The 230842-nt window shown below is 39.5% G+C and overlaps 2 protein-coding genes across 4 annotated transcripts; one reads left to right on the forward strand and one right to left on the reverse strand.

Annotated features, from left to right (window-relative positions):
• Window positions 1-93557: 93557 nt before the first annotated feature.
• On the forward strand, window positions 93558-214689 carry ralgapa2 (Ral GTPase activating protein catalytic subunit alpha 2). Of its 3 annotated transcripts, none has more exons than XM_087780491.1 (41): window positions 93558-93752; window positions 110580-110690; window positions 110996-111045; window positions 119342-119399; window positions 121165-121208; window positions 122102-122282; window positions 122440-122555; window positions 123452-123590; window positions 123654-123862; window positions 124045-124278; window positions 124366-124551; window positions 124620-124754; window positions 124826-124974; window positions 125079-125190; window positions 126120-126357; window positions 127600-127779; window positions 131135-131272; window positions 131410-131532; window positions 132624-132709; window positions 132776-132866; window positions 132928-133101; window positions 134171-134341; window positions 134743-134936; window positions 135017-135115; window positions 136111-136266; window positions 142289-142417; window positions 144537-144659; window positions 144956-145014; window positions 146665-146773; window positions 149192-149302; window positions 149436-149504; window positions 150307-150441; window positions 155281-155458; window positions 158804-159626; window positions 160491-160562; window positions 161785-161908; window positions 161971-162126; window positions 170179-170337; window positions 173846-173973; window positions 200455-200576; window positions 211139-214689. In XM_087780491.1, exons 1-41 carry the CDS (start codon window positions 93647-93649, stop codon window positions 211306-211308), a joined length of 6147 nt encoding a protein of 2048 aa, XP_087636617.1. In that variant the 5' UTR covers window positions 93558-93646; the 3' UTR covers window positions 211309-214689. The 3 variants fall into 3 exon arrangements, with proteins under 3 accessions (XP_087636617.1, XP_087636618.1, XP_087636619.1); XM_087780492.1 differs by having other exon boundaries at window positions 134171-134315; window positions 134747-134936; XM_087780493.1 differs by lacking the exon at window positions 131135-131272.
• A 4174-nt stretch (window positions 214690-218863) lies between these two features.
• On the reverse strand, window positions 218864-220998 carry insm1b (insulinoma-associated 1b). The gene has a single exon (XM_087780338.1). It carries the CDS (start codon window positions 220942-220944, stop codon window positions 219655-219657), a length of 1290 nt encoding a protein of 429 aa, XP_087636464.1. The 5' UTR covers window positions 220945-220998; the 3' UTR covers window positions 218864-219654.
• Between the last annotated feature and the right edge of the window lie 9844 nt (window positions 220999-230842).

The raw sequence follows: 230842 nt of genomic DNA on the forward strand, positions 1-230842 counted from the left end.
CCACTATGTAAACACCAAGGCACTGGTCACGGCCATTACTTGTAAATGACAGAACGCGGGCGAAATGTCAGCCATTTTGCTGTTGTTGCTAAAAAGAGGAAATTTGAAAAAATTCTACTTCTCTGCTTGGGAATGACGGCAACTATATCCAAATGCAGTCATTTTCCATCTGTATCTTCTGGTGAAATGTGTTTGTGGAGCAGCTGGGCGAGGATGTTGACGCTACAAAACAACATTAGCAATGATACTCCACTTACTTACTTTGGACTCGATTAGTTTAACACGTGGCCTTCTTTAATCTCTTGGAGAGTCATTAAAAGTATGTGCTAAAACATTGAGTCAATCAAGGGCTGATCCCAGCTATCAGGGGTGAGAGTCAGGGGACACCCTGGATGATGCCTGATTCATATATAATTATAACTATCACCTTCTGCTCTCACTGGTGCAAGAAAATCAAATTTTTACTCCTAGTCACCATTTTTCCCTCTCATGTATTTGTTTACACGGCATTAGCTTTATTAGCATTACTGTTAGCATATTTGCTAGCTTTGCCTTATTCCTTGAGCCTATATTTTTTTTATTATTTACATAGTTACACTTTTGAGTGCACAAGTGCGTTCACACTGAGCAGTTTGGGAAAACGTAGTGTGCGATGCGAACTCAAACGCACAGAAAATTGAGTGTGGATCGATGGACGGCCGCCATTTTAGTGACGTGGACGACGCTAAACGGAAGCTACGTCACTGACGACGCGTCTTAGGAGCAGATAAATGCCTCGAGAAAACACTAAATATACCACAAAACAACACAACAACAGTAATAACAAAATGAAACACAACTTAATAACTTGTTTCGATTGGCGAAAAAGCGCTGTCAAGTGTCGATGATAGAGTTCCAACGGTAGGTTGCAATCTGCGTTAAAAGGTAGTAGAAGAAGAAGCTGTCGAGTCATTTTCGGTGAACTTGTAGCAGCAGAGTTTGTTACAGTGTATTGTTAAGAAGAGACACTGAAAGTGTCGACTCTTTTTTTGGCGACATTTTTAACTGTCTTGTTTTTTGTTCATGTTGGTGCTGTTTTATTAGCGTATATTTTGTTTATCATGGTTTGTAGCTGAATGTGTTGCCCTGGTTGAACTTTTTTGTTGTGGTGTTGAATGATTTGACTATGTTGTTTGTTGTTTAGCCGACTGTGCGCCATGTTTTTAGCTCTTCGTTTAGCATTGTGGCTTCTGTTTAGGGTTTTAGTTGGAATCATTAAAAAATGTTGATTGATTATTGACTGAATAACAGATTTTTTATTGTTAGCAATATTGTTAGCATTTTAGCTAAGGGGTTTATAGATAGATAGATAGATAGATAGATAGATAGTAAGTAATTTATATTTATAGAGCGCGTCTTTAGACCAGGGTCACAAAGCGCTTAAACAATCAAAAAATAAATAAATATATACTAAAAAGAGCAAGAAAACACCGAGAAAAACACAGGTGATATCTATAACTTTATTGATTCCTCTGGAGGTCTTCTTCGAGAAATACTTTTTCCAGCTTTTTCAGCTTTTTTGGAAATTATTTTGACAATTTAACAAAACACTTTTCAAAGGTATTAGCATCGCATATTAGTAGCTCAATTTCTAGCATGTTTTATTGACTCCTCTGTGTGGATATAATGTTCAAAATCTTGCAAATTCAAACGTCAGCATCATATCAGCAGCGGTGATTTATTCATTACCCACAATTCCTAATTCTCCTGAAGGCTGTGGAGCCACAGAGCATCTGCAGTGGAAACTGAGCTACACAGTGTGGCACGAGAGACGAGGACTATCCCTCTTCACAGGTTTGTTCTGTACTAGACAGAACTCTAGGAAACAGCTTATTCTGCCACTTCAATTCTGAGCTCCATTTTAGCAGCGACTGCAGTCTGGCTGAGTGTCCACACACACACACACACACACACACACACACACACACACACACACACACACACACACACACACTCTGAAACACACTCCCCTCACACACTCCAGCTACAGCTGATGTCTTAATACTGCCTGGATCTAATTTAGCTGATCCTCTGACATTCATCCTTTAGGTAAACTCCAGCCCGACTCTCTGGTGGTCCCAGTGGCGCCAGTGCCAACAAATCCACGCACAATATATTTCAGGGCAACAGATTTACTTCCTAATGTTCCCCGTCAGTGTCAGGTCTGTCTCCTTTGAGCATAAGATCTTTAAATATTATTATCATAAGCCTGTCATATGTCTTTTTTAATTTCGTGCTTGAATAAAATTACACATCTAGAGACGTATAAATGCTTCTTAGCTAAAAAACATATTAGCGTAGCTTTTTGTTGCAGCTAACTCGATCTCAAATCGCATACTTGCGTACTTAAACTTAGTATTTTTAGTGCATAAGTGCGTTTCAATTCTTAGTATGCAAAATGTACTACTCCATGCACACTAAATTGTCGTACTAAAAAAAACACAAAACTGAGTATGGATCGATGGACACTTTCTACCCTAAACGGCCGCCATCTTAGGGACGTTGACGTTGTAAACGGAAGTTACGTCATATATATATACATCTATATATATTCATATACTTACAGGTGTATTTTCAGCCAGCAGTAGGAGGATGACATGTCTTCGGGGCTGATACCGTCGTAAATATCTCTCGAATAATTAGTTTTTCTCATATTTCTTGATCCAAACAAAACGTGCTGCCAGCAGGTGGCGATAGTGTTCCTACAGCTGGTCGAAATCATCGTTAAATAGTAGTAGAAGAAGAAGCTGTCGCGTCATTTCCTGTTAGTGCGTAGCAGCAGATTTTGATTTGAGACAAACTATCTGTCGAGAATTTGCGTACTAGTTAGTACGTACACTATCCTGATGCATACTAACTGCCAGTGCACTAAGAGAAGTATGCGATTTGAAACACGGCATGGTTCACTTCAATGTTATTTAGTTTTAGCTAGCATAGAATTAATGTTAGCATAGTGGTTCTATAGTACGTATAATGGCTTGTTTGAATCGAATATTCCAATTGATGTTTTCCTCTTACATGTACTAAATGGTTTAAATACTTTGTTAATCTTAGTTTTTTCGCTTTCTGGAGATACATTAACACTGTTATGTTAAATGTATTGTTAGCATACCTATTAGCATTCGCCTTGTTCACATGCATTGTTGACCTGATAGCATTTTTTCTTCGGTTTTTCTTAGGTATCGAACTTGCTTCAATAGTATCAAGTAACTAAACATACTGACGATGCTAAGTGTCAGTACACATGCATGAACAAAACTTGATGAGTTGTGATACATCGGATACATTTGTTACCGTTTAGCAAGTGTTCTTTTGCACCGGAAATGATGTTTTCTTCAAGAAAAACAGCTTGTAGTGGAAATTAAACTCTCGTCATATGTGTAATGTAATTTTCTTTCTGTTCTTAAATGGTCAGAATCAAAAACCTATTGCCACTATTGTATAAAACACAACAGTAAACAACACAGGATTCTTTTTTCGTGGTGGCATTACAGAATAAAGGAATGGAGAAAATACGATTAATTCAAATAAAATAAGAGACATTACCACAAAATGGCATATAAATAATGAAAATATAAACTTTAATTAAATAATATTCATTATCAGGATAGCACCCGTGACCTTTGGATCCGTATTGATCTCGTCTTGAATATGACACACAAGAAACAGTATTAACACACAAATAGGACAACAGAACTGAACACCAAGACAGTGATCTGTGGCACCGTCTTGAATTCCACAACCATTTACCGCCACCAAGTATCACAATGTTCTGGCAAGTTTGAGTTTTATTCTTGTTGAAATAGTTTTTCCGTTGTTTTTGCTTGCGTTTGTAATGTTGTTGATAATATTTATGGTTCGTCCACGATGTCCTGTCATGAGTCGCCGTGTAATGTCGGTGCACTAAGTGTGGGTCCATTTTCTGGTTGTGTTTTGGCGGCTAAAACCAGCTGACAAGAGTCAGTACCGGGGGGGGGTAGAGAGACAGAGGGACAGCAGCGATAACAGATTGCATTATTCCGATAAACTGGCCTCTAATGGTTCTGCCCGTCCTCCTCCGGCGCCACCTATTTAGTGGACTCTTTCAGCGGCGGGCGGATTAGAAACCGGGATAAGGAGGCGTAAACACTGGCGGCTCCTCTGAGCGGGAGGACGAGATAGAGAGAATGGGGGAAAGTAATGGGAAGAGGAGAGACATGAGGAAAGTGAGCGAGAGAGGAGTGGGATAGTCGCCAGAGAGGATATTCAAGGAGTGGCACTTACCCACAGCTATCCATCCAGCACCCCCACCATCTCCCCCACACACTCTCTCTCTCGCCCGAAACACCATTTATTTTTTGCTTTCTTGACCTTCCACAATGGAGTCGCCGCCTATAGAGCCTTGGAACTGCTGTGATGACGGGTTCAAGTGTCGGGCCGCCAGGAGTGTCAAACATCTCCTAATTCTGTGTGGTTAACGGCTCGGCGTGACACGAGCCGGGACAGTGTAAACATGGATTAAGGTTGACGTCTCAATCGCAGCGTGGCAGAGTGACAGACAACCTTCCGGTGAAGGTGTCAGAAATACACACTCTCGACTTTTGGACGGACACACTGCTCTTGGAAACCGACGCACACAGTTAGACAGCGACGGAAGATTTAATCGCACAAACCGAGATAGTTTTTTCCTTTTATAATGGTACTTTTAGCATTATTAGCTTAGCTTAATGACCATCTGTGATATACAATTGTACTTATTTATTTTTTATATACTATAGGGTTATCGTATATAATTCCCAATGTTATTTATTGTCATTTATTTGTTCTTTCTAGCTTGTCAACAGCAAGTACAATTTTATTTTCATAGATTTATTTTCATATACATTCTGTTTTCAGTATATTTATTTTTATTAGTCAACACACTTGTTCATCAACTCATGTTTGTCCTTAGTTTTGTTCATATTTTCTACAATAATACAAAAGGCCCAATAAAAAATGTGTTTTTGGTATCTCTTGTGTTGTCTCTATGTCACCATGACCCAGACACAACACAAGGAATACAACAAACACATTTTCTGTTGGGCCTTCGGGTCACCTTGACCCTGAGGTAATGTTAACAAGGGATACGACAAACACATTTGTTATCGGGTCTTTGGGTCACCTTCAACCTGAGATAACACAAGGGATACCACAAACACATTTGTTATCGGGCCTTCACGTCACCTTGACCCTGAGATAACACAAGTGATACCAGAGACACATTCGTTATCGGGCCTTTGGTACACTTTAACCCTGAGATAACACAAGAGATACCACAAACACATTTGTTATCGGGTCTTCGTATCACCTTGACCCTGAGATAACACAAGGGATACCACAGACACATTTGTTATCGGGCCTTAGGTTCACCTTAACCCTGAGATAACAAAAGGGATACCGCAAACACATTTGTTATCGGGCCTTTTGGTCACTTTAACCCTGAGATAACACAAGGGACACCACAAACACCTTTGTTATCTGGCCTTCGGGTCAACTTGACCCTGAGATAAGACAAGGGATAGCACAAACACATTTGTTATCGGGCCTTCGGGTCACCTTGACCCTGAGATATCACAAGGAATACCACAAACACATTTTTTATCTGGCCTTCGGGTCACCTTGACCCTGAGATAACACAAGGGTTAAATATTAAATATGTTTTCAAAAGTGTAGTGTAAAGTAAATGTTAATTAATTTATTACATTTCTTAAGGTGTTTTTATGAATACAAATGACTTTACTATAATTAAATGAACATTCTTTTTAATTAATTAATTTTACTTTTACGCATTATTTAATCTTTTTACATGTGATAATGTATTTGGGAATAAAAAGTGTATATATGCAAGTATAAAATGTGTACCACAGCAACTCCATTCAAATATATTTTCTTTATTCTTATTAGGAAAATATAATTTTTGATCATCTTTAATGAAATATGTATGAAATATAATGTCATTTAATAGAATGCTTGTTGTTAATATATATTGTACGACTCTTCATTGAGTATTGAAAATGAATGGGCAATCTAAATATAAGTTAAACACATTTCCACCGTTTTTTAATATATATAATAAAGTATCTTGTACAAAAAGGCAACAATGGCGCCTGTTTGTCCGTAAACAAGGTTTATGTCGATGAAGGCTTTGAGACACGACAGAATCAGACAGTCGAACGAGATGTTGTTCGTCACGAGGGCGGCCCTGCTGTCCTCAAGTGGTCGTCTGCTCCACACAGAGAGGGATAATGTAACCGTGCGAAACCAAACGGCAAATAATTACAGCCCGGCTTTGAAGCCTCTATTAGCGCAAATCTCCAACAACAATTGCATAATTGCACACTTCGCCATTTGTCCATTTGTGATTGGTTTGCGTGATTAAAATAGTGTAATTATACCTACTGTATTGAATTTGTGCCCAGAACAAAAGATAACTGACCGCCGGCTTGATTGACTGCAGGCAAAAAAAAAAACCAGATACGCCTGGAAGTTAATAGACTGATCCATTTTCTAAATGAGTCCACGGGAAGGGGTTTTACATAATTCAGGGTCAAACTATTATGAAGACCAACACATGACTTGTCTCACCATGGAAGCTTTTCCGTTCCCTCTTCAGTATTAGTACAAATGATGCCTGGATTAGGTCTTAAATTACCACGGAGCCTTCGAGCAAGGATCAGGTAGAAAAGGGGGTTGTTATATACCCTACATCTTTTCTTCCTTGCTTATCCAAGATCACATTTTTGGGGCCTCAAAAACTTCCTTTTGCTCTTTCCCTTAAATACCGTAGATGTAATCTTGAAGGACCTCCAACCAGTTGAACTCCTCCCCAGGGATGGACCTCAACTGGTTAGTTATCTTTTTCATATCTCAAGTAACCATTCATCCATTTTCTAGCACTTGTTCCCTCATGAGGGTCGCGGGGCGACTTGAGCCTACCTCAGTTTCTCTGGGCGAGAGGTGTGGGGGGACAACACCCTGAACCACGAAGACATACAACCGTTCAAACCCTTTCATACCTACATAGTACGGACAATTTCTCCACATTCCTTTGTATGTTTTTGGAGTGTGTGAGGAACCAGGAGTGCCCGAAGTAAGAAGGACATACTCCACAGAAAAGGATCACAAGGAAGCTAACATGCAACCTTCTTCCTGTGAGGCGATCGCGCTAACCACTGCACCACTGTGGGCCCTTTTCGAGTAACCATTTGGACCAAATTCATCCACGATGATTGTGATCTCGTTTTTTGGCTCCCTTTTGTCTTTTGGCTCAGCTCTTTCTCCACCACGATATGCCACTCATGACTAAGATCTCAAGACACTCGAACTCTTAGGGGGTGATCTGATATATCAACTAAAACGATCAAAACACGACGTCACTTCCGACCCGGGTCTTATACTTCGCGTCGTGGAGAAAGATGAACCATCCAGAGTGTGTAACGGGTCGTTTATTCGCCGCTTCAAGTTAAACAAAATACAAGCTTTCAGTTACGATCGACCGGACGCACTTTGTCCCGGCGACTGTACAGGTCGATAGCCCCGGGAGAAAAAGGTCCCGAGCTATAGAAACATCGCAAGAATGTACTCTTTTCCACAACGGTCTCGTGCTTTGAGAAGTCCTTAATCCGCAAAGACATCGACCGGGAGATGTTCAACCTTCTTTGAGTTGTGAGGGAGACATCCTGGAACATCTGGTAGCTAGGAACGTCTATCGACTATACCGGATAGAAATGTGTCTCCATCTGAAAATGGTAAGAAGGATAACATAAGGCTCATAAGGAAACACGGTGGTATAGTGGGTCTAACTTGAAGGTAACCTGCAATCTCTGAAGTTTGTATTTCGTACTTTAAAAACTCTGGATTCCTCCTAAAAACATACATAAGTGAATTGAGAACTTTAAGTCGTCTGTAAGTGGTTGTTTTTGAATGAACTGTAATAGAAAGGGGTCCCTGCCTCTCGCCCTAATCAACTGAGATAGTCTCCAGCCCTACGTGACCCCGACAAGGGAATACGCCGACTGAAAAGAAATGATTGAAAAAAATATACCCCGAAGCATACAAGTGTTTATTTTAGGCTTTTTGGGTTTTTACCTTTTTTTTTACAAATCAACAAATACATGCAACTTTCAATGCTTCACCATTAAACTCCTGCCCCTAATGGATAAATAACCACAAAGGGTTTCACACCGGCCATTATGTTCCGTCGCTGCTGAGTCAACAGGGTTCGCCTTTTTCTCCGCGCGCAAGACAACGTCGCAGCCGCTGAGTGCTAGCAAACAGCGTCTCTCCGCCGCCGAGTCAAGTGCTGCGAACAATACACACTCAAAGCTAAAAACGACTCAACTCCGGAGACCCCGGACGACGACTACTTATGATTGACAGATTTGTGTGAATCACTGGTGACTTTTTCTTACCCCCCCCCTCGCCCCGGTGCAGTAAACAAGTCACGCGTAAGAGGAAGTAACCGGAGAGTGTGTCAGCGACAGCCGAAACTAATCCAACCTGAGAAGTAAATCCAGTGTAAATCCAGTCGAAACGCCGCGGGAGGAAGACGAGAGAAACAATAGCTAAAGACTGCACTGAGCGTGAAGTGTGACATTTGAGAGCGTTTACACACAAGTATCTTTTCCTACACTGGAAAATGATTTGAGTTTTTTAGACTATTTAATACAATCATATAATCTAATTTAACCACATCTAACTCATGCACTACTTGTTATTTTGTTGCTCTGTTTTTTTATATAGTTATTTATATATGTATGTATATATATAGATATATATATATGTTTATTTTTACTGTGCACTTTTGTTGGGGGTACAAAGTAAGAATTTCATGGTACGTAGTACCTATGACAATAAGTAAGTAAGTAAGTAATTTTTATTTATATAGCGCTTTTCCAGACCAGGGTCACAAAGCGCTTAAACAATCAAAACAATATTCAATAAAGTATATATTTTAAAGATCAAGATAAAACTGATAACACAACAGGAGTTCCAGAAAATCAAGGAAACGCCTGAACAAATAAAAATGTCTTAAGACGCTTTGAATCTCTGAATCTTAATATAATATAATGAAAATATAATAAAATAAAGGCAAAACGTTTAAAGGAGGTTAAAATGTATTTTTAAAGATCAGACACAAAAAACAAACTATATATTTTAAAGATAATTTTGTTTTAAAGGGCAACTTATGTGTTGATTTTTAAGTGTCTCTTAACCCATTGTGTTGTTTCAGGGTCAAGGTCACCGGGAATCCCGAAAACAAACCCTGAGATAACACAAGATCTTAGATCAGGGGTGGGCAATTATAATTCTTCAAGGGCCACATTAAATTCTGTGAATGTTCTCAGGGGCCGTCAAGCCAAAAGAAAGACGAGGAAAAACCCTTAATAAAAAAAGGACATGCGTTATTAAGCCATGACTTTTATTAAGCTAAATAAGCTACAATTTTATTCTAGTATAGATGAGTTTTTTCAAACTTAACTTAAAAAAATATATTTTGTGGAATTAATATATACTCACAAAATACACACAAAAAGGAGGAAAAAAGTAAATAAGTGTTATGTCAGAATGTAAATTAATAATAAATACAAAATACATTTGTTAATGCATTAGAAACATTCATACATGATCCTACTTTGACATTACGAGGGCCGCATAAATACAGTCAAAGGGCCGCATAAATACAGTCAAAGGGCCGCATAAATACAGTCAAAGGGCCGCACTAGATCTTAGACCTCTATTGTACTCGTTAGTATGTGTCTGTTTGTACCAAACAGAAATTAGAATTTTTAAATTTCTTTTAGCCAGGTAAAGACAGATGATGAATACATGCGCTACGTTCAGGAAGCCTAACAAATACTGTTTTCCCCAGTATTTGCCTTGCATTGCATTTTTTGCGTTAAAATGTGATGCTATTTAGGGGATTAATGGACAAAGTCATTTGAAACTGTACTATTCAGTGAAACCTTGACGGTATAAATACCAGAGATGCTTTGCTACAAGTAGAAATTCCAGATTCTTCTCGCAAATGAAACCTACGGTTGGTTAGCATGGTTACCCTCTCAATTGCCTTAGCTGGCATGCAAGGGTACTACATGTTTTTTTTGACTTGTATAAAGTGTATACCTCATCAGAGAGGACTAGGTCAACCTTCATCTGCACAGAGGTTCCCAGCTGCTAAACCTTGGCTGCCAAAACCACCTGGAAACAGCCGGTACTTTTGCAATCTCCTGGCTTCCCACAGTTTGCTAGAATTATCATTGGATTCGCTGGGAAACCAACTACCAACTTTGGTGGGGAATATGGTTCAACAAGGTGGTCTTCTTTTCTGTTAATACGACTATAATGATGGGTTCGGTACCTCTTGGGAAAAGGGTCATGACTTTCTTTTAATGCTTATTAAGTAAGTAATTAAATTATATTTGTATGTCTTTTTGTTTTCTTGGCCACGGTGAACCAAAGGTCAGGTCGTGGACCAAAGAAAATGCATATATACTTACATATTCCTAACAATTTTTATTAAAACTAGCAATTGTTTGAGGCTAGATTAGCATTATGGTGTTTGCTTCGACTTTCAGGATGTATTGTTAAGATTTATAAAGAAATCTAGGTTGTCAAAAAGCAAAAAGCTGTCATTTCCGTAGATCTCAATATTTTCTGTGACCTTGGAAGCAATTGAACGTTGAGCTTAGTAAGGCCTCGCAGGACAAGCAGTAGTGCTACCATCAGTGTCTCCTGGATGAACATGCACTTACTTGGCGGGCAATTGTAAAGGATGGTCTTCTGCCCCTTATTTTAACATTTTATAATTGGTGACAAGTTGCGTATATTCTGGAAAACTTCTATAGTATTTGATATAGATGGTTTAAATTCCATCAAAATTGAACTTAATTCTATTTCATGGGGGCCTTCTGCCCTCATTGTGCCCCCTGTCCCGACATAATCATGTTCCCCCTTAAATTTTCATTGAGATATATATATATATATGTATATATATATTTTCTGACTTAATACTAGCTCCTAATTTTAAATCCTACAATATTTGTTTGTTTGCGTCTGTCATTCGTATTTGTATACATGTTGGGATAAAAAAAAAACAATAGAGTTTGATATATCACTATTAATTTATTCATGGTTTAAAAAGCCAGTCATCACGCTGGAGAGCGGCGAATAAACAACTGTTGTCGGTATTGTTGTTTCAATAGCCGCCGCACCAGCCACGCGCTCATCATGTACCAGTGCATTACGCACAACAAAAGAGCTAAACACCAATTATTGAGGGATCCGCGCAAACTACTGGCCTAGTTAAATATCGTCAATTCTCGCCAAATTCCCAATCTGCCTATATTAATTAGGCCATTTAATCATCCGCCACACTAATTGCATAATTAAATCACTGCCTCCTGGGTGTCACTGATGTGCGGCGGCTAATCTGGTGCTAAAAACACCCGCCATCAACAATGGTAGGGGGGGGGGGTGTTGATAATGGGGATGGATGGCAGCACCACTCACCAAAGATGACTGGTTTTATTCACAAACCCAGTTTTAATCAGGTTTGTTATGACCGACATGTTGTGAGGACCAATATTTAGAAATTAGCAGTAGCTCACATCTGTTAGCGTCGAAAACTAAACCTTGTGCGATTTTAATTTTGTACAGAGCGGAAACTATCCAATCCAGGTTTTACTGTTGTTTGAATCGCAGGTCATTTTAAATATGTATATTAAAATCTACTTGGAAACTCTTCCAAACAAGATTTATTTGTTCAAAAATCGCAAAGTTAGCATATGGCTAAGTTAGCATGTGGCTAAGCCTACTTTCCTTTTAATAGCTTTTGACCTGAATTATATATTTAAACTAAAGACAAAATGCATGAAATAATCATGATGTGAGTCAACACCAATTTAAGGTAAAACAATAGATGATAATATCACACAATTAAATATTTTCAGACACTTAACAGTATTTGTTATCATTACAGGAGTTTTGATGAACTTTCTCTAGATCTGCTTGAAATGATAGATTGATCCGAGTCATTTGATACTGAATTTAGATCCGCTAAATTTAAATTTAGTTGCGATTTTTCTTCTGTGCAAAATCTGTTTTTGTCTTTTTTCCAGCTAGTGGGAGACCAGGTGTCAGAACCAGGACTAGAAGATCAGTGTCCATGATAACTTGAAACCTGTGAGCAAGTAGCAGGTAAATACACATTTTACTGTGTTTTTTTGATGCTTTGGCCATTTTTAATCATGTAATTTTATTGTATTTAGTGACTTTAAACTGTGTGATTTTATTGTACTTCATCATTTTAATTTAAATGTTTTATTTTGTTGCTGTAAAGCAATTTTTTGAAAGGCACTTTTGAACAAAATGTATTATGATAATTATTATTTTCACATGAAATAATCATAGCTCAGTTCTGTTAGCTAGACAGTTAGCTTCAAAACATATATAACAAAATATATATTATATATTAACATTTATTAAATGTATGAATCAATTATCTAAATTAAAAAATGACATAATTCATCAATTGAGTTGAGTATTTACTAAGTAAAACTAATAATTGTATTTATTTATAAAAATGTAATGTCCTTTTTATTTGTAGCTTTATTGAAATATAAACAAAAAAACATAACAAGGAAAATAAAAAACTCAAAGTTTGAATAACACAAGGAAATGTGAAATAGAAAAATGTTATTTGGCTCCCATGGCTTCATGGTGATCAGGTATTTTGCTGACTCCTTTAAGAAACATCTTAAGACGTTTCTATTTGTTGAACTCCTGTTGTGTTATCAGTTTGATCTTGATCTTTAAAATATATACTTTATTGAATATTGTTTTGATTGTTTAAGCGCTTTGTGACCCTGGTCTGGAAAAGCGCTATACAAATAAAAATTACTTACTTACTTACTTACTTACATATGATTGTATGTAGGAATAAAAACAGGAAAATATTCAAACTAATTATTCTTTATTGTTCCGTTGTATCAAATCCGTCGCAGTGGTCAGAACACCTTGTGTGTCAACATTGTTGGCTCGTCCGGTGTCAGCACAAGAACCGGGGAAGGCTCCGGTCCAAGTCTTTAAACTCCTGAAGAGGCTCCAGAAAGAAATTAGTATGTAATGGCGCCACTCTGCGAGAAGAAAGAGCCATTATGGCGTTCCGCAGACTGTACTTGGCTTTCACTCGCGAGCTAAACGGACGCACGTGAAGGTGAGAGTTCACCAGCCATTCGAGTATTTGGCTTTAACCGGTTCCAGCTCTCTCACGTTAATTCAAGCAGAAGAACGAGGATGAATAATTGCTATAAGACTCGACCGGCGACTGAAGTCCGCCACGAACCCTCACCCCCCCCTCGTCGGTCGCCCTCCTAACAAAATGGCTGCTGCAGTTTAACAGCAATCCAGCCTTTACATCACCCCTTTTAATTTGCAATTTAGCCGCTTTTGTCGGCGCTATCTGATTTGAGTTTTTGGTCGCTGCTCACTGTATTATTTTGATGCAAATTTCCTTTCCTCCCAGCTCATCTTCGGCCGGTTCTAATTTCACGTTTGTTTATCGGCGGCGGCGGCGGCGGGGAAAATAGCGAGAGAGAAATGGGTAACTCTAATCAATGTAAAACACCGGATGATTGCGGGGACGTGGCGGCTTGGCAGGCAGGGTGTGTGCGGAGTCACAGGGACAAAGAGACCACACCCATCTGGGATGCAAAACTACCCCAAAAAAATCTGGGTCCCTGAAAAGTCCTGTACGCTGATAGATCTTCTAAGAACGGTGTAAGAGTCGTATCCTTGACTCGAGAATACTGTGTCCAAAACAATTTCATGGCTGGCTTGTTCGGTTCACTCATCCAGCTTCAGGAGTTTTCATGATTGTGTTGTAATTTAAGGTTCTTTCCTGTTACAAGCAAAATGTACAGGCTTCAGAAAGAGACTTACTAATACTTATATCTGAGGAGAAGATACCCAGACTTCCCTCTTCCCATTAAGCTCCTACATCCCTCTGGGTCAAGGTGACCCTGTGATATTTGTTGTGACCCTTGTCTTATCGTCATGTTTTTAAAGCCAATGGTTACACAAAGTGTAAGTCTCACTTGCAGTTCATACAAAACTCTGCAGCGAGAATTCTGAGCCGCTCTAGTAGAAGAACTCACATTTCCCTGATCCTTAAAACTCTTCACTGGCTGCCAGTTTCCTTCAGGATCATTTTTTTTAAATTCTGGTTCTTACTTTCATGGTCAGACCTTCCATCAGTGATCTGATCCAGACTTACACCCCAGCTCGGGCTCTGAGGTCTGAGAATCTACTGATTTGGAACGATCTTCCTTCAAGAAACATCTTAAGACATTTTTATTTGTTCAGGCTTTTCCCTGATTTTCTGGAACTCCGTTGGTTGTCTTATGTGTGTGACTTTTATAGTATTTAGTTTTAACTGTGTATTGGTTTTTGTTATTGTTAAAGCGCTTTGTGACCCTGGTCTAGAAAGGCGCTTTAGAAAAACCCATTACTTACTACTTACTTACTTACTTACTTATTGTGACGGCGTTCTGTCCATGATTAAGACACTTAAACCTGATTTCTCCTATAGTGGTTGAGCATGTAGCGCTGCATCGCGGCCTACTCCCATCAATGCGAGAATGTGTGAATGGATAATTTGGCTCAGTGTGCCAAAGTTACCTCCACAAATTGTAATAAATTCTAAGTTTATTTAAGTTTATTTGAGGCATTCAAAAATGACCTGAATAAATAAAAGTAAAAAACATAAATAGAAATAATATAAAACAATATTTAAGCAGAGAAGAGTCGCTAAAGTAACAAAATATATTTTATTACAGCAAAACAAAGATCACTTAAACATGGATCTAGCAAAAGTACCATTTTGCGGCCTTGCTTTTGATTTTGAACTCTTTTACTCATCCACAGAATGTTAAATACATACATTCATTTAAGAAATCATATCAAAATGAGTCAAATAAAAAAGTGTCGCATGAAATAAGAAATAAAAAAAATGGCATAACATGCAAAATTCAGGAACTATTACTTTTGCCCATAATTTAATCCAGTAAATGGACTTGTAACTTGATACCACCCCTTGCCCCTGTGTAGCTGGGATTATCACCCGTTCCGATAGTGACCCCATAGGGCGAAAAAGGCAATAAAAAAAACCAATGCCTTTCATATTCGGTAGGAAACGCTTGTTGTTGCTTTCAAGCGAGCGCCGTGTTCTCTGTTTAGATCTGAGCCAAAACTGCAAATACGAGGCCCCCGGGGGTGTAAGTAATATATGCACAGGATAATTTATTACACCAGGACTAATTTCCATTGCTTGTGCTCAGAGTTGCCTCGCTAATTATGACATGTTTTTTTTTTTCTTTTGGATGATTTTTTTTTCATCCGTCCTGCTTGGTAATTGCACATCTACATTCAGGGGCAGCATCCTTTGCAAATGTGATGAGGTCTCGCCATTTGGCATTCAGGACCCACGCACCCAGGTGAGCTCGCGGCCCACATAGGGGGGGGGGCGCACAAACAAGCCCCCCCCCCCCCTCTCCCTCCTCCTTACCGCCTAAAACCCCCTTTTTTTCCCAGCCACCCTCCCAATCATCGAGGCTTGGATCTTTGATGGGCTCGGCCCCCAGAACGCCGGCGACCATCTCAGAGATATCAGATAGGCTGCGGTCGTAATTAGACTCGGGACTTTAATTAGGAAAAAGTTAACTGTTAGATGAAAGCCGTCGCATCTGCGATACGTACTGCTCGGTTCAGTGGACGGATCCCAGGGGGGTCCCCGCATCAAAAGGCCCTTCCCCACTGAGCGGGCCCACTCTAGCATGTTCTCATGTGCCAAATCAGGCCCTCTGAGTGGCAGTGGATGTGAGGGGATGGAAAAACACAGGCACAGACACAAATTAACTGCAAAAGAAACGACAGAGGAGGAGGAGGATGGCAGGGAAGGGATGAGGAGAGGGACCGACAAGAAAGGGAATAACATCGCCTTTTTTTCTTTTTTTTTCTGCGCGGGTCTCGTTAAACGGGCGAACACGGCACAGACACAAAGGGATCTGAGGGAAAACAATGTCGCTTAACAAGACATCACTGGCTCATCATTAGCAATTTGTTGTGGGTATAATCCCCCCTACGGCCCCCCGCCCCCCCTTGCATAATAGGTGTCCTGGGATATGCCGGACGCTTTTGTGTACCCTCATTTGGCTATTTATTTACTTGGCTGGTGTGGCAAAAGAGATCCGGTCACGTCAAGTGAGCGCCAAGAAAACACTGTTACACCTCCACATCAGAGCCTCGCTCGACTCCACTCCTTTAATTGACTCCCAGCTCACCGCCCGGACCTGAAGTCTCAGAGACGCCACTGTCGTCTGGCCAAGACCACTTTTTTTTTTTTTTTTCTTTTCGGAATAATGCGACTCGCTCATCAAATGGCCTTAGTTTGTATTCATCATAAGTTGCGATGCGAACAAAAAAAAACAATGTGATTATAGGATACGCCTCGAGTTTTTAAGAAAAATCCGCGGTGGATGCCGGGGGCGGCTCGTCCGTAGGGGGCGCCGGGCGGAGGAGGATGCGAGGACTCTGGCGCTGACTTTGGATTATTGATGAACCCAGTTTTGTATCGCCGTGAAAAACAGAGATTATTAGACGCGTTTTAACGCTCGCGGAGATTGTTAGTCTGGTGACAAACATGAGCCGACTCGTGGTGTTGGTGCGAGTAGAAACATTATGACCTATTCCAGGAAATATCTTCCTCCAGAGACGCCAAACTTTACCTTTGAAGGATCTGATTGACCCAAGATGGCATACTTAAAGGAGTATAATTTGCCCACCATTTTGACTTTTCACCTATTTTGAACCCACTCCCCACCAGTTTCAGCTACTGTATTGTTTTTGGACTATATATTGCACCGGATTAAAAGGCACATTAACTGCTCTGTGGCTTCTTAGTCAGGAACCTCGCGGAGCAATACTATGTAGCATCGTGGAGTAGTACTTCGGAGACTCTTCGAGTAATACCACGGTGCATTTCGGTGTTGCTTAATACATACGGTTCACCAGATTTTAAAGTACACTTTCGATATTTAGATATATTAAAAACAATTACTATTGTGTTAATTTGAGTGTCTCGTAAATATTGATCTTACTCTATTGTATCATCAGTGTCTTTTTTTTACAAAACTCTCTTTTCATTGAAATATTGACATTAGAAAATCATATTAAGGCCCACCCACTGAAGATTAAATCTTGTTTACTACAACCAAGCCCACTCTGCTCTCCACCTCCAAGGGACTTGTTGTATAAACAAAGCAGGGCGTGATTACAGCTGGCCAAAGTAGGTGTGAAGCCATTATTACATCATAATGGACTCTGCTCTCTTAGCCTCTCCTTCGCCGAGATTTAAGAAACTTTACCTTTGAAGGATCTAATGGACCCAAAGATGGCATACTTAAAGGACTATAATTTTACCACCACTTTTCACCTATTTTGAACCCACTGCCCACCAGTTGGAGCTACTGTATTTTTTGGATATTGCACCGCATTATAAAGCGAATTAACTGTTCTGTGGCTTCTTAGTCAGGAGCCTCGCGGAGCAATACTATGTAGCACTGCTATATATACTATATAATACTATATTTCGGTGTTGCTTAATACATAGGGTTCACCAGATTTTAAAGCACACTTATTACTAATGTGTTGATTTAAGTGTGTCTTAATTGTGTTGGACTCTATTGTATCATCAGAATGTGTCTGTTTGTACAAAACTCTCTTTTTATTGAAATATTGACATTAGAAAATGATATTAAGCCCCGCCCACTGAAGATTAAATCTTGTTTAACATAACCACGCCCACTCTGCTTTGATTGGTCAAACATCAGTGTTTGTCATCAATTCCGGAGGTCCCCGTCTCCAAGGGACTCGTTGTATAAACAAAGCAGGGCGTAATTACAGCTGGCCGGAGTAGGTGTGAAGCCATTATTACATCATAATTGACTCTGCTCTCGTAGCCTCTCCTTCGCTGAGATTAAAGACGGGGGAGAACTTTATAAAGTAATAAGTTCAAAACATGGTCATGATGAGGGACTTACTGCATCTTGGACAGGAAGACGTCAACATTTGAAACATGAGAGTGAGTCAGGAGAGTTGGATTTTCACATTAGCTGCCCCTTAAGCCCGAAAACATTACTTTTACAGATGCAACTTGTGAGGCAGCAGAAAGTTATTTTGTCGTTGTGAGACCAACTCGTGAGCGAAAGCGCAACAGGTGTCGCCAAATAGTGATCCGTGTGAACGCACAGTCACCTTCCAACAGCCAGAGGTGACAAGTAAGGTTATATGAATCTAAATTAGTTCAAAAAGGGGTGGTTTCTGAGTTGCAAAGTTGCATCAACAACACATTGATCCTTAGTTTGTGGAGTTAAAATATATAATTTATGTATTTGCTGTTTCTGTAACAGCTGTTAATTAAATCAAAATGATATTTTTAATTACCCATTTTCTTTTCCTAAGTGTTGAGGTTGTTCGTTGTTTACTTTAGAACAATAAGGTATTGTTTTCCTTTGTTCGCAGTTTCTCGCCTCCGAGCCGGGTTTAAATATTGGGTGGAGGATGATATCACTGCCATCAATCAACAAAAGTGAGCACAGAGAAAGTCTTATAATTTCATTGTCTGTGCTTCCTGTTTACCCGTCCTCGCAGATGGCAGTGCCAACCCTCGGCGCGGCAGCACGCTGTCGTCTCGCTGCGATCCGTGCAGCTTCCCCCTCGAAAACAGTGCAGACATTGAGCTGTCATTTACGTTTAATAGACACGCGGAGACGGAAGGAATGACCCGCGTCATGGCAACAACGCTGCCATTCTGAAAAACACTGCTTTTATTCTCGAAATAGAAAGAGATTGATGATGCTAGCTTTAGTGCGGATAGCGATGCCGTCTGATTTCCTGTGACTGTCCACCCACCCCCCCTTCTTTTTTTCCACAAGTCCTTCTCCGTGAATGACAACATTCAAATCTGTAAACTGTGCCGGGCGTTGTGTCTGTTGTCGAGGAAATGAAAATCAAGTATTTGACCTTTGTATCTTACAAGTGGCTTTGTGTTATGCCGAAGCGGCCTCCAGACTGGCGGCTCAACCTTTCATGGCACAGCTTCTCCGTAATGTTTAAGCCTTCGTATCGCCTCTAAACAGCTTTAATGTATTCTGGCCAACGTAACCGGAATTTGCATGAATTTCCGAAGCTTAAATCCAAGCTGCCAGTTCTTAGTCCTTCATTGCGTGAAGTGTGTTTGTCGACACATGCACGAGGCGGTGGCGGCGGCGGCGGCGGCGCCCGTGTCTGCTACTTTGACATAAAACTGTGCTTTGGCAAGGCCGAACGAGAAGATAGTGAAATTGATTTCCACATTGTATTTCACACCCTTTCATCAGGCCCGGCCCTCGTGGCTGGAATGCTTGTGATTTCAAAGGCACTTAACATACGCCAGCCCCTTTGTTCAAGAAGCAAACTGCTTCTGAGGAGACATCAATGCAAATAAAACCAAGTCGCACGGCGAAGAAAAACTCCAGCTGAAGAACAACCAAATTACCCTTACTTAATATATCTTCATTACATTTCCTTCCGTCTGCCTCGCTCCGGAGCGACGGTTCTCGCCGCTAATGATTTTCTGGGTATTAAAGAGGCACCACTGCTGTCACTCTGAATATGAAACAAGAAAACAGATTATTGTGGAGATCACCCACTGTGAACACCCGAATGATACTTAAAAATTAATGATGTTCTTAACCACACTCATTAACAGAACAGCGCCGGAACAAACAACGCTCTCTACCAGGGAAAGGCGAGCAGATTTTAAATTACAGCATAAAGCGGAGAGGCAATCAGTTTGAGGAAGTGTAAACAAAGAAGGCGGATGACAAACGACTCCCTTTTTCTTTTTCATTTTTTTTTTTTCTACCCCACGTCGCAATTTTATTTCATGGTTTAGTGCTGAAACAGACTTTAGATACAAACTAATATTGACGCGATAATTCCGCGCAAGCTAGTGCCAGTTAATCATCCGCAACACAAAAATAATTTGACAACATCTGCCAACAGAAGAAGGAACATGAAGGAAGGAATGTCAACTTCAGCTGTATCTATTTTTAAAGAACATGTGGGAGAAATTAAGGACATTATACTAATTAATATTGAACCTATTGCTACTTAGCCAATGCTAAGAGGTGTACGTACCTACAGTCCCTCTCCCTCCAGAAACATCTACTAGGAAAATAAAGAAGTGATTCCCAGGCCATCCAAGACATATAGTCTCTGGGTTTAATCCCAGAGGGTCATGTGGACCCTTCCCAAAGGAGGAACCATGGACTGGTTAAAACACGGATGTACTGCTAAGGATGGCTTATACACTTGTAAATTTAACCACGCCCCTTATTACACAAAATAGTTTAAGCTGAATTGGAATATGATAATATTCTGATTGTAAAACTAATATTTGTAAATGTTGTAAAAGTATGTTTTGTTTTGGTTGGGTATTCTCTTGATTTACTGTGTTTCTGCAGCCAGCCTCAAGTGGACACTCTATGAACTGCGGTTTTACACATTCCACGTTGGCTTCACTTTTTAAAAGCAGTCGTTGCTCCCGGACATAACCTTTGAAACTTCCTAAATCCACATGGAACAACAGAACACAACCAAGCTAGAACACTAGAAAATCCACTCACAACTTTTGCCAAATAGAAACTAGGGGTGTCAACATTTTTACAAATGTTTCTACATGTGTAACTGAAACTTCTAACTGTCGTGTATCCGGTTACACAAAGGAGATTTATGATAATATATACATTATGCCAACATTCAACTTAATTTGCGCTATATAACCACATGGTTTTTGTGTGGTTTTGATTCTTGAAGACCTACTTCAAATATAAAGTTAATTATATATTAATTAATTTACCATATTCTTTGGACAATATGGCGCACTTAAAATACTTTAATGTTCTCAGAAATTGAATGTGTTATGAATAGATTCTGGTTTTGCTTACTGACATAAAACCGATTTTACGGTGACACACGGAGCTCAAAAAGCTGTCAAAATGTTGGTTAACCACGTACGTCACACCGCGACTCGCCGTAGTATTACTCCGCAATTCTTGTAGTATTACTCCATGAGGCTTCTAGCACAGGCAAGCGAAGGAGCACTTTGTTTATTTTATAATTTACATTTTAAACAGTGTAGGAGTACAATAAGCATTTATGTATGAATACAGTTGTTATACTTGGCTTATTTTTTAACAATCGTTCCTAAGTGCTTGGGAGTCGTCTCTGTCAAAGTCGTAAAACTTTACTGAGACCACAGGAGAAAAAAAACGCGGTTATTGACCTTCTGTTTATGATTTGATATCCGTATAGACGTTATCTCCTTGGCAGATGTAATGATCTTATGACACATTAGTCGGTACCTTCAATTTGCTCGAAGGCAACCACTGATCATTAACAAGACACTATTGTCTCATTGATGACTAAAAACATCTATATCTGATATTAGTTTTTATCTGTCGTTTGAACTTAGTTTATAGTTTTCCTGTAACAACACTTTTTGTTGTATCCTCGTTCGATCCGTGTGCGAGTTTGCTCGGTAATTTGTGTTTCGACTCGGAACATTATCCTGCTTTGCAACTTGCCAAAAACAAATGTCGACGATCAGCATGATGCGCGTGCAGCCGATGCCAAGCACATCAAATCGTAACGATGATTGTTGTTATCCCACGGTCTCTCCCTTCAAACATCTTCTCTATATGTTCTGTATATTAATACGCGTCTGTCTGCCTTAATTCTGTGGAAATAATTGGCACCATATGGCGGGTAAATGAAAAAGTAGCTGTTGTTGTTATTCCTCACAATGGACGTCTGCTAACGGCCTTATAATTGTTTGTCTAATTTGAAAACTGTAACTTTAGGGTCGCCAGCTTGACAGGAAGTCCATTTCAACAAGTTGCCAATGAATAAGTGAAGCCTCATTTCCATCACACAGGAGCACGATTCAGACGCTGACTATAAAAAGACAGTAAAGGGAAGTCGGACGTCCATAACTCAGCCCTTGTCAGGGGAAGAACAACTAGAGACACAGTGGGATTGTTCGCTCCTCGCCGAGCCAAAATGATTCTTTGTCAGCCAAGCATAAATAACATAGTGTTGATTGTTCTGTCAAAGTTAATCTGACAGCCCGGGAAGCAGGCATTTATCTAATGACAGAGTTTCTGTGACGACCATCGATCCGCCTCGGGGGGGGGGGGGGGTCCCGTGTTTGTTTGTGCAAATACATTGTTGGTAGAAGAGCGAGCATTTGTTACATTTATTAGCCGACATTTAATTAATACTTGTTCTTGATCAGTTAAAAACTCTAATAGCTTGTCAACCTCACCTGGATGTTCATTGCCCCTCACTCTAAGCAGCTGGGACGAGATTGAGCAACTAGCCAACCACAAAGTCAATGATCAGAATTCTGTGATGACTGAGGACAAGAGGACACAGTCGATTCCAGCAGTTTTCAAAGCTGATTTTTGGACATATTTTAGTTTCCAAACAAAGCAGTTACGATATCGTCATGTGGTCTGTAAATTCTGCAACACCAGAGTCAAATACTCGACAATACTACAAATATATTCTTGTTACTACAGTATTACAATGTATTGTTTCATATTCATTTTGGATACTGTAGATTTTTGACTTCCAGATTTGTTTTTGAGCTATAATAACTCAAATTAACTTGATATTTCATCCTAAAGTGATTGGTCACCCAAAATTGAAACTATTCTCAGCTAAAAGAAAAATGAAATCCAGATGTTGACTGAGGACGAGAGGATACATTGGAATCCAGCAGCTTTTAAAGCTGATGTTCGGACATATTTTGGTTTCAAAAACCAATGAAAGCAGTTACGACTTCGTCAAGAGTCATGTGGTCTGTAAATTCTGCAACACCAGAGTCAAGTACTCGACAATACAACAAATATATCCTTGTTCCTACAGTATCACAATATATCGAAATATATCGCATCGTGGCCCCTGTATTATGATACGTGTCGTATTGCCAGATTATTGTCAATACACACCTCTAGTGACTTAAAACTAGCTGACCACAAGTTAAAAACTCTGATAGCTTGTCAACCTCACCTGGATGTTCATTGCTCCTCACCCTAAGCAGCGAGATTGAGCAACTAGCCAACCACAAAGTAAACCATAAGAATTCGATAATGACTGAGGACGAGAGGATACAGTCAACTCCAGCAGCTTTTAAAGCTGATGTTTGAACATATTTTAGTTTCCAAACAAAGCAGTTACGACTTCGTCAAGAGTCATAAAGTCTGTAAATTCTCGACAATACTACAAATATATGCTTGTTACTACAGTATCACAATGTATTGTATCATATTCATATTGGATAGTGTAGATTTTTGACTTCCAGATTTGTTTTTGAGCTATAATAACTCAAATGAACTCGATAGTTCATCATAAATGAAATTGAAACTATTCACAGCTAAAAGAAAAATGAAATCCAGATGTTGACTGAGGACGAGAGGATACATTCGACTCCAGCAGCTTTTAAAGCTGATGTTCGGACATATTTTGGTTTCAAAAACAAAAGTAAACAGTTATGACTTCGTCAAGAGTCATGTGGTCTGTAAATGCTGCAACACCAGAGTCAAGTACTCGACAATACTACAAATATATCCTTGTTACTACAGTATCACAATATATCATAATATATCGCATCGTAGCCCCTGTATTATGATACGTGTCGTATTGCCAGATTCTTGTCAATACACACCATACACTTAAAACTAGCCGACCACAAAATAAACGACTCCAATCAGAAATATTCTCAGAATTTAACCTATTAAAACATGAAATTCCTGCATTTTTGAGGAAGGACCTTGATGCATCAGAACAATACTTGTCTTTTCTAAAGCGCACTTAAGAGGAAGAGACTTTTTTTTTTCAACGCGTCCTTGAATGCAGCTGCTGCCATTATATTAAAATATAATCTTCAGATAAATTAACTAATTCATTAAAGAGAGTTCGGCCAAAGTGAGGAGGAATTGTCGATGGAAGTTCAGGACTCAACATTTCAGAACACTTTGTGAACCTTTATGTCATCTCGGTGTGTCAAATGCTTCTGTTGGTGTCTCGTATTTATATTTAGAGCTTCTGAGGTGAAGCTTTTAGGGTCGATGCTCTGTAACTCAGGATGTGACCTTCTTTGGTTCAGGTTGAACAGTTTTAATGGAAAGCACTTTTAGCTTTCAGTGTGCACGTATATATATATATATATATATATATATATATATATATATATATATATATATTTACTGTATATATCCCTTATGTAACATTGCCAATAAGTAAAGACATATAAGAGTTGACATGCTATTAATTAGCATTTACATTTATATTAACAGGTAAATTTAGTAAAAATACGTTCACAATGTTGACCTTCTTCCTGTTTCCTTCTTTTCCGTAAACCTAAAATGTTTTTTCTGATTGATTCTCTCGCCGTAATTTAGTCTCTATGATTAACGGCTGTTTCGTAAAAGTAGCGTCTGGACCAACCATCTTTTTTTGGTTTTCTCTCGCCTCTATTTGTATTTTAATGTTTTCGTATTTCTCGTTTTAAACTACTTTTGATCTTGGTTATAGATCACAGCTGATGCATGTAGGACTTACTTTTTATTCATGTTCTTTTTTGGGATCTTTTGGATATTGCCTGTTTAAGTTGTAATTCTTCTAGTCGCCTTCACTGGTGACACAGATGTTTTTACATATTTTATTTATTTTAATGTCATTTCAATTCCTCCAAGCTTTTTATTTATAGCCCTCTAATCTTTTTTTGCATCCCACCTGTCCCAGAAAGTTAATTTGGTCCGTCAAGTTCGAGGCTTGAGGGCCAAATCCAGTACGGCAACTCATTTTATGTGGCCCGAGGGATGTTTAGCTCGAATCAAAATATTGTTGATCAAGATTCCAGTTCTCAAGCTAACATAAGGAACTTGTATTATCAATATCAACAATTAGAGTAGAGACTTCCAATAAAGTTGTTAGTAAAACATGTTAAAAGATAGATGATTAGGATACATTGAGAAAAAAGTAGGCAAGGTAGTACTGTAGAGGCAGTTGCCTGTTTGTATTTTAGCTAACTTGGCTGGTTCTTGACATCTTTCCGTGGTGCTCCAGGTAGTTTCTCCAAAGCTATGATTGCTTGGCTTTTGGGCATATTAGGTTTGAATGAATGGATCAAGGTTGCTGTAGATAAGGTTATTTTGATGCCTTTTTCCAGATCTTGGCCTCAAGCAACACGAATATCCTGGAACACATAAATGGATGAACCGGTCGTGATGTTATGGATCAGTAGTCAATTAAAAACGTGGCGGCGTCTTATTGGGAAAACTTTCATCGCTGAAGGTGTTATTATGTGATTCACTTCTATATATCGGGAAATAGTGTTTGTCCATCATAGCACAACACGAGTGCGATAAGACGACGCGAATATAGAGAACCTTGACAAATATCGTAGCATTAAAATGGCCTCCATTGTCATTACGGCGCGAGAGATTAAATTCATCTCGACAGACGCCAGCGTGACAGGTGCCTCAATAGGCCGATGCCAAGCGGCAAGTCAAGAAGATTAGCAGGGCACTGATATCATTATTTCCGCCTATCAGGGATTCAGCAGGGAAGCAATTGTAATTTCTAGCCTTATTAGTCCACACTCAGACGAGAGAAAGCCGGCGATAAAAGCCGAAATGTGACAGCCGGGCATTCCGACAGCGAGTGTCAACGTGACTCGGACCAAATGCCAGTGTGTGTGTACGCCTGTAATCCTGTCTAATGGAGGTTAACACACAACACAAAGAGGCGCTCATCAACGATCACAACAATCCATATTAGCATTCGGAAGCTATAAGAGCAGCTACTGCAAAAATAAAAGGCCACTCAGGGAGCAGAGTGTAGGAATGAGTGCTGTCAATGCTGGCTTTTCTCTCCTGATATATATTTGCTGGTATTAAGAGTGACTCTCAATCTTTCATTCGTAAATATGCTGTTGTCTGCTGTCCTACTGCTAGCAGCTACTTTGTACTGATACTTTATAGTATCTGGATTATTTGTGTGACAAATTCTCTTAATGGATTTGTTAAGGCTGATGGGTCACTGTAGCATTTTTGCCTTACCTTTAAAAACAGAGGTGGATTATTAGAAGATATTCTAGTAGCAATATAGTTTTATTTTTATATATTTTTTCACGATACTGATCGACTTTGATTTTAGTTTTCCAGGAAAAAAAAAAGAAATAAAATTCTTTAGGCTTTGAAATAATACAATTTTTCAACTGTTATTTTATGGTTTACAGTGCACATGCAAATATTCATAGCATTTGTTGTTGTAGATAGCAGTGGAACAAGAAATGTCTGCAAAATCCCGGCGATGACTGAGAACGAGAGGATACAGTGGACTCCAACAGCTTTTAAAGCTGATGTTTTGACATATTTTGGTTACAAAACAGATGAAAGCAGTTATGACTTTGTTAATAGTCATGTGGTCTGTGAATTCTGCAAGACCAGAGTCAAGTTCTCGACAATACTACAAATATATCCTTGTGACTACAGTATCGCAATTGTAAAACATTTTTGCCCCTGTATCATGATACGTATCGTATCACCTGCAGATACATAACCCTTGTGACTTCTACGATTGTGTTTTTGAATCGCCGACCTTAGGTTATTACCCGACCATTGTGTTTTAGCCATAAAGGAACCGCCATGTTTGGATGTATCCAATTCAGCGTATTTTGCACCAACAGATCAACAGCTGTGACATGACGCCCCCCCCACACCCCTCCTCCGCTAGGCCATAAAAAACGAGATGGCAGTATAACTTACGGAATATGGAGCGGAATAAAAAGCAGACGTGTGCACGTGTACGCATGGAGTGCATTTTTAAAGTTGTGTGGAGAAGTGGCGGCCCAATCTTGAGGGTGGCAGCCGGAGCAGATCCTCTCAGCAATTGGAGACATCTGCCTCTCCTGCCCGGGCAGCCGGTGCCAGTGACGGCCCCTGGAGAGACGTCGTTCCCAGCACACTAAAGCCCAGAAGTGTTTGTCGAGCCTAATAAATATTGCACAGCGCTTCCTCATAATCTCATTAATGTTTGTGCATGCCTGTCGGTGGCTGCTGATATAAACAAGGGATGAACATTAAGCCCTCAAACGGCCTTCCGACGTAGACGGGGCCCAGCCCCTCGTAGACGGTCGGCTTCCTTGATGCCAAATACACGAGTGACTGAAAGACTTAAAACCTACATGCGCTCCTATCTGCTCCCTAACACCTGAGATCATCTCCGGTTAGATTTGTCTTCGCTAATCCCGCCCATGGGATCGCGGGCGCTGTCATATCCGAGCCAAATGAAGACGTCTGCGGCTCTGTTTGGCAACATGTCTCCTTAATTATGCCTCATTTGTAGACCAAATATGGGCTTATCACTCCCACTGACTGTGACAGCTTAATAATCTCTAACCTCGGCGTGGGCGCGTGTGAAAGGGAGAGCCGGGGAGCGTGACCAGGACCTTAATATGATTTGTGTGTCTTGTCGACGCGCTTTAACGGTTTTATAAGCCAGTCCTGCGATAAGTATCGTGTTATTAGGGAGTTACATATTTGACTTTATTTCCCTCAAAGGATGGCACAATGTGAATGGTTGTATTACAATAACCGCATTATTTCGGTGTCTCCCGGGAGCGCTGGGACGGCGATTTGCATCCGAGCCCCGGCAGTTGTGTAAATGTAGGAGGCGGGGGGGAGAACAAGGAGAGCAACTCTCATAAGAAAGATATTTTTATAGAGAAATCCGGGAGCTCTTGCATTATATTGTCTTTGCACAAAGGTGCTGCCCAAGAACCAAATGCAACCTCTATGAAGAGAAAGGTCATGTTTAAAAATGACCTATGGCTTCATAAGAGCGGTTTAGGGTGAAATATAACTTTATTTTTATTTATTTATTTTCCATTTTTGGGGATTTTGGATTCATCCCCCAGGTGAACTCAGGCTACCACTGACTACTGCTGGTGTTTGAGGAGAAATATTAAAGCTTGACTCACAGAAAACAGGTTCCTATTTCATTCTTTCATTTGCTAGTCCCATCAAAAACTTGACTGAAGTAAGTAAGTAAGTTATTTGTATTTATATAGCGCTTTTCCAGACCAGGGTAACAAAGCGCTTCAACTGCCCCTGCTATACCATCCCTGTTGTGACACCACTCGTCAAGGAGAGTCAAGTCCAACCATCAGTTTGAGTTTGTAGGTAATTGAGAGACTAAAAAATTCAAATATTCTCTCATATAAAAACCTATATCTATAGAACCAACTTTATAACACTATCTAACTATCTAAGATTCTTTAGCGGGGGTCCTTGTATACAACAGGAAATTGTATTATATCTTAGAAAGCCCATACCTGGTATTTATTGTAGTGCAAAAGTTCAGAAATAATCACTCAAAATTCCAATTTTCACTCGCCCTGATTTCCTGATGTTCCTTCTTTATAGTAGCAACTGATACGTCGTCTTCATCTTTGTTAAAAACAGTCAAATAACCTCCATACTGCTCATCTGTAACGCTCGTCTTTTTGTGATACCTACGCAATATTTAGTATTGTGTGTTTCCTGTCCGTGTAGCATGTTAGCTTTTAAGCTTCCGCTAAAAACATTCCTAAAATATAGACATGTTTGATATTTTTTCCTCTTGTCAAGGCTTCAATTCAAGATGGACGTGACAGACGATGTATTTTGATATTTTTTAAGTTTGGCTTTTTAGGACAACCTTCACTGAGCACTAGTCGCAACGTTAGCATGGACATACATTTTCTGCCTATAACCCAACAAGGCAGATTACTCTGTAAAGAATCCCAACCCTTAGTCGCTTTGAGGGTGAAAATTAGGGCGAACTACCACTTTAAACTGATATCCATAATGTCGGGAATTTTTAAAAACAGCCTTTTCTTTGCAGTGGAATGTCCCACCGAGTTCGAAGGGGGTGGTTGAGAAATCAACATTGTTTTGGAAAATCAGAAAATGTTATGTTTACTCTCCTGGTTCCGCCCGATCCACCTATTCTAATGTGATTGTGCGGAACATAAGGAGGGGGTACAGGAATGGAAGTAGAGGTGGGCGAGGATGAAATCTGCCGGAGCTTGCCTTTACCAGCTGCAATTATCATTAAGCCGACGGCGGAACCGGTCCACTCCAAAAAACACCTAAAAGCCGCGGCGGACCCACACATAATATTGTATTAAATGGAACCAAAAAAATCAATACACAGCGCAAATGAAAAGCAGGCGAGTAGGAACCACTCAGTATGCATATTTCCTGTCAAGTACACTTTCTGACCCGCTGAACGGCGCTCGTAGTGGAACTTGGTACTTTTGAAAATTACTGATGATCTCTTGTTATGAGCTCGTATCTGGCCCGCCTGGCGCCAATCCGTGATACGCTTGTGTCGCCGCCGCGCCGCTCACTTCCTGGCTGAAGTAAAAAGGAGTTTGTCCGTGAACCGGGGGAGAATGCAACATTTATGTCCCTTTTGTGCGCCGTGAATGGGAATGTTGATAAATACCTCCTCGCATGAAGCACTTGTTTTGTGGCACGAGAGAGCTAATTATGAGGAGGATGAGTCCGGGTGAGGAGCAGGGTGGGCAGCTACTTATTTCCCTTCCTCTCTGGCCATTGTGTCGGGAATATTATTTTTTCCCGGATGTACACGTTCGTCTGAATCGACGCCTCGGCAGCTGGAAAGCTCACGTGCGGCGCTAGAGCAAACAGATAAGTGCTTATCATATACCTGCAGTCAGGAGGTCGCGTCCAATATAGCCCGGCAATTCCTCCAAGCCCACTTCCTCTGGATGAATTTGCAATCTTAACGGGGAGGGTGGTCTCCTCTATTGTCAGGGGCGCACAAGCTTGTCACTGTGGTCCCTCAGAGGCCAAACAGAGGCGATTCATTCACTCTCTCAGCTTCAGTGTCGCATCTGATTCTATTATATATTACAAATGATCATTTTTGATGCCATTTGCAGAACATTGGATTGCTACGTGATTTGAGGTTGTTGGTGATCCCTTGAGTCATTTTTTTTTCATTATTTTGTTGCTACTTTCTTATTTTTTCTCTTGATTTGTGAATACATTTTCTTGGTTAACATGCGTGAAACAAATAAACAAGCAAACTTAAATGTATTACAAATTTTTGTTTATTTACAAAAAAACAAATCATGCTATTGTACTGATACTTTTGCATTAAAACAAGGATTATTTAAAATAAATAAATAAAAATACATTTATTTTACGTCAAATATTGAATAAAAAATATCTAAATCAATCTACTTTAGGACACATACATACATATACACATACATAATACATAATTAAAATGTCAGTATTATGAGACAAAAAAAAAACCCAACCATACAATAAATTCTTGACGTAAGTATTCAAAATAGTTTTTAGAAATTTATATTCTCCATTTTCGCTAGATCGATAACTTAAAGTCCCTGCACTGTGTTGTGCAGGCGAGTGAGCTTTGAGAAGTTTCGAGGGAGACCTCTGTGTTTAACCAATACAAAAAAAGTTCTCTTGATTTATAACTTGACACTTTACAGGTTACAAGTTCCGAAATACTTTTCCGAATATACCTTTTTGTCGCCGGGGCCAGGAGAATGTTGACTTGCGACACATTCATTGATTTTCTTGTCCCATAGAAACGTTACGGACGACTGTAGCTCATCACCTTGACACAAGTTATTTTTATGACGCATTTTCAAAACGACTTTTTCGAAAGATAATACACAATTTCTCTCTGAAAAGTCAAACCTTCTGGCCTAAAACACTGCATCACCGTGCTTCACCGTGTAAACAAAACACAAGTATTGAAACCTCACCTCTCTCGATAAGCTCTTATCTTGACTCGACAATGCCACTCGCACTCGGGCGATGTGCTCTTTCATTTTCCCCCGGTCTCACACTCTTCCGTGGAGGAATTTGTTTTAGGTCATTGCTTATGACGTGAACTCATTATTGCAAAGGTCAGAGCGATACATAAATGTAATAGAGGGGAGCGAGGGCGAGCGCGTCCAGTCTCGGAGTAGGATCTCTGGATACTTAAAGTAGCTGGCCCCCTGGAAGAAAGAAGGGCAGACCTCACAGGAGGTTCACAGGAGATGACTGTCTGCCTCGACCAGGGAGTTTCACTCCACTGATTATGTCCACGTCCTCCGAGGTACTCCACAGGGAGAGAGCTGTCTAAATAATCAGCCGTGCACGGAGGTGCTCGCTATTCCCATTGGAGTTTTGGACCATGGCTTTAGTTGACTCCGGTCTCTAATGACCTGTGTCAAAGACTATGCTGCTCCTCCGTAATGACATATCATCCCTCCTAACTCGGACCCCACACTGACAATTATAATCACATATATTGGTTTTTCTACCATGATTTTAACCAAATGATATGCTGGCGAGGAACCGGGGAGAAGTAGCAGGGGAGAAGAAGGTGAGGGTTCTGTATCGGTGTGAATTTTCTCGGGTCATTCTCAAGACCATGAATCTTTCCTATCAGCGAAACAGTAATTTAAAGAAGGGATTAGGTCACCAGGAGGCAGCAGAGAGGCAAAGGATTTGCGTGAAGTGGTCCAGTAAAAGGGCGTCTTCCAAGGGAAGTTAAGTGGAACCATCAGTAGATTCTGATCCACAGACCTCAGAGTCCGAGCTGGGGTGTAAGTCTGGATCATATCACTGATGTAAGGACAAGTCGGACCATGAATGGATCTGAAAGTAAGAACCAGCATTTTTAAATTGATCCTGAAAGAAACTGGCAGTCATTTTTAAGGATCGGAGAAATGTGAGTTCTTCTACTAGAGCGGGTCAGAATTCTTGCTGCAGAGTTAGTATTTACTGCAGCTCCTTCTTGTTTAGACACGAAAATAAACTATAACAATAGTAAGTAAGTAAGTAATATTTGTATAACACCAGTGCTTCCAAGGGGCTTGGTAACCTAAATATTTTGGTGTCCCCCCCTGTGATGATCTTTGGCCACACTAATTCCAAAACCACCCTTGGATGATTGCATTCCATTGTTTACTCATAAAGAAGAACGTTTTTCTCTACGTATTGGTCCCTGACCAGGAGTGCGTCCAATATGACTGGCAGTTGGGTCTGTGATGGCGGTCGGAATCCATCATGGCTGAATTACCTTCTTGAAGCTTCCGGGGGAGAGAAAAGTGACACTGTGGTGTCCGGGATTGAGACACTGATGCCATTAGACGTTGAAGATCAAGTTCAACTCCAGAAGTCGGCGATGGAAGAATTCCTTACAACCAGGGAATGCGACAGAGGGATCGAAAGACCGTAAACCTTGCGACCCCCGGCGGAAAGACATGCGTTTGAAGACGACGATGACGAGAGAGTTTGTGTGATATATAACTCTGAAAAGCGAAGGGGTGAAACCCTCGCTGCCGTCTCCTCACACAGGGTTTCATTCTTACAGAAAGTTATTGTGCATTCACCCTCTTGCCCCTTAGAGTGTCACCCCGACGCTGTTTGGCTAAAGAACACTTGCGTTCTGTATGAGTCCTGTCACTCCCCTCATGTTCATCACAATGCGAAGGGGGTTAAGCTGCCACACTGGATGTGTAAAACCCTTCCCTCGCTGATGGGGTGAGGGCAAGGACCACCAGCACACTTGGCCCCCTTGGCCCCCACGATGCACCCAAAACAAAAGTGCATTGAGAATCTCTTTGGTTTTTGTCTCCTCCAACAACCCATAAGGCGATAGACTTACTTCCTGTGCGGCGCTCGGTTGTGCGTTTATTACAGCTTCTGTCAATAATACGTCCTTCAACTTCCAGGATGGATGTTTGCTGAATGAGTTAACCTTGTGTATATTCGACAGTGGCCCTCATCTTTGAGGATGATTGGCACAAAGAGGATTTCTGTCTGCAGTTTTCTCCTTGTTCTTTGTTCCCTCTTACTTAAAAAAAAAAAAATCCCAAAGGCAGGCATTTCCTATACTTTTTCAATCACCCACCGTCCCAGCCCCCTAGTCTCTATCTGGCCCAGCCGCTGTAGCCCTGCCTGTCCTGCGGCAGATTTGGCTTTTGTTGGCCAGTGTTAAAAGGATTAAAACGGGTTACGAGCTCAATCACAGAGAGCTTCAAACCATCCCTAAATGTAAGTATCTCATGGGTGTCGGGGGGCATTGTGGTCCCGTCTCTCTCCCCTCTGGCAGATCGAAGGAGAAACCCCAGGCATGATGGGGGTGGCAAGGTTCTGGCCTCCGGGGAAAATCCGCAGGATTATGTCAGCACTCATTACAATGTACACAAAGACCACGGGATCAGTGGGAGCACAAACGGAGCAGTTAAGTCAAATAGGGTGGGCCGGGGATTCTACGTTTCCACCCTGACATTGATTATCTTTTGTGCTGCACGACTCCCCACATTCAGGCTTCAGAGATAGCCAACCTTCACAATGCAGCCGTTAATCCAACACCATCTTAGACACGCCACATTCTGGACCTGATGGTGGAGTAAAAACGTCAGAAACCATCATGTAAAAACGTCGGATCTAACACCAAGTTTCACCTCATCTTCCCGGTTAAGGGAACTATCTGATTAAGTTCCCAACGGTATGTTACAAGATTAGAGATGTAAGTAAGTACTAGTTATTTTTAAAGGGCCTTTCTAAACCAGGGTCACAAATCAAAAGCAATACACAGTTAAAAATACATACACATTTAAAAACTCTGAAAGAGCAAGATACATAAGACGAACACAGGAGTCCCAGAAAATTAGGATAAAAATATCTTAAGATGTTTCTGGAAGGAGTCAGTAGATCCATGAAACACAGAGTGAGAGGAAGATCTTTCCAAAGCTTAGGAGCAACAGTCTGGAAGGATTTCTCTCCTCTGGTCCGGAAGCGTGTTCAGGAACCATCAGTAGATTCTTATCCACAGACCTCAGAGCCCGAGCTGGGGTGTAAGGCTGGATCAGATCAGTGATGTAAGGAGGAGCCTGACCATGAATAGATCTGAAAGTAAGAGCCAGAATTTTAAAATTGATTCTGAAAGAAAGTGGCAGCCAGTGAAGAGTTTTAAGGATCTGGGAAATGTGAGTTCTTCTACTAGAGCGGGTCAGAATTCTTGCTGCAGAGTTTTGTATTTACCACAGGCGAGACAGCTCATGTGGCAAACTCAAATCTAACTCACCAAGTCTTTCCATGTGGCCCACAAGAACTTTATGTACATAGTGAATATGAAGTTTCCTTCCATTGTCCAAAAACAAACAAAGGTTGATTGAGTTCTATAAATGCTCTATTGGTGGGATTGGGTTTAAGTTGTTCAAGCGCTGTTCAGGGTGTCCCCCGCCTCTCACCCTAAACAGCTGGGATTTTCCCCTGCAATCCGGATAAGTTAAATAATGATTGAACTTTACTCCATATGAAGTAATATCACCCATTACCTTTCTCAGAGGAAACATTAAGGTGTTTGGTAGACAAAGATCTGGGTTCGCCCCGGGGTCTCCACTTGGATGCCAGGATTTACCTGATAAGAAAGCATCCACCGACTTAACCGAGTTTTTGGCTGTGCATTGGCAGCTGTTAAACTTTTCCTTTCTCCCGGATGGTAGGTCTACTCTACCCTTCTCCAAGAAGAGTCCAGACACCCTGACCAGATCTGTAATCTCGTTGTTACAAGCCCCCCCCATTGGGAATAGGGATTTATATCAACTGGAAAGAAACTGGTTTAATGGGGGAGCTCCTTTATTAGCCATGGCAGACTTCAAGACTACTGATTTCAGTCTCAGCTTTTATCCATCCCTCGGTCATGAACTAGACCGAAAATACCCAGAGAATTATCCCACCTAAACCCTGGATAGATTGCATGTACCTCCATTTTTCCATAGATTTTTCCTCACACAATCGAAACACATACAGAGTATTTATCATTTTTACTTTTAATGAATAAATATCCCCATGAAAGTGCTGTTTTCTACATTCCTAATCCCATTTCTGTTTATTCTAAAAGCACAAAAAATGTGCAGATTACAGACACACTAGGGTGGAAGTAGTGTAGTTGAACTCGGTGGTGACGCATAATTATCTGGTGCATGAAAACAGAAGGGGATCTGCTTTGATAATGTGGGGGGTCACATTACTCTTCAACATCCACGATAATGACCACGACCAATGAAGTTGGATCCATTAGCCGAGCTGAAGTGTGTCCGGCGCCGCATGTAGAAGAGCGTCATTAACATACAGTGTCTTTAAAACACACAATGCGACCACGGCGGTGTCACGGTGTCGCTCTGTTTGTATGGTAATTTAACAAATTGTCATTCGTCGCCTAATTTATATACGTGAATTGAATTTAGGATTAACTGTTGAATTTTATCATGTTTAGGTTATTTAGTATTTGATTAAAATCTGTTAAAAAAAGAAAGGTATTAAGCTGTTCTTATATGTTGTTGTAGTTTAAAAGTACATCAAAAATATCCTCTACTATAATTACATTTTTTAATAGCTTGCTTTGTATTTAAACTTACGCATAAAACAACATTTTGTGTATTTCCTTATTGATCTGGTGTATCTTTAATAGTAAGTAAGTAAGTAAGTCATTTTTATTTGTATAGCGCTTTTCCAGACCAGGGTCACAAATCGCCTAAACAATCAAAACAATATTCAATAAAGTATATACTTTAAAGATAGTATGTGTTGAATACTTCTATATATATATATATATATATATATATATATTATGTAACCGTGTATATATATTTTTAAAGATATTGTGGAATAGTCGCTTTGTTGTTGTTCATTAAAATGTTTGCCCGATTAGCTTCAGTGCTAGCCTAGCATTTTAGTCCTAACCCAGCGGTGCTAAGCTAGCTTAACATTTTTATCACTATTTGCCATTAATGATTCAATATTTTATTATTACTGAACATGAAATGAACATTTTTAAATACTGTACGTGGTGATAATCCATTGATTTTTTTTTCTAATTTAGTGGCAAACCTTGAGCTGCAAATAATTGATACTCAGATTTTTTTTATGAAACCTCTTTTGAATCCACGCGCGTCACAAAGCGGGCTCATTCCAAAAGGTGGAAAACACTCGTCCATGCAAATGCGAAACCATTGAGTTGGAGAATATGTTTAAAATAATGCGCCGTATTTATGCACATGTCATTTTCCGTGGCGCATAAGCGTCTTTGATTGCACACTCTCGTATTAAGCTATGCAAAACGGCCACAATCCATCAGCGCCTTCCTAAAGCGGGGTATGAAACCGACTATATGCTAAAACCCTCGGCGCCCCGGAGTCATTTCACCTTCGTATTTACGTTTAATAGTTCTCGCGCTGCACTCATTGTGCGGCGTGTGGTCAAGAATCCTCTACTTTCTGCTGCATCAGGGCTATAAAACAATGCTAAAGTAGGGTTTTTTTCGTTGCAGAATTACAGCCACATGAGTTTTTCCCTCCACATATATCTGTGTATTTACTCGCAAAGATTAGATCATAAAAATCATGAAATTACTCTAAAATTGCTTTTCTGGAGGATGCACAGACATATTTATATATATATTTTTGCCCCGGCGTCCTCTCCTGTCAGCAAATGTTACTGGAAATTTTCTTATTTTAGCAATCCTCCAGATAGCCGGAGCCCATTTCCATAGCTTTAAATAATGTCAATCTGGGCACACCCGGGATTGAAGCCCCCTGAGCCGGAAGGCACAATTTCTCCTTTTGCCTACAGTCTGATCATTTTCGGGGGGGGAAAGCTATTGGCAACTTGGGAATTTTTTTCTCCCCGCCTTATCACTCGGGCTCAGCAAAGTTGGGCTCGACTAATCGGTGCAGGGATCACTCATTCAAGGATTGCATGATCATGTTGTTTTTTTTTTTTCCTGCCAGTGACAGCTGTCAGCTCTGGGGCATTAGCAATGCAGATGAAGCAGACTAATAGGTTAATGCCCAACACATGAAAATTAGGTTTAATCCCCCGGCGAAGTAATCTAACATTTACAAATTCCTTAATGTCGGGACCGGTGACATTTCCCCCCCCCCCCGGGAGTCAATTAGGTGGCAGGTCGTGGATCAAAACAAATTTACCTTCGTGACAGTGAAGGATATGTGACTAGTCCCGGTGATGCCGTGAAGCCATTAACCATCATCATGACAGGACCTTCCCCTCTCCTGCTTTATTTATTTCCTGCTCCAACGTAACGTCGCACAAAGAGTCGCCGCCGCCGCCGGGAACCTGCAGGGAAGCGATAACCGGTGTGAGCAGCCTGCGTCACAGCGGCGGTGTTTTCAGACCCTAATTGGAACTAAGTAGCGGACGCATGTGGGAGCTAATATATGTGGCGATTCATATGCATGCCCTCGTGTCGGGGAAAAAAAAATCGTGCGCGAGACGGTTTGGGTTTCCGACCGCGTGCGGTAATGCGGGAGTCCGTCCTGCATCCTGTGCCGTCATTAATGAGGTGCACGTGAGAGACCCCCATATGTTAAGAGGTACACATCAGTGAACACATTTATATATATTTTCAAATATAATTACATTAAAATGTGAATTAATGACGAGGGAACATTTTTATTTTTTGTTTAATGCGACATATTAGGATATAGAATTATATATGGTAAACTTTTGCTCACATGCTAAATGCTAACGGCTAATTTGCTCAAATTTTATAAGGTTAGGCAGAAATTTATGAACTTTATTGATCCATCAGGAGGTCAATATTATAATATAATAATATTATAAGCTTAATTGGTGATTGTTTAAAGAGTGAAAATAAGGTTTTATGTTAAAATATATAAATTTTTATGCTTTGTTTTTTAATTAATTATATCAATAATTTGCCATAAAAGTACTTTGTTAACACGTCAAGGTGCATAGATCGTACATAGATATAGTACACAGATGTCCTTGATTATATTCCTTATGCAAACATTTTCTGAACATTTTCTTTTATATTTAAATTCATGCAGCGATATCTTTGTTTTTTATTATCATTTTTCGTGGTAGTTGTTATACGTTTTAATTAGCGGGTATTTTATGTCAATTTAACATTAAAGCAAATCAATATTTTTAGGCAAAATTAGAATCACTTGAGTTGGTGGTTGTTATCATAAAATCATCGAATGCTCTTATTTTCATCCTTAAAAAAAATGTACATCAGGGAACGTAGAAATTAAGTTATTACAAAAAAACAAATCTCTTTTTTACTTTGGTAAATTAAAGCTTCTAAGGAGTACAGGAAAAATAGTACTTTTCCATTCTTTGTGTTTAATATCCTGGCCAAAAAGTCTAAAAATGTTTAATCTAATCATTTTATTTCTATATTAGCAACAATTATTTTTTATATCAGATAATTATTCAAGTTACTTTTTTGTACTAACATCATTTCTGGATATTTGTATTTAATAATGTTATCTGAGGGTAATTTTTTATCTAAATAATGAAATTGTATAATTATTAAAAATGATCTTTACTACTAACATTATTCTTTATTCATATTTTAAATTATTTAAGCTAAAGATTATTGGTATCAGTTGATTTAATTTGAGGAAACTTGGACTCGTAGCAGCAGGAGCTAGCAACGCTAACGCTAGCCGGATCACAGGAAATGGTTGCGTAACCCTAGTTTGGTCGCATCAGAACCAGACGTGAGAGTGTGTCATTATCCGGGTCCAGCTGGCCATTACGGCGTTGTTGTTGTTGTTGTTGCTGCCTCTCCTGACTATCGTGACACGCTGACCACTTTGTTTTGAGCACAAAAAAAAAAAAAAAAACATTTTCTCACACACACACACACACACACACACACGAGTGTGCGACTGAGACTGATTTCTCAAAGCAGGTAGCGAGTCATGAAAGACTCTCTGATGCCTTCACCAATTGGCAATTGAGAGCGAGAAGGCTTCACAAATAAGCAGTGTTTTTTTTCGGGGGTGTGTACAGGAAGTGTCAAAAAAAAAACAAAAAAAAAACGCCACCAATTACGATCCCCAGACAGTTAACGAAAAAAAGCCCAGCATCGAAATCAAGGAGGACACAAACGAACAATCAGCCGCAGCCAGCCGTCAACAATGGAGTGTGATATGCAAAAACGCCAATTAAATGTGTTAGCATACGCACTGTTTTTGTGCGTTTTTTCGATGATATCCCAACATCTGCGACATTAAGCAGACGGAAGGGGGAATGAATACGCAATCTAGCCCCTGTGTTTTCATCATTAGCGGGGGCTCGGGCTCGGGCCGCCCCGAGTAGGGGAGCGGCGGGGCGACTCTTTCGCTCGCCCTCCCTCGCCAAATTAATTCTTGTCTTGACATCTTAATTCTCGGGTTCCCGCGCCTGGTCAAATCAGCCTACTATAGAAAAGCAATCAAGCAATTATTCCCAAATTATATTTGCCCAACACACACTGATTGGGGTTTTTTTTTTTTTTTTCCTCCCCTCGTCTTATTGAGTAAGCTCATTAATTCTGAGCAGCTTGCTTGTTATGCCTCCGCCATTACTCCCTCTCTCTCTCTCTCACTCGTGGGGGGGGGGGGGTGTCTCTCACCTCCCCGGCTCTTCATCATGCAAGCTCACTCCTTCCCCGTCCACCTCCTCTCTTCACCAGATGCAAGCCTATCTTCCAGCCCCAGCCACCGCCCGGGTTGTCGCCGAGATGACACACACTCGCGCTACACAAAAAAAAAAAAAAAAAAAGCGCCCCGTGATCTGTGGCATTGTCTCGTCGCCCCAATTACTATTCCCATCTCTGATTAACTTTGATGTGGAACCTAATGAGATAAGGCGGCTTATCAAGGCGAGGCGGTAGCTGATAGCTCCCGGGTTTCTCATTTATGGGGCGAGCGAGTGACAAAAACTAATGAGGAGGAGTTTTTGCGTGTAAAGCCGGGAGAGTGCGGGATTTGTTTATCTGCAGTTCATCAGCGACCGGAGAGAAGAAAAAAAAAATGGCGGTTGTTGGTTGTTTTTTGTCCGACACTTCCCGGGTCCCTTCTCTCTCTCTCTCCTCTCTCTCTCTCTCTCTCTCTCTCTCTCTCTCTCTCTCTTCTCCAGGCTCTAATGGTGCAACTAATTGCTCCGGTTGTTTAGTTGTGTGTGTAGGAGTGTGTGTACGTCTTTGTAAGAGGTTGGATTGTGTTTCATCTGTGTATTTTTTGCCCAACTGTCGCTTCGCCCCAACTTATTTGTTTTGCGATCAACAAAGTTTTTTCCTTGGACTAGTAATGATGTCTTCATATCATTTGACTATGTTTATGAGCCGTGGCTGCCGCGACGGGAAACCGCCACAGGGGGCGACAAAACTCCTAAAAAACTTCACCGGGGGACCAGATTTAGTTTAGCTCCCCCAAAATTGAAACTTCACTTATTTTCTACTCGTCCTCATGTCGACTAAAGGTTGGGATTATTTTTCGGGAGTAAGCAGTTCCCTTTTTAGAGTTAAAGACAAAGATGTTTGTTCATTTTTATGTAGCCACTGGCATCTTTACGTTGAAGGCCTTGTAGCTTTCACAAAAAAACAAACTGAAATACTTGAAATATAGATTTAGAACAATTTATCTTGTCAAGCTTCAATACAAGACGTTACAGATGAACAGTATTGAGGTATTTGGATGTTTTTAAGTGTATTTTTGACGAAAATAAAGACAATTGAGCTCCAGTCGCTACATTAAAATGAACAAACTTTTTTTTGCATATTACCTTTAAAAAGAAATAGATTATGCTCAAAATAATCCCAATCCTATCACTTTAAAACACTAATGGGATTAGATAGACTCGGGCTGAATTAGAAAGGACCAGTTTTTTAATGTTTTTTATTAGCATGAGTAACAGTTTCAATGCTAATCCTGTGGCTAAAAGTTATTTTCCCCAAGAAGTGTAGCTGTGGACCGCTGGGGCCACATTTGTATGTGACTTTTCCGAGGGTCCGTGAAAGACGTGAGGACATATTTCAATTATTACAGAAATCAAACGTGTAATTAATCCCATGACATCAAAAAGTTAATAAAAATTGCAGTTTACGTGCATTTCATTCAAATGTATACCGTAGAAAAACTATGGCTATGTGTTAAAACGACACACACTACTTCTTATATTGAGGAAGAGCAAAAGAATATTAAGAATAATGAAAGTAAGTCCTAAAAACAATGTTTTTTATATCTATATTTAGAATCAAAAAGGAATTAAATGAAATTACATTACATAATGAAGGCCACAATGATACAGTAAAATAGCCGCATGTAGCCCCCCGGACCGCACTTTACTCTGGTCTAAACCAAAGTGAAAGAAAAACGTAACAATCTTGATCTTTTAAGTATATATTTTATTGAGTATTGTTTTGATTGTTTAGGTGCTTTGTGACCCTGGTCTGGAAAAGCGCTTTAAATATAATTTACTTACTTACTTGGTCTGATTTCTAGCTTTTAGCATTAGCATTATGTTACCTTTAGCAACTGGCGTTAGCTTCAAAGGTGCGAATATATGAATTTAAATTTGACTCAACCTTAAAACTCAAGTGTCTGTCTATCAGTATTTACTGTAACTCATGTACTATTTGCACGATTAACTCAAAACTTAGTGAAAAGTATTTTGGGAAAAAAGGATAGAAGGATATTTCGATCGAGAAAATTGGACGGTAAATACACAAATGATGATTTTTTTATGGTTAAAAAAAGAATATAAATCGAAAAACAATCTTCAATACCATGGTTACCTACATGGAGATGCAGTCGAACCCTCAACCTTTAAACACCGGCACGCGTACTTTAAAACATGAAATAAACACCTACTTTTCTTGACAAAACAAGTCATTACTTCGGATTCTTTCGGATACGTTTCCACTTTGTTTTATGACTTCTACGCACACACACCCAAAGGTTTCAGGCGCTCTCTCCACGAGTGCCGCTTATTTTCATCTCAAAGGACTTGTTGTTTAATTCAATATTCCGTGTGTTCTCGCTCCTCAGAGCCTCAAGGTAGTGTCATAATTAGTCCCCTTTTAAAAAGGGCCGTTCAGATTCCCTTATCAACAAAACCCGCCGCATTGTAATGAAACAGTCCTTTTAAATAATACTTTTGTTGTGAAGCAGCGCCGTTGGTTCGTTTAATATGTTTGACGTGGGGGGGGTGGTGAGGGGGGGGTCGAACCCGAAACCGTGGAATTCTCCTGCACGGACTGTGCAAGGAAGTGTGTGCCTTTTGATTTGGAGTATAAAAGTAAATAATATTTGTACATCTAACACATACTCGAAGTGAATGAGCAGCCCCTGAATGTGTTTCTATGAGCAAGTGGAGAGCTCTACAGACTTTAAAGCCGGAGCCCAATTAAGCCTCGCCTCATCGGGAGAGCGAGAGGAGCTGAAAGCTGAATACATAAGATAATGCAGCTCCACTAAAGCGACCGCTCGCTCAATGTAAAATTAGAGGAGGGGAGGAGAGAGAAAGAAGAAAAAAAAAAAATCTTGATAAAGAGAGAAGAGAAAGGCAAAGGAAGGACAGTCGGGGAAAAGGAGACGAAAAGAAGTTCCTTTTGGGCACCTTCCCTTTGAAACTGGTTAACTAAATACAGCCATTCATATTCCACACAATTAATAGTGTCTCTTTCTTGTTGCGCATCAGAATAGGACGAGGGGACGGGGTTCCTCACTCCCTCCCGACTCCAGACAATTTAAGGATGAGACTCTCCTTCTCTGTCTGCACTCATGGAGACGTTAAAAAACGATGTGTGCACCATTTATTCAGGGGATGATTTTTTTTTGTCATGTGTAGATATTGAAGATGTTCTTGTGCTGGAATTGCATTAGTTACGATATTTTGTATTCATGATTTTCTTCATGTATCTATTGATTTATTTCTAGTTTTTATCCTAATAATCGTTTTATAACTATTGCAGTTTTAATTCTTGTAAATGATATTTATTCAGCAATGTTTTTATTTAAAGAACTATCATTTTTTTTATATATATATATAATCCATATTGAATGTCTACTTCACAGAAAACATGAATTAAACTTCTTCAAAGAGTATTTTTTTTAGTACTTTTTTAACTTTATTAACTGATGGTAAAGTGTCTGTTGTTTCCACGCTAACATTAGCTAATTGCTAGCTTGCCCGCGCCCACTAAGACTGAGCATTTCCCATTTTATTATGTTCTTTAAACTTTTAATAAACACTGTTTCAGATTAAATTTATATATAATTTTGTTTAATAAAACAACTTATTTTAAAAATTCTATTCAAAGAATTATCTAAAGCTATTTAAATAATTGGTCATTTCTTTTAAATGAGGATCTGTTTTAATGCTAACCAAGCTAGCAGCTAGCTGCAACCGCTACTAGCATGACCAGGCCAGAAAAACGGGATAAAATAAACCAGATCAGTATGATTTTGAATTAATTCTTCTTTTTACTTTTCCATCTCTTATTATTAGTCCTTTTGTATCGGATGAATTGTTGATCTTTATGGTTTCAGTTTGGAATACTGCCATCTGGTGGCGGGAGGTCATCACTTCTCAGGCAATAAATCTCATGGCATTTGTAGTATCTTTGTAAGCCTGACATAAATACATTTAAACCGGAGCCTTATTTAGTATATTAGAACATTTAATTGTACACTTTGGTGTTTTGAAATTCACCTTAAACAACTACCATGATCATCCGTAGACAATATAGGTAATGGGCCTTGAGCCCAAAGGCAATGGAAGCAATAAGAACAAAGGTGCAAATAAAGGGAACAAAGTGCAAGGGATGACAAAGTGCAAATATAAAGAACAAAGATCCTCCCTGAGGAAATATTTGTCCACTTTCTTTGTTTGTTGTCATCATTTTTCGTTAACAGTGTATCTTATGAACCAATATTGAAGATTCAAAACATAGACGCACCATTTTTACCAGAATTAAGTCGTTTATTTTCTCATGTTGGTTGTTAATTGAATGCAAAACAGACAGTTTGTTCCTTCAGTTAATTTGAGGGGAATTTTAGCTTTGCAGAGAAATAAAAGAGAAACATGAGTATTATCATCACTCGGTTTGTTTTCCATGCACAGCCGAAAACCCCACTTCCACAAACACCCTTTTTTTCCCTTTTTTTTTTTAAACATCTCCTGCTCTCTCTTCTCCACGGGTCGTCTTAAAGTACCTCAGATGTGTCATCAGACGTTGCTTTTCCGTCTGAACTTCAGTGGGGGGAAATATAAATACTTGACAGAAAAGTACACACAAAAAAAAAGGACACTCTGAATTTTTGACATCCGTCGCACAGCTGCTTCACAACAAGTACGACGGACAGAGGGGACGAAACGCAACTCCGAGACACATTTTTTTGTTTATTTGCTGCCTTTTCTCCCGATTCTCTTTCATGGAGATGGAGGCTAGTGCGAGGCCACAGCTCACTCATCCTTGTATAGAGATACTCAGTGCAGGGCCGTGAAAGAGAAATAGCACGGCTAAATGAATTCTGGAAGCCGCACTATTCAGACGAATTAAAAAAGATAACCCCCGCTCTTTCTCCTTTTAGTTGCAAGGTGAAACTCGGCTCAATTTGTCATTTAGGTGACGTTAAATATGCCTTCTCCTTTGACACGATAAATAGAAACAGTGTGCTAGCCGCAGCTGCTAACTAGTACCTTTCTATTAACTCCAGCTTGTGTTGAATTATTTTCGTGTAGTCAAGTTGTGTTGGCGATCCACCCGGCTCGCTGAAAGAAAGGTTATCTTTTAATTTAGACTCCAGAAAGATTATTTTGCCCTTGACAACAAAGCACCCACATTTAAATATGGACTCCGTCTGCTGGAGTCGTGACCGCACTCCTGCGTGCCGGCGGCGGCGGCGGTTGACTTCCTGTGCACACATGGAAATTAATATTCATGTGTATCCACAGGTGATCCATCCTTCAACCCGGAGTGATGCTATGCAACAAACGTTGTCTCAGCGGGGATTATACTTGACTCTTAAAGTCAGTGGTTGCGTGGGAATGCCGGGGATGAATATTCTGTCGTGATTTGTCACATTTTACAAGGCGGCGTTCGGCAATCCAAATCCGCAAGGGTTTCATTCAGGATGTATAAGTGAGAAGAAGTTGTTATGGTAAGGATCTCTAAGGGCAACCAACTAAGACAACCAGGCTGGTGTTTTTCTTCTATGGGTTGCACGTTTTTGTCTTGCTTGTTAGCTTCGCAAAATCATCTACCATATTTTTCGCACTATTATGCTCACTGGATTATAAAGTGCATCTTCAATGAATGGCCTATTTTAGAAGTGTTTTCATAAATAAGGCGCACCGGATTATAAGGCTCATAGAATAAAAGATACAGTCAAACGTTTGACTGGGGTTGTGTTATACATCCACTAGATAAAGCTGTGCTAAAGGGAATGTCAACGAAACAGTTAGATAAAGTCAAACTTTATTAGGCGTTCTGACAACTCTTTTAACTCACATGGTAACATGTTCAAATGATGTTTAAAAGGCTTCAAGCAGCAGCGCGCGAGACTGGTGTTGTGAGCAGACAAATATTGCAGTGAGCAGCAGTGAAGTTGAGCGCGTGTATGACAGCTATAGCGCGCGTGTATAACATGTTGAACGCACGTCTATGACTGGTTGAGCGTGCAGCAGAGTGATTTTGAGTGTACAACAACCAAGACACAGTCACTCAAACCGGTGGCAGTAATCTAACTCTATATGACGCAATGACATAATTCTGCCCACGGCGTGTCGGCTCAGTCGCGCAGAGTCATGAAAGTGTTTGTTAACAAGTCACCCACCAGGTAATGATCATATATAAAGCCCTCCAGATTATAAGGCTTCGTTTTTCTGAGAAAATTAAAGGATTTAAGTGCGCCTTATAGTGCGTAAAATACGGTACTATACTTTTTTGATGGCCCTACCCCTTTGACCAAAGGTTTTGTACAGTGAAAAAGACATCAGCAATACTTCATATAAGATCTTCGTTAATAAATCTAAAGCCCAATTCACACGGGATATGTATTACCTGTCGACCAAAGCCGATTTTGTAAGAATTGCGAAGAATGTCGGAGATTTAATCCCGTGTGAATGCGCCATTTCTTTGATTTTTTTAACATAATAATTTTGCCGCAAATAACCTACTGTATTTTGCCAAACACAGGCGTCGGGTGACAATACTAGTCCAGTGCGAATCTGCGTCCCGTTGTCTATTATTGTAATGACGTGCTTTTCCATCTTGCCGCTTCTCAGCTACCTTTCTCTTTTTGCGTAAATCCTCTCACACACCGTATGGTTGTGCATCATAGATCCGGACATTTGTTGGTATCGGGCCCTGCCCCGTACAGATGTTAAATTTAGTGTCGTTTCGGCTCCATTGCCTACTTTTGGAGTGTTCTCGTTTTAGAGCGCAAGGTACATCGGGCGCAGCCATCTTGCCTTTGCCTGGTCGTAATGTGAGTAAAACTGACTATTTTCCAGACGTCGCTTATCCCATGAAAACTTACTTAAAATAACACAGATGTGGGGGGTTATTTAAAAAATCACCAAAGGTCCACTGGTAAAATTAATCCCGTGCTAATAGGGCTTAAGAGTTTAATTCAATTTAAGACATCAGTGTAGGATAACAACGCAATGCTTTCTGACCTAAAGTAGTTACAATTACACCGAAAGTATGGTTGTATTGTTTTCCTACATTTGAAAGAAAAAGGTAGATACACATTTTCTAAGATAGTGTTTAACCCCCGGACCCTAAGAAACAATATATCAGGAGACCGGCAGAATGACTAGAGAGACGGCTTCAAGCTTGGATGAGGTAATCATGGTTCATGTCAGCACGGGCTGTACTTAAAGCGTCACTAAATAGGGAGTTGCTGAAATGGTTACGGTGTCCAGATATCGTTGGCCCTGTTGTGAATTAGGAGGCAGAAGAAATGCTAGTATGGAGGACAGGAAGGATGGAAGGATGACCAGTTGTTGTGAATCAGTTTGAAGTAAGTTGACACTGAAGGGAAAACTTTCTTGATGTATTCCTGGTAATGCCCCCTTATGACTATGGGATGTATGTTCTCATAACTTGTCCACTGGATAAGGAGTTGCTTATGGGGGAGTCTAATGCTTGGGGAACGGGATGGATCGGCCCGAAGAAGTGCCAAAGTGCAGGATACAAGAAGGACGACAACTCTGCTAACCAGGGTAACAGAATAAAAAGGGAGAGTAAGACAAAGCTATTAGAAACAAAAGCACTGAGTAGTGTGGACACCGTGCGAAAGGAGAGGACGTCCAGATGCTTGTTTTCTTTGATTTATGTTCTTGGATGCTGTCAAAGACACTGTTGGCTCCTGTCTCTCTTTGTAGACTTTGTCCAGGTCCCCCTCATGCCACCCCCCCAAAACTCCCCCACTACACACACCCCCTCAATAAGCAATCCTCCCAGCTGATAGAATGCCAGGCTTCTGTTTGAAACAATCACTGCTCATGGCCTCCACTCAAGGATGCCAGACCAATCAATAGGCAGGAGAAGACAAGAAGAACAGTGCAGCTGTCTGCTCCACAAAAAAATCGAGCACTTCCGGGGGGCTGTTGGCGAGGGCCAAGGCTTTTTCGGTTTCCTCCTAAATAGATCATTGTCCTCTCTTATAAGCAGTATCACAGTACTGCCCATTCACAAGTCACACCTACAAATCATTTACCTTCAGTCCCCCCTTTCATTCCGTGACTCCGCCCCCTCCGGGGCTCTTTGGCCCGGGCTCGCATGTGAAGAGAAGAAGATGGTTCTGGTTCCAACCTAAGACTTTGCATGCCACAGCAGTCTGAAAGCAGGTTTTATTATTCCGCCTGCTAATTCAATTCGGAGACACAATGGAGAGTGAAGAGGTTGTGGCCCAGTGTTTTCCCTCATCAAGGTCAGCTGCTGTGGAAATAAAAATCAGACTTGTCTCGCGGTACCATGGGAGGGATCCCACCTGCCCACCCCCTTCCGAACTCTTTTCCAAAAGACCCATTATATTTAGTGGTGGCTGCGAAACTGGAAAAAAAAATATACCCGTGTATGTATTGAGGGTAGTATTGTGGTTTGATTCTTTCTGTCTGGAGCTTCTAAGTTGTCCTTGCGTTGCTACAAAATCCGAGGTTGACGGTGCGAGTGATTGTCTGTCTGTACCTGCGATAGACTGTAGACCTGTCTTGTGGACCCTCTGGCTCTTGGCAAAGGGAATAAGGAGTATAAATTGAATTACGTATTCCCCAACAAAACAAACATCACCTAAAAAATTGAAACATGAACTTCCAATTACCATTGTGCATTTAATAAAATCCATATTTCCCAAATTTCACCAAGTACTGTAAACGGCAGGAACGTCAAAACCTTTGGAATAAACAGACATAGACAACAGTTGATAGGAAAAGACTGTATGTATTTCAAAGGCTATAAAGTGTATCACAGGTTATTAAATTTAGGTTCAATTAGCAGACGATGCAATTGAATATTTTGTTGCAAAAGAGGTATCATGCCCTTCGGTCCAGGACCTAATGAAAGTGAGATAAGGTGACTTTTGTGATGCATTTCAACATCGAAAGTAGGACTGTAGTGGTATAAGTACTGACGATAATCAAGGTATTAACAAAAAAAGTGCTACGAATGTCACCGTGTCGGGCTAGCTAACAGTCAGCCCTGCATTCTTTTCTCATCAGTGTTGGAAAAAAGGGATACGAAACTATGAAGTTTGACGATACACCACAACAGGTTTTTCCCATTTTAATCTTGAATTGAAAATTTGTGATAGAAACAAATTTTCTTCAGACATGTGATGCAATTCAAGTAGAATAACTCACATTTCTATGATCCTTAAAACTCTTCACTGGCTTCCAGTTTCAGAGATACTTATGGTCAAGCTCCTCCTTACATCACTGATCTGATCCAGCCTTACACCCCAGCTCGGGCTCTGAGGTCTGTGGATCAGAATCTACTGATGGTTCCTGAACACGGTTCAGGACCAGAGGAGAGAAATCCTTCCAGACTGTTGCTCCTAAGTTTTGGAACGATCTTCCTCTCTCTTTGTGCTTGATGATCTACTGACTCCTTTAGAAACATCTTAAGATATTTTTACTTGTTCAGGCTTTTCCTTGATTTCCTGGAACTCCTGTGTTGTTCTCAGTATTATCTTGACCTTTAAAGTATATATTTTAGTGAGTATTGTTTTGATTGTTTAAGCGCTTTGTGACCCTGGTCTGGAAAAGCGCTCTATAAATACAAATTACTTACTTACTTACTTAATTTTTCCATCTGTATTCGTAGCCCCTAACACAAGGTTAGTAAAGACGACGACTTCTCCTGTCATCTAGTTCACTTTAATATACATATATAGGACTTTTACAACGATTTCAGGGAATATTATTGTGACCTAAATAAAACTGCTTGTTTGCTATTTTCCGTGGCACCGTGTAAAGGAACTCGCAGGCTCCCCAGTAACTGCTAAAGGTCAGCGACTATTTACATCCTTTCACATAAGGAGTCGCGCACACACACACACACACATGGCGTCGGGGGAATAAATCTGGCTGTCCATTCGATTATGTGACTGGGTGACGTGACAAAGGACGAGCATGCTGTTAACACGTTCCCTGTCAGCGGAGGGGCTGCATGTGGGCAGACACAAAGCCTCATTAAAATACATACAGAGCCGCGGCAGAAAGATGCTCCATCAAGATGTCGTTACGACAAGACTATCTCCACCCACTGGCATGTATCCGCCTCGCCGTGTCCTCCCCCATGGCCGGGTCGCACAATGGCGCCGCTCCTTTTATAGGCGCTGAGGGCCGCTCCCTTTCCATTCCCAGTGAGGTCAGGGCCTAATCCTCGGGGAGTTCTCACATTGTGTCTTAGCGAAACCCGGGGTCAAACTGTTTCAAATGAGGGGTTTAGTTAAACATCTATTAGGCAGGCCCAGTGTGTTTGGGGTGCGCTTGATTTATGTGCGAAGCTGTTGTGCTCAGCTGTCCCCCCCCCCCCCTACACCACACCACACCACACCGACCCACACCCCGAAAACCTCTGCAAGCGTATTGGGGTGTATGTTGCAAAAGTCCTGGATGTGTCAGTGTGAATGGGGTCCGACACAAGAGGGACGTCGGAATAAACGACACACTGACCCGCTGTTCAACTCGACACATGGCGTCAGCCACACACACAGAAGGGGCCCGTCTCGAAAAAAAAACGAGACGAGAAAAGATTTATTTGTTACTTCAGTTGAATTTTACAGGAAATTAAAACTTGTTTAAGGGACTCATTTCTTTGTTGAACTTATAGTCAACCATTTTTTTTTTTTTTTTTAATTTTGATGCATCTTTATGAAGATAAATAAAGAAGAAATTACATTTTAAATGTTAAAATCGTCTGTTTAGCTACAAAAGAGGTATTTAAAAATATATATATATTTTTTAATAACTTCACTTTATCATAAATTGTTACATAAAATAGCTTCTACAATTAAAATATGTTGAATAAAAATTTATTTTTACTTGTTGACATCATCCCTCCATCCTTTCTATTAGTGATAACCACTGCCAGCACTGAGATAACTGCGGCGCTAAGGCAGGTGTCACAGCTGCTATGCGTCCTCTCGGCCACCGAGGGGCGCTGTGAGGGTGAGCGCGGGAAAAGTCAAAGGAGGAGAAGTTAAAAGTGGAGCCTGGTCTATCAGTGGTCGCTGCCCTGTTAGCGAGGTTGACGTTCAAAGACGGGTTGGGATGAGCACAACAATCCCACAACCCCCTGCTGCGAGGAGACATTTCCAATGGTGGCCCGGGGCTTTGATGCCGCTCTTGTGATCCTGGCTTGTTTAGTGTTTGAGGGAAAAGACACACACACACACACACACACACACATAAGGACACACACCAGAGTTGAGGCCATCACTGGAACATTCCATCGGAACAAAATGTTTTTTTTGTGTGTGTTTCTCTGAATTTCTCCTTATTATTGTGGTGAAAACATTTCATGCTGGTTTGTATGGAGATGTTTTTGGAACAAACAACATAAACACAAAACTGAATATTTTCTTGTTTATTATATAAAATTAAGATTGTTTTTGTCTCAAATAAATAAATCAGAAGTTAAGAGTCGTGGTTAGAAAGATACGAATGTTTACACGTCAAACTAGGAAGCTTTAAAAGTTATACAATATATTTATATATATATATATTTATATATTTGTGTAATTATTGATTAAAAAATGTTTTTTATGTAATGAAATAAAAAAAAGTATACCTTCAGTTTAATAAAAATAAACAAGATTGGTGTTGTATTTTAGTGATTTTTTAAATTATTTTATATATATCTTTTTTTTAACTTTGAAATGTGCAAAATAAAATTTAAACATTTTTATATGTTTTAATCCTTTTATTTTTATCCGTACAACCTTGTCAGCACAAAGTTATTTTGTTCTTTCTTTGAATTAGCTTTATAACTTAAATATATTTGTAACTTAAATAACTATATTAGACTTAATGAAATATAAATGTATTTCTAATAATGTTTCATTCAAAATAAAATTGAAATTAAGTTGAATTTTAATAATTTTAATATTGTATTTTAATTTTTAGTTATGTATTTTATATTGTATTGTATTCTATATTTAATTCATTTATTAATTATACGATACTTTTTATGTTACTTTTTACTATTTTCTTACTTTGAATAAGCTTCATAACTAAAAATCACATAAATATAAATGTTGTTATTAAAGATTTTAAAAATACAAATACATTTTTTAATCATTTATAATGATATTAACTAAATAAAGATTTAAATAAATACAATAATAATAACAGTTGTCTTTAAAAAAAAGTTGAAACCTTTAAGTTTAAATAGTGTTTTTTGTGTATATATTTTACTGTGACCTTGTCAGCACATTATAACACGTTTTTTTTTGGAATACGACTTATATAAGACGTAATAAAACTGCGTTTCTAATAATTTATATGTTTAAAACATTGTATTGTATTATTATATTCTTTAAAAAATGTATTTTATTTATTTATTTATAAAAATAACTTTGGTATTTGATTTTTTTGATTTTAATAATTAATGTTTTTGTAATTATTCATTTTAATGTGTTACATATTTCTTATACAAATATTGTATTACAAAATGTTTAAAATACATTATTTTATTAATTTCTTATTTTATTATTAATATGTTACAAAAGACACTTTGATATTCATAAAAATACAAACGAATTTTCTAATAATTTATACAATATAATTTATAAACATATATTTCCCTTTTTCTTAAATTGTACTTTTTTCTTTAAGGGAAAATATGTTTTGGTCATACAGTATATTTAAAGTATTATATATATATAGTATATATAGTATATATATATATATATATATTGTACTACAGAATGTTTAAAATACAACATTTTATGTATTACATATAAAAATATTGGATTGTGCATCTTTTATATACATAATTGGCTTAAAATGTGAAGAAACAATACATTGTATTTATTTATATTGATTGAATAATAATAATTTGTTCGAATAAACTTGAATTTGACTTAAAAGTACAAACTGTTAATAAAAATACAAATACTTTTCTACCTCTGTATAATATATCATATAATTGGCCATGCAAATGTTTCTGCACTGTATCCAAATATATATTAATAAAGTTTTGTTAAATTACATCAATCCAGGGGGGAAACCAGAGTGTGTATCAATAGAATACATCGGTTATTTGTGTAGTACTTTAAAGCAGATGTGTGTTTGTGTACCTCCGACCACCGGTCGTGTAACCATAACGACCGGCCGCTAATTGACGTTTGTACCGTTTTCTAGCTCCTACGCTGACCGTCAGCGTTAGCATCTCTTGCTAACGGTGGACGCTAACGTTTATATTCCCCTCACGCTCGCCGTCCTTCTTTTGTCCGGGGGCCCCTTGTTCCGTCAGCTGTTGACTCCCTGAGTGTCTGAGACAGCCGTCCTTCTGTCCGTCTCTCTGTCCACTGCCTTGTCCCGCTTGCGTCTCTCAAGTCCGCTGACTGCTAATGGCCGTGTCCGGACAAAGGGCCCACTCTGTGGCCACTTCGCAGGTCCAGGCTGGGGGCCGAGAGGGGGTTCCAGACGGGGGGGGGGGAGACAGGGGGACAGGTTTTTTTGGGGGGTTAGGGGGGCGTAGGGAGGGATGACGAGCTGCCTTTCGACACTCTTGTCACGCTTGTGTGACAACCACTCCTCTGTGCTTGTTTGAACTGTCCTTCCCAATTAGTGCTAATAAGTCACTCTGTAAGGATGAGCAGCCACACACACACACACACACACACACACACACACACACACACACACACTTCCCCTGGAAGCTTAGCAGCCCGTGAAATTCCCAAGAGCGGCGCTAATAGACGCAGAAAGCCCAAAAACCTGTTTCCAGCAAACAAGTGTCAGTAAAGAGGCGGATTAATGAGAAGTCATTTGAAGGTTTTTTGGTCCAAGAATATTCCGTCGTCGCATCAACACCGGAGCACGGATGAGATCCTGGGTCATTAGGAGATGCTCCAGCAAATGTATCCGCCGTCACTTAAGGGTCGTAGACTCTGAGGACACGGCTCTCCTCGCCGATGGTCGCAGCTTTTGCTAGCAGTTCGCTATTAGCTAATGACACGTTTTTAGCTAGTTTGCTATTAGCCAACAACATGTTTTTAGCAAGTTTGCCATTAGTAAACGACATGTATTTAGCTAGTTTGCTATTAGTTAACGACACGTTTTTAGCTAGTTTGCTATTAGCTATCAACATTTTTTTTTAGCTAATTTGCGATTAGTTAACAACATCTTTTTAGCTAGTTTGCTATTATTTAACAACATGTTTTTAGCTAGTTTGCTATTAGTTAACAAGGTTTTTTAGCTAGTTTGCTATTAGCTAACGACATGTTTTAGATATTTAGCTATTAGATATGACATGTTTTTTAGCTAGTTTGCTATAAACTAACAACATTTTGTTTTAAAAAAAAAACAAATAAACAACCTTGTGACCTTTTAGAGCCATAGACGACTATAGAAATATGATCGAGATTCATCTTCTTGCTCAGCTCTTTCTTTCCTTTCTTTCCCTAATGATTTCCTTCCCTATAGTTTCTCTTTCAAAAAAATATATGTTTCTTCCTATGGTCCCGTATTTGCTCCTTTCATTCCTTAATGCCTAAATTCTACCAACATTAACTTTTTTGTTTCCATCTTTTTCACAGTCTTTCTTTCATTATTTCTAAATGTGTTCTAAATTCTGGAATCATATCATTCATTCTTTCCTCATTTCTTTCTTTAATTCCTTGTTACTTTCATTTTTTTAAATGTTCTTTTGTATTTTTCTTACATGCTTTTCGCATTTCTTTTTTTCTTACATTTTTCCGTCTTTCTTTCCTTCTGTCTTTCTTTTATTTAGAACTTATTTCATTATTTCTCTTCCATCCTTCTTTCCTCATTTATGTTTTCCTTTCTTTCTGTCTTTCATTTCTTGCAACTTTATTTATTTGTCTTACTTTATTTCTCCTACTTTCCTTCCATCTATTTGTCCTTTATTTCAACGTAAGGCTTAGCATTTAATCCAGACGACTGCTGGCCAACCGAAGGTTTTTTCCCAGAATTTCCTTGAAGCCAGTAAATGGCGGAAACGCCTCCGTATTTCCCCGCTTTCGCCACAACTTTATTAATCTGCCTCATTGTTCCAGCGAAACGACTTTATCTTCCGCAAAATATAAAACGGCTCATTGTTTTTGTTGTCGGTGGCGAAAAAAAAAACAACCGGCGTCGGGGGGGGAAAAAGGAAGTGAAGGAAAAAAACCGCCAAATGATGACTTCACTTGTGTTTTCTCAAAGCAGCCACTGAAGGACTTAGTCAAGCTCGGCTGTGCTCGGCTGTTTATTGTTGCCGCTTGTTTATTGTCATGCAGAACGCAGGGGCGGCATTAAAGGCAGATTTCGCCCTTATTTTAAAATGTGCTGCTGAAGATTAGAGCGGCTGCCAAACACTGTGGAAACACTTAATTGATTTCCTTTGGACTGTTTACCTCTCCTGTAGCCCTCCTAGAGCCACACACACACACACACACATATATGGTACAGACCCCGGCCCCCATTGACGCCAACTCAGGCCTGCCAAGAGCCTCATTAGTATTCACAGCAGTGGCATTTGCCAGCCGGAGCGTTGCCGTGGTGATGCTGCCCACACAAGTGATGATAAATGGTGCTTTCAGCTCCTCCGCCTTCCACCGAGCGGAGCAGGGAGCTGAGGAGTTGGCCCCGGTCCAAACGGCGGCGAGGCCCCGCATCCCGGGAAAAACCCGGCAACCGACGCATGACTGCACAGGGTCCGAACCCCGGCTTTTTTTTTTTTTTTCGGGGGGCGAAGGGGGGGAAGACGAAGGGGTTTGTAGTTGTCATAGTGTGAAGAGTGGGAGGAGGAAAAGGCCATGTTGGGCAAGTGTGTGCTTCAACTTGTTTTTGTTGGCTGGGAAAGTGTGGTCGACCTCCGTCGTCTCCTCAAGTGTGTTTTGTTCCCGGTTTGATTTCGGTTTTGATATCAGACGACGACGTGTGATCGCGTTCAACGTTGCCTTTTCTCTTTTCCATTATCTTCAAGTTTTCCTTCATCACTCTCTAGTAGTATTTTAAAGTGATAGTACTCAAAAAACGTCACTTTTACTCGCCCTCGTGTCGAATAATGGTTGAGATTATTTCCAGAGTAATGCATTCATTTTTAGAGTTATAGATTAAAATGTATGTCAATGCTAACGTAGCGACTGGAGCTCAGTTGTCTTAGTCCAAAAAGACACTTTAAAACATCAAAATACCTCCATACTGCTCGTCTGTAACGTCGTATCTAGTATTAAAAGCTGGACATTAGAAACTTTTACCGAGAAAAAAAATGAAAGAAGTCTGTATTTTAAGTTTGTCTGTAGCGGAAGTTCCAGGTGTCTCGGCTCTTGCTTGTGTTTCCTCATTTAAAGTGTCAGTGAGCGAGATTTAAGCTGATATCCTTAAATCTTCTGCTTAAAAATGAACTCAAAATATGGACTTGTTTAATTTTTTTCAAAATAATTCCTAATGTTGAGGCTTCAATACAAGATGGACGTTATAGACAACAGTATGGAGGTATTTGGATGTTTTTAAGCGTCTTTTTGGACAAAGATGAAGACGGAGACAACTGAGCTCCAGTCACTACATTAAAATGAACAAACATTTTTGTCTTTAACTCTAAAAATGAACGGATTACTCTGAAAATAATTCTAACCCTTATACGACATGAGTAGAAAATGACTGAAGTTTGATTTAGGATGAACTATCACTTTAAGTCAGATCAAACCTGAGGCCGGGTCTTATTTTGTAAGACCTGAAAGTCCTTTAAAGCGACACTAAGTAAAGATATACACTCCTTTTTTTTCTGGCTCCCCTGGTGTTGTAACAGTGCGATAATTGTGACAAATCCAGTACCTGTCTATTTCAACTGAGACCATTTTTTCCTCCTGGAAGATTTAAAAAGTCCTATCAGTACTTTATTTTTTAGTTATTATGGAAATAAATGCAAGCGCATTCTCCAACATCCGGCTGTTAAACAAACAGTGGTGAAACGAATAATCTAAATTGCCGGTAAATGTGAGATGTACATCTACCTAAAGAGGGCTTGATTTTAAGAAGGGTCAGGAAGTCTTTTAAAAAGGGGTTTGATCAAGACGCTGGTTCTGTCTACGAACCCCTAAACCCAAAATCTCTAAAACTAATGGTGTCCTAAAAGGATACTAGGATAAACCTGCATTGCGTCCAAACATGGCCGAGTTCTTCGACTCTCTGCTCGAGTTCCGTGGCGTGCACTGAATATATCCGCCGGAATTATAGCCATGCTTCGACGGGGGCAGCGCTCGCCGGCGGCGCCTTGATCAGACCTGGCGACGACCGCCCCCTTCTAAAGGACGACCTGACCCTTCCAGAATCAAGCCTGATTACCCTTCTCTAGGACACTAAGAAGCACCTAACTTCAAAAGGAGCCAGAGAGACCATCGGGGCCGAGGAGATCGGGAACTGTGTGGCGGCGGCGGCGGCGGCGGCGGCGGTCTGGACCCGGGTCTCGGCTATAAGGGGGTGGGGGGGCCGAGGCTATTAAAAGATAAATGTATTTTTCTCTTCCATTATTCATGAAGCGAGGGAGCACGGAGCGAGAGGCTTAGCACAGCGGTGGATCCCTCCTCGGCCTCGCCAGGGCCAATTCCCCCACTGCACCCACATGTAGGAGAGGGTATGGAAAGTGGAGGATGGAGGGGGGGGGGGCAGCAGCTGTACGGAAAGAGGGAGATAGAAAGATAGTGTGGCTGCATATATTCCCACAGGCAGGTATCCAGTGAGTCGATTATTTCCTGTTTCAAAACTCAAAGCGTTTCCTTCAGTAATATCGGACTCGGTCGTCACAGCCGCCCCCCCGCTAGAGGGTCCGGGGCAAAAATATTTTTCGGGGAAACATATTGGACTTTTCTATTCTGGAGTAGAAAAGGGAAAAAAAAGTGAGCTTTTGTTGCGACTGGTCTCAGATCTGCAAAGGAAAGAAGATTAGGATGACCCCGGTGTCACTCATTTGGAGATGAGTCGCTGTTGAGGGGGAAGAAAAAAAAAAAAGCCAAACACAGCGAAGAGAATGTCAAACAGCAGCGACTGCTAAGCCTTCTTTTGTTTCACCCTCTTTTTTTTATTTTGACAATTATTCCTCTCTTTTCGCTGAAATACAAACATGTTGAAACGCACACTCATACGACTCATTTCAGAACGGAATCTAGGTCAATGACAACTTGTATTTCAGGCGAAAATTGTTTGTACTTGTAGATAATAGTTTATTTATGCTACTATTAGTGTACAGAATCCTAAATAATATTGAATTTTCCAGGAAGATTTGTACATTTTTAGTCATACCTAAACACTATTAAACACATTAAGAATGCAAAATGTGGATAATACAGTGTATATAATAAAAATATTTCAAATATTATATAAAACGTTATTTAAAAAATACTATTGGCCACTGTTGATGTAATTATTGTATTATATATTCAATTAATTCTCACAGCCATTTCAAAACGTAAAACGATCCTCATTATTGCTTCTGTACAAACAAAATGAAGTTGATTATTGGCGATGAATTGAGCTGCTTTTATCTCCAACCAAACCAACAGGCGTTTCTGCCGCCGTGAAAGAGTGGAGGGGGGGGGGGGGGACGCACTTGTCAATTAAAATGTGCTTTCTTTTCTTTCTCTTTTCCCCGCGAGGCAACAAACGCTGACGTTCACAAATTAACAGACGTATTATACCGGCATAAAATGCACACCAGCGCTTCGGGGGGAAGAGAAAGAGCATCTCGGCGGCAGGAGTGGAGGGTGGTCCGAACACATCAATACTCATGACTCCACGCTGATATCGTTTGTTGCCAGACAAGAGAGCGCGAAGGATAAAAAAGAACGGCCAGAGGTTGGAGGGCCGGGGAGGGGTTTGGAGGGGGTGGGTTAGGATCCAATGTTTGTGTGTGCACTTGGAAAGAAGAGTGTGTTTTATCTGTCTGCGTACTTGTTTATGTGGATCTCCATTCTTGCCCGGCCCCTTCACACATTCTGTCTTGAATTAGACCCGAGAGACAAAAGGCCTCATATTTGCGCTTGCGTGTCAAGGATTACTTGTTTCCATTGAATGTGTTGCGCCCCATTATCTGCTTATCACTCTGTGCTCTTTAATCTCTTTCTTGTCTCTGCTCAATGGCTTCCTCTCACTGTCTCTCCCCCGTCACAAACCTTTTCTCCTCCTCTAGTTTTTAACACTTACAAAACTGAAAAGCCCAGGGCCCACGGTCCGGGGCCACCTGGAAGCGCCGAGCGAAGCTTTCTCCCAGGGCCTGGCTCCCCGCCACTGGCCAGCTGTAGCATTGTGAACGTCCCATCTCGGTTAATTCCACACATTGCGATTGTTGCCGGGGCGCTGTTTTACAGCCGCCTCCTACTTCGCCCTGTGTAGCCTCCGCGATTGTCCCGGGGCCTCCCTTGTTTAATACTGTTTTGCAAGTTATTAAGCCCTGGAAGTCCATTAATCACAGTTCACGGGCTGTGTAAGCCCACACAAGGCAGGCAGAGCTGGGGGATGGGGAGGCACACTCGCTCCCCTCAATGGGCTTAGACGGTGGTCCATTCAGATCCCTAACGAGATCATTACCACTAACTAAATACAAACCTGACCCCGCGACCCGCTGGGAAATTACGTAGGAGCTCCCCGCTACAAGACATTAATACACCACCCCTCCCTCCACCCCCGCCAACCAACCCCCTCCCGCTCGTTTTTCCAGCACCACCCCTAAAGTCTACCAATGCAACCTCCCCTTGCGCCCCCTCCCTGCCCATTCTCACTTTCTTGCCAATGGACAGAAAACTAAACCTGTCATCAAAAGAGGCCTAATCACTGCTGTGATTGTGGTAAACCAAGCCTGACAGACATTTCACTGGGGCCTCAATGGCCACATCAGTACCACCTCCCCAGACAGACCCCCCTTATTCTTCTTCTCTTTTTACCCGCCCTCTGGCCAATGAGCAACAAACACCCGGGAGCTTTTCAGATTACTTGACACACTGTGTCCACTTTTGGGGAAGGGAGACCACCTGGTAAGCTCATTTTAATACAAAACCAGTTTAGTCTTCTCTCCCTTTTCTCCCCACTCCTCTAATTCCGTCCTCTCAAGCCAAGCTACCACCATGAATTCTGTCTAATCCAGTGACCCCCGCAGAACATTCCTGGTTCAACACTCCTCGGGAAGAGGCTGGATTTGGGCGGATTACATGCTTCCAGTTCTGTTTGGAGGCACCTGTGACTGAAGGCGGTGACTGCGATGCTGGAACAACTTGCGAGATTTGGTCGATCCCAATATCTCAATACGAGTCAACCACATCTACTTACCTGCCTGCCTTCATACCTACCTACCTAGCTACCTACCTACCTACCTACCTACTTAACCTACCTACCTACCTACCTACCTACCTACCTACCTACCTACCTACCTACCTACCTACCTGCCTGCCTGCCTGCCTGCCTGCCTGCCTGCCTGCCTGCCTGCCTATCTACCTACCTACCTAACCACCTACCTACCTACCTAACCTACCTACCTACCTACCTACCTACCTACCTACCTTCCTACCTACAACCTGCCTTCCTACCTACCTACCTACCTACCTACCTACCTTCCTACCTACCTTCCTACCTACCTTCCTACCTACCTACCTACCTACCTACACCCTCTCTTTTAAGTCTTGCTTTCATTTGACGAATATATACAGTAAAGTCACCCTCTTATAGATATCTAAGCACTTCCTGTCTAAAGGTAAAGAGCTGGTTAGGGGCACCGGATTGGTCACACCACTGGGTGCAAAGGGGGAGGCGGAAAAAAAAGTGAAGTTGGCTGGGGGTTTTGCTCTGACTTTCACTTCAGCCCTTCAGCTTATGTTAAGATGTTGTCACTTTCTCCATCTCAAGTGTTGCCACTTCAGATGCCGGAGCTTAGCGTTTGCAAGGGGGCTGCGGCGCTAAGAGGGAGGAAGTGTGGGAAGATGTTAAACAAGCACAACATTGTCACACTGTCACCTGACTGCCAGGGCAACCCCTCTTTTCACTGATTCCCAACTTCCTACTTCCTTTTTTTTCTTCTTCATGCTCCTTCTCTTTAGCGGCCTCACTTCATCTTTCTCAAGAACTCTCCAGAGCTTTGTTTCCGCCCCAAAATTTCTTCTGCCAATTTAATGAGTTGTATCTCCAGTGCCTTTTGAATTGTGCGGGTCTGGATCTTAATTGCGTCTCTCTGTGTTTTGTACATCGCTGCAGATGTTAGCGCTGTGCTGAGAGTACATGTGCATATTTTAAATTAGGTGTAATATCCCCCACTTTAATCCATGATAAGATCTCAATTGTTCCATGATGTGAAATGGAGATGCGGAGACAACCGAGGCTGAGGTAAAATCGAAATCTTAATTTACCGGGACATTATCCTCCACTGAAATATAATCACTCCCTGAATTACTGCGCCGCACACAAGCTAACTCGTAATTGGCTCTTAATGAGTGTCGGGAAACATATGTCGCCACGAAGATACAGAGATTAGTCAAAGTCTGTTTTTCTAAACCCAGAACGTACGAGCATGCGCACGTATGCACACTTGCTTTTTTTTTCGAGTGATCAATCTCCGTCTTAGAACTTGTTGTTTGCTATAAAGTCTTGTTGGGGTTTAAACTTTTTTTTACAATAAAAGGCTTGTTTTTGTAGGGCGTTTGTTACAGTTATGTTGTAGTGTGCGGCAGAAACCCGCCTTGCATTGCTGTGACTCACACTTAAGACTTTAAAACTTAGCCTAATTAAAGTATTCTTGAGTAATATTGCATTTGAGCCCATTTTGCTATTGATTTTTGTTATTTAACGGTTTGTAATTTGAGCACATTTGCAACTTTATCGACACTACACGGTCCAGGAAGCGATGTCTATGAAAGTCCATCCGATTGGACCATTCCCCCAATAAGACACCTTTATTTGTCATATTGTGCCGGGATGGTAAAAGATTGAATATGATCAGCTGGCTTTAAATTAAATCAGCTGATTTTTCAAAGATTGCTGAACAAATTAAATGTTGTGAAGAACTGAAGCATAACCGTCATCACGATGTGTTATGAATTAAAAGGGATCCAACGTTTGCAATTCATTTTGTGATTGGACTGGATTACTTTTATAACTCATTTCCTGCCTGATTTCCTCCAGATCCTATCAACGTCAGCGCCGCCATGTGACGTGGATGAAGTAGAAATCAATCCTTTTTTTTTAGAGACGTGAAGAACGGGCCTCTTGTTTTTTGGTGTGAGTCTGAGTGTAGTTTAGTTTGACCTGTTCAGTACTCAAGAAGTATGAGGTTCTACCATTCTCTGGGGCTGTTCCATCCTCCCTGCACTCTCTTGTTCCCCTCTTTTGAATTCTGGTTGACTGTCTTCATACGGCAGCTAGCATCTGGGATAGCGAGATTGACGTATTTATAAACACTCGCCCATATTTTTTGGCCAACTCCGAAAGACGGTGTTTCCAACAATAGCAATATTCTCCCTCGCATTTACAGCCTGAACTCCGTCAGTCAAACTGGCGGCTCTGCCTCAAAAAAAGCGAAGTGTCCCACTGGTTCTAGAGTGCCTGCCTGGCGTCGCATTGATTGTCCCTCAAGACCAAACACAATCCAAAGCTTATAATGATGATCTCTGGCTTGACGAGTGATTTTAACCCTTCGGCGGACCCGCCCCCGTAGCCGGTCACAGGTCGTCTGCCCCGCGTAAACAAAAACATCAGGAGTGCGTTTTCGTGGTTTAAGAGCCTGTTAATTACAGCCCCGTGAAGTACTTTGTGCTGCAATTTGTTCAGATCACACAATCCCTCTCGTGTAAACAAATAAACTCTACAAAGAGATCAACGGAATAATAAAATAGACACCGGCGCCGCGAGAACTTGCAGGTGTTTGAAATGTGCGTTAAATGGGATTGTGCTTGAAAAAACCCATATCTGACACCAGAAGGTAGAAGTTTGTCATCAAGTAGCAGAAGAATATTAAGAGAAAGGAGTCTCTAGTCTTTTGTGGCGATTATTTAAAGGTTTTATTTTGGTTTGTATGGCTGTGAAATAGCTTGGGGTCCATGAATACAGTTTTTCTTATTGCAATGTGACTGTGAATGTTTTTTCACTATTGCAATTTGACCTTTTTTCGATTAAAGTGAATTTATTGGACTGTGTAATAACTGTTTGTATAGGAAAAAAAATATTGGATTTAAAACACATCTTTTTATACTTTATGTTTGACCTTCCAAGTAGTCAAGAAGTATGAGAACCATGTGGACGCAAATGAATGAATAAATGTTGAAAATGTTGTCTTCTGAAGTCTTTGACCTCTTTTCTTTAATAAAAGTTGTAAAAACAGGAAGGTAGGTAGGTAGGTAGGTAGGTAGGTAGGTAGGTAGGTAGGTAGGTTGGTAGGTAGGTAGTTAGGTAGGTAGGTAGGTAGGTAGGTAGGTAGGTATGAAGGTAGGTAGGTAGGTAGGTAGGTAGGTAGGTAGGTAGGTATGAAGGTAGGTAGGTAGGTATGAAGGTAGGTAGGTAGGTAGGTAGGTAGGTAGGTAGGTAGGTAGGTATGAAGGTAGGTAGGTAGGTAGGTAGGTAGGTAGGTATGAAGGTAGGTAGGTAGGTAGGTATGAAGGTAGGTAGGTAGGTATGAAGGTAGGTAGGTAGGTAGGTAGGTAGGTAGGTAGGTAGGTAGGTAGGTAGGTATGAAGGTAGGTAGGTAGGTATGAAGGTAGGTAGGTAGGTATGAAGGTAGGTAGGTAGGTATGAAGGTAGGTATGAAGGTAGGTAGGTAGGTAGGTAGGTAGGTAGGTAGGTAGGTAGGTAGGTATGAAGGTAGGTAGGTATGAAGGTAGGTAGGTAGGTAGGTAGGTAGGTAGGTAGGTAGGTAGGTAGGTATGAAGGTAGGTAGGTAGGTATGAAGGTAGGTAGGTATGAAGGTAGGTAGGTAGGTAGGAACTTCATTGGTACACTCTGAAACAATATGAATTGAGAAACTGAGAATTTAAATAATACATATTTACAACAAAAGTACTCCTGAATTATTCTGTTTTTCTGTGTTTAATGTAGGACCTTTTTCGTGAACTGAAACTAATATTGCTCTATCTTTGCTCTTGGACTTAACATTGTGATCCAAATTCACCAATAAGCATTTTTAGATTCAATAAAATCACTTTCCTACTCACTAAACACTCTAAACACATACACCTCTCTCTTTGTCTCACCCCCTCTCATTAAACTCATCACAGCAGCTGCGCTGATGTAGAGATTTTGTCCGTGTCCAGGTCTTCATTGGAACGATTTTGTTTCCAGTTTTGTAGGAACAGTTTTTCAAAGGCACCCATCGTTCAGGTAGGTTCTAGTCTTATGTTTTGATGGTTCAACTCCAGAAGTACTCCGAGGTACTCTATTGAAATCCATGTAAAACTTTCTCGTGGAGTTTAAACTTTCTAGATACGATAAACCTTTGAGGACTTACGGTAATTTAAACTCTGGAAATCGCAGTCCAGAGGAGCTAAAAAAAACCAGATCTTATAATTCCTCACGATCGTAATCTGGTGTTTATGAGCAAATCACCGGCTCAGTCGTTAGCGTTGAGGGTTGAATGTCAGCGAAGCTCCTGCAGCTCCTCCAGGTGAGTGTTCTTCTGCCGCCGCCGGGAAAGGAAATGAAGCAAAAAATGATGGAGTGTTTGTTTTCTGACATTTTGTCTCTCGCCCCGCGGCCTCATCAGGACCGAGCCTCGCAGACGTCAAGTGTTAATTTAGGGGCTCCTGCCGAGCGTGAGGCTGTCGGCGAGCGACGTCTGGAGGAGGGAGGTGAGCTCTTGCAGAAAATGACCCTTCTGGTCTGATTGTCTTCTGGCTCGCAGACTGGCGCTGAGAGGGGAAAAAAAACAAAGGCGAGAAGGAAAAAGAGTGTGGAGTGATAATGCACCCCGCGGCAATTAGGGAGGCTTACCTGCCGGACACACAATCACACACTGGCGTACACACTCGCGGTCGCACAACCGGATTGAAACATACATCCCCGCTGATGGCAATAAATACCACATTAAAGGTGCTTATTTTCTCAAGCACACACACAAACACAGTTGATGGCTTCCACTGCCTTTTACTCAGCGGAAGGTCACTTTAGCAGAGGTGAGTCCAGTCCACGGATGTTCTCAGGAGACCAGGATTGAACAGTGATGTTTGGACGCTGTGGAAGTATTATGGGATGTTGGGTTATTGAATAGAAAAGTACTTTTTAATCTCTACAATTATATAGTTTGAATATTGTTTGATCTGGTTGAACATTGTTTGAATACGGTTGAAAATGGTTTTATGGATTTTTACAATTGTTTAAAATCAGTTAAAATTTTATTTGATTAAAGTTGAACAAGTTAAACATTGAAAATAATTTTATTATAGTTACAAATTGTTTGATTATAGTTTAAGTTTTTTTTTGTTATAGTAGAAAATTGTTTGATAATATTTTTTAAAATGTTTCATTATAGTTAAAGATTTTTTGATTACAGTTTAAAAATTTGTTTAATTATAGTTAAACATTGTTTAATTATAGTTGAAAATTGTTAAAATATAGTTGAACATTGTTTGAATACGGTTGAAAATTGTTTTATGTATTTTTACAATTGTTTAAATTCAGTAGAATTGTATTTTATTAAAGTTGAACAAGTTAAACATTGAAAATAATTGTATTATAGTTGAAAATTGTTTGATTACAGTTACAACTATTTTTTATTATAGTTGAAAATCGTTTGAATTCAGTTTAAAATTGTTAAAAAAAATTCAGTTTAAAATGGTTTGATTACAGTTGAAAATTGTTTGATTAAAGTTAAAATGAGTTTAATTATAGTTAAACATTTTTCAAATTCAGTTTAAAATTGTTTGATTACAATTTAAAATAGTTTGAATTCAGTTGAAAATTGTTTGAATTATTTTGAAAATCGTTTGATTACAGTTGAAAAAATATTGATTATAGTTGAAAAATGTTTGATTGGAGTTGATTTTATTTTTTTATAATAGTTGAGACTTTTTAATAATAGTTGAAAATTGTTTTATTTCAGTTGAAATTTGTTTTATTAATGTTAAAATGGTTTGAATTCAGTAAAAAAAAAAAAAAAAAGATTTGATTTATACTGTTTGAAACAAGGATTTTCTCTTTGTGTAAACTCTAAACGTCACTAATGCTCCTGCTATTCTCTACCACCAATGGCGAGATGTCCTGGGTGTCGTGAGCCCCTTGCCCCAGGTAGCTGGGACAAGCGAAAAATACCTTCCTGAGCTAGTTGCTAAACATTCTGGTTGTTATAGTATCAGTAATACATCAAGAAAATAACGATTATCATCACCAGTCGTGACTAAATAAGTTTGTCAGAAAATTGCTTCGGTGGCGATAAAAGCTACGACTGGTTAATTCGTCAAAAGAGTCAAGTCGTTCCAAGAGAACCCGGAACATCAAACTCATCGCGATAAAGAGGGTTTAAAGGGCCGTCGCGTCGCAGGTGAAGGTTAATTCTGTAATTACCTCGGTGTGAAAAATAAATAATGTCCTCGTTGCTGTTTCCATCATTTCCTAATTTCACCGGGAAATTCATTTTCTTCATTTTTTCTCTCTCTCTCTCTCTCTCTCTCTCTCTCTTCACCTAGCCTGGATTCAATCACTTGAGTTCATCTGTCTGCTTTATGCAAATCCTAGCGGCTGAGATTGAACCCATTTGAATATCTGGCTCAGCCTGTGAGCGACGGTCTGATAGAAAAGATGAATTATTGCCTTTTATTTGTTTTTGTTTTTTATTTTCGCATCACCCAGTGGTGTGGTATCAAGGCTACTGTTTTTGTTTTTTTCTCTTGGCTCTCGTTTATTTCAGACCTCCGCTCATGCTGCGTTTGAAAAGATGCTGATTTTAATATGTATTTTTTGGGATGTATTTATTAAAAAGGAGGTTTTCTGGCTCTAAGAAGTGAAACTAGGAGGTGTTTCTGTTATTGACGGTGAAACACCTGTGAACATCTGGGGAGGCGGACTTCTATTATACCAGCCTAACCCCCCCGGGGGTAAGTCCGGCCCACTGGGGTCTCTGTTGGAGGCTAATAGACTCCCCCAGAACCCCCACCCGCCACCCCTCCTATTGTGTCGGAGTCTTGTCTACATTAAGGATCACATGCCACGATTTCATGGTACAGCGGGGGGGCCTGGCCCCCGTTAACCGGGCCCTTCGATGTGGTCGGTGATGGATGGTGTTGACAGTTACAAGCTGAGGACCAAGCGGGGCAACACAAGGGTCAAGGTTGGAGCTGCCAGTGTGGTCCGGTGGACAATGGAGGGTCTCCACGCTCGACAAATGCTGTTAAGGCACGACAAAGAAATCTCCTTGTTGCGACGGCGAGGAGAGTTTCTAAAGTTGTGATTGGGTTTTGAGCTCGAAAGTTCTCCCATTTATTTAAGTTAAGAAAAATATTTAGCTGCTTCGTTAGGTCGAGCTCGTCTTATTTTTTTTAAGTAAATAATCTACTTAAAAAAACAAGTCTTTTTAATGGTGTTTTTTGCTCATTTTTATTTCAAATTTGACCAAGAGGCAACACAAGGGATACCACAAACACATTTGTTTTTTAAACACCTTGACCCAGAGGCAATACAAGGGATACCACAAACACATTTGTTTTTTAAACACCTTGACCCAGAGGCAACACAAGGAATACCTCCAACACATTTTTTTAGTCACCTTAACCCAGAGGCAACACAGGGGATACCTCAAACACATTTGTTTTTTTTTTAGTCACCTTAACCCAGAGGCAACACAGAGGATACCTCAAACAAATTTGTTTTTTAGTCACCTTGACCCAGATGCAACACAGGGAATACCTGAAACACATTTTTCTAGTCACCTTGACCCAGAGGCAACACAGGGGATACCTCAAACCCATTTGTTTTTTAGTCACCTTGACCCAGATGCAACACAGGGGATACCTCAAACACATTTATTTTTGGTCACCTTGACTCAGATGCAACACAGGGAATACCTCAAACACATTTGTTTTTTAGTCACCTTGACTCAGATGCAACACAGAGGATACCTCAAACAAATGTGTTTTTTAGTCACCTTGACCCAGAGGCAACACAGGGGATACCTCAAACACATTTGTTTTTTAGTCACCTTGACCCAGATGCAACACAGGGGATACCACAAACTCCTTTTTTTTTAGTCACCTTGACCCAGAGGAAACAAGGTAAATATCTTTAACAAGTACGATTTTTATTTAGTTGTTAAATGTGGAGTTTTGTGTGCTTTCACTGTGAATTTTGGCCATTTTTGTCTCATTTTACCTCGTATTTCCTTTCCATTTTAAACAGTAACCACCTCAATAATTCAGTAACTTCACCACATTCAATCACCGTCTTCCCTCTATTTATTGCCAAGCAACGAAATTTCATTGCCAGTTTTTTCTGAGCACCGAAAACAAAAGAAAGTCTGTAAATGGTGGGCCATAGAATACGCTACGACGGGCAGCAAATGTTTTAAAAACCCTGTTCTAGTCTAAATCACGACCAAAAAACTCTTTTGTTTTTCTGTTTTACAACTATTTTGATTTTTAAAATCATAGATCAGCCGCAACACAGGGTCTGTAGATATGTTAACTCCTAAAAAAAAAAAAGAAATAAATCCAATGAATATGCAAAGAAGCGTCTTTGTTTCCGTCCGTCTGAGAGCAGCAGTCGTTCTTCTCTCCACTGGTGTCCTCCTCACAGACACCAAACCCTCTTCAGGTTGAAGACATTTTCTCCTGTCATTTTCCTCCAGTACTTCAGTGTAATTCTTTTTTTTTTTTTCGCTTCCCCTCCATTTTTTTTTTTTCCCCTCCGCGCCCGACTGCAGTATGTGGCGGTTTCGGAATTGTGTGTTATTACCCAGCGGGAGACAATATCATTACCACATATTTGCTGTCAAGGGTCTGCAAAGAATGGTTGCTGTCTTGGGCTTCAGTGATCTAACAACCTCACACAGGGCTCCGGAATTACCCACTCCTGGCTTGGGGGAAGTCAAACACCACCAGTTAGAGAGCGAGGGAAGCGAACAAAAGAGAGGTGTCTTTTCGCTCTCTATTGCGGAAACGCGGACACACCTCTTGGGCGAAAAAAAAAAAAAGGGAATGTTTTTCCCGCCGTGGTAGAAATATATGTTTAAGTTCAAGTGTTGAGAGACGGCGACGGCGACGACAGTCTGTCATTTGCGAGGAAGTATCTCCGAAAAAAAAGGCTTTATAATCGCCTCCACTCGTGTGGAGTTCCCACCCGTCCACGTGGGTCATAATCACCCCAAAAGGTGTGTTTATATGCAAAAATAAAGTTTCCAGTTGTCGTCTCTTTTGACGCTTTTTTTTCTGAAAGTCGTCGCTAACGCCGTCAGCGTTCTCATGAGACGAAATAGAATTGCCGTCATTTCTCGAGCGACAACAGTTTATGAATACTGAGCGACAAAAAAGGCGACTTGTTTTTCTTTTGCCGCTCAGGAAAAAAAAAACAGGCAATATACACTCCGGCAATAGAAGCCGCAAATGAGCAGCGAGAAAACTTCCTCTCACCCGATCCACCCTCATTTACGCCAGCCATAGAAATATTTGATTGCTCTTGCCTTGTCTCTTCACGCTTAAGGAGGCGTCTGACGGAATACACGGCCGGATAAACAGAGTCTATATGGGCTCATTGTTTTACAAGTGAGGCGAACAATTCAGAGCCAGACACTAACTTAAGAGTTTCGTATTCAAGGTGTGCTTGTTTGTCTTTCAAACAACTTTGCTTGTGAAACGTTGTTAATGCTTGTGTTTCAACGTTTATTGTTTCACGTAATCAGAGATTAATGATGTACTATATGTCATCTTTCTACCGCAGTTGTGCTAAATAACCACTAGAGTGTGTTCTTTCTTGATTCCAATGCTGTGTCTTAGTGCACTGGCAGTTAGTATGCATCAGGATAGTGTACATACTGACTAGTACGCTAATTCTCGCCAGATAGTATGTCTCAAATCAAACGCTGCCGCTACGCGCTAACAGGAAATGACGCGACAGCTTCTTCTTCTACTACTATTTAACGATGATTTCAACCAGCTGTAGGGACACTATCGCCACCTGCTGGCGGCACGTTTTGTTTGGATCAAGAAATATGAGAAACCAAATATTAGCGAGATATTTACGCCTTTATGAGCAGCGAAGACATTTCATTCTTCTACTGCTGGCTGAAAATACACCTGTAAGTAAATTAATATATATATATATGCATATATATATGACGTAACTTCCGTTTACAACGGCGGCCATTTAGGGTAGAGTGTCCATCAATCCATACTCAGTTTTGTGGGCATTTAGTGTGCATGGCTCATTTCGCATACTAAGAATTGAGACGTACTTATGCACAAGTATGCGATTTGAGACACAGCTCAAAACTATCGACCTAATCCCATTACAGCAAAGCCCTTCTAGTAGATAAAATGATAGTTCCAATCTCACTGATTTTCTGCTCTTCCTTGTGTCGATTTAAGTTTGTGATTATTTTCAGAGTAATCAGTTCCTTTTTAGAGTTATAGGCAGAAATGTCCACGCTAACGTAGCGACTGATGCTAAATTGTCTTCTCCATTGCCTAAGAATTATGCACATTTAAATATTTCCAGACTTCTCATCTGTTACGTCCCTTGTTTATTGTTGCAGAAATACTTAATTAAGTCTATATTTTAAGCTTATTCTTGCACACGCTGCTAGGCTAGCTGCTAGGCTAGCTGCTAGGCTAGAACCTTGTGCATGTGAAAGAACTTCCGCTACAAACAAACTTAATATATAGACTAAATTACTTTTTTTTAGGAAAATTACTCTCGACGAGGCTTCACTACAAGATGGCTGTTACAGACGAGCAGTATGAAGGTTTATGGATGTGTCTTTTTGGAAGAAGACGAAGACGACTGAGCTCCTGTCGCTACATTAAAATGAAAAAAACATTTTATATAAATTTAAAATTACTCTAAAAATAATCCCAACCCTTGAGGGTGAGTAGAAAATTAGTGAAGTTGAACTATCACTTTAAGACAAAAAAATATTTATTACTATAGACCCTTTTTAAAGTCACGTAAATTACCAAACCTGTTGTAATATAAGGTGCACTTAAAGTCCTTAAGTTGTTTTTATTTTTTGTGAAAAGTTGACACTGCGCCTCGTGAGACTTATGTATTAGTTCTAGTTTTACTTATGGATCTTAACTGACTAAACTTCAAAGCCTTAATATTAGTCCGCGATTCCTGTAGAATTACTATACAAAGCAGCGTAAAAATACACCTTGAGGAGTAATTCTACGAAGCCAAACTATATTTTTTGTGTCATTTACGAACAATCAGTCATGGAATCTCACCGTCAAAAGCGTAGTGAAACCGTATTCTCACACCAGCTTGGCGTCGCTTGCAGTAATGTACTTATTTGTGAGAAATAAAAAAAACAACGGTTTCGGATTTGCTACCCGTGTAACAGTATCAGTCGATACCCCTAGATCCTGGGGTCTGGTAGGGATGTGTGACCTTTTAGGTCTTATCTGATTCAAGTGCCTAATCAATTAACAAAATAAATACATTTGCTAAATAATGGCAATATCGCTAAAAACTGTCTGTAAGACGGCTAGTTTGAACTGTTGCGCTACGATATGGTAGGAGGCAATGTGGCAGGTTTCAAGTGGCAGGGTTGTAGCTTCGTTGCGTTTCTAGTGACACTTTTACCGACGTCAACTGTATCATTGACAACTATTCAAGCCCAAATTGTACGTTGTTTTGCTTCTTTATCAAGAAGACGAAGAAGAAAAATGGAATAACACCTTCGGAGTATTTTTGGACTGCAGGCAACCACTCTACCATCTGAGCTATGACGCCCCCGTATCTGATGGACCAGCTGGTTATTGGTTACTTCCACATTAGATAAAGACCTATGATTATTTAGTCGTTTGCATAACCCAACTACTAATTGGTTGGGACCTAACTTGACAAATATTAATGGTAGTTTCCGTCTTTATTTAAGTGTCAGAATCGAGACGCTGAAGTCATATAAACAATCATTGACAACAAAGGTAGCGATCTTTAGCACTAAAGAGAAGTATCTGTTCTTGGCTAATTAGTATTTTCAATTATTATTCTTCTATTCTGAGACGATCCGCCGGATCACGTCGAACACGAGGCGCTATCTGACGACGATGTTTCATTTGAGCAGTTACACCTTGCAAACAGAGAGCACTCAAAGACACGGAGGCGATGGCGACGATAGGAAAACGTTTTGAAACGGCTGCCACCGAATTAACCTGCTCCTAATAGGATTCCAGGTAGATAACAAAGAAAATGACTGTTTTTTTTGTTTTTTTCTAAGAAAACACACAAAATGGAAGTGCTTCAAATTGATTTCCTCCCAAGATGCCCGCCACATCCATCGGCTCATTTCCATAATTCGAGATGAGGCGATAGGGCGTTAATATTTCCTTATCTTATTTTGTCACATCCTGAAATCGTTGGAGAGGATGTGATTAGCCGAACAATGGCATGATAAATGCACTTTAGGAAAGCAATCCAGGTTTGTATGACAAAGTGAGTGGAGGGGTGCAATGAGGGGGCGACGAGGGAGGCACGGCGTCCAAATACACTTGTTCAGGGGATGGCGGAGAGTACGAATACCTTCTTTCCTAGCGAAATATTTTCAGTATTTGTTCATTCTTCAGTGAATTCTTTAATAAAGATTAAGAATCTGCGAGCTGTGGGTAAAGCCAGCGACTGCGATCCTCCAAAAGCAAGCTCTTAAATGCACCATTAAGTCTTTTAAAATGACTTCCACCCGTCGTGGAGGAGAAACAAACGTGGCTTTCTGGCTCTCAATGGGCGACACTTGGAGGAAACAATGCCCTGTTGAGACCAACCAGTTTCCTCATCAATGATCATCAAAGATGAATGGCTGACAGCTTTGTTGGGACTTCGGATGCCCACAAAGACGGCTCAATATCGCCCTGGTTCTGCTCTTCTGGGCCGCTCGAACAGGTGCAGGGTTCCTCCTCTCAATGCAGCATTTGAGCGAGCGGCGACATGGGAGGTGGAGGGGCTTCCGTGCACATCCGCCAATGTCCAAACACTCTGAGAAAAAACAAACGTTTCCTCCGCCAAAGTCGAAGCCCCCGGGGTCCTGGGCTCGTCCCCCTTTTCGTCTGTCCAAGCTTTCTGCCCCTTTTTTTTGAAAAAAAAAGCTTCAACTCTTCTGTGCTCTTTGGATAAGACATTAAACAAGACCCGGGAGTCTCAGCCATCTCCCACAAGAGAAGTCACACAAAAAGCCACTGTGGTAAGACGAAAGAGAATTGGTAATGAGGAGTTCAGTTCCCATCGACCGGAGAGAAAATGTCAAATATCTGTATTTTCATGCTTCCTTTAATAAACTCCTGCCAACTTTATTTTTACTTGCTATTTTTCCGCAGCTGTGAGAGCGTCAGCCCTTTGAGACGAAAGTGGGTTTTTAAGAGTTGCAAGTTTTTCCCCAACCAACCCATTAGGCTCTCTTTTTTTTCTTTTTTTTAAAGAATCACTATTAAGTACTAAACCATGTATAACTGATTCCACCTGACAAGGTCAATCAAAAATATTATGGTTGTTTTTTATGCTAAATTAATGCTTCTTCTGTAGCGTGACCTTGGTAAAGGGTGGTCAGTATGTACATCAGTACATGTACCATCAGTAAATGATCTTGGAAACACATGAGCGGTGACATATTTCAATGTTTTTACTGCAACTTGATTCGGACAAAAATGATAGCGTGAAACACAATCTGGGAAATCAGTGATCAATTTGCGCATGTGCATTGTATTCAAAATACACAACTTTATTGATATACCGGTGACACAGCGTCTCTTTAAGTCTCAAAGCATTGATTTTATATAAGATAAGAGGGAAATAAGTCATCGTGTCTATTCATTGTAATGGTTAAAATCAAAATAACTCTTAAGACGTTCCAGGGAAAGTTTTTTGTTGGCCAGCAAGTCCGTTTAAGTTTGGAGGAACACATGACGTTTGTCCTGAAAAAATGTTGGTCTATTTTGGAAACTCCCAGTTCATCAGAGGCTAAATAATTGTGTCATGTTTCAACTGATTGTATACTCATAGAAAACGTCCCTATGTTTAAGAGTAAATTTAAAAAAATATATATATATATATCTAAGAATGTATTGTCTCAAAACATCGACTTAATAAATAAAGTTGTGTATTTTGAATGCAAATCGCTGATTCCCCAGATCGTGTTCCGTTCGATTTTTTTTTCCGAATGCTGTAAAAACATGGAGGATCGAAATACGTCACTGCGCTTGCGTTCCTGGATCGTGCAGATTCCCCGGGTCGTGTACTGACAGGGTGCACCGTAAAAAACGTAGTTCGGTGTCACTGAATCAACCCGCCTGTTACTCAGCCACTGTTTCATGGTCAATGCCATCTTGATAATTCTGTCTTCTGGTTTATCCTTTAGACTAAACTATGATTGGACGATGAAACCACAACTATTTAGTTGAGGCTACGGCTGCTAACAAAGGCTCGCTTATCAGTTAAGTCAACCACCCTTATTATTTAAATGATGATAAACTGATAACTCAAATATGAGGGAAATAAATGTTCACTAAAACATCAACTTAGACAGTGAAATTAATGTTTTATTTTTTAATGCGGTAGAACTACAACCCTTCCTACAACCAGCCTCAAGAGGACACTGGATGAACTGCGACTTTCCATGTAAGTAAGTTAGTAAGTAATTTGTATTTATATAGCGCTTTTCCAGACCAGGGTCACAAAGCGCTTAAACAATCAAAACAATGCTCAATAAAATATATACTTAAAAGGTCAAGATAACACTGAGAACAACACAGGAGTTTCATAAACTCAAGGAAAAGCTTTCACTTTTTAAAAGCAGATAAACACCAAAGATCATCTTTAAGTCAGAATTGCTCGTGGACAGGTGTGTAGCTTCATTCATTCATCAGCTACGCAGAAGACGCCAATCTGTCGCACACAAAGACACAAAGACTCACAACCATTCACACACAGACTCATAGCTACGGACAATTTTTACAAGTTCCCAATCGACCTCTGTATGTTTTTGGATTGTGGGAGTAAACCAACGCTACATGGGGAGAACATGCATACTCCAAACAGAAAGGTCAAAAGGTCAAATTGTCTTTCCCCCCCAACTGGGAGGCAATCACACCGGTGTTAAGATTGTAACTATTCAAACAAACTAATCATTTTCAAATGCATGTTTTTTGTTAAAAAAAAATTTAAAAAAAAGGGATTATACGGAATTGTCCACTAGAAACTGACATTTTCATTCACTGAAACTTTTTCAAATCGGGTCCCTTAAAAAAAAACTTGTTTCAAGTCCTTGTCCGTACCAAAACCATTTTGAAAACCATCGTATTTTTCCAACCTTCACCCCAAATGTAATCACTTCACGATATCGACATTTTAAGCCAACAGAATAGTTCTCATTCGGGAAACGACTACTTCTACATTTTCTTTAAATCCCACGACAGGATTTTTTTTGTTGTTGTTGCATTTTTCCTGCCAGCCCGACTCTAAAACTACTTCACGAGGAGATTAGAGGCGCTCCACTCAGTGACGCTGAAAGGCCACAGTCAGGCAGCAAGAGGGGAAGAGCCAATGTTGAGCATTTTAATCTAAGAGTCACACCGATAAGATGCAGCAGTAGATCAATATGTGCTCTATGATGGCAGCTCCCTGAGAACTTGTCTCTCCGGCGTGCTCAGAGAAGCCATCACCCTCGCGAGCCCCACGGCTTCATCGCTACCTCCAGACTATGGCTATCTCTCCGGCGGTGACATCTCACACCGGGGTCATGATTAACCCAAGACACGGCACGGAAAAACAGTCCGTGAATATCTAAATAGGAATCTCCAGGGAAATTTGCCGTGATAAATCTCTGCAGGAATCACCCGGTCTGAATACCAGATATCCGTCCTTGGCTCGGGAGGCGAGGCAGGTGTGATAAGGCGTATTCAGGAGAGTGATGAGATAAAAAGAAAGCTAAATTCTCTTTGATAGTGTTGCAATGTTATTTTGCACTCCGCCGTGTCGGTGTGAGTGAAGTTGAGTGTGTAGGGAACATTCGGAATGCCATCTATATTTAATTTGCCTCTTCTGTGCATCACATTCCACCGACGTCGGGTGTCAAAAGAACCACAGGGAAAAAAATCCTCTCGGAGAAAACCTCGGCTTGAACTTTGTTAATTTCTCTCGGCTGAGGAGACGTTGGCATGCAGGACCATAGTTGTTGAACACAAGTGGGTTCCCACAGGCGTCCTGTCTTGTCCCTATCCTACGATATCAATTCCCATCATTTCTGCTTCATTCGTCAAATGATGCTTTTGACAAGTCTAAGTGCGGGTGAAGGGCGCTCGGTGGCGCAGTGGTTAGCGCGACCTCCTCATATCTAGAAGGTCGCAGGATGGCTTCCAGGTCGGGAGGTGAAGTTCAAGCCAACCACAAGTTGGACCTTTCTGTGTGGAGTTTGTATCTTCTCTTCGTGTTGCGTGGGTTTAATCTGGGGAACTCCGGTTTCCTCCCACAGTCCAAACACATACAGAGGTTGATTGGGAAATCGGGGGAATTGTCCGTAGGTATGAGAGTGTGTGTGAATGGTTGTGTGTCTTTGTGTGCCCTGGCGTCCTGTCCAGGGTGTCCCCTGCCTCTCGCCCGATGGGATAGGCTCCAGTTCCCCCGCGATCCCCATATGGTATTTAGCGGCACAGGAAATGAATGAATGAAAGTGAGGGTTAAGTGATTTTTTTCAACCTACTTCTTGGATCATTTATTTTTCTAGAATTGTATTTTATATAGATTTGTGTGGTCTTAACGGGAATATACTTATAATTTTGGTTAAAATGTAAAGTATTGTGAAGTAAAGTCTGTTCTGGTTGAAATTGGGCGGGGTAATGTGTCATCAGGTGACCATCCCTTTGACTTGCAAAGTAAAAATAAGTGAAAATATACTGAGAAACAAGTGTGATATTTAATAGGTTAAGGGTGCTGGAAAAAAAGTAATGATCTTTTTGCAGCTCAACTGATATGAACCCTGTATAAATCTGAATCTTTAGAAGAAACAGACCAATTTTGAAGCAGAAAGCTGAAGGAGAGGTCCTCAATTCTTGTTGTGTAACCGTCATCATTATCAAATACCAACTATAACAGCAAATAAATAAACAAATAAACATAAATAAAATAACATTGAAAAATGCCTAGATATGTATAACACCTTAACTAACACTAACCAACAACAGTGCAGTGAACAGAGAAGGTTTCGATAAACTTCCATCGGATTATTACAGCGGAGATTATAGCGAAAATCATGGCATTTTATGAATAATTACTAAAGATTGAAGATCATTAGATTAGAGTATTTAATAGAAATATTTGGGCAAAAGTTGTTTTTACCACTTCACCTCACTTTTAACACTATGGTTTCTTTTTGTCCAGGCATGATTCCTGCATGCTTCACCTGTGACAACTTCTTTTGACGCCATTTTAGCAAACCCAGGCGTCCCAAGACACTTTCAGGATTGCTCAGAAATGTGCACATACCTATATGGCGCTTTTCCACTACACATTTCCAGCCCTAGTCGACTCGCCTTGACTTAACACGGCTCAACACTCACCTGTTGTGCTGTGTGGCCTCGCTACCAACTTGTGTTGGGCGGGGCAGTCAAATAATAGCCCCAACAATCTTAGTAACAATGGTGTTCTTACCAGGCACAAAAAACAACCTCCTCCACGGACAATAGACAACCTTTCTAGACTGCCGTACTTTTTTGCTTTTTTGAATGCCGTTTTTTTCCGATTAGTGACGTCACTCTCTTCTGAGCAGTGGCTGAGCTATTGGTCGACGACCTTTTTAGTGCTTGGAATCTGAGCGGAGCTGGATCTAAAGGGGGAACAAGAGGTGCATCTTTTTCGGGAAGGGGAAGTGTTAGTTAGCTGTGATGCTACAGAAACGCAGCAGCGATTAGCCGGGCGGCCAAAGTACAATCATGACATTTCAGTAACACAACGATACAGTGATGCAACACAGATGCTTTCTGTGGTGGGTAACACGATGTACCACGTCGAGTCTCGGTTAAATGGCTGAACTTCCAACCTCTTCTCAAGCGAGCCTTTTGAAGCAAAATTTCCCCACTTGTGTTGACGATCCGTAACTACGCATGTCTTTTTTTTTTCCTTCCTCATGACTGAAGATGTTACACCAATCGATCTCGGATGTCTTCCCTCTCTCTCCTAAACAAGGTCAATGGCTTCTTCTGTGCGGTTGATTCCTTGAAGGACGCGGCACTGGAGCTCATCCATCGCTGGTGCACCGTCAAACGCCACTGTTTTCCAATCCCAACCGAGAGAAGGCGCCTCGATGTTGCTGTGTGAGTGTTTTTTCGAGTCGGTGTGTGTTTTCGCGAGGCTAGCAGACCTCCCTGAGGAGGGCTAGCAATCACTCCATTCAGCATCTGCTGCCACATGTCTCATATTGTCATCCGCCGGTTTAAAGGAACCTTGAACGGCTTCAAAGATCTTTTCAAAGCCTTAATCCTAATAGGTCGCGGTTTGTTCTGTCACATCAAAAGGGGGAGAGCGAGGAGGTAGGGGGGGGGAGGTGATGCGACGGGGCTGGCAGAGATTCTTAAGGGTGGAAGATTGGCAGAGGATTTGCGGCGCGGGAGGACACAAATCTGAAATATCGGACACAGAATGCCTGCTGTAATAGATATGAAATAGGTCTTCTCAAACGCATAAAAGGCTGACATTTCCTCAAAGTTCGTCATGAGAAGGTCCTTTTATTCCCCTCCGACTATCTCGGCTTGGACTCGCCACAGTGTCCACGAAGCACATTTGCGAGTGTCACTCTCAGCGGTTATAGAAAAGGATTTTACTTTCTCAACCCTTTTTTTTTTCCTCGGTTGAATCTGGAGAATTTTCAGTGAGAGACCAATCGAGTCAGAGACATTTTCAGGCTGCCTCGTGCACTCAAGTTTATAAATATTCAGCACTTGTTATTCGCAGCTGAGCAAACTCACGACAGGAATCGGCCCCGAGATCACCTTTTTTGGGCACTTAATGTCAGTGTGGCTTCCTTTGATTGGATAAATGTGTGTATCTTTAATGGCATTAAATAGTGTATTATTGTATCACATAAACTAAATCACCTATGCTGTGTCTCAAATCGCATACTACTCTTAGTATGCTAGAAGTTAGTATGCATCAGTGTAGTGTAGTACTAACTAGTACGCAAATTCTCCACAGATAGTATGTCTCAAATCAAACACTGCTGCTACACACTAACAGGAAATCACATGACAGCTTCTTCTTCTACTTCTATTTAACGATGTTTCAACCAGCTGTTTGAACGCTATCGCCACCTGCTGGCAGCACGTTTTGCAACTTTGGAAAAAGAAATAAAGAAAAAATATGAGAATCTAAATAATCGCGAGATATTTAAGCTGTTATCAGCAGCGAAGACGTGTTTATCTAGCATGGCGCACTAAATTTCGCATACTAAGAATTGAGACGCACTAACGCACTAAAAATACTAACTTTTAGTACGCTAGTATGCGATTTGAGACACAGCACAAGACTTTGTAAGTGGCCTGTTTAAACGACTCCTCAGGTGCCAAGTTCCTTTCCAATGTCCTCCCTTCCTTTTACCGAGTTTAACCGTTTGTACCGTCATAGGCTTGATCTTTAGCGCTTAGCTTCAACCAATGAGCTAATTTCACGCAATATTTTTATTCAAATCAATAAAAATATTCAGGTGCTTATTGATCACATGACAGTGGTATATTTTTTAGATCTGATTTTGGGGTTTTTTATGCTTTGTGGAACTAGACGGAATTCCAAAGATGCCTCTATTTCTTGTTATTATTCAACTTCCCTGAATATTTCTTGGAAATACAACCGGAAATGTTCAAATCCCTCAAAATCTGCCTGGATCCAGATGGAACTCTAATGTAGCTTCTATTTCTTTCCATTATTCATCTTTCCTGAATCTATATTGGTCATACATTCATACATTGTCAAGCAACTATTCTAACACATGGATAACTCTTTTTGCTATTTCTGAACTGAGCATGCACATGAATCCCTCAAAATCTTCCTGGAACCAGATGGAACTCTAAAGATGCTTCTATTATGCTTTTCATTATTCACCTTTCCTGAATCTATATTGGTCATATATTCATACATTGTCATGCAACTATTCTAAAACTCAGATAACCCTTTTGGCTTTTTCTGAACTGAGCATGCACATGAATCCCTCAAATCTTTCCAGGATCCAGACTGAACTCCGAAGATTCGTCTTTTCCCATTATCCATCATTCAACTTTGAATAATTCTTGGAAATGCATTTAGAAATGTTCAAGCAACTTTTCTCACGGACAGATAACTGTCTTTTCTCTATCTCATGCACACAAATCCCTCAAAACCTTCCTGGATCCAGATGGAACTCCAGACAGCCTTTTCCTTACCTCACTTTACAAATAAAATTTACTGACGATCAAAATTGTTTTGAAATTTCCTGAATAGGAATTTCATAACATACAAATAACTTCAACAACTGTAAGGATTTAGCATTTTGTTGTGTAGTTGTTTTCTTTGAACACCAGAGTGTGCCAAAGCAACCTGTGACCTTTTTGTTTGTTTTCTTTCCCCACTGTGGTTCTAGAATCCTTTCATTTATTCATTTTCTACCGCTTTATCCCTTATGGGGGTAGTTGGGAGACTGGAGCCTATCCCAGTTTCTTTGGGCGAGAGGCAGGGGACACCCTGGACAGGATGCCAGTCTGTCGCAAGGCACCCAATGCCAGACAACCATTCACACACACACCCATACCTATGGACAATTTCCTTAAGTTCTCAATCAACCTTATTAGCCACACTTTTTAAATTTGGTTCCCCATTGTGTTTGTGTATTTAAGTTCACCTTTCTGTTCATTACTAGTCTTTGAGTTGGATCACTGTATTTGCCCTTGAGCAATGTAAGTCCATGATTTAGATTTTTATACTCTTTTTTTGAGAATCTTTGGATTTCCTGTTTCTGCTTATTTTTTTGCTGTACTATTTGGAATCATTCTTTTGGACCTTCTTTCCTTGTACTCGCTTTTTGTTAACAAACTTTCTAAACTTGATTATCTTGGACCTTGGATCCAGCGGTTCAATTCCCGACGCCGCCTGACAACAACAGCATAATCTTCTTGGCAAAGGTAATACACCTGCAATTACAGTGCCGTTCCCTTTGTGTTTAACCTTCAAATGAAGCTATTTCTTCATTGCTAAAATGTTTGACATGGGATGGACTATGTTACAGGGGAGTTCCATCTGGATCCAGGAAGGCTTTGAGGGAACTGAAATTCTATTCTATGTTGCGCTTGATGGAGTCTACTGACTCCTTTAAGAAACATCTTAAGACGTTTTTATTTGTTCAGGCTTTTCCTTGATTTTCTGGAACTCCTGTTGTATTATCAGTTTAACTTGATCTTTAAAGTATATACTTTATTGAATATTGTTTTGATTGTTTAAGCGCTTTGTGACCCTGGTCTGGAAAAGCGCTCTACAAATAAAAATTACTTACTTACTTACTATGTTAGTCTTTGTATCCTTTGTCTTGGTTATTTTGTCTTCGATCTATGTTCTTTATCTTTAGACTTAGATTGTATCATCTTGTTCTTTCTCTTTATTTCTCTTAGTTCTTATTTTATTTTTATTTTTATGAATAATTGCTGTATTGCTGTGTCTAATTGGGAAAAAAAAACAATTTCCCGAAGCAGACCTTCTGAGGGATCAATAAAGTTCTACCTAACATAACCTAAAAAGCCTATTGGATGAGAACTTTTTCCCAAACTTTACTCAGTTCAGTTGCTCTGGAAATATCTGGATGAATTTGAACCAACAAGGGTAAATTACAGAAGTTAGGACATAATTGTTCGGCATCAAATGTGTTAATTTATGTGTTTATTTCCCTTCGAAACACGTCTTCGCCCCTCATCAAGGAACGCCGCCCGACACGGCGATAAAGTTGAAATCAAGTCTGCCAAAGCATATAGTGGGTGTGAGCCGTGCTACACCATAAGTGTCACTCGTGTGTTTACTCCTCACCCCCCTGACACTTTATCAGCATGGAAGCTTGTCTCTCATGCATTCTCGCCGGCGAACCGGTCTCTGTTCCGCCGGCACAAGTGTCGGACTAATTAGGTGCTCATGGGAAAAACAGCCATTGATTTTCTGTCCGCGCCCTAAAAAAAAAAAACGGGGGGTTGTTTGTCTTTTTCTAATGATGGGCCATTGATAAAAAAACGGATCAGAGGTGGAACATCAGTAAACGTCAACACACTACACCCGTGGGAACCCATATGTAATGATGTTGTTAAATTGTACACAGTATTCGGGACAAACAGGCTCGAGGTAGACGGAGCCGGGGTCGACGAAAACACATCTTTTCTGCTCGGTAAAAGAGACGAAAATCCCTCTTGTGCTTGTTATTTCACACTCCCGCGGCTCTATCCCCGGCTTGATAAACAAACACATGGAAACACACAGCACCGGCATAAAGCGCCGACGATCCCTGTAAAAAAAATGAAAAAAAACCCCACAGTTTTCACAGCGAGAATATGAAAAGAGAGAATGTTTTTATTTCTGCATAAACTGTGACTCAACCTTTTTTTTTATCAACTACACTCACTGGTGGGCTCTTTAGACGTCCGTGACCAGTCGCCGCGAAGGTGGAGAAATCTCTTCAATCTTCTCTTGAATTAAGTCTTATGAAAACCATTCTTGCTCGCCGGGGGAACAGTCAGGGCATCGCGCTGGATTGTGAGTCGCCGTGTGTTCATGGTTGCTTTTCTATACGTGATTGACGGGAGACTTCCCCAAAGGCATGCTCTGCCCCTCACCCCGAGTAGCTGGGAAGTATAACTGGATCTGTTTATGCTGCTTTGCTCAAGACAACCTCGACTCTAGTTAGTTTGTAAATGGGGTTTAATTCATTAACACATGTCTTTTATTTCCATACTTCCTAAATCGAATCATTCCTGACTATTTAATGCTTTAAATTGCATGTTTTTATTCTTAATTTATCATTGTGGTGATGCTTATAATCCTTCTATTTCCAGAATACATCTTTTATTTATTTATTTATTTTTATTTTGGACATTCTTTTATTGTAATATATTTTCCAAAAGAAGATTACAAGTATATCTATAAAATCGTTTCCCAAAATTGAAGAAACAGGCAGCAAGTGAAGAAATTTTAGGATCTGAGAAATGTGAGTTCTTCTACTAGAGCAGGTCAGAATTCTGACTGCAGAGTTCTATATCAACTACAGGCGAGATTTTAGATTCGTGCAGGCTTTTCCTTGATTTTCTGAGACTCTCTGTGTTTATCTCAGTGTTATCTTGACCTTTAAAGTATATACTTTATTGAATATTGTTTTGATTGTTTAAGCGCTTTGTGACCCTGGTCTGGAAAAGCGCTCTACAAATATAAATTACTTACATACTTTAAAAATGGATGGTTATTTTTTCCTTTTTTTCGTCAAAAAAATGTGTTGATATATACTTTTAAAATGATATGTAGGTTTCAGAGAAAATCTCTGTTACGACCAGATTTTTTGTGAGGTACTTCAACCTATTTCTTTATTATTTGTAGTCTATTTTTTAAACAACTTTATAAAACTAAACTGTGTAACAGTACTTAACAGTAAACACAAACCACAATAAACAAAACATTTGTGAACCAAAATCCTCGTCCATTTTTCTTTCATTTCTTTGCAGCATATTTTATCCTCAGGTTGGACTTGCAATTGCATTTTGTAAAATTCCACAAATGATATTCGACCATTTCTTTTAGTGCCGGCGTTTCCTCTTCATGCCAGTTCTTGAAATTTTTTTCCGACGAGCCACAAACACAATTTTTCAAGCTATGCTTATTCCTTCAGACACAGATGCATACTTTCGAAAGTAGATGAAAAAAATATTAAAAGTATTTTGACAATTTTTCAATGTAATCCATCCATCCATCCATCCATCCATCCATCCATCCATCCATCCATCCATCCATCCATCCATCCATCCATCCATCCATCCATCCATCCATCCATCCATCCATCCATCCATCCATCCATCCATCTATCTATTCTTCCACCCATCTAACTATTCTTCCATCCATCATCCATCCATCCATCCATCCATCCATCCATCCATCCATCCATCCATCCATCCATCCATCCATCCATCCATCCATCCATCCATCCATCCATCCATCCATCCATCCATCTATTCATCCATCTATCATCTATCTATCCATCTATCTATTCTTCCATATATCCATCTATCTATTCATCTATTCATCTATTAATCCATCCATCCATCCATCCATCCATCCATCCATCCATCCATCCATCCATCCATCCATCCATCCATCCATCCATCCATTCATCCATCTATCATCTATCTATCCATCTATCTATTCTTCCATCCATCCATCTATTCTTCCATCCATCCATCCATCCATCCATCCATCCATCCATCCATCCATCCATCCATCCATCCATCCATCCATCCATCCATCCATCCATCCATCCATCCATCCATCCATCCATCCATCCTTCCATCCTTCCATCCAACCGTCCGTCCGTCCGTCCGTCAGTCTGTCTGTCTGTCTGTCTATCTGTCTATCTATTCATCCATCTATCTATCCGTCCATCTATCATCTATCTATTTATCATCCATCCATCCATCCATCCATCCATCCATCCATCCATCCATCCATCCATCCATCCATCCATCCATTACAACACCTACTATTGCTTTTTCTGTTAATGTTTTGAATTTGGTTTGAACCTTTTATCAAGAAAGAATTTTTTTTAAATCAAAAAAAGACTCTTTAATTCCTGAGTAATTTCACCAAACATGGCTCCACGTTTTGGGTTTAATGAAATAATTCCAACTCAGGGAGGCAGACGTCCTGGTTCCTGGCGTGGAAAATGAACTGCACCTCCCCGGCTGTAAATCACGGCGTCCGGGCAGCGGAAACACACATAGCTGCGTATAAATAATGGTTTCGGTTTCACGGCGGACATGGTGCCAGACACCTGCTGATTCATTCACACACAGGTGAGGCCAGCCCCGGGGTGACGCGGCGCCCGCTAGACGCCGGCTTTTTCAAAATCCGCCAGCAAACTAATCAGTGAAAGGGATGAACTCCAAGTTTATCAGAGAGAAGGGGGGGGGGCGGTGCGGTGGGTCAGGCGTGTAGGTGGAGGGGCAGCAGTGGGAGAGCGGGAGTGTTTGGCAGGACCCAGCGGGGTGACGCCGCTGTCCAGAATGGGAAAAATGAAGCCGCCTCGGCGTCGGAAAGGTCGGGGGGGAGCGCGACCTCTCGGGAGGTGACGGAGGCGGACCACCCACGCGTTACCTGGAGGTGTCGGAGCTCGGCTGCTAGCATCTTCAGCGCCGCCATGATATCATGAGAGGCTGCTTCACTCGTTTTTCTACCTGTAATTCCACGAGAGGAACTGACCACTGCGGGGTTGGAGTGGAGGGATCACGTATTAGGGAGTCGTAGCAAAACATGTAGCTAATGGTGTGACGGAGGGTTCCACTTAATCCTGCAAATAGAGGATACGTTTCAGCTTGACTGGCTTGAATTTCTCGTTTTTCTTTTCTTACGTTTGAGCTACAGGAGGCGCTCTATCAGACCTGATCTCAAGTGTAGTCAGTCATTAGCCACGCCTACTTTTTTCATCACCGTCATATGTTTTGTTTTTTTTGGACCCGTGAGTGAACGTCTTTGTACAGCTTGGGTGGTTCCTGCTAAACAAAAGGCTACGCTAACTCTTGCTTTTTCACTTTCTAATATTTGGCAGGAACTATTTGGGATCTTTAGTAAAAAATAAAGGTGGAAAAAGGGTCAAATATGATGAGATTAATATTCATGAAGGTCATGATGTTTTTTTTGAAACCTACATTATTTTATAATAAAAAGAGATAAAAATGCAATAATATTAAAATAATAAAAATGATTCATTTAAAAGTTATAACCATCTCAAAAGTTGATGCATTTTAGAGGCTCTGAATTTCTTCCTGAAATAAAAAAGTATTTTAAAAGGATCCAAGATCAAATTTTGTAAAATAAATAACACATTTTTCAATGTTGTTGTGAATGTAAAAAACAACATGAACAATTTCCTGTTGTTAATATTTCAAAAGTAATTTGATGATTTAAACTTTGCAACTGCTACTGTATTTATTGATTTATAAATAAAAGTACGATTCCTTTGATAAAGATAATGATCTGGTTTTGTTACTACCTTCAAATTTTCAATGGCTTTTACAAAGACACTGTTTCTTTGAGTGTCACTCACACCAATGCAGGAGCCAAGGTCCCAAGCAGACGTTCATGTTTTTTTTTTTAAAGTTGTCTGTCAAGTAAAACTTTTGAATTTCTTTGATTAATTGTTTAGTGGCTATTGCAAAGACACCGTTTCTTTAAGTGGCGACAATTAAGCCAATGCAGGAGCCAAGGTTTCAAGAAGAATTTTACGTTTTTTGTTGCTATGCTTAATCAAACGACCCTGTAACACTCAATAGATCCAGAATATTTTTTTCATTGTTAAAGTAAAATAACTCTAAGTATTTTCTTGATGTTTCAGTGGTTATTGCAAAGACACTTTTTCTTTTAGTGGCATCACTCGGGCCAATGCAGGAGCCAAGGTCTCGAGCAGAATTTCATGAATTAAGTTTATTTTTTTTAATATAAAACTAAATCTTATTCTAAGATAGTTCACATTTTTGTGTCTTTGTATATAATAAATATAAATAAACAACATAAATTCTGAAAATCTGAAAAAAAAATGTATTCAAATTTTTATATCAACTTAGGAAAATCTTCTTCTTTTCACTAAGTGCATCTTTTACGTTACGTAGGGGGGTTAGGGTGAGTCTCCCCTACGACCCCCCGGTTAATACATCTGTTCTTTAGTGTCGTATTCGTGTTTTAAAAAATGTCCGCCCGAGATTGACGTCGCCTTCGATCGATCCGCCCGCGACGATGTTTTTATTTCACTTCAAGCCTGTCACTTAGAAACACCAAACATTTCATAAACACACCTCGTCAAGTATGTCATTGTCTCTCAAGCACGGCCTTGTTAAAAAAAAGAAAAAAAAAAAAACACAATCCATCGCGCGCAGATAGACAGATTCCCTTTGAAATGCAGTTTCAAGAAGCTTCTTTTACCTCCGCGCCTGAATGGAGGCGTTATTTCAGCTCCTTAACTGATCACCATTGGAAACCAGCCTGTATCAGCGGCTCCACGCTCAAGACCGTTCATTCAGGAGGCAATTTCACATCTTAACACAATCCAATTAAAAGCAGAGGCATTTCAATTAAACATCCCCCCGGCTCGCCCGCTACAGTGTCACAAGTGAAATTGGAATCAGATTACAGTCAGTAGGGGGGGGGGGGGTTGGTGGAGAAGTATTTTTCAGCTTAATATGGATCACACATTGCAGATGGAGACCCCTGTCATGCATACAGCAGAAGAAAAATAGCTTCTTTTTTTTTTTACTACGCAACATTAGTGCTTTTTAATTCTCCCTCCTTATTAATTTCACAGCAGATTACCTGGGAAGATACAGGACGCTGTCGGCCAAGAGTTTTAATTAAGCACGGTGTATGTTACGTTGAAACTGTGGCCCTACAATACTCTTGTTTTTAATTACCTCGGAGTGGCCCCCTCATTAACCTCTGTGGAGACGCTCTCCGAATATACTGCCAGCGTCACAAACACCCGGATTTCACAACAATTTTTTTTTAGTGTTTTAGGACAAAGGTATTTGAACGAGGACTATTAAAATTACTACCTGAAGGGATTTTTAAGGTTGGGTTTAACGGTAATTGTCACCTCGGGTGACTTGGAGCGCCGCGACGACCCCTGGTGGAGAGAAGATGCAAAAATAATTACATTTATTCTTAACGAAAACGCAAGTTACTTAACGTAACTACGCTTAAATTAAACACTAATATTGCAAGAATTTAAAATCCAAACCTACACGATTAATTAAAAGATATTTTTGATGAATTGGAAAAACAAAATAGGACAGATTACCATAAAGAAATCGAATTGTTTGGCGATAAAACATGTCGGATACTATAATTTATTTAACGTTGAAGAAGTTGAAAGCAAATGCTTGTATTATATGTCTTCAAATGCATTATTAAAAATGATCTTTCCGATACTAATATAAATAAAAAAAATGAAGTAACATAAAAATAAACGTAATTTTAATGTCACATATATTCAAAATATATTATACTATAAAGATACAATTTTACAATTAATAATAATGTATTCTTAAGAATTGTGTATTATATATGTACCGGTTTCTGTATTTTTCCAATTTTCATTATTTGTTTAATCTTTATTTAATAGCATGAAAATTAAGAAAAAGCTTCAACATCTTCCGGTCACTGATAGTTGCCCTACATAAATAATGACATTTCTCTTTTCATGCTCCAGTATGAATTTATTCTCTCCCTTAAAAAATGTTAAAATGTTCTATTCACAGGAAGGATCATGGTGCCCCCCCAACCCCCTAAAAAAAACTCGTCCCGTTCTTCAACAGGACGCTTTTAATGGCACTTAATTGTACAAAAACCCATAACGACAGAGGGAGAGAAGTCAAGTATTCCCGAGCTTTTTCATAAGACCGGTTTAGAGCAGACAAGTGCTTTTCAAAACCTTGGATTTGGACTCAGTCCTGAGAGAGAGGTGGATGTATTTGTGAGGCTGCAGTGCCACCGTGTGGTGGGAGGGAATCTCATCGTCGCGTTTTAAGCATATACTTCTTAAAAAGATACGATTGTTTGCGTTGCCAGGAGATTTATCATCACCTGCTTTAACTTGTGGGTCTAACAGTTCACACAAAAGGACTAGTTTTTTTATTTTAATGTTTTGCTTTTTTTTGGTGCATTTATTATACATTTTTTCCCCCCATAAATAAAAAAAAACGTGTATTTCCGGTTATGTAAAAAGAAAAACAATGTTGTGCTGTTGTGGAAATAAAATGATATAAATATAACAAGATACGTGACTCGTAAGTAAGTTGGTGGTGATATTTTGAGAATATTTATCACTGAACATGAGGTTAAATAAAAAAACAATAAGATAAGTTAAATTAAAATATGGGACTCATAAAAGTGAGCTAAAGTAAAAGTTGCTAATTTTACAATGTTTCGCATTAAACACTAAATAAATAAACAGAAAAGAAAACCACAAGTTGGTACTTTAGATCAGATGGTCCAGATGGATCCTTGGTACCAGTCACGGTCGGTCAGGTATTTGTTACCGGCCTGAACAGAAGAAAAAGAACTACAATATATTTGATACCTTTTGTATTGATTATTACTGTCTGAAAGGCGATTTATTCAGATTTTACCCAAGGCAAATTTAGCCCATGACTGTTGACATGTCAAGACACTTTCATACCTCTGCCAAGGAGCTTATTAAATAGACTCCATCAAACACAGAGGGAGAGGAAGATCGTTCAAAAGCTTAGGAGCAACAGCCTGGAAGGATTTCTCTCCTCTGGTCCTGAACCGTGTTCAGGAACCATCAGTAGATTCTGATCCACAGACCTCAGAGCCCGAGTTGGGGTGTAAGTCTGGATCAGATCACTGATGGAAGGTCTGACCATGAATAGATCTGAAAGTAAAAAACAGAATTTTAAAGTTAATCCTGAAAGAAACTGGCAGCCAGTGAAGAGTCTTAAGGATCGCAGAAATGTGAGTTCTTCTACTAGAGCAGGTCAGAATTCTCGCTGCAGACTTTTCTGCATTAACTGCATGCGAGGCAGATCCTTCTTGTTTCGACACGAAAATAAACTTTTACAATAGACCAAAACTATTTAAAAACTATACAGAAACAATGCATTCTCGACTCTATAATCACATTATTTATTCGACAGCGAGGCCATACAAGTCGATGATGTCTTCTTCAAAACCTTCTATAACCTGAAGATAAATAACCTGTTTTTGAGTTATTTCGCGAGACAATAAAGAAAATATACCATATTTGAGGACGTTTCACTTCAAGGCTCAGTTCATGGCGACGTCATTTAAGAAAATGTAGTTATAGTAGTAGAAGTAGTTATGGTAACATGAGACGTATATATAAATGTACGGTATGTTGAAGCCACCATACTTCCAGGTGCCGACAACATAGCGTCGGTGGCCTCTGTTATTGTTGATCGATTGGCGTGGAACCATCACAGATAATGAGCAATAACCTGCACTTCAACAACAAGGCAGGTTTGCCAAGACGGAGCGGTGATTACGCCGGTGATTACTCTCGTTCCTCAGAATGGCCCACTTCAGATAATGAGAGCGGCACCAAACTGCAGGGCAAAGGCTGATTTGACTCTTCCATTTACTTCTTTCTCTGCGACGACCCTTTGTTGATTCTCTCGTTACGTAAGATCGGCGGTGTGGAGAGGGCGTGAAGGAGACAAATGAGTCTCTGTTTTTCAGTTGTTGATATCGGGGGGGGGAAATGTGGAGTTTATACTCCAAGAGCAAATTGCTTTCCCATTAGCGACAGATTGTCTCCGGAATTTTTTATAGTTTCCGACTCAATTATGGTTCGACTTCTCGGGCTCCTGGCACGATTCCTCAACCAGCGACGCAAGAAGGTTCTTAGAAATGTTTAACAGATTCAGGAGAAGCAAAGAGTGATATACATTTTATTATCCTATTTATAAACCATCCAAAACAAACTACAAAGTAGTATTAGTATCATAAAACTACATTTTAGAAACATATCAAAAGAACATTCAATTAAAAAAAAGCTTTTTAGCTGAAAAAACGTGAAGAATATAGTAAGAAATTACATTTGAAGACAATAAATACACCTTTATATATATTTTAGATGAACAAAAGTAAATATAAATGAATAAAAATATACAATATAACTCAAAATATGTTTTGTATTTATCTTAAATGTTTTATATAGCTTTACTTCGCAACACTTTTATTTGGGATGATGTAAAATAAAATTTAAATCGCACAGTAAATGTTGATTTAGCTGCCACCTGCTGGACAATTTAGTCATTTCATCAAATCACAATTTTATTTTTGTTTTCGCTCGTGATTTATTTCTTTTTTAGTACATTTTTTAACCAAGAAAATTAATTGAATTGTTGTTTTTTATTTTTATTTTTTTATTTTCATGTAGTCATACATTAATCAGGCTACGATGATCAAGTGGTTCATTAGTTTTTTCATAATTTCACTGAATAAATGTACATATTATTTGAGATTAACTCAATTTACAATTCATACAAATTCATTAGCGTTTTTGACTAAAAAACATTCTTAGTTCTGAGTCAGTTTTGTCAATGTTAAGACAATGATGTTGAGGAAATGAAAAACACTATTTATTAAACAATTTTGGTTGACAATGTTCAAATATTTCTGATTAATTCATGTTGTTCATTTTTCTATTTTAATGACATGTTGTCCTTGCGTTGGCTTACAGAAAATATGTCGACTGTATACATTCATTTACTATTTACCACTGTAGAACTTTAAACTATAATTGTTTTTTTTAAATTTAGTCAAACAATTATCAACTGTAATTAAACCAATTTCAACCTTTTATGTAATCAACAATTAACACACATCATATTATCGCTTGTTAGCTTTTCTAAATGTTTAACTTTGTACTGTTTTTTAAATACTATTTATGTTCTATATATTAAGTCATATTGCGTCTATTAAGGTTTTCTGATGTTTGTACCAATACCGCCTTTTAATGTCACATTCTGAAACCGTTTTTAAAATAGTATGAGATTTACTCTCTCTATATTTACCTTATTTCATTATACTTTGCATTACTGTAACAGTTTTCCTTTGAAAATCCCCATTATTTGTAGAAGAGGTTCTTGTATTCTTCTAGGAGATTAAAATATCACAACAAATAAATGAATGAATAAATGAATATGCATGAATAAAAAATACTGAACTGAAATTACATTGACTTGTACTTTAACTTTTGCACTACACTGTATATAGACTGAGACTACCGTTTTCTTCTGTTAAAGTTTATGCTGTATATTGTATTTATCTGTAGTTTTTAATATTTTATTGTATTATGTGCTGGCTTTCATTGTGGGCAACAAAGTCAGAATTTAATTGCTTCTCGTTTCTACTGTGCACACGACACAATGAATCCTGGAATACTTTAATAATTGCAAATAAATAAGGTTTTTATGTAATCCTGGAAGTATTCAATAATTATAAATATCAAACAAGCTTTTTATAAATGTTTTAATGTAATCCTGGAATACTTAACTAACAGCATGTTGAATATAGAACCTTTATAAAAACATCAACAACAATGATAATAGTTAGATAATGTTAATGTGATCCTTGAATACTTAAATAATTGAAAATATTAAAGAAGCTCTTTTAAATCCTGTATTTTTAAATGATTAAACATTCTTTGGAATATTAAAAACATTGTGAATTTGATCAAGCATTTTGCTTAGATGAAATACCAAAATACTTAAATAAATACCAGTATTAATGAAGTAAAGAAAATTGAATCCTGGAATTTAAATCACTTTAAATATTAAAGAAGTGTTTTCGTTTTTTCAGAAAATGTATTTCTGGAATATTTGAAAAGAAAATTGCAAATATTGAAGAATATATATATATATATATATATATATATATATATATATATATATATATATTTTTTTTTTTTAATGTAAGTAAGTAAGTAAGTCATTTTTATTTATATACCGCTTTTCCAGACCAGGGTCTCCTATAATGTTCAAATCTTTGCAAATATTAAAGATGAAATATTTAATATATGTTTTTTAAGTAAACTACATAAATATATATATATATATATTTTTGCTTAATGTTTACCTGGAATTATAAAATAATTGCCTATATTAAAAAAGCTTTAAAAAGTTATATTCCTGGAATACTTAAATACATGCTAGTATTAAAGAAGTTGAAAAAAAATGTAAATTGCAAATATTAAAGAAGCTTTTTCCTGGAATACTTAACGATTTCATATTATATTGAAACTTTCTAATAAAAATCAAGAAGAAGAAGAATTTAAGGCATAAGTTAGTATTAAAAAAAGAAAACATTCTATGACTGCAGTTTTATTTAAAACACATATAATCGATACATATATAAATAATAATTATTACGGAAATTAAAATAATTATTTTTAAAAAAAACCCAACCTTTTCTGTTGTTACCGAGGTATTTTTGAATATAAATGAAATAAATTAGAGGTTACTGCGTTTTCTCTTAAGTGACACGAGGGGGCGCTTTCGAGTCACATGACTATATTCATCATCTAAAAACTGTTTATGTTCTTATATCATTATTTATGCGATAATTATTGTAACTATTTCAAATAGTTAGTATATTAAATATTATTTAAAGTGAGTTAATGAGTTTAGAATTTCGTAGAAGTAGTAGTTTTATAAGAGTAAAAGAATTTGTCCGGTGTTTGCAAAAAAAAACAACTGCGGATAAACGCAAAAGTTAAGGAAGTTGGGGTTGAAGGTCAAGAGGTCAACCAAGAGGGAGGGGGGAGAGGCGTCTTCAGGCGGCGCTGACCCCTCCTCCGTGTCAGCCGCAGCTTCCGTGTTTACACACCCACAGGAGAGATGTTTACCGAGCCAGCGTAGAGTCTCCCTTCGGAGGGGCTGCGAGAGAGAACAGGTGCTTCTGCGGGCCACTGCTCGCTTCTCCCGGGCGGGATGTTCACTCGACGGGGTCATGGGGACGTCAAGAAATCTACACAGAAAGTTCTGGACCCAAAGAAGGATGTACTGACTCGCCTCAAACACCTGCGCTCGCTCATAGGTGAGTCGCAGCATCACTAGCTTAGCTAGGCTAACACCTTTTTTAGCTACTTGTCACCGGCGAGCAAAAAACGCAAAAAAAACGTGCAAAAAAAAAGAAAAAAAAGCGACTCGTTTTCCGCTTTGTTTTCTCAACGTGCACGTGTTTGTTGTGTGTTTAAAAAAAAACGCGTGCATGTGTCGCTAATATTCGCTAGCCTCATCTTTAGCCGGACTAAGCTAGCTATGCTAACAGATGCTGGCAGGGAGAGCTCACATTGTTTCCTTCTCCTTTGTCATCACTCCTGCGCTTCTTCCTCCCTTCATTCTGCTGTTTTTCTCTCTGTCTGTGGAACAACAACAAGGAACAAGGCAGTGGGGAAGTGATTTGTTCACAAAAACTAGGAAGTGGAATAAAAAAAACAAAAAACGTGTTAGTCATGTGCTGCTGTTTACCACCAGCATCAACATCATCTTTTGTTTTTTAGTTCTTAAAATGGCTGATCAGTTATGCATTGTGTTGGTTAAAAGCTTGACTTAAACATAAGTAATATTGTAGTTTAATCAGCATGTATATTTGCTTTTATTATCTGTTTGCTTATATTCTTAATGTTGGTCTCAAACGACTGCATTGCCTGTCATGTAGAAAACACAATTATTTTTGTTATTGTGGAAATAAAATATATGTAGAATCTGAATAAGAACAACATTTAGTTGCCATTGTCAGTGAAGGATTTTACCAACTATTCATTTTCTTTGGCAAACATGAAACATGAAACGGGTTCTTTTTTTCTATTGTTTATTTTGTGTCTTATTTAATTATTTTATTCCGTACTGACGCCTCAAAGAAAACAAATGTAATGTCTGGCAAAACACTGGCAAAAAAAGGATTCTGATTCTGAAATAAAATATGCAATTGAACTATTTACAAAGTGCAGAAAGTGTGTACAATGGAAAGTGGTTACAATAATGTTGTGTTCAAGAGTCAAATCTCTTGTTGGGGGGGTGAAGGGAAAGGCACTTGTTGTGGAGGGAGGTTCTGGTTCAGATGGACCGTAGTCTCCTGAAAATAAAGTGAATAAAACAAAGTAATAAGTATCAAGTTTTATTCTAGTTTTCGGTACCCATGTGTGATCAAAAATTGATAATGTGTGATACATGACAAAGGCATTGGGCATCAGATTAAGTTGTTACTTGTTGGCAAGTGTTGTTCTGCCAGGAAATATGTATGATTACTGTTGCATGAAAAAAAAAAAAAAGCTTGTAGTTGAAATTTACTTGAGCTGAAAAACATTAACTCAAGGTGTAATGATATTTTCCTTTTGTTGGAATTGATATTTATAAAAGTTTGTGTCGTTCAGGAACCAGTATCGAAGCGAACGTATCGGAATGATGAAAGGATGCGCTAATTAGATGTTTTTGTGTACTAGTCTCAGTCCTTGAGAAATGTTTTAACAGGTTGCACACAGAAAACAATATACAGTATTTAATATCTGTTCTACCGATTGCTACTGTCTGAAACATGACGTCTAGATGCTTGCATACCTCTGCCAAGCAGCTTATTAAAACACAAAATGCTATCCAAATCAACTTCTTTAATACGAAAAAAACGTTAGACCAAATTTTCAAAAGCTTCGGCAACCTGAGGTAAAACTTGTAAAGTAGAAACCAACAACATTTTTGTCACTAAAATAATTTATTTTTAGTGATTTGACAGTTTGTGTGTACAGCAGCGGTTTGAAGCCATACGAGTGATGGCACCTTGAACATATTTTTAATCTGAGAAAAAAAAAATCTGGATAAAGAAAACCATACCATAGTTGCGAACTGAAAGTTACTCTAAAGGTCCTACTCTGAGTCACATCCGGATGTCAGAGATCTCGTGCTGTCTCACTAACCTTCGGAGAAAACAGTTGCTCGTGTTCTTCAGAAGAAGTTAATGTGGCATAAAAGTTGTTACTACTGAGTTTTTTTTTTCTCGTCTTTCAACCCAGAACTGGTTAGATCCGGTCCAGAATTAGAAACATGAAGCTTGACAACTGTAAAAAGGGTCTTTCAGACTGGAATCATTTCACAACCATATTGTTAAAAGAAAGAAAAATAAACTACACAAATAATACTTTTTCCAACGCAAGACATGCTTTTCCTTTCACCAGGGGTTTCTCCTTAATTCCTCTTTATTTTAGCTTTCATTTTTAAAACCTCAGAGCAGATTGTGGTTCTACTTCCGAGAAGAAGTCTGCACAATGGGATTCAAGGAAAGTTTTTTTCAACAGATGAATAATATTATGTTTTTTTGGGGTAAAATTGTCTTTAAACCGATGTCATGTTTGGGTGTTTCTTGTCTCCATTTTGCTTGATTAGTAGTTGATCTTAAATTTAATGGTTTTAAAGAATTCTTAAAAAGGCTTGAATTGAACTTACCTTAAGTGCAGGATATTTATGGTTTTTTTTGCGTGTGAAGACATTAAATTGTCTACTTCAGGTCGTGACGCACAAAAGCTGTTAAAGCGAAGTTATCATCAGGGATGAAATTAGGTAGGCGAGCGCTTTTTTTGTGAATTCTTGCGAGTGAGATTGACGAGGGAATTCTTAGATCTTAAGAACTGTGGTTAATTATAATTGCAGTTGCCAAACTCATTTCAAAGTAGGTCAAGAAAATGTTGCCGCTTGAGATTTCCTAAGCCGGTCTCTCATTACCGTGAAGGCAGTTTGAAATATTTAAAATGCCAGAAACATAAAAATTTTGACGGTATATATATATAAGAAAATGAGGGTAAAGATCCCTGTTTCTGATCCTCCCTTAACTAGCTGTGACAGTTTCCATCAGATAATGTTGTAAACTCTTTCTAAGGGCTGCCTCGGTTCAATGTCAAGGCGAACGCAACCAAAGTGGAAGTGAAGCCAGAGGACGGTCTGCAGCTTCTGTTTTTCTTTCCTTCATGCACGGTTACAGATAAGAGCCGGTCTGTTTGGCCAGTCACTGATAGTAGAGCCTGAGTCGCTGAAGTCCCCCCCCGACCTCCCTGATTTCACTGCGTTTTCAGCACGGAGAGGATTTCCTCCCGGTGTTGCTTGGAAAGGGAAGTAGTGCTGAGAGATGTGTAGGACTAGGGACCAGAGGGAATTCAGCAGACTTTCCTACTCTGAAGTCGAATCATGGATTTTCTAATTCTATACGCTTCATGACATCTACTATATTGCGCTGACGACAATTTCTGGTCAAAAACTACTTTTTCAGCATCCAGTACTAGAATATGTAGATGTTTAAACTTCACAAACCTTTTTAAGAAGTTTATTTTTTACTGCTTATCGTGTTATTTCTTCTAATTTTAGCCAAATACAAAAGCAAACGTTGTCATTCTACGAAGATGATACTTTTGTGTCCTTTTGTAAAAGCTGAAAAGTCAAAACATATTTAGAAAAAACTACATCTGATTAAAATGAATGGAATCACACAATGTATTTTAAGAATGACATGGTCATTATACATCTTTATGTTTTAGTTTTGACCAAGAATATGGAAGTCCCACGTAGGATAAGCACCACTTTTATTTTGAAAAAGCTATTTTACCCCTATTACCTTTTTAGAATGATGCCCTTGAAATATACTACATGTTCTCTTAAACCAAAAATACAATTTTGTATATGAAATCGAATGAAGATTCATGTCTGTCCTGCAGTTCTACATACCATCATCCAAAGATGTTCTGTTTAAAAAGTCCATGTTGTGTTAGTTATAACCGAAATCCTTGATGGTCTCAAGCAGGAAAGTTCTCACACAAATAATTTGCTCTTTTAAGAAATTAATTTATACCCCATGTACCACATGAAAACTGAAAATGAATCATTGTTTTACAGTAAAGAAAAATATACACAGAAAGCTAATATTTTTAGCTTAGCTTTATCTTCTGTTTGTTTACATAACAAACGATCCAGAGAACATGTGACCCTCATCGACAGAAGCGGTTCCAGGCCCGTTGTGGAAGCTGTCATATTGGTTGTTGGTCTATTTTCAGGCAGCTTATTGGTTTTTTTCTGCCCACTGAACCGATCTGCTGGATAGAGTGTGAAAGCTGCTGCTGTTGCATGTTAATGTGCCAGTCATGCCTGGTCGCCCCGATGAGGTTGTTGATTACAGGAGGCCTGTTTATCGCCTTCTTCCTCGTGGCCTCGGGGACAGAGTGGCTGTTGCTTCAACTCGTCGTTGACCTGAAGTCATTCTCGTGCCCTTCACCAGCCGTTCTGTTTTCTTAACCCACTTAATGGCTGAAAGAAAAGCAAATGAATTAAAGGGGTATCTGTGACATTTTTAGCCCTCTAAACGGGAACAGATAACTCGGAAAATAATCCCAACCCTTAGTCTACATGAGGGTGAGTAGAAAATTATAAAATGAATCAAAATAGTATAATAATAATAATATTTTTTTGTAATCTTACCCTTTAAGCTCTTTATACCTTAAACATCTAATAGATACTTCCTCTCTCTTTGCGCTTGATGGATCTACTGACTCCTTCAAGAAACATCTTAAGACGTTTTTATTTGTTCAGGCTTTTCCTTGATTTTCTGGAACTCCTGTGTTTTTCTCAGTATTATCTTGACCTTTAAAGTATATACTTTATTGAATATTGTTTTGATTGTTTAAGCGGTTTGTGACTGTGGTCTGGAAAAGCGCTATACAAATAAAAATGACTTACTTACTTACTAAATGTTACTTCAATTTGAGTTTTTTCCCCTGTTGTTCTATAAATGAGCTTAAGTATTTAATTTCAAAAGTTAACTTTTTTCTTACTAAGGATAACCCCGTTGATTCGGATCTTCTTTAATCTAAATAAACAATACTTTCTGTAATTGAGTCAAGAAATTTATCCAAATCGTATTCTTTGAGGGAGATATACAAAAACCAAAAGAAATATTTTGGCATTTGAATAAAATAGATATGTACATAGGGTTGACCATTACCACGTTGAAATAGTCGGAGAGTAAACAACTAGGGTTGTTATAAATATGGATAAGGCGATATATAACGATATTCTTTTCCACAATATTGTATCGATATCTGACAGCACTGTATCTTTTTTTATTTCCCCCAAAACAAAGATTCATGTTGTTTTTTTTTTCTCCATTTTTGGCTTTTATAAAATATTTGTTGTGTTACCATAGTTCTTTGAGCATTTATGTTTCAATAACGTGTGCCTAAAACCAAATGATTCAAATTTAAAATCCCGGGCGATGACTGAGGACAAGAGGATACAGTGGACTCCACTGACGTTTGGACATATTTTGCTTTTTTCCAAAAGTAATGCGGTCTGTAAATCCTGCAAAGCCAGAGTCAAGTACTTGGGCAATACTAAAAATGTATATGTTGTTCCTATGGTTTCGCAATATTGTGATGCATATCTTATTGCCAGATTCTTGCAAATACACACCCCTGTAAATAACTGATGATTGTGCAAAGCTAAATAAAAAAGTTTCTCTGGTTGAACTTTCTTCCAGTTCTATAAAATAACCAAAAAAATGAAGTAATAATAACCCGAGCTTGAGAGTACAATTCAGCTACAACAGGTTTTGTTATTCGATACGGTCGGAATTCAGTACCAGCTTTCAGACCTTGGCGAGTAGATCAAATATTTTCTCGACAATTTCGTCTTCGTAACGAGACAAACTGCACACTTTATTCCCTGATCTGAAGCAACACTTTGAGTCCAGACTTTACTTAGTTATCCGGTTCTGTATTGTCAAGTTTCATCTTAAAAATTCCAGATATTCGATCGCGCTAGTCTGTGTTGTACCTTGAGGTACTTCTTTAAAGAATGCCTCAAGAATTGCAGGGTTTGGCACATAGACGGAACCGTCCAAAACCAAAGCAAAGATTTATCTCATAAAGATTTCCTGGTCTCTTAAATCCCTTTGCTTCATATGTGTGTGTTCCTCCCACGAGTGTTGGCAAGTGTATCCGTCTGCTCTCCTGAACCTGCCGCTGAAACCAGAGGATATCACGAGCCTAAACCATCGGCAACAACACTGGAGCAGCTCTTAAGAAGCTCGTCCGTGTTCGTCGGGTGAAAGACGAGATCACTCAACTTCTGATTCTCCACTTTTGTCAAACACTTATCGGAGCCTTGTGAATAAATTCTACCTCTTAGCAGCTTTGACCCTCACTAGTCTCCAGTCGCCTCGGCTTCTAACACCTTTTTTTACCTTAAGTGCTTATCTGGACATGTTTCTTCAACTATTTTTTATTGAAAAGTATTTTCATCTCAAGCTTTACAATGTGAGAGTCAAAGCTACTTATTGTACTGTGCTTTAGGGGTGTAAAAATGATCAATATAACCATATATCGCAATATTTGTATTCACAATACTGTATCAACGATAACAAACGCTCTTGTTGGTGTGAATGTTGACTTCATCATTGGAATCTGCCTCGTTCCCATATATAGATAGATTGTGTTTCAGGAACTTCAGGACGATCAATGATGACACAAAAATACATTTAACAAGTTTAGTAACACCGTTAAATGCTCTACTAACTAACCTTCAAATCGTATCAAATCAGATCAAATCATTATTTTAATTTTTAACCAAAAATAATAAATAAAATAACTTTAAAGTAAAAGGTAAAATGTATATTTAACATCAGCTTTTAAAGCTTTTAATGTTTGGACTCATTTTGGCTTTAAAACGGAGTTTAAAGTTAAAAATTAAACACTGACGGATACTGGATATTACATGTTACTCCAGGTTGTTTATTGTTAATGTAAGTTTACATTTTTTGTTAATATTTTGAGAAGCACTTTCCTACAATCACTTTCACATTTGATTAGAAAAAGTATTTGCTAATATCTTTGTTGTAAAAGCCAGAAGGAGTGTTGTATCTTTAGAAAGAAGAAACAATATATTGTTGTTACTACAGTATCGCAATATATCGTTTTTACTACAGTATCGCAATATATTGTTGTTACTACAGTATAGCAAAATATATCGCAATATATTGATGTTACAACAGTATCGCAATATATCCTTGTTAATGCAGTATCGCAATATATCACGATATATCGTTGTTACTACAGTATCGCAATATATTGTTGTTACTACAGTATTGCACTATATCGCAATATATATCGTTGTTACTACAGTATCGCAATATATCGTTGTTAATACAGTATTGCAATTTATTGATGTTACTACAGTATCGCAATATATCGTTAGTACGTTATCGCAATATATCTCAATATATCGTTGTTACTACAGTATCGCAATATATCGTTTTTACTACAGTATCGCAATATATTGTTGTTACTACAGTATAGCAAAATATATCGCAATATATTGATGTTACAACAGTATCGCAATATATCCTTGTTAATGCAGTATCGCAATATATCACGATATATCGTTGTTACTACAGTATCGCAATATATTGTTGTTACTACAGTATTGCACTATATCGCGATATATATCGTTGTTTCTACAGTATCGCAATATATCGTTGTTAATACAGTATTGCAATTTATTGATGTTACTACAGTATCGCAATATATCGTTAGTACGTTATCGCAATATATCTCAATATATCGTTGTTACTACAGTATCGCAATATATCGTTGTTACTACAGTATCGCAATATATTGTTGTTACTACAGTATCGCAATATATCGTTGTTACTACAGTATCGCAATATATCGTTGTTACTACAGTATCCCAATATATCGTTGTTACTACAGTATTGCACTATATCGCGATATATATCGTTGTTACTACAGTATCGCAATATATCGTTGTTAATGCAGTATCGCAAATATCGTATCATCACACATGTATTGTGATACATATCACCTGATTCTTGCCAATACACAGCCCTACTGAGCTTAGTCACTTTTTTTTCTAGTTTCTAAAAACTCATTATTCCTAAGTTATGTTTAAAGCAATTTTCTACCTTTCGCTCTCATTTCTTTCTGGGGTTCAGTAATGGTGGCTGAATCAAATGATCTAAAAATGAATGAATGAAGTAAGAAAACTGATTACAACTGGTGGTAACAATACATTATACAAGGATTGAACGAAGGCATTTTCAACAAAAATTAAGTTTTGCTTCCAATTTTTCCCTGTAAAAATCCAGTGCTCACTTTCTTCTTCTTTCAGAGGGAACTTTTTTTTTAACCTGAGCAGGTACAATGATCAGGACAGGTAATGGGTAATTGTCAGAACACTCCGGCAGTTATGGGAGTGTCCTTGTAGAGTACAAATTAAGGAATGTGTGTGTTCCTGTTTGTTTTTTTTACTGCTCAAGTCAGGGATTCACCATATGGCTGGTTGCTTATTACTAGTTTATATACGTCGTCAAAGAGCAGACTTTGTCCTGGACCCAGTGCTGGAGGCAGATGGGACGAGCCACTGACTTCCAGTCGCCCTGGAATAAATATGCAAACGTGTCCTCCTTACTTTACATGTCCTCGTGCCAGGATTTAGAAGTACTTTCAAGCGACATTTAGATTATGTTTCATTTTAAAAGTAAGTTATAATAAGATCAATCTAATCTTTGAAAGGTGTTTATTAAATGTTAACATTTCCTTTTTAACTCCTGGACAAGAGAAGTTAAAGATCTTTTTCTCTTTTTTTTTTTTTAATCTCTCTGACGCCACAAAAACCTGTTTCTCCAGTTCCAGCGTTTACCTGTCCTGTGTTTGCTGTGGACTGAAGGGAGTCGTGGCACCAAACCTCAAGCTTATCTTACATTCTTGTTGTACTTTCGTGATCGCATTTTTTTGGTTTGAAACATTTGCAGAGTTCACTGAGAAAGCAGGGTTCCTGGAAGTTATTTTATTTGAGTTTTTTTTTTTTAGTTTAGGTACAGTTTAAAGTCCCACCACAAAAACACTTGGACATGTATCAGTTGGAAAATTAATTAATAAAGTTCAAAGTCAACACCTTAAGGTATTTTTGAAGTTTAAAAAGTTTACAAATATAGTTGTTTTTTTTAACTTTCTTCCATTAATCACATGGTTAACGTTGCAACAGATGTTTAATTACATTTTTTATATAGTTTACTGTGGTTAATAAACTATAATTATTATTTAATTTATTCTGGCTCATATTCAAGGAATCAGACAGTTCAATGAGGAAGTAGTTTTAGTCTAGACAGAACCCAAGTATCATAAAATCATAATAAAAGTTAATTTAAAATGTCGAAAATGTTTTAAAAATGCATTTTCAGCAAAAGCATTATATAATGATATATTGCTACTTGAAAAAAAAACAACTTTTAACCAAAATTATGATTTTAAAAATAAACCTTTAGATACTTTCATGTGTGTATATATATTATATATATATATATATATATATATATATATACAGTATATATATACAGTGTATTATATATCTATGAAAATTCTAATTAACTGATACTTGTTGCCAGTCTTCAAGGATTACTAACTGAAAAGGGGGGATAGTGTTGCCAGTTTAGCACCTTGGTGGTGTTAAGTGGATAATGAATGACCTCTGACCACGCCAAGATGATTTCACACTGTGCACCGTGAAGTCCCATCAGCCACAATCTGTTACACAAATCTACCGTGAGTTCACACACGGAGGCACAGAAGCTTCCCCCATGTTTTATTTTGTTTAAACAACAAGCGTTTTATGTTGTATTTGTTCGTACAAATCGAAGCCCGACCTCCGTGAGACTAGAATCTGGCATCAAGTCGAGGAAATGCGTGAATTTGTGCCAATGGGCGCCCGGGAAACGAACATCAATCTAACCTCAGCACGTGTTGAATTAGGATTGACGTTTCCCGCCGTGGCTCGGTTTAAAACACATGTTTCACTATTAGTCACAGCTGTGTTCTGTCAGAGCCAATGAAAGCGCTCGTCCGTGGTCCATTTATGAATCACCTTTTTTCATCACGGTGATTAAAAACTCACCTAAAGCCGATACACCAGGGTTTTCACTTCTTTGTCGAGGCTTTTTCCAGATCAAGATTTCCATGATAACGACCACAATCCTGTCTCTGTTTCCTTAAGCTTTTAATGTTTGGACTCATTTTGGCTTTAAAACGGAGTTTAAAGTTAAAAATGAAACACAGACAGATACTGGATATTACATGTTACTCCAGTCTGTTTGAGATGTTAATGCACTTTATTGTTTATTGTTAATGTAAGTTTACATTTTTTGTTAATATTTTGAGAAGCACTTTCCAACAAGCACTTTCACATTTGATTAGAAAAGTATTTGTTAATTTCTTTGTTGTAAAAGCCAGAAAAAGTGTTGTTTCTTTAAAAGAAACAATATATTGTTGTTACTACAGTATCGCAATATATCGTTTTTACTACAGTATCGCAATATAACGCAACATATTGTTGTTATTACAGTATAGCAAAATATATCGCAATATATTGATGATTCAACAGTATCGCAATATGTCGTTGTTAATGCAGTATCGCGATATATCGTTGTTACTACAGTATCGCAATATAATGCAACATATTGTTTTTATTAAAGTATAGCAAAATATATCGCAATATATTGATGTTTCAACAGTATCGCAATACATCATTGTTAATGCAGTATTGCCATATATCACAATATATCGTTGTTACTACAGTATCGCAATATATCGTTGTTACTACAGTATTGCACTATATCGCGATTTATATCGTTGTTACTACAGTATCGCAATATATCGTTGATACTACAGTATTGCACTATATCGCGATATATATCGTTGTTACTACAGTATCGCAATATATCGTTGTTAATACAGTATCGCAATATATCGTTGATACTACAGTATTGCACTATATCGCGATATATATCGTTGTTACTACAGTATCGCAATATATCGTTGTTACTACAGTATCGCAATATATCGTTGATACTACAGTATTGCACTATATCGCGATATATATCGTTGTTACTACAGTATCGCAATATATCGTTGTTACTACAGTATTGCACTATATCGCGATATATATCGTTGTTACTACAGTATCGCAATATATCGTTGTTAATACAGTATTGCAATTTATTGATGTTACTACAGTATACTACTAGTAGACTAGAATCTGGCATCAAGTCGAGGAAATGCGTGAATTTGTGCCAATGGGCGCCCGGGAAACGAACATCAATCTAACCTCAGCACGTGTTGAATTAGGATTGACGTTTCCCGCCGTGGCTCGGTTTAAAACACTTGTGTTACTATTAGTCACAGCTGTGTTCTGTCAAAGCCAATGAAAGCGCTCGTCCGTGGTCCATTTATGAATCACCTTTTTTCATCACGGTGATTAAAAACTCACCTAAAGCCGATACACCAGGGTTTTCACTTCTTTGTCGAGGCTTTTTCCGGATCAAGATTTCCATGATAACGACCACAAATCCTGTCTCTGTTTCCTTACGCTGTAGTTTGATTTCCTCGTCCAGGATTGTTGAGTCAGAGATAAGTGGAAGCATAAAAAGTTTTCTCTGATCGGAAGACCTCTCCTGGTGTTGTTTGAGTCATCTTTAATTGATGTGGTTTTAATGCTCCTCTCGTCTTCCTCTCCAACTTAAACTCGTAAATACCTGAAATACTGCATCGTCACGCTGATGATACTCATCGATTTCGACAAGCAAGGTTGTTCAAAATGAACTGATGTCTTAAGCAATTGGTTGAAAATAATGTGTTACTTTGGCACAAGAAAAAGAGACTAAATTTGATTTAAAAATTTTAAATTGTTACTCTTGAAAATGGAGAAAAATACTCATTCTAAGGAAAATAAAATCACAGAACACAGAAGAAATTACGACCGCCTTTCAGTAATAGGCACTTTCGCTGACGTTATTATTGACTAAGTAATACATATTTTTATATATTGAAATAATAATTGAATATACCGTTGATATCCTAACTTCTTGCGTCTGTTTTTCGACATATTTGACCCGAAGTTCGATCTGAAACTTACTGACAATGTTTAGCAGTGATAAATATTGAATTTACTTTTAAAAAAAATTAAAAAAAATTCAGTTTATTCGTTACTAATTGTATTTCTATAACCAAAACATGTGTTTGTAATGCTGTATTTGCTTTGGTTTAAAGACTAGCAGGTCTGAATAAATAAGTTAATAAATAACGTTGAGTTATTTTTTGCTTTATTTCTGTTATTGATTGACATTTTTATTTTTTACATCTATGGTTAATGATAAATAGCTCTTACTTGTATAGCGCTTTGCTATGCTAACACTAAGTTACACATTCACCCTTTCATAAACACACAATCACACACTGATGGGAGTAGGCTGCGACGCAGCCAATGCTAATTGCGGCAATGCTAGCCGTGTTTCTTGACACCACACAAGTTTGAGTTTTATCTTGATGGTTAACTCATACATATATTTGTGAAAATATACATGTTTGAGACATTTATACAATTCATTTCAGCAGAAGGAGTGTGTATCGGCGAGAATCTGCCAATACGACAAATATCGAGATACGGGGACAACAATACGATATATTGTAATATATATTTCGATACTGTAGGCACAAGGATATATTTGTAGTATTGTCTAAGTACTACAGAATTTACAGACTGCTTGACACTTGAGAAATACATTATTTCTTTCGAAAAACAAAATATGTCCAAACATCAGCTTTAAAAGCTGCTGGAGTCCAGTGTATCCTCTCGTCCTCAGTCATCACCGGGATCTGGCAGGATTTAATTGTTACTTTAGCTGCGGAGGATGTAACGACTGCCGCTATCTAGTGTGAATATGTGTTAATTGTAAATGAAAACAATAGAATAATTTCATTTTATAGACACTTTATTTAACTATTGACCATAAAAAAAATATTGGTACAACATAAAATATGATTTTCAAGTCTCTGATAAAAAAACAAACAATCGGTGCGGTGCTGACGAATATCTATACATTATCGTGGAAATAAAACAACTGTATTTATCAGACTATCTTGTCCATCCTGAGACGGTCACAAGGACGAAGGACAGTTCCCGCTCAGAACTGGACGTCGCGATGCAGCTCAGCCAGGCTTCCTCCTTAAAGACACCCTTGTGTCTGATCTAACTCCACTTTATCTTCTTTCATTTATTTTGGCCAGAGTGCGCCGCACCTGCTAGCGTCGGCTAAACTCCATGCTAATGAACTGGTATCACTCAAAGTGATGTGAGCATGGCTCGGCATTTTAATGGCGCAGGTGGAATCAAAGGCATTTAAAAGTCCCGTGGTCATTAAGTGTGTGTTCATGTGGGCAGCGTTTGTCCGAGTAAATATACCGAGCGGCTCCGGCTGACTGAGTAGACCTTCGACCTTCTGGGTAAATATGCTAACTGTAGACACTCTTCCGCTCGCTCGCTGTGTAAACCCGGGTTCGAGTCTTTTATTAGCAAGACAAGCAATGTGCTCAACCCTTGAACTTGAACCTCACACAGCGAGACTGTGTGGATTTAAGATTGTTTAGTTTTTTAAGGCCGTAGGTTTTCTTTCTCAGTTGACTCGAGACGAAAAAGATTCAATGTCCTTCCTTTTAATCCCAGATCCTGAACGCCTCTTTGTGTCGGGAGTGTGTTACCTGAGAGGTTGTCAACGTGTCGAGGGTGGGGGTTGAAATGCCTACTTTATTTTTTCAAAACTGCTCCGGACAAGCTTGTTAAGCATTAACTAGCACTCGCAGGATAAAAAATAAACTCTAGTGTGGATCTTATATGCTAGTGGCTACAGTTGAAATTAAAGAAATGTTACCTAAAGAGTCAAGTATGAATTAAATATTTTCTATTCTGGGTTGATTTTTGCAGTGTTTAAGATAAGGGTTTGAAACGTATAGTAATGCTCTTGACTCTCATAAGTAGTTCAAGTTCTTTTATTGTCAAATATACTGTACATGAATGCAATACATACCGTATGGATAAAATTGTCGTCCTCTTAGACCCACGATGCAAAACATGAAGTAGACAGCTAAAAAGCACATTAAAAAATATATTTATATTAATAAAAATAAGTTTTGCGAGTAGTTGTTTGTATTGGGAAGAATCTGGCGATACAATACATATCACGATACATGAGCATTGATCGGATATATAGCGATATATGGTGATACTGCAGTAACAAGGATATATTTGTAGTATTGTCGAGTACTTGACTCTGGTCTTGCAGAATTTACAGTCATTTACAGGGGTGTGTATCGGCAGGAATCTGGCGCTACGTATCACATTTCAAGGGCAACGATATTGCGATACATATACATTTTTAGTACTGCCCAAGATACTTGACTCTGGCGTTGCATGATTTACAAACCGCATTTTTGACAAAATATGCCCAAACTTTAGCTTTAAAATCTGCCGGAAGTCGACTGTATCCTCTCGTCCTCAGTCATTGCCTCGATTCCAGCGTCGTTCTTGTAGCTGCGGAGGATGTAACGACTGCATGTTAATTGTAAATCTAAAAATGAATCCACCTGAAGAGAGACACAAGTATAATTTATACTGTAATTAATGATCGTCTCAACCTCCGTCAAGTTTAAACGTCCACCACAGATTGTAGCTCTCTGTCAGAAATGTTTTGTTTTTTTTGTATTTTCCTCCCTCATGACCTCACCAGCCATCCGTCAAGCTCCGGCGAGTTGTTTGGGGAATTTGAGCAGATGGGGAGCAGTGAGGGTGAACGTTATGTCGAGGAGGATGGATGACAGGCTCGGCTAGTTCTGTGACGCGCCGTCTGACATCCAGAACCCAGCAGACGTCTCCTCGCATGTCTCCCTATAACCCACTGTCGGGTGATTGAACTGACATATTTTGGTCTTTTAATAGCAGGCGAGGACGAGATAACTCGCGCCACCCTTTGATCCGCTGGTTGTCGGAGTGTGTTAGTCTACGTCAGTCTGTCTGGGATCAATGCAGACCTTCAGCTCACCTGCTGAGTCGTCTGTCGCTGCTGCTTTTACACCTAAACAAGTGCATTTCACAGGTTTTGCTGTGTTTCTTTGTGTCTGTGGTTAATATATCGTGGACCTAAATACGTTTTTTTCAAGACAAACTATAAACATTTTTACTGCGTAAACATTGCGATCTAAGCTTTTGATTTTCTTTTAAATATATATATTGAATATATATACATTTTATTTTTATTAAGTTAAAATAAATGTGTGTATTAAACCACACACTTAAAAACAAAACACTACCGTGTAATAAGTTAGCATACATAAAATTAATTATTTTTTCTATTTTGTATTACTTTTTATTTTCGCTCATCTGGGTTTGTCAATAATCAGATTGATGTATCATGAACCTAAATAAGTATTTCCAAAAGTTTTCAGACAAACTATGAACATTTTTGCTGCGTAAACATTGTAGTCTGTGTGAAAGATTTTTTATTTTTTTATTTATTTTTTTATACCCATTTCATTTTATTTAGGTTAAAATAAATTTGTATATAAGACCACACATTTAAGAACAACACAATACCACGTATTATGTTTTAATATTTGACTCTTATATTTGTTTTGATACACCATACATACATTACATTACTTTGTTTTATTTTATTTTGAAAAGGGTAACAACTACATTTGAATTGACACAGTAAAACAATTATCAAGTTGCACATCTAGAGTACTTTAAGTAAATACAATCACAATGATTCAAATTGTAGTTTTTAATTATCTTTTTTTTTATGTGTATCTTGAGGCTCATCTGGATGGTCAATAACTTTTTTTTACTGTTTGAATGAGTTCCTGAATTTACCACAACACATTTTGCAAGTTTAGGTTTTATTTTTTATTTGTCCTAAATCATGACTTATTTTTTCTGTTGTTGCATTCAAGCATGTATTTTGATCCTTGAAAAAGTACCTACAAAGGAAGTTTAATCTACTCATTCAGTTTATTTTTTAAGACATTTCTGCTGAAGTACTGACTGTAAAACAACACTATAGTGTACTCCTTGCCTTGAGTCCTCTTGTGGGTTTCAAAAGACGTTTTCTGGGGGGGGGGGTTTTGCCAATGTTTTTCGAAGCAACGGAACAGTTCATCATTCCACAACTTTGACGGAAGTCTTGACAGCTATGCTAGCTTTTGCTGCCAGGTCTTTGGTGCCTTTGCTATCTCGCCATGGCCAGACTTCTGAGGCACTGAATCACTTGTATTTTCCAATGTATTTTTCTGCTCAAAAGTATTACACATCACTTCCTGTTGCTAATAACGCACAATATGGAGTTGTCACAAAACAGACCCTTGTTAACCGGCACACTTCTGGTCCTCTTCCAGCCATGCGTTGGAAAGACCCGCAACAGAAGGTGGATCTTAATTGTTGTTGTCGTGCCAGAATGCCTCCTGGCCTAGATTTTAATATTCAGATCAGACTCTCCTCATCACTACTGCGGCCGGATTAGGGCGATTTTTCATTTTCTCTGTCCAGTTTCCACACATAAAGTCAACTTAACTTGACTAGCATGGTGTTATGAGTGGAAGTAACCAGTAGCTATAGCTACATAAGCACTTGTGTACCTGTTTAGATGAGAAAAACTATTCAAAGTACAAGTCGCTGGTGGTAAATTTGACTCACAAATGATGAAAACAATGTCTATGTTTGTCTGGAATGGGGAAGTTATTTTGGATGTTTATCTTTAAAGCAAATTCTAGTCTAGTTCTGGCAACATTTCATTCATCAACTGAAGCATTTTCTTGACTCAAAGTTCATTTTATTCCACGTAAAAGGTCATTACAAAGGTGCGTGAGTCATATTTCCTAAGGTCATGTGTGTCACTTTCCAATCTTGCTGTGTTTTGTCAGCTTTAATAAAGCTTTTAATCATTAGATTAGATTTTTAATCCATTTTTTGTGATCTGCTTTCTTTCTTTTAGATTTCACCGACAAGAGTGAGCTGAAGATTTTCTTCGAGAGCAACTGTTCGCAGATTTATTTTATCTTCTATGAAAATTTCAGTACACTGGAAAGCAACTTAAAACAAAAAGGTGAGCCAGATCTTTATTTATGTTTTAAAACCTCTCGTCTAGAAACTCTATGACCCAGATTTTTTTCTGATAGAACGTATTCTGCTGCGCAACACAAAAAAAAGCACGACAGACTCACACGATGAACACAAAAGAAGCTAAAAATAGTTGCTCAATTTCAGCATTTCAATAAAAGCCACTTTGTTACTCAATTATTTGGATTTAATTCCATGTATTTCTCAACTGCAACGTTGATTATTCTTCTTTGTGTTGTTTCACATCGTCTCACATCTTGACGGCGTCCAATGACTGATGTTGTTTTTCAGGGAACAAATCTCAACGGGAGGAGCTGGACTCCATCCTCTTTATTTTCGAAGTAAGTTTCCACCTTTCACTGTTGTGCGTTTTGTGACTTGTGTGACGCTGAGGCGGGATCTGTTTCCAGCCAGAATCAGAATATGAATTTCAATGACGTCCGGTCGTCTAAAAGCGAGGAATCATGCGACATTATTCGCGGTCGATCCGTCTTGTGTTTACTTGTTGCCGGGGTAGCCCCTCCCCCCCCGGCGGTGTCTGTCACCCACCACAGGTTAAAGTCCTCCACCTTGTTTTCCCACCTGACTGCATACACGGCTCCAGTTTCCAATACAAACACTCGCTTCTCCCGTTACAACACAACAGACACATATGTGGTGGCAGCAGATCCAGGTCCTCGTCTGTGTGTTGTGGCTGCTTTATCTTTCAAGAGATTTGTCGTGTTTCGTACACAAGCCTTTTAGCAAACTAAAGGACCGCGGCGAGAGATCCTGAAGCAGCTTGAAGCCCTCGTTTGTCTTTGTTGATGTTTGCTCATGTGCTGAGGCGATAAGATGAGTTTGACTGATGGGCCTGACGAGGACGGGGTTGCCTTGGATTTAACTTCAACCTCTTGCACTTTAAATTAGATTTAATAATGTATATCATTTGCTTAATAGGCAAGAAGGAATTCATGTGGATTCGCAAGAATCTCACCTATCGCGATACAATATATTGTGATACTGTAGTAACCAGGATACATTTGTAGTATTGTCGAGTACTTGACTCTGGTGTTGCAGAATTTACAGACCACATGACTCTTGAGGAAGTCGTAACTGCTTTCATTTGTTTTGAAACCAAAATATGTCCAAACGTCAGCTTTAAAAGCTGCTGGAATCCACTGTATCCTCTTGTCCTCAGTCATAGCCTGAGACTCGCAGGATTTCAGTGTTCTTTTAGCTGCGGAGGACGTAATGACTTCCAGAAGCGTAATTGCAACATAAAAAAATACAATCAGCGTATTTGCAGGTTATTTGTAAATAATATAATTATTTTATTTTACAAACACAGTACTGCAGTACTGTATACATAAAAAAAAACTATATAACTAACTATTATCACATATAAAATGTGATTTGCAAGCCCCAAAAAAAGTATAAATATATATATATATATATAGTGCTTTTCAATTTTTGGGTAATAAAATCTCACAAAAGTATACAAATATGGCCGCCTCGCTGATAAGCACAGGGAAGAATGGAACAGTTCTACAACCTTTATGAAAACGTGGATATCTGAAGCTTGCTCACACAGCTTTGAAGAGCATCTACCCTATATTCACTTATGTCCAGTTTCATCTTGATAAGTTAGTAAGTAAAGGTAATTTGTAACGCGCAAAAACATTTTCTTTTGCTTATTTTTCAGTGCCTAATGATTAAAAAACAGGATGTTTATCCCAAATGGCACGTCCTTTATCCCATGATCCTTTGCATGAGGTACACAACCAACCATCTTATGACGTTAATAGTGCGACGTCGTTCCCTCACGTTCAAATATGTGTTAAGGCCATGTTTCATCTTGATAATGCTAACTCTTAAAACACAAAAACCACCCATAATATTGCAGTGGACTTTTCAAGTTCTCCTACATATTCATTTGTTTTTAATTTGACCTAAATATACACTTTTATGTTAAGTTATTTCGCATCCATTTTTTTTTGGGCCAATTTATTCCTGCTAATTAGCTTAAGCCAATCCAAATATTTGGAGTTACTCCCAGGATATTTCACGAAAAACAAGTTTGTGTTTGTGTGTTCCATTTGTGTTGCCTGTAATAATAACAGGGCAATTCCAGAAGGCGCGGTCGTGAATGACATCGTGGTTGTTTGGTTGTTTCTTCAGCGGGTTATGATTACAGTCTGAAGTCTGTGCAGGTGTAATAAAGCACCTCATCAGACTTTCCCTCCATATCTGTGGGCGTGATATCGTTCTTCATTCTCAAAGTGGTATGCCCTTCAGCTCCAAATGACTCACCTACCAATATGATTAGCTTTTTTATTAGCAATCGCTCGGAGATAGTGGAGAGTTTACAGTTATTTTTGCAAAACCGTTCCACTACTTATAGCTCCGTCGCTGAGCTTGTTCCATTTCTAAATCTCGAATCCAGTCAGTCACACCCTATGCATGACGTCTCTCTATGGTTGAATCTATTTTTCCACTTCTAGGGAAATGCTTCACACATGGATTCTCTTTATCTCCCGTCTGCCTATGTTGCATTTTTCCACAGCATATGATTGGTTTTTTTACAAGCATATCACAGGATCTGTGATAGTAGTGAGATAATATCTCAGGGAAGAGTCAGGATATGGGGAACAGTGGTTTACTTAATGTTTACACTCTTATTAAGGGACAAATATAGACACACCTTGTCAACGAGCCAAAAATACATCACCAGTTAATTTGTGTTACGAGATGCCAAATCAATAAGCATTTGTGGTCTGTTACTAGTCTTGTTTACATGTTTATCTACCAACAGAACCTCAACTGTTCAACATGGGTCTTGTTATACAAAGGGTGGAATTTACCATTTAGACCAGACCTGGGCAAAGTGCGGCCCGGGGGCCCCATGCGGCCCTTTGACTGTATTAATGCGGCCCTCGCAATGTCAAAGTATGCTCATGTATAAATGGTTCTGATGCATTAACAAATGTATTTTGTATTTATTAATAATTGTAACATAACTACTTTTTGTGTGTATTTTTTCGAGTATATATTAATCCCTCAAAACATTTTTTATAAGTTAGTTGAAGAAATGGTTTGAAAAAAACTCTTGTATATACAAGAATAAAATTGCATCTTATTATTCTTTATAAAAGTCATGGCCTAATGATGAATGTCCTTTTTTTTAGGGATCTTTTCATCTTTCTTTTTCATTTATGGCCCCTAACAACTTTCACAGAATTTAATGTGGCCCTTGAAGAATTATATTTGCCCACCCCTGATTTAGACCAAACTACACTTCGCTGGCGACACACGTACCATCAATTCCTTTCCTTCGACAGTTATATTTTTACGCGATTCTCTGTATCATTATTTAACCTAAATACTCTCTGTTCCTGTGGCCCAGAGTTTACCAGATGTGATTCATAACTTTATCTTTGGAAAATTAGAAATAACATGGATTTTTATGGTTATATTTGCCTTTTTTCCTTTAAATTTGGAATACTTAAAGGATTTTTTTAAATTTAAATATCGTATAGCTCCTCTAAACGGGATGGAGTCACACTTTCAACTGGCATTATGGTGTCCGATCTCTCTAGCTTTTGTTGGAACACATCTCGCAAGTACACAACTTTGCATGGGCGAAAAACTCTGAGATTATGACCACCAACCACTGTTTTCATTAAGTTAACATGAATAAAAAATGAGAAACTGACGCAACAAAAGCCTTTCTTTTGTTCTGTAAACGAATGCATACATGTCGTATGTGGCAATGGTGCAACAGAGGTTTCAGGAAATTGCAGTTGCACTGTTCTTTTAATGATCGCGCAAGAAACAATCTTGTTAAAATAACTTATTACTGCTTTAATAAACATGTTTGCTTAGCAAATAAGCCTAAAGAAAAATTACCAACTAATTTTCTGATAAAATAATGAAATTACTACAATGTTTATTTCATAGTATCCCTGTTGAATGTAACGGCTGCATGTCAGACTTATTTTTTTTAAAGAAAAAAACAAGTGGCAAAAGTAGCCAAGACTTTCATTACCTCTGTTTACAGTTCATATTTATTTATACGGTTTCCTACTCAAACACTGCAGGTGCCCTGAGAGCAGCTAGCAGTGTTCATGGTCTCTCCACTGTTACCGGTGGAGTTTTGGTCAGTGTGTGGCACTGTTTGTGTTCTCCAGTCAGTTCTTGGAAGAATCTTCCTGGTTCCACTTGTATTCTAATCATCCCGACATCCATCCCGCATTCCCTCGAGAGTGTTTTGTATTAGCCGGCTACATGGAGATTACTGTCATTGTGAGATATGTGACCCCCTTTTTTCCCTGGCTCGCTGGTACACACTCTATAGTCTGTTGGTAATGGATATCCAGAGGGGTTAATCTTTTACTCCCCCACCCTCGCCTCCAAACCCCTGCTGTAGTCCCCCCCCCACCCCTTTCTGCTGGATCTCTTTGTGTCTGCTCCTGCTGAGGTGTCGGCGTCGATGCAGTTTTTAAAAATAAAGAGTGTTTTTTTTCCACTCTCGGCCTACATCTCGAGTGCTGTGATAAAACTGGAAAGTTTGTCTGCGTCAGGCAGTCACAAGACCGAACTCTAGTCAGCCAGACGACTCTCGGGTCATGAGAGACTCCTCGATTTATCCTTCCTTATGACTCATGAGGAGCTGCTCAAGTCTGGTTTTCCCTAAGGGGGGGGGGGCGTTTTTTGAGTGCGTATTGATTCGGTTCTCGTCTCAGGATGTGACCTCTTCTTCATCGTCAGCCGGACCTGACTCGGCATTCTGGGTTCCCCTCTTCATCCTGTTGTTAAACCACCTGATTGGACCCTTGGATCTCATAATAAATCCATGACTGTGCAGAGTCATCTATAATGAGGGTTGACTTTAGGATTACAAGTGTTTTATCTGAATAAATATTGGCTATAAAAGATTTTTTTAAAAATGTTCCAAATTGACCTTGAAGGTGCAGTATTTTATGTTTTAAACTTTTCCTTTTTCCAAATGTTTCGATTGTCGAACGTTTTCAATGGTTTAAAAAAATTCTCTCACTGCAACAGCAGAAGAGTAATATTGAGCGTGTGACTGCTGCCATCTACTGGCTGTAGACAGGAACGACTACAAAATCCAACGTCTACTGATACTGAGAATGGGTGAAGAAAAAAGAATCAGATTCCATCAAATTCTCACGTCTACTTACTGTATATCTGTACATCAAATAGCCAGCAATCATTAATGGAGAGCTTGGTTGATATATAATATATTATAATATGATATATTTATATGCTTTTAATATGCATTAACACAGTAATTGTACAAGATCATAGATAAATAAAATGTTCATCTATACACTACGATCTCAGAGTGTCAGGATGTTGAGATCAAGTCTAATGTAGTAATTGTACATTTAAAAACAATGTTTAATTTTGTCACTGTAGTTCTGAAAATATGAGAAGAAACAAAAGTACTATTCATCTAGTTTGTATTGTGTTAGTTTAAAGATGTAGTAAGAAGTTGATGATACAATGTGTGTTCGACTGAAAGAAGTAGAAATAAAGTAGTCGTACTAGATAAAGTAGTGGATTTACTAGCAAACAGAAGTAGTATTTAGTAATGGAAAATACTACTCGGTAAGAAGAAACTTGAATAAAAAGAAAAGTAATTAAGAGAAATAAATCTGTAATGGTTATTCAGTACACAAAATAAAATTATGTATTTACAGTTTATAAAAGGTAGTAAACAATAAAGATGGATATAACTTTATTGATCCATGATGCTATAGTAGTTAAAGTTGTAACCCCAAGAAACAAAAAAAAGAAGAATAAATATAGTAGTAAAAACAAAGGTTTTTACAGACATCAATTAAGGATGTATTGACATGAAGTTGTCAAAAGGAAAGTACACATGATGGACGTAAAATAGTAGTAATAGATGGTAGTTAGACATCGTCATGTACAACAAAATATTGTGATACTAGTAGAAATAGTTGGACAAGTAGTAGCAAGAAAAGATGTGGTACCTAACCGAAAGAAGTAGCCATAACTGTCAAGTAGTATTAGTAATTGGAACCCAATGCAGAAGAAGAAGGAGAGACTATCAGGCTGCGCTCAAACATGTCAACATGCTCAAAGACTTTTCTTTAGTTTTTATTTGTGCAATCATCTGAAATTCAGAGAAGCTCTTCCCAATCTCTACTATGATCAGTGTAGTGTCAGTTACAAGCTTCTTTTTCAGTCGTTTTTTTTAGTCCACTTCTCTGTTTTGCAGTGTTATTCCTTTAACCTTGTCTCGGTGCCACATAACCTTCATCTCCAGACTGTAGGTTGACTTTTTAGTCCATCATTTCTATACCCTGGAGATTTCTGCGTCTCCTTAGGGTATATTAATCCTTGACTTCCGTGGAATACCTGAGCCCATATATATATACATATATATACTGCGTGTCCATCAGAAGCCCTTGTTAACCACCTCTGGGAGAAGCGTGTTCTGGTCATGTTCCACGGGCCTGCCGCATGAAAACCTAAGTGTGGATCATGTAAATGTGTGGGGGGGGTGCTGCAGTTATGTCGCAGTAATGCCCCCATCTTTATGCTGGAGTACGGCTGCAGATTAGAGAAACCCCTCCAACCTCCCAGTCCACCGGGCCGCATTCGCTTGGTATCAGCCGGTAATTCCTCATTGTTGCAGCTGCTATTCCGGCTCCGCGGGGAGTCTTACTGGTCCTGGCGTCTCCATCTCATCCCCAAGTAAAGGAGAAAAGGCTGTGCTTTATTGTGTCTGCGAGCACACACACACACACACACACACACACACACACACACACACACACATGCACGGACGGCTTAGGAGCTGCTACCCACTGCGATTCCGCCCGGTTTAATGTGTGCGCCGCTCCGAGGAGACGGAGTGAGGGAGGTCCATCAAAAGCCCATCCAGAGATGCAGTAATCCCTCGTGGGATCAATAGCAAAGGTGCAGCCGCACGCCCGAGCATCACGTCCGCGGATGAGGGGGAAGTTAAACAGCACAAGATAGTCATCTCGCGCCAACTTAAAGTGACATGTGTGTTGTTGTTTTTTTTTGTCCGTCGCCGCCATCACTGATAATAACAGGGATTAAGTCTCAGAGGACAAGAAGGTGAGTGTAAAGATAAAGGGTGGAAGTGAAGAGGAAAGCTGTTTACAAACCGATACGCTGGAAAACACGGATCAACCCTTCACTCCCGCTGCAGAACTGTTGTACTCATGGTCACGGAAACACAAAAATGTATAAAACACGTGAATAAAATAATAATGCGAGTGATCAATAATCTGGTAAATCATCACAGAATTATTATTATTTATAATAAGATATAGTTTTTGTTTTAAGAGCGTTAAAAATTGTTTTATATTAAGTCATAAAAACTATATTATGAGAAATAATTTGTAATGTTTAAAAACATTTTTAAATAAACTTAAAGTCTGATCAAATAATACGAAAAGAAAATTAAAAATTGTATTTGAATTCGATAAAAAAATATGGATTTAACTTTGAAAAAACTGTAATTCAGTTTTTTAAATAAGGATTGAATTAAAATATTTTAGGCAAGTAATTACCTTATTTTTTATATTCTTTTTTAATTTCCATTTATGCTTAATGTGTTTATGAGGAGAACAAAAATATTCTAGTAGTTATGAATATTTTGTTTTTAAATGAAAAAGGAAATAAACTTTTCCTTGTTTAGAAAAAACTGAAAAAAAGTTAATAACCAAGATGTATTTTAAATAAAAAAATCAATTATTTTATGTACTGGACCCTTATTTTGGAGATATTTTGCAAGTGTGTATTTTCATTTTGCATTAAGGAAATAGTTGTTTGATAGATGATGTTTTTAAAAGGCAGAAAATTGAAAATTCAAGCTTTTTAAACATTATTTTTGTGGAAAAATGTATGGATTTCTTTCCCTTGATAAAGTCTCAACAATCAAGTTATCGTCATATCGTCAACTTCCGTCTTTTACTGCGTTTATTCTTTTTTAAAACTTGGTTATCCTTGTTATCACATGTCAAAGTGACGCTATCATCTTGTTACGAGTAGTCGTCGGGTTCAGGGTTTCATCCCGACGAACGAGGCTGTCCTCGACATCACAATCACGGCGTCTCTTCCGTGTCAGTGATTATGATGAGATGAGCTTCACAGCGACGGTTCTATAACTGGCTGTAAAAAGCAACCCCCCCTCTGGTCCCCCCCTCTGGTGCCCCCCTCCTCCTCGATTCTTCACGGAGGGCCAGCGAACCCGTGGCTGCGTCCAGGAATAATGACGGGCTGCTGAAAGGTCAGCCCACTTTAATTGAGTCGCAGCGCGGTCGGTGGTGAAGTGATGACATTTTTCAGTTCAGTCACAAGTATGAGGTCAATTCTCCGGCGGCGAGAAAAGATCACAAAAAAAAATGTGCTGTGGCATTTTTAAAATATCACCGCATTGTTATGCGACGCCGCTTTGTGCGTTTATCGTGTTGTCATCGTTGAAGGGTTGAATGAAAAGGTCTCACTTCCGTCTGATACCGCTTGTGTTTTTACTCGTCTCTCCGCCCTGACTGCACTCTCTTCTTCATCTCCGAATACTCTTCACCACCATTTCCAGTTTGAAACTTTATTTATTTTATTTTTTTTCAGAAAATTCTTCAGCTACTTCCTGAGAAGATCTACAGCCGATGGCAGTTCCACAGTATAGGTATGTATTAAACCTCAGAGGACTCTTGTTAATTTCCCTCACACTCGTAATTCACCCGCATGTCGTCAACCTGCTTAAAGATTACGATTCGAGTCGACGTACTTCGTCATTAAGTGTTCGAACACATTATAGGTTCGTATTAATAAGCAATGTGCCGCCGACTGAATGAACTGAGCCGTCAAGAGTCTTTTACTGATGTTTATTAACAGCGTAGAACTGAATTATAGAGACAATAAACGGCATAAGTTCGCTGAAAAGTTAGAGAAGATTACTACAGTTTTTACAAATGCACATAAAAGGAAATAAACAAACCTATTTTCCTCCCTTTCACCTGGTGGGGTTACCAAGTGGGCACTCCTGGTCGAGTTTGTAAAATTATATCCATCTTTCAAAAATCACACAGACCCAAAAAAGTACAACTTCCGGGGTAAAGGTTTTCAAAATAAAACGACGAATAAATAAAAGCATTTAAAACCCTTGCATTTACAAGCACAGCTACAGAGTTGGTATTCGGGAAATGAAGATTCAATGTTACTCAAAACTTTTTTATTTCTTGCTGAAAAGAAAAATCAACTTCCTGTTTAACTACTATGGTTTTTTGTTGTCATATTTTAGGCTTTGAATATTAAATAATAAATGCTGTTATCGGGGAGGCTTCAATGTTTTTAATTTTACGTGTTGCTGCTTTAATTTAAATGTAATTTAATCTCTTTTTTTTATATATTAATTGATTTTTTTGAGAAATGCTTAAATAATTAATTTACGTTTAAGTTTATATTTGCTCTTCTTATCATTTTGAAAAAGGCAGCTTCAATAAAAGTTTTTTTTAAGTGTTCCACATATATGTTTAAGACACGTATAATAAGCAAAAAATTCTTTAACTATTTTTGAAAATAACTCAACTTTCCACTTTGACCCTTTTTTAATCTAAACCCCCTTAACGTGGAATAAAAATCCTGCATTATATGATGATAAATGAGGTACATTGGCAGGAAATCAATGTGTCTTTAATGACCTGTTATTCTGAATTAAATCAAAGTTTAATGAAGAATATATTTACTCTTAAATCTCTCTTTATGTCAATTACTCCTGCCTAATCTTTTTTGAATTGAATATTGTCACTGGAAGTATTATTTAATTCTCTGTATTGTGTATCACTTCTGAACGTTTAACCCCAAAGGTCAAGAATGCGAGTGTTTTTGTCTCAATTATTTCAAAGAACCCAGCAGATAAACAGACTTCTCTGAACAATTCGTTCTCTCAACCGAGACCCGCATCTATGTTCTGGTACGAAAAGCTCCGACGTGAAGCGTTTTAACCTCACTTACCGAGTTCATTTAAAGATTCCCACGCGTTCCAATCGAATCTCGGCAGGTCAAAAAAGACTTGTCTAATAACTCCCCCCCTCGAATCAATGCTTCATCCGAGAGTCGCCCGTCTTCCCAGGATCCACTTTAACCCGTCATTACTCCCTTAATGGCCGAGCCGCCATCAGATGTCATCACCGACTGTCACGCCCTCTGAAGAAATGCCGTCTGGAGCCATCAGGGTCTCGTTCTGTCGCACAAGCCTCTCTTCAGCAATCAGAGCCGTGTCTCATCTGATCACAGAGGAAGTTCTGATGGCCTTCTGGTGCCGACCGTGGTTAATTTTCATCAGACGAAATGAAGGATTAGTTCGGCGGCGTCGCTAGTCAAGGTCGCCACGGTCGAGCTGCTCTTGCAATCCTATGAGGGAGTCTCTTGACTTTGTTTTGTGTTTGCAGGTTCTATTCTCAAAAAGCTACTTCACACTGGAAACTCGTTTAAGGTAAATTGTTTTATTGTTTTGAAATAAATATTCTTGAATAAAAATAAAAAGAAAGTAATGCTTCTTCTTTTGATTGTCAAAAGCTTCACATGAGCGTTTTTTTTTAAAGTAAAATAAAAGTAAAGTAAAATAGTTAATATTTAAAATAAATGATATAGAGAAAACAAGCATGTTTTTCTTCAAATACATCTGTCTACATCTACGTCTGTTAAATATATTCTTATGCTTTGGAAAATCATATTAAAATACACTTACAACTAGTTTTTATTAAATAATAATAGGACGAAAACCCTTTAAATGATTAAAATAAAAAAAGTAAAATTCATGATTTAACTTTATTTATTGTTATTAGTTGTTTTTTTTTGACAGAACAAGAGCCTTTGTCTTGTTTTATAAACAAGTATGCATTTGGCAATCAGGCAACAGAGGGGTTTCGACAATGGTGTAGCATTTTTCTGACACTAGGGGGAGCCATTAACAATATTTTTAAATGTAGTATTTATAAAGGCGAAAAAAGATGGATATATAAAAAAAAGATGCATTAACTTAAGAAATGAGTAAAGAGAAATATAAATTGAAGGTAAAAAGGACAGATTTAGAAGTTTTTTTATTTTTATTTATTAATATTTTAACGTGAATAGTTATTTAATTTACTGCTCCCACGTATAAAAAAAAGATTGATCTCACTTTGTTTCAAAACCTCTTTTTTTGTTGCATATTATGGTATTTTTATAGATTAATTTCAACTTTTCTGTTGTTAAAAAGCTTCTCCTAGTTTTGGGATGTACAACAGTAAATCCAGAGGAGCTCGAGTGAATAAGAACCACAAATATTTGCACAAAAAGATCGATTTTTCTCTTCTTTTCTCACGATAATGTTGTCTAACGCTGCAGATCCGATGCGAGGGCATCCGTCTCTTCCTGCTGTGGCTGCAGGCCTTGAGAGACAACTGTGCTGAGGAGCAGTTCCTCATCTTCGCCTGCCTGGTGCCAGGCTTCCCCGCTGTGCCCTCCAGCAGAGGACTCTGCACCCTCGACACCATCATCTACAACCCCTTCTCCACGTCTCCAGATGGTGAGAAGTCCTACAGCCACGTCTTCATCGACCCATCATCCATGATGACACTTTAGCTTTAGCCTCCCCTGTCATGGCTAACACATTGTTGTTGATCATGAACATTAAATAGGGATATAATTGCATATATTTGGGGTTCATTTTGATTTCCTATCAGCCAAAGTGGTGCCTGAGGAGATAACGCCGCTGGTTCCAGCTGTGACGGGGGAAAAAGTCGCAGATGACCAGACATGCTTCGTCCTGGAAACCCTCCTCAAGTACATGGTCATCCAGGTAAACTTATTTTTCTCAAAAACCTTCTGAAGACTTTTTTTTCTACTGGAAAAAATATTTTGGTAGCATTGCCTAAAATCATCTTCAAACCCTGATACCTAAATTAATTAAAAGATAATTGTTATCGAAGTAGTTGTCCAGGAGGTGATTGTCCGATAATATGCTAGTGATATGTCAATCAAACTGCCTTCGACCATGTAAAAAAAAAAATCTGTCCACTTGGAGTCACTGCCTAACACTGTCTTGAAGAACATCTACCCTACCTTTAGCCAGCTGCTACTAGTGTCTGTTGACAATGAATTATTGAATCTGATGATAAGATATGTATTATGATACAGCGGCGACAATACGCTTGTATTATAGTAACAAGGATATATATTTAGTAGTATTGTCGGGTACTTGACTCTGGTGTTTCAGTATTTACAGACCACATGACTCTTGACAGAGTCGTAACTGCTTTTATTTGTTTTGTAACCAAAATATGTCCAAACATCAGCTTTAAAATCAGCTGGAGTCGACTGTATCCTCTCATCCTCAGTCATTGCCAGAAGATTTTCATGCGCTTTGTGACCCTGGTCTGGAAAAGCGTTTTACAAATAAAAAAGACTTACTTACTTACTTACTTTAACTGCAGAGCCCATAGTGACTACTGCCATCTAGTGGCCTGGAGTTTATTGCAACACACCATATTTGGATGTTAATAATATTTATTTAAATAAAATGAACATATCTTAATCGATACAGTGCTGTTGAGTATCGATAGAGTATCGTGAAAAAAAATATTGTGATAAATTAGTGTATAGATAATTTTTTTCACTAAAGACAAAGTGTTAGAATTTATAAAATGGGATGTTGCAACTATAACAATTTCTCTTCGCCCTTGTTCATGTGTTCAGGCTTCCAGCTTAGAGTGGAAGAACAAGGAGATCCAGGACACGGGCTTCAGGTTCCTCTTCACCCTTTTTAAGAAGTACTACCTTCCGCATCTCTTCCCCTCCTTCACCAAACAAACCAACCTCTACAAACCACTCTTAGGTGAGCACACATCTCCACGATTTTAGTTCTAAAACATCTTAAATCCCAATCTCTTCCCATCAGACCTGCCCCATCACAGACCCAAACCCTTGTACGTGCCGGTGACCCGCAACAACGAGAGCACCTTCTGCACCAGGGACCAGTACCTGGCCCCGCGGGTGGCCTTCATCACCTGGTTGGTCACCTTCTTCCTGGAGAAGAAGTATGTCAGCAGCAGCGCTGCGGCGCAGAGCGCCAAGAACGGCACCGAGGTCATTCCCAAACTCATTCAGGTGAGTCTTAACTCTGCCTCCCCTGGTGGCGACCCGGGTTGGGGGACGGACTTGTGATGGACTTGGGGGTTCAGAGACTATAAATAATGAAAGAAAAAAAAAACCCACTCATTTTAAATCTATTTTTGGTCAGAAACGACACAATAATAACACTTTGAGGGATGTATTTTGGGTTCTATCAGACTGTCACTGCGGGCGGTAGCAGCCAGGAGAAGACGGCTGAGGGGGATCCAAACGGGCCAGCGGGGGAGCCGGAGAAGAGCCACTCCAACAGCAGCACTTTGTCGGATCGACGGGCCAGCGATTCCAGTTTGTGTAGCATCGAGGAGGAGCACCGCTTCGTTTACGACATGGTGCAGGGCATCCTGCTGTCCACCCGGGACAACGTCAACTTCGTGAACGAGGTCTTCCACCAGGTGCTCACTCGTTACTTTGCCTCCCCCTAGTGGTCGCTCGACGTATCTGCTTGAATATATGTGTGAATGGATTTGTTTTTCGGTCAGGCGTTCCTGCTGCCTTCGTGTGAAGCGTCGGCGGCCAGGAAGGTGATCAAAGTGTACAGGAAGTGGATCCTCCTGGAGAAGCCCAACTTCATGACGGAGCCGGAGAAGAGTCGGAGGGACGACGAGGTGGACGACGGCGCCGAGCAGGTTCTCAACCGGGAGACCAGCAGCATCATGCAAGTGCAGGTGAAGTCCAGCAAAATAAGAAGAGAGGTTTTTTTTGGGTTTTTTTTAAACTGTTATACGTCGTGTAGGTGTTGCAGAGTCACGGGCACAAGCGGACGTCCAGTTGGGGAAGGACGTACTCCTTCAGCAGCGCCATCAGTCGAGGTTTCCTGACGGAGGAGCAAAACAGGGACATCAAGGCTGGCATCCAGCCGACACTACAGGTCTGGTTGACGCTGAATTATTTTTTTCCTAATTTAATTCGGCAGAAGATAATCACTGTCTGTGCCCGTAGGTGTTCCTGACCAACTCCTCGAACGTCTTCCTGCTGGAGCCGTGTCAGGACGTTCCAAAACTCCTGGAGAACCAGGTGGAGGTGTGCAAGTGCGTCCTCAGCATCTACCGGCACATGATCATGGAGCACAGCATGAACACGCAGACATGGTCAGTGGATTCCCTTTGCTTAATATCCCAGTAATATTTCAGTTAATTCAACCTGTCTTCGTGTTTGTTTTTACCTCCTTTCTCTGTCTGACTGCGCCCTCTAGGGAGCAAATGTTGCAAGTACTACTGAGGATAACGGAAGCTGTGATGAAAAGACCACAAGAAAACCAAAGAAAGGATTCTTTTGCCGAGAATTTGGCCTCGATTCTTTTTAAGGTGAGTCTTTAGGACATATTTTGGTTTGCAAAACAAATGAAAGCGGTTGAGACTTTGTCAAGAGTCATGTGGTCTGTAAACACTAGAGTCAAGTACCTGACAATACTACAAATATAGAATAGAATAGAATAGAATAGAAAACGTTTATTCATCCCCAGAGGGGAAACACACTTTTACAACAGCAGCAGCAGGACAATGAAGATAAAGTGCATGGAAAAAAAGAAATAGTAAAGAGATAATAAAATAAAATAAAACAATCTTAAAAATATACAAATTATTTACAGTATTAGAAAATAAGAACTATTAACAGAATAAAATTAAGTAAAATTAAATAAAAATTAAATAAAATTAAATAAAATAAAATAAAATTAAATTAAATTAAATTAAATACAAATTAAATTAAATTAAATTAAATTAAATTAAATTAAATTAAAATAAAATAAGATAAAAACAAAAAATAAAAACACACGAGAAGAAAAACACTACGGATTAGCATCAGGATATTTAAAGTAAAGAGTTAAATATCCTGACACCAGTTGGGATGAAGGACCTTCTATAACGTTGAAGGACCTTCTATAAAAATTAATATATTCACGTTCCTACAGTATTACAATACTTCACAATACATCATATCTGTTCCTCGTTTTTTTAGTGATGCATTTCGTATCACCAGATAATTTCCAATACAAACCTGTACTATTAAGGACCTGGAATAGAAAAACAGTTCCCATATAACCTTAATTTTAAACTATTATTACATTTTATATTAAGATCATAGTCAATAAAAGGTGCATAAACCAGTGAACTTTACCTTTTAATAACTTGGGTCTTAAGAAACCTTCTTTAGTCATCACATTTTTTTTTTTTAAACATTTACAAAAAAGGGGAAATAAAATAGGTTAAGTCTGAGTTGATGTCTCGTCCCACAGACCATCATCGTGGCGTGGGTGCGAGCCAACCTGTGCGTGTTCATCTCCCGCGAGCTGTGGGACGAGCTGCTGGCCGTTCTCTCCTCGCTCACCTACTGGGAGGAGCTGGTCACCGAGTGGGCCAGCATCATGGACTCGCTGACGGCGGTGCTGGCTCGCTCCGTCTACGGCCTGGACATGTCCAACCTGCCGCTGGAGAAGCTCAGCGAACAGAAGGAGAAGAGGCAGCGGGGACGTGGTAAGGAGGAGGAAGAAAGTTAAAAAAAAAAAGACACAATTCAACATGTCCTGCCCATTTTAGTAGCGGTGTTGAAAAAATATCATATATTATAATTTTAATTAATTTAATTAGAATATTCATGGTTATTTTATGATTAATATTTTTATATGCTTTTATTTACAACTAACATGCAAATATTCACAGCATTTGTTCCTTTTTTGTTGCAATTAAACTTCCGGCCGCTAGATGGCAGCATTAATTACATGCCCTGCAGTTTAAAAAGCAATAAATTTCTGCTGATGACTGGGGACAAGAGGATATAATCGACTCCAGCAGCTATAAAAGCAGATGTTTAAACATATTCTGGTTCACTCATTATGGGTTCAGCAGTTAAAGGAATATTAAAATCCCTTGAGATCCCGGCGATGACTGAGGACGAGAGGATACAGTCAAATCCAGCAGCTTTTATAGCTTATGTTTGGACATATTTTGGTTTCAACAAATGAAAGCAGTTACAACTTCATCAAGAGTCATGTGGTCTGTAAACACCAGAGTCAAGTACCCGACAATACTACAAATATATTCACGTTCCTACAGTTTTACAATACTTCACAATACATCATATCAGTTCCCCTTTTTTTTTAAGCGATGCTTTTCGTATCACCAGATAATTGCCAATACAAACCTGTACTATTTAGGACCTGAAATAGAAAAACAGTTCCCATATAACCTTAATTTTAAACTATTATTACATTTTATATTAAGATCATAGTCAATAAAAGGTGCATAAACCAGTGAACTTTGTCTTACCTTTTAATAACTTGGGTCTTAAGAAACATATATTTGACATGGTTATCTAACACGGGACTTTTTGACCCTGGTCAAGTGTCTAGCTAAAGCGGGACCCAGGGGCCACAGGTGGCCCTTTATCTGTTCTTCTGGTCTTTCATGATGTCTAAGAGAAACTATAAAAACTGTTTAAAATGTTCCAGTTGATTGAGATTCAAGACATGATTGATTCTTGTATTTTGTTTCTAAGACCTGACATGACTTATCTTTAAGATTTAATATTGACCAATAAAGATGTCAACGTTTGAGATAAGATGATAGTTAGTTTGGTGAAGGGCAAACGCATTATTAAGATAAATAAGATAAATTGAGCCTCAAAGAATAAGGGGACAATATATACAGTATATATATAATATATACTTCCTGTTTGGTAAATATACATTTAGTTTTGTGTACATTTCCGTTCATCAGGTGTGATCCCGGACATGCAGAAGGCAGCAGCCGTGGCTCGCTCCTTCTCTCTCAGCTGGAGAAATCAGGGCGAACAAGGGGGACCCGGAGCCACGGAGCCCATGAGGGTCCGGTCCGCCACCACCTCAGGGGCCCCCGGCGTGGAAAAGGCTCGCAACAACGTCCGCCAGAAGGCATCTGGTGAGCAGAAACGACACTTTTAATCAGAAGGATTTTCAGTCAGAACTCTAATCATCTTAGTCCTTTCATCGGGCGACACGTCTTGACATCTCCAGCTTATCTGAAGCATCAAGGGTATGTGAAAGCCTTCAGGACGGGGCTGTGTGTACAGGAGTCCAGGTGCTGCTGAAAGGCCAAACATCGCACACAAAGAAGCGCAGCAGATGGCGCTCATTGTTCCCCGCATGTGTCGCTGACCTGCGTCAACATGTTTCCATGTCAGGCTTTCAGGAAAAAAGCGTGTCACAGTGTGGCTTTGGACCCGTCGCTGTCACCTGTACAGTCAGTACACACAGACGGACCGTCTTATCTGATGGTGGCGGCGAGGCAGGATAAATGAGACGTCGACTGCAGTAGAGACGGAAATAGATGGAGCTGGAGCTTGATTTTTAAACTAGGAAGTGGTAAAAATATCGACTTGATTTTAAACCATCTTTTGTGGCCACGTCGTGAAGCGAAAAAAAAGATGGAGGTCGACTTTTCGATCAATTTCTTCAGCACCTCAACTCGCGCTCTATCTCACCAAACACAATTTAGCCCCTAAATTATACTGACAGAACATAACACAGACACGTCGGCAACAATGAAAACCAGATTAAAGTGCTGTAAGAGTAAATAAAGGGTGTCAAAGAGGCCAGAATCATTTTGCCGGGCGGAACAAAATGTATATTTACCAAACTGTAACAGTGATATTATTTATTTATGAATTATTATTCTCAGAGGATACATTTAATTACATCTAAATTATTTCGGTGTTTTGGCGACATAGCTCAGGTGGATCAGATTCTGTTTCGAGACACTATACCCTGATTGCTTCTGATGGTGCGTCGCAGCCTACTGCCATCATTGTGTAAATAGGTGATAATGGTTATAAGTCACTTTGGTAAAATAGTGTCTCTTGAATGGTTGAATGTTTAATTTTTTACATCAATAAGCTTTGTTTCTTATCTTATTTTGATTTCTGATGGAAAAGTACCACGCTTAATTTATGTTATCATATTTACCGACCAATTATATCATTTATTATATTATTTTAGCCGGTGTTTTAATCACTGCCTTTGTGAGACGGCAATCTGGGAGTCGATGAATGAGTGAACGTAATCCCGACCTTAAGCTACGGTAACTCTTGTAGTTAGATAAATCATGTCTTGTGAAACTGCAACGTAATTATTATGGTGTATTAACAGCTCTGTGCCTCAAGATGGATTCAGACAAACATAAAACCGTTCTTTTTTTTCTTACTCATGCAAGTACAACGTGTGACTTTTAAACCAGATCTGATTTCTATTCTTTGTTTAAGTGAAAGTGTTCAGTTAGATTCTTAGCCTGATGAAAACACTGGCATCTTTATAGATGATACCAACTTGAATTTGAGCCAAGCATCTGACGTGGCACATGAAATTACTTGTCGGGTCGCATAGATGGGGTAAATAAAAGCAATGTTTTTATACCGTTTATGGCACCGGCACTATTTCAAAACCATCAGTTTATCCGCTCAAAGCTGCCCAGTGTCTCACTAATATAAAAACATACAGCATCACTCTTATGACCTTTTAATCCTGATCCTGAATCGGAAATCTTTAGACTCCTTGCGGAAACATCCTCCATTTTGTTTACGTTCAGATCCAGTTAACATCCACTATACGAGTGTGCAAACAAAGCCCGACATGAAACAAAACGCTTCAGCCCCCCCCCCCCCACACACATCCTTTCTTTTGCCTAATTGCATTTCTGCCAGATTGATCTTCAAAGGACACACTTCCTCCTCCCTCCTGCTTCTCCTCGAGACCTCCACATCAATCGCTCGCCGCTTTTTGGATAGTTTCATTAAGAGTGTAATTAACGCTCATTAATATGCATCGATGGGAAGAAGTGGCGGCAGGCGGCTGCAGCCGAGGCGATGAATCTCTTCCCGGCTGAGAAAAAGGCTTGTAATTAAAGCAGGGGCTGAGAGAGGAGAACAGAACCCGGGCCTCTTTGAGATTACGTCTCAAGTGCTATCCAGGCAGCGTTGAGGACTTCATCGTATCTGGGCTCTGCCTCGCTCATGCAAATGTAAACTAATATTGTTACGAGATTTGGATCGTAGGAGGAGAAGAAGAAGAGAAGACTTCATCACGCCTCGCGTCAATCACGGCCGGTCGCTCGCCATGAAGGCATTGATCTCATAAAGTTACTTCTAAACAAGTATCATCTCGTGATTTAGGATTTTATACTCATGTGGGAATGTAAACGGGGCTTCTAACCAGTGTGTACCTGGTTACATGACGAAGATTTATGATATTTCTCCATCGCAGTTGCGCTATCCAACCACTAGAGGGATTCCATTCAAGCACCTCCTAATACCATTAAATCAAATACATTTTGATCAAATTGAACAAAATGAAAGAGGATTAGGTAAAAAGAAAACTGTACTACAGTACAGTCATATGGAAGTTGTTTGTTCGATTTTATGTCGTGAGCAGCAGTTGTTTGAAGCCACAAAAGTGTATATATTTATTTTATTTTAAACCTTCTTGAATCTAGATTAAACTCCAGAACTCCACCAAAATGTAACCAAAACCCCCCCTTTGTCCCTTTTTTTTAACAATTCCTCAAAATTTCTTGAAACGCTTAAGAGTTCTTTTACTAACGTATCCTCTCTGGATGTGAATAAAGTAGACTCTGAGATTCATCGTCAGTGATCCAGGAGATCATAAAGTAGAACCAGTAGCTCAAGCGACTCCTCAAGAGGATTGTCTAGAGTTTTTGCCATGTTCAAGTAGGAGGAGGTCCTGGGTCAGACCCCAGAATATTTCCTTTGACCTGGGACGTCATAATGAAGCTCAAAACCTTTTTTTTTTTTGCACTTTACACATATTCATGGACCAGACTTCAAGGTTTGGCAGATAAATAAGGCCAAAATAAATGGTAAAAACTGGAATAAAACTCATATTAGTGCTTGGAAAATACAAACTTCGCTCCAGAACAAGTTAGAGAAATCTGGTGGGGTTTTTTTTGTTGTTTTTTTAGTAAAGCACCTTTCAGACTCTCCTAAACAAATCTATGGAAACTGTTCATTCCTTAACCAAGGGTTTTTAAGGCCTAGCACCAGTCTATCGTAAATTGAATGAACTGTTTCTGTCACCGTTTCCTTATTTCAACCTCTATTTCCAAACTTTTCATTATATATTTAGAACCTTTTTTTCATCCAAAGGACTTTCCAGAGTTGCCAGATTGTGTACAAATGAACTTTTCTTCTCACTGAACTCTGGCTTCTTTTCCCTACTATTCCCCCTTTTCCTCTCCTCTGTCTCTCCGTCTTCTCCTCTGGAAGCTAAGCGAAGCCAGTCCATAAGCAACTGTGTCCATCTGTACGAAGCTATGCCCGCTACTAAAAGTGTGCCTATGCTGCTCCACACTGTCTTGCCTGGTATCTCTTCTGGTAACTCTGCTTGCTCTCACAGACTCTCAGGTAAACTCTCTTTCACTTCTTTCATCCCTTCTTCTTCCAAAAATGCCATCAAAACTCATCCATTTTTTTTTTTTGTGTGTTATGTTTCTCTTCTTTTGGTTATAATGATTAAGACTGTTTTTTTTGTTTTATCCTAGACGTAGAAGAGTGTCAGCTGTCGGAATGTGGCGCGGAGGAGGAGCTGGGAAGTGCGGAGAGTCCACTTCCTCGCAGCAGCAGCACCTCCGACATCACCCAGCAGATGTCCGAGACCCTGCCAGGTACTGAAGACCAAACATCTCTTCAAGCGTAGATTCTCTTGTGCCGTGTCTCAACATCGTGCACTGCTTTACAGTACACTGTCAGACAGTGCACTTACTTGCGTCTCAAATCAAAACAAGTTGCTACACACTAACAGGAAATGACTCGACAGCTTCTTCTTCTACTACTTTTTAAGGCTGATTTCAACCAGCAGTTGGAACACTATCCTTGTCAGCAAAAGAAACATGTTATTAAGTTGTGTTTTATTGTGTTATTATTGTTGACGTGTTCTTTTGCGGTAATGTTTTATCGAGACATTTACGCCGATCGATCCAGACTTAACTTGGTTGCCATTTGAGTGCGCATAGAGCGCTATATATTTTCACACACTGCTCGATGTGCACTCAAAATATTAAGTGCTGAAGTGTGTGATCCAGCACACCAATGGTTCATCAATGGACATAAAATGCAGTATTTTAGATGACCTGGAGGAATATGTCTCTGGGTTGACTTAGTATTAAAAAAGTTAAAATAGTATTGCAACTGTTATTGTATCAATTCATCAACCTGCTTGAAAACATTTAAAAAAAAGTAAGTAAGAAAATAAAGTATAAATAATAATCAAGCCATTGTTCAACATACACTTAGAAATGATTCACATACCTTAAGATAACTCCTCCATATCAATTTTGGATATGGATATACAAAATGTGCCGAATATTTTCCTAAATGTTTGAGTAAAAATTATATTTTGTCATAAAATTGTAAGTAAGTAATTTTTATTTGTATAGCGCTTTTCCAGACCAGGGTCACAAAGCGCTTAAACAATCAAAACAATACTCAATAAAGTATATACATTAAAGGTCAAGATAAAACTGAGAACACAACAGGAGTTCCAGAAAGTCAAGGAAAAGCCTGAACAAATAAAAACCTAAAATAAAACTTAAATAAAAATCAAAATTGTGTCATAATATCCTCATATTTTGGGGTTTGCGAGGTTTCCAGATTAAGCATTTTTACATTTGTTTCCCCTGCTTGCGATAACACTTTAATTTTCTCTTTATCTTTTAGCAAACAGTGAATAATGATCAAAACTGTCTTCTCATAACAGACCAGAAGAGGGAGCACTCTCCGGCGTCCACCTGTTCGGACAGCAGGACGTCTGACGGTAGAATGGACGGCATCGAGCCCCCCGCGGTGAGAGGAATCCACCGTAATCGTAAAGGTGTCTCAGAGATGTAAACGTATCCGTGTGTTTCTCAGATCTACATTCGATCCAGCAGCGTCCCAGACGAGAGCGACAACAACACCGAAGCGCATCAACACTACCTGAGACCAAAGCTGAGGGAGAAAAGTACGTTTCAAGAAAGGCGTTTTCGAGGAGGTTTTTTTTTAATGAATTTCTCTCCCCTCAGGTGAGAGCATCAGCAGCGAGACGTCCAACGGCTACCTGAACGAAGCTGAGGGCGTCTGCCCGGCGTTCGACGAGGAGGCCGACACCCAGTCCACCCAGTCGGCCCACATGGACGTGACCAGCAACCCCCAGGGTCACGGGAGTCTGCTGCTCAGTCACCATGAAGCTCTCGCAGGTATGGAAGAGAAAACCATTTTGTAACGTGAAGCAGGTATTAAACCTCCAGAGATCAACACTCATCCACACGTGCTTTTAAAATAATACAATTGAAATGCATTCAAAGTACAATTTTCATTTGTTAAAATATAACTTTATTTAAAATTATACCACAGTTATAACATGCTTTGGGCTTGTAAGCACCTTTTTAATACTTTTTAAAATTATAACTCTTTTAGAGGGCCACATTATAAACTATGACTCGTTTTAAGGGCATTGAAGCCAAAAACAAGGAAGGATAAGGTAAAATACACAAAAAGTTAATGGAAAAACCTATTTAAAAAAATATTTTGAGGACAAAAAAAGTGTAATTATGTCATGAAATTATAGACCAAAAGATACAATTGTTATTTATTTTTTATAAAGTGTAATAATGTGATAATTATAGAATAAAGAAGGAAAACATAGATATTATCTTTCAGTTTTATTTCGCTCTATTAGAGGCACAAGAAGTACTTACAAGTACTTAAAATCGTGACTTAAAAAATTAAATTAAAATTTCTACATATTTGAATTGTTCTTAAATGTTTGTTTTGTTGCAAAAAAAATTTTTTTTTTTACAGTCAATATAAAAATTCAGTATTTCATGATGTGAAGTTGACATTATGTAAATATATATAAAACATATACTGCAAATATTTATGGTGACAATTTGTGTTATTTCTTTTCCCAAGTTGCAATTATATATATATTTTTATTTAATTATGAAATTATACTGAATTTGTATTACTTTTTTGGGGGGATGTTATTTATTTTTGTATAAACATTATAAAAGTACTGAGGAAAATTTGCAAATTTATTTTTTTCTGTTTTATTTCACTTTATTTTGAGGAACAATACGTACTTACAAAAAAGGACCAAATTATAAATTTGACGAAAAAAAAAGGTTTTAGAAAAATTATATACATTTAATTTAATAAAATTCTTTCTCATAAAACTATTCAAAGAGCCACATGTGTGTATGTTGTTTGTGTTCAACATGTGTTTTACCTCTGTCGTTGTGTCTCCTCAACCCCGTTTTTTTTTAGGTTGCGAGTCCACATCCCCTCCCCTGTCCACATCCCCGTACTTCCACCATCACTTCCAATACCCTCAGGTCCCTCCGGCCTCACCCGCCCTTCTGGTACACACCGAGCCCCCGAGGGATTACCCCCTGGACCCCACCATGCATCAGTCTGTCTTATTGCCACACAACTTGGGTACTGAATCCCAGGCTGACACTGAACTAAACCCAGCTTGATCGTCGCTTCACTTCCATTAATCCACGACCGTCCGCCTTCTTATCTGGACTTCAAATCTGTCTGAATCATGACGTGCTTTCAAAAGAGTTTTTTTTCTGGGATTAAAGTGTAATTTGAACTAATTGAATTGACTAAAAACCGATCAAGGCAGTTTTTCCTTTTAGTGCTTGCGAACGCCGCTTCCTCTTCTGTCCACCGTGTGGCGCTGTTACTCCACACATCGAAATTTTGTGATCCAAGCGATGGAATGACACTAACCTGATGATCTCTAAACCATCATAACCGCTTCTTTAAAATCGCTGCGTATCCATGGGAATCCAGCTTTCATTTTAACTTATCTTCCATCCTGGACTTTTCAGACAGCAGCGAGTGTCTGGCCGACGACGTGAGCATCATCGCCGGCGGGACCCTGACCGGCTGGCACGCCGACTCGGCCTTCGTCCTGTGGAGGAGGGTCCTGGGGATCCTGGGCGACGTCAACAACATCCGCTGTCCCAGAATCCACAGCAAAGTTTTCTCTTGTCTCTATGAGCTGTGGCACAAGCTGGGCAAGGTAGAGAGGAGAGAATAATCACCTTATTTATCATATTGTTTTGTTATTAGTGTGTAATTATGTTCTTTATGTTCCCGCAGATCAGGGACAATCTTGGAATCAGTGTCGACAACCAGTCGTCTCCTCCTCAGCCGGCGTTCATCCCTCCGCTCCGAATGCTCGCCTCCTGGCTTTTCAGGGTAAACTAAATTATTTTTAAACTTTTCAAGATGATCATTTTTGTGTTTTCTCTTCATAATATTGTAACTACAACAGAATATGCTACACTTTTCCAGAGAGGAAAATAGTTTTAGAGAAACGATAAAATATACTTGATAAACTGAGGCTGTTTTTCTTTAAATATAAATGATAACACAAACAAAGGGTTTTTTTTTCTAGATATTTTAATTGTTATAATTAATTGTTTGTTTAGTGGCAATAAATTCCATGTATTAAGGGGATAAATACTGCAGAAAATACAGTAATTAAACACGTTTTTTAATCGTTTAATGGTGTGAAGAAAATGTCCCCGTATATAAAAAAAATATATTTTTGGTGTTTTTCTTTATTTTATTTTTTTAAATTGTAATATTAAAGAAAAAAAAAGTATAAAATTAAATACATTTTAGTTAAAGTTGTGTTGCATTTTTTTTTCTATTTTGTTAGCGGGTTTTTTAAACACAAAGTAATACTTCAATGTTCCTAGAGTGAATTACTCTACTTAAAATTTTTAGGGATTTCTTTTTGTCATATTTATCTATTTTTTCCTAATATACCTAATTATTTACTGAGAAAATTCCACAATTATAGTTTGAAAATGTGGAATCTTCATTTTATTTTCTACCCTTTCATTGTATTTTCCCTCCTTCTTTTTATAAAATAAATTACTATGAATTAAGACACTGTCTTTATAATATTCATATATATTGTGGAGTTTACTATCCTAGTTAAAATAAAATAAAAATTCAGCACTAAAATAATCCAAATTTGCAGTACAGCGAAATTATAATTTCAAGTTAATATTGTAGCTTAATGTCCTTCAAAGGTTCACAAATATCAGCAAATGATTTTCAAATATTTTCTTGTTTTTGTTCCTCATGTATTCATCATTCAAGATGCTCCTGATTTAAATGATGTGTCTGTATTATCTCTCTCAAAGTCTGGTTTATTTCAAACTAAACCTTCACCTCTACAGGCCACGACGCTCCCAGCGGAGTTCAAGGCGGGAAAACTGCAGGCGTACAAGCTGATCTGTGAGATGATGACCAGGCATCAGGACGTTCTGCCCAACAGTGACTTCCTGGTGCATCTCTGCCACATCATGCACAAGGGCCTGACTAGTGACGACCAGGTACTTGTTTATTTATGTCTAAACAAGAAAGAGCTGTCTCTCCTGCAGTTAATACAAAACTTTGCAGCGACAATTCTGACCCGCTCTAGTAGAAGAACTCACATTTCCCCGATCCTTAAAACTCTTCACTGGCTGCCAGTTTCTTTAATTTTAAAATTCTGGTTCTTACTTTAAGAGCAAATCATGGTCAAGCTCCTCCTTTCATCAGTGATCTGATCCAGCCTTACGCCCCAGCTCGGGCTCTTAGGTCTGTGGATCAGAATCTACTGATGGTTCCTGAACACGGTTCAGGACCAGAGGAGAGAAATCCTTCCAGACTGTTGCTCCTAAGCTTTGGAACCATCTCTGTGTTTGATGATCTACTGACTCCTTCAAGAAACATCTTAAGACCTTTTTATTTGTGCTTTTCCCTAATTTTCTGGAACTCCTGTGTTTGTCTCATGTTGTCTCTGCCTTTTAAAGTATATATTTTAACTGTGTATTGTTGTTGATTGTTAAAGCACGTGTGACCCTGGTCTAGAAAGGCACTTTACAAATAACCTTTACTTACTTACTTACTTACCGCCGGATCTTGCATGTAGTACTTTAAATCAACGCTAGATGGGGCGCCTGCCAAACAATCCCATCCACTGAGCCTCACCTGTCGTAGTTTTTATGAATTTCTATTTTGCTTTTTCTTTACTTATTGATCATTTCAGTGCTGCAACTTGAAAAGTTTGTCGCATCATCTCTTTTCCCTCATTTTTACACCGGAAAATACTTTGATGTTGCATCACTCAGAGGAACGTCATAGCTCAGATGGTAGAGTGATTGCCTGCAGTCCAAATGGTTGCAAGTTCAATCCCAGCTCCAGACAAGCTTGTGTCGTTGTGTCCCTGAGCAAGACACTATTATCTTGATCTTTAAAGTATGTACTTTTTTGAGTATTGTTTTGATTGTTTAAGCGCTTTGTGACCCTGTTCTCGAAAAGCGCTATATAAATAAATATTACTTACTTACTTACTTACTTTACCCTGGTTGCTCCTGATGGTAGACTTGGTGCAGGTGTGCAGCCTACTCCCATCAGTATGTGTGAATGGCTGTCAAAAGCACTACCGAATTTCCCCTCACGGGACTAATAAGGGATTCTAAACAAAAAAAAAAGAACATTATGACCATCTCTGCCAATAAGTAAGTAATTTTTATTAATATAGCGCTTTTCCAGACCAGGGTCACAAAGCGCTTAAACAATCAAAACAATATTTAATGAAGTATATACTTTAAAGATCAAGATAAAACTGATAACACAACAGGAGTTCCAGAAAATCAAGGAAAAGCCTGAACAAATAACGAAATTCACCCCAAAAAGTGCAAGATAAACCGAATATATCCAACTTAGGGTTTAACGTGGTAATTACAAGTACCTTTTTCCAAGTAATCCCACCTTTTGATTTAAACATAAATACAATAATTCCGAGTTTAGATTCCCTGTCTTTCCCTCCAAAGGCTCCGACTCGTGGTCATAACTTCAAAACTATCCCCGGATACCATCAGGCGCTCGAAGAATTCTTCCTGCTTTGGCATGTACCACCTCTCTTGGCCACGCCCGTCCTCATATTCAAATCTGGCCTCACTCCATTCCCTCCAGACGAGAGGAGATAAATAGAGCCCCCCCCCCCCCCCCCCCCAACTGAAAACAAAGAGCAGGATAAAAGTGTGTATGTGCGGAGGGGTGTTTTGGATACAAGTGTGTGTGGATGTATGGCCTCCTGGCCGGGGCGTCCATTGTGTCTTGGCAGTATGACAAGCTTATTAGAATGTTTTCCATGTCGTTAAATAATGTTTTGAGCCCCCGCCGCGTATACGTGATTAATTAAGGATTGACGTCTGTCGCGCTCCGTTAGACTGACACGTCGGCCAGGGGCCCCGGAGTCGTGGGGGCCCCCCCTCTACGCAAGTGTGTGTGTGAAGGAGCGGGAGGGGAAACATGGGGTAGAGTAGAGCAATGATGGAGGGGTTATTTTGGGGGGCGGGGGGGTGAGGAGGTAGGGGGCTCCGAGGGACCAGGCAACATTCTCCAAGCTTTTGTTTGTGGCTCTGTATAATGCGTCGGGGGGCCAGAGCCAAGCTGGCCACTGAAGCATGCTCAAATTGGCTGGAGAAAAGAGTCCTCACGCCACACAATAGAGGACAGCCGCACGCCTGCTTAACATAAGAAAGTGGCTCTTATTGCCCCCCGTCCGCCCCCCGTCCTCCTGCCTCCAGCCGCCTCGCTGCTCCACACCCTCCTCTTCCAAAACAGGGGGGAAAAAAATGATGCTGCCTTTACTATCTTACGCTCTTGTTTATCCTACGCTAACGTGCGGTTGTCGGCGTGTTTTTTTTTGTTGTCGTTTTATTCTGGTGACGACCCCCCGCTTTAGTGCGGCGCGAGGGGTTCAGGTCAAAGACGGGGTTCTCCTCCGACTGTCCTTCAAGCTGATCGCTCTTATAGATGACGGACTAACACATATTTTGTTTTCAAATCTTTATAACTAATTGAACTTTAAGTATTTTATGTTACAGGCTTTTTTCTTTCAAAATAAATCAAAAATAAAATTGAAAAACCGAAAAATTGCATTTAAATCCTATTGATATTTTGTCCAGTTCTTTGACGATTATATTTAAAATTGTACTAAAGTGTTGGTTTAACTGTGTCTTAAATAGATCTTGTACCTCTACTGTATCATCAGTGTCTGTTTGTACAAAACTCTCTTTTTATTTAAATATTTATATTAGAAAATGATCTTAAGCCCCGTCCACTAAATACACATTTTCTGGAGATGAAATCTTGTTGACCATAACCACGCCCACTCTGCTGTGGTAGTACTGTACATCATTAATAGGGGAAGTCTCTTGCTACAAGGGACCTGTTGTATAAACAAAGCGGGCACGATTACAGCTGGCTGGAGGAGGAGTGAAGCCATTATTACATTATAATGGACTCTGCTCTCGTAACCTCTCGTTCACCCAGATTTCAGAAGGGGTAGAACTTTATAAAGTAATAAGTTGGTCATGATGAGGGACTTACTGCAAGGATTTATTTAATTTAAATAAAATATATAATTTTTAATTTCACAGTTTGAGAAGATTTAATTGCAGAACCACTAATTTAGATGCAGCTTTTCTTATGTAATTAAGCCAAATTTTCTATTAAATGAAGTGCAACATTTATATCACAAAATGTATGTATTTTCATGTATTTGTCATGTTGCTATAAAAGGGAAACTTTTATTGACAGTTTTGCCACATAGTAAATATATATATATATATTTTTAAGTGCCATTATAGAAAGGCAACTGATTTAAAAATACAATTTAAATTTTATTTTTGATTTATTTTGGCGAACAAGTAAAATGAAAAGAGGGAAAGTACAGAAAAGTGCTACAAAAAAGGATATTTAGAGGTGAGTTACTGTATACAGTATATACCTATTTTATTTTATAATTTAATAAGATATTAATACTTTTTTTTTTTTTAATAAATTATTTTTTAAATTATATATTTACTCCAATATTCGGCCGTATAATTGCAGTCTAAGGAGCGCATGTGGCCCCAAGGTACGTTGCCCAGGTCTAGTTTCACAAAAAAAACTGATTTTTAAATGACTTTTCAGAAAATTGGATCTAGGAACTGGACGAACCTGCTTTGATAAGCTGCAGAAGTAAAAGAAAAACCGCATTAGCTTTATAAAATATTGCTTTGTCAGCAGTAGCAGAGATTGACATGTTCTTTATGGGAATCCATAACTTTCTCCCTTAGCCATTTAAAATATCCTTTCACCAGTCATCGTCTGGACTTTCATCAATATTATTGTCTCTAGATGTTCAGCAAAGATAAATTCTCAGAAGAAAACACTTTTTTTAAAAAAAAAAAGAAAAACCTGTTGGTCGCTCTCACCGTTCACTTCCTGTTTTGTTACGTTTCCAGTCGAGATCAGCGCTTTGAGGTTATTGACGAGCAACAGGAAATCACTATGACCCCGTAACCATCAGTTTGTGGGTAAAACGAGAAGAACATTCTCCGATATTGCTGTGATGTAATGTCGGCGTGGACCCTGTCACCCCCACCCCGCCCCCCCGCCCTTACCCCCCCGAGGCCGGCAGGTGGACAGCGTGTGCTTTCCTGGAAATGAGGCCAAATGAAAAGGTCTGAGGTGGAATCCATTCAGAGTTGCGTTAATGTACCTTTTGTTGACGCGGGCGCCATTCTTTCCACGAGACACACGGCCACACGCCGCGCTCTACTGTCATTTCTCTACACCTTAACCCCCCCCCCCCCCCCATCTACTTCTACATGCAATTTAAAATGCTTCTCTGTTTGTGTACTTCTTTTGAAAATGCTCATTTCAGGCAATCAAGCAACAGTTTGTGCTTTGCTAATTACCTCCGTCTGCACATCAGAGGTCAATTACCACCAAATGAGGGTAAAATTGGGCTCTCCATCCACCAATTTTCCAAATGCATTCTGTTGGATCCCTCTTGCTACTTCTGCTCAGAACTGTATCGGGGTTTTTTTTTTTCTTCTGTTGGAGAGGCGAGAGTGTTTGCTCGGTTCGGCTGGAAAAGGCCCCGTGTTTGAACTGTCTGATTTGACGCATGTTTATGGCCGAGGCGGCAGGTGTCTCCGGTTTCGGGTCCCTCCCTTCTGTCAACACACCATAATATATTTAAGATAAGAGGGAGACGTCGGTCGTGCCGCTCACTTTGTCACTATTTAGTGTTATTTATTCAGTTTAAAAAATTGCTTTGGTTTCGTCTTGTATTTGATCGGATGTTTATTTTTTTTCTTGGTTGTTAAACTTTTCTCGGCTCTAAGTAGATCAACGCTCACGTTGGTGACCTATAAAGATGCCGGAGTTTAAGATAAGATAAGGAACAAATACACAGACATTACTAGTCGGGCAAAAACTGAATTCGATTTTTATTTGGTAAAGGAGAACAAACTCGGACATTATATTCCTTTATTTAGGCTTTTGACTGCTTAAAACTTGTTTGAAACCCCTGCGTTGATTTATAAAGTGTATGTGATTCGTAAAAATGTTGTATATCTTTAGTTGTGTAACGTTTTTAAGCAGAAATTTGACATGTTTTGCTTTTCAATAAACCAGGGGGGGCTCATGTACAAAGAAGTTCATGGATTTTCTACTAAAAAAAATCCGGAAAATGGCGCACATACAAAAATACAAGCACTTTTCCTTCGTTCATCCCGATAAACCTGAAATTAATCGCATTCAAACTTCAAAGTCCGAACTTTTTAACTCTCTTTTCATTATCGATTGACAGCTTTGTCGTGGAAAAGTACGTCGGCGCGATTTTTGTGTGTACGACCATGTTTTCCATCTTAAAGCAACAACACATAAGATAGAAGTTATTGTTTTTGTCCCCCCCCTAGTGGCAGAATAATGTAGCTGCAATATCGTAAAAACCTCTCGTGACAGAGAATTTGTTTTGCTCTTAGTGCGTCTCTTTTTGTCGCCCTGGTAACTTAAACAAAAAAGCACCTCTCAGTTTTGTAGAGTCTTTACGAATAAAATCATTATTAAAGAAATAGCCAGAGAGTTCTGCAGTGTAATTCATTACTGATTTGAAATGTTACCTAGTGTTGCTTTAAGTATTTTATCACAGCTATACGACAACTTTTTCCCACAGTTCCCCTTGTCCAATTAACAAGCTCTCATTTTGCCGCTATCGGAGGGGGTTGGGGAGTGAATTCCACTAATGATATGTTTGTTGCGTCGCATGCACTCGCTCCGAGGTCCCATCTGCCGCTTCCACCTGAGGAAAAACAAAACCTCCGGGTTTAATTACAGGTCTGCCCCTGTGTGTACATGTGAGTCACCCAAGTTGAGTCTTTTGTTCCGACTCTTGTTCTTTGTGGTGGATCCATCTGTTCCACTTTACTCTCCAAATATTAATCGCGTCTGTGCAAATGAGTCTTGTTGGAAAAAAAAAGCAGCATTTTTATCTCGATATCTCCATTTGATTTGTGTGTCTCGTTTCAGGACGTTTTGAACACGATCATCCGGTCCTGCTCGCCGCGGTTCTTCTTCCTCGGGCTTCCCGGCTTCACCATGCTGATCGGAGACTTCATCACCGCCTCCGCCTGCGTGCTCAGTACCTTCTCCCCCGAGGTAGCGGATCATGCGTGGAGTCGGAGCGTCTTGGGCTAAAAGAGATTTCCTGATGATGAATCAGAATTTCATCGCATTGTGTTAAGAGCAGCGACGAGCTGTTAGCATCTATAATTAGCTGCATCTTTGGCGTTGAGTGCATCAAAGCATGAACACAAATGTACTACTTTAATCACACGACTCTTACGAGTGTTTAAGCAATTTTCCGAAGAAGTTTCTAACAAAACACTTCAACATAAACACAAAACCTCTATTTGAGTTTATAAACAAGTTTACACGTTTATACAAACATAGATGCATAGATAGATGGATCGGTGGATGGATGGATGGATAGATAGATAGTTAGATGGGTAGATGGATTCATGAAACAAGAACAAAGTGCAATAAAAAGAAAATTCAAGGTGACAAAATCTAAAGATAAAGAACATAGATCAAATCATGTATAAGCAAAAATGTACTACTTTTCTGAAGAAGTTTCTAACAAAACACTTCACCAACATAAACACAAAACCTCTATTTGAGAATATAAACACATTTATACAAACATAGGTGCAAAGATGGATGGATGGATGGATAGATAGATGGGTGGATGGGTAGATGGATGGATTCATAAAACAAGAACAAAGTGCAATAAAAAGAAAATTCAAGGGGACGAAATCTAAAGATAAAGAACATAGATCAAAGCAAGCATAAACACAAATGTACTACTTTAAACACACGACTCTTCCAAGTGTTTAAGCAATTTTCGGAAGAAGTTTCTAACAAAACACTTCACCAACATAAACACAAAACCTCTATTTGAGAATATAGACACATTTATACAAACATAGATGCAAAGATAGATAGATGGGTGGATGGATTCATAAAACAAGAACAAAGTGCAATAAAAAGAAAGTTCAAAATGACACAATCTAAAGATAAAGAGCATAGATCAAAGCATAAACACAAATGTACTACTTTAAACACACAACCCTTCCAAGTGTTTAAGCAATTTTCGGAAGAAGTTTCTAACAAAACACTTCACCAACATAAACACAAAACCTCTATTTGAGAATATAAACAAGTTTATACATACATAGATACATAGACAGATGGATGGATGATGGATGGATGGATTCATAAAACAAGACCAAAGTGCAATAAAAAGAAAACTCAAGATGACACAACCAAAGATAAAGAACGAAGATCAAAGAAAAATAAAGAATTATAACATTTTGCATCAAACATAAAAAAAAGAAACATTTTCCTTCAGGCAAGAAATTTTAGTAAAAAGTTGACTCTGGGGTGTATTTTGAAACAAAATCTTAAAACTAATTATTAAATTAAAGGTTCTGATAATGAGGCAAATGCTTAAGAATTATTTTTTAAAACAGTCACATAACCCTTTATTTGAAGTTTTAAACAAGTTTACACATTTATGTGAAAAAACAAAACAGGATTATATCAATTACAATTAAAATCAAAAGAATAATTTTTCCTCAGACCTGAAATTTTCAGAAAAAGTTAACTCAAATTCTGAAACTAAATTTTGAAATGAATTGTTAAATATAAGTTAATTTAAGAATAAAGTTCCAAATGAGTTCAAAGGTAATTATAATTTCATCATGATAGGGTCTTAAAGTTAGCAAATGGTTAATCTAAAAAACTTTAAAATCTGTATTAATGAGGTGTTTTATCAATTATCTTATTAAAACTAACAAAAAAAGACCCCGAATAATAATACAGTTTTAGGTTTGCACGACTGGTATGAGAAGAAAAAATCAAATGGCTCTTCTTCAGGTGCCAACTTACACCACTTACTTTTTACTTACCCTCCGTTACATTTATATATGTTTTTTCCCTTCTTTATTATTTGATGAGACTTGAAAACCTTCTTTTTAAATAGTTTAAAAAAAAATTCAATGTCCTTTTATGTAATATAGTTTTTTATACCATCAGAATGTGAGAAATATTTCCACATGTATGTGAAGCTAGTTTCCTAGACTGGAGGTTCTACTTCTCAAATAATGAATTCACATAAATCCTGGTGAGTCTCGTTGAGTTCAGTCGTCAAGAAAGTACAAAAGTCTACAGTTAAATACCGGCAGAATCATGATCCCCCTCGATGCGTCTCCTCCAGGCTCCAAGAACGGAGGCGCAGACCATCCTGGGGTCACTGGTGTGTTTCCCCAACTTGTACGTCCAGATCCCCGTGTTGCGGAGCGGCTCCGGCGACATCCACGTCGGAAACGAGGACGTCAAGGTGAGCGGACCCTAGAGAACGACGACTTCCTTGGACTCTAACTATTTATGGGGCCTTTTTTGAGAAACTATTATTACTTTTAACTTAATTATAACTCGTTAAAGTCCCTTGTACTATGAATTAATTCTCAAATAAATTCTAAATAAATAAATGACATGTTTATTTCACACCTTTTACATTATTTATATTAATATTCTTTAAATAAAATGTGTACATTCAATTAAATAATATTTAATTAAATAAAAATCTACACATTGAAGTCAGTTTTTTGGGTTGATTTTTGTTTTCTCATCCAGGATTATCTGGTCAACATCCTGCTGGAAATGGCGACCAAGGAACACTGTGAAGGGGCCAGGTGTGTAGCTTTTTAAGTTCCCAGTGTTGGTCATCCGAGGACTCGAGCTCCGTTATCTTCACTCCGCTGGCTCCGTTGTTAGTGTTTCCGTGACCTTCCGCTGAAAAAGCTCTGAGGCAGAAACCGATCGCGGACGAAGGAAAAAACAAGTCATTTTCCTGCGTGGAATCGACACGATTGTCGGGCGTCGTTCATAAGCGAGCTTATCCTACAGTTATAGGGTGAACTACTGAGAAAAATATTGAAGAAAAAGATGAATAATAGTCATAGGTTAAAGGTAGGGTAGGTGTTCTTCAAAACGATGCTACTTTTTTCCGACATCTTCTCGTACAAATCTTACACAAAACCAATTCATCGATCAAATTGTTATGAACAAACACACTTAATAGGATTTGATGGTGTTTTTATTAAGTAATAGGTCACCCAAAATTCTAACTCGTTTTCTACTCACCCTCATGTCGACTAAGGGTTGGGATTATTTTCAGAGAAATCTGTTCCTGTTTACAGTTATATCCAAAAATGTTTGTTCATTGTAGTGTAAGTTGTAATGTAGTTGAGAAACTTCCTCCAAAAAGAAGCTTAAAAACATCCAAATACCTCAACACTGCTCGTCTCTAACGTCCCTCTTGTATTGAAGCCTCGACAACAAGAATTCAGAATTCATTTTCCGGGCGAGAGGAAGGGGACACCCTGGACAGCACGCCAGTCTGTCGCAGGGTGCACAAAGATATACAGCCATTCACACGCACTCATACCTACGGTCAATTTCCTCAAGTTACCAATCAACTTCTGTATGTTTTTGGACTGTGGGAGGAAACTGGAGTGCCCAGAGTAAACCCGCGCAACACAGGGAGAACCTCACAGAAACCTTCTTCCCTTCTTTTGCTTTGAGGTGATAGCGCAAACCACTGTGCCTCCATGCGCCCTACGAGAAAAATTAAAAATGATAAGGGACTATATCTTACGCTCGTTTGTGGCAGAAACTTAAAGAATAAAGATCGATATAAACCGGAAGTACTGCCGCCATTCAGGATATTTACTCAGACTAAGTTTGTGTTCAGAGGGAACCTTTTGGTGTAAAATGATTGGCGGCTTGTGAAACTGCGACGAAGACTTTAACGCCAACCTAACGGCTCTGTGCTTCAGAAAGTATTCAGACGGACATGTAAACTCTGTTCTTCTCTCCTTACTTGTACAAGTAAAACATGTGATTTTAAACCACATCTGATTTTCTATTCGCTGTTTAACTAGAACTTTATTATATAAATAGTTTTTTTTTCCAATTATCATCAGCAAAAACAGCAATTTTTCATAAAAAATAATCAAAATAAAATAAGAACAAGAACAAAGAGAAAGAACAAGATGATACAATCTAAGTCTAAAGATAAAGAACAGTAAAAGTATTATTTAAAAAAGTAGTAAGTAAGTAAAAGTCAGATTCTTAACCTGACGGCGACTTTACCGTTTTTTCTGTTCAGCATATGGTGTCAGATAAATGGGGGTCAATCAAGTCTTTAAAAAAAAATGAGGGTGCATTCTGGGAGTCTACAATTCTTGACCTCACCAGACTAATCGCTGCCGAGATCATGCCAGTGTATTAACGGCGGCATCATTTATTTCCGGTCACGCGTGTGGTCTGTGACATCGCAGGTGCATCGCCGTGTGCAGCCTCGGCCTGTGGGTCTGCGAGGAGCTGACCCAGAAACAAATCCACTACCAGGTGAAGGACGCCGTCAACGTGCTGGGAGTAACACTAAAGGTAAGTTAACAAGCGCCTCGTCCTCTTCAGCAGGGGATGAGGAAAAAAAGTGTCCACTTTCTTGTCTTCAGTGAAGAGATGCAGAAGCTAGTGGAGGCTGGTTTTTGTTTTTCGGGATTGCTCCTATGGAAGGAAAAAAAAACGGGTTTTGGGGGGGCGGTGGCGTAATTTCCAGACTCGCTCTTAGTACGTTTGGGGCCAATTTAAGCAGCTACATCTCTCAGCTTCCTGCTCCAGCATCGCCCCCCTAACACCCCCCTTCTAATGGAGCAGTAATCACTCCCCTGTACAACTTGACACACAGACTCAGCCAGCCCCAAAATAGAGGGTCTGGGCTGGGTAAGAGTGAGCGGGTGGGTGGGGGGGGGCCGCGAAGAGTGGCACTGAGAGTCTCTTTTCTAAAAGCAGGTGCTGAACTCTCAGGGCCCCTTTTTGTGTTTGGCCATTTCTGCACTCCCCACATTGTCTAGCCTTGTTACATGTTGAGAGGCATTCAGCTGGAAGAAATAGGAAATGCTATTCTCCACAAAGAATTTCAAATCACTGAAGAAATCCCTATTTGAGGCAAAATTGTCGGCTGCTCAATACTTTTCCCCCCGACGAGTCTGGAGAAAATGCCAAAGGCTGAAGAGGGAGTGAAATTATGCTGATTATCCCCCCATCTCTGAATAATGGATAAATAAATACGTTTGGTAGACCTGTGTTTTTCTCAGGGGGGAACTTTTTTTTTTTACTACAGAATCGGTCCAAGTGGTCAACAAATTCTTGAGGAAAGTCAAAAATCAGGGTCTATTTAATTTGATTTCGGCCTGAGCGAGGGGTCTTTTATACTGTACAATGTCAGATGGTTGCAAAATAAAAATAATAGAATTACATGTTGTAATTTATATTGCTTTTATTGTATAGTTTTAACCAACACTAGTTCCAAGTGTGCGTTTTTCTTAAAATCAATATCAAAATGTCTGGAAAAAGCGCATCATGGAAGCGTTAACTTTATGTTTTTAATTAGTGCTTTATTGGTTTTTATTAATTCATTTGATTAATTCAGATAATTAAGTTAGTAGCAGTTTGGGGCAAACGTTTCCGTCTTCCCAAACCAGATTTATAATAAATCAGTCGTGGCCTGGGGACCACTTCTGGTCTATCGCCTGTATTAATGTGGCCCTTTTGAAACCACTATAAAACTGATTAAGGACGGATGATCAAAAGCTTTTTATTTGTATGAATCATTACCGTTTTATTTATAAATGTAACTCATAAAAGTTTTGTTTGAAAACGTTTTTTTCCAATTTTACATGTTAATTAAATTACATTAATTTTAAATTATTGTGAATATCATCAGCTCTTGATCCTAAAGATATTTAAACACAAATATTAATTAAATTGTTCTACAATAATGTGATTTTTAAACTGATATTGACAAGAAAAAAATCCTGTATTTATATATTTATAATAACAATCTTAAAACATCTTTTATAAAGTTCTCTTTTTTTATTATAATCCATTATTCTTCTCCGTCTTCGCAGGCTTCTAAGTAAGTAAGCAAGTAATCAATAAAATATAATATGTACTATATATATATATATATACTTTAAAGGTCAAGATAACACCGAGAACAACACAGGAGGCTCAGAAAATCGAGGAAAAGCCTGAACAAATAAAAATGTCTTGAGATGTTTGTGTGTTTCAAGGTTTGATCATGTTATTTTAAAAGTTATTTTTCAGTTTTTAATTTATTAAATGCTTGTTTTAAGAGAATCATTGTTGCATCTTTTCTATTTTCAACTTGTTTTGGAAAAAAACAGGAAAATAAAAACAATATTACCTATTAAAATACAAGCTAATTTTACTCTATTTTAGGTGAGATCCATGGCCTCAGAGTTTCTCATTCCAAACTTACATTTATTAAATGATGGATAAAGGTAACAGACATTCTCTATTGTATTGTAAGTAAGTATAGTGGTAATGTTTGGAATTAATCATTAAAAAAAAAGCAAAATAACTCTGATTAGAATTGAGCTTTAGCTCCTTTGAATCTCTGAACTACCGAGTCTGAAGAAAATATATCTGTACAAAAACAACAACAAATATTGGCTTCATAACTGCAGCAAGAAAACTTCATAATTGAGCCGTAGAAATGTTTTTCGGTCTGCAGGCACTTTCAGAAAATTGTCCGCTTTTCTCAAGAAAACGCTTTTAGTCCTGCTGCAGCACGGAAGAAAGATCCACTTGTTTATTTCTTTTTTAAATTAATAAATGGCTTCTTTTGCACTTAATTCTCTATTAGATGAAGATTTAACTAAAGAAATAAAAGATTTGGAATATCAGATCCCTCTGATAGGAGGAAGCCCTGGTGCAGACCCAGGACAAGGACCAGTAAAAGTCTGGTTCCCTGATCAATACTTGATGTGATTACAGTTTGGGAACAAGGCGGTGGCTCAGACGGCCTGTGACGTGTTTCAGCTGCTCATCTCTCACTGGGAACATCTGCAAAGGTTGGATCCCACGCTGCCCAAAAAAATCATTGAGGTGAGTTCCATGCAAAATAAAGGTTACGCCGCTTTGGATTCTTCCCTCCTGAGACGTTCGACCAGAAATAATCTTGAGTATTGAGGGAGAATACACGAAATATGTCAGTCGAGTTTCATGTTTTTTTTGTCAGATCTTCGTGGCCACAATTGCCTTCTTGCTGCCGAGCGCCGAACACTCCAACGTTGAGGCCGACAAAAAGGTACCGTCCGGACGCTTTTTAAACACAACTTTTCTGTATTTTCAAACAGTTTATAACTTAGAACAATCAAAAAACAAAACGATATCAGGCTAGTTTTAGAGTATAGTATCTATATTTTTAACCGCTGACTACGACTCTATAGAATGACATTATTTATTAAATTAACTCCTTTCTGTTACAAAAATAATTCAGGATTTTTCAGATAAATAGTAGACATTTTAAATCGTACCAGGTTTGTAAAGCTGTTGTCTTTGTTGGATATATCAACATAAACTTGATCCAAATATATCAATATTCAGCAGCACAGTATTGATTTTTTGTTTAACCAAAAATATAATAAGATATTTTATAATAATTATATGTTTGATGTTCTTTGGTTTATTTATTTTCAATTAAGTGTGTGTTAAATTAAATAATAATGTTGTTTTTATTTAGAATTAGTATGCAATTATTCACATTGTTTATTTGTTTTTTTTAATCAAAATTCTAGCCTCTAGATGGCAGCAGTCATTGCGTCCTCTGCGGCTAAGGGAAAAAATGAAATCCCGCTAGATCCCGGCGGTGACTGAGGACGAGAGGATACAGCTGGCTTCAGCCGTTTTTAAAGCTGATGTTTGGACTTGGACTTTGTCTATTAGTTCAAGCAAAAGAGATGCAACAATCACTCAAATTTAGTTTTCTCCAAAATGAGTTACGAAAATGATTTAAGTACATGGAATTATATCAAATCATATCGTGGGATTAGTGTATTGCTACAGCCTTACAACTCTATGTATAAAAGTCAAGTATTTTCTCTCCTCAGTTGCTGGTGTCGTTGCTGCTGTGCTTGCTGGACTGGTGCATGGCGGTTCCTCTGAGCCTCCTGTTGGAGCCCATCACCATGACGCAGGAGAACCACACCCCCCACAAGGCCCCGCTGCTGGACTACATCTACAGGGTGAGGGGATCCACGTCTATTCATTTTATTTATGTTTTAACCCTTGTGCTTCCTTAGCACCACACAAGGGATAAAAATGTGTTTTCCGGCCTTCGGGTCATCTTGACCCGGAGGTAACACAAGGCTTAAGAGTTCTGTTAACGTTTTCTCTGATGAGAACAAAAGGCATTAAAGTTTCATGATAAAATTGGAAACATCAGCAGGTTTTGAGGCTTTTACAGAGATAGTTAAAATATTCTTGGTTTCGAATTTTATTTTAATTTTATACCTTTAAATAAAATGATAAAATTTGATATTTCAGTATTTTTGGCTCAACTGTGTCCCATGTCCTGTGTTGTTCTCAGTATTGTCTCGATCTTTAAAGTGTATACTTTTTTGAGTATTGTTTTGTTTGTTTAAGCGCTTTGTGACCCTGGTCTGGAAAAGCGCTATATAAATAAATATTACTTACTTACTTACTATGTGTTCCACATAGAAACAGTTAAGAATAAATAAATGATCATAGAAGTTTAAAAAAGTATGAATACATATAGTAAATAAAATGAATGTTCTTAGTAATACTGATTCTAAAAAAAGCATCAGCAGAATTTTGTACTAATTTTGCCAGTTTAAGTCTACTATCAAACTAGTCATACTAGTGAGTTCTGCTAATGTTTTCTGGAAGCGCTAGTGCTACATGCTAACAAAAAACTCCACACAGATTTGTTTGTGTTTTCCTGTCCAATCGGTGGCACCTATGGGGATGCTATAATTCAGGATCTCTGGATCCCAGGTGTACACATTGCATTCCCTTGATGTAATTTCCGATCCTGGTTCCGTCTTGTTCCCACTGGAAAGATCTCCACACAAGTCTTGATGCAAATAGTTTCAATTAAAGGCATTAAAGAAGCTAAAATTATCTCAAAATCTCAAAGAAATGGGTCTCAAATATGAATACGTTGTAATGTATGGATGTAAAATGAGTCTTACATTTTAAAAGTGGTCTTAAGGTCTTAAAGTGGACTTGTAGAAACGTGCAGAGAGCTTCATGGAGGAGGTAACGTGGACATAAAGAGGACAAGGGCGACCAGAGAGGATAAATGGGGTGAAGACGAGTGAAGGTTTTAGTAAGTTGCTCCTCGAAGTGAAGTGAGAATTCCCTGATCCAGTTTTCATCTAGAAAGAAACCTGCTCTTCTGATTCACGGTCGAGCGTCTGAAGGTTGAAATCCTCCCTCTTTTTTACCGTGGTTACAGTTAAAGGGCTGAGATCATGGTCGCCCACATCCGACCCCTTTTTTCCACTTTAATTAAAACTCTCCTCTGATGCCACCTCCGTCGTCAGCTGGACCGGTTCTTCCCTTGAAATGACATCAAGAGAGACGTCGTCGAAGAATTTGAAATATTCATTGTTGACTCCAATCCATTTCCTGTTCGCTCCCCTCTCACCCCCTTTTTTTTTAATTTTATTGTGTGACCCCCGAGGACGAAGGCTGAACTTGCAGCATTAATGAGTGACATATTATTCATCCCCTCCTGTCTGGGCAGATGCGGTCAACGGCAGATCTTTGTGAGGATGTCACCCACGATAAGAAATGGTCCAATTATTCAAACAGCTCCCTTTGTCCACTTGATAAGCTCTGGCCATAAATGCTTGTCCTGCAGATTTGAATGGAATATGTCTTAATATAAGAGCCACTGCAGCTGCCATGAAAGCAAAGGCAATTAGGCGTGATTGGTTGTCTATCAAGCGGACAAAAGTCAGGGGCCCCTCTGGCTTCGGTTGGAAGTAATATATCATGAAGGGCATCGCGCTTTTATATCAATATGAAGAAAAATCAATAAACGCAATTGCCATCCCAGTGTCCGCTTGTTTAATCAAATCTTTTTACATTTCACGACTTTTTTCTGTACGTCTTTGGGAAGAAGTTTGAAAAATTCCACTGGTATTTTTGTTTGTTCATTTTAGTTTTGGTCGTATTGTTTGTGAGGTTGTTTTTTTTACAGATCTGAACTGTTGATTAAATTCTATATCAGTGATTAAATTCGAAGTTATTTTATGTCTTATTGCGTGAAGAAAAAGAACGTAGAGGGCCGCAGTAAATATTATCCTGGGCTGCATATGGCCCGCAGGCCGGAGGTTTTAGAGACCTAGTTTTGATGAATTGGGGAAAAAAATTTACAAAATTTGTGTTAATAAGGAGTTTTCAAACTGCGAAAATTAAAAAAAAAAAATTCGAATCATTCTTAATTTGACCTTTCGCGCCCTTTACCTTCATTATTTCTGCGATTTAGAAGAAAACCAATTTCCCATCGTCCCCAGTTTTTACTGTCCCTGTAAATCTCTGTATAATTGTTGACGTCCACAATCTTTGTTCTTTATCTTAATCAGTGACATCTTTATTGATCACGGTATCAACTTTAATCCACTTTTAATTTTGATCAAACCAATCAATCGGACCACATAAAATGATTTTGGCTCCCGGGGGCTTCACTTTTAAACATGTGTGTTCAAGGTGGATTAACACAAAAAGTGTTTTTTTTTTGCTTCAAATAAAATCCTCTTTGGTCGTCTTATTACTTCGATGACGACTTTTATTACCCTGAATAACTCAATTTTAAATGAGGAAAAAGAAAAACAAATCTTTGATCCTCCTGTTTTTTAAAACACTTTTTTTTTTTTTTTAAAGACAGTTTTTTCGATCAATACGAGACTCTTATCAACGTTGTTCTCTGTTTTTTTAGGCAGAATTACGACTTGTTTAATGATGGATAAATACATTTAAAAAACAAAAAAACCGTGGTACTACTCGTGGTTTACTTACTTTGGCAGGTGCAGCGCGAGCTGCTTTAACCACGGTGTACTTGTTTCAGTGCGTTTACCTTCCAGGAACTGTTGCTATGTGCTGTGTAGTCACTTAGTTGTCAAGCACAGCCGTGTGCTCCCCCTCCTCGCCTCCACCTCTTCCATCTCTCCACAAGCTCTTGTGGGCTTTATTGTAACAGCTGTTTGGTTCAGGTCCTTTCAGCATCAAGCCCCCCCACCCCACACCCCTTACCTCCCCCCGGGCAGAGTCCTGCGTACACGGTCTACATTGCCTCACACAATACTGTTTCAGATGACAGGAACCGGTGCGTCTCTCGGCCAAGTGTAAGCGCATGTGTGCGGCTGAATGGGATTAGCCTTTGCACAGCTTTCCCCAAGACCCCTTCCTTACTGAACCCCCCCCTTCCAAACCCTTCATTTGCATACATTAAGCACATGATCCCCCCCCTCCCTCAGATGCAACACTTTGTCCGCTCTCAGATAATAGCGAATACAGGTGTGTTTTGATGTTTGCCCGTGTGAGGATGCGTGTTTGCGCTGAGCAGGAGGATAAAGACTTAATTAAATCAAACAATGTAAACCTGTCCGGTGGCTGTAATCAACCGCCCCGCTGCGTCTTATCTGGCTCTGCCAACGGATGCTCCGCCATCTGTTCTGTGGACCGATACAGTCACACATCACACACAGCACAAATGAATTAGCAGCAATAAAGAAGGTTTTTTTTTTTGGTTTTTTTCCTCCTCCTCCTTCTCTTCTCTTATCCCCTGACTGATGTGAGTGATGATCCTGGATCATGTCGACAAGACCAGACCCTTACCTGGACCTGTCAGGCCACATCCAGACCCCCTTTAAGAAACGTGTTAAAATACAACATTATGTATCTTTTTCTTGCAGCTAAAATGATTATATTACACACAAATATAATTTTTGTTTTTTTTTCTCTTTAACATTAAATTAAGTGGTTTTCCCCTAAATTTCTTCCTTTGTTTATTTAATTTTCTTTTCAATGTTAAGTTTTTACAAGTTTTCTGCAAATTCTTTTTTTTGATTTATTTAGAAATAACTTAATGGTTTTAATTCCTGAAGTCAACAAATGATTTTTTTCTAAATTTAATTTTTTTTATTTCTAATATAACTTGATTTTTCGGGGGGAAAAAAACTTTTTTAATAGTTATTCTTTACCATTGTTTGCAGTAGAAATAGTAGTTGTTTTTTGTGCAAATGTATAATATTTTTGTGAGTCAAAATGAATGAAATAGACTAATTTCTCAAATCTGAAAATCGTTACTTCTTTCCATTAAATCGTTTTAGCTAATAAAGGGAGAAAAGCTTATTTTTTAATATAAAAAAAAAACGTTTTTTTTTTTCTAATATTCTCCTTTTTTCCTTTAATTTACAATACATTTATGTCTTGACACTTTTGCCAAGTATATACTGTATTTGGAAGAATATATATTACATTTCGCCTTTTATTATGTTTTTAAACTTCAATTTTTTTTGGCGATCATTTTAAAATCAGTCATATTAATTTATATATTTTTTATAATTGTAGTTTATTTAATGTCTTAAACGATAATGTTTCAAATGTTTTCTTTGCCACCTGCCTTGAAAAGAAAATCTAAGTGTATTTCCACCAAAATATTTCTTTACTTTTATTCACTTTTTAATGATTCTTAACAACAACAATCATTTGATAAAGTCCAAAAAGATTTAATTAGCTTATTATTAACTGTAATCACTTCTGCCAAGGAGTGGTTGTTAATAAATTTCTTGTTCAGTTACCTATTGAAGATTTTATTTTGTATGAATTTTCATGTGCAAATTATCTCCTTGGCGAAGGTATACACTTGTTTGGTGCTCTTTTAGTGTCTAGCTACCCTGTAGTGCAAAGAAGGCAAAAACTTGCCACTGATCCATCGTCTTATTTTAGTTCCTCTTCCTGATGTTACTAGTAAATGTACACAACTTAACGAGACAATAAAGGTGTTTATCATACAAGAGAGTAAATAATAATCCGTCTCTGCTCATCCTCAGGTGCTCCACTGCTGCGTGTCGGGCTCCACTCTCCACACCCAGCAAAGCCACTACCTCTTGAGCCTTTCAGACCTGTCTCCCGACTATGACCTCATGTTGGGACAGGTTAAAAGCTTCGACCCTCCGCCCTCCCAGTCTGCCACCAACGATTTTGGCAGCTTGGTGACATTATCCGAGGGTAAGAACACGTCATTTCACTCTCCTCGGGGGCATCACAAAGCTTCTTAATGCCCCTCGCAGCACCTAGCGTGGAAGCTAACGACCGTGGTGCTGGTGTTGACATATTACAACAACAAAAAAAATACTTAAATTAATTTAACACAGGAAGTGCGAAGGAAATAATGAAAAAATGAAAATACTAGGGACACATTAACTTTAGTTTAATGGACAAATCAGATTTTTATTGATTTATTTTGTATAATGTTTTTCAATCTTCTGTGATTTAAGATTGAAATTGTATTATTCAATTATGTTTTGCTATAAAAACAGTCTTTAAAACCCTTTAAAAATAACAACAATTAAAATAGAAATACATTTTAGTGGTAGAAGTCGACAGGGAGTATGAAGATGCAACCACTTCGGCACCTGAAGAAGAGCCACTCGCACTTTCACTGTACTTTAAACTGTGTGGCTTAAAGTGATAGTTTCCCCCAAAATTCTTATTTCACGCACTTTCTACTCGCCTTCATGTCGACTAAAGGTTGGGATTATTTTTCAGAGGGATCTGTTCATTTATGGAGTGATGGGCAAAAATGTATGTCCATGCTAACGTAGCTAACGTGGGAGCTTCCGCTACAACTTAGCTTAAAATATTGAATTATTTACTTTTTTCTGAACAAACAGGAAACCTTAGATAGAATATCCATTTGGAGTCCACCCGTTAAATGTCGATATCTTATTAAAAGTATGAAAAGAAAAATCAACCATAGCGGAGAGCGGAATGTCCGCATTAGTACTCAGCCCCGGAGACCCATTATGGAGATTTATTTTTTTATTTCCGTCCTTTTTTTTGTGACCTTGTGATTCCATTAGGCAATGTTCTCCTCTCCATCATACATCCTCAACCAGTGAAAGAAAAAAAAAGTCCTTTAATCCTGCGGTACTCGGTGAAACAATGCAAAAAAAAAAAAAAAAAAAAGCGCACTCGCGGCTTCACCTGTAGAAATTTCAGCACATCGATGTTTTGCCGGCGCACAGCTGCTCGGTCTCGGTAGAAATAACAAAACGCTATCAAAAGGGCAAACCAAAGAGAGCACCGACTGAGTTACATTCATGCCCCCACCTCATATTGATCAAGTCACTTCAAAGGGGGCCGAGCGCATCTCTAATGCAGCTTGGCTGCTTTCTAAAGAGCTTTCTTTCACTTTGATGGGGGGGGGGGGGGGTGATGGTATTGATGGCACTGTCACAATGCAGGAGTGCGTCTTCTTGTTTTCCCCACATCACTGTAGAATAAAGCGTGGCATCTCTCACTTGGAGGAGTAAAAAAAAAAAAACGCACATTTCCATAAATGCGATCTGCTGTGCAGAGTTTTCTATTCAGCCGCCCGCAGAGATCGACGCTCTCATTAGCACTCGGCCTGTCTCAACCCTCGTCTATTGTGGGACGACTCAATGGGCTTTTCAGCGCCGTTTCCTATGATTAGATGCTACCTTCTTAGATGTGTATTGGCCCGGCTATTGAGCAAAATGAATAAAGTACACCTATTAGTAATCATAGATTGGATTTTTTTCTTTTGCTTTGTGTGAAGAGCACAGGCGTAGATCATAGAGCGTCCGGAAAAAAAACATGTCCGGCGCTTTTTGAAATGCGGTCAACTTGAGTCGGCTTCTACTGAGGGACGAGTCGGCTGCTGATTCTAATAATTAAAACATACGAACCCCCTATGGTCGGACATGTCCGGAGTCAGGTTCGGGGGCCATTTGCGGGCCTAGAGCAGATTCATTTTGGCCTGCTGTCCCGGTTATTAACTGCATTTTTCATTGAGAGAGTGTAAAATGGTAAAAGTAAGTAGTAGTTATTTGTAAAGCGCCTTTTAGACCAGGGTCACAAAGCCCTCGAACAATCAAAAGCAATACACAGTTAAAAATACATAAAAATGTAAAAACTCTTAAAGGCAAAGACAACATAAAAACAAAGTCCCAGAAAGTCAGGGAAAGCACAAATAAAAGGGTCTTAAGATGTTTCTTGAAGGAGTCAGTAGATCATCAAACACAGAGGGAGAGGAAGATCGTTCCAAAGCTTAGGAGCAACAGCCTGGAAGGATTTCTCTCCTCTGGTCCTGAAGCATGTTCAGGAACCATCAGTAGATTCTGATCCACAGACCTAAGAGCCCGAGCTGGGATGTAAGGCTGGATCAGATCACTGATGGAAGGAGGAGTCTGACCCTGAATAGCTCTGAAAGTAAGAACCAGAATTTTAAAGTTGATCCTGAAAGTAAATGGCAGTCAGTGAAGAGTTTTAAGGATCGGAGAAATGTGAGTTCTTCTACTAGAGCGGCTCAGAATCCTCGCTGCAGAGTTTTGTATCAACTGCAGGCGAGACAGATTGTTTAGACACGAAAATAAACTGTTACAATAGACCAAATGAGAACACGCAAACGCATGGATAATAAGCTCCAGATCGTGTTAAAAGTTATGTTTCTTGAACTAGATATAGACACTTTTTATACTATGTTTGTCCCCTGTTAATATTCAAGTCATTAAATCGCTCCTTTAATTCGAGTTAATGGCCATAGATAAGGTGCATTTTGTATTTATTTTTTTTAAATACAAAAAAGACCCAGAACTAATTTCAAAACATTATAATATGGTAGTTGAATTCCACAAATCTAGAATTTTACCGTATTATATATTTATGGTGACACACCTTTAGCTCTAATCTCTTATAATTAAGTTTTCTATAAAATAATAATGGAAATTTCCAGGCGTTATCAATCGTAGGCTGGTCGGTCTTTTTTTTCTCTTACTCTGACTGTCGCAGCACATTTTTATTAGTGTAAATTACATTCATAAATAAGTAAATGACTCCTAAACTGTTATTGGACTTTATTTTTTCTCCTGAATCATTTTCTAATTTTCCAAAAACTATGTGCGCTGTAACTTATGCTTCAATGCACCTCTATGTTCGTCTCAATCCCTCTCAATAAACTCAGCAGTGCAGTAGCAAGCATTGAGCTAATTTCTATGTCATGAGAAAGGTGTCCTAGTCTTTTAGAAACATGGGGAAATGTATATTTACAAAAGTTTAAATGCTATACCAGGAATATATTTAGTCACTTTTGACATATACAGAATAAAAAAGCTCACTATGACCGGTCCATCGACAGGATTGGCTAGTGATATGTCAATCAAACTCAACTGTAATACGTCCCGCCCTTTTACCTTTCTGTGTTTTGAGATAATATACTTGAATGTTTGTTTTATTTCGTTACATTTTAAATCGAACAGATTGGAGTCTTGTTTTGGGAGAGAGTCTGAGGAAAGGTGGTCGGACTTCTCACTCCATGATTTGTTTCCACAGAAAAGCGTCACCGGAACACGATACCTCTGACGGCCCGAATGATCATGACTCACCTGGTGAACCATCTGGGTCACCACCCGCTGAGCGGCGGCCCGGCTCTGATCCACAGCCTGGTCAGCGAGAACCACGACAACCCGTACGTGGAGGCGTCGGAGCTCTCGTCCGAGGTCTTCAAGAGTCCGAACCTGCAGCTGTTCGTGTTCAACGACACCACGCTGGTGTCCTACCTTCAGATCCCCGCCGAACCCCCGACCGCCGGTCAACCCCCTCTGCCGTCCTCGCAGGTCCGAGTCATCATCCGCGACATCTCAGGCAAATACTCCTGGGATGGTTCCATCCTCTACTCCACTGACTCCGAGCAACCGGTGGACGCCGGGGTTTTCGATTCCGTGGATCGCCCCCTTCCGACGGCGGCGGCGCACTACAGACCCCACCCTATCTCCCCGACCAAGGGCAAGTACAAGCATCGGAGTAATTGCTCCGATTACTTCTCCGACTGTTGCGACGAGGACGAGGTGGACGTTTTGGATAAACTTTTGGAGGACCTCGGACACGCCAGCACCGAGTGCCTTCCCCAGCCGCAGCTCAAGCTGAACCAGCCGGCGCCCTCGCCCTGCGGCATGAACCTGGAGCTGGAGAACGCCATCCTGGAGGCCATCCTCCACCAGACCCAACGGGAGGAGGACCAAGTGAGGAGGTTGGAGTCGGACGTCGGCGCCCGCGTGGCCCACCAGCCTAAACCCTGCCACCAGGAACCCAACGCTGCTTTTTACTTCTGTCGACTCCTGCTGAACGACCTGGGGATGAACTCTTGGGAGCGCAGGTATGGTTTCTCTTTCCTCTCTCTGGACCTCTATTGTACTCATCAGTATATTTATGTTTGTACAAAACTTTCTTTTCATTGTTATATTTACATTAGAAAATGACAGTAAGCCCCGCCCAATGAAACCGCTTGTTTACCATGACCACACCCACTCTGCTGTGATTGGTCAAGGTTTGTCACTGTGCGTCATCAACCCCGACGAGTCGCCACCTCCAAGGGACTCTTTGTTTAAACAAAGTTGGGCATAATTTCAGCTGGATGGAGGTGGAGTGAAGCCATTACTACGTCATAATGGACTCTGCTCTCGTAACCTCTCGTTCGCCGGGATTTCCCCTTTGAATCATAGATGAGTGTTGTTGAAATAATCCATCAGCTTCTGTAACAACTTACTAGTGTTGGATTTACTTTAGCTTTATACCATTTTGAAGGTTAAAGTTAGTCTTTTTTCTTCGAGCTCGGTTCCTTTGGTGATATATGTCGACCTTTTTCTTCCATAGGACGCTTGACTAAAAGCAAGGGCTGAACGAAAATTAATCTCCAAAGGTACTCGGTACTAGGTTTGCTAGTTAGCGGGAGAAAGAGTTGAAAGCACAGCGGCGTCTGCTGCGTGTTAATCTTCTCTCAGCAGGGGGAAAGTGCTCAGCTGTCTGGACCGAGGTCTATCTGGCGCGGCACCATCTTTGCAGCCGCAGTAAATTAAAAGCTTGCACCTTTTAATGGTGATGGGGCGGCGTAATGGTAACGTGCAGGAGGCTTGCACTTTGCACCTGTGTCTTTTTTTTTTTTAAACAACTTTGGTTCAAGATAGAATTTCTTTTGGCTTTTATGATGATTTTTGATTAGAATATGATTCTTGACCAACAGGAAAAGCTTTCATCTGCTGAAAAAGAACTCCAAACTCCTGAGGGAACTGAAGAATCTGGATTCCAGACAATGGTACGTGGGATTTTCTTCATAATCTGAAGCTGAATTGATCGTTTTTTTGGTTTATTTTTGGTTTAAAATTTTGGCCTGAAATCGCTAAATGAAGATATAAATTCTGCAGATGACATGATCAAATTGGTACATTGTGATAACAAGGATTAAGAGATGGTATCAATAAAGTTTTATCTATATATATATCTAATTGGGATGTTAGAATATATCCATTCAGCGATATATCGCAATATTTTTATTCTTGTAATGATATCCGATTAATTTATTTTTTTGGTATTCAAATCTTTTTGTATTTTAACTATAATTCTTTTAGTGTTTACAGTTCAATTAAGTTTGTTTAAAATAAAGGATTACACTTTTAATTTACAACATGCCAATTTTCACAGTGTTCATTTTTTAGTGGTGCGGTAAAACTTTTGGCCGCTAGATGGCAGCAGTCATTACATTCTCCGCAGCTAAAGGAACAATAAAATCCTCCGACATGTTTGAGATGGCTGAGGACGAGAGGATACAGTCGACTCCAGTGGCTTTTAAACCTGATGTTTGGACATATTTTGGTTTCAAAACAAATTAATGCAGTTACCACTTCATCAAGAGTCATGTGGTCTGTAAATACTGCAACACCAGAGTCAAGTACTCGACAATACTACACATATATCCTTGTTGCTACAGTATCCCTTTATATTGTATTGTCCCTGTATCGTGATACTTATTGTATCCCTAGATTCTTGCCAATACATGACCCTAGTGACTATGCTCTCTTTTTTATCAGAAGGTGACTCCAAATAGAATCTATACCTCCATTTTATGGTCCTCACAACTGTCCAAAGAACATACGTGTGCTTAAGTAGCTGATTTGACATGATGGCATTAATGTTGTTGTTGTCCATTAAGTCACTAATCTGTAGCGTCTCCTGCTGATCACAGCCCGAGATGCTTCTCGGTATCTGCCTTATTCCAGTCAATACCCTTTACTAAACAGCATCCCATTATAAGAAGCCCTCAGGATTAGCTTTTCTGCCATAATAACCATCAACACCAACCCTCTTCTAAACCTCAGTGATCACTTATAAACACAAATATTCATGAATGAAAAGAGGTCGTCGCCCACTTTTTGTTTGGTTTGATTGAAGTCTTTGACGTCCAGATTGCCCCCAAGTTGTCTCCCGTGTCGTCGCTCATTAAATATTGAAGGCGTTGTGTTTTGTGTTTTTTTTCGCAGCAGAGAGACGCATAAATTTGCTGTTTTCTACATCGGAGAAGGCCAAGAAGACAAGTGCTCCATCTTGTCCAACAGCGCCGGCAGCCAGTCGTACGAGGACTTCGTGTCGGGCCTGGGATGGGAGGTGAAGAAGACCCACTTCATATTCACGATCTGACACTGAAATAACGGGAGCCCTTCCTTCAGGTCGATCTGGCTACACACTGTGGTTTCTTGGGAGGGCTGCAGAGGAACGGCAGCACGGGGGTGACCGCTCCCTACTATGCTACCTCCACTGTGGAAGTGATCTTCCACGTCTCCACGCGCATGCCGTCCGACTCCGACGACTGCCTCACTAAAAAGGTCAGTCGAGAAGAGTCGTCTGCATACAGTTCCACTTGGACAGTGCATGACTCTACCATATAGGATATTTCACAGGACTATATGCATCATATGATTGGGTTTTACTAGTTAAATGGTGATGACATACCGTACAAAAAAAGGTTCCTTCAGCAGGATTTAAATTATGGGGGTTCATAGCAAAGGTTTTTAACCACTGTGCCACCAATAGCTTTCGCTCACCTGCAATCCAGAGTCAGTAAACGTCTAGCAAAGCTGCAGAACAGAAAGATTTAGCAACAGCGTCTTCCCTCTGGCCATCAGACTGCTGAATGCAATATAACTTCGAGCAATGCACTGTTTAAAACATTATTTATTTGTTCTATTTATATATATATATTGCACTATTTTTTACTTATTTATATTTATACTTTTATACGCATTTATTATATGCAATATTTAAAACAATTATTTATTCTGTTTATATTATATTGCTCCATTTGTAAGTAAGTAAGTAAGTAATATTTATTTATATAGCGCTTTTCGAGACCAGGGTCAAAAAGCGCTTAAACAATCAAAACAATACTCAAAAAAGTATATATTTTAAAGATCAAGATAAAACTGAGAACAACAAAGGAGAAATTCAAGGAAAAGCCTGAACAAATAGAAACGTCTTAAGATGTTTCTTAAAGGAGTCAGTAGATCCATCAAGCGCAAAGAGAGAGGAAGATTGTTCCAAAGCTTAGGAGCAACAGCCTGAAAAGATTTCTCTCCTCTGGTCCTGAGCCGTGTGCGTGGAACCATAAGTAGATTCTGATCCACAGACCTCAGAGCCCGAGCTGGGGTGTAAGGCTGGATCAGATCAGTGATGTAAGGAGGAGCCTGACCATGAATAGATCTGAAAGTAAGAACCAGAATTTTAAAGTTGATCCTGAAAGAAACTGGAAGCCAGTGAAGAGTTTTAAGGACCGGAGAAATGTGAGTTCTTCTACTAGAGCGGGTTAGAATTCTCGCTGCAGAGTTCTGAATCAACTGCAGACGAGACAGATCCTTCTTGTTCAGACATGAAAACAAACTGTTACAATAGTCCAGACGAGAAGAAACAAACGCATGGATTACAAGCTCCAGATCATGTTCCGACAACATTTTCCTAAGTTTAGAGATTTTTCTCAGTTGAAGGAAACAGTTTCTTATTAGTATTCATATTTATACAATCACCTAATGCTGTGTTTTTTAAACGGTTGCCAAGCAACAAAATTTCGTTGCCAGTTTTTCACTGCTGTGTTCTTCTGTGCAATGACAATAAAGAAAGTCTAGAGTCCATCGAAAAGTCTTGAAGGTTGATCTATTTAAGCGATTCTATCACATGTTGAGTTTTAGAAAGCGATTTGGTTTAACCTGCAGCGGTTTGAAGCCATACAAGTGAAATCCAGATGAAACTTCAGAGGTTACCAAAATGTTATCAAACGTCGCTTGCCCTGTTATATGTATGTCAATTAAATCCACGTCTTTTTAAAAAATATATATTTTGGCTAATGAACATTTTCAGACCGCTAAATGAACAGAGTCATTACATTCTCCGCAGCTAAAAGAACAATAAAATCCTCCGACATGTTTGAGATGGCTGAGGACGAGAGGATACAGTCGACTCCAGTGGCTTTAAAAGCTGATGTTTGGACATTTTGGTTTCAAAACAAATGAATGCAGTTACGACTTGGTCAAGAGTCATGTGGTCTGTAAATACTACAACACCAGAGTCAAGTACTCGACAATACTACACATATATCCTTGTTGCTACAGTATCCCTTTATATTGTATTGTCCCTGTATCGTGATACTTATTGTATCCCTAGATTCTTGCCAATACATGACCATAGTGAGTATGCTCTCTTTTTATTAAATCCATGTCTTTTAAAAAAAGATATTTTTGCTAAAGAACATTTTCAGAGCGCTAAATGAACAGAGGCTCGAACACAAATCTTTCCGTGCTTTTTGGACTCCGGTTTAAGCGGCGAACTCTTCGCCCGATCTGCAGTGAAATGGCTACACAGTCCGTCAAACGGCATTCTAATGTGGCCTTTAGTTCTGTCTTAAGCTGCGACGGAGAGACGTGACACCAGAGTGCGGGCATTGATTAGCGGTCGCGGCCAGGAAGGCCTGAGGAGTCGAGATCCGCGGCGAGCCGAGAGGGCATTCACCGCTGCGGTAATGACTATGATTCCGCCGGCCCCTGCTCCCCTCCCCGCGCGCTGTGACCAGAGCCCGGATTCAGCCATTAGCTCGCCCTGCTAGAGTAGGCGCCGACCGGATGCCGGCAGGATCCTTTTATCCAATTCCTGCCGCCGCAACGGGAGCGATCGATCGGGTTCTGCTGCAGGATTCTGGACTGTAGCACACAAGTAGCGGTTAACACGAAGAAATGAGCCACGAGGCTCCTGCCCGCGCTGCCAATCTTCTCATACAGTGTCCCACTGGGAGGGGAAATTCATCAGCTCTCTTCATATCCGACCTCAGTCCTCCACAAACACCCGGCCACTCCATTTCCCAATTAATCAACCACTCGGCCGGTAACTTTCCCTCAACTTTTCTCCGCGTCCAGAACTCGGCCAATTTCGTGACAGCTTTCAACATAATCGCGTTGCAACAAACAACAGAGCGCAGGGACGTGAAGATGGCTTTTCTCACTTCGTCTGATATTTTCCTGCCAATCTATAAGTAACACTTGCAAGTGAGCAGTCGCTCAGTTTATACCTTCACTAAGTTAAAAATGAAGGTCTTTTAAAGAAGAAATCGATGCTCAGAAGTAGTTTCTAGATAATGATAAACACAAAAAAGGATAAACAATAAACCTCCTAAAAATATAAATGTTTCATTTTGTTAATTTGTGACCCTGGTCTAGAAAAGCGCTCTATTAATATAAATTACTTACTTATTTACTTAATAAATAAGATTTTGCTGACTTGCAAAACAGGTAGGTTTGGATGCAGGGTTTGCATTTATTTCCATAATGGATTTTTCAAAAGATCCAGGAAGATGAAGACCAAAATGAATCGCTACACAAACTTTTTTCTCCTATCTTTAAATCGCAACTACAACAGTGAAACTTCAACTCTCCTGACCCACATGTTTCAAATGTTGAAGTCTCCAAAATGCAGTAACGATCACCCTGTTTTGAACGTATTACTTTATAAAGTTCTCCCCCGTCTGAAATCTGGGCAAACGAGAGGTTACGAGAGAGGAGTCCGTTATGATGTAATAATGGCTTCACTCCACCTCCAGCGAGCTGTAATCACGCCCCGCTTTGTTTACACAACGAGTCCCTTGAAGGTGGAGACTTCAGGGATTGACGACAGGCAATGACAAACCTTGATGTTTGACCAATCACAGCAGACGAAACAACATTTCATCTCCATGAAGTGTTTTCAGTGGGCGGGGCTTAAGCATATTTTCTAATGTAAATATTTCAATGAAAAGAGAGTTTTGTACAAAGAGACACTGATGATACAATAGAGTCCAAGATCCATTTAAGACACTTAAATCAACACATTAGTTTAACTTTAACAAATCCAGTTGCCAAATGGGAGTTTTTACTGCATTGCAATATAGAGTTCTAACACTGGGGGAGCCAGAAAACACATGTTCATTCTTACGTAGTGTGGCTTTAACCCCTGATTTACACAGAAGATGGAAGTGTCGCTTTTCTAAATCGCGGAGCAACCAGAGGTTTAATTAGGCCCTCTTTCGCATCGGCTTGTCTCAGCCCTGAAAACGTCCAGTGTTTCAAATCAAGGTTTTACATATCTTTTTACTAGTTTTGAGCCGTTTAATTGAACGAAGGTACCTTCAAAACCTTCCTCCATTATCGACATGTTGTGAAGATTAAATTGGAGTGCGTTCGGAATATTTTGAGCCATTATGCCGGGCATAATAAACGCAACATGCCCTTGCGGAGGGCGATAAAGGGCTTCAGTTTTCAACCGGTGAGAAGGTTTATTTATTTAAAAAAATATGATTGTATTCCCCCGTCCATGTTGGAAATGGTCAGAAAATGGAGTACAAAGAAGACGTTTGTGAAATATTTTCGGGGGCTGGTGGAGCGGTGGGAGATGGCGGCGCGACCAGCTGGCTTCAGTAATTTAGTTATGGAGGTGACCTGCAGGGTTGTGCGCTGTGTGTGTGTCAAAAAATAAGATTGTGTAGCGCTCGCCGCCCGAGGCACCTCAGCTTAACTCCGGGTTGTGTTTGAACGACTCGGAATATATTTCTTCTGCTGCATCTCTGAGTGAACTCGTGGAGTGGTCGGCGGGAGAGGGGTGTATGGGGGGGGGGTGTCGGGGTTCAGGGGGGACGGGAGGGGGTCAAACCAGGCTAATTGGATGACGGCCTTTGACTTGACTCACACTTTGTTTAAAAAAAAAAAATGTCTGAAACATTTGGACGTGATTAACCGAGGTACAAATCGCAGCAGCGTAAGCATCCTCATTAATCCCCGCGATTCAGCTCATGCTAATATCTTCGTCCCCAAATTAGCGCCCCGCCGCCGATTGTCCGCCGCCGAATACATATTCAACATTTTCTCCGAAACTGTCCCAGTGACCGACCCCGATTGGTACCTGCTGATCCTTGGACGGCCGCGGAGAAACCGGCGATAATCAGCATGCCGTGGATTTGTTTAAGATTAGCGTATTAGCATAATTAAGGGCTTATAATAGAATGTGCTAATTGCATTTTTTGGTGGCGAGGGCATGTTTCTTAATGGCTCATTAGAGACTCAGGACATTGGCAGATGTTTTCTACTTAGCAGAGGCATCGCTCCTCTACTCGGCCATGATACCCGCGGCAGCTCCCGATAACGTGATCCACATTTATCCGGGATGTATAATTTTCTCTCTATTTAACATCAGGAAGCTGTTTATTTTATTTTTTTCACCTCTTTTTTTAATCTGTCAATTTCCTGTCCTTAAAGTGTCGCCTCTTTCTTCCCCCCCCCCCACCCCCCAGCGCCGTTTCATTTGTGTTGGTGAATGGGGTGGAAATGGCGAGCAATTTAACCTCTGATGTGGGGCCGGGAGTTAATTGGTTTTGAATGATTCTGTTTTAAAATGCTCAATTTTCTGCATTTTCGGGTTCGCAATTTGAATCCGCGATGAAAAGGTTACGAAACGAGTCGCCACAGAGGCAGACATATTGTCTTGGCTGGAACCGTGTGTAATTACCGCTTTATAACCACACGTTGAATGTTAATATCCGGGAATAATTCAAAGCTGTTTTTCTATTTTTATCTGAATATAAAGCCTCGTGTTTCTTCTGGTGGCGGCAGGAGACACTTGTCGCTTCAAGCATCATTTTTCACAGGTTAGCATCACATTTACCTTAGAGTCCAATGTGCCACAAGACTAGAGGACACTTTTAATGGATTTTTTAGGGGGAAATCTTGAAATTTGTCGGGTAAATTCAACTTTAATTAACAAATAATCAAGTTTATAGCATCATTTATTAATATTATTTTTAAATGACTTTAAATTTATATTGAAATTGTCATTAAAACATGGTGAATCAACAAGTTTGTAATCATTTTGAGCTCACTTTAAATGCATCTAGGTGGCTAAAATAAAACTTTGGAAAAAAAAGGGGGATTTATGTTGATATCTTTACTGGAAATTCAAATGTTTTAAGATGCTTTTTTAGTCTAAATGTCAAATATTCTGGAAAAATTCACAAATAGTTAGAAGAAAAGAAGCCGAATAAAAAATTAGTTTCATTTGATGAAGAGGTCGAGTCAGTATTGAGGGAAACTTTATTTAACCAATTTAAGAATCAAATAAACTCTGAAATAGCATTCTGTCCTGTTGAAGAAAAGGAGGGTTTTATTTTAAGTATTTTATCGAGTATTTAAGATTGTTTGACACCCACAGAATAACCTTCTAAGATTTGGGAACTAGAAAAATAACCTGGATTAAACATGTCTAGATAGCTAAAGGCTAACGTACTAGAATTATGGTCAATATAGTGAGCGCTAACTGCTATCTTTGCTAATATAAACGTATCATAGCTTACAATGACCAGATTATGAATCCACAGGGATTCTTAAGAAAGGAGGAACGACAGATATTTCATGACGTTTAAACAAAAAGACTCTGCAAAGCAAACAAGTTGAATAACCTTCAATATATTCCGAGCTGACAGCAGGGAAAACGCGTCTATAAAGTACAGCTTGTTAGCATCGAGAGGTTAACTAGAGATTCCCCAGAGTAGCAACCTCCTCATTAAGACCGTGACACATGTGCCACACGGTCAGGCTTCTTTATCAATTAAGACGTAAAAAAAAAACGGTGTTGAAATCATTTCACGAGGACATAAAATGCTCCTCAGTGTTTTGTCACAACTGCGATTTATTCAAATTATAATCCATTGTTGTGGTTTTGCCCTCAGAGGGTCGTCAGTCATAAAACAACATCTTGTCGATGACCTTTCAAGGAGTAGATGTCAGTTATCAAGCTTATTCGGATATTTTTAATTGTACTTTGGCCTCTATAAAGGTGTTCTTTAAAGTGTTTTAAGTTTGAGCTCAATTCAAAAGAATCTAATAATTTTTAAACTCTTAATATATTACGATATTCTTTCCACAATACTGTATTCAACAGAACCTTTATTATTTTTTTTGGCTTTTGAGTCATTTTTATCACATTACTGTTCTAAACGTTCCACTTGAAATCTTTCAATTTTCTTTTAAAGTATTCAATTCAGACCCGAGTAAAGCGAGGACCGGGGGCCACATGTGGCCATTCCGCTGCATTAACGCGGCCCACATAATCACACGAGTACCTGCGTCTAGTAATGTTTCAATACCATTTAAACAAACGATAATTTGCTCTCTTTATCCAATTTAATTTTAAACATCGATTGTGAAATGTTTCTTTTGAGCAAAACATGTTTTCATAGTTTATTTTTTGTATTTTCCAACATGATTATAAATGCTTTTGTTTCATATTTTCCTCTTTTTTGACTAATATTAGGGGAAGAAAATCAGTAAACTGCTGATGATTATATAGTTATTGTTTTTCTTATATTTGTTATATTTAAGGGTTTTTCAAATAATATTTTATTATGTTCATGGTTTGCTATATGGTTTATGTTTTAGTAAAGTTTGTCTAAAATAAAAAAATTAGATTCTTTAAAAAGAAATGTGGAAGCGTTTATTTCGGTTGTTGCAATTGAACTTCCGGCCCCTAGATGGCAGCAATCATTTAAATCTTCGCGAGATCCCGGCGATGACTGAGAACGAGAGGATACAGTCGATAGTCCAGCAGCTTTTAAAGCTGACGTTTGGACATATTTTGGCTTTGAGTTCCATTCATTTAAACAAAAGAAAGTGGAACAATCACAACAAGATCTCACTAAAATTCAGCGTCCACCTAAAATCGCTAAAATAGATTAGTGTAATACTACAGCACTAGTTATAATTAATCGGAATTGTTAATATCGCAATAACACGTACGCAGAAGTAAAATGATCAGTTTACTTTTTTCAATAAAATTACAAAATGACACTTTATTATAACTTTACTTAACAGTACCTTTGTCGTATTTTGTCTTTGTTTCTTCTTATCATATTACATTTAAAATCCTTAATATAGTAATTACATGTTATCAAGAAGTGAAAGAAACGCTTGGTAATAAAGTAGAAAAGTGGTCCAGGAATAACATCTTTTACGCTACTTTATCTAGCTAAAGGTAACACCAGAAGATAAGAAACAATCTTTATTTGTGTTTTAAATAAGTAAGTAAGTAAGTCATTTATATTTACAGTATATAGCGCTATTTCAGACCAGGGTCACAAAGCGCTTAAACAATCAAAACAATACTCAATAAAATATATAATTAAAAGGTCAAGATAACACAGAGAAAAACACAGGAGTTCCAAGGAAAAGCCTGCACCAGTAAAAATGTCTTAAGATGCTTTATTTATGGTGTTTTAAAGTTTAAAAAAAAGAAGATTTTCCCTTGAACTGTGACTGACACCCGGCGCTCCCTCCGTCCTCGCTCTCCTAATTACCCTGATTTTATTTGTTTGGCAGCTGCGTCACCTGGGAAACGACGAGGTTCACATCGTGTGGTCGGAGCACACCAGAGACTACCGGCGAGGCATCATCCCGACCGACTTCGGGGACGTGCTGATCGTCATCTACCCCATGAAGAACCACATGTTTTTCATCCAGATCATGAAGAAGCCACAGGTGAAGCCATCTTCTGGGGGGTTTTTTTTTGCATTAGACGCTAACGATGAAGCTACTTAAGGGACTTTGGTTATTCTATCTGGAGGCTGTTTCCTCCCTTCTACTTATTTCCCAGATAATTCCTTTATTTTTTTGGTTCTTGACAGAATTACGGCTTCATTCTGCAGCTGCGGTCCGAGTCTAAAGGCTCTCAGTTTCCACTCCTCCGACAGTGCATTATTAGCCACACTGTGGGTATGTGCTCTCAGAGATGGTTACTCTCCTCTCGCCGCAGCCTTTCATCTTGGCTGCTCCAGAGTGCGGCGCTGTGGAGTGCGGCGAGGAAATGCGTTCGTCTGAGTACGTCTGGCTTCAGATGTCCTCGCCTCTTTTTTTTTTTTTTTCATTTTTCATTATGTCGCGACAACGAGCAGAGATGTCGTCTCCAAGCATATTTGTGGAAAAAACAATGTATATTCAATTCAGCAAAGACTCGAGTCGGGGACCAAAACCAGTAGGACAGGTTTTGAGATTTGAGGTGATTTATAAATCACCCTTATGCCTCGTGTCGTCGTACTTCACCTGCGTCTAATTAGACGGACTTCACCTGAAGAACTTAACGATCAAGCCCATGCCTGATGATGCACTGAATCAAGCAGTGGTGATGAGTTCAATGAGGGGGGATGAGACAAAGGCTGTGTCTCGAATCGCATACTTCTCTTAGTATACTTGAAGTTATTATGCATCAGGATAGTGTAGTACTCACTAGTACGCAAATTCTCAACAGATAGTATGTCTCAAATCAAACACTGGAAACAGGAAATGACTCGACAGCTTCTTCTTCTACTACTATTTAACGATGATTTCAACCAGCTGTAGGAACACTAGCGACACCTGCTGGCAGCACGTTTTGTTTGGATCAAGAAATGCGAAAAACAAATTATTTGCGAGATATTTACGCCGGTATAAGCACCGAAGACGTGTCATCTTCCTACTGCTGACTAAAAATACACCTGTAAGTAAATGCATATATATATATGCATTGATTCACATTATATATATATATGGTAAAACTTTATTGATTATTGAAATTGTTTTTTTCCAATAGCCAGCATTTTTTAATAAACAATAAAAAATAAAAAATAAAATAAGAAGAATAACATAAAGAGAAAGAACAAGATGACATAATCTAAGTCTAAAGATAAAGATAAAGAACAGAGATCAAAGAAAAAGAAAAAAGAAAAAAGAAAAAGGATACAAAGACTAACATAGAACAGAACATCCAGATACTTTCACTCCACTCCTGCCCCCGAACACAGAATTGTATAATTTAATAGAGGAATGAATGAGTCCCTGAGTCTATTTGTTTTGCACCTGGGTAGGAGCATTCGTGCACGTCATCCTCTGCTCACTGATGACAGTGTTCAGAGGATGACTGTCATCATCCATGATGGACAGTAGTTTGTTCAATGATCTCCTCATATATATGTATATATGTGGTATATATATGTAACTTCCTTTTCCAGTGTAGAAAGTTTCCATCAATCCATACTCAGTTTTGTGGGCGTTTAAGTACACCAATTTAGTGTGCATGGCGCACTACATTTCGCATACTACGAATTGAGACGCACTAATGCACTATAAATACTAAGTTTAAGTACGCAAGTATTCGATTTGAGACACAGCTTAATAGTGTTTTTAAGCCAGTTTGAGGGTTGATTAAGTTAGAAAATGAGTCTGAAAGTTGTTGTGGTTTTGCTGAAAGATTAGCTTGGAAATGTCGGTGGAAATTTCTTCACTTAAGTCTCACTTAAAACCATCATAAAACAAATTTAAATTGTATAACAGATTCAGAATGAGTGGTCAAATGCTAAATAATCCATCTGAGGTTACACAATTGTGTATTTAACCTACGATTGATGATTGTGTCGTAGAAAATAAGATTCAAAATTTCAAATGATCCTGTTAAGAGTTTAAAAAACATATTAGCAGATATATCGCTTCCAGTTTTTTCTACAGCAGGTTGACTTAAACACGGAGCAGATTCACCTGCGGCAAGAGTCGGATCTCGGTGAAATAACAAAACAATCATGCATTTTTTTCATCATCTGAACAAATGAAGCTGTGGTGATGAGTTCAATGAGAAGGAGTGAGATAAACAGTGTTGGGAAGCAATTCTGAGGGTTGTTATAATTAGAAAATAAGTCTGAAAGTATTTAATTTTTTGCTAAAAGGCTGCCTGGGTAATGTCAGTCTCACTTAAAACTATGATAAAACAAATCACAACCATATTTCAGATTTTAAATGACTAGTAAAATGCTAGTTAATTCATCCGAGGTTACACAGTTGTGTATTTTAACAAATATTGATGATTGTGACGTGGAAAAAACATCTAAAAGCAGACATAGCTACCAGTTTTTTCTACAGAAGGTTCACTTAAACACAGAGCAGATTCACCTGCGGCAAGAGTCGGATAGATTTCTAAACCGCTAATTGATGGTCGCTGGGTGATAAAACTAACGGAGCTGCGGTGATGAGTTTAATGGGAGGAAGTGAGACCGAAAGAGGACAGTGTCTCTGAAGCAATTTTGATTTTCTTTTTTTAAATTGGTAGTAATTGTACTTTTGCTCTTGCTAGGCAGTGTTTGCTCCCATTTCTTCATGTAACTCTTTCTTAAAACCATCATAAAACAATATTAGTTTTGGTTAACTAGTTCTATTAAACCAGATTAAAAAATTGCCATGTCAGTCGCCATTTAAACTAAATAGTAAAAGTTTATTTCTGTTTTAATAAGTTGAAAAATCGCCTTTTTCTATTTCCCCCCAGTTTAACCGTTGTTGCACAGTTGAAAGCTAATATAAATGGTGATTAACTTCAGTGATCAATTTGATAAATCCTACAGCAACTCAAACCACGTTTTGTAATCGTGCCGTCAAAAAAAAAAAGTTGTTAATCCCGCGTCGCATCCAAGCTAGCTCGCGACGGTCTCGCTCAATTATTGTCATTACGATTCCACCGCTCGTCAGACTCGCCGAATGACCAAACTTGAAGACAGCAGGACCTTTTGGAGAGACTTTGACATTCACGTCAACTTCCAGGTCAACGACCACCGAGCTTCTGTGATTAAGGGCCCCCGTCCAATCTGCATGAACAGACGCGTGTGTCCACACACACACTAACACACACACGCTCGCACAGCGCCGCTAAAAAATGCATATTGGCCTTTTGTATTTGCTCGGTAGCTCAATATGAAGGCATTGTTTGGTATGGATTGTCATTCTAATTTCATTTACCTTGCATTGATTCACATTAGATATGTGTGCTTGTCATGCAAAGTTAGATAACATCCTATTTCAACTTGAACCTTTTGCCCCAAACAGATGGACAAACGGCCGGAGACAAAAGACCCCCCCTCTTACCCCTCCCAAAAAAAATGCTCGCCACGCGCTCTTGTCATAGGACTTTGAATGCAGCTTTTTTTTTGTTTGTTTTTAAAGAAATTCTACTGATTTTTTTTTTTTTTTACAGGTCCCTTTTTTCGGCCCTCTGTTCGACGGCGCCATCATCAGCGCGACTCTCCTGCCAAGTCTTGTGCGCGCCACCTGCATCAACGCCAGCCGAGCTGTCAAGTCCCGTCTGACTCTCTACCAGAGCTTGTATCCTTTTTCTTTTGACCACCATCTTGTACTCAGGTATGATTTTTTTTTTTTTTGGGTCGTTCCTCGGGACCAAGCCTGGCACTATGAAATTCATAGACATGTGGCGCACTTGTCAAGTCAGCCAAGGAACACAGCTGAGTGCTGACACTGATCTTTATGGGCTGACTGATTTACATACAGCTAGCACTCCAGGGCGGTTGCACAGCCTGGAGCAGCATGGGGACGACATGTGATGCCGCTTTTTTTTTTCTTCTTTTTTTCCCTTGCTAACGCGACATAACATGTCATCATCCATTACCGCCCGTTCTTACGGAGCCCGAATTAAAAAGGCGCCGTCAACAAATGTTTACGAGTGCGTGAAGACGCAAACAGTCGAGGGTCTGACTCCAGCTGTAGTTGTCAGTTGGTTTAAAGGAAGTGTAATCACCAAAGGAGGCGAATTAGCATGTGAATGCAGCAGCATAGAGTCGGGGAGGAGGAGGTGGAGGGTATGGGGGGGGGGCGGGGTCCGATTGGCCCCTGGGAGTGGGGAAACCTGATCTCTCATAACGCTCCGACTCCTCCTCGGACAGCATGTACAGCACCGCCGCGACAACGCCAGCCCTCTGGCGGTCTCTATAGAAACCCCCCCTGAAGAGGAGGGTTTGGAAAAAAAAAATTTAAAAAGAGGTTTGTGGTTCAAATCTTGTTTGTTTTAAAGTAGATCCCGAGTAGATTTTTTAAAAATAAGAAAGTGTGGAATGCTGGATGTGCAAGTATGCCGTTTTTCGCAGTGCATCACATCCCACTACCCCCCCCCATCTCCCACCCTCCCATTCTTCTATCAGGCCTCGTCCGGGTGTCCCCCGGGGCGTCCTGAGTGACAGATGTCTGTTACCCGACGCCAAGTGAATTAGCCCAGTGTGACTCTCTCCTCCAGGGTTGGAGTGGAGAGTAAGGGGGGGGGGGGGTTCGGTCCTGAAGCCTCGGGGCGCCGATGGGCGAGAGGCTCGGATCCCGGCGCCCACTCCACCAAAAAAAGCTTTCCTTTACCTGGCATTCCGTAGCTGCTCCACGAGACGGTGCGCCAGCCCTGGCTCTCCGGGGAATCTTCCCAGGGCCCCCCGGAGGGTCTTGAGAAAAGTAAACTAGTAAAACGACCACGATATCATAGCCTTTCTAAGATCTTCTGCTGCTTGAAAAATCAATCAAATCTTGACTTATTTCCACCCGTCGCTCAATCTTCTCCGGAAATGTGGCCCCTTTATGTTTCACGGGGTTGTTACAATGACCCCGTCTTTTTATCCGTTTGAATTTTTTTCCTTTTTTTTTTTTCCTGTGTGCGGGCAGAAAATCCTCATCCTTTAGTTTACGCCGGTACAATGCCTTGACAATCCACAGTCTGGTCTCTGCCTGTGAGGCCACTCTCCAAGGTAATTAGTTGAATATTTCTTCAAAGAGAAGCTATATGACCCCCGTGTGTTCGGATAAAAGACCAGTATGGCTCTGTGGCCCCCTCTCGCACCGCGTCACGAGGCTCAAGAGGACTCCAGCAGCAGGGCTGCAGCACTCGCGGGCTCTTTGGGCTTAATAGGATTTGATGTCGTGAAATGACCACCGGGCTAACATTTTCAGAAAATAAGACGCCGTTTCAAGGGGGGAACGTGTCGTCCGTTGTTCTCCGATCTACATTCCTCTATCTCCCGTTCTATGGTAGACCGACCCCTCCTGGCGTATCGGGTCGACGTTTTCGGGTGGCTCGGTCCGAGTGTCAAATATGACAGGAAACCATTCATGCATTTTTGAGTAACGGACAGATTTACCAGCTGGTACGTGTCAGTAGCCCCGCCCACCTCCATTATTACAAACAACAACCTGAAACGGTCTTTTTTAAGTATTAAGTGGTTTGATCAAATTTTGGGTGCAAATAAAGAAGGTGTGGCCTTAAGAGAAAAGGTTGGTTTATTTTTATTTATTTTTGGATGGTTTTGTGCTCACATTAGTTCCATAGGCTATCTTCATTAATAATGTCAGTAATGATAGCAAAGAAGGAAGTGACATCATTTTTTATCAGGGCCATTATAGCAGCTATAAAACTATAAAATATCTCAAAGTACAGATTGGAATCCAGTAGGATCTGGAATCCTACTACTGCAGATTGGAATCCTACTAGTACAGATTGGAATCCAGTAGGATCTGGAATCCTACTAGTACAGATTGGAATCCAGTAGGATCTGGAATCCTACTACTACAGCTTGGAATCCAGTAGGATCTGGCATCCTACTAGTACAGATTGGAATCCAGTAGGATCTGGAATCCTACTAGTACAGATTGGAATCCAGTAGGATCTGGAATCCTACTAGTACAGATTGGAATCCAGTAGGATCCGGAATCCTGCTACTACAGATTGGAATCCTGCTAATGAACTGGGATCTTAATATTGATATGGGTTAGAGTTATGGTTAGGGTTGGTTGGTTAGGGTCCAAATTTCTCCTATTAGATTTTTGGAGATAGTCCCAATTTGTCCTAGGACAGATTGGAATTCCAATATTCAGATCCCAACACAGTAGTAGGATTCCAATATCTCCTAGTAGAGATTGGAACTCACTAGTAGAATCTGGAATCCTCCAATCTGTAATAGTAGGATTCCAGATCCTACGGATTCCAAACTGTACTTTGACATATACCATGAGATAATGTTGAGTCAGCGTTCTCATCACATATGAAATTTAAATAAATATCTAACATAGTGGTTCCCAAGGTTTTGGCACATTTAATAAGAGGAAGGGGCTCTAACAGGTAGTTCCCAAATCACTCTATACGATGATGATACATCGTTATACCTGGCAAATATTTCTTTGATTAATCAAAATCTCTGGTAAATCTCTTAAACTAAATGTTAAGTTTTCACTCAGAAGTTCCAGACATCTTTAAAATAAAAAGGGTAGAAATGTTAATTAAAAGTTGCTTTTTAGGCAGGAAACTTTCTTTCAATCCCTCGTGTATTTTCCCTTCTTTGTCCGTTTCAAAAACCGATCTCAACCGAGCTCTTTACATATAACGAGATCTCATATATTGGAGTTTTAATGAGGGGTTTGAATTTCTAATGACTTAATTAATCACCTGAGGGTCCCGAGAATATATTAACGTATTAAGCTTTCGTCAGTAATGGCTCTCAACAATGCCCCCCCGCACGCTTGCTTGACAAATAAAAGTAAATGGAACTTTTGTTATACAATCACAGCTTATTTCTTCAAGGAAATATGTTATTAGTCTTGATGCTTTTTCGTCCGCTTTCGATAGCGTCTTGAATCCATTTGTTGCTCAAATGAGTCTTGTTTACGCGTCATGTTCTTCCCCCTCAAGATGCGACTGATGATGCATCATCTATTATTTACACGCTTGATGGAAAATACAGCTGCTCTGGTTTTGCACTGCGGTCCGAGCGTCTCGCCCTTGAAAGTCTCCCAAAGTAAAGCTGATGATCCAGTCGTCGCTACAGATAAAAAAAAAGAGCTTCTAACGGGACTTTTTATGTTTGTTTTTGATGTGGAATAATGGATTAATTTCTCCCGTGAGCGAGCACTTGAGTCTGATGCGGCGTCCGTCACTCTTTTCGGGATGTAGGGCCGGGGGTTGGGGGGGGGTGTTTTTGGGGGGGGCTAAAGACCGCCTGAGTGCGCTTGTGCAGCACCAGGCGACAAGTTTCTAATAGGTGAGACTGTGCGGGACTGACCTTGATTCAGACACCGACCCTCCTCCCTTACCGGGTCGGAATCAATAGCTTTTTTTTTTTTGCACACCGCCCCTCAGTCTTCATCCTCACACACACTCACACACTCTCACACACACACAAAGATCTATCTCCAGGCTGCGATCAATAACCATAATCTGTTTCGGCCCATCGCCAGTCATGCGAGCCCCGGCTTTTAGTGTGTGCGGGAAGATGAGAGGGAGGCTTTGCTTCCCAAGTCTTGTCATATCTACAATCCTACAGGCCGCCCCCCCTCCACCCCCCCCCCACCCCAAAAAAAAAAAAAAATCCCCAGATGTACAAGATACAAATGGATGGATTCTGAAAGTATAATTGACACGCCGTCCTGTCGCTCGCCCTTTGTGCGCCGTCACCGCTCGCCCCCCCCCCCCCCCCCTCGATGCCATCATAATTATCACAGCTCCGGCATTGACATATTCTCACACCCCTCCCGAGCAAGTTATTGTCCCACTCCCTCGCTGTGTCTTTGTCCGACGCCCCGGCACCGCGCTCCCATTGTGTGTACAGTAAAGATTCCTCACCTAGCGCAGATGAAAGTGGGGCCCGTGCGCCCCGATGGACTGTCATGAATGGGATCCGCCATGTAAGCGTTGTCTCACATGAATTATTGAGATTCGTTGATAGGTCTAATTTACCAGCTGTTGTGGCGCAACCGTCGGCGGCGACGTGGACGGGGGGGGTAACGCTCGGCGGTCCGTGAAGACACCCCCCAGCTGGTCATTACGTGCGAAGGTTTTTTTTTGTTTTTTTTTTCTCCGTGAAATGGTTTGAACCGAGGCGAGGATAACTAGCCGGCTTCCTGTTTATTGAAAACAGGTCCGTGAAGTGTTGATGATCTGAGCGGCCGCGACGCCTGCTCCGAGTACATTCTTCAGCTGCTTTTCGTTTTTCGGCGGCTCGCGGATCGACGAGAGACACTTGACGAGACAAAAGACAAAAAGAAAAAAAGTTGTCGCAGAACTAGAAGTGGACGTCCATCAAAAGTTTTTCTCCTGCTGTTGAAGGATGAACGAATACCATTGAGAAATGTTTTCTGGCTAAAGCGTTTTCATTACTAGCTTAACTATGCCGAGGCCATGACTCATGATAAGATGTCTTTCAAGACTTATCTTTCTAGAAAGAATCTGAAAATGCAGATGGGAGGCAACTTGTGGACTTTCTGTTTGGAGTTTTGTATGATCTCCCTGTGTTGCGGTGGTTTACTCAGGGTACTCTGGTTTCCTCACATTGGCCGTCATCGTCGTCATTGAACGCACTATGTACATGTCAACCACCTCTCATCGACACACACTAAGGTCAGCTATGGTGTCCCACAAGGTTCTGTTCTTGGTCCTATACACAATCTATATGTTTCCAGAAGACACTCTATAAACTTTACTGTTATGATGATGACACACAACTGTACTTGTCAATGAAGCAGATGAAAGAAATCAGCTACACAACACCAGTCCTGTATCACATATATCAACAGTTACACAACTACACTCCTGTATTACACACATCAACAGCTACACATACAGAGGTTGATCAGGAAATTAGGGGAAATTGTCCGTAGATATGAGAGTGTGTTTGTGTCTTTGAATTGTTGTCTTTGTGTGCATTCGCAACAGACTTGCTTCCTGTCCAGGGTGTCCCTCGTCTCTCACCAAAAGAAGCTGGGATAGGCTTCAGCCCCCCCGAAAACCCCCATAAGGGAATATGTGGCAGAAAAGTAAATTCACTATTGAATAAATTCACCTGTAATTTTATATCTATTTTCCTTTTAGGCCTGCGACTTGGATGTAGGTTGAAATCCTGTCCTTGTCATAAATAATATTCCATAATTCCCATAATTAAGAGACAATTTTGTAAAACAAACTTCTGGATACAATGTACCAGATGTCACTGTTAATATTTGTTTGGGCTTTTTTCAAATGTTTGTTTTGATTTTATAATGAAATCATAAATGATGACCGGTTTTCTCAAACTGTAAATTTCATTTGTATTACAATTATATTACATAATTAAAAAAATAATTTTAATTTAATGGTATCTATCATGTTTGTACAGTCTTGTTCTATTATAACATATCATTATTCTTAATAATACTGTACTGTAATAACCCATTTAAACCACCTTTTTAAAAAAGAAAATGACAAAGATGACATCTATAATTTATTCTGTCAAATATACTTCATATTCTTCTCTAAACATGCATATTTAGATGAATAAAAATACTTCTGCTTCCGTGCAAATACAGTGATCTGAAGGTTCAGTCGGTACTTTTGAGCTTTGAAGCCGCAGCTTTATTTTTCAAGCTTTTACAGTTGAACTTGTTCTTTGAAGCGGTGATTTTTCGCCAAGTTGTTTTTTTTGGGGGGGGGCTGGCATGGGTATGTATAAAGGTTCGCTGTAGTTTGTGCAGTATTCTGTTAAAAGGAGGGGTCTCCCCCCCCCCCCCCCCCACTGAATGTTTTAACCTAATCCCATTATCAGTGTAGCGCACTGCCTCCCAGCTCGTCTCTCCGCCTCACTCCAGCCCCCCGCTCGCCCATCTCTCCAGCTGACCAGCTGTTCCTGCGGGGACTCACGACAATGTCCGATGTGTTCAGATCAGTGGGTCCCCCCCCCCAACGCCCTCCACACCCCTGTGCCACTCACAAAAAATACACTAAGTGCATGCAGTTTCCAAACCCGGAGCTAATGCCAGCCCCGTCGCTGAGGGAAGGCCTACAGGGAGGAGGGTGTTAGTTAAGAGTGTGTGTGTGTGTGTGTGTGGGTGTGGGTGTGTGTGTGGGTGGGGGGGTTACAGAGGGGGCAAGCACAGGCCTGTCAAAAACCAAGGGCCCTGACTCAGGAGGCAGCCCAGCACGGATGGCATATGGCGTCTAGCTTCATACAACATGCAAAAGTATTCTCTCCTTTTTTGCCCCCTCCCCATCCGAGACCCCCCCCCCCTTCCAGTCTCCCTCTCCTGCTGCTAATGCAGAATGACTCATAGCATTACTCATTTTTTTTCTTCCCCACCACCACCACCACCACCACCACCTCCTCCTTCTTGCCACCCAGCCTGTAACAAAAGGCGTCTACTACGCACCCACACCCTAAAAAAAAAGCCCCAGGGACCCCAAGCCCCGGCCCAACTCGGGGGGCTTGGTCGGCCCGCCCCCTTTAAACACAGGTAAAGCAGGCGTGGAACCAGACGGCCAACAGCAGGGACCCAGAGCCCTGCCTGGGGAGCTACACACACACACACACACACACACACACGGCTGGTGTCAAACCGTTCTGCCTGTTGGTGTGTGTCTGTTGTGTTGTTCTAGCAGGAGGGGAAAGTGCGTCGTCTTTGTCTTGCATCTGGAACTCTTCAACATGCGTCGCTTGTTTGTTTTGTTTTCTTTTGGTTTGTGCTAATATTTAACTGCAGACAAATGCTTTGCTGTTATAGATTATTTATCTTTTTAAATAGCGGGGCCCTAAACATTTTTTTCGAAATCGATGAATCCGTGACATATTCCCCCCCGTTTTTTCCAAAGACGACACTAGAAATAGTCGGTGAAAGAAAAAATGCTCCGCATTCATTTCTGTGCTTTTGTTGTGAGGAGTAGGCCAGGAGTGGTTGCGCAACCAGAGCTTTTATTAAATCATTTTGCCCACACTCTTGTCATACACAGGCATCCCGAATAGACTGTATATATATGGAGAGAGAAAGGGAAAAATGAAAGTGTTGTGTCCCCGACAATGTAGCTTTGCGACGACCATTTTTTTTTAATACAATACAGGTCTATCTTTGGATGGACTTGTCGCTGGTAGTTAATAAAGAGCTACCAACACGATGATTTACTTCTTGGACGATGCCTTCCACCCGCTCGGCTACTTGTGTCCGGCCCACCTTCTGAATGAAGTGGACCCCCTTAACAATAGGCTTGTCGCAGTCTCTGTAGGTTACTGTCTTGCACTTACCCATAGAAGTGGTGTTTACCACCGGCCGATGAGGCTTAAAACCAAGACCATTCCTTTGTGCCAAGGTTTCTAAAGGGGATCACCTGTACCTGTGACACGCCCATGGGTGATGCCCCTGTTGAGGGAAGTGAGCGAACTAATGGTGAAGATTAACCGTACGGTACATAATGAACTTGGGATCCGAAGTAGTCAGATGGGGCGCAGAAGTAAGTTGCAAAGCGAATGCTGGAGGGTCAAGAAACTATTTTGGAATTGATGAATGAAACAAGCTAAATGTCGTTATGGTACCTTCTTACACACTGACGCCACTGTCCCTAATGGTGGTGGGGGGGCAGGTATAGCAGATGCCTTTGCAAAAGCACCAGTTTCTAGACAAGCTAAGACATACCCAGCTGGACCACTCAGTGGACATAATTTTTCCACTGTTTTGCCTAAATGCTTTTTTATTAAACTTCGTCTTTTAGTATGTCCTTTTCCAATCAGGAGATCTTAAAACTCTGGCTGTAAGTAAGTAATTTTTATTTATATAGCGCCTTTCCAGACCAGGGTCACAAAGCGCTTAAACAATCAAAACAATATTCAATAAAGTATATCCTTTAAAGGGAAAGTTAAACTGATAACACAACAGGAGTTCCAGAAAATCAAGGAAAAGCCTGAAGACACATGTCTTACATTGTCGGCTAATAATAACTGACTTAAACTTGATACGGCTTCAAGTTGCCACGAAAAGAGTCGTAACCTTTTTCCCCCCAACTGTAGCTTCCGGTTCAAAAACACCCCCCCCCCCCCGGGTGTCACCGAGAGACTGTAATGCTAGTGAGCGGACATGTTTAGTGTGATTGATGCCTTCTTGGAGTACAAAACCGTGCACGTCTGCTTTTCTTTTTTTCTTCTTTTTTCGTGATTAGCATCCAGCTAGCCGTTCCATCTGTTCCCTCCTAGCCCTGTTTAATTAATGAACTTTCTTTCCCCCGCCCCCTGAAGCCAGCCAGCGGAACAGCCAAGCCACAAGCAGGTTACCCCCAAAATGCTCGTGGCCCCGCCCACTTGTCAACGGGCACATTCTCATTGATGATTTTTGGGGGAATTCTTAATTAGCTAAAAGAAAAAGAGGATTTCTGCATTTGTCCGATTTTTTTCCCCCCGTGGACAGTTCCAAAACCACCAAGAACCTTCTTCCTTTTCGGTCTTCCTTCCGTGTCTGCGGCGACAAGGCGGTGGACGACCCCCCTTTTGTCCGGCTAAAGCTGCCCTCTTTTGTTTGGGCGGCCTTTTTTTATCCTTGTGCTAATCACCGTGGTCGTGTGCCTGAGTTGCTCCCCATATTTCACGCTCGGCTCTCCTTTGTTTGACACGCCGCCCCTGATAAGAATCCCAATTCTAAGGCCTCTCTGATATTGAAATCCAACAGCGGGCGCAGAAAGAGCCTTCAATCATCCATTATCTGTGGTCCAGTGATTACCATTCAATCTCCCCGGGTTCGGTCTCCTCGTCGTCAGCCAGCAGAGCGGCGAGGCCTTCCCCCCCCCCCACCCCCCGAAAATAACCAGCGTCTTCAGACGGTTGTGTATCTATAGATATTTCCGATGTCTCCGGCGTTCTGTTGCTCGATGCTGCTGGGAAATGTCAGCCAAATGTCAGCGATCATCCTCCGCTGGAATCTCTCGGACTCTGATGTGGCAATCGGTTTTTATGGACGTTATTTCTTTCAAAAAAACCTCCATTTGCCGTTAAAGAGACTGCTCTTTTTTCCCGTTCGCTTTAATGTCACAGACTTAATTGGCGTTTTTTTTAAAAAAGGGAATTAGTTGATTATTTATAAGTTCGCATTAATGCCTTCTAAAAGGTTCAAAGCCACAGTCTGCTCCTCCGCTGGCCTCCAGCCATTGTTCCTCTTTTTTAGAGGATGTCCTTGTGGCTTCCGGCATTTGCATCTTTGCACAAAATGGAATTTTCTGCATTGACAGACGCCGCAAAGACAAACAAAGCAATGACCACAACACACATTTAAGTATCCGGCGCTGACCGCTGCTTACATACGCTGCTCTTTGTAGTGTTAATCTGAATCTGTGTCTCAATTATATTCAAGTGTGTGCTTAAGAATGAAAGGTTGAGAAATATGAAGCTAATGTTGTTCTTTTGAATGTTGAAAGAACATTTAAAATTATGGAAAGTTATTTTGTCAACTATATTATGGTCTTTCTGTGAATAAATTATATTTTTCCGATTAATATTTTTCATGAAAATTGAAAAAAAAATTGTGAGTTTTTGTTGTTTTTTTGTATTGGGCAAAAAAATTGGACTTTATTGATATTATATTTGTATGATGAGTCTTACTGCGATGAAAACTGTTTTAATCCAGCGTCATTTTTCTGTATTTGTCTGATTTAAAGATGGAAAACCAACATCTTGGTACCAAATTACAAGGCAGTGCTTAATGTTTAAAAACCGGAAATCCAAGCGAGGAACGATAGATTAAGCGTTACTAGGAATACACCCCAAATATTTAAATGTTTTCACAGCAATGCGATTTGTTTTGTGGAGATTAAATATATCTAAAGGTGTCAGTTAGTCTTCCATTATTGGAACTATCCTATAACCTTTAACCAAATACATATTCTCTGGATTACTGAAACTAAACTGGTGTATTTTAATTGTTTGCAATCATTTTTGATCTTTAGTAATATTTCATAAAACTCTTTTTTTTATAAGCCCCGCCTCACTGGCTTTAGCTCGATCTAAACGGCCAGCAGAAGTTACACTTATTTTCAAGCGGTCATTCCAGACTAGATACTGCTTAAAAACCACTTGACCTCGACAAAGTATCTTGTAGATTTGTGGCCCCCAGCTGTTGCGTAACCACGCCTGAAATTTCGCTGTTTAAGTTTCCTGAAGACCAAGAATTTTCGATGGAAGTTCAGCGGACTTCAGCTGACGAGATTGTACCTGTTGTGTAACAAAACATTTCCGTGTCGATTCCTTCGAAGATGCCCCAAGAATTCAGCAGGATCTCTGCTTTAAAAGACACTCGTGAAGCATGAAAGGTCTCGAGAATCCCCTCTGCGTCAGGGACGCACACTTGACTGAACTCTGCTGCGTGGCTAGATGTCTGAGACGATGTAAATCCATCACTTTCTCCTCTTTGTCGTATGTTTATATCTAATCCGTTTTTTTTGCGGGAGATGCTGCCAGGCTGTAGTTTTCGCTATAATCTCCGCTTAAATAATCAATCTTAAGTCGGTACAATCTTCTCTGTTCATTTCTGCTTCAGAACTAGTCCGATTCTCTTAATTTCAGTATTTAATTTCATCCTCACCTTTTGTTTCAACATCTTCAACACATTACAAAGTGGAAAATCGCTCTGATTCTCACTTATTTCCCTGTGTTTTCCTTCATTTTTACAATGGAAGTCAATGAGTCGGCGCTGACAGCTTCACTCGATGACATCACACCAGACCACGCCCCTTTTTATGTCAGCTTTTAAACTTCCAAATTTCCCCCAAAAAACAAAACTATATTAAATATTAACCAACAAATAAAATGAAAACAAATTCCTAATTGATGGAACCTTCCACCAATAATGGCAATAAAAAAGATTATGATTCAGAAAAAATCTAGATAAGAAATCCCTTTTATCGCATTATAAACTTGTGGCACGTGGGCCATTTATGACCCACAAGATGATATTCTGCGGCACTCCATTTCTAGCTTCTTATGAGTGCGGATAAAGCAAGGCGTTCCATCTTTGTTCAATTTCAGATTGTTATCATATCTCTTTTATGTATAACTTTGATTTTATAGTTGAGATGAAACAGATTTCATTTAAAATGATACGTAAAATTTGATAAAAATGTTTCCAAAATCAGAGCGAAACTGAAAAAACACCGTAGAAAACAGTCGACAATAGAATAAAGAGCTAAATAATTATTTACCAGTCTTGCCATTTGAGTTTTAAACCCCTACATTTTAACAACGACACACACTTAGACACTCGGGCGATGAGCTCAGGTGGATTTTCAACAAGGCGTGAAGCCGAAACGCTGAGCTAGGCCACACGTCAACGACACGACTCCCAGCTAATCATCTCCCTCAATACCCAACACCGGGATTGTTGTGTCACCCGTCGGCTAAAAAAACAACTTTTTATTTCTAGATGGGTTGAAAAACACTTTCCACCAGATAAATCATAAGGACTCATCCGCAACACTTTGGTGTGTTACACACACACACACACACATCTTCATTAGTCATGTATAGCCGTTAATTACTATTGATGAGACTCTGGCTTGATTTGGGTACAAATCTATAGCTTTTGTCATTCAAATGAGCGTTATTTACCCTCAGATCTTCAGGCCGGGGGGGCTTTGGAATGGTGCTCTTTGTACAGGCAGATATAGCCGGGCTCGCTCCAGCTACACCCACTTGTTTTTGTATCTGAGCACTTTGACAGAATCCGACCCCCCCCCCACACCCCCCCCACACACACACACAAACCAAACCGCCCTTACCCCCCCACCACCACCACCACCACCACCCCTTCTGCAGCATCACCCGTCTGTATGGATGTATAGCACTTCCCGCTTCTCCATCTGTTTTTGTCCACCCATGAAAAGGTCCATTATAATCTGCAGGATGCACAGTTGATGTACCGCGAGCTCCGCCTCGGCCAATCGGGGGGCGGCCCACCGAAACACGGAGGCCCTGATGATTCCAAGAGACCCCCCCCCCCCTCCCCCTCCTAGAGGTCATTTTGATTAGCCGGGCTCTCCGTCTAAGATCTTCAGTTGAACATGTTTCTCCAAACGACATTGTCCCGGTCCTCCCTGGTCCGCCCGGTGAAAGCATGAATGGGGGCGAGTCGTGCGTCGGCGGGACGATCGCAGAACCCCCTGATTAACCCTGGAGTGACTAGCTAATGTCATTGAAGAGGGGGCCACCTGGCCCGTGAGACTGTACAGTCAGCTGCCGCTGAAGGGACAGAATGGGGAGACGACCAGGTGTTGGGCTCCGGCCCCCCTAATTGTTGCCATGTAATAGACTGCTTGACTGCACAATATAGCCCTGGGGCAAGGATTAAGAAAAAGCTGTTGCCAACACAGAAGTCTATTTTCTTTTTTTTCGCCCAAGGTTTTGTGTGTAGGCCTCTCTCTCTCTCTTGTGCACATGCTTGTGTGTGTGAGTATACATTAGAATAAGTAACCCCCCCCCCCTCATACCCCCGCCTCGTACATTAATTCCAGTAGTACAATGCTGTACGCCGGCTGTCGTGAGACGGACAGAAAAAAACCGGGTTAATCATACGAAGGTTAGTGTTGACCGAAAACAAAAGTGTAACGAATCGCCCGCGCTTTGGGGAAAAAATTTCACAGCGGGATAAAAGGAGCGCAAACCCTTTTTTTTGTTTGTTCGTAAGATCGTCTCGGAAAGTTGATCCCGGGTTCGATTCCAGATGTCCCCCAAAGAAAAGTGGGTTTGAAAAATTCTGTCTCACGGTGAAGGATTAGTAGCCGAGCGAGTGCGATCGACGGGGAGTTGTCGTCTGTTGTCGTCTGTTGTCGTCTGTTGTCGTCTGTTGTCGTCTTGCCCTGATCCAGATCTCTCTCCAGTCACACAATTTCTAGTTTTTTCTCTCGATTATGTCGCTTATGAAAATATGTCTACATACACCGTCATAGTTTTAGGTGCATCTTAAAAAAAGCATTAACTTAGCATTATTTCAATGGTTGTAAGGATAGCACCAAACACATTTGGTTTTTGGCGCCATAACGAATCATATATAAAGTTGCTACTATATTTGTTTCCTAAGCTTTTGATCCCTTGTGCATTTAATCCATTTTCTGACGTTTGCTTAGCTTGAAAGAAAGAGGGTTTAATGAGTTTTCGTTGGTGTGTAACTGAGGAATCCAAGAATAAGCAACAACAAATACACATTTCAAAAAGAAAACTACTTCAAATGTAATGTTAAATAAGAACTAGATACTGTCAAGAGATCAAACCTACTTGCTTGTCCGTTGTAGCGTCTTTTATACCTTGTGGTATCTCAGGGTCAAGGTGACCCGAAAGCCCAAAAATAAAATAAAAACTTTAATACCTTGTGTTGTGATTTGAGATACCACAAGGTATAAAAGACGCTACAACGGACAAGCAAGTGGGTTTGATCTCTTGACAGTATCTAGTTCTTATTTAACTTAAATAGTTTTGCTATTTTTAACGGAGTTGGGCGCGGCAGGGGTGAATAGCCATACAAGTGAAAACCAAATCCTTCAAAATCTTCCTAAATCCAGATGGAACACCAACATCTGTTTTCTGTCCAATAATCCCCATTTTTCTTGAAAAAAAAATCAAATTTGTTTTAGTTCTTTTGCTAGAAAACAAGTCAATCATGCGACTTTAAATCAAAGTCGTAAAAATATGCAATGTTTAAACTAGATATCATCATCATTTCTGCCAAAATTTCAATTAAAAAAAAATACTATTGACATTTTCACACGATATAACAACATAAATCCAAGTCTTGTCAGTTCCACTTGTGGTCCCGCCCCCCAGTCAGACTTTATTGCTAATAATAGATAAAAATGCCGGTCATTTTCCTGATGATTTACGAACATTTCTGCGCGTTATGTTTCAATCGTGTGGCCCCGCTGATTGAATTATGGCTCGCATGCAAATATGAGGACGGATTAAGTCACCGTGGTAGCGCGGGTAACTAATCCTGTGAATTTACCGCAGCTGTGATCCGTGTAAGCTCGTCCTAATCATCATTCCCGCAAAAACGCCTGGTATTTTTGCTTAAGGCCAAGGAAGCCTAATTGGCCCGATGAACCTTTTATCAAACGGTGTCGGAACAAGAGGCCCCTCATCCGCGGCGTTTTCCCGCTCGAGATGTTTTGGCGCCGCCGACGCCATCCTGTCGCACGCACGAGAAATCGTTAATGAGAAGAATTTGCTGTTAATTTTGTTTTCGCTAAATTATTGACTCGCGGCGAGCGCGAGGCTCGTCGCAATTGAAGTGTCAGACGGCTTTTGTCGACGTGTCAAGTAGATAATAAGAAGCATTTGTTCATTCACCTCCAGACAAAAGAGTCGTTTTTCTCATATTTGAGGTTTAACGCTGAATATCTTCTTGAACTGAGGATTTTCATGTAGATTTTCGCTTTTAAAAACTGTTTGCTTTGAAAGATTTGTGGTTCTTTCATTTCCTCACTGTAGTATTAACCATTACTTGAGGATTTGATGGACTTTTAAAAACTTAAAAGACAATTATTTCATTTAATTTGTCTGTCAATACATTAAAATATATATTTTGTAATAGCTTAGCTTGTCGTAGGTTGGAGGACTCACTCGTAGAACTATGGTTATATCCAGGTAACTATATTTCAGAGAAAAAAGTCAAGCAAGTTGAATAAAATAAAAAGGTTAAAAAGGTGCCACAAGGGGGCCCTTTTAAATGCATTCATGCTGGTCAAACTATAAACTGTCGGATTTTTTTTACAAAAGTTGGATAAATTGTTTTTATTACTCCTGGCTAGTTTAATTCTTTAAGATTTGTTTCAGGACTTTATCTAAAAAAAGTGTGTGTTTTTTATCCCACGAAATGTATTAAAACAATAGTTTATGTCCAATTAACTTGGATATATAAAGTTTAATCATATAAATATAGTCTTATGTTTATTAAATCGTGGCATAATGGGGCTACTAGTGGATTTTTTAACTTATATTTTATACAAACAAACTACTTGTATGACTCTAAACACTTGTAAAAAGTTTATAACATAAAAAGAGTTTCGGGTCGTTGATGCACAAACGATAACATCCGTGTGTTTTTAATTATGAACGTGTTTCGTGAAGATTTGAAATGTAATCAACGAAAATTCAGCTAAAGATGCTTTTTTTTTTGTTGTTTGTTTGTTTGACTTTTTAATAAAAGTTCAACCGCGGGATCAGATGCTTGATTGTAAACAATTCGAACGGCAGGAAGCGAGGCGTCTATTCACCTCGGGCGCCTCATATGAGGCCGCGGGCGACGACCCATTCATGTCGGCGACAAAAGGCAAAAAAACGATCGCAGAACTGTATCTGTTCATCTTCAGCCCATCATCCTTTTGTAGCTCATCTTATTATGACTTTCTGTTAATGCAACGCTGCAGGCCTGCGTGTAATGGCTCTGCGTTTGATTAATCATGTCTGTCCATTGTGCGGCACATCTAAGGCGGCGGCGTTTGGACTCGTCAATGGAGTCTTTTTTTCTTTTTGAAAAGGAAAGATTGATCACAGACTCATCTGGACTTTGATGGCGCTCACGTCGTGGACGAATTATGATGTCACGAGCCGCTCTGGTTGTTATCTTCTGGAAGGTGGAAGGTGACTTTTCGCTTCGCCACTTTCTTTTGGCGCTAAGGAGGTTATGATGGTTTATGAGTCGCCACGTTGATTTGTTGTGTTGAAGGAAAATCGATTTCTTTTAAAGTCCCGGCGGAGCGATGGCGCGCTGGCGTAGACGAGGTGCGCCCCGGAAGGAAGAACCGCCACTTTCTCCGGTCGGACGGATAAATCAGGCGAGCGAGGAGAACAAACAGATCTTTGTTGCGAAAAGGAGCTGATGGAGCAGTGATGATGTCATGGGTTAGTCGTGATGTCACGGCCATAACTCTTGAGATGGAGGAGATAAAAGTCTGAAGGTTGTGCGTTAGAGACGCTTTGATGGGGAAAATACAATTTTTTTATCTGATTTTTCAGATTTAAACGAGGAAAGTTTTCAACAAATGAATGGATCCAGACTCCATTATGTAAATTGTATTAAACGTGTCAATTTACAGTAATAAATAATACTTGATTAGACCAGTATTTGTATTTAAGTGGCCCTCGTGAGGTCAAAAATCAAGTAGAAATCAACATTTTTAATTTATTTCTAGTCTTCATTATGTAAATTGTATTAAACGTGTCAATTTACAGTAATAAATAATACTTGATTAGACCAGTATTTGTATTTAAGTTGGTCTCGTGAGGTCAAAAATCAAGTAGAAATCAACATTTTTAATTTATTTCTAGTCTTCATTATGTAAATTGTATTAAACGTGTCAATTTACAGTAATAATTAATACTTGATTAGACCTGTATTTGTATTTAAGTGGCCCTCGTGAGGTCAAAAATCAAGTAGAAATCAACATTTTTAATTTATTTCTAGTCTTCATTATGTAAATTGTATTAAACGTGTCAATTTACAGTAATAAATAATACTTGATTAGACCAGTATTTGTATTTAAGTGGCCCTCGTGAGGTCAAAAATCAAGTAGAAATCAACATTTTTAATTTATTTCTAGTCTTCATTTATAAATATAACTACAGGGTTTTTGTTTGTATTTCTTTTGTCCAACATCATTTTCTAGAATTATATTATCTACAGTAAATATGCTTTCATATCAGATTTTTAAAAATAAAATGTCTTATATAAAGTACTATAAATTAATAATTGAAGCATATTTTTTATTTATTTAATGCTTCATGTAATTGCCCACCATTAGTTTAGACTTAAAACTTTGCTAAATGTTTTAAAATTGTATTTTTCAATTATTATATCCATATGTATATATATATTTGGGTTTTCTGTAAAAGGTGGGTTAGTATAGGATGGCGCGCCTAATCGTAGAACTGGGGTTATGTATAAGTAACTTAAAAGGAAATTAAAAAATTGAATTTTCCTTCTTACAACTTGAGTAAATCTCTATATATTTTTTGCAAACTATTGACTCCAGTTTCCTCCTATAGCACAAAAACAAGGCAAAAATATTCATTATTTGCAAACGACCCCCCCTCCCCAAAAAAATCATAATAATTAAGGAGCATTAATAAGAAGATTAAATTGCGTTTATGTGTTCATTTGCATATAAGCTCAGAGAGAAAGTATTTTTGACAACAGTGCTAATGGCTACAGTAAAAACAAAAGAGACTCATCAGTTTAATCATGAATTCACAATATAAAGTCCACGTTCACCAGCACTAAATATACTCAATATTTCTCAGAAATAAAAGCTTTGTGACCATGTTATGGAAAAGCAAGATTTTCCATGAGCACAAAACTTCTTCCAACACTAATGTTTAATGAAACACCTGCTCCGTGGCGAACACTGAGCCTCGTTCGTACGCTCTCACTCCATCCGGTGCCATTCTTCTCCTTCTTTATTCCACTCTCTCCGTCGCGATCGCGGTGTTTCTAAATGCCTGCGTCTGCCTCCCCGCGAACCCCCTTAATCACCTCGCACCTCGGCCCTCGCTGTGACAACAGGTACTCACCGCCCTGCAACCCTCCAATCAACACCTGCTCGGCTTCATCCCTCTCTCTCTCTCTCTTCCTCCCGTCTTCATCCCCTCTTCCCCGACGGATCTATATTTCCCATGTTGCCCGTTTTTTACTCTGTACTGCTGAGTCCAGGTTGTTGCTGACACATCTAAGATAAGACCAAACTAGTGTGATCGGACTTGACCTCGTTTTATTCTGTTGTATTTTTTTATTATTATTATACTGTGACTATTTTGAGGGTCCATCATGCTAAAAGAGTGCCACAAAGAGCCAAGATAGGCCAGGAAAAGGTTTTTTTAAAACATGAAAAAAAAGGAAAAAAGCATAAAATAAATCTATAGGTATCGATAATCCTTTTATAAAAAGAAATAAATGAATATATAAAATAACTTGTAGCCAAAATATGACAATAAAAGATTCTTTAAAACATGTAAATGATCTAAAAAAAACTTTTAATAAATCTAACTATTTACTATTTATTTAAGTTATAAAATAACTTCTTCTAATATCATCTTAATATTTACTCAAATTAATTTGAGGGGCAAGAACTACAGTATTTACCAAAAAGGCAAATAAAAAAGGCTAAACAAAGAATTTAAGAGTTCATACAAACATAGTTTCAATATTTTTAGTCATTACCGTCAGAAATAAATATATAAATAAAAGCCAGAAATGGATTCTAAATATATGATTTTAACTTTTATTGCTGTTTGGGTCTCAACTGGTTATTTGAGGTTTATTTTAATTATTGAATATATTTTGTCTTTCGACTAATAAAAATATTTAAATTTCATATATTTGTTTATTTTGCTTTGGGATACTTCACTGCAACACACAACATAAGACACTCCCTATTTGGCTTCTTTAAATGTTCTTTAAAACTTATTTTCTAAGATTTTATAAACTACCTTAGATGATCATTAATGTGTATTTATAATAATTATTTTGAGGTTCTGCATGTTTTCTACTTATTGGTGCCTGTTGCTTTTTGTAATTATCATTATTTGATTTATTTATACATTTATTCTTCACCCTTCTTTTAAGGCGGAGTGAGTGGTTCTCACTTTACATTTTATTCTTAATTTTTTTAATTTACAAAAGCATATATAATCTGAACAAAACAGCCATCTTTTTAAAAAATATCAATTGAAATTTAGATAAAATAAAACGATTAAATACTATTGAATATATTTTCTCTTTTGACTGGAATAATATAAATATTTAAATTTCATATATTTGTTTATTTTGCTTTGGGATACTTCACTGCAACACACAACATAAGACACTCCCTTTTTGGCTTCTTTAAAACTTGTTACTAAGATTTTATACACTGCCTGAGATGATCATTAATGTGTATTTATAATTATTAGTTTGAGGTTCTCAAATTTTCTACTTGTTGGTGCCTGTTCCTTTTTGTAATTATCATTATTTTATTTATTTATACATTTATTCTTCACACTTCTTTTAAGGCGGAGTGAGTGGTTCTCACTTTACATTTGTTCTTATTTTTTTAATTTACAAAAGCATATATAATCTGAACAAAATGTCAATTACAGCCATCTTTGCAAAGATATCAATTAAAATCTAGATAAACTAAAACTACTAAGAATAAATGTTGCTATCTACACTTTGAAATAAAGTGAAGTGGATGTAAAATCAAAGTATGTTTTTATCTATATAATCAATTATCAACCTTTTTTCTATCAATTATGAAGCAAAAAGAAGAAATTAAAACGCGAAACACTGGGGGAAAAATAGACAATTAGTGAAATAAATAAACACAAACTCGACCTAAAGAACAAGTCATTATTTTTAACTGCAGATGGACAGATTTGGACGTTAAAACCGACTAAGAACGTTTAAAATCAATACTCGGCGAGTCGGGAAGCAGCTGCTGACGCGCGAGTCTATTTTAAATATCCACTAAATTGACCATGAAGAGACAAAATAATTACATCTCAGTTATTGTTTCCTGAAGCCGAAGAGATTCTCTTCCTAATTTAGCTCAAAGTGCCTTCAAAAATAACGGTTCCTGAAACCTCGGACCCCCACCCCACCCCCCCGCCTCGGCCCCACTCCCCAATCTTCCCCTCTCTACAGCCCAATTACGTGGCTGCTGGAGTCAATGGTGCTCCTCCCGAGCTCTTCTCCCCGCCAAGGTCAAGCTGATTGGTCCAGGTTAATAGGCAGATGTCGAGGTAAGAGGCGAGGGGGGGTCAAGCACCTACAGGGACCCTCCAGCACATCTCTAAACTGTGGCCCTTCACCACAAGAGTCCCTTCCATCAGCTCTCTTCCGCAAACAGACTTAACCTTGATTGTGTTGCCGAGTCGTGACGCTCCCGAGACTTCCACCTTTTCATCTATAGTACCCCAAGAATTCCTGTTTGCATCCGACTTTTTTAAAAGTTGTCAAAAGGCGTGACTCGGGTCTTGAGGAAAAAAACAAAAAAAAAAGGTGTCTTGGAAAGAAGGTGCGATGCTCGGAACCACCTCCTCCATGGTCCAATTACAGCGGCTGCTCTGGGAAGTGGAGTCGAGTCCGCAGGGAACTGTTGCGCCTCACAACACAAGAACACAACAAAATATTCAGAGGGTTTTTCTTTCAACCTCCTCTCCATCTTCCTGTTGGTTTCTCTTTTTTAGCCTTCTAGTGAGGATGAGGATCAGCTCCTCCAAGTTGTGCTACTTCAGTTATATCCAGGTCGTCTGGGTTTATTTCGATTTTATAGCTGTAAAAAAAAAGTGTAAAGAAGTAATTGTTTGTCCCTTATTGAACATACTTTTTGTTAACATTTTTTTTAAAATAAATATATCTTTATTTTCAAACTTAATAATCTGATATAAACTGTAGAATGATACGACAAAGCCTATTTTCCCAAAATAAAATGTTGTTTTTTTTAGAAACTTTTAGAAAAAATAATGGAAGTGAAACTGTAATCTATTTATTTATTTAAATATGACTACAGGGATTTCTTTTTTAGTCTTTTTAAGTTTTTATTGCTCCTCAAAATGTTTTAAAATTCGATTTTACAATTAATATATATATTTATATATATGGGGGGGGGTTTTGTAGGTAAGAAGGTGGCTTAGTATAGGATGGCGTGCCTAATCTTAGAACTGGGGTTATATACAAGTAACTTAAATGGAAATTAAAAAATAGAATTTTCCTTCTTACAACTTGAGTAAATCTCTATATTTGTTGTGCAAACTATTGACTCCAGTGTCACAGAAACAAGGCACAAATATTATTTTATTATTTGCGAACGGCACATCTTGCCTTTTAACAATCATCATTAAAATCTCAGTTTAGCACACGTTTACAAGCATCGTTCATGGCCTCACTCTCTGGTAAAGAATATTTTACCTTCATGAATATCTATATAGTTATTGTGAGAACCAACTTGACTCTTGCTACATGTGCAGGTGAATCCTACCTATGTTTGGGAAGTTACTGACGTGTCTATAGAGAGGATAGGATGGGCCTTTAAGGAGTTATACAGGGTTTATATTAATTTCGGCCTGTTCAAACATTTAGTTACGTTGCAGTGCACAGCTTTACGTTCCTGAAACTTGTTTCTACAAGACGAGCCTTGGCTAGATCTTGAAAATATTGAGATAATCCTGTTGAAAAAAACACTTCCAGGTGAAAGATCAATTGAAAGTGACATCATGGGTGAGATGATTGCACAGAAAAATAGGAACCAGAAAGACAACCATGGGTACGGCTGGTCCAATAACCACGTCCTGATTTACTGTCCCTCCTTTAACTGGAGCCCGATGTTGCCGTTATTACGCGATCAAGATATCGTGAGTCTTCCAATTCCGGTTAGCGACACCAACGTTAGTGGAAACAAGGGTTTCACGGTTATTTGAAACGTGTCTTAAGGGTTTAAGGTCGACAAATGTGACAAACACCCGTTCGTTTACTTTCCTAATCTCATCTTCCATATGCCTTGAAGCTTCTAAGGATTCTTAGAGGCTCATCTGGGACCTAAGCTTCAGTGTTTCCCCACCAGTAGGTGAGGGATTCTCAGGTTCTTTTGGGGGGGGAAAAAAAGAGCGTTTTGAAGCTAAAGAGAATCGCTAACTCCGCTGCTGCCTTTTGTGTCGGGGGGACGGTGGCGAGGCCTTCTGTCAGGCCCGGGAGCACAAAGCACAGGCGTTTGGTCGGTCGGGGATGCTCCTCTCAGGGGAGGCATAGATCAGAGGTCAACCTCGGCTGTTAAGGGGGACCGTGTGGATCCAGGGGATGCCTCCTTTATGCATGAATGTCAATGTGAGAGCGGCATGTGCTGGGTGGACACATGACAAAGTGGATCCCAGTGGACACGCGTGTTCAGGTCTGGGTCCCCGTGGGTGGACGGAGAAAAGGGGGCCGCACCGAGGGGGTCGAGGTCGGAGAGTGGCCGGGGTCCAGCGGAGACGAGAGCAGCCTGTTAATGAAGAGCCATCTGAGGTTCACCTTGAACGTGGGCTACTGCAGCTGCCCTGACCTTGGCTTTGATCCACTAAGATGCTTGACCCCTGTCCCCCCCCCCCCCCCGCCATCTGCACCCCTGCATATGTATACATATATGGCCGAGGGGGGATACATATGCATGTGCACGTATGTTGTCGCCCCGACATGCAGCAACACGCCAGCAGGTTGTTGTGCGTTTTGTTTCTAATGTCGTCAATCACGAGCCGTCGCTAGGAAAGGGAGACCACCAGGGACCCCTGGGGGTTACCTGCCGCCGCCGCCAAACATACAGAAGATAAATAATGAAGTAATCATCGTTGAATCGTTGTTGGTTGACCCTCCACCCTTTTTGTTGTTTCCGGTGTGCCTCTCACCCCGGATAGCTGGGATAAAAACCCTGGTAGTTTTCCGCCTCCAACAAAAAAACATTGAATTTTTTTGTCTCCAGAAATTGGCCCACATTTAGAAGATGTTTTCCCTTTTCGCTCGCGGTCACGGTCCATCGATATTACATCCCCTATTTTTCTCCCTAATAGGAACGCAACCGCTCGGAAATTCCCAAAGTGGTCGGACATACCGCCCCCTCGCCCCCCCCCCACCCGGGAGCTCCTCTTGCTCGCCCACCCGCCTCAGCTGTAAATGACAGTTATGTCACGGGTGACTTAGACTGCAGTCCATCTGTGGAAATGAAAACCTTTTTTCCTGCATGTTCCTTTTTTTTTCTTTTCCTAAGGATTTCATCCACTGCTGCATGTGAATGTTTGACAATAAACGCGGCGGGAAATGATGGACTTCACTTCAGCTTCCTTCAGAGATGGAGTTCAACGTTTGATTCACACGGGCAGAAGTGTCAATCATCCGGGCCCGGTGCAATGAACGGCTTTTCCAGATAACAAGAGCTGAACCACCTGGATAAATGGCAGCTGTCATGGTTTACATTCCTATTTTGAATCCTAAACGCTGACGGAGATGGCACTTGCATTCATTTCCGTAATGGCTAAAGTATTGAGATTGCGATTTAAAGTTGTCTGGATGCTAAAACAGGAAATGGATCTACGATGTGTTTCGTGTCTTGATTTGTTATTAAGCACAAATATTTATTTATTTTTACAAATGAGTGTCATGACATTGCAATTACCTCGTCGAAACACTAGGAGGAGCCAGAATCGAATATGTTCAATCTTATGTACGGTAGAGCTGCTTCAAGTCACTATTTTTGATCCAGAGAATCGCCAACACTTTCTAGAGATATTTTTAGTATTAGACACGTTAACTAAACACAGTCCAAATTGTACGGTGACATAATTAAACTCCTGTTATAGGATCCTAAGAATCCAGAGGTGTCATATTTCGTTTTTGCAATTTTTATTCCTGCATTTTAGAAAACCATTCCGACGATCTGATCCACCATTTTAACCCTCCACTACCTTTAGACCCCCACACAGCAGATTTCCCTTCCTTTTTTAGATGCTTGAAAACTGCCGCAAGTGCGTTTTTGTGCCCGAAACAAACAACGACTTGAGTTAATTAGAGAAACGAGTATCACCAAATTGCAGTTTAAACACACTTTTTTTTACAATTAGTAACGCCTTAAACCAAAACTCCACTTCTGATTATTCCCCTCCTCGACTCCGGTCCCTTTATAGGGTGGTCGGTCTTTTGCGTCGGGGCCCCCGATGTGTCCCTTGATTAAGTCACCGGCGGAGGCGACGGCGTCCGAGCCGAGCTACAAGCTGTGCCTCTGGCTCAGTAATTAGAGACGGACAGAAAAGGCCGAGAGTGCGGGCGGAGAAAGGAAGGAAAAAAAAAAAAAAAAAAAAGCCAGATTGCCCATCAGCGTGTGCATCAGCTCTGATTTCTGTGCAGCAATTTCTGCTCCCAGATAACATCATACATTGACTTAAGTGAGCTGATTACTGCTCTCGCTTTCACTCCGAAATACCTTTTATTAGTCTCCCTCCCACCTGTCCTTCGCCTCACGGCTTGTTATTTATATCCAACCCCTTGTCTCTTAGTGATTCTGCCTCCGCCGTCCCTTTTGTTTTAATCTTTCTCTCGCCCGCTATGTTCTGTGTTATTTGACTTGGACGGAGGGCGGCGGAAGGAAGTGGAGGAGAGGCGTGTGTCAGAGCGTCTGCTCCAGCTGGAGTCAATATTTGCTCGAAGAATCTCAATAACAGGCCTGCAGTCATCTGCATCTCTGATAATGGACGGCCATATGGTCTCTGTTGACCCATGCTGTGCTCGGCTTCTCTGTGTCTTCCCCCCTTTTTTCTTTCTTGTCCCTCATTTATTCCCCTTCCCTCTAATTTCTCCTCATTTGTTTTTTGATCAGACCTATTTGTCCTCCACTTATCTTCTATCTAGTAACATTTCGTCCCTTTTTTTTCCCCCTGAACCTTTTGTGGTTTGTTTCTTGCCCCGCCACGCGGAGCGCCGACCCAAGTTGCCATGGCGGCAGATACTGGGACCATCCACTCTTTTGTTCGGCGCGTGACAGAAAAACCCGCGACGTCGCTTCGTAAACCCGGGAAACCGAGAGGGAAAAAGAGCTTTTAGTTTGGGCTCAAGTCATTCTGTACAATTCCTGCGTCGTATTTTTGTAAAAGCTTCTACTTTTGTTCCCATTGTTCCGTCTTTGCTCTCAACTTTGAGTGGCTGGATTTCACTAATGGATTTTTGGCAGATCCGGCCGGAGAAATCCTCGTACGGAAAAATGTCGGCGCAATATCTGTAGTTATGAAGAGATTTTCTATCAGTAGATGGAACGAGGAGGAGTGTGTTTCGGGATGAAACTACTAGTTACTGCTAGATAGTTGGACAGGATGGACTGAAATAAGGGGAGGACAGGAAGGTAGACGTGGACGGTACATTTGAATGGTAAGCATCTGTTTTCCACTTTGGCGAAGGGGTAGTCCTTTAGAAAAAACCTTCGAAAAGACTGCGTAAAAACCCGCAAAAAGATAATTCAAGTCTTTTGTATTGGACACACGGTTGACTCAGCCTTTTGTCTTCCACCAAACAGTCCGGTTCGTGCGTCCCCCCTCTCCGGGGGCACAAGCCTGGCCATCAGAACCTCGCCGGCTCAGGTGCCCGTCGCCCCGGCTTTGCCACGGTTCCCCTCAAAGCCGTTGGTCACGGTCGCCTTGGCCCCCTCGCTGTGGCGGCATGTGCCCACCGCCCCGGCCCCCTGCCCACAGTCGCTTGTCTCGTCCTATCTAGCCGTCCCCAGACTTGAAGCCTCCTCTCGGCCCCGTCCAGCCTATCTCGGGCTCAGCCTGCAGCTCCCGCCTTGGCATCGGAAACCGGTTCCACTCCACCTTGGCACTCGTAATGAGATCTGGAGGGGGGATTGTGGAGGGTTGGGGGGGGTAGATTGACTAGATCAGTTTATGCCTTTCGAGGACAAGCCGACAAGCGTGAGAAAAGCCTGCCTCACGGTCGTCATTCCACAGCTGTCTTAGCGTGACGTGTCTCACCTGACGGCCATTTTGCTCGGTTACTTTTTTTTTTGTTTATTCCTGCTCTTCCCCATTTTTAAATCCATCCATCCATCCTGCAAAAAGACTCCGGTCTCTTCGCTCGTCACTCTGAATTTCAAATGGCTCCAATCCCCCCCCCCCCCCTCTGATGGCATGGAGAAGTGGCAGCGAGTGCATCAGGAGGGGACGGTGGTCCCAGACTTGCAAGCGGGGGGTTCTATTAGCCCCCCGGAAGAGTCGCCGCTTCACATGATGTATTCCTTTTTCTCTCTCTCGTGATTATTTTCAGACGCCGCTTCCTCGTTTTACCCGACGGATGATTGTTCTCTTATTTGCTCCTTGTCGGGTCGCCGCTCGATAAAGACGTCCCTCGCCCGGGTTTTCGATGAAAAGTTGTTTTGATTCGCTCACCGTGTCTCCAGATTATCCAATTTTCGGTGTGTGTTAGCGAACCGTTCCGTGAAAGAATGAAAGAAAGAATGATGATGGTGTTTGTGAAGTTATTTTATTTTTCCTTGACCTAACACCCCCCGAAAACCAGCTACGAGGAGCGAGCTCTGTACTTGGAGGCCATCGTCCAGCACCACAAAGAGGTCATGACCTTCGAGGACTTCGCCTCGCAGGTGTTCTCGCCGTCGCCGGCTTACCCCATGAGCGGGACAGGTGAGCCCCCACTTTTAACCTCGTCCCACAGGGTGTCCACGCAACAACAAAAAAAACACATTCCGAATGGAGAAAAAAAACCCTATTTTCCTCTTCACCGCACGTACTTGTTTGACCCCCTTTTCATCCTCCTCCCCCCACATCTTTACATATAGAATCACCCCCTTTTTTTTTTTTTAACCGGCGTCTGCCGCCGTACGTGTCTACGTGTGTTTTCATGAGCTCGTTCAGCAACACTTAAGAGATTCAATCAACAAACAGCGGCTCGCAGATGTCAGCACAGCAGCCCCTTATCAGGCCCGTGATGAATAGAATGGAAAACGTGCCTTATCTTGTTCTTCCGACTTGTATCAGCTGCGATCGATCGGCAGCACCGCACACGGAAATCAATACGCGACTGCACTTTTCCACTCGGCCGAGTCTGCGACGCGCGTCGTGTTTTGACAAGGAAACTACTGTACACTCCAGACACGTCGTGGCCCTTTTTTTTTTTTCAAAATCTGTCGCCTCGGGGGCCGTTTTTTTTTTTTTAAAAGAACGTGTCCTCAAGCCCTGTTTTGTGTTTTTTTTTTTATGTTGGCATGTGAAAATGGAACGTCGGGATTTCTGGACCGCGTCAGACTGCGACACCGACAGGTGTGATATTAACATACTGACATAGCGCTCCGGAAAATAACCGATATCACGACAGATACTGCGAGTTTGTGACGCTTTTTTAAGATTCTATGTTTATATTTAAGCTCAGGGGCGCCAGACGTTAGCGGTAATTCATGTGTTTATAGAAGCATTTTAGCAAGTTTAAGTTTAAGAAAAAAATTCTAATTAGCATCTTAGCATCCCGAGGAAAGGTACAAAAGATTTCACTCTTAATAATAACCATTAATAAGTTATTCGTATATTAATGATGTTTATATTTAAGCTCAGGGGCGCCAGACGTTAGCGGTAATTCATGTGTTTATAGAAGCATTTTAGCAAGTTTAAGTTTAAGAAAAATGCTAATTAGCATCTTAGCATCCCGAGGAAAGGTACAAAAGATTTCACTCTTAATAATAACCATTAATAAGTTATTAGTATATTAATGATGTTTATATTTAAGCTCAGGGGTGCCAGACGTTAGCGGTAATTCATGTGTTTATAGAAGCATTTTAGCAAGTTTAAGAAAAATGCTAATTAGCATCTTAGCATTCCGAGGAAAGGTACAAAAGATTTCACTCTTAATAATAACCATTAATAAGTTATTAGTATATTAATGATGTTTATATTTGAGCTGAGGGGCGCCAGACGTTAGCGGTAATTCATGTGTTTATAGAAGCATTTTAGCAAGATTAAGTTTAAGAAAAATGCTAATTAGCATCTTAGCATCCCGAGGAAAGGTACAAAAGATTTCACTCTTAATAATAACCATTAATAAGTTATTAGTATATTAATGATGTTTATATTTAAGCTCAGGGGCGCCAGACGTTAGCGGTAATTCATGTGTTTATAGAAGCATTTTAGCAAGATTAAGTTTAAGAAAAATGCTAATTAGCATCTTAGCATCCCGAGGAAAGGTACAAAAGATTTCACTCTTAATAATAAACATTAATAAGTTATTAGTATATTAATGATGTTTATATTTAAGCTCAGGGGTGCCAGACGTTAGCGGTAATTCATGTGTTTATAGAAGCATTTTAGCAAGTTTAAGAAAAATGCTAATTAGCAACTTAGCATCCCGAGGAAAGGTATAAAAGATTTCACTCTTAGTAATAACCATTAATAAGTTATTAGTATATTAATGATGTTTATATTTAAGCTCAGGGGCGCCAGACGTTAGCGGTAATTCATATGTTTATAGAAGCATTTTAGCAAGTTTAAGAAAAATGCTAATTAGCATCTTAGCATCCCGAGGAAAGGTACAAAAGATTTCACTCTTAATAATAACCATTAATAAGTTATTAGTATATTAATGATGTTTATATTTAAGCTCAGGGGCGCCAGACGTTAGCGGTAATTCATGTGTTTATAGAAGCATTTTAGCAAGTTTAAGTTTAAGAAAAATGCTAATTAGCATCTTAGCATCCCGAGGAAAGGTACAAAAGATTTCACTCTTAATAATAACCATTAATAAGTTATTAGTATATTAATGATGTTTATATTTAAGCTCAGGGGCGCCAGACGTTAGCGGTAATTCATGTGTTTATAGAAGCATTTTAGCAAGTTTAAGTTTAAGAAAAATGCTAATTAGCATCTTAGCATCCCGAGGAAAGGTACAAAAGATTTCACTCTTAATAATAACCATTAATAAGTTATTAGTATATTAATGATGTTTATATTTAAGCTCAGGGGCGCCAGACGTTAGCGGTAATTCATGTGTTTATAGAAGCATTTTAGCAAGTTTAAGAAAAATGATAATTAGCATCTTAGCATCCTGAGAAAGGTACAAAAGATTTCACTCTTAATAATAACCATTAATAAGTTATTAGTATATTAATGATGTTTATATTGAAGCTCAGGGGCGCCAGACGTTAGCGGTAATTCATGTGTTTATAGAAGCATTTTAGCAAGTTTAAGTTTAAGAAAAATGCTAATTAGCATCTTAGCATCCCGAGGAAAGGTACAAAAGATTTCACTCTTAATAATAACCATTAATAAGTTATTAGTATATTAATGATGTTTATATTTAAGCTCAGGGGCGCCAGACGTTAGCGGTAATTCATATGTTTATAGAAGCATTTTAGCAAGTTTAAGAAAAATGCTAATTAGCAGCTTAGCATCCCGAGGAAAGGTACAAAAGATTTCACTCTTAATAATAACCATTAATAAGTTATTAGTATATTAATGATGTTTATATTTAAGTTCAGGGGCGCCAGACGTTAGCGGTAATTCATGTGTTTATAGAAGCATTTTAGCAAGATTAAGTTTAAGAAAAATGCTAATTAGCATCTTAGCATCCTGAGAAAGGTACAAAAGATTTCACTCTTAATAATAACCATTAATAAGTTATTAGTATATTAATGATGTTTATATTTAAGCTCAGGGGCGCCAGACGTTAGCGGTGATTCATGTGTTTATAGAAGCATTTTAGCAAGTTTAAGTTTAAGAAAAAAATTCTTATTAGCATCTTAGCATCCTGAGAAAGGTACAAAAGATTTCACTCTTAATAATAACCATTAATAAGTTATTAGTATATTAATGATGTTTATATTTAAGCTCAGGGGCGCCAGACGTTAGCGGTAATTCATGTGTTTATAGAAGCATTTTAGCAAGTTTAAGTTTAAGAAAAATGCTAATTAGCATCTTAGCATCCCGAGGAAAGGTACAAAAGATTTCACTCTTAATAATAACCATTAATAAGTTATTAGTATATTAATGATTAAAGTTGCTTTTGTTAACATGTTAATTCACTTTCGATTAAATAAAAACTTTAACTGCTAACATAAAAAAAAAGAGTGGAAAATATTGATCATGTGGTCATTTATTTGGATTTAAGTACAACTTTTTGATTTGGGTTTTATTTTCTAAGTTATGTCTTTTCAAAAATATTAAAATTGTTTTGCACATGTTTAACCTTTATTTATTTATTTAAAATGAAATATTCCACTTCTGTAGATTTTCATTTGCATGATTTTCTAATTAAAAAAAAAAAGCGAAAATAAATAATATTTAATCAAATAACGATATGGAAAATCATTTATTTGATTAAATATTATTTATTTAATTAAATAACGATTTGGAAAATAATTTATTTGATTATTAAAACTACATTAAGCACTATTACTACTTCAAGTATGAAGTTATATTGTATCAAACATAACTACTACGACTACAAAATTAAGACTATTGCAATCATTTCAGAATGAAATAACAATTCTTTATTAAATACAAAAATGTCATAGTGCGAAAGTAAAACTTGGGGCCCGCGAGCCATCACCTGCACGCGCTATATTTATTTACGGTCCATAACATGATTTTTACAGTTCCATCACTAGTTGACACCCTCGCCACACACTAATTTACCCATTCCCATCATGCATTGCAACAGTCGACGTCATGTTGTTGTTGGATCGCTCGTAGAATGTCGTTGTCGTTCGACCGCCCTCCACCCTCCGCCCTCCACCCTCCGCCCTCCACCCTCCGCCCTCCACCCTCCATCCTCCACCCTCCACCCTCCACCCTCCATCCTCCACCCTCCACCCTCCACCCTCCATCCTCCACCCTCCACCCTCCACCCTCCATCCTCGGCCCTCCACCCTCCATCCTTCACCCTCCGCCCTCCACCCTCCATCCTCCGCCCTCCACCCTCCATCCTCCACCCTCCACCCTCCACCCTCCATCCTCCGCCCTCCATCCTCCGCCTTCCGCCCTCCACCCTCCACCCTCCACCCTCCGCCCTCCACCCTCCACCCTCCATCCTCCGCCCTCCACCCTCCATCCTCCACCTTCCGCCCTCCACCCTCCATCCCCCACCCTCCGCCCTCCACCCTCCATCCTCCACCCTCCGCCCTCCATCCTCCGCCCTCCATCCTCCGCCTTCCGCCCTCCACCCTCCATCCTCCGCCCTCCGCCCTCCACCCTCCGCCCTCCACCCTCCACCCTCCACCCTCCACCCTCCGCCCTCCACCATCCACCCTCCATCCTCCGCCCTCCGCCCTCCATCCTCCGCCTTCCGCCCTCCACCCTCCACCCTCCGCCCTCCGCCCTCCACCCTCCATCCTCCACCCTCCATCCTCCACCCTCCGCCCTCCACCCTCCGCCTTCCGCCCTCCACCCTCCGCCCTCCGCCCTCCGCCCTCCGCCCTCCGCCCTCCATCCTCCGCTCTGGCTTCCATTCCTGCCACTAACATGTCATCCATGCTCCACGACAGCGTGCCGACGCTGGCCGGGGATGGTCTGGGACCCGGAGTACCCCTGGGCCAGAATGGACTGTAAGACTCTTGCTTGCTTCTCTCTAGGCATGAAGCCACCGACCGCTGACATCTGCTCGTCCATTTAGGTCACAGCGACCCTCACCAGCTGCACCAGCCGCTTGTTTTAGCTTCATTTGCAGAACCTGCATGTTAACTGATGTGTTTGATTGATGCCACATTGTCCTGCTCGGAGCCGTCACTCCACCCCTCATTGTCTTTTTTTTTTTGCGAGGGGGGGGGGTTTGTTTGTCATTAACCTCCACAGCCTTTATGACCAGAGAGTCCTCGCATGATCTATGTTGTCCTTGTGTTTGTGTTGATCTCATCTTAACACCTCTTGATGTCCACCGATCAAGATGCTCTCGTTCCTCTAATCCTGCATCTGTGTGGCCGAGCTCAGACCCCGCTGGAGCACCCCCCCCAACAACCCCCCCCCCAACCAAAAAACAAAACAAAAAAACTATTCATAAAAAGCTAAAATATAGAGAAATATTTCAAATCTACTATAATTGTTTAGCTACTACACATTAAGAACACAATAAGCACTAAAACGGAGCATCCCTCTGCCAATAACCTTATTTCCTGTCTATGAAAAAACAACGTATTGTCTAATGTGAAGGGGTGATTACAACAGCGCCCCCCATTGGGTGACCTTATGTTTTAATGCAAGGTTGAACAAACGATAACGACAGGTTTTCATTTGATTTGGGTTTTTTTCCCCTTCAGGGCCTCAATAGCTCTTACCAGCAGTAGCAAAGAAGTGCAACATAAATGAACGACAAAACCTTCAAAATGCAACCAGATCCCAATGAATCTTCAGAACATCCCCACGTGATCCTCGTCTATTTCTTGTCAAAATTTCAGAAAATTTGATTTAATACAAGTTTTGGATGAGAAAGAGACTTAATGGAACCGTAAATGTTGCAACTGCTGCTGCTACTTTCACTAGAAACCAAACTAAATTTGACTAAACACCTAACCATAAAGACTAGAGACGGCAGTTGCGTTCATTTCCATCGTGGCCGAATTAAAAACAGTACTTTTTCATGCTTAAAGGAAAAGCAAACCAAACAAGCAACTGCCTAGTTTTGCTAACTAACCCATACTCTTGAACCGTTTCAGGGCAGTTACACTGTCCTAACACTAGAGGGAGCCAGAAACAAAAAAGTTAAATCCTACGTACTGCTGCTTTAATAGTTCTATAACTGCTAGTTTTTTAGCGACAACTTGCATCTGAAACTACTGCGAAAAAAGGCAACAAATGTCTCATGAATCACTAATAATAGTAGTTAAACTGCTTGGAAATTCTGGTGTAGTCTGAGCTCAGCCTCGCAGTGACTAACTAACTCGGTTAGTTAACCCGGTTCCCTTTAATTCTGAACTAAACGCTGTCTTATTTCAACGTGTGCTAACGGGTCTTAATCATCAGGTACCACCACCGTCGGACCGGAGAGAAACGTCGACACTTTTACAGACTAACTTATAACCACACACACCGTCTTGACCGTGGGACAGTGTGTGTGTGGTTGTGGTGTGTGTGTTAACCTCTGTCTCACGTTTTTCTCTACTGTGTTTTCTTTTAGATTAAAAAAAAACAAAAAAAAAAAAGTCCGTCAAACTGTGTGTGACGAAGGTAAGCCCAGGGTCGGAGCGGGAAGCTTGCGGCCTCCCTTACCCTTGACTCACCCTCCTCTCCCTCTACTTTCAACACTAACCAAGCTTTATTGATCGAGCGCGGTGACAAAGGGGTGGAAACCAGGCTGTTTATTCGGGTGGTGGGGGGGGGGCGATGGATGGATGGATGGATGGATGGATGAAAGGGGGGAGGAGGGGGTCCTACTGTTTGGGGGCCGGCTGGTAATTGAGAGCGATGCACGAAGGGGACAATTAGCACCTGACCACGTAGCAGCATGAACAACACGGCTACACTCCTGCCCTCGCTCGTGCATGCCGAGCAGCTTTACCTCCGTCTGATTCCTCTCTCTCTCCCTCCCTCCCTCTCTCTCCCTCCCTCTCTCTCCCTCCTTCCTCACTTCCTCCTGTCGCGAGTTGTGCCTGTTTGCCCCGGGCAGACTCGGAGACTAACACCTGCCGCACCGAAGACGTCTTTGTCATCTGAAGCCTTGTTTGAACTGCTACAGTGGGGGCCAATGAGATCGGCGCAACGTTGAGGGACCTTTTCTTTTCTTTTTCTGTTCTTTTCATCTTCTTCGCTCAGGACTGTGTTTGAGGCTCACGAGTAAAACAATGTGTTTCCATTCAAGGAAATCAACGTCTTCAATAGCTGTAATAACACCCTTATGTTGAAGCTGCTGTCCAGGGTGTCCCCCCGTAAAATTACCACCTACATAATTCCATTGAGGTATAATCCACAGTTTCCAAAACTCAAATTATAGATGAACAAACTAAACACATATTTGACTCCAAAAACGAAAAACAACTATTACAACAAATAACTTCTGCTGATTAAACTTCATTTAGTGTTATTACAACCTAAACTACTACTTTTGCTATTTGAACCAATACAACTACAACTTCAACTTTTACAACTGGAAATACTGCTATTACAACTTAATTTAGTTTTATTCCATTTTTTTTTTAATCATTATTACAACTCAAACTACTACTTTTGCTATTTAACTTTACTAGTATTAATACAACTTCAGAATCAGAATAAATGTATTCCCAGCATTATTAACGGAGCATAAGAATTTGTATTACAATTTGAAATACTGCTATTATTAACTAAATTTAGTATTATTACAATTTAACTTAGTATTATTACAACTTAATTTAGTATTATTACAACTTGATTTAGTATTATTACAACCTAAACTACTCCATTACAATTTCAACTACTACTATTATATTTTCAATTAGTACTAATACAACTTCAACCACAAATATTGGATAGATAGATGGATAAACTTTACTTCAACTGTTAGTATTGCAATTGAAACTACTACTATAAAAACAAATAACTACAGCTGTTCCAACTTAATCCAGTATTGTAATAACCTAAACTACTACCAAAAGTAAAAGTTCAACATGTACAAATACAACTTTAACCACTAATCTTACAACTCAAATACTACTATTAAAATGGGAAATACTGCTATTACAACTTAATTTATTATTATTACAACCTAAACTACTCTATTACAATTTCAACTAGTACTATTTTAACTTCAATTAGTACTAATACAACTTCAACTATTAGTATTGAAATCAAAACTTCTATTACAGCTGATAGTTACTGCTATTAATATTAATTTAGTATAATTACAACCTAAAATACTGCTATTGTAATTACTACCAGTATAGTAAAACTTCAACCAGTACATGCACAATTTCAACTACTAATCTTACAACTTTAAATATGAATATTTAAAATCAAAACAAGCGTTACAAAAAAACTACTGATATTACAATTCCATTTAGATTTAGTACACTCTACAAAACTACAATTCAGCAAGTACAATTATAGTGTCAATTAGTACTAATACAACTTTAACCACTTATCTTACATCTTCTATTAAAACCAAAAGAATACTGTTATAACTTCAACTAGCAATATTACAAATTAAAATTTTAATATTACAAAAAAAAATAATAGTATTGCAACAAAAATACTACAACTGAAAATAAGTTATATTACAAATAACACTAATATTTCAATCAGTTCTATTAAAGATTAAACTAGCACTTCAAGTAGTAATATGACAAACAAAACTACTACTGTTAAAATAAACCAAAATACTATTATCCAAACTTCCACTTGTACTACTTTCAAACAAATATGTACTACTAGAACAGCAACTACTACTAGTGTTGTAATGTAACGTACTTGTACCACAAATAAGTACTTCGCTGCAGCTCCAGTACTGAAGTAATACTGCAACATGCTGGCCCTAAACTGACTCCTGACATGATAGTATTACGCTGGTCTGTGATACCAGACTCCCGTCACGGCGGCTAAGATTTAGTGCTAGAAACAGATCTTGATCGACAGATAAGCAGCTGCGCTGTAGAAGTTAATTCGAGTCCTGATCCGAGAGAAGATCTCATTCTCAGAAGCTAATCTAACTCTCCTGACGCACATGTTTCAAATTTTGAATCTTCCTCTCAAAGATGCAGTTTTAGTCCCTCATCATGACCATGTTTTCAACTCATTACTTTATAAAGTTTCTCCCCCCCGTCGGAAATCTGGGCGAAGGAGAGGTTACGAGAGTGGAGTCCATTATGACGTAACAATGGCTTCGCTCCTCCTCCAGCCGGTAGTATCACGACCCGCTTTGTTTATACAACGAGTCCCATGGAGGTGAAGACTTCCGGGATTAACGACAGGCGGTGACAAAGATCTATATAAGCGACACTTAAACCCACACGTCACAGTAAACACGCCTCCTTGGACCAGACTTTTGGAGACGTATTCGGTGAGTTTGTCGCTGGAGCTAAAGCTCACAATTCACCGGTTGATTCTGACGTCAATTATCATCCATTTTTTTTTTTTTTCAAAGTCGGGTCGAGTGAGTCAGTTTGCGCGTCGGAGTTCTAGAACAAGTCATTAAGGTCCGCAGTGGGAGTGATGAGTGTTCAAACCAGCGTCCGAACACAGGAGTGGGAGGGAGTGGGAGGCGAACTGCTACGCCGCCATTGTCCCGCGTAAATTGTCTTTAATGACGACCCCCCCTACCCCCCCCCCCCACCACCCCATCCATCGCAAACACAGTTCCTGCCGCGGTTATAAAACAAAAAAAACATGTACAACAGTGGAATGTAAAGACCCGACCCACGACCGAAGCCAAACCCCTCCCCCTTTTTTTTTTTTTTTCTATATTCATATGTAGATTCCCGGATCTCGCCTGTAGCGGCGCACAATACACGCCGCCAACGAGCGCTCGCCCGTATATATACGCCGGGGCTCCCAGGAAAGCAGGGGCCCCGGGATGCTGCTGCTGCTGCTGCTGCTGCTGCTGCTGGTGTCCACTGTGCTGCCGAGTGTCTGTTACTCCAGCCATCTGCCGTCCCTTTTAGCCGCTGCAACTTGAGATGCCTCTGAGAAAGAAAAAAAAAATGGCAGAAAATAAAAGGAATGGAAAGAAAATAGGCAGCCAGATGCCGCCTTCCACAAAGCCCCCCCCCCCCCCTCATCCCCGATTCGGGAAAAAAAAAAAGTTGTTTAAACTGAGTTCAGAGGGGGGGGCGTGGGGGGCACTTCAAGGACAGTCACAATAAACCTTTTTTCCCCTCCCTCCCTGGCTTTATTTTGCCATCCCATAATCATAGAAGTGGTGAAAAAGAAGACAATGCGCGACAAAAGGAACGCTCCACATGTTCACAACAAGAGCATAATGTGTCATTTTTTATTTCATTCAGACTCGTCCGCCCTCACACTGAGCCCCGAGTTCTTCCCCGTCCAGAGTTTGATCAAATATTCATCCGGATCAAACCGGAATCTTTTTTTTCTTTTCGAACAGCATGTTGAAAATGAAGCATGTCACTCTCTCTCTCTCTCTCTCTCTCTCTCGCCCTTAATCATCTTTTCTAACTGGTTTTTATTTTTCTTTCACAGTAAGTTCTGTCGCTGAAAATGCTCAATGCATGAACTCGCTGACTCATCAACCCTCTAACCCCCCCCCCTCAAATACTCACGCTCTGTTCCCCCCTAAACAGGTTCCTTCACCGGCAGTACCAACACCGAAGTCGCCGCCCCCCCACCGTCGTCGTCGTCGTCGTCGGACCAGGTCGACCCGGTCTCGCCCACGATGCCCCGTGCCACCAAGAACCGAGTTTCAGGGAAACTCCGCCGCTCTGCCAGCGCCATTAGCAAGTCCTCCACCTGAGCCCCCCTTGAAGAACTCGTCCCGAACTATCGGATCTTTTTTTATTGTAGTCCGATCATTGAAATAACGAGACTGAGGCTGCGTCCACACGACGGTATCGTAAGTCGAATTTGTCCTAGCTAGCACGCCGGCTAATTTGTCCCGTTAGGAACAAAGTCTTGGTAATTATGTAGCTCATAACCTTTGCGAACTATCGTAAACCCTTCATTCAGTTATGAGAAATCTGAAGTCGCCTTTTAGCATCGGCCTGTTTCCGATGTTCGTAACGAACTAAATCCTGGTAATTATGTAGCTCATAACTTTTGCGAACTATCGTAAACCTTTCATTCAGTTACGAGAAATCTGACGTCACCTTTTAGCATAGGCCTGTTTCCGATGTTCGTAACAAAACAAAATCCTGGTAATTCAGTTGCTCATAACGTTTGCAAACTATCGTAAACCCTTCATTCAGTTATGAGAAATCTGAAGTCGCCTTTTAGCATCGGCCTGTTTCCGATGTTCGTAACGAACTAAATCCTGGTAATTATGTAGCTCATAACTTTTGCGAACTATCGTAAACCCTTCATTCAGTTACGAGAAATCTGACGTCACCTTTTAGCATAGAACTGTTTCCGATGTTCGTAACGAACAAAATCCTGGTGATTATGTTGCTCATAACATTTGCGAACTATCGTAAACCCTTCAATCCTTTATGAAGAATCTGACGACACTTTTTAGCATCGACCTGTTTCCGATGTTCGTAACGAACAAAATCCCGGTGATTATGTTGCTAATAACATTTGCGAACTATCGTAAACCATTCAATCCTTTATGAAGAATCTGATGACACTTTTTAGCATCGACCTGTTTCCGATGTTCGTGACAAACAAAATCCCAGTAATTATGTTGCTAATAACGTTTGCAAACTATCGTAAATCTTTCTTTCCGTTACGAGAAATCTGGCGTCACCCTTAGCCTTGGTCTGTTGCAATGTTCGTAACGAACAAAATCCTGGTGATTATGTTGCTAATAACATTATCGAACTATCGTAAACCCTTCAATCCTTTATGAAGAATCTGACGTGACTTTTTAGCATCGCCCTGTTTCCGATGTTCGTAGCGAACAAAATCCCGGTGATTATGTTGCTAATAACATTATCGAACTATCGTAAACCCTTCAATCCTTTATGAAGAATCTGACGTGACTTTTTAGCATCGCCCTGTTTCCGATGTTCGTAGCGAACAAAATCCCGGTGATTATGTTGCTAATAACATTTGCGAACTATCGTAAACCCTTCAATCCTTTATGAAGAATCTGACGTGGCTTTTTAGCATTGGCCCGTTTCCGATGTTCTTAACTAACAAAATCCTGGTAATTAAGTTGCTCATAACGTTTGCGAACTATCGTAAACCCGTCAATCCGTTACGAGGAATCTGACGTCACCGTTTATCATCCCGATGTTCCTAACGAGTTCGTACAATGTTTGGCCCTATCGTTACCATCTCAGGCACGCGATTAGCAGCATGCTAGCTAACTACCGACTAAATTTGACGGCGCAACATTCCGATCGTCGTGTGGACCTAGCTCGTTTTGTGTTTTTTTTTATCTCGTGGCGATATGTAGCCCTTTGACCCTCCCGTTCATAGGGGCAAAACTGCTGACTCACTTTTTTTAAAAATCGGCCCCGAGCTGAAATTCGTCGTCCCTTCTCTCTCCTTGTTTTTTATCGCTCGCTAATTTCCTGTTTTTAAATGAATTCCGATGGATTGTGTCTGGACTTGATTTATGCAACTCTGCCAGGATGAGAAAGGACTCTGTCTGTAATTGTCTGCTGATGTCGTTAACTCGGCCGCGCGTCCGGTAATCCGATAAGTTCCTGCCGTCTCTTTCCTCTTCTATTCGTCTTCCGAGACATTCCGACGTTCCCTCTTTTATTTTGGTTTGCACTCGCTGTCATCGATTAACACGAATGTTGTTCTGGGATGGAAATTGCTTGAAATTGGATTTGTTTTGATGTACATAGAGAGAATTATTGGATTATTTTGCCCGTTTTTGTTTAAAGGAAACGCCACTGGAGCCTCAGGTGAACCTCCATGCACTGGTGTGTGTGTGCGGGTGTGTGTGTGTGTGTGTGTGTGTGTTACTGAAGAAGCCTGTCTATCGTCTGTTCTCCACTGTGATCCCACTTTATGGTTTTTTTATCCTCCTCGTCGTGTTTGTTCCGGCGCTCGTTCACTGCCAAACGACCAGAGTTCACGTCCACACCATCGCTCCATCACTCAAGTTTTTACTTTATATTTTTTAAATAGTTGCTTAAAAAAGCGACAAATCTGGGAAGTATTTTTCTCTCAAACGAGCAGATTTTTACAAGGTTTTTAACGGAATTAAATTAGGTTCAATGAAGGAAAAAATATGTTTTAATCATGATTTACAGAAAAAAAGGGTCTAAAGGAAATTAATAATAATAATAATAATGTAATAACTTTTAATGTGATTCGTTTTTTCCAAATAAGACAAGTTTTTATTCATATTATTTCAAATGGAGTTAAATTAAATAAGTAAGTAACTTGTTTTTAATGAACTATTTTGACTTTGATTTTCCGAAAAAACTGAATAAAATCATTTAACAAGTATTTTTGTTGTTTTTTAAATTCCTGATCCATTAAAAACTCAATTTAAAGTAAGTAAACATAAATACATCTTGTGGTGCGTTCAGGTGCGTGGTAATTTCCCAGCTCATTTAAACTTAATATCACAACTACTGTCGTACAAGGCGTGGTCACGTGACCTCCTCCTGGGGCGGGCGGTGGCGTGGACGCGGCCGAAAAAGGTCAGAGTTCCCCGTTGTTGTGTGTTTTTTATTTTTCCACAGCAGATGGATTTGGAATCACATTCGAGTCTTTAATTCCCTTCGTCCTCCTCCGTGTCGCCGTCTGAGGCCACGAGAGGACGGCGGGTTCTGTGCCGGCGCTCCCTTATTTCCTAGCAACCGCCGAACCTGTGCGCTTGGGTCGCCACGGCAACCAGGTGTCCACCCTCCTCCTGGTCTCCGAGGGGCCCCGCCCTGAAGCTGCGACTCTGTGGCCCCGTCTGTCGCACGACGATGCCTTACTTTCCCTTGTTTTCCTCTGAAGAATGTATGAAGAGACTTGAAGGAACTCTGGAGGTGAATCAGCCCATGTGTGTGTGTGTGAGTGTGTGTGTGTGTGTTTTTGTTTTCTTTCGGAGAAAAAACCCTTGTACAGTCGTGTCAAAGTCTTTTTTGCAAGATAAATATAAGAATAAATGTAATATAATCTTTGTATAAGAGCGTGAAGATCCAGTCGACATATCAAAGCTGTTTTTAAACCAGAACAGAAATGTGACGATTTCAACATTTCATTAAATCAACTTTGAAAGATTCGACTGGTGTGTGTGTTTTTTTTTTTTATCTTGGAGGGTCTCCGTGACCCGCCCCCCCCGTAACCTCTTGGGGTAACCTGACCCCCCCTTCGCATCTGCCTCTCCTGCTGCTCCCCTCAGAGGAGGCGGCGTATAATGGCGACTCGGCAGGAGGTGCAGGTGCGACGCCGGCGACACCCCTACTCGGAGAAAGAAGCGAGAACGTCCACTTGACCGTAATTGGAGCCCAAATGGGGCGAGAAAAGAAAGGCTGAGTCATTTTTTTTTTTTTTTTTGGGTTCTGGTTCACGACGACGACGATTTGTTTTTCACAACGACAGGCTGAATGTCCTCGAACCCCTTTCTGGGCTCTTTGCGCCTCTTGTTGCCTTTGATGTCGTGACCTGCAGTCGGGTCGTCTGCTGTGACACTGATGGAGGCTAATGCTAACGCTAGCTGGGCGAGCCGTGAAGTCGCTTTTGTCGTTTGTCAGACTTTTCGATATTTTCGGGAACGATTCTCCTGAAGAAAAGAAAAATACTTTTTATATTCATCGACTCAAAGTTTTGATTTTTAGTGTCATTTGAAGAATATATGAAACTTACAGTTTTGGCGCCAAATTAAAATGCCGAGAGAGATTTAAATATCCAAAAATATGATTTATTTTCAATCCCTTTAAAGTTAAATAAATAAATTATTTATTTATTATTATTTATTTATTCATTATTATTATTATAAGTGATTCATTATCACTTTATTTATTTTTTAACTGCTTGTACAAACACCAGGTAATTTTTATGGCCCATGAGATATTTAAAATATACAAATTTTATTTAGAAGAATTATAATTTTGCTTGTAAATAATGTTCAGTACTGAATATTTTTTTTAAATTATTATTCATTTTTCAAATGTATATTTAAATACAAATAATGAAGATATAAATTATATGTATTTTTAGCTCAACATCTTGGGGCAAACCCTGGTCCAACAGGTCATTTTTTTAATGGAATTTGAATATTTAATTTCCCTTTGAAATATTTTAAACATGTTCAGTACAGATATAAATGCTGAATATTTATTTTTAAATATATACAGTATATGATGTTATATGTTTAATTATAAATGATTCACATGTCAATAATGTGTATTTAATTGAAAATATATGAGGTATAACATTTTTCTTGGGTTTAAAGAAAAGGGAATATTCAATATTTATGGATTTTATTTTACCGGTCCTAAAAAACACAAGGTCTGGGGGCCAACCGTGGTCCAACAGGTCATTTGATGTGGTCCAAGTAGTAGAGTTACTTCAATTCAGCTCATCTCTGAAGATCAATACTTTTTTTTATCTTTTTTTAATGTATTATCCTGAAAGAAATCTGTTATTGTTTTCTCTCTTTTTTTTCCCCAGATATAACACAAACCTAATGTTGCACTCGAGGCTCAGGGGCCAAAATCCGGCCCACCGGGTCATTTTTTTGGTCGAAAAATCACAGTGAAGAAATACAGAAGTAGAAAGAGTTGCAAGTGGAATGAAAAATATTTGGTGAACCACAGAGATGCTTTATTGTGTGTCTTGTTTCACGTCGAATGACAGTTCTTTTTAAGTAGTTTTTGGTCATCAATCAATTTTTTTTAGATTAGATAAGATTAGTTTTATTACTTTATTAATTTTTGTTTACAGCAGCGTCAGGTGCAAAGAAAAATATATATATATAAAGCAAGAGCACACAAAAAACAGAATTGAATAAAATACTTAAACAAAAATACAATATAAACAGAATTCTAAAATTGAAAAACTAGTTTTTTCACAAATATACATAATATAACATTTTTTTACATAAAATTAAAGATGATTTTGTGGTTTTTTTCCCCCATCACATTTTTTTAAACACATTTTTCTACATTTATTAATACAAGGTTTTTTTAAAAATCAATTTTTAATTCATTTTTGTAACATTTAATGATAGTAGTTTCCTCAATATTCTTATATAATCTTATATAATAGTTTTATATATAAAGATTTTCCTTCTCAAACAACTTTAAAAGTTTATTTAATCATCAAAAATTTCTTTAACCACTTCCTGACCAAAGTCGACCACATCAGAATCTGGTCTCTGACTAGTTCAAGTGTCCTTTAGCTCAGCTCTTTTCTCGGTGAGATGGATTCAAGCTCTTCTAGTGACGTCGTCATCAACGATGCGTCTCAAGCACCAGCGACATCTTCGGACCGAACGAAACAATCGTCTGTCGTTCCAAATATCGACGGGATTACGCTGAAGTGACCGGAGCTGCTCTCCTGGGGCCCCGAGGTCAGACCCTGACAGCAGCTCCGCCCGTAAATCCTGGGCAAGTGTCTCCTCGAGCAGACAGATGTTTTACTGCTGCAGAGGTGAGCTCTGATCCGTCACCTCTTTGTCCCGCTGTCACTTCCTGACGTGGTATTAACTCGGGAATTTACGACGAGGCCCTAAGTGCTTCTGTTTCGGGGGCCGCCGAGCCGCCGGAGCGTCGATTTGCTGCCAGGGGTCCCAGTGGAGATCCGCGGACCAGATCAGGTTATTTTGAAGGAATACTGAAGAGATTTGACCCTTTTCTTAAGTGCGCGGAGGAAGAGGAAGTGAGAATTGACAAAGTGGGCGGGACTTCCCTCTGACAGGTTGTCAATCAACAATGATGTTTTTTACGATTTAAAGCAACTATTGGTGCTTTACTTCAATTTACGTAAAGAAAAAATATATAAAATAAGTTTTATACTATATGTTTTTAAATGTCATTACCTAAGTATACGCAAAAAAATATGTTTCAAACAATTAAATAAAAGTCGTACTTACTCACAGCAAACTCATCTGTGATTGGTCTTTATCTTGTCATGTGACCACCTTAAGAAGTAGTTGTTCCCCCTACTATGCTAACCCGGATAATTATAAATATATAAATAAAACATTATTTTTGATTTAATTATTCATTTATTATTATTATTATTATTATTGAGGCCATGTTCTGAAGCTATCATGCTACGATGCTAGGATTAGCATCTGTACGTAAACACGCCCCTGCGATGATTCGTTTTTGTGATTTTAAAAACCAAAAAGAGGAAAAATTGAAATCATTACTTCTTTAAAAACGTTTTGATAAATATCACCATTCGTGTCAGTAAACACGTAGCGTAGGCGTATACGGAATTCCCACGAATAAAATGTGAAATGCTGAGTCATCGTTAGCATCGTATAGCTAACCTTTTTTTTTTAACAAGAATCATTTCTTTAAGAACTTTTGAAATACATTTATTAAAATATTCAAAGGTTAATTTTCATTTAATTAGCCAACTTGTTTTTTGTTACTTAACATTGTTACTTGCAAGTGTTTATTTTTGAAATATTAATGTAAAAATAAACAATAGAAGCCAAAACATTTCTTGGAGGCAGGAGTACCTGAAGTATTTATTATCAGATAAAGCTGGTAAAAATGTATCTGAAAATACACAAAATACATAAATAGACCCACTATCTAAATGTACCTCTACGTGAACCTACTTTACTCTAAATGTGTTTGTTTTTTTTAGATGTGCTATGGTTAGCATCTAAATTAGCTTTTTGTTTACTGTAAATGTATTTGAGAATAGCTAGCGGTATGTTCTTTAAAGTGTAGTGAGACAAGTTAATATTTATTAGCGAGTACTATTCCAAAAGTTGTGGGTAAAATCTGAATGATAATATCGAGGGTTAATACAAATGTATCCTTATGTATTATTTAAGTTGAAATGCTAGCTAAGTAGGAAGTATGAAAAGTGCTGAGTCATTGGTGTTAGCTTAAGCGTGCTATTTTTTAAGAAGGAAAAATTGAGGTTTACTTTATAGGTGAAAGTAAATTTTGAGTAAAATGTGTGATTTATAGTTTGAGATTCACTATTCTAGTCCAAATAAATACAATTATTCAGATATTTGTATAAAGAAAACCGGGCTGAAGCTAAGCCATGTTAGCGAAAAGTGAAATAAAAGATGCAAACTCACAGTGACACAAACTTTCATTTTGAAAATATTTTTTTTGTTTATTATTATCTCCATAGACAACGACGATATACACATACAATCAAAGCGCTATAAAAGCCAACGTTTGAGAAAAATAACTCGTCCTTAAAAAAGATTGCATCTAAAGTAAGAGCTTTGCGTTTTTTCTTGTCTTTTCTTCTTCTTCTTTTTTTTGTGTTTGTTTTTCCTTTACAAGAGCTGTGGAGATTGAAGATCACGACATTTATCACAACTCGTCCATTTTTGTGGAACAAACAACAACCAAAGAAAGTAAACAACATTTTGGCTAAAAAGAAAAAAAAACAAACATGTAAAACTGCCAGATTCACCAAAAAAAAACAAAAAAATGATCACAACAAACACAATAATAAGTTACGTTAAAAATAATTAGAATAAATAAATAAATAAACTTATGATGATGAAACATATTGCAACAATTTTTTTTTCAATATTCATAATAAAATATGTGCCAGAAAAATCAAAGGATGACTTTTTTTTTTTTTTAAGGCAGTTGTACAGCGAGATTTTGGGATGTTCGGCTACACTAAAGGCATTTGTGGTTCTACAAAAAAAAAAAAAATAATTTAGTCTCTTTACGAACAAAAGCTACAGTGGCAGATCAATCACAGTCGGTGATGATTATTTTTTTTTCTTAAATAAGACATTTCTTAGGTCTAGAAGCTATCACGTGTGCTGTCCCTAAAAAAATACCCTTTAACAGTCAAACTAACGCTAGATCTCGAGAAAGAACTTGGAAAATATTTGAAGAGCCTCCAACAATCACTGATTGGCATGAGAGAGAGACAGGTCACGTGTCTGTCTGTCACAGTTTTGGCAGCGAGCGACACAAACTTTTTCTTTTTTTCTTTCTTTTTCTTTTTCTTGTGAGAGAGGAGTTTGTCCGTCTCCGCCCCCCTCCTCCGGGGCGAAAAAGGCACGAGTGTGACGGTGAGCTTAACAAGCGGGTCTCACCGGCATCTGCAGCAGGATCACCTGTCTGTTCTCGGACGGGTGGCACTTGTTTATGTGTCTGGTGAGTCCCGGCGAGCTGTAGAGGGTGGCGGGGCAGTACTTGCACGGGTAGATCTGGGAGGCGTGCGAGAGGCGCAGGTGTCGCTCCAGACCCGCGCGGCTGCTGGCGCTCTCCCCGCACACCGGGCACAGGAGCCGGTCCACCGGGCTCAGGTTCAGCGGGCTTTGGTTCGAGGCTTCCTCCGGCACCGGTTCGGGTTGAAACTCCTCCAGGACTTTCTTCTGCAGCGCCTGGTGACCCAGGATGTGTTTCCTCAGGTACGCCTGGCGCTTGAACCGCTTCCCGCAGTACTGGCAGTCGTAGGATCCGTCCTCGGAACCGGACTCGGACAAGCCCGGGCTCGGGGTGTCTCTTTCGTCTTTGGCTTCGTCGGATTTGACGCCGGGGATTTTGGGGTGCTCCGGTTTGACCGGTGCCGACCCGGGGTTCCTGGGCTTGTGCCAGCGCCGGTGCGAGGCCAGGTTCGCCGGGCAGCTGAACATCTTATCGCACTCCGGGCACCGGTACTCGACCCGGACGATGCGGGAGCACTTGTGCTGGGCCAGGGAGAACGGGTCCGCGTACGCCTCCTTGCACAGCTGGCACACGAACTCCCCGAGAGGTCTGGTCCCGGTCGACTTCATCTCCACCGGTCCTTCTTTGATTTTCAAGCCCAGAACCGGGGACGTGGTCATCTCGTCCTCGAAGTTCAGCTTCCGAATGGCTTTGGGTTTCTTGGGTTTGGCTTTGCGCTCCGGACCGTCCGAGGGTCTTTTGTTGGTTCTCTGGACCGGGACGCTGCTGGTGCCGGCGCTGGTGCCGACGCTGGCGCTGGTCCCGATCTTCAAGTCGACAGGTGCGTACAGGAGCTGGTCCAGTCCGGAGAGCGAGGCCGGGGTCGGGAAGGACTCCGCGGAAATGGGCGAGCCCAGGTTGAAACTCCGCTCGAAGAAGCCGCGCTCGTGGTCCCGGCTGATGGGTCGGGTGGGGCTGTACAGGGCTTGGCACGCCGTCTCCGGGTTCCCGAACTGCACCGGCTGCTCCATCCTCGGAACCGGCGCGGCAGGGGGGCACGGGCTGGACATCCGTGGCGGCGGTGGCGGCGGGGGTAGGGGGTCCGCGGGTAAGGCAGCTGCGGTTCTGGGCTCCTGAGGGTCCTCGTCCTCCGAGCGGCTCCTGTAGGACACATGCGCGCACCTCCTGTTCCTCTTCACCAGGAATCCTTTAGGCATGATGGCGGGTCGTGAGGCACTTCGTGGACGTGGGTGCAGGATGGGGTCTCCAGGTTTTGGGTCTTCAGAGCGCCTCGGTCTCCCCTTTATTGATCCTGATCTGTTTTGGTCTCCGAGGCATAGCTGCACTCTTTTTATGCCGGAGTGATGCTATTGTTCTCGCCCCCCCTCCCGCAGCATCCTCGGCCAATCGGCGGGTCGCTGGGTGGGAGTGGTCTGCAGGATCTCAGCAGATGCAAGCGGCGGTTTATTACATTAATGGCCCCTCCCCGACCGCAGGCACACGCCGGGACCCTCCTCTTTTTACGGTCTGATGAGCCCCTATACAGGCGCACACGTGCCGGGTCTTTGTGACCCCCCCACCCCACACACCCCAACCCCACCCCTCCTCCTGTTGGGGGCTGCCAAAAGGAAATGTCCATCACCGGGACAATCATCACAATTTGGGTCTGGGGTCACATGGGAAGAAGAATCTGCACTTTTGCACACAGGGCTGGATGGAGAGAGTTGAGGGGTCTGGGCAGACACATGGGGTCCAGGGGCGGGGGGGCACCACGTGACACACTCTGATAATATAGGTCGACAGTTAATTTTCTAAAGCGGGGACACAGACCCTCCGAGGGGTCACAGGCGAACCATAAATATGAGGATGATTTTTTGGTTAAAAGACGCAACAGTGTATTAACATTATGACCACCTGTCTGGTCTCTCCAGTGTTGTGCTGACGTTAGAATTAAATGTATAAAAACAATCATTTATCCAGTTTTTTTTTGACATTTCAACTTTTGTTTTTGCTTCCTTAAGCATTTTTTATATATATATATATATATATATTTAAATAATAATTATAAACTGTATTGCCAGTGAGGTTAACACAACATAGGTTTTTTTGTGGTGAATAAAAGAATGAAAAACTAAGAGAGATATGTTAAGTTTAAAAGGGATAAATAATTAAAAAGAAAATGTTTTTCATTTACGGATCTTTTTAAAGATAACTTTTTATAAGATTCATTTAAAATTCGGACTTTCAAACTAAATACACCTCGTTACATAAAACAATATCCATACATTTTAAAAAAAGAGAAAAAAACATTTAACTAACTTAGAAATAAATATGTTTACGTCAAAAGCGGATGCCTAAAAAGTAGAATTATAATACAAATATATCGAATTTTAATCCTGTTACTATCTTTAAAACACTATTGTTGCGTTTATTTTCTATTTAAACCCCACTATTCTAGTGTTTTTCAAGTCGTAACTAATCCAACAGGTTTTTAAAAAACACAAATCCACTTGTAAACAAGAGCAGAAAGTGTCAAAACCAAAAAGAGCCTCATGTGATAAAGTGCTGCCCTTCAAATGTTGTTTACCCGCAGAATCACCGTGTCTTTATTTTTTATTTTAGGGGGGCTGGGGGGGTGACACGCGTCTGTCTCGGTGGTTTAACTGGACATATAAATGTGGCTGCTGCATACATAAGTAATCTGAAAAGACCCTTTGCTCCCCCCCCCCTCCACACACACACACACACAATGGTCACGTCTGCCCCTGCGTGGAAATCCTTGACTTTTTTTGTTTGAAAAGCAAATTGACCTCAAATGTGAGACCCCAGATTTGTTTTGGACACAATCTGGTCCAGTTCACGCTGTGACGCGCAGACGCAGTAGAGTCTGACGACAACAAAAATATATATGTATATATATCACATTCCGTCCTAAAACACTATTGAAAAAACAAAAAAAGTGAATTAAGTTGATTCTCTGCATCTTCCTGCTCTCGTGCGTCTCAGTGGATCCAACACTCAGCCCAGGACGCATTCTTCACCCCCCCAGAGCAGGGAGGAATTAATCTCCATCGTCCCACATTGTTCCCCTCATTTGCATAAAGCTGCAGTATGACCAAGTCAAATAATTACACAATCGAGCCGCGAGTCTGCGCTCTCCCCCCTCCTGGACCCCCTCCCTCCCTCCCTCCCTCCCCCCCCCCCTCACCTGCTGCTCACCGTTATTCTCTTTACACTGCACAAAAACAACATTAAAAAGAACATATTAGTAGAGTTATTGCGGGAATGTGTACTACGTTTAAAAAAAAAACTCGTTTAGCAGCAACTTTTATAATGTTTCTTTGCAAAAAATTAAATGAATAATGTGTGTGTACTCGTGTAGTGTTTTCTTATTGTTTTTATTTACTATTCTGTATTCGCTCTTATTTAATTATTATCGTACAGTATATATCTATATACTTTTAAATGTGTCCGAATATTGCACAGTAACCCGTAAAACATCAGGTTTAAAGAATTAGTTCATTAGTGTGGTTTCCTCTGCCTCTTGCCCTGAGTAGCTGGGATCAGCTGTACAGAAAAGGGAGAGAATTGAAATCTTAATTCTGGAATTTAATTTTTTTTTTTTTAGTGGGGATGTGTATATATATATGCCAATACACACACACACACACACACACACACACACACACACACACATATATATATATATGTATCATTTTATCGTTATTATTTATAATTATTTATAATTATTCCATCATTGTTTTGTCATTATTTGTAATAGGGTGGCTGTATGTGTGACACAATAAATCTTTTTATTGATATTTTTCATTTAAGGTGAATCAATAAATAATACAAAATATATTGTTAAGCAAGAACAACACTTACACTAAGTGACGAATGTTTTGTGGATATTAAAATACGGGGTTTTTTTGTAAGTTAGTGGAAAATAAATTCAACAATTGGATCTGTCATCTTATTTAAAACTGCTTTATTTATTCATGATTCATGTTATTAAATGTGAATATTATATAAGTTATTTTAGCTTTAATACGCTGTTACTTTTAAGTAATTTATTTGTAGTATTATGAAGGAAATACGTCATGGAGAACACATTTAATAACTTTAAAAGAATGTTTAAGGCTGTAATAAAGTCGTGAAATACTATAAAACAGATGCCAGAGCAGCTTTGTCTCAAACTCTTCTTCTTCTTCTTGACGTCCATCATCTTGCGCGTCTATCAGGAACATTAGACTCTTTGATGGCATCTTAACTACTTCCTGTTTCACCCGCAGGCTCATTTCCGGCAGGCGCGTTGGCCGCCGCTTTGACGCATGCGCATGTTTGCTCAGTGGCGCGTGCTGGCGCCTCATTAGCATACAGCTGGAGTTGACAATAATCTTCTTTCTTTCTTTCTTTTTTTAGAGAAAAAACAGCTACAAACTCGCTGGAATATCCAACAAAGTGACGGTAAATCATCTTTAGCTTCTTCTTCCACCATGAAGGATCGTTTTGTGGAGTTTTTTTTATGAATATTGTCGAGTTTTAAGTACATAAAAATATAAACATAAAGGAAGGTAGCCATCGCTGTGGCGCTATTATACAAATAAATATTACATTTAAATAATAAAAACACAAATGATGACCTTTAAATGTGTCAAAATATTGCATAGTTTGTGTGTTTATATTGCATTAAAACACACTAATTAGTTAAAGACTCCAAATTGTCTATAAGTTTAAGCGTTTGTCTGGCATGTCCCCTGTGTAGCTGGGATTAGAAGTAGAGGAAAGTGAGAGGATTTGATATTTGAATTATCGATATATTTTAAGTCATGTATAAAATGTCTCGTTGGTTTAACTAATAAAATAAAACGTACAAATCACGATTACAGTGACAACGATACAATGTATCGGATATATTGCAATATGTAGGAACAAAAACATTTTGAGGGTTTTTTTGACTATTTTTAAAAATAAAATGCAAACAATTTGATTTATATTTGTAGCTGAAAAGAGAAGCGAATTCAGTTGAAACAATTTAAATAAAAATATGTTTTTGACATAAAATGTTGCAGTAAATATTTTCATTTTAATCATTAATTTAAAAAAATCATCACAGTTCTGTTGAATTATTACAATATTATGATTTAAAATATTGCGATGTTTAAGTGTATCAATATTATCTTACACCCGTGTTATCAGTTTAACTTGACCTTTAAAGTATATACTTTATTGAGTATTGTTCTGATTGTTTAAGCGCTTTGTGACCCTGGTCTGGAAAAGCGCTATACAAATTAAAATTACTTACTTACTTACTTTAATTTAGCATTTTTTAAAAAGGAATATTAACATTTTCTAACAACTGCAATGAAACTAACAATGTTAAGATTTTAAATACAATCAAAATAAAGTGCACATTTGAGAAAACAACACTCCATATATTCATTAAATTGTTTAGTTTTTTAATGGATCCGCTGTCATTTTGATGATTTAATCCTGTTCTCAGTTTATGTCAAAAATGTCATCGTTCCATTGTTGCCTTAAAAAACCTTTTTTCTCCAGTTAAGACATTCATTGGTCTACAGAGAAAAGGACACTGGAGGTCAAAAAGTTGTTGATGCCATTCAGAAGCTTCCTTTTCTTCCCGCGGGCGTCCACTTTATGGCCGAGGAACCTGCATCTGTCGGCGCTGTCAAACATTAACGTGGTTACGGAGAAAGCCGTGGGGCCTCCTGTCACAATGACCGTCCCTATTCTCACCAAAGGAAGCGCAGGAAAAAGCTCGGGCCCCGGCTCCATGTGTCGGGCCAATTTGATAAGTGCTGTAGGACACGAGTGTAATTGGTGCTCGCTACACGGCAGCCTCCACTGCATTGTCAATCAATTACTGTAATGGATTAGCTCGACTTCTATTCTTGCTGCTTCTTGTCAGCGTCATGGAGCGAAGACCCGACGACGGTACCGAGATTTAATCAGGCCGGCCGAGGGCTCGGCACAGACTCCGTGTGAGGCCCCGGAACAATGGTGTGGGCTAGAAAACAAAGTGCTTCGGGTTAAGCAAAGTGATTGTTTTTTAATTTTTTTAAATTCTTTAGACGCTTCACAGGAGGAACTGTGAGTGACATGGTTTTCTTTTATTCTCCAAAAACAAAGTGACAAAAAAACTTGCACCTGGTGTTTAAACTTTAAAAAAAAACATCAAGCTTTGACACGTACGACCAAAAAACATTTTCCCATCACAGATAAAGATATAGTTACAAACAAGATACTCTTTATTTGCATTAGTTCGCAAACAACAAAAGTTTTCAGATTCTAGTCTTCAAAATATATGTTACGGGGTGGTACATTTTCACCCCAGTACGACGGCAGCAAGCACAGTTGTTGACTTGCTAAGCTACCAAGTTTAGCATTTAATTAGAAATTAGTTTAATTACAGTAAAAATCAACTCTAATTTTAACATTTTCACAATCTACGGGGTAGGTAAATTGATCCACCCCATCTAACTCCTAAAAAATGTTGGCTACTGCACGGGTTAGAATAAAGTAATATGCTATCCACTTTTTTTTTTTTAAAACAGTGCCATTGTAATAGCCAGAAGATGTAAGTGGGGTGGTTCGTCCTTCATAAACAATGCCCTCAGTCTGTTAGAAACTTTTACATTCTAGTTTTCACAAGATTTATTACCGGGTGGTACATTTTCACCCCAGTACGACTGCAGCTAACACGGTAATTGACTTGCTAAGCTAGCAAGTTTAGCTTAGTTTAGTTTAGTTTTATTACAGTTAAAAAAACAAGTCTAATTTTAACATTTTCATAATTACGGGGTAGGTAAATTGGGCTGAACCACCCCATCTAACTCCTAAAAAATGTTAGCCATTTCATGGATTAGAATAAAGTCATATGCTATCCACTTTAAAAAAAACAAAAAACAGTGCCATTGTAATAGCCAGAAAATGTAAGTGGGGTAGTTCGTCCTTCATAAACAATTCCCTCAGTCTGTTAGAAATTATTTACATTCTAATTTTCACAATGTTATGGGGTGGTACATTTTCACCCCACTAGACTGCAGCTAGCTAGAGTTATTGACTTGCTAAGCTAGCAAGTTTATCATTTAGTTAAACAAGTTTTTCATTACAATTGAAAAACAACTTTAATTTGAAAATGTTTCCAATCTTCGGGGTAGGAAAGTAAAACCACCCCAAAAGGGAAACCTTGCATACTATAAGGGTTTGAATGATGTCATATGCTATCCACTTTAAAAACAGTGTCATTGTAAAAGCCAGCAGATGTAAGTGGGGTGGTTCGTCTATGGTAAAAGAAATGACCTCAGTCAGTATGTTACGGGGTGATTTTCACCTCAGTACGACTGCAGCTAGAATGGTTATTGACTTGCTAAGCTAGCAAGTTTAGCATCTAGTTAAAAAGTTTTACTATAGTTGAAAAATAACTTAAATTATAACATTTTTACAATCTTTCATGCCACGGGGAAGGAAAGTTAAGATTGAATCCACCCCATTTTACTAGCACGAAAAGGAAACCTTGGCTCCTGCAGGGGTTTGCATGATGTCATCTGCTCTCAACTTTGAAAAAACAATGTCATTGTAATAGCCGGGTGGTGCAAGTGTTCCGGGGTAGTTCGCAAAACTTACGACACAAATGGCGTCGGTGTCCCAGAATACCATCCAATCGCATGTTCGCCACTTGTTGCCCCAGGTAGCTGGGATAGAATCCACCCCTATGGAAGAATGAATGAAAGCTCGCAGCTATGCTGAATATACCTGTTTCCACCAAGTAATTACCTTTGATATTTGATACATGTTTTAGTGATTTTCAAGCCAGTCGCTCCATCTGTAATGCAGTCAAACTTAAGCATATGGACGCGAGAAATTGCCATGAGAGCAGCACCAAGGTCACTGTCTGTGAAGTACTTTAGAGCGAAGCCCGGGAGACCAGGGTCAGTGGAGTGGAGCGCTGAGCTAAACGCTAATGGACCTCTGAGTTGAACGCGGAAAGTCCCCAAAGTCCTGTTTACTTTTTGAAGACGATGACTTCATCGCTGACGCTTCTCGATGATTGTGTTCACGGATTATACATTTCAGTAGAAATCATCGTGGTTAATAAAGATGAAGTTAATGGAAGTTCTGAGGAATTGATGGTTGGATTGTTTGGAGAAAGAGATGATGCATTAAAGATAGAAGCGCCACCTCATCAAAATCTCTGAAAAAACGCCACAGTCAGAAACACATGTTTAACAGTGAAGATACTTGACAGACACGCAGCTAAGTAATAAGAAGCAAACACCACATTCTGTATTTAAAAGATAGATAGATAGATACATACAGTATGTGAAACATAGATAAATACATTTATACCTGTGTAGATGCATAGATAAATAGATACAAACCTAGACACATATGTAAAACATAGATACATACATAGATAAATAGATATATACATAGAAACATAGATAGATACATAATTACGTACATAGATACATACATGGATATATACATATGTCCATAAATAGATACAATCATAGATACATACATACATACATACATAGATGCATAGACACATACATACATAGATACATACATAGATAAATACATAGATACATACATAGATACATAGCTACATAGATAGATAGATACATAGATAGATACATAGATACATAGATAGATACATGGCTACATAGATAGATACATACATAGAAACATACATAGATACATACATACATAGATACATAGCTACATAGATACATAGATAGATACATAGAAACATACATAGATACATAGATACAAAGATAGATACATACATAGATACATAGATAAATACATAGATAAATACATAGATACATAGATACATAGATAGATACATAGATAGATAGAAACATAGAAACATACATAGCTACATAGATACATAGATAGATACATAGATACATACATAGATAGAAACATAGAAACATACATAGATAGATACATAGATAAATACATAGATACATACATAGATACATACATACTGTAGATAAATACATAGATATATACATATGTCCATAAATAGATACAATCATAGATACATACATACATACATAGATGCATAGACACATACATACATAGATACATACATAGATACATACATAGATACATACATAGATACATAGCTACATAGATAGATAGATACATAGATAGATACATATATACATAGATAGATACATGGCTACATAGATAGATACATACATAGAAACATACATAGATAGATACATAGATACATACATAGATACATACATAGATACATAGCTACATAGATACATAGATACATAGATAGATACATAGATAGATAGAAACATAGAAACATACATAGCTACATAGATACATAGATACATACATAGATAGAAACATAGAAACATACATAGATAGATACATACATAGATACATACATACTGTAGATAAATACATAGATAAATAGTTCCATAGATAGATACATACATAGAAACATAGATAGATACATAGAAACATACATAGATACATAGATAGATATATAGATAAATACATACATATCTAATTGGGAGGATGAGTTCATTCATCCACGTCACACGCATAAGCATCAGTGAAACGAAGCTGTTGTTCTCTCTGGTGTTTGTGCTGCCATCAGACACGACACGTCTCATAAACGTCCTCAGACGTATCAGTGTCTTCAAGTCCCGGCGGCGAGTTTATCCCTAATTTACTCATCAGAAGCACCCGAGTGCCTCTGGATAATCGCCTGCAGTCCATCGGTGGTTCGGGGTGGCGCCCCCCGCCAGAATGCATGCCCTGGAATGGTAAACGCTAATTCACCTCCGAGCTCTGGAGGTGGATCAAGTGATTGTTCTACGTGGGAGATGATTAAAAACGAACTCCCTCCTCACCCTCACCCCCTTCATCCCTCACCCCCTCCCGAGTTCAGCCTCTGACGTCCGTCACAGTCGCGTCTGTATTCATGAGCAGACGAGAAAGGGCCGCGGCGCTGCTTCTAATAAGGCCAGCAGGTGACACGTTCGCTGCCACAGGTCTCCCCCCCTTTTCGCTCATTCAATTACTATCCCAGAGTTCCCGGAGACACAGCTGCACGGCGGGGGGGCCGGGGTGGGGGGGTCGGGACATAAATTGATCTACAGTCATGCGGACACGTATAAACTCGACTGATATTAAGATGGAGGCGACACAAACACGTCCGTCTTCGCCGCTCGCCGCCGAAAAGATTCATATTCATAGTTGAGCCTGGATGACATCAGTGTCGACTTATGGAGCGTTTAATGTTTCACAGAGAAATGACAAGTGCTTTGTTTTAGGAGCGGTTTTTTTTTACATTGAAACTGTGGTGGGGAGCTGAGCGCTGTCCGTGGTGCTGAAACTGCACTCGACGCAGAGTCTCAGACACTGGGAAATACTTTAATAAAATCTCAATATGTTCATATATACACACCTAAAACACATTTGATCATTTAAAATGATCACTCATTTAGTAATACTTATTCATAATGTCATTATTAGTGAAAAAATAGGGAAATAATTCATGTATTTTTATGGTTTTTTTTACTATCTTTAGGCACTTTTTTTGTACGATAGTTCTAATTCTTGAACTGAAAAGTAATGTTACGGGGTGGTATTTGTTTTGCGGCTAGCGCTGCTATTGACAAGCTAGGCTAGTAAGTTTAGCATTTGGTTAAGAAAGATTTTTATTACTGTTGAAAAACAACTCAAACTTTAACAGTTTCAAGTATCTACAGGGTAGATTAATTGGGCTGAATCACTCATCTAACTAGCTAAAAGGGAAACCCTGGCTCCTGCAAAGGTTTGAATGATGTCATCCGCTCTCGGCTTAAAAAAAAACAACAACAGTGTTATTGTAAAAGCCAGAAGGTGTAAGTGGAGCGATTGGTAAAACTGTAAATGGAGTCTGTTTCAGGCTGGATCAGATCCCTGATGGAAGGAGGAGTCTGACCATGAATAGATCTGAAAGTAAGAACCAGAATTTTAAAGTTGATCCTGAAAGAAACTGGAAGCCAGTGAAGAGTTTTAAGGATCGGGGGAAATGTGAGTTCTTCTACTAGAGCGGGTCAGAATTCTCGCTTCAGA

This window comes from Callionymus lyra, chromosome 18 (genome assembly GCF_982586985.1).
Source record: "Callionymus lyra chromosome 18, fCalLyr1.hap1.1, whole genome shotgun sequence".
Taxonomy (NCBI): domain Eukaryota; kingdom Metazoa; phylum Chordata; class Actinopteri; order Syngnathiformes; family Callionymidae; genus Callionymus; species Callionymus lyra.

Excerpts from the sequence above, each read along its gene's own strand:
- insm1b (XM_087780338.1), bottom strand. The coding sequence starts at position 220,944 with ATGCCTAAAGGATTCCTGGTGAAGAGGAACAGGAGGTGCGCGCATGTG.
- ralgapa2 (XM_087780491.1), top strand. The coding sequence starts at position 93,647 with ATGTTCACTCGACGGGGTCATGGGGACGTCAAGAAATCTACACAGAAA. Across the intron at positions 160,563-161,784 it reads AATCTGGATTCCAGACAATG|CAGAGAGACGCATAAATTTG; the intron begins GTACGTGGGATT and ends TTTTTTTCGCAG. Across the intron at positions 200,577-211,138 it reads TTACCCCATGAGCGGGACAG|GTTCCTTCACCGGCAGTACC; the intron begins GTGAGCCCCCAC and ends CCCCCTAAACAG.